The sequence below is a fragment of the Triturus cristatus genome, chromosome 7 (genome assembly GCF_964204655.1).
Source record: "Triturus cristatus chromosome 7, aTriCri1.1, whole genome shotgun sequence".
NCBI lineage: Eukaryota > Metazoa > Chordata > Amphibia > Caudata > Salamandridae > Triturus > Triturus cristatus.
In genome coordinates this window covers 1780214371-1780458163 of record NC_140590.1, presented here as the reverse complement: position 1 = coordinate 1780458163, position 243793 = coordinate 1780214371, and the positions used below count along the sequence as shown (strand labels likewise).

General features: G+C 44.5%; 1 protein-coding gene across 1 annotated transcript; it reads left to right on the top strand.

Annotated features, from left to right (window-relative positions):
* Window positions 1-259: 259 nt before the first annotated feature.
* LOC146813094 (putative DBH-like monooxygenase protein 2) lies at window positions 260-157130 on the top strand. The gene is made up of 13 exons (XM_085620072.1): window positions 260-529; window positions 32723-32869; window positions 33449-33610; window positions 45115-45198; window positions 52640-52804; window positions 58597-58699; window positions 71196-71362; window positions 92814-92905; window positions 96794-96890; window positions 97743-97802; window positions 113057-113187; window positions 120378-120483; window positions 155033-157130. Exons 1-13 carry the CDS (start codon window positions 260-262, stop codon window positions 155279-155281), a joined length of 1833 nt encoding a protein of 610 aa, XP_085476198.1. The 3' UTR covers window positions 155282-157130.
* The last annotated feature ends 86663 nt before the right edge of the window (window positions 157131-243793 follow it).

Below are 243793 nucleotides of genomic sequence, written 5' to 3'. Positions count from 1 at the left end.
ACGATTATTGAGAAACTACAAACGTCACAGGCGTGTTCATTCAGGAGAGCAGAAAAAACTCCAAAATTTCAGTTAGGTTTCTTCCCAGGGTGATTATCAGTCAAAGCGTTTCCAGTGCACATCCCTGTGGCAATTTTCTTTTTTACCTTGTTTGTCGTCGGGGAGCGGGTGATACACACCAGGCGCACCTGTCGCGGTCCTCAGAGCATCATTGGGACCTGGTGCCTGTTGTTTGAAACTGAAGGGCCCCCCAGAGACCATGCACCCCCACGCGCTCTTACTCCTCTCCTTGGTGCCCCTTGTCCTGGGCCAGCTGGCGGACCTGAGGTTTTCTCTGACCCTGGACACCGGAGGAAGAGTCGTCCTGCGGTGGGACTTCAACAAGACCACCGAGGAGATCACCTTTGAACTTCAAGTGAAGACCACTGGGTGGATCGGATTCGGACTGAGCCCCAGCGGGGGCATGACGGGGGCAGACATCGTGATTGGTGGAGTGTCACCAGCATCGAATCCATCCACCTATTTTGCAGTAAGTGCTCTAAAGATTCCCTGGGGAGATCTGGGTGATTTAAAAGTAGTTTAGTGGCACCAAATGTTCATATTAAGCTGAAGTGGACCATCCCTTACAAAATGTGCACTCCTTGGCAGAGGTTAGCCCTTTACACTCATTTCAGAAAATGCAGAAGAGGAGCGGTCGACCAGGGGAGGGATAAAGTAGCTATGAGGCCATTGTGGGGACACAGTTGTGATTACTCTGACACCTATCCAAGTTCTAATTGACCTGCTAAGGAAAGATGTTAACAGATGGAGTTATTTCATTTTTCATCCAGCTAATTTAGAACCATTTTCAAAATATGAGGTTTCCAAGGAGAGCAAATGGCTATACTGGTCACACATAACAAAAACCGAGCTCACATCACTTTTGCATTGCTTTTTAGATGAAACTATATTCAAGGCAAAAGTAAGCTTATTCCATTCTCAATTCATAGGTAGAAAAATTGTTTACAATCAAGGTCTATGTATATAGAACAAATATTTTCATGGGTTGGAATTTCCTTTTAAAAACTCCATTAAACTTTAAAAGTAGCTTAGAAATAATGTCCTACTAGCACATTGACATGGGTTTCATTCACAAAGGTGATGCAAATCCAGACTTAGGTTTATGGTTGATTTACTTTCTAATTCAATCCATGGCTTGTTTTGTAAAGATGCATACATTAGCACAGATGAGTGCTATGGGCTATAGTGGGCCTCTTTCCCTCCAGGAGGCCTATCAATGGTGAAGCATGGGCATTCCCATGCAACCACACATGCTTTTAATAGAAATCTCTATTTAAAAAAAAATGATATACAGGAATATCTGGCAGAAATGTACACTTCCTCGATGCTCAAGTGTTATTTCACCATTATACATATTTAAGTGCCTGTTAGCCTTGGAGTCAGAGCACCCAGCTAATGTTTTGGAGCAGGCATTCTGGATGTCTGCCTGCAGTGTTCCTAGTCTCTCCAGAATACGGCCCTTCATCCCAGTGCCTGGCTGGGCCACCCCCGTGGTTTTCGTACAGAGTCTGCCATCATAGGTAAGAGGGACCCAACCTTATAAGCACAAAGGGGCAGATTTACAAGCCCCTTGCGCCTCATTTACGCCGCCGTTGCGTCACTTTTGTGACGCAGCGGCGGCGCAAATCCTGCGCCATGGTGCGGGGTACTTACAACGTGACGCATCTGGGAGATGCGCCACATGTAGGCATTCCTGCGCAGGGGGGGGGGCGTTCCGGCGCAGGAACGCCTCCTAAAAGTGGCTGAGTGAAATCTACAAGATTTCACTCAGTCACTTTTAGGCCCATGCTGCGTCAAAACCCTGCGCCTGCCTGAAGCAGGCGTAAGGATTGATGCAGCATTAGCAAGATAGGGCCCCCAGAGCATTGCTGGAGCTGCGTGGCGCTTGCGACGCAACTCCAGCAATCATACGTGTGTAAATCAGTGTATAGGAAATGTTACATAAGCCAAAGGACTAAAAGTGTAGGAGTCACATGTCATCCATACTGGTAGGCTTTATAGTTCTTGGTGTGGAGAAGCACAAACTCAGAGTTGAAAAAGAAACAGCCTAGTTGAGAGTTTTCTTTAATAATAAGAATCGATTTCTAGCCAAATTAACCCTTTTTGCAACACTAATCAATGCTCCAATAATGTATACTTTGCAGTGTGTATGCAGTTCTAGGATGAAAGTTAATAGCTCACTATCCTATATTAGGACTTTAAGTTATAAATTGCAAGTAACAAAAGGATGTCTCTTTTGAAATCTGTAACCTGCTGATCTGTTTACATTATACGCACTCTGTAATCTACTTGGTACACGTTCTTTGCAGCAGGCATATTAACCCTCTGCACTAACTTCACCGAAGTCAAAACCTCAACTATACAAAATGATGAACTCTCTCCAGGAAGAAAATTAATCACACGAGTTATCTTGACATTTATGTGAGGCCTGGTAATTGCTGAGGGAAAGAAACGCTGCAGCAGGTGCTTCTAAAGCATAATAAACTTTCAAGCACAGCGCCCCCAGGATGCCAGCACCCGGTGCGGTGGCACCGGTCGCACCGCCCTAAAGCCGGCCCTGATGGCTGGCCACTGTCCAAGTAGGGACCCTTCTTCCTAAGTCAGAGTAAGCAGACTACACCCTTTGATAACCCCTGCTCAACCCTGTGGTAACGTAGCACGAGCAGCTAGGCTTATCTCAGAGGCAGTGTGTGAAGCATTTATGACCATACACAGTAACACAGTGAAGATCACTACAAAGGGACACCACACAGGTAATTATAAAAATAAGTATCTTTATATATAGGCTTAACACAAGACCAATAACAGTAAAAATCCACAATACTAGAAAATAGGATTACTCTAAAAAGGTTGCAAAGAGTTCAGTTCAAAGCAGTGGTCTCTGCGACCCTTTTACTCACAAGATATCTGGATTCTGTAGCAAAGCAACAAAAATGTCGCTAAGGAGTTGTAGCGATGATTTTCCTTACGCTAACGAGCGATGCGTTGAATCCTTGCTGCAAGGGAGGATCATGCTCTGATTTGGTTGAAGGAGAAAGCGACGAACTTCTGCACGCTAAGCCGGTGATGCGATAAAATCCTTGCCGCGAAGGGAGGATGATGCGCCGAGCCTATTGCGTGTGCGATCTTGTTGCGATGAAAGAAAATGGTGCTCCGCGAGGGAGCGACGATCCCGATGCGATGAAAATGGCAAACACTCTGCGTCCGCTCTGCGATGTCGTGAAGCGATGAACTCGATGCGATTATCTTTGGTTAGCGTGCGTTGTCGGGCCAGCTAACATGCAATGCGATAATCTTCGGGTTAGCGAGGGTTTGGCAGCCCGCGAACAGGTGATCCGGCTCACTAAAGGGCGTTAGCGTCGATTTTCAGCACTCTCTTCTCCACAGTAGAACTAGAGGCCCTGGAACTCACAGGAGCCTCACCTGCAGATAGAAATCCCCGCTGGGAGGAAACAGGAGGTTGGTGGTGGAGTCTGATGTGCCTGAGACTCCTGCAGGAGGCTAGCTCTCTTCCAGTCCTTGCGTGATTGCTTTAGCAAAAAATAAAAGTTCCTTCAAAGTCCTTTTCCTCATCTTCCAAGTCCAGTAGTAACCACTACAGGTCAGTCCAAGAAACAGCACACAAGCAGAAGGACAGTCCTTCTCCTGCAGATTCCTGAAGTTACACGGACAGAGATTCTTCTTGTTGTCCAGGAGCAATACAAATTGTAGGGGTTTGGGCACAGATATCTATACCCGAAAAGTCACAAGTCACTGAACCCAGCCAGAACCAGTTCTGCCCAGCCCTGGAGCACTTTGTTTACCAGGCTGCATCCCTCCTTTCAGAAAGAGGGGGTCTGCCATCAGACGCACAGTGGGAGGTGGAGCCAGCATTCACCTTGCCAGGCACAGCCCTATTCAGGTCCAGGAGCTACCCCTCCCCATACTCCAATGCAGATCTCTCTATTCAACCCAGGTCTGATTCAGCCTGCCCTGTCCCTCCAAAACCAGACAGCCAATACACAGCAGAGCACACTGGAAGGCTTAGGCGAGAAAATACCTACTTTCTAAAAGTGGTGTTTTCAAACACAGAAGATAAAAATAAACTTCGCTAAAAGATGTATTTTAATATTCTGAGCTCAGGCATACTAAATTCGTTTTTCTACCATGTTCTATGGGTCAGTTAGGACTATAGAATGTAATAGCCAAATCTCCCATTCTGGCCTATGGAGAACAGGTAGCCTTACAGTAGTGAAAAACGAAATTGGGTGTAATTCACTACCAGGACATTCTACACACATCAGAGCATGTCCTACCTTACACATACAATGCACCCTACCATAGGGGTGGCTTACATGATGCCAAGGGAAGGTTCAGGGGCTGGGAAGTGGGTGCACTTCACAGCCAAGATGGCAGTTCTGGACTGCACACAGACACTGCAGTGGCAGGTCTGAGACACACTTTACAAGCTGCTTCTGTGGGTGGCGCAAACCAGCTCTGCAGGCCCATCAGCAGCATTTGATTTACCAGCCCTGGGCACACACAGGCTACACTACTAGGGACTAACAGGCAAACCAAATAAGCCAATCATGGATGCACCAATTCACATGTCATCTTTACACAGGGAGCATTCGCGCTGTGGCACTGAATGGCAGTGGCACAGCGCCCAAAGCATCGATTACCAGCAAAAACAGAGGAGACACAGCGAAAAATAGAAGGGAGACATGCCAATGGTGCAAGGTCTAACACGCGTCCCCTCCATCTGAAATGTGGGGAGAACTACCCATACCCTTGGAAGTTCTCATTACTAAGGTGGAAAAATCTGGACAGACCATCAGCATTGGCGTGTTCTGTACCAGGGCAATGTTCCACCGTGAAGTCCATACCCTGCAGGGAAATGGACCACCTTAACAACTTGAGATTCTCACCCCTCATCTGCATCAACCATCTGAGGGGCCTGTGGTCTGTCTGAACCCAGAAGTGAGTCCCAAACAGGTATGGTCTCAGCTTCTTCAGTGCCCAGACCACAGCAAATGCCTCGCGCTCAATTGCACTCCACCTCTGTTCCCGTGGAAGTAACCTCCTACTGATGAAGGCTACAGGTTAGTCTAGTCCCTCCTCATTCATCTGTCACAGAACAGCCCCCACCCCATGCTCTGAAGCATCTGTCTGGACAATAAATTCCTTAGCAAAGTCGGGCGCCTGGAGTACGGGTGCTGTACACATGGCAGTCTTGAGGGCATCAAAAGCTTTCTGACAGGTGTCAGTCCAGTTCACAATCTTTGGCCGCTTCTTGGAAGTCAGCTCTGTCAAGGGTGCAACAATGTTGCCATACCCCTTGACAAACCTCCTGTAATAACCCGTGAGTCCTAAGAAGGCCCTCACCTGGGTCTGGGTCCTTGGGGGCTGCCAAGCCAGGATGGTTTCAATCTTGGGCTGTAGGGGTGCCACCTGGCCACTCTCTACCTGTTGTCCTAAGTACGCCACAGAACCCTGCCCAATCTGTCCCTTACTGGCCTTGATTGTGAGGCCAGCTCTGCGCAGCACCATCAACACTTCCCAGAGATGGTGCAAGTGGTCCTCCCAGGAGGAACTAAAAACTGCAATGTCATCCAGGTAGGCAGCACTGAAATCCTCCAGCCCATCCAACACCTGGATGACCAACCTCTGAAAGGTGGCAGGGGCATTCTTAATTCCAAAGGGCATCACACGGAACTGGTAGTGCCCATCTGGTGCGGAGAATGCTGACCACTCCTTTGCTCCATCAGTCAAGGCGATCTGCCAGTACCCAGACGTTAGATCAAATGTGCTGAGGTACCAGGCAGACCCTAACCGATCGATGAGCTCATCAGCTCTGAGGATGGGGTGCGCGTCGGTCCTCGTGACCGAATTGAGACCTCGGTAGTCCACACAGAACCTAAGTTCTGGAGTGTCACCAGGCGCTGCAGCTTTTGGTACCAAGACCACGGGGCTGGACCAAGGGCTGCTAGAGGACTCAATCACCCCTAGGGCAAACATTTTGGAGACCTCCTCCTTAATGTAGGCCCTGACCCAATCAGTCACTCTGTAAGCCTTGTGCTTGACAGGAGGACTGTCCCCGGTGTCTACCTCATGGACGCACCAATCAGTGACACCAGGTACCAGGGAAAATAAATCAGAAAATTGCCCCAACAGCTGGTGGCAATCTCTCTGCTGCTCAGGGGTCAGTTTGGTGGAGAGGATCACACCCTCCACTGACCCATCCTTCTCTCCTGCACACAGGAGGGCAGGAAGAGGCTCAGTCTCCTCCTCCATCCCAGCATCTGTGGCAAGAAGCATGCCCACTTCAGACCTCTCAAAGTGGGGCTTTAGGTGGTTCACATGCAGGACAAGCAGGGGGTTTCTGGGAAATTTAAAGTCCACCAAGTAGGTAACTGGACTTTTGCGCTCACCACCTCAAATCGACCGGTCCACTTATCTTGGAGTGCACAAGGCTCCACTGGGGCCAGTACTCATACCTTCTGACCAGGTTGAAACTCGACCAGAGTGGCATTCTGGTAGTGCCAACATTTCATCTCCTCCTGGCTGGCTTCCAGATTTGCCTCAGCAATTTTTCTGAAACGCAGAGTCTGGTTCTTGATGGCCAAGATGTAGCTAAATACATCTTGAGGAGGTTTCCTGGGAGATTGCTCCCAGCCTTCCTTGATCAGACTCAGAGGCCCTCTTACCGGATGGCCATAGAGCAGTTCAAAGGGACTGTACCCTAAGGACTTCTGTGGCACCTCACGGTAGGCAAACAACAGGCATGGCAAGAGGACGTCCCACTTACACCTCAGGGGCTCTTCTAGGCCCATGATCATGCTCTTCAAGGTCCGGTTGAACCTTTCAACCAGACTGTTTACCTTGGGGATGGTAAGGAGTGGTGAACTTGTAAGTTACCCGACATTCCTTCCACAGAGACTTCATATACTGGGAGATGAAGTTGGTCCCCCTGTCACTCACCACCTCTCTGGGGAACCCCACATGGGAGAAGATCCCCATCAGTGCACGTCCCACCACGGGAGCCGTCACTGTCCTGAGCGGGATGGCTTCAGGGTACCGGGTGGCATGGTCCACCAAGACCAGGATGTACCTGTTGCCCATGGCTGTCTTGGGGTCCAGAGGCCCCACAATGTAAATGCCCACTCGCTTGAATGGGGTACTCACAACTGGCAAGGGCTGGAGTGTGGCTTTGATCTCCCCCCCCACTCTTCCCACTTGCCTGGCAAGTCTCACAGGTTCTGCAATACGTATCTGAGCTCTTCCGCATCTGGGACCAATAAAAGTGGGTGACCAGCCTCTCAAAGGTCTTGGTCTGCCCCAGATGTCCTGCCAATGGAATGTCATGAGCCAACCCCAGTAGGAAGGCTCTGAAGCACTCGGGTACTACCAGCAAACGGGCTGACCCCGGCTCAGCAGCCTTAGGCTCGCTACACAGGAGACTGTTCTCCCAATCAATCAGATGTGAACCAGACATGTCACCTGCTGCCTGGGCTGCAGCCTGTCGTCGCATACCCTCAAGAGAGGGGCAAACTCTTTGCTGCTCACAAAACTCCTCCCTGGTGGGCCCTCCTACCTGCTGCCAATGGGTCAGCTCAGGCAGGTCCCCCAGGTCGGCACTCTGCTCCCCGGTAGGCTCCAGGACATCCCCCTCATGGTCTGCTCCCTCCTGGGCCGTGGGAACTAAGGGGGCTGACTTCCCACGCCCCCTGCCCCTTCTCTCTAAGGCAGGGACCTGGGCCATACACTCAGACTCCAGGGGCCCGATTCACAGACCTAACTTAAGACAAAATCCTAAACTTACTACCATTTTGGTATTCACAGAAGGCACTTACTCATTTTGGTATTCACAGAAGGCACTTACTCATTTCGGTATTCACAGAAGGTAGGAGCCCTAACTTTAGGACTCCTAAATGCCTTCTGTGAATACCGAAAGTCTTAAAATTAGGATTTTCTCAACTTAGTAGTAGTAAAGTTAGGAGTCCTAACTTTAGGACTCCTAAACTGAGAAATCCTAATTTTAAGACTTTCGGTATTCACAGAAGGCATTTAGGAGTCCTAAAGTTAGGACTCCTAACATCTGTGAATACCGAAGTGAGTAAGTGTCTTCTGTGAATACCAAAATGAGCAAGTGCCTTCTGTGAATACGAAAATGGTAGTAAGTTTAGGAATTTGTCTTAAGTTAGTTCTGTGAATCGGGCCCCAGGTCTTTCTCAACAGCCTCTTTGGCTGCCATGGACCGAGTGGTAGCACACGCCCACTCAGGCAGACCCAACATTTCCAAGTGAGATCTCCTCTCCACCGTAGCCCACGGGAAGTTCTCCAAATCATTGCCCAACAGACAGTCTACAGGCATGACGGGCCTCACAGCCACCTGAAGAGTTCCTAAGACCCCCCCCACTCAAAGGGAACCTGAGCCACCTCACATTGGCTCTCTGAGTTATCTGCGGACACTATTTGGTAGAATGCATGGGGACAACCTGCTCTTTGGACACCAACCGGGAGCTGACAGCAGTTACACTGGCTCCTGTGTCCCTCAGCGCCTCCACTCTATGGTCATTGATGGTCACCCACTGCCTGTACTTTTTAGTGTTATCAGGTAGTGCAGGCTTAGGGACCATCTCAAAGTCTCCTAGCGAGACAAGGGTCCATTCTACAGGATCCCACCCACCTTGGGCACCCATCTCCTCCCCTCCCAGGGCTACACTAGCAAGCTGGCGGGGTGGTGCATGGGGTGGTGCAGGAGCATCCCTTTGGGGACACTGTGGATCAAAGTACCTGTGGCCCACCTGGCCACACTTAAAACAAGTAAGCGGCCCCCTCTGAACAGGCCTACCTGTTGGGGGCACTGGCTTCTTATCCTGGGGAGGCTGGGACACCACTGCTTGGTTCCCTTGGGAATTACTTAGGGGACCTTTGTGGAACTCTCTTGATTTACCCCTGTCCCCCCACCTCTCTGCTGGGGACCCTGTCCACCCTTGGGGAAGTCTCCCACTGGACCCTTGCGAACCAGAGTGCTCACCCAGCAGTCCGCCTCCTCAGCAAGCTTCCTAGGGTTAGTTAGCTTGCAATCTATCAGATGCTGGCGTAGCTCAGGAAAACAATTACTAGATAAATGCTCCCATGCAATCAAATCATACAGTTGCTCAAAAGTTTCTACTTTGCTACCTTTTACCCAGCGCTCCATTGCTTTGCAAAAAAAAGACACATATATTCAACCCACGTGGTACCCTCTAGCTTCTTGCAGGTTCTAAATCTCTGCCTGTACATTTCAGGGGTCAAACCATAGCGGGTAATCAAAGCTTCCTTCATGTGGGCATAAACAATCCTACTTTCTGGGGGCAGGTCCAACAAGGTATCCCTCCCCTCACTCACAAAGCGTCCCCACAACCCAGCTCCCCAATCCTTCTCAGGGACCCGGTGGGACACCATAGCTAATTCATAAGCTGCAAACCATTGCCCAATATCTTCACTTTTATGGAAATCCTTAATAACCTCTTTAGGTATATACACTCTACTCTCAGTATGCACTACTGGTATGCTGCCACCAGAGGGGGAGACCTCTATACTCTTTGCCTTAATCTCCAACTCCCTCAAAATTCTCTCATGTTCAAGTTTCACTTTCATCATTTCAAATTCTAACTTCTTATTCTCTAGGTCCCTCTGACCATCCAATTTAAGCTTAGCAATCTCCATATTATGCCGCAAATCTCTCTTCCTGCCCTCCATCTCTTCTGGAGTAAGACCCCTTGAGGACACACTAGTGCCCGGGCTGTAAGCTGCTTTATCCCCTACCAAATCTACCACTTCATCCTGCTGCTCTCCTGCATTCTCTCCCCCCTCCACAGGCTCTTCCATATTCCTAGGGGCATCTCTGGCTTCTAACCAGGTCTTCAGCGCCTTGTAATACTCTTCCCTTCTAGTGAGACCTGTGATAGGGACTGTGAAGTGTTTGCAAAAATATTTGAGCTGCTTGGCATTGTAGGTTTCTAATTTCTCTCCCAGGAGAGATCCTCAGAGGCATTGGATCTGGGCTTGCGCATTGTAGCAATAACTGGCAATAATAATCAAAAATAGAACAAAAACCTCAAACGTACGTGGTTATGTTATGGTCTGCACTCACTAGTAGTGTACACTATAATTTCTGTATGCAATCATAAATGCAAGTCCAGATCCTCACCGCTGACCACCAATGTTAGAAATGGGGGTCTCTAGTTGGCAACGGCTGGCCACTGTCCAAGTAGGGACCCTTCTTCCTAAGTCAGTGTAAGCAGACTACACCCTTTGATAACCGCTGCTCAACCCTGTGGTAACGTAGCACGAGCAGCTAGGCTTATCTCAGAGGCAGTGTGTGAAGCATTTAAGACCATACACAGTAACACAGTGAAGAACACTACAAAGGGACACCACACACGTAATTATAAAAAATAAGTATCTTTATATATAGGCTTAACACAAGACTAATATCAGTAAAAATCCACAATACTAGAAAATAGGGTTACTCTAAAATGGTTGCAAAAATTGTTCAAGGTGTGCAAATAGGAGTTCAGTTCAAAGCAGTGGTCTCTGCGACCCTTTTACTCACAAGATACCTGGATTCTGTAGCAAAGCAACAAAAATGTCGCTAAGGAGTTGTAGCGATGATTTTCCTTACGCTAACCAGCGATGCGTTGAATCCTTGCCACAAGGGAGGATGATGCGCTGATTTGTGTGCAGGACAAAGCGACAAACTTCTGCACGCTAAGCCGGCGATGCGATAAAATCCTTGCCGCGAAGGGAGGAAGATGCGCTGAGCCTGTTGCGTGTGCGATCTTGTTGCGATGAAAGAAAATGGCGCTCCTCGAGGGAGCAACGATCCTGATGCAATGAGATAGAAATGGCGAACGCTCGGCGTCCGCTCTGCGATGTCGTGAAGCGATGTACTCGATGTGATGATCTTTGGTTGGTGAGCATTTTGTGGCCCGCTAACATGCAATGTGATAATCTTCGGGTTAGCGAGCGTTTGGCTGCCCGCGAACAGGTGATGCGATTATCTCCGGTAGCGAGCAAAGCAACGATTTTCCTTACGCTTTTCAGCTGCAGCGGCTCGCTAACGGGCGTTAGCGATGATTTTCAGCACTCTCTTCTCCACAGTAGAACTAGAGGCCCTGAAATTCAAAGGAGCCTCACCTGCAGATAGAAATCCTTGCTGGGAGGAAACAGGAGGCTGGTGGTGGAGTCTGATGTGCCTGAGACACCTGCAGGAGGCTGGCTCTCTTCTAGCCCCTGGGTGATTGCTGTAGCAAAAATAAAAGTTCCTTCAAAGTCCTTTTCCTCTTCTTCCAAGTCCAGTAGTAACCACTGCAGGCCAGTCCAAGAAACAGCACACAAGCACAAGGACAGTCCTTCTCATGAAGATTCCTGAAGTTACACGGACAGAGGTTCTTCTTGTTGTCCAGGAGCAATACAAATTGTAGGCGTTTGGGCACAGATATTTATACCCCAAAAGTCTTTGTTCTACAGAGTCACAAGTCACTGAACCCAGCCAGAACCAGTTCTACCCAGCCCTGGAACACTTTGTTTACCAGGCTGCATCCTTCCTTTCAGAAAGGGGGTCTGCCATCAGACGCACAGTGGGAGGTGGAGCCAGCATACACCTTGCCAGGCACAGCCGTATTCAGGTCCAGGAGCTGCCCCTCCCCATACTCCAATGCAGATCTCTTTATTCAACCCAGGTCTGACTCAGCTTGCCCTGTCCCTCCAAAACCAGACAGCCAATACACATAACAGCAGAGCACACTGGAAGGCTTAGGCGAGAAAATACCTACTTTCTAAAAGTGGTATTTTCAAATACAGAAGATAAAAATAAACTTCGCTAAAAGATGTATTTTAATATTCTGATCTCAGGCATACTAAATTCATTTTTCTACCATGTTCTATGGGTCAGTTAGTACTATAGAATGTAATAGCCAAACCTCCCTTTCTGGCCTATGGAGAACAGGTAGCCTTCCACTAGTGAAAAACGAAATTGGGTGTAATTCACTACCAGGACATTCTACACACATCAGAGCATGTCCTACCTTACACATACAATGCACCCTACCATAGGGGTGGCTTACATGATGCCAAGGGAAGGTTCAGGGGCTGGGAAGTGGGTGCACTTCACAGCCAAGATGGCAGTTCTGGACTGCACACAGACACTGCGGTGGCAGGTCTGAGACACACTTTACAAGCTGCTTCTGTGGGTGGCGCAAACCAGCGCTGCAGGCCCACCAGCAGCATTTGGTTTACCAGCCCTGGGCACACACAGGCCACGCTACTAGGGACTAACAGGCAAGCCAAATAAGCCAATCATGGATGCACCAATTCACATGTCATCTTTACACAGGAAGCATTCGCGCTGTGGCACTGAATGGCAGTGGCACAGCGCCCAGAGCATCTATTACCAGCAAAAACAGAGGAGACACAGCGAAAAATGGAAGGGAGACTCACGCCAATGGTGCCAGGTCTAACAGTAACCCTACAAACAGAAGTCACAAGACATTGAGACTCTATTTAAGAGAATCCATGGAAAAATGGACTGTATATAAAAACGCTTAATGTCCAAAATAAAACTATTAAGGAATGATATGTCTTCCCTATTAGAGATGGTTACTAAAGCACAACCTTTAAATCTGCCAAATGTAATAAATAAGATCCCCTGTATAAATATCCCAAATGGAAATTTAACGGAAACACTTAAGGGCCATATTAATAGTGTTGGTAAACCTGACAGGGGTAAGCGGAGAATTATACCTAACAGAGTTAATGAAGGAGAATATGGATATGCAACAAAGTGTAAGGTCACAGAAAGATTATATATCCCATCAGAAGGGGTCCTTAAACATATTACCAAAGAACAGAAGAATAGGAGACATCGAAGGCACGGACAATATTCAAGTGACTCTAAATCTCCCACCACAGGCAACCTGTATGTCATTATCCTGAATAACATCTCGAAATTAGCCAAACACCAGAGGGAGACGTATGAAATGCTGAAGAACAAAGTAGTTGATTGGATTTCTGGAAAGACAAATGTTGGGGTACATACCCTATATCGGGACATTATAATGCTGAGGAGGGTAGACTGGGTGGGTACATCCAGAAAGGTATGTTAGGGAGACTGTGTGGTGGTAAATTTTAAGAATAGTATATTGGTGGGTGATTTGTTGAAAGTACTCTTGGATGAGGACAAATGGCCTTGTAGAAATTAGCCTGGCCAAATTTTTGCTGTACCTTTGGGTTTCTATTATAGGCCAGAAAGTGATTATAGTAAGACCAACATAAGAAATAATTATTTGATAAATGTACCCTTGACCAATAGATATTTACCTTTGAGACGCTGTAGTGAATTGGACTGACTTGGAATGGAAATGGCAACCCATGGCTTGGAAAAGGACCAAAACATTCTACACATCCCTCCAGAAACAGCGACAATAATACAAATTCAATTGGAGGATAAATAGACAGAAGATGAGTTATATATAAATAGGGATATTGAGCATCCCATTAATTTAAATATTGATTATGAAAATGCCGCAAGATTCATATTAACAAATAAAGACCTATTAACGGAGTCTAGTCTGGGCAAAAATAAACCGCGATTAATGGACATCTCCACAACTGATGATCCGTCTACACATTACAGCGAATTCCTAAATATCATGACATGGAATGTTGCTGGGATCAGAAATAAGATTAGTGATGATGAATGGCTAAAAACTCTGGATGTGTGTGCGATCGTTTTAATCCAGGAGACATGGTGTACTGATCCCTTCTTTATTAATGGATATCAATCAATTTGTACTAGCGCCAGCCCTTCTGGGATGGGCAGAGCAAAAGGGGGGTCTAGCCGCCTTAATCGCAGTAAATACACCCTTGATTCTAAAGAAAAAGTTTGTCATCACTATTATCAGTTCCTGCACTTTCTTTTGGAAGGGAAAGAGGCCATCGTTGTAATTCATTTTTATAATAACATTTTGATAATACTAAAAGTAAGGTAATTGAAGCACTAGAATTAGATTTAGATAATTTTCTAAAGGGTTTTGAAGGGGACATATTTTAGTTTGGTCAGGAGATTTTAATTGTGCTAGCTGTGAATATGAAGTGGGAGAGCCCTGTGGGTATTGTGATCACCTAGAAGATAGGATCCCACATTTTGTTCATAATATGTATGGGAAGATATTAAATAATGTCATACATAAATATGATTTAGTACTTCTAGAACCCTCGAGCCAAGATGGGAAAACTGATCTACAAACCTTCGTAGGGAGGTATTCCTCCTCGAATATAGATCATATTATAGTATCTTCAAACTGTTATGACCCGGTGGTAAATACACAAATTAATGCTAGTCTCAACAGCGACCATCATCCTTTAATTGTGTCACTAGGATTAAATATGACAGCAAAAGCACAGGAGAAAAGAATGGATATGAATATTAGTACCCAAGGAAATATTGGTATCTCAAAGTGGTCGGGAGTGAATCCAATAATTTTTATGGACAAGCTCCTAGGTAAAATACAAAAAGACCTTGATATTTGTTCAGATGGTTCCTCCCTTGACTCGACAGTCATAACAGCTTTTTGTAATATTACATCTACATTCTCAGCCGACTTGACAATTAAGAGTAGGAATAAACCATATGATTCTAACCCAAGATGGTTCAATCATGAATGCACTAGGTTGAATGGAGAACTAAAAATGGAACTGAAGCAAATACCTAGGGGTAGTGCTAGAATCAGAATGGCGAGGAAAGACTAAAAATACTCCTTGTTTAAAAGGAAAAGGGAGATCCGTGAGAAGGCTTGGGAGAAGCTAATCAAAGCAGTTGAGGTAAATGACCAAGCTCATCTTTGGAAAACAATTAACCACCCTTTTTTCAAAGAGAACAATGCAGTTCAAATTGATGCTGGAATAGCCCCTAAAGAATGGATATCCCATTTTGAAAGTATTTTTAATCCTGAAGCAATAAGCATAACTGATGCGAAACTGGTGATTTTATACAAGTTGAGCCAACTGGTATTGCCCCAATAAGTCAAGAAGAAATTAAACTAGCACTATATAAAAGTGCTAATGGTAAAGCAGCAGGTGCAGATGGAGTACCAATTGATGTTTTTAAAAATAATATGGATCTCTGGATACCCTGTTTATTGAAAGTTTCTAATGCTATTTGTGGGGGGTCAATACCTGTTACATGGACTGAAAGCATTATCATCCCTATTTTTAAAAAAGGGGACAGAGGGAAAGCAAGCTGTTATCGCCAATTATCCCTTCTGGAGTCCTCTTTGAAAGTGATGGGCCGTATCATTTTAGAAAGGCTTGAAAATTGGGTTAGTGAGCGAAATATCCTAACAGAGGCCCAGTATGGGTTCAGAAGAAGTATAGGGACAGTAGAGCAATGTTTGAATCTAGAATTATTAATAGGGAAATATACATTAGCAAAGGAAGGGGCGCTTCATTTATGTTTTGTCGACCTTACCAGCACTTTTGATTTAGTTAATCACCATAAATTATGGAAAATACTGAAAGATCTAGGGGCACCGATAGACATTATAGCATATCTCTCCCAGATTTATGATCTTCTAAATTCTAATTTTGTTTTGGGAAAAAGGGAGAATGGACATCGGTCTTCAGAGTTATGCGCAGTATTAGACAAGGGTGCGTGTTAGTGCCACTTTTATTTTCCCTTTATATTAATAATGTCGACCCTCTTTTACAAACCTTAAATGCAGATCCCCCAAAAATAGGAATACGTTCTACGCCTGTTTTATTCTATGCAGACGATGAAGTGTTAATGTCCAGAACAGCAAATGGATTGCAACTCCTTATAGAAAACTTTGCATTGTTTATGACTAATATAGATTTACAGTTAAATCTAAAGAGAACTTTTCTCATGACATGCGGGAGTACCAGACTGAAGTCTAGACAGCATCATGTGGGCGGGACCCCTATTGAGAGAGTTTCAACTTTTTCATATCTAGGAATGCTGAGAAACTAAAAGAGGTCAGAAAGCGGTCCTAGGATGCTTGTTTCCAGTCCAGTGAGGACCTGGCATGACTGTTCTGACTGGACTGTTCCCATGAGGCACAGGGTCAAGACTGATTTGCATATGGCTAGGTCTAAACTGGGGTGGCATGGTGAGCAAAAGAATGATGGACTTAACCCAGATCTCTTGACTGGGGTGAATGTTTTGATTTGTTCTGCATTCTGTCCATCAACTGTGTCTTTTGCTTACTCGCCCTAAGTGCGCCAGGTATGCTCAGACGTGGGTCCTGGGCTCACTGTGTCACTGGTATCAAGCTATCCTGGCTGAAGAGGGGGGAAACCCCGAACTCAGTCCTAGGATGCTTGTTTCCGGTCCAGTGAGGACCTGGCTTGGCAATTCGGGCTGGACTGTTCCCATTAGGCACAGGGTGAAGACTGATTTGTATATGGCCAGGTCTAAACTGGGGGGCAGTGTGAGCAAAAGAATGATGGATTTAACCCAGATCTCTTGACTGGGGGTGAATGTTTTGATTTGTTCTGCATTCCGTCCATCAATTGTGTGTCTTTTGCAAAGATTATAATGGCCAAATATTGCATGCAAGTAATGTGTTGGTCTATTCCTGGGGAGCATACTTCATTCTTTCCTTAGCCTTTAACCGTCACTCAGTCCCCAGTATGGCAGCCAGTCTCTGAAGTACCGGGCAGTCGAAACACCTGGTGAGTCTGGAAGTGGAGGCACTGACTTATCCAGATCTGTGTCTGTCATGCAAATGCAATCTACACCTATGATCATCAGGGAGTACACATCTAAAAACAATAGGAGGGCAAGAACTGTTTGCCATTGAGTCCTCCTACACAAACATATATTTACCTTTCCTATCACTTTTTACCCCTGTGGCTTAAAACAATGTTCCGAACCTCACTCATATCAGCACTCCCCTTGCAAAGGAAGAGCAACCTTTGGCAAAAGCATGCCTCCTCCCTTGCCTTTTAAATTTGGAGGCTTCCCCGTCTGCTAAGTGTGTTTCTTGCAGGAAAGTCACATCAACCCACCTGCTTTTCAAAGATGCCTGTATATTATAGTATTTGTTGGCAGAACCCATGCCATGCACATTCCATGTAGGAAGGTGTATGTTGTCACCCCCACAGACACCCTTGAACTCCCCACCATAAGGGGGTCAGGGTGCCCCCGCCGGTAAATAACAGAAATATAAAATAACAGTAATACAATTTTATTACTGTTAATTAATGATTGTGTGTTTTGTGGGGTTATGCGAGGAGTATTAATAATATTAAACTAATATTTAACTTTTCAATAAACAAAAGCACTAACCACGCTTTCCTCAGTATACTTCTCACTCCCAATAAACAAACAATTATAAATGTCAATTCAGACATTGCAAATGTGACATATTACACAATTAACAACAATGAATATAAACCTTTTAAAATAGCACTAGTCACCCAAACCCTACTACAGCACTTAAGCCTTAAAATCGTATTACTTTTATTTTACTTTGGTGCATTTTGTGGGGTCGGTTTAGAAGTACTGTTTATTTTAATTATGATTTATTTAATATGTTCATTTATTCAAATGAATTTCATGTTTCAACTTGATTATGTATTTAAGGTTTGTATTTATTTGTTTAAAAGAATAAATAACAATTCATGTGCATTTATATTGTTTATGTAATTTGACACACATTTACCCAGATATATACACGTTCCCCAATGTTTATTCAACTGGGATTATATAACTTACTCTCATACATTTATTATACACATAAAACATCTTTAATGTTTAAAAACTATGTAATATTTCTAAAATATCTAAGAATAAAACACCACAAAAACATATGATGCTAAATAAATCAAAGCCTTATATTAACATATATTTGGAATGTATCAAACAAATATAATATTGAAAATGCATTACAAAAATGATTGTTTTTAAAAATTCTAAAAAATGAAACCTATATTAAACACTTTAAAAAATAAAAAACAATAGAAAATGTATGAAAAAATGCATTGTTTGGAATTGCATATATTTGTTCCTTTTAAATACTCAAAATATCTTTAAAAAATGACTGGATAAAGTAATATTTAGCAACCAAATTCCTATTATTATTATAAAAAAATGAAGATATTCATACTAAATCCTAAAAAAACTTGGGAAGCAGACATACCTTGGGGCATTAACTGCACTGTGAAAACTCAAACCTAACAAACATTGGGGAAAGTGCATATATTGTAGGGTATGGGTGGAGATCAGATTTACTATTCTAAATCCTATCAGTTGAGAAAGAGAATACATTGGGTGGAGATGATTCAGTCAATCTAGCAAACACTGTGAAAGTGAAAACAATGAGATGTGAAAAGGGTTCTGATTGACTGATCTAACAGCAATCCACCAAACATTGGGGAAAGTGAGTACATTTGGAGAGTCTGATTTACTATGCTAACTCCAGTCTCACAAACATTGGCAAAAGTGCACATAAAAGACAGTAGAAAAAGTGATCATATTGGGTTGGGTGTGTGAGATTTAATCATCTGATTCTAGTCTAATATACATCGGAGAAAGTCCATAAAGTAAGAGGGATAAGATTTAATATTCTCTCTTCAGTCTAACAAATATTAGGTACATTGAATACGTTAAGGGGGTACAAATAAAATAAATAAACATTACACATGATTTCATACATGTACAGTAAATGCATTCATATTCCAAATGTATTAAACATTTGCAAATGTAAAGCATTTCGAAAATTTGCAAATCCATATCCTAAAAAAGATAAATACATCAAAATTGCACATTTCTGATCTATATTAATGACTAAATAATAATTAAAATAAAAGCATCCCTCAAATACCCTGAGCATAACAAATTAACCTGAAAGAAGAAGAATAAAATCTGTAATGATAAACATATGATTTAATTATAATGTAACTATTTTAAAATACGATCACGTTCCTCTAATACACACCACAAAGCAAAAATTTAAAGTGATAAAAAAATATGGAAAACACAAACAATGCAATTTAAAATTTTTAAACATGTAGCAATAATGAGTATACATGTAAAAATTAAAAATACTAACCCCTAACCAAATACCCAACATTTTCCATTAAAAAACATAAAATAGTATTCAACTAAACATATAAACAAACATGTTTATAAATTAAAACTTTTTAAACAAATAGATAAATTACTTTTTAAATTTACAAACTTGAAATTGGGACAATTATTCTATAATCAGTTATTATTAATCTATTAGCTATGCACTACCCAGTAGATTCCCCAATACTCCCCACATCCTGAAATTAAAATGTTGACAATGTTTAATAAAATATTATTACATACACAAACAATAAAAAATATGAAAAATTAACCATTACCTGACTAATTAATAAATCATAATAAATAATTTAAAAACACTGCCCATACAAACCCCCAATTAACCTGAAAACTCAATTATAAATAAACACCCCAAAAAAGTATAGATAACTAGAGAATATTTAAAAATTATTTAAAATAAGTTTCACAACAACATTGAACTAAAAACACATTATGAAACACCATAATAAAGAACAATATTATAGTAAGTTATATTTTAAACTTCTATATGATTGTAATTTGTTAAAAATATCAGAGGTATATTGTTTTTTTAATCAGCAAAATCTTTTGCCCTGATATTTTTACCACAATATCATGGTTAAACGATATTTTTGACTCAATATTTAGGGTGTATATCACAAGTGTTGTTCAACCAGCAACTGCTCAGATGACTGTCTGTGGGGGGAGGGGTCAGTGACAGCGCAATTCCAGTCAGTGCCCTAACACATGAAGTCTTCAGCTAATCCAAGTGTACTCCTCCATTTCAGTGAGTGTTATCACTCACCTAATGTTTGGGCCATTACATTGTTTGATATTTAAATGAATCAGTGCCATCTTCACCTTGTCTCCGTACTGGATAAATAATCCAACGTGGTATTTTACATCATCTGGGGGGAAATGCAGATACTTGGTCAATAATTACAGTGGAGAAAACTTACTTCTCCTGTATTATATAATAAAATTGGTCATATGCACACATATGCACACAGTCATGCAGTAAACAGGCAATGAGTTCTTGAATCTGCCACAAGCCAACCATTTACTGATTTACCTGACTGCCTTTAAGTGCCTAAAAGCCGAGACCATTAGGCCAGAAGAGAAAAGGGTGTCCTGTTAGTATCATGGTCTAATGGAAGACTTGAAGGACTTCTTATAAATGTTAGGGTACCCAAGATATATAAATACACAACTGTTAGAAATGGGAGTCTCTAGTTGGCATGGGTATGCACCCAGTCTAAGTAGGGACCACCACTCTAGTCAGGGTAAGTCAGATGCACACTAAAAGATAACCTGTGCTCACCCTCTGGTAGCTGGGCACAGAGCAGTCACGCCTATCTAAAGTGGCAATGTGTAAAGTATTTGTGCAACACACACAGTAACACAATGAAAACACCACAAAAAGGCTTCACATCATGCAAAACGAAAATAGACAATAATTTTGTAAATAGTTCAAGACCACTACAAGAAAAAAACAATAAGTAGAAGTTGAGTTATACATTTTAGAAGAAGTATAAAAATAACACTTAGAAGCGTTTAGGGGTTATTTGAGATCACACTGGACAGGGGCAAAGTCAATAGTTCAAGCAGACCACCATGGAGCATGGGCCAGGTACAGGAGCCAGTCAGGCCCGGGGAACAGAGTACCTTGATCCTTGTCACAAACACGAGATGCGGGGTCAATGCATCGGTAGATGCATCTATGTCACTCCCGAAGTCGAGGGGGGCATTGATTTTTCCCATGCGCTGATGGCGATACGCTGGTTTCCAAAGACGAGTATTGAACCCATGATGCGATGATTCTGAAGCTAATGCACCCGGTTACTCTGCGCTATTGATGAGATGCGTTGATCCTCCTTCAGCAAGGGCAGTGATGCAATGGTTTCAGTGCTGCATCAATAGCAATGTGCTGTGTGCTGCTTCCAGCAGTCAGTGTATGCGTTAGTTGATGCTGCAGTCCTGGAGAGCCTTATCAGGCCCCAAAATAGTCAGTGCATCGGTTGGCGCTTCCAGCAGACAGGAAATGCATCAATTTCACTGGTGTAGGTATCGGAGTCCACTTCAAGTGAACCAGGCACAGGAGCAGATGAAGAAGCTTTAATATCCCTGAGTCTCTGAAAACAGGAGGCAGGCCAACAAGCCCTGGGAGATTACTTTGGGTTGCAAGGCAGAGTACAGCTCTCCCTCAGCAATCAATCAATCAGGGAAGTGTAAGCGCACTACTCACCCATGAGGGTCTCAAGGCGCTGGGGTGGGGGGGTCAGCAGTTCTGTTTGGCCAAAGAGCTAGGTCTTGAGAGTCTTCTTGAAGGTGTTCAGCAAGGTCAGAGAGAAGGAGCCAGCACAGGAGAACAACAGTTCTTCTAAGTCAGCAGTCCAGATGAGTAACAGTCATTGATGCAGCACATCAATTATTCTGACAGTCCAGTTGTAGGTCCAGAAGTGTCTGATTTGTTGGTGTTAAGGACTCAGTACGAATACCCAGTTCTGCCTTTGAAGTTGGGGTGCTTTCAAAGAATGGTATTTGAAGTGCACAGAGGTCCTTTCTTCCTAGCCCTGGTTCCAGACTATCCGTATGGGGTAATCTGCCCCTTATGTGTCCCTTTATGCACAAAAATATCTTGTGCACAGCACAGGTACCCTTGCAACATAATGCAAGCAAGTCTGTGTTGATGCAAGACAGCCAAAAGTACGGCAGCACTAGTAAAGGACAGAGATGCACCATATAATGTTGAATATGGTGCATTCTTGCCCTTTCCATTTCAAATAGAGCAGCAAGGTGGCTTTTTTGCTTTGTGCTACTTGAAAGATTGATAAATCTGCCCAGTGGTTTCTAGTTGTACTTTCTGACACAAAGCCCACCTGGGCAGGGCCAACTGGGGAGAAGATTTCCCTATGCAGTCTTTTAACCAGTATTGTGGCCAATAGCTTAATACAAACATTAATAAGGGTTATCAGCCCATAATTAGGGCAGATCAAAGGTTTCCCCCCCTTTACTAAAAGGTGAATAATCACTTGTTTTTATTGGCTTCAAGGTACCTGTCTTCACCTCCTTAAGACCTCACAGAATCAGTAATAGTTATCCTGTCTTAAAAAATGTGCTGACAAAATCATCTTGTCCCAATAACTTGCACATTTTAATTTATTTAATTGCATCTGTTATTTCCTCTTATGAAATGTCACATGCTAAACAAGTTTTAAATTCCATGAAAAGTTGTGCTAATCTTAAATAATGTTATCTTCTAATTCCAAGGTGCCCTCATTTGTCAAAAAGGCAATGCCATCCTCTTGTAGTACGGGTTCAACAAACCTGATATATCCGGCCCAATGGAGATTCAGAGGTTGATGGTAGACAGCAAATTAATGAACTGTGAAATCCTTTGTGCAGATATAACTGGCTGTGTGTATGAGCAGATGGTGGATAGCTGTGTATACTTAGGCTCTTAAAGACCGGAGTAGTTTCAGAGGTGTCAGATAAGTAAATGGAGAGAAAATGAATATACTAAAAGGAAACGAAAAAACCTTAACCCTCTAACTTTACTTTATCGGGTTAAATACCTAAGGCCTGACAACATCTTTAAGACACCAGATTGTTTAATCTGGAAAAGAAAGAGGCCCAACAAGGGAGTTATGTGTTCATCTATATTATTATATACTACATCACAAAGTAGTCATTATCCTAAAACACTAAGCTGAACACTAACAATTGTAGTGATTAATACTGACACAGACTCTTCCCCCGACACCCATTAAACCTTGTAATATCACCAAAGGTATATTTAAACATATCAGATGGCCTACTTCTGAGATCTGTGAGAACAAACACAGGGCCTGATAAAAGCCCATTTTGCAATGGCAAGACAGAGGTTTGCAACCGCAAAATGGCCTAAACCAACTTTGCAATTCTGTAACAGATTACTAAATTGCAAAGTGGGGTTTGAAATGTATCCATGGTTTGTGTCCATGAAGAACGTTTGTTTGGCAGTGATCTAAGGAACCATTGTGAAACAATTTTTTTAAACTGCATTTTTTTCTTAAATGCATATGTGTTTCGTTTAAGGAAAACGGGCTGCATTTAAAAAAAAAAGTATTATATTATAACTGACATGGTGGTCTTTTGACCCTAATAGGCCACTATCCCTATAATGGCACACAGTCATAGTGAATTGCAATTTGCGCCCTACCTCATGAATATTGATGAGGAAGGTCGAATTGCGGCCCACTCCAAGAGTACATAATGCATAGGTTGGTTGGCAAAATCTCTTTGAGTTCACAACAAATTGGTTTGAAATTTGCAACCACGTTTTTTTAAAAGCCAATTTTCGTACATCATGGCCATAGATATATCTATCTTCCAAATATAAACAAAGCAAAAAAGCCATGTGGAGCTTCCATAGTGGTATCAGTCTGAAGATAATTGGAGTCATTTTACTACGTTATGAGGGTTTTCCTGCTACAAGGCCGATATAGATTAATTCCTGTATTGGGCTATCATCTTTGCAATCATATTAAGTTGTGCTTTGTGCTTTGACATGGATGGGATTTACCAACCCAATGGATTGCATTTCACAGCGAAAGGAAGGGTGTTCCTGAACAATTTGAAAGTCTGCATCCTATTTTATGTGTAGGGACGACATACACACAATAAACACAAAGGCTCTTATCAGAGCCACTGTATTCTTCAAATACTTTTGATTTTTCTTTGTAAATACTTTTCCTAAAAAAAATTCTCAACTCTGCAGATCCAAAGGACAAACCATAAGCACACATTCAATGCAAAACAACACATTTTAAATGTTCTTGTAGAGGGTTTGGAGTGCATCTATGATTGGGAGTGTGAATCTGTGTTTGGGTATGTGAGTGGGTAGGCAGGGTCTGAATAGGTATCCGACTGGCTGTGATAGTGCTTGTATGGGTGTAACTGAGTGGCTGTGAGTGTCTGTATGGGTGTAAGTATGGCTGTGAGAGTATCTTTATAGGTATGTGAGTGCATGTGAAAGTTTCTGTTCTGCTCGGGCTGCAAGCACAGTGTCTGGTGCATGTTGGTATGGGTCCTACTAGATACTTCAGGTCTTCAACATGAAGAGTTACAAATTACATACCTCCCTCTAAATAAGGCACAATGACTGGGGCACATTGATATGGGTTGCAACAGGCAATTCGGTCACACATAGTGAAGAGTTGCAAATTCCATATCTCCTTGAAATGAGGCACAACGTCCAGCGCACAATGATACAGGCTGTACCAGTCTAGTCTGGTTACACGCACAGGTGCAAGTTCAGCAGAGCCACTTGAGGTAGGGTAAGGTACTACACCCCCACCTCTGAGGGTCGCACCTTATGAATCAGACTCAGCATGCAATGAGCATGCAGTAGGAGTGATGCACAAGAGATGTGGCACGATCAACGAAACGGCCCAACTGATGAATCTGCTCACCCTCAACAAGATGCTTATGGGTCTCAGAGTCCCCGAATTACAGGCATCAAATGGACAAGATTTACGGGGCTCCGCAATAGACAATTGGGTCTCCAGGCACAGGTCTTCGTTCCATGCTCACACCATGTTACCCGTTGGGATTCAGTAGCAGATGTGGGGGCAGGAAAGGACACCGCTCTCGATATCACAGGCAAATGGTATTGGTCCCTTACAGGAGATCTTTGATGTTCTTGAGATCCCCGAGAGAACAGGAGGCCCACCGACAGGTCCTTGGAGAGCACCAAGGCCACCACACTTCTGCAGGTCTTCAGCCCAGGCCAGCCACTATCCAGAAAAGGCATGTGGTACCCTTCAGTGGCCGTAATCTTCTAAGTGCACAACAGAGTCCTCTGGCAGTGTGAACCACACAGTACATGTTCTCTGGGCCTGCATCCCCACAAGTGTATCTCGCCCTTTGCTGAAGGATGGCACCAGTAGTTATACTGTCGTGTGTCTTTGAAGTTAGGGATGGTTTAAGGGGTTTCCCTCTGAGCTGCAGATTTCTTCTTAAATTGTATGTCTGCCTGCCTTGGGGCCACATAATGTAGATCTTAATCTTTAGTGGAGCCATGATCCAGCCCCTAGAGGCCAACTGTGAAAACCTTTCCTTCCAATCTATCCCATTGGCCATCCAATGGCAGAGGTGTGTTGGGCTAGTGGTAGGCCTGTGTATGTGCTCCCCAAACCCATCGTGTCCAACAGAGCCAGGCACCACAGCACACAAGACTATTAGAGCAAGGCAATGTCCATATTCTATAAGTGCAAAAACTACAGTTGATGGATAGAATGCAGAACAATGTCATACATTCACCCCAGTACAGAGATCTGGGCCCAAATCCATTGTTTATTTGCTCACCATGCCATTCCAGTTTGAACCCAGCCATATGCAAATCAGTCTTTACCCTGTGCATCATGGGAACAGTCCAGCCCAAACTGCCAAGTTCACTCCCCCGCCGGAAGCCCTAGAGGGAAAAGGCCTACGTCACTTTGCTTCTAATTATGAAGTTGTGTGCCTTGAAGAACATGCTTAAAAACACAAACCACAGACAAGGGCGAGGGACCACAGAACTGAAATAGCACCAAGGAGGCAGATGCAGCCTGTAAAACAGGGTCCGTGCCGAATGCAAAATGGGCCTCAGGAAGGATGAAACTCACATGAACTCCCCAATCCTTTTATTTTAATCATCTCATTATTGTACCGCGTTTATAGTAGAAAGTTCCCTCGTGAACATCCCGGTTTCTTCATATGAAGCAAAAACAAGCCCAGGTGTTAAGTGCAAGCGCAAAAATGAAATAAAAAAAAACCCGCAAGTGGTGAGCGAGTTCGGTGCGCGCGCACGCAAAAAGTAATTTAAAACAAGCATTGGCCGCGCGAGCAGCCGCGAGACGTGATCTGTGGGGGGGGGGGGGGGGGGGGTGTGTGAGAAGGGGAGGTTCTGTGCATAAGAAAACTGGTGTGAAATAGCAGCAGGGAAGGGGGCGGAGAGGAGGCTATGAGGGAGAGCGACGTAAAGCCATATGGCTGCTTTACGCGCGTGCACACCTCATGCACTGTAGCTCTATGCCAGCAGTAGCACTTTGAAAACTCCCTTACATAATGTCTTGCTGGCAGCGCATGCGCGCTGGCTCAGCGAGACTTAAAAACAACAGTTGATGGACAGAATGCAGAACAATGGCATACATTCACCCCAGTACAGAGATCTGGGCCCAAATCCATCGTTTTTTTGCTCACCATGCCATTCCAGTTTGAACCCAGCCATATGCAAATCAGTCTTGACCCTGTGCCTGAACTGCCAAGCCAGGTCCTCCCTGGACTGGAAACAAGCATCCTAGGACCGGTTTCGGGATTTCACCCCTCTTCAGCCAGGATAGCTTGATTCCAGTGGCATGGAGAGCATGGGGACCCCCTTCTGGGCATACCAGTCCCACTCGGGGTGACAAATGCAAAAACAACAGGTGATGGACAGAATGCAGAACAATGTCATACATTCACCCCAGTACAGAGATCTGGGCCCAAATCCATAGTTTTTTTGCTCACCATGCCGTTCCAGTTTGAACCCAGCTATATGCAAATCAGTTTTAACCCTGTGCCTCATGGGAACAGTCCAGCCCGAACTGCCAAGCCCGGTCCTCCCTGGATTGGAAACAAGCATCCTGGGACCAGTTTCGGGGTTTCACTCCGTTCAGCCAGGATAGCTTGACTCCAGTGACATGGAGAGCACGGGACCCACGTCTGGGCATACCCGTCCCACTCGGGGTGACAAATGCAAAAACAACAGTTGATGGACAGAATGCAGAACAATGTCATACATTCACCCCATGCCTGGGGTGGCATGGTGAGCAAAAGAATGATGGATTTAACTCAGATCTCTTGACTGGGGATGAATGTTTTGATTTGTTCTGCATTCCATCCTTATTATTATTATTATTATTATTATGGAAGTTTGTAAAGCGCATGGTTACGCACCCCAGCGTGTCCCTGCGCTGAGAAGAAAAGAGGCGGCTAGGGCAAGGAGGTCACACCAGTGCAGAGCGGAAGAGATGAGTTTTTAATGCTTTACGGAATTTAGTCTCTGAGGATTCGAGGCGCAGCTCCATCTGGAGCATTTTCCAGTTCTTAGCCGCTAGAAATCTGAAGGATCTCCCCCCCCCCCTCCCCCCCATTCGAGCTTTTCGAATTTTGGGGACAGCTACTAGTCCAGTGCCCGAAGATCTGAGCATCCGCTCCGGTCTGTAGGGGGTAATGAGATTGTGAAGGGGTAAAGGCGCCCTGCTCAGTATAATGCGATGACACATGCAGAGTGCCTTGAAGATAATCCTCTCCCTGACCGGCAGCCTTCAATTGTGTGTCTTTGCTTTCTCGCCCTAAGTGCGCCAGGTATGCCCAGACGTGGGTCCTGGGCTCACTGTGCCACTGGAATCAAGCTACCCTGGCTGAAGAGGGGTGAAACCCCGAAACCAGTCCTAGGATGCTTGTTTCCAGTACAGGGAGGACCTGGCTTGGCAGTTCGGGCTGGACTGAACCCATGAGGCACGGGTTCAAGACTGATTTGCATCTTGCCTGGTCTATACTGGGGTGGCATGGTGAGCAAAAGAATGATGGATTTAACTCAATTCTCTTTACTGGGGGTGAATGTTTTGATTTGTTCTGCATTCAGTCTATCAATTGTGTGTCTTTGGTTTCTTGCCCTAAGTGCACCAGGTATGCCCAGACGTTGGTCCTGGGCTCACTGTGCCACTGGAATCAATCTATCCTGGCTGAAGAGGGGTGAAACCCCAAAACCGGTCCTAGGATACTTGTATATGGTCCAGGGAGGACCTGGCTACACAGCTCAGGCTGGACTGTACCCATGAGGCACAGGGTCAAGACTGATTTGCATATGGCCAGGTCTAAACTGGGGTGGCAAGGTGAGCAAAAGAATGATGGATTTAACTCAGATCTCTTGACTGGGGGTGAATGTTTTCATTTGTTCTGCATTCCGTCCTTCAATTGTGTGTCTTTGATTTCTCGTCCTAAGTGCGCTGGTATGCCCAGATGTGGGTCCTGGGCTCACTGTGCCGCTGGAATCAAGCTATCCTGGCTGAAGAGGGGTGAAACCCCGAAACCGGTCCTAGGATGCTTGTTTCCAGTCCAGGGAGGACCTGGACTGGCAGTTCGGGCTGGACTGTACCCATGAGGCACAGGGTCAAGACTGATTTGCAGATGGCCAGGTCTAAACTGGGGTCACATGGTGAGCAAAAGAATGGATTTAACTCATGTCTCTTGACTGGGGGTGAATGTTTTGATTTGTTCTGCAATACGTCCATCAATTGTGTGTCTTTCATATTCTATAAGTGGCATTTCTAAGAGAGTTATGCCAAAATCCCCTTGACCAATGGAAAGGTTTTGGCATGACGAATCCATTAAAAGCAAACATTCTGAGACTGCTCCGCTGGAATCCACTTTGCAGCCCGAATTAATATCAACCACTTCCCCCTGTTTACCAATGATTATAGCAAGCCTCATAGGTAGTGCACACACACAGGTATTCTTCACTATCAGGGCGCATGTGTGCTAGTGCGCACACAGACCTGCAATGGCAGGTTGGACACATAGTCCTCAAGACCAGGGGTACAAGTGTACCTGCCCAAGTCTGGACACAGGTTTAACTAATACGGGTGTCAGTGCTCAGGTACACACAATAACAAGCAACATAGGTGCAATGGCATGCTGCTCATGAGTTTAATCATGATAGATGCCAGTTCTCACACACCAGTCTGCGACACTAGACTGGCTTTTGGGGCTCACCCAGGCCCTAACACCTTAGATGCGAGTGCACAAGAACCACTATGTCAGGGCCTGCCAGATAAGGGTTGACCCCCTCATGCGTGCAATTGCAGACACGCGGCCTGTGAAGGTTGACCAGGCATCTTGCCACTAGCACCATAGGTGCAAGCGCATGGACACAGGCCTGCAATTCCAGGATTGACCCTGGTGTTAGAACACCAGGGATGCGGGGATTCACTCACCGGCCTACAATGGCAGGCCAGGCTCCTTAAAAAGCTATACGTGCCAGGGCTCATCTTCAAGCCTGCAATGGCAGGCTAGACACATATTCGAAGCAGCCGAAGGAATGGTACACACACCCAGCCTGTATTGGCAGTCTGGGCGCATAGTTAACTCCCCACAGTTGCAAGTCCGCACTCCCAGGTCTGTGTTGGCACTCTGGCCCATGTTTCAGAACATCATGTCAATACCTCTTCCTACCTTTGTAGGAAGGCACACACACTTCCACACTACCTTGACAGTGAGGACATCCTCAGAGCCCTCAAGCCATGCAAGAGAATCAGTAACACCCCAAGAGTGCCCCATGAGAACAGCCAAACTCAAAGGTAGGGAAAGTCTCATGTGGGGGCTACCTAACTACCTGGGCTGGGAACATCCATATGTAGCCACCTGACCTTCAGCCTACCACCCCCCCATGCCCTTCATGGCTTCTCTGGAGGAGTGCCCTCATGGTATGGGATGACCCAATCAGGGTTGGCTGAGAAGTAAGTGATAAAAACCTAGGTGGGTTGCAATGGCACCCCACAGGCCTGCAATGACATGGCCCGATACATGATTGAGAGGCTAGCTGGTGGATTGCACACTCAGTGCTAAGTACCACTACTAGACAGTGATGTACCCACCCCAGGTACGTTGGGTACCTGTTTACGGGGTGCACAGAGGTATGGCACCTAAACCCCTTGCATATACTCCCCTGTCTAATGCAGGTGAGGTGGGTGCATGCACCTTTCCTCCGCAGTACAATGGGAAGGTGCCCAGAATCCTTAAGTCATGCATAGAGTGTCAACAAAGACTAGGAGGTAAAAGCAAAATGGTTTGGAGTAAATTCCCCCTAATAAGGGCCATGTCCAACAGTGTCTATATAAGTGTAAGTATGGGTGTGAGACTGTATGGGTGTGGGTGTGTGAATAGATGTGGCAGTTTCTGTCTGGTTATAATTCTGGGTGTGCGAGTGTCTGTGCAGGTTTCTGAATATTCTCTGTATGGTTATGTGAGTGTGGGTCTCAGACTGTTTGCATGGGTATGTGAGTGTGGCTGTAAGTGAGGTTGAGAATTTCTGTATGGGTGTACATGTGGGTGTGAGACTGTTTATATGTATATGTGAGTGGTAGTGAGAGTGTCTGCATAGGTGTAAGTGTGGGTGCGTGAATAGGTGTGAGAGAATGTGCATAGGTGAAACAATGGTTGAGAGAGTGCCTATAAGGCTATGTGAGTAGATGTTAGAGTGTATGGGTATAAGTGTGGGTGTCAGAGTGTCTGTAGAGATGAAGGTAAGGGTGTAAGAGCAGGATTCCCTGCTCTCGCTTCAATGAAGCAAAGCAGAGTTTTCAATGACAGGGCGGGAGACGCGAGGCTCCCACCCTGTCATTGCAAACAGCAGTGTCCCGGGGGTGGGCACCCCGGGACACTGCAGGAGCTGGCCCTGGGGGTGGTGGTTCCCAGGACCATCAAGGGCTCCAGGAAAGGGGTCCGCGCGGCCTGCCTCCCACCATTTGCAAAGCACAAGGGTGGTGGTCCCCGGGGCTTGGGGGTCCATCACGGACTCCCCAATTTTAATAATTAGAGCCCCGGGGAGGTGGCGGTCCCTGGGACGTGTGGGGGGCTCGAGCCCCCCCACACAGGAACAAATAAAAAATAAGAGCCCCAGGGGGTTGGTGGTCCCCAGGGCAGCGGGGGGCCTATGTGTCAACTGCAAATTTATTAATAAAAGCCCCAGGGGGTGCCAATCCCCGGGGCTTGGGGGGGCTTGGATGCCTCCCCACATAAAAAAAAGCCCTGGGGGAGCCCACGCTTTGTTTTTTGTTATTCCCGCAGAAATTCGCTGGGTGCGCGAATCTCTCCGATTTTTTTAAAAAAAACAAAATGCTTTTTTTGGCCCTGGGGGTCCTTGTGGGACCCCCTGGGCAGGCCTAGGGGGTCAGGGTGCTTCTACCCTGCCCCCTTTTCCTGTGTTTCATGTTTCTTTTTCTGATGGCTGCCAACACTTCCTGGTTTGGAGTGTTGACAGCCAATTAGCATGAAGCTAGTGATCAGGAGGGTGCGTGGATCTACAGCAGCAATAGATATCACTACCTTCATGTCCTAATATCTCAAAAACTACTGAACGGATTTACACCATTTTTTAAAAGGTCACTTTCTGATCCAAGCAGTACCTTTTTGCCATATTTGGTGTAATTCCGTTCCGTAGTTTTTGCTATAACTGTGTCGAAAGTTTCCTATGGGCAATTGATTTTTTGACCTCTATTTTTTTCAATTTCTCAGGTACTACTGAACGGATTTACACGATTTAAAAAAAGGTCTCTTTCTGAACCAAGGGCTACCTTTTTGCAAAATTTGGTGTAATTTTGTTCAGCAGTTCGGGCTGTAGCCTGTTCGATAATTTCCTATAGGAAAAACCATGGAGAAAATGAGTTTTGGGACCCCCCTTTTTTCTCAGCCCCCACTTGACGAATCACCCCCAAACTTTCAGGATAGGATCTGACCGGAGCGCCCCACCAGTTTCGAGAATTTCACGAAGATTCGTCATCCGGCACCAAAGTTATTGGGAAAAGAATGTTACGATCTTCCTATGGTAACTATGGTAACTAGGTCCTAACTATAACTACCTACTGGTGAATGCCAGTAGGTAATATATATATATATATATATCCATCGGAACCAACACATTGCTTCATTATTCAGGAGCCATTACCCTGCAGAGCGACTACAAACAGGAACAGGAATTCCATATGAAAATAAAATTCATGTAGCCAAATCTCTGGATTCACTCTGTTTACTGCAAAATTGATAAAGGTGGCAGTGTGCTATCATTAGAGTAGTCTGTCCTGATGCGTTTCAGCCCACCGTAGGGCCTTGATCACAGGTACTAATGATTGGTATTAGACACAACCAATCAATGTAAATGCTGCCATGATGTATTTCTGTAGTCATAGTAAACTAACAACCAGCATGCTTTAAAAGTGTTATAAACATCAACTATCCACAGGCACAGTACACCGTGCCTGTAAAATACCATCATACTCCTGCTATGGCTTGTAAGCTGTATAGTCGCATTGCCAGTAAGTAAAAGTGACACATGCATATACAATATTATAAATAAATAAGTCACTTTGCACGTGCCATCCCAAAAATAACTTTTGCCAACAGAAGAGTCCAAAGCCAGAAATAGAGAATTACCAGACTTCTCCAATCACTCTTTCTCACCTCCCGCGCTTCATAATTACTGGAAAAGCAGAGGTGAGCAGATTGTGCTCCCTGACTATATCCATTAGACTCAATGCATTCCGCCATTACTCAGGAGCCATTGACCCGGCAGAGTGGCTACAAACAGGAAATGGAGCCACCTTTATCAATTATAAATATGTGTTCGCTTTCCTTATAATACTCACCATGTATGCTAAAGGAATGCAAGGTAAAGGTATCTACGTTGCAAAGTTTGTTTGCAAGACTTATGAGTTGTATTGACATTGAACCACAACGTAGTATTTCTGTACCGCAGGATCATTTGTAAATTGTGCTTTATTTCAGGACTACCATGGTATTGGGGAAGTTACTCCGGTGCTAGATACTGTTCAAAACTACAAACTTGAGTTCTTGTCTGAAAATGAAGGAATTACAACTATGAGATTTAGCCGCAAGTTCAGAACATGTGACCCCTTCGATGTCGATGTCACAGTAAGTGGTTATCACATGGGTGTGGGATTGTTGCCCGTGTCAGAGATAATAATCAGTGCATGTGATGTAATGAAGAATCCACATTGTGGGTCTAATTCCCAAAGAGAAACATAGACCTGAAGTCTAAATTTAGACCTGAAGTCTAAGTTTAGGACGTTTGAATTGTGCCCTTAGACTTCAGGTCTAACCTTATACTTAAGGTCTAAGTTTACCTCTGTGAATTAGGTCCTGTATCTTGCATGATCAGCCTCCTCTCTCGATCACTGTTCCCTAGCATAGTGGTTATGTGTGATGAACATAGGGTGAGAGGCAGCATCCTGGCGTATGGTTATTTCGTGCTGTGGTTGTCTAGTGGTTACCTGTTAACTGACTGCAATAGAGATAAACATTATAAAGGGTGTCATTGAGAACTTGGAGCAATGATGGGTGAAAATATGCCCCTGCAAAGTACAATCATGTGCAATAGTTCATTTATTTTCTCCATCCTGCCCCAACCCCACCCCTGCCAGAGAGTCTAGAAAGGTTTTATTAAAGCTTGAAGTATTAAACAGTAACATTGTCTACCTTCCCCCTCTATAGGCGGACACCCAGCGCATCATTGCCGCATATGGGACTTCTGACACCATTAGCTACCATGGATCCAGTCAACGTTTCATGGCATCTGTACAGTTGCTGTCAGAAGCACCAGTCTCAGGAACAGATCCAGAGCCGTCCTTCACCCATGACATAAAAATGTCCAATGTAAGCATCATATGTAGAGTATCTTAACCTGTTTCCAAGTATTCATATGAAACTGCGTGCCCTATGCCTGACAGAGGGATCACATGGGCTCTGCACATTACACACTGTTTTTAAGGGCATCTGGAGACCCTCCTGACTAGGCACTGCTTCTAAGACACAGCAATAGGACATAATTTATAGCTTAAAATACCTATTTTCTGCCTCAGGTGAGTAAGAAAATGGTAGTTAGTGTTACTCATTGGGCTATCTAACAGTAATAGGAGCAGAGCGAGTATTTTTGGTAACCGCAGCAAAATATAAATCAAGTACATTTGGTGCCCCAGCCAAAGTATAATATTGCTGCTGAAACATTCCCCATCCATCCCCTCATTAAAAGGAAATTTGTCAGCTCTAGTGGTACCCTTAAGTATCTGTCTTTTCCTGAGAACAGTTAGTTTTGAGCCTAACATTTCTTTCTACTTCTGCTATTCTAGTTACTTTCTTTTTTCGGCTACATTTTTTTAACAGTGGGAGTCTATATTTTTCTCAGCATTATTTCTCATCATGGGCTTTGCTGTTAATATTATTTTTCCAACAATAATTACAATTGATAATAATTGAGTGTAACTTTTTTTACTTGGCTGGAGGTGCCCTGATGGTCCTCCAAAGACGATGGCATAAAGTCACGTATGACTCTTTAAGCAATCTATATACGCCCCCGATATTCGATGAACACATGGACAGTACCATGAATCTGAGGGTCTTTAACAATAATATTAGCACAATAATTGATACGCTGGCTCCGCTAAAACATCGACTTAATTAATTTCGGAAAAAAAGTGAAGATTGGTACACTGCAGAGTTACGGATAGAAAAATACAGATGTAAAGTGCTGGAAAAAAGCTGGCGCAATTCCCAGCTAGATAGTGAAAGATTCAATTTCAAACTGGCTCTTGCTGCTTATCACAAGAATTTAAAAATAGCAAGGAAAAATCATGTCAAATTAAAACTGAACCAGGCAGGATATTCGACAAGGGAGCTATATAAAGTCCTTAACTCCTTCACTAAGCCCACAGCTTGCGCACAACAGGCTACCCCCTCTCAGGGACTGTGTGACAACATAGCTGTGTACCTCGAGGATAACATTTATTAGATTTATAATCGATTCCCTCAAAACCCCTGTCACACAGAGCCCATTGACCCTAGTTCTCTTACGGTCAAGTACTTAGATGAAGGCCTGGATTGTTTTAAAGGTATTCGGATCTCTCAGGTGGAAGCCATGCTTAGTATGGCAAAATCCAGCTCTCCTCTAGATGTGTTGCCAGCACACAAATATGTTCTGCTTGCTCCGCTTCTAGCCACCCCTATTACTGAGATCTTGAACTCCTCTTTAAGCAAAGGTATCCTGCCTCTTGATTGGAAGTCCGCTCAAGTACTTCCTATTAAGAAAAAAGATCAACTGTCTGCTGATGTGCTCTCAAATTACCGCCCCATTTCACTCCTCCCATTGATGAGTAAAATGGCGGAGAGTTATATTAACACTCAGTTAATGGACTACCTCAACAAACATGCCATTCTTGATCCCTCTCAATCTGGCTTTAGACCCAACCACTCCACTTAGACTAACCTTATTGAGGTTACAGATCATATTAAAATGCCATTGGATGATAAGAAAGCTGTGATACTGGTCTTATTGGATCTGACAGCAGCCTTTGACACAGTCTCTCATCAGATTTTTCAACTGAGGGAGGCCGGTCTGCAGGGACAGGCACTTAAGTGGCTTATCAGTTTCCTAGACCAGCGCGCTCAGACCATTAACCTGGGTCCATTCCGTTCCCAAACCTTGAAACTCTCCAAGGGGGTGCCCCAGGGCTCTTGTTTAAGCCCAACTTTGTTTAATATCTACGTGGCCAAGGTTATTAGGGAGTACGGTTTCACTCCTTTCACTTACGCTGACGATACCCAATTACTCCTGTCTTTTGACAAGGAACGTGAGTCTATTGATCAGCGTTTTGCTAAAGGCATGTTGGCTATATTGGAGTGGATGATGAACTACTGTCTTCAATTAAATGCGTCCAAGACAGAAATCTTACTGTTTGGGTCAGCCCAGAGATTCTGGTCCCCTAGGTGGTGGCCTATAACATTGGGTCCAACCCCCACTCCTACTTTGGTGGCAAAAACCTGAGTACGCTTAAATGTATTGTTATCCATGAAGGACCAAGTGATGACTACGGCAGGGACTTACTACCACACCCTAAGCCTTTTTGTGCAAAGTGCTTTGTTGGTTGCCTCTCTCTGTACGAAGAACCCTGATTCAGGCATTGAACATTGGCTGCGTAGATTATTGTAATGCTTTGCTGGCATCTGCAAATGAGTCCCTATTAAACAGACTGCAGATTGTACAAAATGTGGCGGCTCGCCTGGCCCTTAAAAAACCACATCGCACCTCTTCAGGTCCACTGTTACACAACTTCACTGGCTCCCCATCCACCAGAGAATTAATATTAAGCTTTGCTGTCTCATCGATAAAGCTTTATATGGTGCGAGCACCAGCTACTTGTCAGACAAATTTAAAGTGCACTGTCCGAGTTGCCCTCTTAGATCGGAGGGTAAAGGGTTGCTGGTGGTCCCCTGGTTTAAGAAGTTTAGCCTCGAAATTTTGGAACACCTTGCCCGAGGACCTTCCCAAATGCTCTAAACTGCTCCATTTCAGGAAACTCCTGAAAACTGCATTATTTAGAGCTTAATCCTGTCTCCCCATGTTTCATCTGACTTTCCTGCTACAATAGCGCAGAGATACCCCTATGGGGGTGATTCCCGCGCTCTACAAATCCCATAACCACAAACATACTATTAACCCCAATGGGGGCAATATTTTGTAAACAATAATTAGGGCACAATATTTTTTTCAATTGCTATTCAGGCTGAGATATTGTGTTGCCAAATGGGCTCCTGGGCTAGCTGCATTGGAGACCTCAAGGTTGATGTAGTACTTGTAATAACTGTGGGGCTTATTTCGATGAGATACCACTGAAAGGCCTTTGGTGGTGGTGCCACCGACAGATAGCCCTTCGGTCCGACCGCCTGATTAAAATACCTGCAGTTGGATCACAAGCTTTTGGAAGGAAGACCGCCGCCTCATCCAGGTTCTCAGATCCCGACATGGCTGCAGTCTGAATCGTAGTCCCAACAAGAGGTGGTGCTGAGGCAGGCATTGCCATGGTGATTTCGATATCCATTTCTGACAGCCCATTCATGGCAGTCCAAACGCCATGAAAAGGCTGTCAAAAATGGATATTGTGGCCCCCAAACAGGCGGGCCACTGTAAAGTGGCACTGGGGGCTCACACACATCTATACACTGGTGCATGGATGTCCACAAAGGGCTATGTTCACACTGCGGTTTGTGCTGCAGCCCATTTCCTGTGCTGCAGCGAAAGTTACCATGTAAACATAGCACTTTCCAGCTGCCAGCACAACATTCCATCTGAATTCAGCAGTCAGACTACCAACTGCTTGTCGGGTGGTCTCCTGACAGCCGAAATCCAAATAAACCTCTTTGTTCTGGGCAAGTGTGTGGCTCCCAACAGAGAACTGGGACCCACTGCTTCCTGCCACCAGTTCCACTGTTGTCCTGAGCAGCCCCTTGTGGCCATAGGATCAGTTTCCCACTGAAGCAAAGGGCCACAGATTTTGCTTCCCATTTCCTCTTTTTTGAAGCGCATCATTCTGTTGAAGTTTGAAAAATAACAAAGAGTTGCAAATCTTTTGGTTAAGAATGTATGTGAGGCTAGGAATGAGACAAGAAGGGAAGCGCGCTCTCTTAAAAAAAAAAAACTTTCAAAATGGAAATCCTTCGGTAACTCAATGAGGACCAACCAAGTAAAGATTCCTTGATTAAACTAAATGGAACATTACAACATGACCAGCTCTCATGTATGGACATTACTAAAGGGCCAATTCTCATATCTGATCATTACTACAGGCTCAGCTCTCAAACTCATGTTTCACACAACAAAAATGGTCCGTCTCATCAGGGATTGAAGAAAACATTAGAACTAGGAACTCATCTTTTACTGAAAGAGAAAATCTCTTTAGTCGTGTCAGAAGCTCTTGAGATTTAAAAAATGTCAAGGCGGCAGGTTATGTTGCTATTGAGGTTGATTGAATTAATATTACGAGCCTGAACAGAAATGTCCCAACCTCTGAATTCCCAGTAGCTGCTGCAACCATCAGTGCACAAATCACCAACTACAGACGTCTATGGTGCCTACTCACAAACTGTATGTTGTAGTATGCTTAGCAAAAACAACAATTGATGGACAGAATGCAGAACAATGTCATACATTCACCCCAGTACAGAGATCTGGGCCTAAATCCATCGATTTTTTTTGCTCACCATGCCGTTCCAGTTTGAACCCAGCCATATGCAAATCAGTCTTGACCCTGTGCCTCATGGGAACAGTCCAGCCCGAACTGCCAAGCCAGGTCCTCCCTGGACTGGAAACAAGCATCCTAGGACCGGTTTCGGGGTTTCACCCCTATTCAGCCAGGATAGCTTGATTCCAGTGGCATGGAGAGCAAGGGACCCACGTCTGGGCATACCCTTACCACTCGGGGTGACAAATGCAAAAACAACAATTGATGGACAGAATGCAGAACAATGTCATACATTCACCCCAGTACAGAGATCTGGGCCTAAATCCATCGTTTTTTTGCTCACCATGCCGTTCCAGTTTGAACAGCTGTCTAAACTGGGGTGGCGTAGTGGGCAAAAGAACGATGGATTTAACCCAGATCTCTTGACTGGAGGAGAATGTCTGCATTGTCAGCATTCCGTCCATCATTTGTTTGTTGTAACGCTTTTCGCCCTGAGTGGGATGGGTATTCCCAGACGTGGGACCCGTGCACACTACGCCACTGGAGTCAAGCTATCCTGGCTGATGACGGCTGATAGCCAGAAACCGGTCCTAGGATGCTTGATTCCGGTCCAGGGAAGACATGGCTTGGCAGTTCGGGCTGGACTGTTCCCATGAGGCACAGGGTCAAGACTGATTTGCATATGGCCATGTCTAAACTGGGGTGGCGTAGTGGGCAAAAGAACGATGGATTTAACCCAGATCTCTTGACTGGGGGAGAATGTCTGCATTGTCAGCATTCCGTCCATCATTTGTTTGTTGTAACGCTTTTCGCCCTGAGTGGGATGGGTATTCCCAGACGTGGGACCCGTGCACACTACGCCACTGGAGTCAAGCTATCCTGGCTGATGACGGCTGATGGCCAGAAACCGGTCCTAGGATGCTTGATTCCGGTCCAGGGAAGACATGGCTTGGCAGTTCGGGCTGGACTGTTCCCATGAGGCACAGGGTCAAGACTGATTTGCATATGGCCATGTCTAAACTGGGGTGGCGTAGTGGGCAAAAGAACGATGGATTTAACCCAGATCTCTTGACTGGGGGAGAATGTCTGCATTGTCAGCATTCCGTCCATCATTTGTTTGATTTAACGCTTTTCGCCCTGAGTGGGATGGGTATTCCCAGACGTGGGACCCGTGCACACTACGCCACTGGAGTCAAGCTATCCTGGCTGATGACGGCTGATAGCCAGAAACCAGTCCTAGGATGCTTGATTCCGGTCCAGGGAAGACATGGCTTGGCAGTTCGGGCTGGACTGTTCCCATGAGGCACAGGGTCAAGACTGATTTGCATATGGCCATGTCTAAACTGGGGTGGCGTAGTGGGCAAAAGAACGATGGATTTAACCCAGATCTCTTGACTGGGGGAGAATGTCTGCATTGTCAGCATTCCGTCCATCATTTGTTTGTTGTAACGCTTTTCGCCCTGAGTGGGATGGGTATTCCCAGACGTGGGACCCGTGCACACTACGCCACTGGAGTCAAGCTATCCTGGCTGATGACGGCTGATGGCCAGAAACCGGTCCTAGGATGCTTGATTCCGGTCCAGGGAAGACATGGCTTGGCAGTTCGGGCTGGACTGTTCCCATGAGGCACAGGGTCAAGACTGATTTGCATATGGCCATGTCTAAACTGGGGTGGCGTAGTGGGCAAAAGAACGATGGATTTAACCCAGATCTCTTGACTGGGGGAGAATGTCTGCATTGTCAGCATTCCGTCCATCATTTGTTTGATTTAACGCTTTTCGCCCTGAGTGGGATGGGTATTCCCAGACGTGGGACCCGTGCACACTACGCCACTGGAGTCAAGCTATCCTGGCTGATGACGGCTGATAGCCAGAAACCAGTCCTAGGATGCTTGATTCCGGTCCAGGGAAGACATGGCTTGGCAGTTCGGGCTGGACTGTTCCCATGAGGCACAGGGTCAAGACTGATTTGCATATGGCCATGTCTAAACTGGGGTGGCGTAGTGGGCAAAAGAACGATGGATTTAACCCAGATCTCTTGACTGGGGGAGAATGTCTGCATTGTCAGCATTCCGTCCATCATTTGTTTGTTGTAACGCGTAGTATGCTTAGCAGTACTACAATAATACTACTAATCTACTACAAAATGCAATTCACATACCTACGGAAGTAAAACTTCACCTCTCGTATCCTTTCTAGAGAAAGATACTTACTCACAAATGCAATTTTACTACTTGGTAGTAAATATGGGAGGGAACAGAAGAAGTGGTTAGTAAAAAATCGGTGGTGTTTTGGGAAGTGTATGAACAACCTCACATAGAAAATAATAACTTTAAATAAAAACCCAATGCAAATAATGTTAAATTAAAATTAAATGTAATAATTAAATATTTGCTTACTAAATAGGGCTCTGATTAAGGCTCACTTGTCAGGAAGGAGTAGCATGAGAGGAGAAATGCTTATGTGCGAATAGAGAAGGACAATAGAAGGAGCATATAAGTAGGGTCAGATATCTCTAAGAAAGTGTTATCTTTATCATCAGACCCACAGAAGAGCTACTTACAAGGATCCATGAGACCGCTACATAAGTTCAAGAAAGCTTTTGGATTCTAGGCCAATGATGACATGCCTGTGTCCATAGGATACCTCTGGACTCTAGTTAACAGGGAGTAAGGTTCCTCCTAGCAAGTGCCAAGATGGACCTGCTGCTTAGATTGTTCTCCATGATAAATGCAGGGAGTTCACAAATTTTCATTTTGAGTACTTTGTGTTATTTTCCTGAAAAATGTGTGAAATTGTAAGTATTTTGATGAACACCATAGGTGAGGGCGCAATGTGAAAAGTGCACATGAGGGTTTACTTTGTATTCAAAAGACAAACATGCTACTGGAAGCAATAAATGTCTTGTTCAACAAGAAAATGTCCCTCATTGAGACCTTTTCTACTAAAACCAGTTTCCCACAGGGAAATTTCATGCAGCATTCTGTGTTACACGAAATGGTGAAAATTGTCTAGGGAATCAAGGAGGCTTCGCAGGCAGAACACTCCTTTGTAAAGTGGGCAGAATATATTATCTGTAATTGACAGTATGTGAGTTTAAATGCACTGGCAAGTCAAAATCAGGATTGATGTTTATTGTTTAGATTGTTGTTGGCACAGTACTTTTTTGGTTTCCTACATTGTTCTAAATTAAATTAGAACCAAGGACCTCATTGCAAATGGGCATAATGATCCTCATTATTTCCCCACCAAGAATTATAGGAAAAAATGGAAATTATGAGTATTTGGGCAGCAACATGTGAAAATTGACTTACTGTGTCGTTTCAATTTCCACGGTTTTTCATTTGGAAACTTTTCCTGCTTGCAGGAGGTGAAATCTCTGGATGAATCACCATGGAGCTGGTTGCAGCTGGTGAAATCTTCAGTCAAAAACTATGGAGCTGCAATGCTCCTGACAACTAGTAATTCAGAGGGGGCTGCTAACACCTGTTACCTGCCCATCAGAATGGTCTAGCCACTTTAAAAGAGGTCCTAAATGGAGACCTGTTGGGGTCATCAAGGTATGCTGTGGGTTTTTCCAGGAAAAGTTTGACATGCTGAACTTTCAAGCAGATAGGGAATTTGCCTCGCGTGAGAGAAGAATGTCCTTTGATTGGCTTCATGTCAGCCTGAAAGACTGGATCAGAAACTGACCATTTTCTTATACTTTGTAACCAGTGTTCATTTTGCGGAACAAAAGTGCTGGGGACAGATATTTTGGTCAGAAGCCGCAGACAGAGCTATCGCAGGACGGGTTGCCAACTATCAAGGAAGTGTAGTCTTGGTTACACCTCAAGCCTCTTTAATCTACCACTAGACATTTCCAGCGTCTTTATCTCACTCTTGTAGGTTATTTTACATCCCTCACTTCTCCCTTTATCAGTGTCCTCTCCTCCTGCAGTGGAATGTATAAATTATTTACAGCCACAGCTGTGGTCCAATTCATTCATAGAATACCACCAGACAAAATAGGCTGCAGTTATTGCAAGTAAATACCTCTTTTTGCATGATCACCTCAAAGTTGTAGACTGATGCTGCTGTTTTTGTGACCCAGAGTATTCCGATCCCTGCCAAACAAGCCTCAGTACTAGTTCTCTGACCATTAACACATGTATGGCTGCATTGGTTTACCAACATTGTCATATGTTAATCTATTTATAAGTCCCATGTGTATGGTACCAGGAGTACCCAGGGCTTGTACATTAGTGTCCTCCAGGGGCTGCATCACCTATTGTGCCCCAACGAGCGTGACAAAGCAAAGCATTGCATACCCCTAAAGAAGGGTTATCCCGAAATGCATTGGGTCTACGATAAAACTGTCACTTATTGTGAATTCTGAATCATCATATACTGCAGATACAAGTCTTGAACAGCTATTTGTATGAACTTTGAAACTGGCTCAATCAAGATTTCAATAATAGATGCTTTGCACACCACTGTTTGCTCGCATTAATCGTGCCGATTTTGTTTAATTTGGTTGACTGTGGGCCTGAATGTTGTGCATTCTGGGTTGGGTTGACTATCCAGCCACCATCACCACCATCCAGTCTTTTGGAGTTACCCTTGTGTTTTGGCCGGAGCACATACCAGGGCTGCACACCAAAAATATCATCTATTATTGGGAAGTTGAATTATTCTTTGTACATATTAAAACATTGGAGTGTATTGTATCATTCATATCATTTGTAAAGTTGCCACTCTGTTGCCCAAGTTTCCAGTGGCCATTTATAGTTGTTGGCCATAAGGCAGACTTCTGTCCTCCTGGGGAGAGGTGTGACCAACCCCAGAAAGGAATAATAAGGGCCTGCCATTTTAAGAGTTGTTACCGCTTCCTGGCAGAAAAGACCAAACGTGGTGTGAGTCCAAAAAGCAAGCTTCAGAGGGGAAGCCACCTTTGAAGGACAAATGGTGGACTCAGACAAGAGGGGTTTCTCTTTTGTTCTGGTAAACAGATTAGAATTGTGGACAGAGAGAGGGGAAACAGTTGCCAAACCTTTTGTTCCCGTCAGCTTGATGCCCTCATGTAGCTAAACCTCTAGGGTGGGCTACCAAGATCTACACAGTGAGAGAAGGTTTGCTAGAGGCCTCAAGTTTCAGGAAGATGTCAGCAGGAGGGTAGTGAACTTAAAGCCCATTGGCTAGTAGCCACCCTATCCTCAGTGGGCAGAATTTGACTGAAATATGGCACCTCTGGCACCCAGACCTCATGATCGCATCTGAACCAAATAGACGACTGAAGAAGGACTAGCATGCTGGTTCCTGGATCCAGTAAAAAAGAGGACTTTGCCTGTGGTGCCCTGCTTGAGAAAAAGTTGGCCATGAGCCTCAAACAGACAAAGAGACTCCAAGAGTCAGTTGGCTGACTTCCTACTCCAGGTGCAGGGATAAAAAAAGTTGAGGAAGCCTCCCTTCGCATGTTGTAGCTGAAATTGCTTGACCGTTGCTGACCAGCAAATGAGCAGCCTGGAAGTCCAAAGCACAAAAGTTGCACCTAATTCTGCTGGATCCAGAAGAGTTGTTGTAGTGCAGTTTGGTCGCCCAATAAGGAAATTAACCTCAACCAAAGGGACATGCTGGTTTCACTGTTGCTGGAGACCAGTAGCAGCTGTTTTTTTAGTTGATTTCACCCTGACTATGAGAGACATCAACCCGTTTGGCCAAACTCACCCCACCATAATCGTGGACCGAGGAGTAGTCTCAGGACTACCCTCTTCACCAGCACAGCATCCTCAACATGCTTTAGCATTTTCCGCATTCTGTATCCCTTGAATCAGGAACACTCCATTGAAGTTTATTGTGGTTTGTGTCTAAAGACTGGACCTTGACTGGAGACTACTTTGGCATGGTAACTGTCCGCATAAACCTTACTGGTTCCCTTGCTCCCTGCCAGAGATAATCAATCAAAGTGAGCCGGAGAATCCGAACACAACTTCTTTAAAAGTTTCCAAAAGCTGTAAAGGTGTGGCTCACCCTGGTAGTGGCCAGTACTTGCTCACTTTCAAGTAAAAAGCTGCAATTTATTAATTGCTGAATATTTATATCTCTGGACCCTCCTTTGGTGTCTATAAATTCATTATAAATGAGCTAATTTTATGGATTTGTGTTGGAGTTCTTTGTTGTATTTCTTTCTTGTTCAGATGTGGTGGTACTTCTAAATGCTTTGCATTAGTTCTTTTTACACAGATTGACTGCTCAATTTCACAGCTACTCAGGGTTGAGCTTAGGTTTTCTCTAACAAGCCTGACTGGAACTAAGATGAGTTGTTCAGTGCATTACATGGTGAAGTCACATAATCACACAATATAATACAGCACATTCCTCACAGCCTTTCACAGAGTAAAAGTCATCCATGGTGTTCAGCTTGGACTATGTGAATGCCAGCTGCAGGCACTGGAGAGAGAGAACCGGGAGAAAGGGGACCACTGCATGGCCCCCATGATGTCCACTTGCAGCATGCTCATTTTACTATGAATGCAGAACCTGTTCCTTAAGAATAAGTAGAGATTTGAGATTGTGACGCATGGTTGAAGGTCTGCAGTGTCTCTTGTAGGGCTCCATATCTACGTTTACAGACTTTCAGTAAGATTTGCAAAACAGAAGCAAGCCTCAATATAATGCATAAGGTTGGAAACATCAAATCCTATCGAATGGTCGTATTGCAAAGTGATGGATCTGTGCATGTGTTCCAGCATATGTTACTGCACAAAATGTAGGTTTAGTGGCAAAGAGCAGGTGTACTATTCACTGACTGCTCTAAGAGCCGACCTATAGTACATTGGGCCCTTGCTGTCTTCTTCACTGTCTGACAAAACACTTAATTGCATAAGAATTGGGTCTTTAACCTAACCAAGGTGGAAAATTCCTGGACAAGGTATTTCAAAGTTACATAAAAAAATGGTGGTGGGGAAGATTTTTTACTAATTTTTCCAAACGCGTCTGCACTATGTGATTTTCTCATATGCGTACTCAGTTGAAAGCCATATAGGATTTCTATCTTGACATTATTTCCTCGTTGCTCTTTAATAACAGTCACTTTGACTGATCTTCATTATAGCCAGCCAAGGTAGGTGAAATTCTAACAACATTCTCTTTTCTCTCCAATATTTAGTTTTCTTTACCATCTGATGAAACTACCTACGGCTGTGCATACCTTCCGCTGCCACAACTGCCTGAGAAAAATCATATCTATAAGGTCATTTTTTTCTATTTCTTTAATACAATTCATTGACCAACAGACCAAAATGCTATGCAGTTCACTTTACCCCTCTCATTATATCATCATCATGGGAAACAACCATTACAACTCAATCATTACAACGCACTACCTTTACAATGCAGTCATTACAACGCGACATCCTTCACATTGCTTGCCATTGAAATGCAGCCATTACAACACGTCACTACAATGCATGCCATTACAACGCATGCCACTAAATGCATGCCATTACAAAGCATTATAAGGTAAGTAATGGGAAATAGTAATTTTTACCCCTACACTATTCAACACTTACCCAACTGTTGCACTCACTGGAGTGGGAATAGTAATTTTTAACCCCTACACTATCCAAAACTACTGTTGCAATAAAAGTATTATGCGTTGTAATGGTATGCGTTGTAATGGTATGCGTTGTAATGGAATGCGTTGTAAGTGTAGTTTCTAAAAATGTGTTGTGATGGCATGCGTTGTAAAATCATGCGTTGTATTGGGTGTTGCAATGTAAAAACCGCGTTGTAAAGGCATGCGTTGTAAAAGTTTGTGTTGTAATGTGTCATATTCCATCATCAGGAAAGGACATTCCTGCATTATTACTCCAAGGATGTTGTGAATTTCTTTGAGTGATAACCACTACCTTATGAAGAGTGCGTTTACACACTAACATCACTACATACATCACATATACCTGTAGATCTCTTGTCCTGCACATGAACATTACTACATTTGTTCATCCACCAGAGAGAAGACTGTATTTGATCATGGCTAAATTCTGAATTCTGAACAAAGCCCATTATATTAGTCAACCTAAATACAGCATTGTCAGGGATCTAGTGAAGTTCAGGACAGTCTCTCAGGAACACTACCAGAATTCAGAACAAGGTAAAGGGGATAGTTGATCTATTTCTTCCTGAAAAGGGGTAAAATATAAACAGGAGCATACCTGAAGGCTAGGAGGAAAGCAAAACTGATGATGAGGACTGAAGCAGGTTGAAATAGGTGGTGAGCAGGGAACTGGATAGTCTACAGTAGAAACTATTACAATAACACAAGAACAAATAACATGAAGGTGAAAGCAGTGAAATAGTAGGCAAACTGTCATTAATAATAGTTTGTCTGCTCCTTGAAAGTGAAAAGATCTTACAACAAAAAAGGAGCAGATTCATTTCACATATTTCAGAGAGACACTCTTATGGAGAAGAAGCACTGGGTGGTTCTGTGCCATAGGCCTGGGAGTTTACATGGCACTCTTTGAAAGCTATAAAAATCAGGATAATACTATAACACACAAGAAAACAAGGAGAACAGTGGAAGGTACACAGAAAGTAAGCTCAGGAAAAAGCTGGATCGGAAACGGGGTCAAAGTCTGAACTGGAATACACGGAACTGCGAAACTGCACACTACATAGGACAGGACAGAAATATTTAGTCAGAAAAATCACATGCAATACAAGACTAGAAATCTGTATATGCAAGACAGGCCTAGATGTGTGCAGTCAGAACTAGGAACAAGGCAAACGATGTAACCAAGAAGCGAGATAAATAAGAACCAGACAACAGACTCAAACAAGTAATCAGAACAGGAACATTAAATCAAAAACTATGAAGCCAATCATCAAAAGATGAGCCTGGATTATTGTAGCAGGATCAAACAAAGTGCTAGGATACTCAGCAGAAAGTCAGTCGTGAGCAGCTGTACTCTGGGCTTGCTAGGCAAAAATAGCTGGGAACTCCGGGAAAGAGCACAGGTGAAGGGAGAGAGCCAGGTTCAATGAATCAGGGAACCACCAATGAAGGGAAGGCATAACTGGGTCTTGGAAACTGTAAGACCAGGGGAAAAATCAGGTAGAAGATTGGGCACAGTAAAACTCAGAACAGAGTATGGGTCAGTGTCAAGAGAGAACAAAGTCCAGAATCCAGTTGTTAAGAGGTCAGAGAGGCTGGGGGAATCAGGAATCAGGATAGAGAATATAGTATAGAGTACAGCCACTAGAAAGTAATCTGGGCAGGATTTGGAGACAGAAGGCCATGATGCATTAAGAAGGTTATAGACAAGCCTGGACTGGAAGATAAAGTTATCTGGGAATTAAGGGTATAAAAGTGTATATCATTATGTCATAGGATAAAGGCAGGACCCCAGAGAGCCTTTGAAAGTGCAACCTAAAGGCTGGATGGAAAAATTCTAACATGCATTTAGTGATGTTATCAGAAAAAAACTAAGATCAGCTCTAACAAGACTAGCACTAGTCCACCTATGTTAAGCCCATTGTGATTTTTTATGCCAGAAGCCTGACAGTTGTAAGCCACCAACACAATGTGAGAAAATTGTCCACTCCACCAGACATAAAGGAATGTTGCAATGGTATGTATTCTGTCCTACCATGTTTAACCAATGAACCTGTAACAATGGGGTGTCACTTTAACAGGGCCAGCAAAGATCCCACGTACAAACATAAATAAACCCTAATCCCCCTATCATGTGGTTTAGTTTAGTTTTAGTTTAGTTTAGTTTTAGCCATTTATAGAGCGCATGGTTACACCACAGGTGTGTCCCCATGCTAGCACGGTTGCTCTGAAGGAATTCGAGAGGCATGACACAGTATCTGTATTTTAGCGTGCTGTTGAAAATAACCATGTCTTTAGTTGTTTGCGAAATCTAGTTTCGCATTATTCCGCTCTTAGGTCCATTGGTAGTGTGTTCCATGCTTTTGCTGCGAGGTATCTGAAGGAGCGTGCACCCATTCTAGTTTTGAAAATTCTTGGTACTGTCACAATGCCCTACCCTTGGATCTTAAATTCCGGCCTGGTGTGTACTGTGTTAACAGTGGTTGCAGGTATCGTGGGTCTTTTTTTGATAGGATGCGGTGACAGTGGCACATTCCCTTGAAAATTATGCTTTTCTCCACTGGCAGCCAGTGTAATTCAGCCAGAGCTTTCTTTGTAGATGCTCTACTCGGGAGACGTAGTACCAGGCGGGCTGCCGCATTTTGCACCTTCTGCAATTTAGACAGCCCTTTTTTCGAAGCACCTAGGTATAGTATGTTGCTGTAATCCATTTGGGAGGTAACCACGGTGTGAACTATGGTTTTCCTTACATTAGATGGCATAAGGTCAAGAATCTTTCTCAGGATTTTCATAGTCCCATAGCATTTGCCTGCTACTTTACGAATTTGGTTGTCAAATGCCAAATCAGAGTCAAACCATACTCCGAGGTTTTTTACTTACGATTTCGGGGTGGGTACTTGGCCCAGTGACCCCAGCCACCAGGCCGATGACCAAATGGTAGGGGATTTACCCACAATCATCACCTCCGTTTTATTCCCATTAAGCTTCAGGCAATGATTTGACATCCATACTGCTACTTCTTCTAGACACTTAGAGAAGCGGATCGCTGCCTGTTCTCTGTATTGAGACAGTATCACAATTAGCTGTGTGTCATCAGCATATGACACAATGGACACCTTATGCTCTTCCACTCGCTCAGCGAGCGGCCCCACATATAGGTTAAATAGAGTCGGACTCAGGATCAATCCCTGTGGGACGCCCTGAGATAGGGGGAAGCTCTTTGATCGATAAAATTGCTGTGCGACTTGGAAGCTCCGTGCAGATAGAAAGGATGACATCCAGCGCAGTGCATTTCCCCTAATGCCACATACCTCTAATCTTTGGAGGAGTGGAATATGGGAAACGGTGTCGAACGCCGCGCTGAGGACCAGTAGGATCAGTACAACCGTCTGCCCCTCATCTGCATATTTTCTCATAGTTTCCATTGTCATGAGTAGTGTTGACTCAGTAGAGTGTGTTGCTCTAAAGCCCGATTGGGAGGGGTGCAATAGCTCATTCTTATTAATATGGTCTACTAATTGTTTATTAGTTACCTCCTCAGCAGTCTTTGCCACGAACGGTAGCAGTGAAATTGGGCGTAGGTTTTCTAGTACTGCTTGATCAACTGACGGCTTCTTTTTAAGTGGCGAACTATCACTTGTTTCCTTTTAATGGGAACCTCTCCTGCTTGAAAGGAGCATGTAATGAGCTCCGAAATATGTGGCATTATAAGGTTCTCTCACTGCATTAATATCTCTGGGCGAGCGGGGTCTAGTGGGGAGCCTGATTCAATCCCTTTAGCTGTAGATTTAAGTTCTTCTAGCTCCTGGACTTTGAACTCATCAAGGGACTCACCTACAAATGTGGTATATTGACTGCTAGTTGTATTCATCCCTAGCCATGCTTCCATTGGGAAGGTATCATAAATTATAGTCACTTTAGCTGCGAAGAATTCTGCCACTTTATTGCAGTTGTCAATGGAGGCTACTGCATCCTGGTATGTGTTTTTGTGTGCTTTAAGAGACTTCAGTATGGAGAACATTTCTTTCGAGGAATTACTGGTCCTTTCAATTTTTTCTGTGTAGAAGTCACACCGTGTTTTCTTAATTATTGCATGGTATTTTTTGAATTCCTTTTTATAGTTCTCTTTGGCCTTACTACCATAGTCTTTGTGCCATCCTCGTTCGTGCTGCTTGCATTCTTTTTCAGCTTTCAGCATTGTCTCCTTAAACCATGGTGCCGATGCTTTATATTTCTTGGATATCTTTGTATTCTATGGTGCTATCGCATCTAAAGCCTTCGTTATCCATGTTTCAAGTTGGCTATTGGCTGAGTTTACATCTTTGTCAAGTCTAATATTGTTTTTCATTAGTGCCTGGGTAGATGTGTTGGGATTACATTTACTCCTTTTCCTGTTTGTGACTTTCTGTGTCGTTTTCTCCGTCCTCTGTCTATTAGAGGACACAGTAAAAGGAACTAGGAAGTGGTCCGACCAAGGGATCGGCCATGGCGTTTCCACCTCCATAAAATTAGAGAAGATTGCATCTAGGATATGTCCCCCTTGGTGTGTTGATGTTTCTACTTTTAGCTCTAAGTTCAATGTCATTAGATCCTTATGAATGGATTTTGCTTCCCTGTTCTGCTTATTGTCAAAATGTGTATTCAAATCACCTAGGATAAGGAACATTTTGTACCTAAGTCCTGGGTGAACTACTTTCTCCTCCAGACTTGCCATGAATTGAGCTACTGTTCCTGGTGGGCGGTATATTAGGAAGCCCGCTATTGTATTATCTTCTGTCGCTGACAGTGTAAATAAATACGCCTCCAAGTTTCTAAATTTGCCTCCTTAATGTTGCACTTCAATGTGGATTTATAGATTATTGCAATTCCGCCGCCTACTTGACCCTCTCGATCCTGCTTTACTATCATATAATCATTTGGGAGTGAATCCAGGACATCTGGGGTAGTGCTCTCACTAAGCCAAGTCTCAGTCAAAAATAGAGCATCACGTGATTTTTCCCTCAATAGGTCATGGATCTCAAATTTGTGTTTAGTCAATGACCTACAGTTTAATAACGCCATTCGCAATTTGCCACCGTCATTCAAGGCTGTTGTTGTGAGTGTTAGAGCCTTATCACAATGATCGCATTTTGGTATCTTGTTCTCTACTTTAATCCCATGTTTACAAGGTTCATCGATAGGCTGTGATAGTTTAAGTAGCTCCTCTGCTGTATAAGTAATCCTATTTTGGGGCTTCAAACTGACAAGGGTTCTGGCCCCTGGGCCCGGTCTGGCGCGGACAGGCACAGAAGACTTGCCTTTGGCGCACCTGCGGCACATCGGCATTATGTAGTGTCCCTCCTCCTGACAACTAGCCCGCCAACCTCCCCAAAATGGCGGTCGTGTAGCATCCGACCGCGCAAATGCCTCACCTACACCCTGCAACACGCAGCGGCGTATGGGGCCGGCCGAAAACACCAGGACCCAGGAGTGAGCAGATCAGAGAAAATAGCAGCAAGTAAGCACACTGTGAGCTGTTTACAAACAGATCACAATCAATTTTCAAAATTGGTTATTAAAAACAAGCTTTGGTTTTAAAACAAGTAAACACAAATCTCACACTGGTAAAGGTAGCAGTGCATCCGCAAGTGCCCCCTTCCTCTACGAGACACAGCCTTTTTAGTCTCTACAGGAAGAGGAATCAATAAATTGGCAGAAGCATTTGAAGCACATTGGAACCACAGAGACTTGCAATGTTATGTTATGGAATTAATAGAGTGCATGAGTAACTCAAGGATGCCTTGGTGCTAGATTTAGACAATCAACAGACCAGTTACCCAAAAAAGGCTAGGTGTTCAAGGCCTTGTAGAAGGGAAATGGGTGATTTAGGGCCTGGAGATAGAAAGGGAGATAGAAGATCAGGGAGTAATTGTGGCAGTGCTGAATTTGAACTGACGGTTTCCGGTGCACAGACCAGCACCTAAATGTCATCACCGGCACCTCTGACAGTCTGCCAGATAGTGGCACTGTTTTTCTAATTTAGAGGTGAGCACAACAACATGGGTTTATTAATCTAATACATTAAACATGACTAATATTGATTCCTAACCCATTGTTATAGCATTGGGTAGCCAGGAAGAGTTAGAATTGTCACATTTGTAGGAGTGTGATGGTTAGTAGTTCAAAGATGATAAATGATGAAAGATGAAAGGCTATAAACCCAAAGGGGCATGAAGATTCCAAATCCAGTGAGTAGCTTCATGCCACTAGTACTTTGGTGTATACACTAATAAAACTGAGAGAATAATCCAAGAGCCACATTTACTGTTACTTAAAGCACACAAAATGTGAGCTAGTATCACTTTAGTTATCAAGAGATACTAGGAATGGACTCTTCAAAAGAACACATTGTAAAAATGTTGGGTGTTCAGTATAGCCAACAAACATGTAAATAATCTCCTCTGATCATATGTGTGTAAATAAGACTTTTGCATATTTATTGTTGCCAGGCTGGACTTCTACTGTTTTATGACCTAAGGAATATTCAGGTTTTAAGATCTTTTGTGGTCCCCTAACAATTTTAGAAATTGTGATAGTCTATGTTTTTGCTTGAATTTTATTACCTGATAGGTTTGATAAATACATAGTTCCTTATTCTCTCACTGACAAAGTTTATATATTTATTTTTTAACACCAATATGTGTCTCACTTGTCATTGTGCATTTTCAAAACAATCCTAGTACCTCGGAAGCACATACACTTGAGACAAATATTTTTATTTTTGGACATCTTGGAAATGTGCTTTCTTGCACCAGTAAAAATTTCCCTCTGGCAGGCACTATGCACAATAGGATACCTCCTAATGTACAAATACATAGACTATTATTTCAAAGTCCCTCGTGGATTAAAATCAAGAATGTCCAAAAACAGAGGGATTTAAATAAAATCTACTCCCATGTTAACTAGAGGGATTTGACCTGAATCTTTCCGCTGCTTATCATTCTATTGAGTACAATATATATGCTCCTGCAACATTTCCCTCATATTTAGCACAAGAAACAAAATGTACTTTCTGTAACTAATTTTCTACTCACAGTTTGGTTCGAACATACAAGATGGCAACGAAGATCTGGTTCATCACATCCTGGTCTATGCCTGTTCAAACTCCACTAACGTCACCATTGCCCCGGGGATATGTAATAACAATCCAGACTTTTATTCCTGTTCGGAGGTGATTGTTGGATGGGCTGTTGGTGGCAAGGTAAGTCAGTGAATGAACAACTGGGCTTGTGCAAGGTTTGTGGTCATTATTACACACACCATCGACTAATGGGGGGATTCTTTAACGGAGGAGGGTGATTCAATTCATCTATATCTCAGGCTCTCTCTGCAGTATTGGAGCTACAGGGTAGCTTTCCATGTGGTGCAACCATCACTTCCATTTTGATCGAACATCTTTTGTCTTTTGCATCACAATCATTTCCCTTGTTACTCAAAGTTCACCTCCACTCTTGTACCCTCTGAAACTCAACAGTAACATGCCCCATTACTCATCTCCCAAGTCCTGTTTTGTTCCACCCTCATAATAGCTTCCCAGGAGAATGATGTTTAATGAGATTCAGAACTGGTTGAATGGGCTAAACTCAGGCCATAGAAGGGTAGAAGAGGGACGGGGGAAAGAAAAGAAAAGTAGGGACATGTAAAAAAACAAGGATAGGAGAACAAAAGTGGGCACATGAAGTAGAAGAATGAAAACAGAAAGAAAGCGAATAGAGAAAAGGGAAAAAAGGGGACTGAAGAAGAATTTAGATTGAAAATAGAAAAAGTAAAGAATAAAAAAGAGGAATGAAGATGATCAATAAAGTTTACACCAAGTATCATTAGAATACAGAAAACTATAAGTAGAGCAAGATGGGTCACATATACATTTTCAGTTGAGACTTTTTTCTAATAATCAAAATAACATAAACATATAATCCTTTGTTTCTAATCTTAATTAAATAAAAGCTCGACCTTGAGTGCACAGTGACAAATGGAGATTTAATTGGTGCTAATGTTTTAGGACAGGAAACTATTTCAAAGAAAACTAGTGAGACTAGTGAGTCTTGGGATGTTACTGAGATCCCAACCACAGGATTGACTTGAGTTGACAATGATTCTCAGGAGACGAACCTTGTATTCTTTAGCAAAATACTAACCCAAGTCCTGTTGAGATACATATCTTTTGCTTGTACCTGATGTGCTCAGCCATCAATACTCATGTTGCTCACTATTCACTTTACCTTCTGTTCAACTATTTGTCAGATAAAATTACGCAATGCATCATAACCATAAAGTAAGGCCAGCGCATAGCTCGGAGAGATAACGACCCCAGGCAGTATTTACTTACGTAGGAGGCACAGTATCATCATTCAATATGGGTTCCCTTCATCACCAGAATTTGATAGGAGCTGCAACAATCCTTACTTTTCTTAGGATGCTTGGGGCCTTCTGGATTACACAGCTGGTATGAGGATGCCACTCTGTGTTTCAGTCAATATCTTTACCCCACACTGTGACCAAGTCATTTTGCAAGTCTGCAGGGTCCAGTCTGATTGGCTCAGAGCTGCTTACCACTTAGAATATCCAAAACATCCTCCCTCTTCACAGAGTAAAAGTATACAGAACGCTTCAGTTAATCTGATTGGATCGCATTCACCCTAGAGTTTAGGCCACTCATTATTTTCAGAAATCTGTTGACACTTTCAGTGGATAAAGCAGCCAGTGTATAAAAAGGCATGTATCATATAATAGGAAAGATGAGGAACGGTTGTACATCATTCAAGGTCTTGAAAGATCAGCATTATATTACCATATTCACATATCCACTCACAGTAAATGTGTTGGAGCACCCCATCAAGACCCAAAAAATCAGTACCATAGTGTAGAGAAAAACATTCTAAATTGATGGTGGCTATGTCATTGCCTCTAAAGCCAAGGCCTCAGAGGCAGCATGCCTCCTGCTATGTTTAAAGATGGAAGGAGAGGGGGAACAAATGTCTAGGAAGTGATTTTGCAGATGTGATCCCACCGGGTTCTTCAGATTTCAAATGGCTTCTACCCCAGACCTCACCTAGTCTGTAGATCCCAGTATAGTTCCAGTGTTTGAATCCATCCAGGGGCTCCAATTGGGAAAGTTAGAACCCTGCCAAAGAAGGGTTTCATGTGTCAACTGGCCTCCCCAGAATATCCACTTATGGTCCATATGCCCCACTTGCAGGTTGGCCTTCGTGACAGAAGGTAGCGAGTTTAGAACTCCAGATCTGAGTATGTTATGTGCAACGACCATTCAAACTGACCAGTTGCGACCTGTGGAAGGAGTCATTGCCCATACCAAGAAATCCTCTGTTATTGGAGTCAAGATGGGCCATGCAATAATAAATCTGCATGGTGGATATGCCCAGTCCACTATTGCAGACCACATGTAAGCACTTATCAACGTCTACCTTTGGTTGTTTGCCTACTCACACCACTTTCAAAACAGCACAAACCCTTTGAAGAAGCTGGATGGCACATTGTATAGTTTTGGAGTACATAATGCATCCTTGGCAGTGCAATCATTTTAAATAACATAGTTTTACCCAGCATAGGAAGAGGGAGAGTGTCACAGTTGCACAAGTTATTGCACAGTTTTAGCAGCGGGGAGATTATATTGAAGACCCAGCACAAATGCGAGCTCACCAAAACTTGCACACCCAGATAATTTAAAGTTGCCGCGCTTGACTCACCGCTGGGACTGCCACTCCATTGCCTAGGGCCCACTCCTCACCAAGATCATAATCTATTTATCCCAGTTGCCCACAATGCCAGACTACCCTTTGTAAAGTCAAAAAAATGTATGAACCACTGACTGCTCCACATGGGGTAGTGGAGAAAGAGAAGCATGTTGTGTGCATACTGTGCAAGTTCATCTCACCTGATCCCTAGTGGCTCAATTACCAACACCATAAAAGAACAAAATGGGGATCCATATTAAGAACCTTGTTAGTTTGTGAAGGGTTCTGACAGTCTACTGTTTATCCTTACACAGACTGGTTGGGCTGCAGCAAGACCACTATAAGACATTGAGAGACAATTTTCATTTTGAGTAGAACTTGATTTCCATTTTAATTAGTCCTGGTAAGTCTGTTAAGTTTGGACTCTTGAGGTTTCATGCATTTAAAATGGTTTTGAGTAGGGATTGATTAATAGAGATGGATTAGATACTGAAAGTTGTGAATTATTAATGGGAGTAGCGGATGTGTGTGTCTGTTAGATAAATTGGATAGAAAGGAGGAAAGATTTGAAAATGATTTTTGAGTGCTTAGTATGCAGATATATTTTGGAGGAGTCAGAGAGAGAATGAATGGGTAGAGTTTGAAGGTAAAGTAAGTTTTAAAAAAACTAAATAACAGAAATTAATATAAACAGGTATAGAGACATATCCACACCTATAAATTGATACTCATGCATAAATGTAAGGCAAGCTTCCACAGTTGTGGCACACATTGCAACAATCTTTTTTGCTTCCCCCACCCCCCACCCCCAACTCCCAATGACCTCCTTCTTCTCCAATGAATTGCCATATCCGAATAAACTGGATAGTCAATATCATTGATGGAGTCTAATATTGTATCCTCACTCAGAGGTCAATAGTTGATATTGCGACATCGCTAATGCTGGAGCGTAACACGGTATGAATTCACATAATTTGAGTGTTCTGTTTTTTTATTGATGAATCAATACATTCAAACCACCAGTATTTAACAGAAACAATGAATGACCGTCAACAACGTCATCATTTAACAATCGAGAAAGTGGTGATCACCTCACTAGGAGAGTGAATGTGGTCAATGCAGATGTGGGCAGTGTAACATTGGTATGGTTTATGAATTAAGTTAAAACGTTGATTTGACATAAACATATGGTGATCATAGTCAACAAATACCATATTGCAATGTAATTAACTGGTAGTGGTGGGTATAAATATCAAAAAGTGATAAGGGACTTCCACCCATGACAAAGACTGTTTAATCGAAACACATTGGCTGACAGGTTGTTTTACCATATCCAACATTAAATAAATGCTTTAAGACAAATTAATAGTGCTGTTTCCCCTTAATATATATAAACATGTCCTAGTCTATTACATAGTGTGATCAATGTTCAGTTATTAAAAGTATACTAGTGTATTGTTTTTAGGAGGAGATTGTGGAAACTGTGTAAATAGACAGAGCACACAATTAGGTGTGCATAGATGCATGCACATATGATCAATCAGTTCTTTTATATAAACTTGGCAAGACAAGAACTCCTTGCCTGTCTGGACCGAGAACATTTGTATTACTAGTGTTTTCTCAGTTATGCAGTCAACTCACATCGGGGGCATGTTTTCAAGCAAACTTTCCTGCATCTACTATACATTTAATTGGGATATTGTTCAATTTGTATATGTAAACATAGGTATTCTACTGTTAGACCTGTCAGTCTTAGGATAGTCTTCCCCCAAACTTTTTCCCTCACTTCCTCCATTTTTGCTGAACTCGTTTGCACTGGCCATAGGACTGAGTGCATTTTACCATTGCTAGCCCATGCTAAAGTTCTTGCGCTTCCTCCACTCATACATGGTTAAAGTGGCTTATATCCAATTAGCATATTGAATTAACGTGTAAATCCCTTGTAGAGTGGCATAAAATATATCCAGGGCCTTTAAATGAATTGCTAAAGGTGGGTATGCATCAATTATTGTGCCAACAACTTAAGTAGCATCTCAAAATATGTCCCAGGCCTGCCACTGCAGCTTGAATACAGTTTTAGGCTACCATGTTCACTTGGCATTTAAATCCCCTTGCAAAGTACTTAAGTCCCCTTTTATTTTATATAAGTCAACCCTTAGATAGGCTCTAGCTACCCCTTATGGCAGGGTGCCATGTGACTAAGAGGTTGGACATGTAAAGCTACGTTTTACATGTCCTGGTAGTGAAAAACTCCTAAATGTGTTTTTCACTACTGTGAGGCACACCCCTCCCATAGGATAACATTGGGAATTCCTTAATATATTTAATAAGCTGTAATCTCCAATTAAGAGCTGGTAGCTATATCATGTTTGGCAACTTGGGAATTGTGGTAAAGAGCCTTATTTATTGGTAAAGTCAGATGTTTAATCACAATTATACAAATGCCACTTTTAGAAAGTTGGCATTTTTCAGTCCTTAGCCCTATTGTGCACACAGCCTGCCCTGGGTCACATGATTTGGTGTAACTGACAGACTTTGTGAATGCTTCACAGACAGTCACACAATGGAGGGATTAGGTGTTCCTGGATGAGCCATCCTCTGACAGGATGGACGATGGAGCTGAGCACAGCCCTACTTACATCCGGATAGCCTGTGCTCTATCTTCATATTTAGGACCTCATGACCCCACATTGTTACTGCACCCAGCTTGGAGAGAGCTAGGGCAGATGAGCCAGGAACTTATAAGCACTTCAAAGCCAATGTCTGAAAGCTTCTCTCACCTTTCAGAATCAGGGCACCAGGGTATAAAGTAGGACCTCAGACACCAACTCTTGAGTATACTTCTGGACCTGTGGGTACTCTGCCAGGAGAAGGACTTCTGTGCTGCTGAAAGGCATGCCTCTTTGCTGGACTCCTGCTCTGAAGGAATTGTTGCCTTGGTGTACTGACCTGCTGCCATCTTGCCTGGGTGAGACAAGAACTGGACATGCAATTTCACCCTTGAACCCAGAATGTCTTCAAGGGCTAGCTGCAGTCCACGTTTCCCAAACTTTACTACACACTGTAAAAAACACTATCCTCTTCTGCTTACATTGCTTTGTAGCTAGATTTGCACTACATAATTCAAATTTTCACATATTGGTGTCAATTTATTTTAATTCAAATTGCCTTGTGTGTCACATTTACTGTTTTACAAATGAGGCATCAGTGTCTAAAAGATTATTTTGAACATCAGTAACATGGCCAGCTTATTCCCTGTCTCTATTTTGTTATAATGATTTATTTTCTTCCTTGCCAGGCATTCACATTCCCCAGCAATGCTGGAATCCCGCTAGGTAAAGGTGTCGCTCCAACCTATGTCCGACTAGAAATCCACTATAACAACGTAAAGTTACAAAGCGGTAGGTGCTCGGGTGTGGGTACCATCACTTTCTTTCACTTCAAGTGTGCATGTTCTATTTGAGCAAGTATATTCCTTGGGATCACAGATGTTGCTTCTTTTATAGGCTTCTTAATTCCTGGGTATTGAGTTCAACACTCCATGATTGTAACAGTACTCATGTACAGGGTAATCTACTGCATTTTCTTGCAACTAAGTGAAAAATGATAATGTGTCCAATTAGGAAAAAGATGCAAAAACAAATACATAACTAAACAGATAGACAATACAATCAAATGACTTTTATCAACTTGAAGCAGTACATCAAAAGTAATATTAATTTGAGGCAAACTTTATTTTTGATATTTTAAATTATTGTAATTGCTATGTATGAAATTATGGTGCCTCCTATATTGGAGATATTTTTCACAGTTTCCGTCACTATTTCCTTTTCTTTTATATATTGCAGTCCCAAAGTCCTCCATTAAAAAACACCTTGACATGTTTAAGGTAAAAGGACCCTCTTCTGGCTTTCAGATAAACTGGTCAAAGAAGACATATTTCTCTCTTACTGAGGTTTCTTCATTTCCACTATTCAACTGTCCATTTCTGAAATTTAGACAGTGCTTTCATTATCTTAGCATACATATATCCAAGGAGAAGGAATGTTTCAAAGGACATAATCTAATGTTGGAAGTGACATGATGGAGGGTAGATATGGTGCACAGGAGGGCCCTTACATTGACCCTGTGAATGTGTGCAGCATTGTGAAATATGGTTATCCTGGTGCCATTCACTAAGCGTTGCCTATGATTAAGTCAGTCACCTTTAATGTAAAAGATGAACCAGTAAAATATATAGCTAGGTGCGGGTATCATATTATGTATTCTGCCATCTGTATCAGTAGATCTATGGATGACAAACAAAAAGAAATTCACTATATAAATACAGGTTGACCTGGAACCTGCTGCTTTTTTCTTAGGTCTATTTGGTAATGTTTGGGTACTGAATTTGTCAGCAGAAGTTCAAGATCTGAAATGTAGGAAAGTCATCACCTAAAATGTGGCATAAATTTGGGCGTATCAGTACCCTTCAACCTGTCCAGTTATCCAGCCCTCTTAAGTTTTAATCTCTTGGCATGGTCTGAAAATGAGAAATATTCATGCTCAAGTAGGCAATTGCACCAGCCTTTGCTTCTAGTTGTTCCTCTATCCTTCCTAATATCTACCACATGGCTGTTATTTGAGAATGAGCAATACTGATTTTAAACCCTTTTGTGAAATTTGCTGCATGAGCCTATAAAGTGCTTTTCATAGTTTGCCTTACTTGCTTTGATCTACTTCTGAAAAGAGACATTGCCCACAGTCTTTAGTGTGAACAGACCAAAGAATATTTGTGCCAAATCTTTAATGCTAGCATCCGCTGCAGATTTCTGTTAATTGAGTGACGGTGCCATAGTTTCTGCATGTTGAGGCCTACCAAAAAAGTGGACACTCATCCAGATTTAACAGATTCAACAATTTCAATGTTTTAAAGACATTTGAATGATTCCTCATCTTCCTCTGCATTATCTTAGTAGGAGCATACATTGATGTTGAGAACCTAGAATTGCTTACACAAAGGAAGGTCTCCAAGAGAATAAGTAATGACCTTGGCCACGTGATTACAATCAGAGTCCATGGCCATGTTTTTAACCAATTCTTGAACTGCGCCCATCACTTGGTGGTTTTTCTATTTATATGATATTATAATAGGCTTTCGTACTCCTGTCTCAATATTTGAAGAAAATTGATTAACTCTTCATCTTGCTGTTGAAGGTCACCTAATAGAAATCATACTGTACAAGGAAGTGGTGCCTTGGTGGCTTTGACCTGCCCAAATTTGTTTTAATTTACTTGTTTCTTAAAGCAACTTTTATAAAGGCAGGCCTGTTGAGTGCAATTAGACAGAGAAACCAGGTGGCACTGACAGCTCTTGTTGTTAGACAACTCCAGTTCATGACTCTGGCATGGACTTCAGTCATCTCAGGATCATGGATACTAAGATGATTCAATTGAGTCCAAAAAGGAACAAAGTGGGGAGTAGAGATGTACCACTCAGCATGAGTGGTGGAGGTGGATACATCCTTCCGGGCTTAAGTTTGTAAACATAGTGATCCACCCACTGGTGTATATATACTTCAGGTCCTCCCAAATTAGGTATGTAGCCCCACAATGGTGGAAGATACACATTAGTTGTTTAAATACCCCTCACACACCAAAAGGGCCCTTGGTGTCATGCTTCATCATAGGGGACTTCCCGCCCCTCTACGGGACGGGGCATGCTGCGACCTACGTTTGCGCGGGAACACTGTTGTTGTGAGACAACTATGTGTCGTGTAGGGGTGTGAGAGGAAGGGTCGAGAGTGAGTGGGGGAGTGAATTAAAAGATACCTGGCTCGATGGTCTAAAAAATGTAATATACCTTTGAGCTGGTATCAATAAAAGGTGGGGAAGGAGGTGCGTATGCCTCAATGGACTATACCTCCCATATCTGCCGACATGTTTCGAAGCCCCCCAAGCTTCTTCTTCAGGACCTTAAGGATCCCTTCCTATACTCACAGTGATGTGTTGGATAGTCACAAATGTATGGTGTAAGAAAGATCATATAAGCAGGGGAATTAACTGCATGGAGTTATAAAGCCTCAATCGGTCTGTAGTCATTTCAACCTGCAAAAAACATTAAGGAAAAAGGAAAACGTATTTTACAAGCTATATGCTGTACCCATTGTGAGCATTGGTGACCTGTAAAAAATAGTGATATAGGATATCATTACCATTGTTTTAGTGCAATGAAGTGTCCTAGTGTGAAAGAAAAGGACGATAACAAAACAAAGCATACACAAAACATAAAGCACACACTCTATTAAAAATGGACTTCTATAGATGAGCCCATGTCATTTCTAGGCACATATTATAGCGCTATGATGGTGTTGGAAAAGTCAGGCACTTGACCTACGTACCAAACTCATGAAACATAAATATCCAGACAAGATAATTGACAAGGCCATGAAAAGGGCAAAGAACAATAACAGGGAAGCCCTGTTAGAAGATAAAACTATCACACAGGTTGAAGAAAGACCCATATGTTAGACAACATACAACACACATTCCAACCAAATCACCAAAATTGTGAACAAACACTAGACTTCTTAATTGCTGCCATCTAAACATTGCGAAACCAATGTTTGCACACAAAAGGGGAAGAAATCTCAAGGATATGCTCGTTCATACCAGACCTAAGAGAACACCTACATCTAAACTAAGGGGTACGCTACCACCAGTACAGGGACACCACCCGTGTGGTAACTGTAGTACGTGCCATCTTACAAGCAGAAGCAGGCACATTAAATTCAGGAATGGCAGTGAGTGGGACCAAAGAAGTTTCACAAACTGCAACAGTAGGAATGTAGTGTACATGATCACATGTCCATGTGGCCTGGAATATATAGGCATGACTACTAGACCCATTAAAGTACGCATAGGTGAGCACAGGAGTAATATCCGATGCAGGAGGAGTACAACAAAGATGTCAACACACTATCTGAATACCACACACGGGGTGGAGGATTTACAATGTACTGTGATTGAACAACTTGAAGGGGAAAATGGCCTTTTTGAGAAGGAACAACGGTGGGTTTTCCGTCTTGGAACACACATCCTCAGACTCAACGATGAGATACCGTGGAACCAGCTCCTTTCATGAGTCTGAAATGTGACTTAGAGATACAGCCATTGATGCGTCCCACTGATACTGTGGTCACTACATTCTCTCCCACTGTGGTTTTTGAGATACCTGTGGTTTACCATTCAATGGCAGAACATTAGGGGTACATGTATATTTCTCTTGGTCCAGAGAAGCCCTCTCACAAACAGTAACAATCATGGATTTATTTTTATATTTATTTTTATTTTTATTTGCTTTAACATCACTTGGGCGGGGCTATCTTGTACACCGCACTGGACATTCTACGTCAAGAATAATGGAGCATCCTGTCCTTAGGTCAGGATTCCTGCCCATGTTATGAATGACAGTTACTTTACCGGCCATACTTGAGGGTGGTTGTAACCAACAGGCCCGCATGTCATGGCTTTACATTTAGCTTTCTTTTCATAATAACCACCACATGTATGGGCATTGTTATTTTACATCGCTGGTAGTTTCTAAACACCAGCAATGACAAATCTCGGAATCCCCTCTCACGCCCCAATCCGGGGTACATCGAGCAAAATCAAACATTTTATTAATATTATTTCATTTTACTTTTTTATATTTTTGTATTATCTCTTTATAATTGTTTTCTTTAGACCCGCACTCGTAACTATGGTGTGCGGTAATAGTAGCATGGCATACTTCTCTATATTTGTTTATCTTGTAAAAAGGTATTACCACCCGAACATGGCTGTTTATATTTAGCACTTCCGGTTCACCCAAGGCAGTATCAGCGACTCACGCATCCGCGTGCAGACGCTGTCATCTCTGTTCCGTGTGAACATCACAATCTCCAAGCAAACTACCATTTTTTGAACGTTCACTCAATACGGGCACACTCTTGACTATTATCTTTCCAAGTGTTTTGTATTTTTGCCCATGTACACGATCGCTTCCTCACTTCCGTTTCCGGTTCAATAGAGCCAGAATCAGCGCGAACCGCGCACGCTCAAACACAGGTGTTGCCGGTTCCACGCGGCCGTGATTGAGGCGGCAACCCCAATTAGCAACCACATTTAAACCCGACCCTGAATACGACTCATTTACCAAGCGGAGCCATTCAGGGAGGTTGTACAAGGCAGGGCACTGACCCAGGAGTTGTAAGTACGGCATAGCCGACAGGAACCACATGCTTACAAGAATATCTCCATGAAATACCTCGCTGGTAACTACCTCCCAGGTAAAACGCATTTCTTCTCTTAGATAGCCTATTAGGCACTCCCTCCACCCGTCCAGAGGCTCATGGTGAAAAATCCTATAAAATTTCAAGTAGGTTGTCCGGCTTGTCCAACACCATCATAGCGCTATAATATGTGCATAGAAATGACATGGGCCAAGGGGGTCTAGATTTTCCGGATTTCAAACTATACTTCTGGGCATCTTTTTTTAAGCGGCTACGAAGTTTAATACACCCCGTAGGATGTAACACACCTTTTTTCTTTAAGTTTATGCTTGGTAAGGAATATGAAATGTTTCTGTTCAGAATCAACGATCCAAACTATTTCAAGAGGGTCAGATTCAATGTCGCACGAGATGTTGCTAATATATGGCTTGCAATTATTTCTAACTGTAATACATCATTTTACCACGATAAATTGCCCATATGGGGCAACCCAGGTTTGCCAGAAATTTATCAGGATATGGAGGGTAAACGATGGGCTAGCCTGGGCATAAAACACTTGGGTGAAATATATGATCAAAATGGGTTTATGACTTTTGAGAAAATACAGATTATATATAAGATAACGCCAGGCATGCAATTTAAATATTTTCAAATTCGAGATTATTTTATTCGCAGCATGCAATTGACAAATATCTCAGGCTCGGTTATATGGGACTATATGCATAAGGATAACTTAAAATCAATAATCAGCGCTGGCTATGAAATCTTATGCACATTTAAGCCAGATGACTGTCACAGATTAGCTGAGCGCTTAGGACATAGCGCAGGGGCATCAGTGACAGCTAACACCATATCACGTGCTTTCTCTAGGCTTAACAATTCTGTATACTCTTCTAACCTTAGGATACAACAATTCAGAACAATTTGTCAATTATATTATACTCCAGAAAGGATATCAAAATGGTCTCCCCATGGTTCTTTTAGCGAGCGTACAAAATGCCCAAAATGCAATCTACAGGCTGCTGATCTAAAACATATGTTTTTTTTATGTCCTGCATTAGAGAATTTTTGGTCAACGATAACTGATCTGATTTCTCAAAAATTAGGGAGTGCTGTGACGGTCTCAGTAATAGAGGTATTAGTTGGAGCCCAGAGTATTACAAGCAGCTATGCGGATTTAATTTCAATACTATTGGTTAGCGCAAGATTAACAATCGCTCGTGCATGGATCTTACCCACACCTCCATCGACTATAGAATGGTGGGGATTAGTTAAAGAAACATACGATATGGAATTAGCACTGGCAAAAACGAGAGGGACGAAGGCACGCTGTAAATTAAATAAGATATGGGGTGTACTATTCTGAAAGGTTCAAGGCATAATATGTAAGGGAGGGGAGGGGGGGAGGAGGAGGGGAGGGGGAGAAGGAAAAGAAAAAAGAAACCCCCCCCTTTTTTTTTTTTTCTTCTCTTTCCTTCTTTTTTTTCCTCTTTCTTTCTCCCTTTCTCTTCTGCAATAAGGGCTAACAGACATATATGTAGACATGAAGAACAAGATATTTATAGAACTGATATACTTACCTGTTCCAATGTTTGTATTTATCTGCTTACAATTTATCGAATTGTATAATATGTAATAATTTTTTTTTTCTCCTTCATGTTGGCAATAAAGAAATTTCAAAAAAAAAGAAAAAAGAAATGACATGGGCTCATCTATAGAAATCCATTTTTAATAGAGTGTGTGCTTTATGTTTTGTGTATGCTTTGTTTTGTTATCGTCCTTTTCTTTCACACTAGGACACTTCATTGCACTAAAACAATGGTAATGATATCCTATATCACTATTTTTTACAGGTCACCAATGCTCACAATGGGTACAGCATATAGCTTGTAAAATACGTTTTCCTTTTTCCTTAATGTTTTTTGCAGGTTGAAATGACTACAGACCGATTGAGGCTTTATAACTCCATGCAGTTAATTCCCCTGCTTATATGATCTTTCTTACACCATACATTTGTGACTATCCAACACATCACTGTGAGTATAGGAAGGGATCCTTAAGGTCGTGAAGAAGAAGCTTGGGGAGCCTCGAAACATGTTGGCAGATATGGGGGATATAGTCCATTGAGGCATGCGCACCTCCTTCCCCACCTTTTATTGATACCAGCTCAAAGGTATATTACATTTTTTAGACCATCGAGCCAGGTATCTTTTAATTCACTCTCCCACTCACTCTCGACCCTTCCTCTCACACCCCTACATGACACATAGTTGTCTCACAACAACAGTGTTCCTGCGCAAACGTAGGTCGCAGCATGCCCCGTCCCGTAGAGGGGCAGGAAGTCCCCTATGATGAAGCATGACACCAAGGGCCCTTTTGGTGTGTGATGGGTATTTAAACAACAATTCAATTGAGTCACCTTGCCCTGGTACCTTGCAGAGCAGAATAAGAATTAACGTTTGCATGCTAACTGTGGTGACCCAGTAGAAAATATTAATTAAGTGTAAAAAGCAATTTCAAGAAGAACATTAAAACTTGACAGAGGATACCACCTGAACACAAGAAAATCAAAGATCTTTTGCCCTACTTATCCAGCAATCGCTCAAAGGCATCCCGGCAATAACAAAAATATCAGTTAAATGAAAAGGCCATGTTGATAAAGGTTTTCCTACTGGTTCAGGGCTCAGGAGCTCCTGAATGGAGCATGTTCATTATTTTTCACTGAAAGCACTAATAGACACAACCAGAAACTTACAAACAATCATAAATCAATGCTTCTATTGAGATGTCACTGTACAGCAACATTAATCTGAAAAATAACCTTATTCTGTATGTCTATACGTAGAACATGCAACATAAATCCAATGTAAGTCAAACTTGGGCCTTAACCCTAGAAAAGCTAAATACTCACATATCAATAAACATCACTCTGGACAATAGTGGGCTCTTGCATTACAAATTTAAATTAGATTCATAAACATCCATCTCTACCGGGTGTTCTGCTCAATGTTTATATTGTAGTTTATATTACTGTCATGGTACAACTGAAACAAGGAGACGATCCCCCAAACAGGTTTCTGGTTGGAAACCTGCCCATCAGCAGAAGTGGGCTAATGACAGGGAATACTCTAAAGGCCCAAGGGCAAATGGTCTGTAAAGAGCGATGTACCCCACTTTTCCAACCAACTAAGGGTTAAAGGTATTGTGTATACATGACTTAATATGGGAACTTCAAATATGTAGCCATCTAATTGATCTGACATTATAGATAGCAGAGGCCTCGGTATGAAACTCTGACCTTAAAATCGGTCCAGGTATTTTATAATCAAAGCAGTACCTGCATGATGTTGTAGAGAAATAAAAGAGCTTCTGAGCTCAGACATACTCAGCCTAGCCAGCTACACAATTATCTGCATGAGGAGGGCCCCTGTGTTTTTGGGTTCCATGGAGCTATGGCAAAGACAGAGGTACAGAAGGAAATTTGTTGCAAAAGGGAAAGTGCCTACATATTTGTCCATGCCAGAAAGAGAGAGGGCCTGAGTTTTGGGAAGTGCTTAAGCATACACCCTAGATATTGTTCTAAGTGTTCTAACGTGCAAACATGAGGAGGGCTTGCTATGGCAGACATCAGAAAGTGATATTAGAGTTATAGCATTATAAAATGTGCATCTACTTTGACAATAGTTCAAATAAACAAGGATGTTGTTAGAGCAATCCTAGGAAAATGGACTCCTCAAAAAATATTTATATGTATTATTTTAAGATGTTTGAGGCCCCTCTAAGGTTTCTGCTGCACAATATCCCATTAGGTCCACTTGGAGTGTTTCTTCCAGATGTAAAAGTTAAAAATGCTGCCTCATATGCTCATCTGCTGCATGTTTAGACTGGCATGTCCCTTGAATAGTACATTAGGAGACCAGACAAAAAAACTTCTTTATCGCTGGCAGGGGTAGAGACAACTTTTGAGGGGGTTGGCATGAACATTGGACTTTACTTCTAGATTTTATTGGGTGGGTGCAGCCCATGCTCGAGGATAACTAGATGCAATGCCCTACTGGAGTATTACTTCTAACAGATAGCAAGAGCATCATTTCCTTTGTACAATTAGGCTTTCAAAGAATGTTTCATGTAATAGAGGGCCATATCTTCAGGTCACTTGACAGACATGAACTATGAGTGGTGATTAATCTAGAGGCATGCTACTTCTTGATCCTCTGGCTGTGTTGAGGTGTTTTAGGAATTCCTTCGACTTGAAGAGTTTGAAGAGGATATCCAGATGGTATTGGCTCCCCTTCTACCATTCCAATTACACCTAACCAAAGAAGGGTAAAGAATTTAATTTATTTTATTTACTTTTTTGCCAGCCTGCGAGGGAGCTTCTGTGTTGTGAGAGAAGGTTAGGCTCATAACCCCAGAAGGCCCACAAAAGACATATTCTGTGGACAGGCAGCAGGATCCTGAAATGTGCAATACAAAAGGAATTGATAATGGCATTGGATGCACGTAAAAACCTTTTTTAAACACTTCATATTACAAAAGAATTTTCTGAATTAGCACAGTATAACCCATTTGGATTGTCTAATCTTTGAAGCACAGTGACTTTTCAGGTTAAATCACCTTCCATACAAAGTATTGGAGAAGTCAACTACCATAATGATCTGGGATGAAAAACAATTTTTATTCCCACTTTGAGAGCTTTGGGGAGTATGGTGAGGTTTTTCATTACTTTCTACACTGAGCAGAAATGAAGCTCCAGTAGAGACCACTGCTCTTACAATCTGGCACCTGAATGGCAAGGCCGCTCTTCTCACTGGTTAGCTCATACCGCCATTCTTTTTCTATGTGACAGATTGATAAGTGCATTATATCATGACATGTTACAGCACGCCTGCACACCTGGGGAATATTGTATGTGAGATAGGATGCAAATGAATTATAAAGGAAAAGTAGGCAAGAAATTGCAAATAGGACTGTTCCAAAGTAATTTCGTGAACTTCAGTAAACGATGATACATAAAATGTAGAATAGAGAAAGTACTAATGCTTTTTAGCTCAACCCTTACAGATGTGTGACAGCTACAGGGTTTTTTCAAGTTTAAGTTAACTCTGTGATATTAGTTTAAGGTTTCTGGTTTTAGGACCCCAGCTGGTTCTGCCATTAGAAACGTGGTGCTTCTTCCACCTCTAAGTGAGATTTGTAAAGTGGGAGTTTGGCAAGGCATGATACTTATCCAGTTACCCCCCAAAAATACATACAATTTAGAAAACTATCAATTCATCATATGCACATGTTGATTATACAGTAAAAACGTACACTTTAGACCTTATCGCAGTTGGAGAGAGTGTTTAGGGATAAAACAGTAAGATTGTACGCTTACACTGTGTTCTATACATATATCACATGGTGGTGGTTTTTACTGTGTACGTATAGATAGATCAGTGTTTCCATGCAAAAACATTTTTTGTTTCGCTAATAACGTTAGCACGATTCAAAGTGTCTTGATGAAACTTTTCAAAAACAAAGCTCATCCACTTTAGCTCCTTTCTAGAATGTTTCACACTGATTCATAAAGCAAGGACTAAGAAAAAGGGTGGGTGCCAAAATGTTGATTTCCCATGTCCATCCTGATATAGAATACATTTTGCTCTCCAATACAGAAGGAAAGACTGACTGGAATTACCACATTTGGCAAACATTTTGAACTTTACTCAGTAAGCATGTTTTGTGTGATTTTTATGTAAATAGGTTGAGCTGTTTAAGAAATTGAAGTTCAGAGAGGGTTCTGTTTGGGCATGAAGGGGAGAACATTTCACAAAAGCTTATTTATATATGGACAGTTAGTGCCACAGTAAACCATTGATGTAAGAAAGGTTAATAAAACAGAGCCCTGTAATTGACAGAGGGAGCTTTTTCTCCCTTCAGTCATTTAATTGTTGCAGTGTGGATGCTAGTACTATGTTACTGAATTATCTGATTGGCTGGTTACAACTCTGAACAAATTGTTGCATCTGTCATTACAGAACTCAGGGACTCATTCCCACAGTTCTAATAAACAATATGAAAAAGGCCACAAGGGCGCAGTTTTTTTAAAAGTTGAAGTTAACTTTGTGATATTCATTTAAGGTGTCTGATTTTACCACCACTGCTGGTTCTGCTTACAGAAACCTGGCACTTCTGCTACCTCTAATTGAGATGTGTGAAGTGCGAGTTTGGCAGAGCAGGATACTCATAAAGATTCTGGAAATAAACACAATTAAAAAAACATGCAATTGATCATATAAACATGCAGATAATACCGTAAATACCTTAGACTTTAGACCTTACAGTGGTTGAAGTGTTCGTGGATAAAATAGAAATATCTTAAGCAGTTATACCTATTGTTGAAGGTGAAAAAATAACATGGTGACAATGTTCCTCACTGTATCCTGTGTTGTTTGTGTATTTACCTCACTTGTTCCTCTACTGAAAACCCCTCATTTAGTAGTTGGCAGTAAATATTTGAATGTACAGCTCACTTGTACCCTTACACTATGTACTATATATCTATATCACTGGTGATCATCACTGTGTAGGTATGGAAAGGTCGCTGTTTCCATGCAAAGAACACTTTTTGTTTTTTTAATAACTTAAGCACCATTCCAATAATCCTGACCAAACTTCCTAAAAACGTAGTTTATCAACTGTACTCCTTTCAACAAAGTTTCATGCTGCTCCATCAATCAGGAACTAAGAAAAAGGGTGGGTTCCACTATGCTGATGTCCCATATTAATACTGATATGGAATTTGTTCTCCAATATAGAAAACCAAAGTGATTGGAATTACAACATTTGGAAAAAAGTTAGAACTTTTCTCAAAAAGCATGTTTTTGTGATTTGATGTCAAAAATTTCAGCTGTTTTTAAGGTAATAGAGTTTAAAGAGGGGCTCTATTTGGGCATCAAGGGGTGAACGCTCACAAAAGCTTAGCCATATTTGGACATTTTGTGCCACAAGAGAACAGCGATATCTGAAAAGTTAATAAAGCAGGGCCCTGTGACTCATAGAGGGAGCTTTTTCTCCCGTCTGTCATTTCAGTATTGCCTTATGGATGCCAGTACCATTGAATACTCTGATTGGCTGGCTGCAACTCTGAACAAAATGTTGCATACATCATTATAGAACTTTGGAACATATTCCCAGAGTCCCAATAAACATGTTTGAAAAAGGCCATAAGGGGGCTAGTTGTATATAGCTTTTTTTTCTGTGAAATTCAGTTTTTTTAACATAAGCTAAGATTTTCTTTCGATACATAACTATAACATCACTTTACCCCTCTCAGTCCTTTTCTCTCTTTCAGTCTCTCCCCCTCTTTCTCTTTATAAGTGTATATGTATGTGTGTGCATTCACATATATAAACATTCAAAATAAATTAATTAAATATAAATACAACTTAAAAGAGTACAACATATTGCCATTTAAAAACTGAAGTGTAATATTAAAAATAACTGCATAAATACAAATAATGATAGCCCAACATTGTGGTAGTCATAACAGACATACAGCCTGTTAAGGGCATTGAGTGTCCACCTGAACTCTGAAAGATATGCTATTACCGTATTAAAAATGTTTTATTAATAGATGTATTGTGTGTCTCTTTTCCTCAAGGGCGGACTGACAGCTCTGGCATCCGGCTGTATTACACCCCAGTACTAAGGGAGCATGATATTGGTGTACTGTCAACGGGGCTTATTGCACAAGCTTTAAGCTTTATCCCTCCAGGGGCAAAATCATTCAACCTTTACTCACTGTGCAAAACTGATCTATTCAATAAGGTGAATAATTATTATGCATTTATTTAGACAGCCTGTTGTTTAGCCTGAATATATATGATAATGTACATGTGAACTGGAATTCTGAAGCCCCCATTGCACTTTGGAATCACTGAAGCAAGAAGAACCACAGTGTCAATTTGCACTTTAAAACAATGTGTAAGAGGCACACGCCTACACCCATATTTTAAGTGTGACATTCAATTAGCTTCTCACTACACTTTGCTTTCATTTGTTTGCCGTGTTTATGTGTACCAGTTGGTTGTGAGTAACGATAACCATTAGTCTTAATGGAGGCAATTTCTAACTGGTGGCAGAGGTCATTGGTTTGCAGACCAGCGATTTATAGAAACCAGTCATGAGTGAGGGGTTGTCATGGCTAGTATAGAATTTACCATCGCGTCCATATGTTTCTATTTATTATACTAAGCTCTTTCACTAGTTGTGTGCCTGCTGGTGTCCGTATTAATGGTTGAGTGAAGCACGATCTTGCTAGCCCACTAATTCAGTTGTGTGGCCGTCATACAGGAAGTGACTTTTGACTTCATACTTTGTACAGATAATTTGTCTCTGTGGGTCAGTTGGATGACTTTTGATTTCAAGTCAGGTTAAACAATCATATTGCGAGTGGTGTCATCCTCTCAAACAGCATTATGTATCAAGAGCCTTTACGAAGTAGGAGTCCTCTTCTTTGAGTTTACAAAGTGTAGGAATCTTGCTCTATATATACTAGACCAAAACGAGGGATAGTGTGTAAAGGGTCCAGGTGACCCCAGAGGAAGGCAGAGGTTAAAGTTAGATAGAACCTTACTCTCTATTTGTGGTAGAGTGTTCAAGCAGTAAGGCAGTATCAGAGGACAGTGTTAAGCATTTGATGTACACACTTAGTGAGCAAATGAATTCACACACTCAAGGACTGAACTCTAGACCAATTGTTTTTGTATAAAAAATATACTGTTTTATTTTTAGAACCAAGCAAGTCTGGCACAGGTAAGCATTAAATATTTTACAGTAATAAGTGGCTGAATGTAGAATAGTTTGAAAATGCAATAGGACTTGTACTTTGTTTGATTTACAGTAGATGCAGTAGGTTGCAATACTTAGCAAATACAGTACATTGAAATGAATGGGCTTTTTCAGTAAATTACAGGTAAGTTACTTTTTTACGTTACTTTTCTAACTCAGTGCTGGATGCCTAGATTCAGCACTGGGACATTTCCTGAAAACAGGTAAGTAAATACGCTTTGGTTATTCGTGCGATTTTTAAAGAATATTTTTAGATTTCAAAACTCCACACTTAAAAATGTTTGGGAAGAAAATTGTCAATGTTATCCTATAGAGGAAAAACAGGTTATCGGTTCACAGGTAAGATATCAACTGTGGGATTTAAGGTTCTGGGGTAAGACTCAGGGGTCCCCCAGGGTCAGTGATGCACTCTTGTTACACCCTTAGCAGCACTAGGGCAGCCGGGTGCAGAGTATTCAGGCCCAATGTTATCCAATGGGCGATATGGGGCCTCCGGTTGGTGGCTTCTGGCAAGCAGGTCACTGGGTTGTGGGAGCAAAGCTCCCAGGGTTTTAGTCAGGGCAAATGAGGAAACAAAGTATCACAAAAGGTGCATGCTCAGCCCACTGAGGCGGCCGGGTGAAGAGTGCTGTTTCGACGTCGGGCGCCCTGTTGTTTTATATGGAGATCCTCCGGTTTGCAAAAGCACTACAGGCAGGGAGACAAAGGACTTCTGGGTGCAACCACCACTTCGAGAGGTAAGTTGGGAAGTTAAGGCTTGGTTAGACACCATTGGTTTGGGCACACAAGGCTGTGGGGCGTCGGGTGCAGGGGTGCTTTTTGGGGGTCAGATCTTCTTACCAGCTCCTGGTCACCTTTAGGGCGGCCTTCTGGATTTAGACTGCAGGCGTCAGTTGGAGGCTTGAGGCAGGTCAGGGGTCGCCGGATCTCAGTTCAGGATGCCCGGGGTGACCTCCTCGTGCTGTTTTTCCACTTGAGCTCTGGCCGGGTTGGGCGGGGGCAGAGTGGCCTGAATTTGCGTTTTCTGGCTGCTACCAGGGGTTGCTGTTGAACAAATCCAGTGTTCACGGGAGAAGCAGTCTTTGGAAGTGAAGGCAGGCAGGTCCTCCAGAGTTTTCGAGGTTGCTAGCTGCAGGTCACACCGGGATTTCGCAGGAGCAGGTTCGAGGGGAGACAGGCCTGTAGGGCTGGGGCCATATCAGTTGGCGTCTTCCTCTTGTTAGCTGGCTGCACGGCTGTTCGGTCCTTCTTCTTCTTTTCTTCTTGTTGTTTCTGGATCTAAGGAAGCAAGGTTCAGGGTGCCCCCTAAATACTAGATTTAGGGGCGTTGCAGGTAGGTAAAGGGCAGGGACCAATGGGTGCCTTCCCTGCAATGGGTACACCCCTTTCGTGCCACCCTCCTGTGGGAGGGGGGCAGACGCCTGTCCCTGGTTGGTTGGTTGCCCCCATCCTCAAGATAGAAGGGACTCAGAGTTGTGCTTCACCTCGCTTCCCCCACCTGAGGGATGGAGTAGGCAGAGGTGGGCACACCTCTTTCCTGCACTTGTTTTTCCCACCGGATCTCCTGCCCAAAGTGGAGAGTAGAACCAGTGGGGACCAGTTGCTGAAAGTTGCAAATGGTCTGGGGAGGCTCACAAAGGCGGCATGCCTTTGAAGCTTCCCCTTCGTGAACCCTGCCCATCCTTGGCGCCTCGTTCCAGGATTTGCCTTTTTTCAGGCCCCCAAGAGCAACAGGCTCTCGACCCAGGGGTCCAGAAACATGTCTGTTGGTGGCAGCCTAAGCAGCCACCCAGTCGGGTCACTAGAAGCTGGTCGAGCTCTGTTGTGCATTTTATATTAAAACACACACTGGCATCAGTGTAGGTTTAATGTGCTGAGTAGTTTCATACCAAACTTCTCAATTTTCAGTTTAGACAGCATGGTGCTGTGGAGTTCATAATGACAAACTCCCAGCACCATATACTCCTAATGGCAGCACTGCACTTACAATGCCCAGGAATGGACTTGGGCACTGTAGGGGTACAGGGCTCATGCACCAGTACCCACACCACTTGCATAGTGTACCCAGCTAGAGGGGTGACTTATCTATGCCAGGGCAGTGGTTTGTAGGCAGGGCACACAGGATTGCGTGCCATGTTGACTCTTCACTTTGTTCTGCACCAAGACACGCAGCCTGTACCGGCAGTGTGTGAGTCTCAGGGTACAGGACCTCTAAGGGTGGCACAATAAGTGCTGCAGCCCTTAGAGGCTTTCTCTGGTCACAGTGCCCTGGGTACCTGTGGTACCATTTACCAGAGGCCACAGATGCCAATTGGGTTGTAGCTTCAATGCAAGTTTAGGGAAGGAACATAGGCCCTGGGTACCTGATTAGCAGGAGCCCAGGGCACACTCAGACAAACAATATCAGCAACTCAGCAAAAAGTAGGGGCGTACCAGGCAAGAAAGAGGTCACTTTCTCACACAAATCATCCTTCAAAAACATGAATGATTTGTTTTAGTTATTGGGGTTTAGCAGCTCATAGTGGCATTTATATAAAGATGATTAGAAACAAGCTGGAAAATTGCAGCTAGTTGACAAAAATACTCTGACAACAACTATTCCTGATATTAACTAAATCTTTAAAGTCAGTGTAGGTCTGACTGCATTTCATTATTCTGTTGCAATATATAAGTAGGAGTGATATATTTGAAAACATATCAGTTGAAAAATTAAGATTCATGGGTGAGATACGGTACAATAAAACTCTAGTCTTTGAAGTTCAAATTATTTTACAACTCCCATTTCCCTATTTTTAATTTCTAGGTACATTTTTCTGCAGTAGATAGTAGATGCAACTTTGTGCTGTTGGTCCAATAAGTAAACAACCTGTAAGGGCTTCGTTCACCAAACCTAAGTCATAGCCCACTTCATCTCAGACTAAAACATTCTGGCATTTGGTACCAACAAATAATCATACATGGGACTTAGCTGGCAATTCTAATCATAATAGATAGAAATATAAATGTTTTTCACAATCCAGTCCTTCATTTCTCAAGAGGACGTCCCAATTAATTACTTCTTCATTTGCATTTGGAATAATTATCCTTCTATGTCCACATCTTAAGCCTTCTGCTTAGACCTTTGCACAACATTTCAGATGTTAAATCCTTTTTGAAATCACCATACTCCCAAATAAATTCATTATCATCACTTCTCCATAGGACTTGACCATTAAACAATGTGAGGAGAACTAGCCCAGAGTTGGCATGACATAGAAAGTTTTTAAGGGTGTCCATAATCATTTGAAGCACAAGTATTCAGTCTCATATCAAAAATATGCCAGAAGCAAAGATAAAATATTGCCTTAGCTTCCAACATTAACAACTAACATGATAAAGGGAGACAACTCTTGTTAATGTGCCTCTTTGGACCCTCTCTTCAACAGAGGGGAATGGGGGAACCAATTGATTTTTAATAAAGGACTTTTACCGACCACTACCACTGGTGGTATTCTTCATCCTCAGTTTCTTACCTAGTAGCACAAGTGTATTTGGGTGCTCTAAACAATTTTGGTAAGGTGAGTTCTTTTTATTGGAGGGTGCTATGGTATCTTAGATTTAAAAAATGCCTATAGATTATCCCTAAACTGATTGTGTATTTCTTTACTGAGGGTTTCTTAATAAGGTTAACACCAAGTCAGGATGTCCTAGGAGTATACAATGTACAAAGATATCTAGGGTTGACATGTTTCAATCAATAAAAATCAAATAGAAATAGGTTGTCTGGCTTTCTTATGGACCATTGCCCAAAATCCCTCGTGACTTATTTCAAAGGCTGTAAACTATGTGTGTGGTCCCATCAACTGTGCATCCATGATACACTGTGCAAGGTTATACCAGCCAATTGTATGGGGAACTCCCCTCATCTTTATATCAGTGAATATAGGTAGAGAGACATTGGGTATTATTCATAGCTCATTTTTGCAAGAAAAACTGTAATTGGTAGAGCACTCCACACTCATAACTTGTGATGTAGGTTCTCAAACAGTTTCCATATAATTTTACAATACAATCAAAAGCCAACACACACTGCCTTAGTGATGAGGTAGGATTGTTATTGGTGCATACCAACATATGTGAAGCACACCTGCGTGTTTAATACATGCAGACAAAACAAAAACTAAACTAAAACCTGGTCATGCATTTGTTTCATATATTTTAAGGCCCCCAGGGGTCCAATAGGTGAGAGGGCCCTTTAGCCTCATTCTACAACAGAAAAATAGTACTCGTTATGTTGTGCAAACTGCATCATTTTCACTTTTGTTAGGAAATCATTAGTGCAGAAGACAGCAGGAATAGAGTCTTGAGTCGGTGCATATTATTTGCATATCTTCAAAGAGTGTCTGCTACTGTTCTTCAGTGGATGATAAACAGACATAATATCATGTTTTTATTTTCGACCTACCAAAATATCGATTTGTAAATATCGGAGGTATAGAATATCGACATCAAGAATATCGGTGACCAGAACATCGACATGAAGGTAAGAAATATTGTTTTTTTTAATATCGAAGTCAGTAATATCGTTTGTTAAAATATAGTTGTTAATAATATCGATATTTATATTAGTGGTCTGTATTTTAGTATGTATGTTAAAAGTATGTGATCTAATGTTTTTTGTATAAGTATATTTGTTTTTTTAATGTATGTGTGAAATTTTTAGAAGTTATTTTTTTATGTGAAAGAAATTTTGCGTATTTTCATTCTGTAGCGGATTGTGGATTTAAAGTGGAATAGGGTGGGAAGTAATTTAATTTTAATAAAGTAATCAATAATTGTTATTGATTATTATTTAAAATTACATTTTTATTAATTAAATATTAATTGGTTATTACATTTTAATCATTGATTAATTAACCAGTTAATTTAATTGTGTTACTATTTTGGGAGTGGGTTGAGGGTTTATAGGGGACTAGGGTGGGAAGTTATTTAAGTATAATTAATTAATTAATTTGAATAATTAATATTTATGTATTTAATATTTCATATTGTTAATTGTGGTAATAATTCATTATCAATTAGTTATTAATTGGGAGTTAATTATTAATAATTAATTAGTAAATATCTATCTTTATTTTTGAGGAGCAGGTTGTGGGTTTATAGGGAAATAGGGTTGGAAGTAATGTCATTATAATTAACTAATTAATATTTTTTTATTAATTAATATATATGTATTTATTTTTATATTGTGACATTTTTTTATTAATTTGATATTAATTATGTATTCTTTGCTTGTTAATTAATAATAATTAATTGGTAAATATCTTCATTCTGTTATTTTTTAGAAGCGGGTTACATTTTTATATATTTTAAAACATTGTTTATTATATTATTTATTTTAAATAGTTTTATGGTGTTAATAGTGTGACATATTTTATTTTTGATTGATTTTAAAATGCTTGTTAATGTTTAATAATTAATTAATTAATTATCAAACAATTAGGTTAATAGTGTTATCCTTCACAATATTGGTAGTGTCATTTATATGGGAATATGGTGGGAATTGCATTTTTTATTATTAGTTAATATTTTGAGAATTAATTTTAAATATTTAGTGTGAGTGGGAATAGTTAATTATTGCCCTCCACTATCCAACATTTTTCCTACTGTTGTACTTCCTGGAGTGGAAAAAGTAATTGTTACCCCTCCGCTATCCAACACTTTCCCTACTGTTGCACTTGCTGGAGTGGGAATAGTAATTCTTACCCCTCCGCTATTCAACAGTTTCCTTACTGAGTGGGAATCGTCATTTTTACACCTATGCTATCCAACATTTTCCTCACTTTTGCACTCTGTGGAGTGGGAATAATAAATTATTACCTCCACTATCCAACACTTTCCCTACCATTGCACTCGCTGGAGTGGGAGTCGTAATTTTATCCACTCCGCTATGCAAAACTTTCCCTACTGTTGTACTCCTTGAAGTAGGAATAGTTATTTGGACCCCTATGCTATCCAACACTTTCCCTACTGTTGCACTCTATGGAGGGGAAATATTAATTTTTACACATACGCGATTCAACACTTTTTTAGAGTCGCACTCCCTGAAGTGGGAATAGTAAATTATTCCCCTACCCTATCCAACAATTTCCCTACTGTTTTACTTGCTGGAGTGGGAAGAGTCAATTATTCCCATATGCTATCCAACACTTTCCCTACTGTTGCACTCCCTAGAGTGGGAATAGTAAATTATTTCCCTCTGCTATCCAACATTTTCCCTACTGTTACACTCCCTGGAGTAGGAATAGTAATTTTTACCCCTACGCTATCCATCATTTTCCGTACTGTTGCACTCCCTGGAGTGGGAAGAGTAATTATTACCCCTACACTATCCAACACTTTCCCTACTGTTGCACTCTATGGAGTGGTAATAGTAATTTTTACACCTACGCTATCCAGCTTTCTTTAATGTCGCACTCACTGAAGTGGAAATAGTACATTATTCTTATACGCTATCCAACACTTTCCCTACTGTTTTATTTGCTGGAGTGGGAATAGTAAATTATTCCCCTACGCTATCCAACACATTCTCTACTGTTGCACTTTCTGCCGTGGTAAAAGTAATTTTATCATCTCCACTATCCAACTTTTTGTTTACTGTTGCTGTTAATACAGTGTGAAATATTTGTAAAATATTAACAAAAATGTTTTAATTTGTTAGATTATTATATATATAATGTATTTTTATTTTACTGGTCTATGTATATATATATATGTATGTATTTATAATTTTTAATAGTATTCTAATACTTTATAATTTATTATAATATTTATTTTGTAATATAAATTACATTCATATATTATATTTTATATATATGTATGCTTATTTTTTATTAACATTATATTTATTATTTATAAATTTGAACATTTTCCAATAATTCAAACTATGGGGTCCATTATGATGACGGGCGGATTGCCATCGCCCGTCTGTCGGTGGCGATCCGCCCGCCATTACCCACCGCCTTCCGACCATTTCCCCCCCACCAAATTATGATGGCGGTGGGGACCCCGGTGAACGGAAAGACCGTCCGACGGTTTTCAGACAGTCCGACAGGCGACCGGGCAGAAAGGGGCTTCAATATGGTGGTGGTGTCTGCAAGACACCGCCATCCATATTAGGATGGGCGGTGGTGCAGGGCTTTCCATGGCTGAGACCCTGCCATGGAAAGCCAGGCGGAGTTTGCTTTTGGGGCCCATTGCGGGCCCCCAGGGGTTGGGGCTGTACTTGGGGAATACCCATGGTACACCCCTCCATTTGCATGCACAATGTGGCAGGCACCGCGCGGTGCCTGCCACGTTGTGCATGCAAATGCATGACATGCATATATTGTATTGTGGCGGGTGCTGCTTACACCGTGGCGGTGGCATCCTAATTTCTATGGTGTCACCTATGACGGTAAGTCCCGTTTCCCAGTGCGGGTCCTAGGATGCTTGATTCCGGTCCAGGGAAGACATGGCTTGGCAGTTCGGGCTGGACTTTTCCCATGAGGCACAGGGTCAAGACTGATTTGCATATGGCCATGTCTGAACTGGGGTGGCATGGTGAGCAAAATAACGATGGATGCTGAAAAAAGCAACAGAGGTATAGAAAGAAGCAAGAGAAGTGCAGCAAGAGGCAAATGAGGTGCAGAAAGAAGCAAGAGCAGTGCAGAAAGTACCCACAGAGGTGCAAAGAGAGGCAAGAGGGGTGCCAAAAAATGTAAGAGAGGTGCACAAGGAGCCAAGAGAGGTAAAGAAAGAGGCAGGAGGGGTGCAGAAAGAAGCAACAGAGGTAAAAGAAAGAGGCAAGAGAGGTGCATAAACAAGCAGGGAAGGTACAAAAAGAAGAAACAGGGGTACAGAAAGAGGCAAGAGAGGTGCAGAAAGAGAAAAGAGGGGTGAAGAAAGAGGCAGGAGGGGTGCAAAACGAAGCAAGTGAGGCACTGAAAGAGGCAAAAGAAGTGCAGAAAGATGCAAGAGAGGTGCAGAAACAAGCAAGAGAAGTGCAGAAAAAGTCAAGAGAATTGCTGAAAGAAGCAAAAAAAGCAAGAAAAGTACAGAAAGAGGCAAGTGAAGTGCAGAAAGAGGCAAGAGAAGTGCAGAAAGAGGCAAGGGGGTACAGAATTTTGCAAGAGAGTAGCAGATAAAAGCAATAGCAGTGCAAAAAGAACCAACAGAGGCGCTGAAAGAGGCACGAAGGGTGCAGAAAGAGATAAGAGACGTGCAGAAAGGAGCAACATAGGTACAGAAAGAGGCAAGGGTGGTACAGAAAGAGGGAAGAGAGGTGTAGAAAGAGGCAAGAGAGTTGCAGAAAGAAGGAAGAAGGGTGCAGAAAGAAGCAAGAGCAGTGCAGAAAGAAGCAAGAGAAGTGCAGAAAGAGGCAAGAGAGGTGCAGAAACAGGCAAGAGAATTGCAGAAAGAAGCCACGGAGGTGAAGAAAGAAGCAACTGAGGTGCATTAAGAGACAAGAGGGGAGCAGAAAGGGTGAAGAGGAGTGTAGAAAGAGGCACAAGTGCTGCAGAAAGAAGGGACAGAGGTGCAGAACAAGGCAAGAGAAGTGCAGAAAAGCAGCAGAGATGCAGAAATGGGGAGGAGGGATGGAGAAAGAGGAAAGAGGGATGCAGAAAGAAGCAAGAGAGGTGCAGAAAGAAACAAAAGAAGTGAAGAAAGAAGCAACAGAGGTAAAGGAGGCAAGAGGGGTGCAGAAAGAGGAAAGAGGGGTATAGAAAGAGGCAGAAGGGTTGCAGAAAGAAGGGACAAAGGTGCAGAAAGAAGCAAGAGAAGTGCAGAAAGAAGCAACAGAGGTGCAGAAAGAGGGATGAAGGGTGGACAAAGAGGCAAGAGAACTGCAGATAGAAGCAAGAGAGATGCAGAAAGTGGGAAGAGGGGTGTAGAAAGAGGCAAGAGGGAAGCACAGAGAAGCAAGAGAGGTACAGAAAGAAACAAAAGAAGTGCAGAAATAAGGAACAGGTGTGCAGAAAGAGGAAAGCGGATTGCAGAAAGGGAGAAGAGTGGTGCAGAAAGAGGCAACTGAGGTGCAGAAAGAAGCAAGAGGAGTGCAGAAAGAAGCAACAGAGGTGGAGAAAGATGCAAGAGGAGTACAGAAAGAGGCAAGAACAGTGCAGAAAGAAGCCAAAGAGGTGCAGAAAGAGGCAAGAGAACTGCAGAAAAAGGCAAGAGAGTTGAAGAGGAAGAGGCAGGACAGGTGCACAGAGGCAGAAGGGGTACAGAAAGAGGCAAGAGGGGTGCGGAAAGAAACAAGAGAAGTACAGAAAGAAGCAACAGAGGTGCTGTAAGAGGCAAGAGGAGTGCAGAAAGAGGGAAGAGGCATGCAGAAAGAGGCACAAGGGGTGCACAAAGAAGCAACAGAGGTACAAAAGAAGAAAGAGAACTGCATCAAGAAGCAACAGAGATGCAGAAAGGGGGAAGTGGGGTGGAGAAAGAGGCAATAGGGATACAGAAAGAAACAAGAGAGGTGCAGAAAGAAGGAACAGAGGTGCAGAAAGAGGCAGCAGGGGTGCAGAAAGAGGGAACAGGTGTGCAGACAGAGGCAAGTGGGGTGCAACAAGAGGGAAAAGGGATACAGAAATATACAAGAGAGGTACAGAAGGAAGCAAGGGCAGTGCAGAAAGAAGCAATAGAGGTGGAAAAATAGGGAAGAGGGTGCAGAAAGAGGCAAGAGAGATACAGAAATATGCAAACAAGGTGCAGAAAGAAGCAAGAGCAGTGCAGAAAGAACTAACAGAGGTGCAAAAAGAGACACGCGGGGTGCAGAAAGAGGTAGGAGAGATGCAGAAAGAGGCAAGAGAGATACAGAAAGAAGCAGGAGGGGTGCAAAAAAAGCAACAGAGGTTCAGAAAGAAGCAAGAGAGGTGCAGAATCAGACAGGAAAGGTGCAGAAATAGGGAACAGGGGTACCAAAATAAGAAAGAGAGGTGCTGAAAGAGGGAAAAGGGGTGCAGAAAGAAGCAAGAGGAGTACAGAAAGAAGCAAGTGAGGTGCAGAAAGAAGCAACAGAGGTGCAGAAATGCACAAGAAAGGTACAGAAAGAAGCAAGAGAAATGTAGAAAGAGGCAAGTGAGGTACATAAAGAAGAAAGAGCAGTGGATATAGAACCAACAGAGGTGCAAAAAGAGGTAAGAGGGGTGTAGGAGAGTAGGATCTGCTTCACATGTTTACTCCCACTTTTTTGCTGGTGTTTCACTGTTTTTCGACTGTAGTCTGGCTGGGACCCTGCTATTCAGGGCCCCAGCCTAGCTGCTTCCTCTCTAAAATGATTCCATGCCCTTTAGGTATAGTTCAGATTGGATCTGAGGCGCCCTTATAAGTCCCTAGTATATGGTATACCATGTACCAAGGGCATAGGTACCCCAGAGGCCTACCAGGAGCTGAAGCATGTATTATGCCACCCCTGGAAAGCCACCCAAAATGACACCACAGGTCTGCTACTGCAGCCTGAATAAGGTGGTGCATGCACACCTTGGTGAGATATATGTTCACTATATCTCACCATATACTGCACATATAAACCTATCAGTCACCCCTATGGCAGTCCTTATCAATCCTGAAGGCAGGGTGCTTGGCTGTATGTGAGGGAGTGCCCAGGCATGAGCTGAGCCCCTCTGCAGCCTCCGGAATCTCTTCTCCAGGTTGTGAGTAGTTCAGTCCGACTATGTACTCTTAAGTGTATTATAACCAAACATTGGTAGAAACTTAATAGAGCCCTGGCATCACAAAATGCATGCTGCAGCCACAGACACAAGTCTGGCCTCCTACTGCTGACCTAAACTCCGGCAGGGGAGGCCTGGACAATAGCTTTCCTGTCACAGACAGGATTATGTGTATTGGGGCTGGGTGGGAGCACTCTCTGAGTGCTTTGCAGTCCTGCACTGGGGGCACATTTAGTGTCCCTGTGCATAGTCCAGCTCAAACCGGTTCAAGGGCTTCCAGCCCCTGCTCTGGCACGAAACTGGATAAAGGAAATGGGTGTAGCCACCCCTCTGTCCAAACCCTCCCATAGGTGGGTCCCGAGAGTATGTCTAACCCCCTTACTCAGTATAAGTATGGGACCCCAGTCCTTAGGACTTTAGATTACCCTGGACGAAACTCTGAAGCAGAATCCTGGACCTTTGACCCTCTGCTCAAGACCAGAGAACCTAAGAAATCTCCCTCTGGGGTCAAGGAGTGACTCTCCTGCTTGGCAGGCACCAATGAAGCAATTTGCCGGTCTCCATTATCGAAGCTCCCACGGACTCCGAAGTGTTTGCAGCCCAGGAAGAGGATTTCCAGTCATCTCAGAGGCCGACCCGAGTTCCCAGCAAAGCTGAGACCCGCAGCCCTTGTGAGTAGCGTGGAACCGGAACTCCTGTTCACCATGCATTTTTGCAAGTGCATTGACTTCTCAACATCTCTTCAAGTCATGCTTTGGCTGACTTGTAGCCCTTACCTCGAGCACTTAATTCACCAAAGATTGTTGGCCTGGTCATTCCGATTGACCCGTGGGTTGCCATTTTGTGTTTCGTCTTCAGGTCCCTTCGCGATCTCTGGTCCGTTAAATGGTGGATCCCTGTGGGGGTAACTTTGTATTTCCTTGGGCTTCTCTGGTTGCTCCAGATGTGCCCTGACTCCCAACCAACTGTTGAGTCCCTCAGACCTTGCTGGTCTACATCGAAACATCTTTCTCGTTTCTGCATTGGTTGCTTTTGCCAAGGCTTGTTGTGTCCAATTCGGACACCAATACTGCAGCACTCGACATCCTTTGTGGGACAGCTCGAATCCAGCTCCTGGTTGTCCTCGACATCTCCTGGACCTCGTGGCTGAAGAGTCAATTTTCACCTCTTTCACCTGAAATCACCCGACATCGGTGGGCATCTGTCCATCGACTTCCTGGTCATTGGCTAGTGACCCAGACTCTGTCCCCTCTGCTTTCAGGTTCTTCTCATCTTTGATCCAGGCTTGGATCTCTTCGGACACTTCGCATCTTCACGGCAGCAGCACTTCTTCGCCAGCTCCTATTGAAATTGACGACGCGACCCGACGCAAAAGACACCTATGCACCCGGCTTCCCTGGGTGAGGTAACATGAGTACTCCGGTGCCCCCGTGGGTGCTAGCCGTAGAATTTCCTAAGTCCAAAAGGGTTTGGTCCTGACTCAATTCTAAGTGTTCCTAATCTTTAAAAATCTAACCGTGACGTTCCCCATAAAAGCTAACGGGAGATCGCGGCTGTGTTCACACACTGCACACGGCCCCCATGGGTCCCCTGTGTCACTACCTTGGGTGGTTCCTTAGGGTTCCAGCGATTCTACAGGCTCTAGGCCTTGTGTCTAGTTAAGTTGTGGTTCTTATACCACTATTTTAGTATATGGCTTGGCTCACCCCTAGGGCCTGACGTGTATTTGTGCTATTTTACTGTTATTATTGAAGTGTAACTTATGTGTTTTGACCTCTAGTCTCATAAAGAGACTAGGAAGGTGTGTTTAGTAATAAATACATATATTTTATATATATACCTTGTGTGGATATCTTTCATTTAGTGATTCAAGAGATTATAGACTGGCAAAACAAGCTGCTTTACATTCCTTCAAGACTTAGCCTGAAGGCTGTTCTCCATAGCTACCACTACGATAGCTTTCAATAAAGGTTGTATTTAACCTATAACCAATAAGGGGTTGTTTGGACTGATACAAGGTGCCCACTATAACTAGTGGACAACATATATCAGGCCAACTTCTCACAACCGGAGCGCCCCATCAGTTTAGAAAATTTCACGAAGATTTGTCAACTGGCGCCAAGGATAGTGGCAAATCAAAAAAACGCTTTTCCTATGGAAACTAGGTCCTAGCTATAACTACCTACTGGCGACAGCCAGGAGGTGTTATATATATAGAAAATAGGAGGGTCCCAAAATGTGTTTTCCCCATGCAATTTTCCATAGGGACATTTAGTCGCAGCAACTGCCCGAACTGCTGAACGGAATGACACCAAATTTGGCAGAAAGGTAGACCTTGGTTCAGAGTCATGCCTTTTTCTTAAATGGTGTAAATCCGTTCAGTAGTTCCTGAGAAAATCAAAATCACATATGTATCTGGGCGGAGCCTAACCACACATCTCATCGTGAAATCTGATTGGCTGTCAGCACTTCATCCAAGAAGTGGTTGCAGCCATCTTGGGACCAATATACATGATAGCACCTCATTAAAAGCATTGGAGTTAATAGAAGCTTTTAAGACTTTAGTTACATTATAAATCATTTGTTGATGGTACCATACTCATTTTAGGAGTTGTGGTGGGTTCTAAGGTGATTTTACCATGTGAAAAAGCCTTCTGCTGGGATATCATGAATCATGTTTGAGAGAAAAATATTTTCTCATGCTTTTCCCACAGAGGTTTGGAAGCTGATCTATAAGCTAAACTAAGAGCATATTTTCTGTAAATTCACATTATCTTTCTCAGCCATGTGAGAATGAAGTCTGACATTCTCAGTAAAACATGTACATCCAACAAGGGCAGAGACTGTCAGTTGATTCCTTTGTGTTCTACTGCAGCTTCCTAGAGTGTTCTAAAGAACAACTAGAGCGCTAACAGTCCTACTTATGACAAACGTATGGCACACCTGAAGCCATCTTGATTGGAATAAAGTGGTAACTCTTAAAACATTTAATTTAAAAAGGAACAACATGAGGGGGTTCATTTTGCCATAAAAAGTATGATTAGTGCTGCAGAAAGAAAAATGAGGGCACATTTTGAGTGACTTCTCAAATCCTCTTCTATTTCATTAAAAAATTCTGACATGTAGACTGAAACATGCACTTTCAATACCAGCAGCAGAATTCCCTGGTGAGCAGTAGCTTTACTACAGTGATCTAATGAGCAACTAGAGTGCTAACATTCTGAATTTATGGCAAATATGTGACACATCTGAATGCCTTCTTCATGGAATCAAAGTAAAAAACTGAAAGTATTTCCTACTGAGGAGACATTAGTAAATGATGAAATTAGGAAACTTCATAACAAATAAGTCTCCCAAGATAGCCACCAGAGACAAAAGAGCCCAAATGTAGCACAAATATCACCCAGATGTAGCCCAAGTATAGCCCAATGACAGAATGCCCCAGAGTGTTCTAAAGAAAAACTAGAGCGCTAACAGTCTTACTTATGACAAAGTCCTCAAATCCTCTTCTATTTCATTAAAAAATTCTGACATGCAGACTGAAACATGCACTTTGAATACCAGCAGCAGACTTCCCTGGTGAGCAGTAGCGTTACTACAGTGATCTAATGAGCAACTAGAGTGCTACCATTCAGAATTTATGGCAAATGTGTGATACATCTGAATGCCTTCTTGATGGAACCAAAGTAAACCAGCATTGAAAATGCAACAGGTCTCACCCTCGTTTAAGGTAAAGTAATTCTGTTTGTAATTAGGTGGCTTTTTAGCTATGCTTGTATTAGTGTTTTTCAAACTTTCATGTACATAACATGCATATGTATGCATATATGTATATGAAATTGTATATGTATGCATGCATTTATATTTGTATTTATATAGATATGCAGATTATATATATGTTTATATATATGTGTATATATATATACACATATATATATATATATATATATATATATATAAATGCATATATATGTGCATATGTGTGCGTGTAGAGAGAGTTAGAGAGGTAGAGAGGTAGAGTTGGGAGAGGTAGAGAGTAATAGAGAGAGAGGTAGAGTGAGGTAGAGAGTAGAGAGTGAGTAATAGAGAGTAGAGAGTGAGTAGTAGAGAGTAGTAGAGAGTGAGTAGTAGAGAGTGAGTAGTAGAGAGTGAGCAGTAGAGAGTAGTAGAGAGTGAGTAGTAGAGAGTAGTAGAGAGTGAGTAGTAGAGAGTGAGTAGTAGAGAGTGAGTAGCAGAGAGAGAGTAGTAGAGAGTAGTAGAGAGTGGTAGAGAGAGAGTAGTAGAGAGATGGTAGTAAAGAGTGAGTAGTAGAGAGTAGTAGAGTGAGTAGTAGAGTGAGTAGTAGAGTGAGTAGTAGAGTGAGTAGTAGAGTGAGTAGTAGAGTGAGTAGTAGAGTGAGTAGTAGAGAGTGAGTAGTAGAGAGTGAGTAGTAGAGAGTGAGTAGTAGAGAGTGAGTAGTAGAGAGTGAGTAGTAGTAGAGTGAGTAGTAGAGTGAGTAGTAGAGTGAGTAGTAGAGTGAGTAGTAGAGTGAGTAGTAGAGTGAGTAGTAGAGTGTAGTAGAGAGTGGAGTAGTGAGTAATAGAGAGTAATAGAGAGTAGTAGAGAGTGAGTAGTAGAGTGAGTAGTAGAGTGAGTAGTAGAGTGAGTAGTAGAGTGAGTAGTAGAGTGAGTAGTAGAGAGTGAGTAGTAGCGAGTAGTAGAGCATGAGTAGTAGAGCATGAGTAGTGGAGAGTGAGTAGTGGAGAGTGAGTAGTAGAGAGTAGTAGAGAGCGACTAGTAGAGAGTGAGTAGTAGAGAGTGAATAGTAGAGAGTGAGCAGTAGAGAGTAGTAGAGAGTGAGTAGTAGAGAGAAAGTAGTAGAGAGAAAGTAGTAGAGAGTGAGTAGTAGAGAGTGAGTAGTAGAGAGTGAATAGTAGAGAGTGAGTAGTAGAGAGTGTGCTAGAGAGTGAATAGTAGAGAGTAGTAGAGTGAGTAGTAGAAAGTGAGTAGCAGAGAGAGAGTAGTAGAGTAGCAGAGAGTGAGTGGTAAAGAGTAGTAGAGAGTAGTAGAGTGAGTAGTAGAGAGTAGTAGAGAGTGAGTAGTAGAGAGTAGAGGAGAGTGAGTAGTAAAGAGTGAGTAGTAAAGAGTGAGTAGTAGAGAGAGAGTAGTAGAGAGTGAGTAGGAGAGTAGTAGAGAGTAGTCAGTCAGTGTCAGTCAGTGTTACTGTCAGTTAGTCAGTGTCCGAGTCAGTCAGTGTCAGTCAGTCAGTGTCAGTCAGTGTCTGTCAGTCAGTCAGTGTCGGAGAGTGTCAGTCAGTCAGTCAGTCAGTGTCAGTCAGTCAGTCAGTGTCAGTCAGTCAGTGTCAGTCAATCAGTGTCAGCCCCTTGACTGCGGAGGTCGATCATCCTCGATCCACCCATCCCCCATCTTCAAGGTAAGAGCCATCACCGCTTAACACTTTACTCACCCACCCCCGCAGCAACTCTCCCCCTCAAATCTCGCTCTCTTTTCCCCGCAGGTTCCAGACTATCTACCCTCCGGCCACCCCCCACACGGGATGCTTTGCACCCGTCCGGGCTAAATTGTCCCCCTTTAATCACCGCGAGTCCCCGTGTTCGTTTTTCAAACACCACGCTATCTGAGTTAGCTAATTAGTATACTGCTGCCCTCCGCTCACTTCTTTCGCATCGCAGCTCGCATGCCTTGGCTCTCCGCACATTCACGGACCTTCCACGCATTATTTTCGTCTCTCGCTATATCTTTTTGCCATCTTCACTATCTCTCCGCCTATCGTTTCGAACAGCCCTTGATGTAATGCTTGCCAACCTACAATTGTGTTACTCCATATCCCGCATTGTATACCGTCCTTTAATTTTGGCATTCACCCTAACATTTTCTTCCATTACCCACATTGTATACTACCGTGTAGATTCAAAATGTCATTATTTCGTTTAAGTATACGCGTATCTGACCCCTAATTCTGTTTCCATTCAATCAGTCACTTCTGTCTCTATTCAATCAGTCACATTGTATTGCTTTTATGTTTCCTACTCATATACTAATTCCATAATTATGGTTTTCTTCTCTCCCTCCTCCTATCCCTTATGTGTATCTATGTTGCTCTTTATGTATTGTTTTATAAGGCAATTGTTTACGGGCAATTTTACTTGTTTGTCCTGATGATGATCCGATATCCTCTTGATAAGGATCTAAACGCCGTCGACACAGTTGTCAGCCTTACACAAATTATTTATTGTACATAATTTATTGTGAAGGTGACCCCTTGTATATTAGTTGTTTCGCTATTTATGTATTTACTGACTGAAACAACCACGAAACTGCCTGAGCCTTTTGTACCTCACTGTTTATTTGATATGTAAGTCCTTGGATACAGGCTTGTATCCCACTGTCAATTGACTTACATCCTATATACTATTGTTGAAATATTATATATTAAAGGTGCCCTGTCCAGCTGGATACTGGAGCATATATAGCACTGATTGAGGCTATATTCATTGTATTTAATATTCTTTAATTTCTCAGGGACCACTGTCTCCTGTAACCAAAATCTCAATGGCATCATTATTTATGACTCTCCTGCCACCAAGGCGAAACTGAATTGACTCTGAGGGCCTAATTATGAGTCTGGCCATCCTCAGACCTCCAGATTAATGGTGGGACCATGCTGGAGGTCGTCTGGCTGCCACATTATGACCTTGCCGGTCGTGCCACCCTGGGACAACCGACTCCGCAAGGGAACCACCATTTCCTAGCGGGTGTGCAGCGGTCAAGAGGCATCTATACGATTGGCGGGACTGCGTCAGTCCCACCAAGCATATTACAACTTTCCTCCATGAAAACAGTAGCAGTGAGGAAAGAGGCCCCCCTTGTGCCTGACTCCACGCGGATGCACACAGCGGGGCACAACATGGGCCCCCTTGTGTGCATGCACCCCCAGTTCTAGCACGGCATGGACTTCACAGTCCATACCGTGCTCGAACTTCCTTTGACATTACCATTCTGGTACCTATTTTATAGTAACGGATCTGGGAACGGCAAAGGAACCACCCGTCCGTGACTAAAAAGGTAATATTATGGCAGGCGGTTCTCACGCAGGTTTGATGGTGCGATGACAGGGCGGTCCCGCCGTCGCACCTTCAAACTTGAATCGGGCCCTGAATGTTTTTTAAAATTATAACATGCTTTCACAGATTCAAACTTTGTAAAAATTTCAATTCATACAGTATAGTTTATTGAGCAATGACACCTGTATGTGCATTGCAACTAAAATGTAGAACTTTGAAATAGTTTTTTGATAAAATTCAACTTTCCAAATAACTATTGAAACTGTTAAAAAAAAAAATTGAGGAGACACTTCACAAAGGCATTTATGAGCTTGTGCCACAGTGATCCTGTAATACTACCTCACATTCTCAGAAATGTAATTCACATGGGTACAGATGTATATCTGCCACTAGTCCCGTCCTATGTCTCTCATAATTCTACATTTTTGGTATAAAAGTGGAAGAGACAGGCAGATTGGCAGGAAAGGGGAAATTAAATCACAGAAGGGCAGTTACAAAAAGGTAAATCAGTTGAAAATCATAAATGTTACTTGCACATCAACTCTAATAATGATAATACGGTCCAATCTGGCACATCTCTGCTCCAGCTAATTTTTGGGTCCAAAGGAATTGCACTTAAATCATTGGAGGCAGGCAATACTACAACCTTGCACTGATGGACATCTGTAAGAAAAACTGAAACAAAAGTTCAGAAAAATGGTTAAATAACACACTACATTGTAGGCCCACATAAATGACTTTTTAAAAAAAAACATGTTTAAAAGGGAAAAACATAAAATATTGGCAAAATTGTGCTCAAATCTCTACACTTTACAGACAACCATATTAATCATGCTGTAAGAAAATAAAAACAAAATAGAAAGCAGTATCTTAAAAAGTGTTTGTGCATAACTTTAGACATTGCAGCCACCCCAATACATTTTTAGACTATAAACTTGACTGGTGAACGGCGCAGATTTAGAAAATTACAAATATGTGAATTTAAAGATTAATCATAAAACTTATATGAACCATCTCACATCTAACGCTACGCAACACACATTTAAAATCATATCATAAATTGCATGTCACAACCACATTGCCCCACACATGCACACACCCACATCCACACACAAACACACACACACACAAAAAGTGTCTGTCAGGAAGATCAATGGTCAGCCTCACAGACACTCTTTATTTTTAAGTCAGAAAACCAGAAGCTAAGCATGTAGTAAATGTGCAGGCTCCTGGCTGCCTGAGCTCAACTTTGCTGAGCTGAAAAAGTCACTGCTCCTATGGGCATGACCGCTACAGCATGGCAAACTCGAGGACCTTCCTCCAACGATGAGAGGGAGCATCACTGATTTCCTCAGACCTGGGCACCTCAGTTCTAAGCCCTGAAGTGCCCAGGGCTGAGTGTCAATCAGTGACACCTCGTCACAGAGTGGATTTTTGACAGAATTCTCACTGACCGCATTCCACTATGTGATGAGTGAGGGAATGCTGACCCTAGGTCAGCCAATAAGGAAAGGCAACAGTCCTAGCCCTCCTGCAATCTCTGAGGCAGACTGCTTAGCATGCAGGGCAGCATGATTTTATTTGTAATGCTTGGTGCATGCGTGCAAGTATGCAAAAACATTTGGGAGCGAATGTTGAGACTGGATGTTTGTTTGTGTGTGTGTGAATGCATGAGTATGAGTGAGTTGTTATGTGTGTGTGCTCTTACTGCCACCTTCCCTGCTAAAATCACAGGCAGCCACTATGTATAACATACACAGAGATCTGCACTTTTGCAATGAAGAGCTATATTTGGCCAGATTTATCCCTAAAATATGCCTGAAATGTTGTCAGTTGAACTGTATTACCATATTCTTAGTCGTATGTGTCCTCATTTCATCAGAGCACGAAAGCACAAACCACTCCTACTGATGTAAGTCTCACCCTGCAGTGTCCTGAATTTAATTTAAGTAGAAAAATGTAAGCTCAGGCATAAGTGTAAATCTATGTCAGTCACGGCTACAGTCTGAGCACAGCAATGGGGCGGGCTGGCACATACCTCCCGGCTGGCCGGTCACTTCCGCCTCTCCAGCATTCCTGGCTTCTTGTGAGAAAAAGGAAGCAGGAAGCACCAGGGCTTCCATGCTCCCCAAAATCAATCGCAACACTGCAATGCACCGCTGTGATTGGTCTGAGCACCGTGACAAGACCCTCAGCCAGGGGCTGTAGTTGTGGGCATTCTCCATGCAGGCTGTAATGTAGCCTGTATGGAGCACAGGTAAAGTCCTTTCTTTTGCTGCTTTGAGGCAGTGGGGCGATGCTCCTCCACCTTGGATGAGGAGCCGCCACTGATTCTAAGTACACAATGAACTCCATACATTGAATTACCTCTCTGAATTTGGTGCAATGTTTTTCTAGCTTTTTTATAGACCTAAAATTGGAAGCCCCACCCCCCCCCCCCCCTTGGTGGCAGTTATTCTAATAATAAAAATCATGCTCATACTACAGAGGGGAAACTGGTGAAATTTGCCGTTCTCTCTTTGACCAAAATGTTTTCATCCATCCCAACCACTTTCTGAGATGCTCCTTGTTTTAGCACAAGCAAGTCGAACAGCGGTAGGCTATGGGAGGGGTTTGAAGCAGGAATGCTGATGGGCAGCACTGTTCACTGAAGGGATGTGTCCTTTATTGTTCTAGGTGACTGGCGAGATGATTCCAGATATGCAGGTGTTTGCTAACCTCCTCCACACTCACCTGGTGGGGACAGCAGTACAGGTGGTTCAATACAGGTAAGCAGAGCCGTTGTGTGGTGGAATCTCCGAGGGTGAATAGTAAGGCTTCTGGTTAGCAGGAAAATGGTGACACATTAACAGGAATGTACAGGGCACATTTATGAATAGATTACGCAGCGCACCACGTCACCTTGCTGCACTGCGTGTTAGGCAAAGGGCAGGAATGCGGGTAATTACTAGAAGGCACTGTTCCAGGGTCGGTATGGTTGAAAGTCAACCAAGACCGTACCTCAACAAGAGGAAAGTAAAGAGGAAGGGATGGATCTATCTGTACGTGGTCTAGGATGGGGTACTCAGGATGGGGGGGAGACAACAAAAGTGTCTCTTGTTGCCCTCACACACCCCGAAGGATGTCATGCTTCATCATCGGGCAGTGCTCCTCGTCGGGCCGGCGGTGCAATGCCCTACGGGTCCCCCGAAGGGTCTCTTTAGCGGAGATCTTTTAAGAGAGCTGCCGATTGGTGCATGCGGGTATGTGGAGGGGGAGTGCCAGGGTCAGTGGTGACGGTAGTGTGTGCAGGAATAAAAATACCTAAGGGTTACCTGGGAAGCTAATTTAATAAGAAGGTACCCTTGGTACACTAAAAAACGTGGAAAGATGTTACTAATCAAAACGTAATGTGTCAGTAGTAACTGAAGATACAGGTCAAATGGTCGACATGTTTCGCGCCTTTTAGTGGTCAGAATGATCCATGGCGCTTCATCAGGACCAGTAGAGGTGAAGAGTGTGGGGAGAGGTGCCCAGACTATGTGTAGTGGGGGGGGTAAAATATCACCCTCTCACTCGGCAATAAAGGGGGGGGAGTACAGTGTCTCCTAAACAGGTAGTGTGTGAAAAAAGGAGTCTGTTGTGCCCCCTTTGCGTTGTACCTATAATAAGAGTTGGAATTACTCCTTGAGTTAAAAAGCGGCATAGGAGGCCCACACCATCTAGGGGGGTTGCTCAGGTGACGGCACTGGAAACCTGCCCGGTCCAGACGCCTGCTCGGAGGCAGGAATGCGCCATACTTGACATTAAACAGCCTTCCTGTCTTTTGCCTAGCGTCAACACAGGCGGCCTTGCACCATTGTGCGAGGGTGCCTATTTTTTAAACAGTTTTTGTGCAGGGAAGAACACCTTTCTGCACAAAAACAATCCTAAGAGGAATGTTCCTCATAGCAAGAGGAAGTAACAAGAAATAACGTTATTTCTTCTCATTACGCCTCAGTTCAGGAGGCGTAGCATTTTGACGCATTGCCAGATATACCAGTAATGATAATTCTGGGAAGGGAATGCACCAAAATCCATGGGTGGATGTGTGTCAACACCCACGCTCCACCCAGGGAACACCTTCCCAGCGCAGAGTAAGTCAAAACAGTGATTTGCACTGTGTTGCGCTCCTCTAGATTTATCAGGCCAAGCAAGAGTTGTGTCACCCTTGTGCCCCATTGCATGGCGCAAGGGTGATGCAACGCTTTGTTAAATATGCCAGAGTATATATTGTTTTATTATAATTAACATCTGTAAAGACAGATTTTGTATTTATAATTGATTCTCACAATGCAGACTTCAGAAGGATTTCCCTGTTTCGTTTGTTTCTGTTACCAGACTTCAGTTTCGTAGTCCAGATCGACACAGAGTTTTCATTATTGAAATTTTCAGGTTACGTCATGAAGGTAACTTAGCAACTTTTGAATAGGTCATGAGAGGAAAAAACACAGCATGCTTTTTATTTGCTCAACATAAGATCACCCTTATCTGCATAAAGGCGATGCAGTCTGGGGACATGGAAATACCTTAATAGCAGGCATGTTTGACCTGCTTTTGGGGAATGATGCTGGAGTCCAGGCCAAGAGGAAGACCTTTTTTACCAGTGACCCGATGCCAGATGTGATGATGATGGCACCGGATACAATCCAACACTGCTGTTAGAGATGTATCAAGTGCGATAAGTATGGCCTATTCCAAGCTGTGCACTCAAGCAAGGAGCATACCATGCAGATTTGGGTAATTAAAGGACCAAGGGGCATATTATCAAGCACGGCGTTAAAATTATCGCCGCTTTGGCGGCAGAAAACTGCTGCTAAAGTGGTGATAATGGGCTTGATAATATGCAGCAGAGAATTCCAATAGAAGCCCATGTTGACACCAGAACATGGGCTTCTATGGGAATTCTCAAGGGCATATTATCAAGACCATTATCGCCGCTTTAGCAGCAGTTTTCTGCCGCTAAAGTGGCGATAATTTTAACGCAGTTTCTTGATAATATGCCCCCAAAATCTTCATGTCCTGTTATTTACCAGGAATTCTTGACTCATGAAACATAGTTAGGCATGACCTGCTGAAATTCCTCTAGAAGATGAAGAGGTTATCACATCCTGTTACTGGGTGGAATAAAATCGGTACAACTTATAATTTAGAAATATGCAGTAAAAGTACTTACCACACATATGTAAACTGACTTGAGTCCTTATAATGGAGGGGCATGATTAATCCGACAAAACTGTTCATTAGTTTCTTTAAAAAAAATCGTGTTCTGGTTCATGTATTTTAATAATTGTATGAAATTCTATGCAACTAGAAAAAGAAAAAAATATATATAATTTTTTCTAAGAGAAATCCAAAAGTATTTGTGAAGCAAATAAATGTAACTGTAGGTGCCAAGTTAAATATCAGAAACAAATAAGACAAATATGAGCTATTTACAAAATCTAATACAATGGAATAATTAAATGTGTAGACAGTTATGTATCCAACACAGCCACCATAATAAAAAATAAATATTAGTCACTACTCGAAGATACATTTGTTACATTAGCATTAAAAGGCTTTAAAAAATGTGATGAGCAGGAGTCATTTTAATGTCTTCAGTTATGTAGATATTTGTGCCTTTTCAAGTAAACATAACCCAAGTCCATCATGTATGGACGGGAAGCAATTTAACATTTTTCTGATTGGTGGTAATGGATTTAATATCTGAAAAAACAGTGTTGCTTAACTTGTGGTTATTAAGGAGAAAAAATTAAATTAATAATATCAGTGTTGTCTCCAATATTCAAAATTTGTATATTAATTTCCCAAACACTCTTCCAAAATTCAAGCATAAGTAACAAAAATATATAAAAGTTGTTACAGGTAATTGTCATTGTGTTTAATGCCATTTTACTGGGGAGACCACTAAGTTGTATCAATGTAATTTATCAGAAGTCAATTATTATTACAAAAAGGTTAATCTTATCTAAGGGCACTGTTAATACATCCAAAACACCGAAAAGCCAAATTTTGCTGAATTGGTCAGACAAATCAGTTAATGGGAATTCTTCATTCCAGGACGAACCTACAATATTTAATGTTTCTTGAAGGCTTCTTAAATATCAAGACATAGGGTATTGGGTTACTGGCCAACAACACATAAATAGGAGAGCGGACAAGAGCTGATGACTTTCCCATGATTTGATTTCCTAAGAATTAGATCTGCTGTTGGAGTAAGCAAGTGTGTGTCTGCTTGGTACATACATATACGAATAGGTTATCATCAATCAAGGGGCAAACATAACTTGGCCTGAAAGTTCTGATTCCAAATAGTATTGCCTGAGAGGCTTTGTTATGATATGTAAGTTAGTGTCTCTCTTAGGGTTGCATGTAGCTGAATGTTTTCTGGGTTTTGTTAATCGGATCTGAGCGATGGCACTCTCCTAAGGAGCTTGGGTGAGAATTCTGGAGTAAAAACTCCATGGATAGGAGATCTGTGCTATCACATTTGGAGGCCCTATTAATAAAACCTTGTTTCGGGAGCCATAGGGTTGTCTAAATATAAGAGAAAAACTCCAATAAATCCAGGCAATAAATGTTTTGAAGATGTTGTACAAATGAGAAAGTTCTCAACAGCCTTTCATATCTACAAGGAATGGAACTCAGATTGGATTTTTGGGCCGAGATATGTCCTACGACTTCAGCCTACAAGAGACAAGATACATGCCTGCAATTATCCCCATCAAAATGGTAAGTGCATCACCTGAGACTGGATGAACTGTTGTTATCACTGAACTACTTCAATAGATACAGTCCTTCAGGAGTTTTATTTGGTATTACACCACTAAATTACATTATTACCTATAGTGCCCCCCTAAACATTCCTGCACTGTGTATCAGGCACCGCATCATGCCTGCAATACAGTGCTGGGATGCTCAAAAACATCTATTTTTCAATGGAAACTTGTGCTGCAACCTTTTCCACCTGCGGCACAAGATTTAATTGGAAAATGGATAGGGCGGTTGCATTGTAATCATGTGGTCAGAACTGCAGACCTAAGGTCAGACAGTTCCAAACTGCAACGGTTTTGTCCACCCTACATCAAAATCAGGCCCAAATCGTTTCTGCTCATAGAGTCCTAGATGGTTCTGCCTGTGAAAATTTTAGACCATAGGCCTCACAGACATTGGCCATCGGCCTAACTACCTCAGACCATCTGACCTTTTTACGTCCTGCTTTGAAAATTTGTTCTGGAAAAACCAAAAAGTTTGTTGAAAGGTTTTTGAAAAAACAAAACGTTTCCTGAGCAGCTGCTTAAAACATTGCAGCTACCACCCCCACCAGGAAGCTGGAGATCTTTAAACATTGAGAATTGTTGTCTGCAAGGGTGACTGAGGTTATAACCTACTTTGCCTTGTCAGTACGGTCAGTTACCCACCAAAGTTTAAATAACTCCCTTTGTCCCATATTTTTGCTAAATATGCTGCTCTTCCACTGTAAAGCTAGGATCAAGTGCAAAATATTTAGTACATACATACTGAATGCTTCAAAATGTATGCCTCGATTTGGTAATAAGCAATATATTTACTCTCCATTTCCAGGGAGATGAGTTGCAGACGGTGTGCACCTACAACACATTAGGACGTCACAATGTAACTTTTGTAAGTTCATTTTTAAAAATCATACTTTCATTCATCATTAGTAAGCTGCATGCAAGGAAAAATTACCAGCTGTGTGTTTGCTTCAGCAATCAGCTTTGGGTTAAATGTAAAAATCTAGTTTGCACTTGCAAATCCTCTGATTTGCAAATTCACATAATTTTTGTCTGCAAAATGGCAATGATTTTTGTTAGGTATTAAACCCATTTTATAAGTCAAAAAATAATTTACAACTTTTAAAATGGATTTAATGACCCATATCAAATTACAATTAGCAAGTGTTGTGTAAGGGACGTTACCTCCTAAATGCAATTTGTAATGGTATGTATCAATATGTTGATCAGTTACGGGCGAAGAAGATAGTAACTGATGAAAGGGACCTCGTATGACCCCCTTCTTATATTAGATAGGTGTCAGCAGACTCAGAGGGAGTTGCAATGGTCCAGGAGACCATGGCCTACACCCCTGCTTGTAAATTTGAGATTTTTTTCTGAAGCAGTTTAAGATCAATGCTTCTTCAAATGAAAATGAATCTAATTATGGAATGCAAACAGAGATATTACCCTGCTCGTGCTGTGATTTACCATTGGGAGCTCATTCTGTGTGGACAAATCAGAGCAAACAGCACCATATCTTGTGCCAGAGAGTGCAGTTTCTCATGTTAATTTTGCTGCAATTCAATTGGATTTTCAACTTGTGCGGCAGCTTTCTGACTGCAAATGTTCATGACCACCTGCAATCGGAGTAATCTCACTATGTGCTTTCCTAGAGACTGAAAATCATGCTAGGGACGGCCAAATCTCACTCACACTCGCCAACTTACTGTTTTGAAGTCATGCTCCAGAAACAATTCTGCCTCGCAGCAGTTGGATGAATTTGACCAGAAATCAGTATAATAAGCGGTCAAACCAGACATCCTTGGCGTGGTTTCCCTTGATTTTATGCCTTCATCCTCCCCTTTGTGCTGAATTTATTTTTGTTGACTTTAGGCCCAGTGCTAAAGCTTATGTGCTCTCTACTAGTAACATTAGCTCATCCACAATTGTCATATTTAAATTACTTATATGTCCCTAGCAAAGGGCACTACATGTGCTCAGGGCCTGTAAATTAAATGCAATTAGTGGACCTGCAGCACTGATTGTGCCACCCACTGCACTAAACCTTTAAACATATCTCAGGCCTGCTATTGCTGAGCCTGGGTGTGCATTTTTAAACTGCCATGTCGACCTGACAAACACCTTCCTTTTTAATCCATGTAAGTAACCCTTAAGGTAAGCGCTAGGCAGCCTCTAGGGCAGGGTGCAGTGTATTTAAAACATTGGACTTTTAGGTTTTACATGCTCAGCTAGCGAAAAGCTCTTACATGCATTATTCACTGCAGCAAGGCTTATCTGTTCTGTAGGTTAACATTGGGATTACCTTATTACCTTTTAGAAGTGTAATTCTCAACAGTAAAGAGATGGGACCCTCAAGTTTGGCATCTATAGAATCACAATTTAAAATCCTAAATTTATGGTGATGTTGGATTTTATAATAGTAATTATAAAAATGTAACTTTTACAAACATGACATTTTCTTACTTTAGCCATTATGTGCCTTCTGCCTGTCTCTGAACACATGTCTGGGTGGGTGCCAGTTGGGCTTTATGCATTCCTTCTAGACATCCATGCACATATGGAGCTTAAGTGTGCCTAATGGGCCATCCATATCCTGATGGGCAATTAACATCCTTATGGGTCATCCAGGGAAGAATGGGAGGAAGGAGCTGACAGCTGCAGCCAAATGGGTTTTGCCTGCACAACACAAAGAGGTGCATTCCCCCTGTAGTGAGTCTGGGCCAAGGGCAGGAAGGGCAGGGATCTTGTGCACTTCAAAGGCCTCTCTTTGAAGTATCCCCCAATTTTAAGGCATAAGTGAGTACAAGTAGTGGACCACCAATTCAGTACACTTTTGAGTCTTTGGGTACTCTGCCAGGAAGAAGGATTGATGTACTGCTGAAAGGACTGTCACTCTGCTGGACTCCTGCTCTGCTGTGCTGACCTGCTGCCCTCCTTGCCCGGTAAGAAGAAGGGCTGAACCTGAATTTTGTTACCCTAATGTTGTATCTTTTGTGTGGTGTTTTCACTGTTTTACAGTTTAAAGGGCTGCACAAATACTTTGCACATTACCTCAAAAGTTAAGCCTGACATACTCTGTGCCAAGCTACCAAAAGAGGAGCACAGGATAATTTAGGATGTGTTGTGACTTACCCTGCCGAGGATTGTGGCTTCAGCTTAGACAGGGTGCATATCTCTGCGAACCAGAAAGCCAGGGGCTTATTTACAAGCCCCTTGCACCATTGGTGTGTCACTTTTATTATGGGAAAAAGTGATGTACCAGTGGTGCAAGAAGCTTGTAAATAAGTCCCCAATTTCTAACACAAGTTTAAGGTGGAGTGGCTAATACTATACCAATTCCGTTGGCGGAGAGTAATAAATCGCCCACCCCTAGTTTTAGTGCACGTGGCCCTTTACCCCAATTATCATTCATTCACTTAAAACCAAAAACAGAACGAATGAAAAGAGCCTCAATTACTTTGGACACAGTCATTGAGCAACAGGAAAACACTTTGTCCTTCAGGTTCCGCTGAAACCCTTGAGACCCACAAATATTCCCAACTCATGTACAGTAATAAGTAAATCCCTAAAATCTGGGTTTTATGGCGACACTATACATGGCCATAAGAAGATACCAGATTCCTATGCGACCTAAAAATCAAAATGTAATTTTACCTTGTGCTCCATTATCCTTGCACCTATGAACCCTTGCGGGATTAGGAAGCAGAGACAATGCTGGATTTGAGCGATAATAAGGCGTCAAAAGTTGTTGAATGAGTCATAGTGTTAATCTAGTCTGTCAAAAGTTGAGATGTTTCCCAGCTTTAGAGCACAGTAGAATGCACCATGGAAAGAGGAATGTTCCGAGTTGTGAGTGAGGATGAAAACATGTTTTCAGAAATAATTAATGGGGACTATAAAGCCGAAGTTGCACCACTCATGAAATAAAACATGTAAATCTTTTTGATTGCTTGCCAGTCTCACTTTTCATGCAAGAATTGACCTGATGGCAGTTCCAAATTCTGTTTTCATGCTAATTTTATTTTTCTGGCTTAGAGAGTCATGAATCATAAACCCATTAACTACCCTTTGTTATTCTTGGGTCTCCCTTCTGTTGGACCCATTCCTGATTACCTCACTCATCAGCTTGAAATGATATGGTGATCTCTGATGTTTGCCTTTGTCCTCCCTAATTCACTGCATCTACTTATCTCAAATCTCTTCCACGTTCAGATACTGGCCCTTACTTCCAATCTTGTCTCCTTCCTGCTTCCCTGCCTACCTTCATTAGCTGTAGTCTATTTCACATATCTACATTTCTTGATGTCGAAACCTTTTATCTCGAAGGGCATGTTTACGCACACCTTGCGCCGTCGTTGCGTCACTTTTTATGATGCAACGGTGGTGCAAACCACCACATCATATCTATGAGGTCTTGCAAAGCCACTTAGCGTGGCTTTGAATGGCCTCATAGATATGGAGTCAGGCAAGGCAACACTAAACACTGCGTTGTCTTACTCTGCGCTAGATGAGCGTACCATCGGCGTTGCGTTTGGAGTTCTAAGACATCATCTATGGATTTTGACGCATCCTAAGATTTACAAGAAATTTTAAAAATGGGGATGCCCCAAAACCTTACACCTCCTAATGGGAGGGGAAAAGTGGAGAAATATAGTTTTTTCCTCTTTCCATGTGCGGTGTATTCTTCACCAAACAGCAAAATACCTTCCAGGATTATTTTTGTGCAGGAAGGTGTACCTTCCTGCCCCAAAACAGTCCTGCATGCAACGCAGACACTCTTGCACAATGGTGCAAGAATACCTGTGTTGGTGCTGGGCATCCCGTTGTGCGCCAACGCAGAGGAAAGGACAGGAATGTGCCTTATGCTATAGATACGGCGCATTCATGCCCTTTCACTTTGACACAGGGCAGGAAGCACTGCAAGGTGATGCTGCACCACCCAGTGGCAAAATCCGGTATCTTCTGGACGCAAATACCTTGAGGCGATCATTGTGGGCCAGCATTACACGGCAAGCAATATGCATGAGACATCATTTCAGCATTTTACATGTCACTATGCAATGAATACGCATAAATAATGTTCTTACCATGTTGATGGAGAGTTCCCAGAATTACTGCTATCCCCAAAAAGCAATAAAGGAGTTCATGACTGTATGAACCCAGCAGCAGAGAGGGCTCCTACCCAAACAGCCGTATTTTGTGAGTGGCCTACCAAAATATCATGACCAAAAAAGTATGGACCACCACAAAATCGTGATGGAATAGATTTATGATTATTAATTACACATATGCCTTAATGATACCTTCAAGGTACAGAGATGTGGAGTTAAGAATAGTAAACCAAAATGTATCTATAAGTACTTACCTTCAGAATATAGTGGTAGTCAAAAATGTTGACACAATATTTTGGCAGATTTATGTTTTTGTCTTCGATATTCTAGAGTAGAAACATGCAGGAGGTGGTTAACTGGTGCCTGTACAAAAATATAAAAAATAAGGTTGCTAATTAATGAGATAAAATGCAGTGAAAAAAAAACCAAATTGTTTGAAAATTCTCTTAACCAGGTTACAGAGAAGTAGTTCGTAGTTTTAAACAAAAATAGACTTTGACAAAAGTAAAACTACTTTACACCATGCAATGAAATGCAGTTTTAGTCTTTGTTACAGCTGAAACAAGCAGGTTGATATGCTTTGTATTATGGCGAATTCAAGATGTATCTAATGTAAATGGTTGGGATAGTCATATGTAGTATCCTGGTCTGGTATGGCTAAGATGTGCCAATGGAATGCTCACATTGTGATGCTGGATGGAATGTTGGGAGTGGGAATGGACAGTTGGAGATGGGCTGAGCACCTGGAAGGTTGCTCCTGGTGGGGCTTACTACTAACTTAATATTGGCTATCTTCTTGCTATCTACTTGTTTAATACTGGCTTATTTACATCTATCTTACAACCTGTAATCAGCCTCAATAAATCTACATGAAACTACTTCCTGGATCCTGGCTTGATTACTACAATTTTATGGCGACGAGGATGGGATACGAACACCAATCTGTTGACCTCTTAAAAATTGGCAGTTGCGCTGTATCTGAAATTTAAATTTGTGCTTGCGCACCTTACCTCATCCTGGGTGTCGCGTGGTTCAGCTCTCGAGCCTCTTGTGACGTCTTGCAAGCTCCGTGCTTTGTCTATCGGCGTTTAGAGGCACTGGCGTGCCGTGAACCACCCTGCACGACGTGTAAAAGCGTGCCGCCATCTAGGAATCATCTACCTGATTTGTTCTTACACGGAGTCATTTTATCCAACCAGGTTTTGCCAACCACGTTTTTTTCACTCTGTCTCTAGGTTGCCAACCACGTTTCAAATAAAGTTAGTTCAATCACTATGTCAGCGGAGCCGTCGTGGGAGCATCGTTTATACGCTTTCTTTGCTTTTGTTTCCTGCTCATGGATTTTCACAAAACTGCAAGACGAAGGTTACGAGCACGGGTGACTTTCATTTGACAACAAGGATTAGTTTTAATTGGAGGTGGCATTCTTTTCTCGAGTGCAGTGTAATATTGTTATAAATTGTGAAATCTTGTTTTTGTACATTTTCACTGCTCTGTGTTATGCTGCCATCTAGTGACATTTTTTCACATTACGAGCTTGAAGCTCCATGGTCAATATATATTACCTTTCAGTATTTGTATTCAATTATGAAGGTTTGAATGTTTTTCAGTTAAAATGTTTTGTTACGTTTACATACTATTCTGTTTAACCCTATTACTTATTATGCACAATGTTTGTTGACCATTCAGTTAGGTGTGTCTGACCTCTCCGTGAGGTGTGTCTATTGGTTTTTTTGTGCAGACACATTGACCTCCAGTAGGGGTGCAACTTCTTAAGTTTTTATTTTCATAGGGTGTGGTGATTATGTCGGTCACAGCGTGGGGTACACAGTGTCATTACCTCATTATGAGGTGATTGTGCACTTCTGCATAAAGTTTTTGTTCCCCACACGAGGTCTGTTCCTCGGGGTGTTTTCATCATTATTGCAGTGTACTGTGTCTCATGTACACATGGTTATGTGTGGACTAATGTCCCACTCGCACATGCTAATCTAAGGACCTCTCCGCGAGGTGTGTTAGGGTTATGTCCCTAGTTCATGTGTATATTAGTTGACCTCTAGTAGAGGTGTGTCGCGCGGACGTGTGTCCCGTGTTTTCTATGCACAATCTGTTGACCTCTCCGGAGGTGTGTTGTGGGGCTATTCTCGTTATCCGGTGCATTTCAATTTTTACCTCTAGTCGAGGTGCGTCCGTAGGTGGACATCACATTATGTTTTTTTGCCTTCACTTAGTGCACATTTTTTCCTTTGTTAAGGTGTTTAGTGTTGGCAATTGTTTTGTTTTCAACTGTGCACATATACCTCTACTCGAGGTTTGCCATGCAGAAGCAAATGTTGTTACCCTTGGTGGGTGAGTGGTTTAAGTCGCCACAGTGCATGGGTCATGTTACTCTGGGCGTTTCAATTGTTCTAGTTTTGTTTTACACGCTGTAGCCCAGTTGTATTCTATATTTGTAATCAACCTCAATAAATCTATATGAAACTACTTCCTGGATCCTGGCTTCATTACTACAATTTTATATGTCATTGTTATTTTAAAATGAAATGTTAGTGCTGCAGTCAGGATAGCAATGAGGCAGAGCTATTTTCTATTTCAGGGCATTTTAATGTATTATTGATGAATAAATCGTTAGAAGTGCACTATCGTAGTTGGACATATTGTAAGTAGGCATCAAGATTGTTCCACAATTTCTTTGCCATGCGATTTCTATTTAGGTACATGTTTACTATGTTGTCTGTGCCGAATATAGCACGTTACTATGCGGGCTATTCCCACGCAGTAGGTTACAATGTGTGGCTTTACATCGCAACTCCTTTCTACGACTTGCGCTAAGTGGCGCGCTGGACTTAGGAATAGTATAAATTACTATTCCTACTCCAGTTAGCGCAACAGCAGGGAAGGTGTTGGGATTAAAATCCAACACATTCCCTGGTGCTGCATGCCACCTAGCGCAAGTCGTAGAATTGACTTGCTATGTAAAACCAGGACTGCGTTGTTACCTACCTGCGTGGTAATAGCAGCGCTGTAAACGCTGTTTCCCATCTGCGCCTCTGGTGAATAGAACTCAAGTACATATAGCGGCACTATAACCCCCAAAAGTAAGTTTGCAATGTGCTGTGGTGCTTGGATGGTCTGTTGTATTTGACCTGCTCATTCAGAAGTATGGACGACCCCATACAGAATCCACAGTGTTGCTGAAACCGCAAATGCTTATCAGATGGTGCATCCAGAAATGACCCCAGTGAGAAATAAAGTATTTGCAATGCATTTGGTTTCGCCTTTAGGACCTTAAATGTATTTAGCTATGCAGCACATTAGCCTGGATGCTGAAACATGTACTGTTCTTTAAAACGGATGGAAAGTAAGCACCAAACTGCTGAACACGCCAGGTATGGGAAGACATGGAGAGAAATACTGTCTATAAGAGGGGAATTGAATTGTCCAAAGCTCTGCTTTTAATATAAAATCGGCCCCTAGGGTGGTTATATCACTGAAGATGCAAGATTTGAAAAACATATTATTGTCTACAGGTGCTCGTTGTATACAAGTTTCTATGGCCTGGAATCTAGGGAATGCTAAAGTGATTCTGGTATTTTACTGACCTCTGCTGGTCATTTTCTATCAAGAATGTGAAATAGAGGCAGTTGCCAGAAAAAAATGAAAGTCCCTAAGTAGGAAGCAATTCTGGTATTTTACTGACCTCTACTGGTCATTTTCTATCAAGACAGTTAATTAGAGGTAGTTAAACAAGCTGAAAGCAATTCTGGCATTATAGTGACCTCTACTGGTCGTTTTCTATCAAGACTGTTAAACAGAGGCAGTATAACAGGGAAAAAGGTCCCTAAGCAAAGGTAGAAGGCAGACAAGTCCTAGGGCTGATCTCCAGATCCCACCAAATACATACAACAGATCTTCCAGACAGGTCAAATGATTTCTAGGCTCTACCTAATAAGACAATAGACAAGAAACTTACGTAGAAGATGGTGATGAAGACAACTGCCAGATCACAGGAACAGTTGAAGGCTGAAGAAGATGGGTCTTTAAGAGTGGCTCGAATAAGGAAAGGAAAAATGCCTGAAGAAAAACTGGAGCACAGATGAAGTTAGGGTGTAGGAAAACAATGAAAATAGCTTTTCAAATGTTTTGCAATGCCGTAATGAATCTGGAAACTCCTCCTTTGATGACAGTTGGACAGGAACCTATCCTACAACTCTGTAGTAATGAAGCCAGGATCCAGGAAGTAGTTTCATATAGATTTATTGAGGTTGATTACAAGATGTAGATTAGTAAGTAGATAGATAGTAGATAGCCAATATTAAGTTAGTAGTAAACCCCACCAGGAGCAACCTTCCAGGTGCTCAGCCCATCTCCAACTGTCCATTCCCACTCCCAACATTCCATCCAGCATCACACTGTGAGCATTCCATTGGCACATCTTATCCACACCAGACCAGGATACTACATATCCCCCTTTGTTCCAACAAAAACAAAAAGGAACGCCAAAATCTAGAATGACAAGAGAGAAAAAGAACAGAATCTAAAGACAGAAACAAGAAAACCAGAAAGCACGAGATAACAGAAGAAGAATATACTGAAAGAAGATGAGAGAGAATAACACAAACACAACCCATCTTCCCTTCCAAGGAATACAACCGAACAAAAACACCAAAAAGAGATAGAGATAAGATATAATGAAAGAACATGAGAAAGGAAAACGTAAAACACACATCTTCCCTTCCAAAGAATAAAAGAAGAAAACATCCATTAATGACTGTCCCCTGCATAACCACTGGCCAGGTAGAAATACAAGAACACAGCTCACATCAGGAGAAAACAAGACGACAGAGAAAAAGCGGAAACCGAATGCTCACTCTTCCCTGACGACAGCAAGAAAAACAAATTACAATAAATAGAATACAACTGGGCTACAGCGTAAAAACTAAACTAAGACAATCGAAACGCCCAGAGTAACATGACCCATCCTCTGTGGCGACTTGAACCACACACCCTCTAAGGGTAACAACATTTGATTATGCATGGTCAACCTCGAGTGGAGGTATATGTGCACTATTGAAAACAAAACAATTGCCAACACTAAACAACTTAAGAGAAGTAAAACGTACACTACAGTGAAGGCAATAACAAATGATATGATGTCCACCTACGGACGCACCTCGACTAGAGGTAAAAATGCACAGGAAAATGGGGAAAAACCCCATAACACACCTCTGGAGAGGTCAAGAAACTGAAACGGTGCCTAGAAACACGGGACAACGTCCGTGCGACCTCGACTAGAGGTCAATTGATGTGCACCTAAAAGTGGGACAAGACCCCAACACACACCTCGTGGAGAGGTACATAGATTGTGCACGATTGTGCACTGTGTGGTAAGTTAAAAACCTACTGGCAACCCAAATGTGCACTGTGTGACCACTGCTCACATGTAACGAAAACGCAACATAACCGGTTCTGGAGATTGACTCGTCACACAATTAAAAGGTCCTGAGCAGTTTTAGAAAACTTTAAGTTAACTACAATACAACTTTGTACGAAGTTAATAACTGTAACTTGTAGACTAGAACTTCAAAATTGCATCCAAAAACTGAATGATAAAAATATTGCCCATGGAGCCTCAAACTCACAATGTGAAAAAATGTCACTAGATGGCAGCATAACACAGAACAGTGAAAAAACAAATATTTGAATGCAAGATTTCACAATGTTTAGCAATACAACGCTGCACACGAGTAAGAAATGCCACCTCAAAAAATGAGTCACTGCCTATATTTCATGGACATGAGGAACTTTGAAAAATTGTCTCATCCAATTTAAACAAATCCTTGCTGTCAAATGAAAGTCACCTGTGCTCGTAACCTTCATGTTGTAGTTCTGTGAAAAACCATGAGCAGGCACAAGAACAAAGAAAGCGTATTCGATGCTCCCACGACGGCTCCGGTGACAAAGAGGTAACTTTATTTAAAACGTGGTTGGCAAACGTGGTTGGCAAAAATGACCGCGTGTAATAGGAAATCATGTAAAGTTACTCCAAACCCCAAAATGGCGGCACGTTTTCTCACGCAGTACCAGGTGGCTCCCGGCATGCAGGTGCTCCCCAACATCTCTCCAGGAAGACAACACGTCACAAGGGTTCCGTGGAAGGCAGCATTAGTCAGGTAAGTGCGCACGCTGAAAAATGCTCGCGCAAGCATTTAAAATGGCACGAGGCAGTTAAACTGTTGCTGACACTGAAGCGACCAACAATTTTTGTTGAAAAATGCCCCACACGTCTTGTGACCTGACCATCATAGTAATAAAGATTTGATGTGACACAGTTGACAGGCATATAGTTAAAGTTGTACACTCTGCGCAGCGACATCAAGGTGTTTTGAACTAGTGGCAGAAAAAGACATGTCCCAAACCATATTGTGGAAGGCAGCATTACCTGCGGACGCATGCTGATAAGAGATCAAAGGAACTCCCCATGTCTTGTTCCAAGTGATGCCTCATTTTTCCTTTACTTTCAACCCCTTTGAAATCTACATAAAAATCACGTGTGGGAAGGCAGTAGCGAGGGGAAGCTTGTAAAAAACGATGACAGCTTGTTACTTGTCTGTTGAAGGAGCTGGCACAGTAAATTGTTGTTCTTTGAATATTAAGATGCTGTAGAGGCAACAGGAACAAAACTTGAGTTTTTTTTTTTTTTAAATGTTGAGGACTGTTACCAAACCACACACACGCTGAGTCATACAAAAGTACTACAGATGGAGTGCCTTAAACTTGTTGCGCAAAAACCTTTTCTTGTGGTCTCTTGAAAGCACGGATCAAGAAAAAAAAACGTTATAGAGGGTCAAGCTTATCCTCTCCTGAGGGCACAGCACAGGAACAGTGCGTTGTAGAGTGTCTGACTTACCCTCCCCTGAGGGCACAGCACAAAAACAATAAAGCTGCAGTTGAAACAGGAACTGGCACTGTAGCGTAGAGGGCGAGCGTTGTAGGGGTCACTGGTGGGGCAAATATGTGCCAGTCGATGAATAGACGCTGCTGTAGGTACTCCAGACTTGAAGATGACGGTTTCAGAGGTCGCAGACGCAGGTTCTTTGGTTCAACTCGTCGCCATAAAATTGTAGTAATGAAGCCAGGATCCAGGAAGTAGTTTCATATAGATTTATTGAGGTTGATTACAAGATGTAGATTAGTAAGTAGATAGATAGTAGATAGCCAATATTAAGTTAGTAGTAAACCCCACCAGGAGTAACCTTCCAGGTGCTCAGCCCATCTCCAACTGTCCATTCCCACTCCCAACATTCCATCCAGCATCACACTGTGAGCATTCCATTGGCACATCTTAACCACACCAGACCAGGATACTACAAACTCCTGTTTCACCATCTTGGTATAGGAAACCTGGCATCAGTATTGCCGGTCTGTTCACCATCTTGGTTTGGCTCCTCCTTGGGTGAACTTCCATTAACCAGCCGTAGGCCAAAGACACTGTGCAATGTGAGCTGTATTTGATCAAGAACGTTCCCAGTGGAATAAAATTAGGAAAGGAAGGCCACACCAGAGAGCCGGCATTCTGCCATTGCCAACACGCTGCAGCTACCCATTGCTGACATGCCTATTCCTGCCATCATCAACCCACTGCACTTCTCCATTGTTCCATTCAGTCTTGCCTGGGGAGGAACCATTATAGGGCTGAAGGGGGAACAAATGCTGCTCCAGCATGACACAGCCAGACTTAGCGGGTCTGTCTTGTGAGACATTCTGTTTTTGAGAGGCTGACTTTTCAATTTAGAAATTTATTGAAATCTATCATGACAAGGTTAATTTTGGTTTGAAAGTCTTAGAAAGCATTATGTTGTTCTTTGGATCCAAGGACTTTAAGTATATTGACCTTTACAGACCAATTTTACCAGTATATTGTTTCCCGCTGTGATTTTGTGTAGGTATTTTCCATATTGGTGACAGAGTTGAAGGCCTCATCGTCTTTTTGAGAATGTTATTCAGTGTGCCTAAGGATGATTATAATGGATACTTCTACCTGAAGATTCCTAACATTTTGACTATTGCAGACATCATATTAAATCCGTAAACCTTTCAATAGCTCTTTACACCAGTAGGGGGCAATGGATTCACTTCTGTGCTGGAAGAGGTATCCTCATGATGTGGCTGGAGCCATAAATTGGCCGATGCCTTTTCTGCTCACTATACCCTCAGGATCTTCTCCTTCAGTGGCAGATCCTATTACCTCTCCGGCACTACAATAAACTCCACTAGCACCATATTCGATGCAACAGGTGCTGTAACCCTTATCTCCATCTCCACCACACATGCCACTGCTGCTGCACCCAGCCTGACCAGAAACATTAGCCCTGTCAGAGTTTCCTTGACAACGTTCATGCCGGGAGACTCAGCGCCGCATAGAAGAGGGGAGATTTTTTGGGGACACTCTGATCCTCATGTAGACACCAGCCACAATACAAATGTTGGGAAGGAAATCCTGTGCCTCCATGATTTTGAACACAGATTTTGAAGGGGATAAAAGATGCCAGTGTGGATACCTTCACTGAATGGGAACTATTTCCCAACTAGGGTGTCTGCGCTTGAAGTCGCCACTTATCACTCTTTGATCAAGAACGCGGTAGAAATGCTGGAACTCCACCTTTCTTCTTCAAAGATTAAAGTCAACATCTTCAGAAAGGTTGTGCATTTTGCAATACATACAACGGCGCACTTGCTGCACTTGAATGAGGACCACACAGAGCCACTCCTCGTGGTTTGTGAGAAACCCGCAATCTCCCCCCCCCCCCACTTCACACAGTGATTGCAAGACACCTTAAACCAGCCCCTGGGTATTCAGCTTTCCTATTGTCTCATCCAGAAAGCCTTGTGGTCCTGGCACCTTGAAACATAATTTTTTTCTTCAGGCACCTACCACCCTATCAGATAGAGAATCCAAGACGATTGAGAAATGTGGTAAGAAAACCTTCTCAGTGGGTTGCTTGGCCCTAACGTAGTTAAACTCCACCTGTCTCCACAGACGCTATGTACATGCTGTTTGGGAAATGGAATAGACAGTTCTCGCCAATTTACCCAATCATCTGCAGTCCCATGTTTCATAATTATTAGGGCATGGGTAAGCTCTGGCTAAACAGGTGATTCAATAGGCCTGGACACTGCAGACTCTGTTGCCAGAGCTATGGAGATATTGATTCCTATATGTAGCAATGTATAGCTGAGAACTGCAGGCTTTTTGTAAGATGCCTCATCCTCCAAAGCCTCAACATTTATGCCTGGAGCTTGAGTGGTGTAACCTGAATTTCTTTTCCATATCTCCTGAAGTAGTGGATGTCATCTTATGTGCCTTCAGTTACTCCACCAAATATTGTTTTCATGTAGACACAGTTGCTCTTTGTAGCTGCTTACTTTTAAAACAGTGTTTCTCATCGCCATTCAGTCAGCAAGATGAGTGTGAACATTGGAAGCATTGAGTGTAAAGCTTCTCTTCACTTCTTTCTTCCCTGATAAGCTGATTCTCAGAACTAGGGCTGCTTTCCTGCCTAAAATCGTTACCGAATTCCACCTGATCCAAGTCATCATAGTGCCGGCCTTCTTTCCTCCTCTACATTCCAAGAAGAAAGAAGAGTGACTCTACAGTCAAGACCTCAAGATCGCCATCAACCTTTATGTAGATAGAACAACGAAGTTCAAACTGGTTGACCAACTCCATGTCGGCTATGACAGCAATAGGAAAAGCGAGGCAACACACAAGAGGATGTAGTTAGGTTGGATGATCTTGTGCATCAAGATGTGCTATACCCTGGCCCACAAGGAACCACCAAAGTGTGTAAGGTCTCATTCCACTAGAGCCAATTCTTCTACCTCTGATCTAGATAGAGTAATACCAGTGGCAGAACTTTTCAAAGCAGCAACTTGGGCCCCCCTCAAAACTTTTGCAAAGCATTATTGTTAGACTCTGAATTGCGGAGGTAAGGTCACTTTCCACGCTCAGTCGTTCATGATTTTTAGTGTAACCAGGCATGCACCCACATCCTAGTTGAGTACTGATTGGGTAATCTATTCAAAAGGTGAGGAATGTGTGGGTGGAAGTATCCGTCAGATGAAAAAATGGCTTACCTTCTGTAGCAATCTTTCTGATGGATACTCTATCTACCTGCTGATTCCTCCCTGACCTACCTGTCTCCACATGTGTTGAGTGGTTAAAACGGCCCAGATTTACAAAGATTTGATCCAATTCAATGCAGCAAGACTTGCTGCATTGCATTGCATGATAGGAAGAGTACGGGAATGTACCATACCTAGTAAAATATGATGCATTGCTGATCTCTCCATGCGCTGGCACGCTGAGTGCAGCCTAGCCCCAATGCAAGCATCCTTGCCCCATGGTACTATGGTTCCTACATTACTGGCAGGATTATTTTTCTGCAGTAGGGGATACCTTCCTTCACAAAAACAATCCTTTGAGGCTTTTTCCTCTTTCTACGTGCACTGCAGAATGAAATAACGATATTTCTCCCCGCTATGCCTCTTTTGAGAAGATGTACCATTTTGATGCACTCCCAGGTTTACTACCCACTATCAAGCAATATTAAGTACCCCCACCGCCCGCATCCTAAAGATGCTCCCTTCTCTGCACTTCTGGCAGCAGCGGATGCTCTTGGGTAGAGCATGTACACAAACAAAATGGCTTTGTAAATACTTTGGACTGTTTTAAGCTGATTATAGTAAGGGGTCATCACACTGTAAAAGTATATTTCCACTTCATTTTGTGACCTGTGAGTATGGGGTGAGAAGTGACTGGAATCCTGACAGAGAGGTCTAGTAATGAGCCGATGCAAACCCCCTTTTGTGAAGACACATATTACAAGCAGTGCTGATGTCTGTGGCCACTTTCTAGCCTGTTTGTTACCCTTGTGTGTCAAAGTTAGCAGTCACATCACCCGCTTGGCAATTCATTGTAATAGCTGCACCAGCCTAACTAGTCTTGTCTTGTTGTGTCTCTCCCTAGGGTGGTATTAGCACCACTCAAGAGATGTGCCTGGCTTTCCTTTACTACTATCCCAGGAGCAGCATCGGTCAGTGTGTGAGCATCCAAGATTACAGTCTTGCCTCATCATTCCTTGGGTTCAACATCACCAGGTATGTGTATGTTATCATCTTGTAGCTGTACATAAATAAATGAGCTACTGTTAATTCTCTTTTTGCCAAGTCCAAATCTTCCTGCCAAGCTGTTTGCTCTTTTAGGTGTAATCCCATCGCAGAGACAGGTTATGCTGTAGCCCCCACTCAAAAAAGTAAATTCTTCACTTTGAATTCTAGGGAAAAGCATTTTCTTCTATTGCTTTCTGTTTTTAACTCTACCCATCCGTCTGGCCTTTAGGAAGGCTCATCGTCCTCCCACTAACACCAAGCATGGACAGCACACCCCTAAGGGAACAAGAAGGGAGGAAAGAAGCGATATTGGGACTAGAACTGTAGTTGGAGTAATGATTATTACCAGTAAGCAATAGATTTGATGTCATATGATCTGCCTTTCTTGCCTCCCTTCATGAGGTTCCACCGAGAGGCTTTGGCCCTTGACCATACATCTGGGAAAAGTGACATTCCAGTACTGAACCAGATGGAGGGCAAACCCAATACACCCTTGAGGGCTTGGGCGGATAAATTGAAAAGGTAAAAGTGCCGACAAGGGATTTTGTTTATGACAAAGTAATTACTTGGTTGTATTTCTCAACAAGTTATTTGGTGGGTGTATTTAAACAAATTTTACACCAAAAGTAAATTTATCAACAAGAATAATCATCAAATATAAAGAGTACACACACGGGAATTCTTTTTTTGTGAAATGAACACAAATATTTTTATGTATAAATCAGAATAAAAAGGAGTACATAAGAACCATTGGTTTGAGCAATAAATCATGAAAAACGGGTTACATCAAATCCACATTTCATCAAGGGACATCTATTTCAGTGCAGTTTTAGCAGAGACCAATCTCATTATTGAGAAAATAATCAACTGTATATATCGAATATTGCGAAAATAGATGATGGAGTCGACGTTTCGGTCTTGGATGGCAGAAGTCTGTCAGACCATCTTCAGGACAGTTAATTATTGCATAAAAAGACCCTCGGCAGACTTTTGAGCGCTTGATTCTAAACAAGACATTTTTTGAAATCAGAACGAGGAAGGATTTCCCCCGTCCATGCTCCTGTCATTAGAGATTTGGAAAACCAATTGTATCAACCAGAACGCCTTCACTACGATAAAACACAAGTATCGTGGGATTTCTAAAACTCACGAAGGGTCTTTTTATGCAATAATTAACTGTCCTGAAGATGGTCTGACGGACTTCTGCCACCCAAGACCGAAACGTCGACTCCATCATCTATTTTCGCAATATTCAATATATACAGTTGATTATTTTCTCAATAATGAGATTGGTCTCTGCTAAAACTGCACTGAAATAGATGTCCCTTGATGAAATGTGGATTTGATGTAACCCGTTTTTCATGATTTATTGCTCAAACCAATGGTTCTTATGTACTCCTTTTTATTCTGATTTATACATAAAAAGATTTGTGTTCATTTCGCAAAAAAAGAATTCCCGTGTGTGTACTCTTTATATTTGATGATTATTCTTGTTGATAAGTTTACTTTTGGTGTAAAATTTGTTTAAATACACCCACCAAATAAGTGTTGAGAAATACAACCAAGTAATTACTTTGTCATAAACAAAATCCCTTGTCGGCACTTTTACCTTTTCAATTCCAGTACTGAGGCGCATGTTTATTAAAAAATTGTGTTGCTCTTGCACCATGCAATGGCGCACTAGAGCGACACAATTCTTAAGTTAGAGTTATCAAGCCAAGCTAGGCCATCTTTCGTGATCCTGCCTGAATTGATAAATCTAGAGTAACGCAAGGTAACTCAAAACAGTGCATTGCATTACTCTGCCAATGGAAGGCATTCCAAGGGTGGTGCATGAGTGTTCCCATGCATCCTCCCATGGATTTTGGTGCATTCCCTAATTTACCATTAGACCTGGGAATGCGTCCTGGGAATGCATCAAAATGTCAAGCTTCCCAAGGTGAGGCGCAATGAGGAGAAATATCTTTCTTTCTCCCAATTTTGCCTCATTTTTGGATGATGAATTCTGCGGCACACATAGAAAGAGGAAAATGTCTCTCAGGATTCTTTTTATGCAGGGCGATGCCCCTTCTTCCACAAAAACAACCTTCCATGGTGCAAGGGTTCCTGCGTTGGCACTAGGCCCAGATTGTGCGCCAGCTCAGGGAAAAGACAGGAATGCGCCGCACAATGTTAAGTAAGGCGCATTCCTGTCCTTTCCCTAACACACTGTGCAGCGCAGCACATTGACTTGGCGGGCTGCGTTGTTTTAAATAAATATTTCCCTTATTGTGGTCTCAAACTCAACTTATCTGATTAACACAGAATACATTCAACCAGCAATGGAGGTGTAAAACGTCAAGAGCATTAATGTACACTTGAAATCAGAAGTAGGTCGACACTCCTGAAATGTTCCGGGCCTCACTGAGCTTCTTTTCAGAGGGTCAAGCTCTGTTTAGAACTTCTGAGTCTGGACAGAAAAGTGCATCTGCACTCAAGCTGACCTGGAGGTGATATTAGTAAGGCACTGACGCTCTGACACTCACCACCCCAGCTGCAGCCAAAACTAAACAAGCCTGCAACCAATAGGAATGTGAGAAGATGGCAGCTCACCCGTGTATGAATCAGGACTCCTCCCTCTCCATCGGTTTAGAGACACGCCCTTGGGACAAGGATTCCAAAAAACTCCAGCTGCTGTCAGCCCCTGTAAATAGAATGGACACAAACCCGCACCAGGCTGGCATATCATAGCTAAAGAAAAGAAAAACCCCAAAACAATTTAGAAAATAGGCCTAAAGATGCACTGCCAGCACCCCTGCAAACTCAGGCAACTAAACCTCTGCAGACCATTGTCATTCACAAAACAGTCCGAATTTATAATTTGCTATTTAAAGTCTGAGAAGCCTTACTAATCCAATAAGCACTATTGTAGAGGGACCTACGTGGTCTCGTCGTTGCAGGCTTCCTAAACCGTGTGCCACATAGGCAGGTCATCCTACATTGTTCTGGTCTCTCTCATTTGCTCCTACTAGACACACCTGCATTATAAACTGCCTGCAGCGTGGCCTTAAGAGTGAAGGCCAATCCTGCCCTCTGGTGCTTTAAGGAGATCTGTGTGATAATCCCATTTGTGGGGCTTGCTGTCTCCAGACTGTCAGTTCCACGAACCATACTGGAAATTCAGAGGAGACCTTGCTTATGGGCAAATGCAGTCTTTGCAGCCCGTGCAACAATCCACACAGCCCTTTCGGGCCTCTGCTGCCTGTGGTGGTGGCAGAGGCCACAGCCGTCAGCAGGGGCAGCAGCCTTCTTCCTCGACACCTGCCATATTCGCAGTATCTGCCTTTTTCTCTCACCTCGGTGAGTTCCGCGGGTTATTCGGCATGGCTGCACCCTCCTGTTCATATCTGTCTCCCTCCTCTTCTGAATTCAGCTGATCATACTTCCGTTCTCTCCCAAGAGGTTCTCTGTTGGACAAGGCGGCCATAGAGTTTTCCCAGAGGTGGAGAAGGGCACAGGATGCTACTCCCTCTACTTCCTAAATCCTGAGAAGGATGTCAGGCTCATACTGATTCTAGAGCTTAGGTTCCTGAAAACCTTCCTTTGGAATGAAATGTTAAAGATTTTTGCCCTGGTGGCGAAGTCCTCTCTGCCCTGCATCCAGGGGGCTGCAAGACGCATCTTTTCATGTGCCCGTCCTGCAGTCTCACAGACATTCCCTTCAGTTTGCACTCGAGTCAAACAATTGTCAGTGCTATTTATTTAGCCCTGAAGACTTTTCTCCCATTTATGCAAGATAAACAGTGGTAGCTCTTGACAGCACAACCGCCACTGGTACTGCAACAAGTAGGGTGGGATTGGGTCAGAGACACTGTGCCAGGAAGCACTAAGTCTCTGGCGGTGGCTCCACTGCCAAGGGACCTCTCTGGCTGCACATTTGGTGGGTTCTTTAAATGTCAGGGTGGACAAGCTAAGCAGATGCTATCTGGTGGGGAGCTGATGGCATTTGCACCCGAAAGTGGTTCGAAGCACCTCTTTGGTCAGTGGGGCATGCCTTGCATGGAGTCTTTTGCTACTGCAGAGAACGCAGTGTCATGCTTCCTGCACACTGGCATTTCTGCCCCAAGGCTCCCTGGGATACACATTCAATATGCACTGGGACTCCCTTCTCCTACATGCTTTTCAATGCTGCGGCTTCTTGTTTCCCAAGCTCTGAAGGTCAGGATGGACTGAGCTTACCTCATCCTGGCTGCCCTGTACCAGGCCAAGAAAGTGGTGCTGCAACCTGATGAGCCTCAGACTTTGACCTCCTCTCCATCTACCTCTTCAGAAGGGTCTTCTGTCTCAGCAGTAAATCAGTGCTCTACACCCTATGTGTAAGTAATGCAGTAGCTTTGGTCTGCCCTCAGAAGTGGTAGACATACATTTGGTGGCTTGAAACCCATGTACTAAATCACTGTATTCTTGCCGCTGGGCAAAGTTGTGGCCCGTTGAGAGGACCATCGGACTGACCCACTTCAGGCTATGTTTTCTTATGTGTTGTTGTTTGTTTTGTTGCAAGTCCAACAAGGCTTGGCTGAGGGCTTAGCTAAATGTTTTTTGCATGCCATCTAGGCCTTTTTTTATTTCCCTGCACGCTTTGTTGTTTAGGTCACCTATTCTGATATGGTTCCTGAGCATTATGAATGCTTTCCTTATTGCAAAGACGTCTGTGTTCCATGTCAGTGAGCTATAGGTGCTGTCAATTCACCCACCATATAGCACATTCTTCCCTGGCAACTTGGTGCTTAGCTGCTTTTCTGCCAACGGTTGTGTGCTCCTTCAACTTGGGGGAGTCTATCACACTTTCCAACTTCTTTTCTCTTCCACATTCCTATAAGCAGGTTTGAAGGCTTCATCAGTTGGATTCTAAGTGGGCACCCTGTTTCTCAAGACTAGCTTTCGCTGGAGTCGATGCTACTAGGAAAGGAAACAGACCTTTACCAAATACAGCAACTTGTGCATTAAAATGTGTTGTACCTTGGCAAAGAAGGAACTTACTGGGGGCATTTTGGTCCATTCCTCAATACCAAAGCTACCACTGGGGTGCTGGGGAGCAGTGTTCCGGTGGGGAACATATGCCAGGCTTCTACATGTGCATCCGTCAACACATTCACCCCGCACTGTGTCGACTCTCAAGTCCATAAGCAGGGGCCTTTTCCCCTCAGTCCTGCAGAACTGGTTAAAGGCCCATCCCTCAGATCCTCTACCTTCTGGGAGGTGCATCCTTGATATGTATTCACAGAGTGAGGACTCTTCAGGTAGAAGTATCCATCAAAAGAACAGATTGCTTGCCTTCAGTAACACTCTATCTCGTGGATACTCTCTCCTACTGCAGATTGCTCACCTCCCTCCCAGTGGAGTGGGCTCTGTGGAGTGGGCTTTTATGGTCCCAAGTTAGGTTCTCCACACTGTCATGTTTGTAATCTGTCATAACTGATCCACGTCTAAAGGTTCACAAGAGGTTTAAAAGAAAATGTACGTGAGTGTATAGGGCTGGCGTCTATATATGGCTCCTTGCCATGGCTTCTGAAGGCAGTGCAAAACCGCTGCGCAGTCTGATGATAGCATCTACCAGCGTGCGGGAGTCATTGCTGAAGAAGCTTTAGATGCAGTGTGGTGCTTGCAGGTGAATTTGCAAGAGAAGGAACTCTGGTTAGATAGAGTGTCCACCAGGTGGATATGAAGGTAAGTCGCTTGTTCTTCAGTTCCATCCAAGTATCGCTCCAAACACCTCAACATAAAGTGCCTTACTTGTTGCCTGGAGTAAATTTTCATGGTGTAATCTTTTTTTTAAATGTTTTTTTAAATAGCCATGGGATAGGCCCTGCACACCATATTTAGAAATCTCTGCAGGCCTGGTGGATCCATGTTCCTTTGAAGGAGTCGCTGCCGCGGCGGCTTCTCTGAAGGCGTGAACGTTTGCTGAGGGGATGACATGTTTCTTCTGCTGTTCCGCCAACTTCCAAAATCAACCTCCAAAAGCAGGACTTGTTTTTGAAAAGCAAAACAATGATGACCCTCACAACCTGGATGCTTTCTCTAAATGTGTTGATGTTATTTTTCTATTTTTCTGTTTGGGACTGCCAGGGTTTCTCTGGTGGTACCAAAGGAAAAGTACTGTCTGCTCTACACAGGGTGGGCAGGCTGATACAGGCTGATACAGGCCTTCAGAGTAAGGTTTGAACCAGAGGAGACCCCGGCGGTACCAAAGGCAGACATCTGAAGATCCTTCTAACTCGAGGTAGAGCGAGTGGACCGTCAGGTTGGTGGACACAGAACTCGTCGGTGGTGACGCGCTCTCCCTACCAGACGGTAAATGATGCCTGTAGTGCCTCCAGTGACATACCCCACATGTCTGGTCTTCATGACGTTCATTGTGAAGCCCGATGGTGTGTGCTGCTGCTTGTATCTAAAGGCCATAAATAAACATTTGAATCAATTTGTGGACCGGTCCATTTTTGCTAACATGACAGCATTAAATGATTGTTGAATTATTAACATAACAATTCTAGATTTAACAAATGAGCAGGCGAGACAGTGAATGTGCCTAGAAAGATCGAACAAGGAAGCAAATATTTTAGACTTCTTATGTATAAGTAAATTAACCTCGTGTAAGAGAGTTAAAGTGAGTAAGGAACATGGTTCACGTGGTGTTACCGGTGCAAAGGGCATGAATGGCAGAACAGCACTTCTGGGCTGTTTGCCATATTATAAATCACCAGGGTTAGCGGAAGTGACATCATTGACCACCATTGACGTTGCAGCCTCGTGCTTCCTGTAGCCTCTCATCAGGGGTAGCACATGGTCGAGCTCTGGTTAGAGTCCTTCTTCTGTCTTTGTGACCCCTTAGACTGGGGTCCATGGGGGCAGAACAAAGAGCACGTCCAAGGTAGGGGGCGCTGCCTCTGCCCACCTCTCAGTGACCTCCATGTTGTGAGGATAGTTTTATAGGGGGTGGTCCACCTTTGATGTGCGCGGTTAGCCTCGGTGAAAAGGGGACACCACCAAGTGCTGTAGGACTTCAGGGCTCTGAGCCCCCATTTGGGGACTTTGTTTGAAAGCTCCTGGTAGTTCATGTCACCATCATTTGGTTATTCTTAATAGGGATGCGGGAAACCAAATGGCCTTTTTTAACCTAATTGTCGTTTCTTTTGCAGCAACCCTAGTGCCTTGAACAATGTGTCCTGGACCCCTAATAATATTGCGTTGGTGGAACAGATAACAAAGGAAACCCCTCAGTTGAATGTAGTGTTTCATTCGAATGTAAGTTGATTTCTATTTCCACGTGAAGAATTGAAAGAAGGCATTTGTGCGTGAGGGTATATTACCCTGTTGATGTGGAACCACTGATTTGAGCCAGTTATATGTTCAATTGTTTTATACCCGGTTTAATTCCTGGTACTCAGTGAGCTGCTGCTTTCAATGCTCTTCTGTAATATACCAAATGCAGTCACTACAATCCCAGGAGGGTGAATGGGGAACTGTGTGTGGGCTGGGCTGGGTAGCAATCAGTTGTTGTTTGTTTCAGTGTTCATGTGAAAACAATGTGCACATATGTCTCACTTCTACAAGATAAGCTCCTTGTTTGCCCTACTTCACTTATTGAGCACCTGGGGTACTTTGTTTCTTTGTCACAACATTGTCTAATTCAAGAAAATACCTTAAAATAGGACTATTGTGACCTGCCTGACTCTTTCCTTGTGTTATTGTCTCATGTTGTGTCATTGCTGTGCAGCTCTTTAAAGCCTAGTGCTTGACTGGAGTAAACTTTCAACCATGTCTTGGCGCATGTGCAGAGCAGCCTGTGCTTCTCCCCCTGGGTGCAGGCGTATTGAAGCTTTCTGCTCCACACACCTAGGGTGTTTTTCAGAGACTTCTGCTCCTGGTGAGACTACACAGCATCCTAATGAAAGGGCTTATTCCAGGACCCTGCCTGCGCCATGGCTGCTCGAGATGCCCTTCAGGAGGGGAGGAGAGAGTCGCGTCTGCTGACTCTCGCTTTCTTTCTGGATATTATCTTCTGGCAACGTTCATCCACTGGATCCATGGTTCCCCCTCCTCCTTTCAACTAGTTCCCATTCAAGGCCACGTTTGTCACTGCCAGGTAACTCTGCGCCTGGTTCTCAAAGTTAGCTTACACTTTTGAGTAGGTTTACGACTTTCTGGCCATTCACAAAATCCGAGTGGAAAAGTGTGAGAGCAAATTACACATGCAAATTACTCAAAAGTACAGGACACTTTTGAATATAGCCCATGCAGTTTGTGAATAGCTGACAGGCTCTTCAGTTTGATGGAGACCTGCCCTTTACTTTTAGAGTACATTTTACTCTTCGATTTGCTGCCAGATTGTCAGCGTGCTTATCTGTGACGTTTCTATTTTTGCACTCTGCTTACATGTGGCATTTGCATATCTCAAGTAACACTTTCAATTCAACTTTAGAGCAGATAGTTCGACAGAAACATTTGCTTGGATCACCAGATTTGTCTATTCTTTGTCGACACAAATATTTTGGGATTTATAAGGACAGTAGCGAACGGTAATGAAAAATAATGTGGCCAGACGAATGACTCGCACTTGAATTTGTTACCGATCAGTCTACGTTATGCATCATTGTTTTTTTATAGAGAGAAGTAAACTAGTTGGATGTCAGGTGCGACTATAGCATCAAGCTTGTATACAGTAGTGTGCATCATATACTTCGCAGACCCTCTCAAAAACCACCTTTGTATTGTTTTGCAACATTTATACAAACCCTTCTTTGGGGTGCTGATGCACTTGCCTACATGGGTAGCATGCTCCACTGTATAGGGTGTATGGCTGAAAGAATGCTGTCTGTGTTTGATCCTATGTAGGAAATGTTTCCATGCCATAGAAGATAACCACTGAGGTTATGTCATGTTAAGACAATTCGTATGGTGCTGTAATCACCAGTGAAGGTATCCACGCACTTGGGCAGGTGTATGGAGATGTTGCCCCACTGGATTACTCGAAGAGCTAGGTCTTCAGCCTCTTGTGGAGCTCAAGAGGTGAGAAAGAGGAGGCCCTGATGTCTAGAGAGAGGTAGTTCCATGATTTGAGTGCAATGTAGGAGAATGAGCAGCCTCCTGTTCTGCTTTTGTGTATACGTAGTGTGTGTGTGCAGGTCTAGGCAGATCATTGATGCCAGGTAGGCTGGTGAAAGTGTATGCAGATGTTCAAGTATGCCTTTCCAATGTTTCGTGGGGCTTGGCATGTGTGCATGAGGAGTTTGAATTTGCTGCACTTGTGAACAGGGAGCCGATGGAACTTCTTGAGGAGAAGTGTGGAAGGTTGAGTTTGAGTCCTGTGGTGGCATTCTGGAAGGTCTGAAGTCTGTGTGGGAGTTGCTTGGAGATTTCAGCAAAGAGTACTTTGCCGTAGTAAAGCCTGTTTGTGATGAGTGCTTATGTAATGGTCCATCTGGTGTTCTGTGGTGGCCACTTGAAGATCTTCCATAGCATTCGCAGGATGTGGATTCAGGAGGTTCTTACTTCTTTGATTTATGCCATAATTGTTGCATTATTTGTCTACGATGATCCCCAGATTTCTAGCGTGGTTGATGGTTGTGGGTTTCGGTCCTAGCTCTGAAGGCCACAAGGTGGAGTCCCATGAGGAAGTCTTATTTCAAAACCTCTGTCTTGTTGGTATTGAGCTTTTGGCTGTCAGTTCTCACTCAGTTACCATAGTTGTGAGGTTGGTGAATTTGGTTCTGGTGGTGGTTGTTTTGTCCATCAGGGAGAGGATGTGTTGGTCTCATTGGTGTAGAAGATTATGGTGATATCTTGGGATCAGGACGAAGTTGGCCAGTGGTGTCACGTAGACATTAAACAGGGTGTGGCTGAGGGATGATCCCTCAAAAACTTCGCAGATAAGGTTTTTGGTCTCTGATGTGAAGGGGGTAATCTGACCTTTTGAGTTCTTCTTATGAGAAAGGATGAGATCCATTTGAGTGCAGTTATTATGTTTTTGGTCGGAGAGCTTAGCAGCATTATGTGTGAGAGGTTGGAGAGACAGGCACACCAGGGCTTATTTACAAGCCACTTGCGCCACCGGTGCATCACTTTTTTTATGGAAAAAGTGTTGCAAGTGCCGAGCAAGGGGCTTGCTAACAAGCCCCGCCGTTTCAATAAGGTGACCACTTTCAACAGCTCTGCAGGTATCTTTATGATATTTCTTATGTTCATATTCCTTTTAGCTGGTTAATGCACTGTGCTCTCCATTACTTAGTTTAAAGTTTGTTCCTAAACAGGCATAGGTTGTAGAGATAATGTTGTATGTCTCAGGCTTCTTACCTACACAATATTCAATGATTGAGAGTTCCTGCTATAGAAATAATATTAGTCTTACTCCAGGGCCATCTCCATTCCAATTTTGTGAAGATTTATTTATTTAGGACTGACACTTATGGGAATAGCTCTGATCCACAATTGCAAGTTATATGGTCAGTTCACTTCCCAAAGGTCTGGTTTTGGAACTTACCCCACTTCTACAGGTATCAATGGTGAGAACAAATTAAAGGTTTACCAGGTACTGGAGAGAGGCACTGATAAGATTGTTTACTATTGTATACATGCTTTCTATTTACCTGGAGCTATCTTCTTCAAGTGAATCTCAGAGAAGATTTCACAGGCTGAGAGGAGTGGAGTACCGTAAGCGAACCTTCACAACATGAGTATATGCTAGTGCATGTGCTTAGCAAACCACCGTCTATCTGAATCCCATGGCAGATAAAGCTCTCCACATATTAGGGTTTTGTAGAGAGACAGGCAAGGTGAGCCCTGTTGCATCTATAAATGCCTGTTTCTCCTGTATTGTTGGGTAACATTTCAGATTGTTTCTTTTTTTAGGTAATTATGTTATTTACTGATTTCTGAGACAACACACACACACGTTCACACTCATACACACGTACACACACACACACACACACTAGCTGAGACACCCACTCATACTAATCAATCCACGTTCACTATTATTCTCACTTAGCTTTGTTAGAAGAGAGCTACTCGTGAAAACTCCAGCTATGGAGGGTCCAAGGACAATCAGAAGTTTTGGGAGCCAAAAAACCAGGGTCTCTTGCCTGGATCCCCCTTACAATGGGCTACCCTAAGGGGAAGCAAGAACATTTTTTGGCTCTTGGTTCTTGTGATTTGAAACCAGAGCAGTCCAAGGCAGTCCCAGGGAAGTGATGGGCCTAGAAACTCAGAATCCAGTAATGCAACAAACAATAGTCAAGAAAACAATGGCCAATCAGTGCTTTTTCTTAAAAAATGAATGGTACTTTATTGCATGCAAAACTAAATAATATGCACAAAATTACAACTATATAAAATATTACAGATGGTAATACCAATAGGAATCCCACTGTAAAGGGATCCCCAGACTACAGGGGCACATGTAATTGAAGGGTCACAGTACTCAAATAACCCCCAAAATGGCAGTATGTCCCAGAAGGTCAGAGGCACATTTAACAGTTTATGTACAATCGACACTGACTCTTAAAACCACAGTATTCCCAAATATGCATGTAGCAAACTAGTAATCAACGAACAATGTTCCCTTAGGATGCACTGAAGTGTTAATTAAAAATATTACAATTGTAAAGTTGGCCAAATCAAATTCTATAATAATTCAAATCACCATGAATGAATCTGTGATTCAAATCTTATTTTGTATTTGTTATATACAAGACTACACAAAATAGTTAAAGCAAATTAGGTGTTCCAAATAACTGTGCTATGCAGGTACAACAAGTGAGCCAAAGACATAAAAGTGTAGGCAGTATTTACACACTATTTAACACCCAAATTGGATAGAGCCTCGTATTCTGAATCTGACACTGCTGGTATTTGGATTTCGCTAGACTTGCACTTTTTATGTTTTTTGTGGAGTTTTACATTGCGCGAACTAGACCCAAAAGTATCACAGCTCTTTACATGAGCACCAGTTATGTTACAGACGGGCACATTCATTAGGTCTCGCCTTGCATTACAGCGCAATAGCGCTGCCATCGCTTTGCGAGGCATGCAGTATACACAATAGTGTGTAAGCCTTGTGGAAGCTCCGCCCACTCTCCGGACAATCTTCTTCATTAGCTTAAGTTATAAATTCTGCCTTCCCATTGGTTTTAAGCTTGTTAGTCCCTCCCCATGACAGCCATGTTAGTCATTTGTATCCTTCCATGGCTACTGGCCCCTTGACTGCACAGACTACTTTCTTCCCGTCCCTCCCTACCCCCCACCGCAGTCCGTGACTTCTTGGGCCCCCCCGCCTCCCTACCATGCATTCCTGGTCATGCTTGTGCCGTCTTAGAAAATAAAACATACGTTTATAAATGATTACCCTACCAGCTGTGAGCAGTGACTTTTAGTTTATAAGTGTCTTTTCCAGACAAAGAGGAACCTTCCCATATATGGCTGCGCGCTCTCTGCGGAGTACCTTGAAAGATTCACGGCAGATTGGACCAATCGCTTGTCCGTCCCAGCTCTGAGGAACACATCACAACCAAGCTCACAGCATTTCCAGCAATAACATATGTAGCGTCACAAACAGCTTTGGATTGGAGCTCAGGGGTACTGAAAACATTGAAACTGCTGCAGTGGTGGATTGAACTTACATCATAAGTTAACATATCACAGGCGGCAGAATTATAGCAAAGGCTCTCAGATGACTCCATGTTACAGGAAAACGTTCTTTCCAACACCGCACTTTCATATAACTAGAGCATTCTGGGAGTTGTAGTACTGATTAATTTCAATTGTTCTAATACAACTGAAAACACTACTTTGTAAAGGGAAAGCCCGAGAGGGGGAGGCACTGGTCCCGGTGACACGGAGTCAGTCTTTTGTTTGGTAGGCCTTTGTGCATGTGGTTGTTGTAGATCTGTGTTGTGATCCAGGGAGAGGTGGCCCTGGCAGCGAGGCACCAAGCCAGTACGTAGTGCTCTGTCCAGGCCTGCCCAGCTCGCGCCCCGCTGTTGGATGTTATAAATTGAAGGTGGATCCTTCCTGTGACGGTGCTCAAAGACGGGGTTATTCCTGGCCGGCCTATGTTTAGCACCTCTGCATCCCTGCCAGGCTCCAGGGGATGCACTTGGCAGACCCAGGCTTCCCTCCTCAAACAGAACTCAGTGCTGCACTGCATTGCCTTCTGTCACTCCAGTGCTGGGACATGCTGCTGTGCCAGTGCACCTCAGTACAGCCATCAAGCGCCTTCTACCGCTCCAGTACCGAGACATGCATGAAGCATCTACTGCCCCCAGTGCATGCTGCTATTGCAGTGATGAGATGTACAGCTCTGTCAGTACACCTCAGTACTCTAGCACTAACATGTAGCTGCTGCCCTGCAGTACTCGCTGCTATTGCAGTACTGAGAAGTACAGATCTGTTGGTGCACCTGCGCCCTCCAGTACTGACACACAGCTGCTGCCCCGCAATACTCGCTGCTGCCTTCAGGTGCTCTTCTGCTCACAAGTGCCTCCAGCGGGCTCGTTTGTTCTGGTCTATACGCGGGATTATAGTTGGTCATAGAAATTGTAATTTTCTTTTTAGCTTGTTTTCGGTATTACTCATTTTTCTTCATAATTTGTGTTGATATTTTAGAAATATAAAACATTTTTGCAATATGTTAGTGCTAGTGTGTTAATGCATAGTGTTTATCAACGTGTAACATTTATTTGAAACAGATTTCCACCAGTACTCAAGTTCGTACTCTCTTCAGAGAGTTTTTCGGATCCCACAAATGTGCTCCAGTGGCACAATTGGTTAGCGCATGATACTCATACAGCAGTACTTGCCAGGTTGTCAGTTTGAGCCTCACCTGGAGCAGGACATTTTGCATTAAAACGCGCTAAGAAATAATGACTCTTCACTCATTTTAAAACAGATGTATATATATATATATATTCACTTAAAAAACCATAGGTTTCACACAGGTTATAGTTAGGTGGATATTTCTCTCGTAAAAAACCAATGAAATTCCCCCGTTATAGTTAGTTCAGATAACTATAACTCGCGCGCCCGCAATCCACTGCTGATGACGTCACATATTACATCACTCATGACATGGTCAGTGGCATCACTCATGACATCAATGATGACATCTCAAATGACATCACTGATGACATCATCCTTGTGATAGAGTGGCGGTCGCGCGAGTTATAGTTATCTGAACTAACTATAACGGGGGAATTTCATTGGTTTTTTATGAGAGAAATATCCACCTAACTATAACCTGTGTGAAACCTATGGTTTTTTAAGTGAATTTGCAAGGTTTTTTAAATGCTAATTCCTAACTATAACGTGTGTGAAACCTATGGTTTTTTAAGTGAATTTATACGGTTTTTTAAATGCTAAGTTATGTATTTATTAATATATATTTTTTTAAAAAAAATTTTTACCGTGCGCACCCCGTGCGCGCACCCCGTGATTTTTTTCTAAAAAAATAAAATGTTTTTTCCACCCTGGGGGGTCCTTCTGTGACCCCCTGACAAAGGCTAGGGGGTCAGGAACTCTCTTCCCTGCCCCCTTTTCACGTTTTCCACCTTTTCAGTGCGAGAGACAAAATGGCGGCCGACACTTCCTGATTTCGACTGATTCGAATGTTGACTGACATCTAACAACCAATCAGAATTTCGCTCGTGCGCGCACGTGCGCGCACGGTGCGCGCGTATAGATATGTATATGCTTTTAAATGCTATTTTCTCATGAAATATTGAACAGATTGACACCAGACCTGCGAAAGGCACTTCCTTGACCTGAGGACTACCTCTCTGCCAAATTTCAAGTAATTCTGTTCAGCCGTTTGGGCTGTACCTTCGACTAAAGGTCCTATGGAAAAATGCATGGGGAAAACACGTTTTGGGACCCCCTTTTTTCTCGGCCCCCGCTTGATGAATCACCCAGAGACTTTCAGGGTAGGAGCTGAGCCGAGCGCCCCATTTTTTTGAAAATTTCGCGAGGATTCGTCAACCGGTGCCAAAGTTATTCAAAATAGAATTTTGAGATTTTCTATGGAAACACGATCCTAACTATAACTATCTACTGGCGACCGCCAGTAGATAATATATATATATTTTAATTCCTACACTTGGTCTGTGTTCTGTGCTAAAGAACCTCGGACGGCGAAGATCATGTCTGCTGAAGCTGAGCCCCCTCCGGCGCACTCCCGCCTGGTGCAGTGCCTCTCTGCCCTGTCGAGCTATGTGTTCAGTTTTGCATTTGTTCCCATTCTGCAGTTTCTAAATACTGTAAATAAAAACTGCAAGCACCTGTATTTGCAACTGAAATATGCAAATTAATTGAAGTAAAAAAAATTAGCACTTCTGGCAGTCACAAGTCTGCAACGTGATTTACGAACTAATGTCAAGTTTGTCAATACTTATAAGGTCCCAAGGGCGAGACCGATTTTCATTGCAAATGCTTGTTTTTGTTAGGGACGGGGAGAGGAAGTGATTTGCCCGGAATCACAGAATGTTGAGCGTCTCTCCCAAGACTCGAACCCGGTTCCCCAGCTCCGAGTTCAACCGCCCTAGCCGTTAAGCCGAATTCTCTCTCTGCAATAAACAACAAGGCTGAAACCTACAAATGTTGACACCTCAAACCCTTATAAAAAATCTATTTGAGGACCCATAAAGACAAATAGATCTTTGGAATCAACCTACGAGAGACAACGTAAATATTGCCAAACCTTAAGGTAAAGTGAATAAAGGTTGAGAGCAAGTAAATCAAAAATGAGATACCCTCACCTGATCAAGTTTCTAGTCTGTATGACACCGCAAAAAATTGTAATTATAATAATCTGAAGAGGAATACGTCAAGAAGGCCAATCAGTGAAGAACTACTCAGAAGAAAAATATAAAGGAAACAAATAACGTGAAACTCTCACAAAGCAGCCTGGCATGCAAAATATGTGAAATGGCAAATACTTTGAAATAGTGAATCTGAAAAAGAGAAATGAAGAAAAGCACCAATGATCACATGTATCGGCCGAATAGTGGTCATCAATCGCTTGCCTGCCTACTTGATCACAACTAATGCCCGGTTACTCACCGGTAATATTCATTACTCCGAGTCCTGATCTTCCCGTCCCATTCCTTATCAGTGAGCAGCTGGTCTGCTCCCCAGAAACCCTATACCTAGCAGAACTTTTTAGCACTTCCCCAATTTGGCGCCACCTATCAGGCAAGCACATAGGGGGAAGTGCGTCACACAACTTCCTGAGAATACCAAAGAAACCCAGAAATAAAAACAATCACCCCAAAAAAAACCTAGGAAAGGGCTCAGGAATGGGACGGGAAGACCAGGACTCGGAGTAATGAATATTATCTGTGAGTAACCGGGCATTACCTCCTCGTTCAGTCTTCCCGTCCCATTCCTTATCAGTGAGCCCATACCCAAGCACACAGTGATTGTAAAAACAAAGACCAGGATTTGAAACAAAACAGGTCAATTTAATCAAATGAAAGCAGTACAAATCAAACATCATGTACAGCAGAGAAAACATGAGAGCCAAAGGCAGCCAGGGCCGCCATCCCCAAATGAAGACGGTAATGAGAAACAAACGTATGGGGAGAGGCCCAAGTGGCAGCATTAAAAATGTCACGCAAGGAGGCACCCTTGAACATGGCCCAGGAGGAGGAAACACCCCGGGTAGACCGACCCTACACCAAAGAAGGGAGAGGATAGCGAGCGGATTCATAAGCGGAAACCACAGCACATTTCACCCAACGAGAAAAGGTGGACAAGGAAGGAGGAAGCCTCTTCCCAGAGGCCCCGTAGGTGAGAAACAATGAATCAACCTTACAAAAGGCACTGGAGCAGTCCAAATAGATGTGGAGAGCCCGCAACACGTCCAAAGAATGAAGAACCACCTCCTCCGGAGAGGAGGGGTCCGGAAAAAAGACAGGGAGGACAATATCCTCCTGACCGTGGCAAGTTGACAACATTTTGGGCAGAAAGAACTGACAAGGACGAAGAATCACTTTGTCCAAGCAGAAACGCAAAAAAAGGGGGAGAAGCCATCAAGGCACCAATCTCACCAAACATCCGTCCAGAAGAAATCGCCACCAAAAAAACAACCTTAGCCGTAAATTAAGGTCTACCGAAAGCAAAGGCTCAAAGGGGGGCCGAGTCAAGGCTTGCAGAACAAGGGGAAGATCCCAGGCTGGGACAGGAGAGCGAGAAATAGGACACTGAAGCAAAAAACGACGCAGAAGGCGAGCCACCAAAGGGGACACAGAAGACACATCAGAACCCCGAAAAGCAAGAATGGCAGCCCACTGTGCACGGAGCGTCGAAACAGTGAGCCCCAGGACAAAAACAAGTCCAGCACATGTGCAGCCGCACAGGAGGAGGATAAAAGACCCTTCCCAAGGCACCAGGAGGAGAAGTTATTCCAATGACGGTCGTAAGACTTCAAGGTGGAAGGACTTCTAGACAACTGGATACACTGGGCCACTTCGACAGAACAACCCCTATCCAGCAAATTCAACCTTTCAAGTGCCTGATCGCAGCTGGAGGCGGTGCAGAGAGGGCACATGGAGAAGAGGAGCCCGCAGAGGGGATGGCCACAGAGGAAACCGCAAATGGGGGCACACCGACAAGGACAACAGAAGGGGAAACCAAGGCCGATGGGGCCACTCCAGCACCACCAGAAGAATCTCTGCCCGATCCAACCGAAGTTTCCTGAGGACCCGGGGGATCAATGCAAAAGGCGGGAAGGCAAACAGAAGACCCAGGTACCAAGGAACTGTGAAAGCGTCGATCGCCCAGGCCAGCCGCGAAGGAACCAGGCTGCAAAAATGGGGGAGAAGGGCTGACTCCTCTGAGGCAAACAGATCCAGCCAGGGAAGGCCGAACCGGAGGACAATCTGACAGAACAGAAGAGAGGACAGACACATCATCCCAGAGGAAGGGAACACCCTGCTCAGAGAGTCCGCAGGCCCATTCTCCGTCCCTGGAAGATACACCGCCATCAGAGATAACAGATTGCATTTGGCCCAAAGACCGATCATCCTGGAGAGGAGAAACAGAGAACGGTACATGCCCCTTGGCGATTCACATAAGCCCGAACAACCTGGTTGTCGGTCTGCATCGAGACAGCACGACCCAGAAGAAGAGGAGCAAGCCACAGGAGATCCAACCAAACTGCCCTCAACTCCTTCCAGTTTGACGACTGGCGAGACTCGAACAGGGACCACCGACCCTGAGCCTTAAAAGGACCCAAGACCGCCCCCCAACCAACAGCACTGGCATCCGTGGACAACACCACCACCACCAGAGGCGGGAGTAGGTCAAAGGCCCGGGAAAGAGACAGAGGGGACAACCACCATCAGAGAGCCTCCCGAATCCCCGGGGTGACCGGAATAAGAGCCTCGTAGTCCAGAGAGGCAGGATCCCACTGCGACAGGACATGATGTAGGAGGGGATACAAATGCAGCTGGACCCACGGGAGGAGATGCAGAGTGGAAGCCATTTCCCTTTGACTCCGCAAACAGAGACAAGCAGACACCTGGGACTGGGAAGAGCTCGCCGTTCTGATGCTCAGAAATGGTTCTCTACTGAGTTAAGAGCTAAAAAATTTGTTCTGCACCAAAAAGAAAGGAAATGGAGAATTACCTACACTCCAGAAGTTAAACAGCACTACCTGAATGCCCTCAAAGAATATTAAAAAGCCATCATGTTAGCTAAGGCCACCCATTTCTCTGCAAGAATCATAAACTCTAACCATAGATCGAAGGATATGTTCGCCATCGTTAACGAACTATCCAATGCCGAGAGAGTTCTACCTAAACTCACTCCTACCCAAGATTGGTGTGATTCCCTAAATACCTATTTTGTGGAAACAATCTCCAATATCAAAGCCAGCATTCCTATCTCCAGCCCCAAGGAGGCTTCTCCCCCATGAGAAAAAATGTGTCCACATTAGACAACTTCCCTGTAATCAATATAGAGTCTTTCCGCCACTTACTGTCCAGGGTCAAATCTGGCTCCCCCAGGGACTGTTGTCCACCTCACTTTCGCAGGGCAAGGTCCCCAAAGCATTCAAGGACGCAGTAGTGGTCCCTCTCCTAAAAAAAACGGGAGCTGACCCACAGAACCTATCCAACTACGGCCCATTTCCCTGCTCTCCTATTTGGCCAAGATTCTTGAAGCCCATGTGGCAAAGTGCCTGTCCAATTTTATGGAACAGTCTGAATACTTAGATCCTCATCAGGCTGGATTCTGCCCTGCTCACTCTACAGAGTCAGTGATCCTAGCCGTACTGGATACCCTACAAGACAAAGCCGATAAAGGCATCCCTCAGGCCTTGGTGCTTTTAGACCTTTCAGCCACATTTGACACGGTCGACCATGTCATCTTAATGGACCGTGTCAAACAGGCCGGCATCCAGGGCTCAGCCCTCAGCTGGATTGGGTCCTTTCTCAAGGGCCGCACCCAAGCAGTACGGTTAACCCCATTCACTGCACCCAAGCTATATACCACGTGTGGGGTCCCACAGGGATCTTCACTCTCTCCCCATTTGTTCAATCTGTATCTTCTCCCCTTGATCCAGTCCCTGAAGGAACAGAAGACCATCACTTTCAACTATGCAGATGACTTACAGTTAATCTTTATACTAGAAAATTCCCCCGAATCAGTCCTGGCATTTCAAGCTATTATGCTCCACATACGTAATTGGATGGACTAAAACCACTTAAAACTGAATCCAGACAACACTGAATTAGTCTTGTCAGAAATTCTGGGTCCCTTATTACTGGCCAGTGGAACTTGGCTCCCCCCCAGAACCATCAAAATCTGTCAAAAGCCTAGGGGTGACCATCAACAACGATCTATCAATAAAAACTCAAGTGGGCACAGTCGTCTCTACCTGCTTCTTCCAGTTGCGCAAGATCAGGAAGATCAGACGCCTGCTCACTCATTCAGATTGCCTTGGTACTATCACACCTGGATTATGCCAACTCAATATACCTCGGCATGCCACTCTTCTTAACTAAACGTCTCCAGCTGGTCCAGAACCAAGCAGCAAGACTAATTCATAAGCAACCAAGATGGCAGTTGGCCAGACCCCTTTTAAAAAAACTGTACTGGCTTCCAATTCCCCAAAGCACACCCTTTAAGACTGGCTGTATCATCTTCAAGTCCCTTCACAGTCGTAGCCCCAAATTTATTAAACATCTCCTACCCAGGTACACTCCTTCCTGCAACCTTCGTTCCGCCCACCTTCAACTTCTGATCACTCCAACCTTCAAGCTAAAACGTCAGGGAGGTTGCAGGTTTGCTGTCTTGGCTCCCAGACTATGTAAATCTTTTCCACTTGAGATTCGATCATGCACTAATCTGCTGAGCATCAGGAAAATGCTCCAGACATGGTTGTTCACGCAGGCCCACACTTAACTCCCCTTTGGTCCAGACACACTCTAGAGCTAGCACCATGAAACCTTCTGGTGTACGTGCGCTATATAAGAAATTGCTAACATAACCTGGGACCGGGACAGAACCCAAGAAAGATGACGGAACAAAGTCAACTGGCGCTCCTGGGAGAGGAACACTATCCCCAGATCCATACAGAACAGAGCCCCTAGGAACTTCAGAGTCTGGGAGGGCAGCAGGGAGGACTTCCGGTGAGTAATGAGGAACCCATAGGACCCCAGAAGATGACACACTTGGTCCACATCCGACAGAGCCTGAGAAAAAGGAGAAACAATCAACCAATCATTAAGATAGGGAAAAACCTGCAGACCTCTGGAATGAAGAATACCCACCAGAGGGGCCAAGAGCTTCGTGAAAACTCTTGGCGCCGATGAAAGGCCAAAAGGAAGCACCCTGAACTGGAAGTGCCGGGAGCCAACAGCAAACCGGAGAAACCACTGATCTGCAGGATGGATCTGACCGTGCAGATATGCATCCATCAGGTCCAGGGATGCCAGGAAGCTCCCAGGAAGCACCAGATGCAGGATGGAAAACAAAGTCATCATCTTGAAGGTACATCGGGGGATGAAGAGATTGACCCTCTTGAGATCCAAGACTGGGCGCAGATCCGATGTATCCTTCTTGGATACCAGGAAGAGGATCGAATAACAACCCTTGCCCCTCTCCAGAGGAGGAACATCCACGATAGCCACCTTCTCCAACAGAAGGTGCACACCTTCCAGCAAAGCCGCCCTCTGCAGAGGATGACGTGGCAGGGGCGTTACCCAGAAGACTGGGGGGGGGGGGAGGAGAAGAGAACTCGATCCGATAACCCTCGAACAGTCTGCACCACCCAGGCATCTGGAACCGACGACCACTGGGACAGGAAAAAACTAAGGCAACCCCCAACCGGAAAAGGCAGACAGTCATTGTCTAGAGGAAGGAACGGGAGCAGCACCACCGTCAGGGCACGGGATTTGGCACCTCCAGGGGCCCCCCGGCAACGACCCTTGCCTCGAAAGGGCTGCGAAGCACCCCAAGCAGAAGGCCCAAAGGCAAGGCGGTAGCCATACCCACGTCCCCGAGAAGGAGGGCGGACAGGAGCCACAAGCTTGCGGTTTTCCGCCGACTGCTTGACCATGTCCTCCAGCTGAGGCCCGAACACTTTGGACCCCACAAAGGGCAATTGAAGCAGGACCGCCTTCTGAGAAGACTCACCCTTCCAGGAACGCATCCAGATATGACGCCTCGCAGCAATTGAAGCACCAGAAGCAGCCGCTTGATATTGTCAAAGGAAATATCGGACAAATAGTGCACCTGCAACTCAATGAGGGCCAAGAGAGAGGAGGCATCCTCCCCATCCGGCAAAAGAAGAGCCAGGGACTGGAAATCCTTCAGCAGGTACTGGACCATGTAATTGGAATAGGCCGTCGCCCTGACAGAAAAGTTGGAAGCAGCGTAGGAACGCTTTCCCACCCCTTCAACACGTTTATCCACAGCATCGGAAGGAAGGGCGTCATCAGACAGAACCAAACCCTGCGAGGAGAGACCAGCCACCAAAGTGTCCACCTTGACGGCCTGCGGAAACTCAGCAGCAAACTGTGGTGATGTGATGTTATCAGAGGCATGTGAGAATCTTGTGATGTCATCTGGAATGTTGACAGACTTCATGCCCTGAATGTTCTTTCAGTGGCAGTTGCTGTCTGTACCTTAGCTGCACCAGGAACTGCTCTGTAATCCCCAATAAATCCTACAACTGAGAACTACCACTGCGTCCTTTCATCATTACTTCACTGGCGACGAGGAAGGGATACGACTCTGCCTCTTTACAACCATCTTATTGACTGCCATCTCTCACTGTCACCGTATCAGACGTACTTTCAACCTGTGTCCCAGCGGCCCAACAGTGAGTACCAATTTATTTTTGTTTCTTCACCAAGGCGCACATTCAAAAGGACTGAGACAGAGAGCCGTGCCCTTTCTGTTTTTTCCAGTGCCTGTTCTACGCTGTGCTTCCGACTTTGATTTACGCACATGCAATAGACTTTGAATTTATTTTGTGCGTCATACCCAGCATTTAGAAAGGACCTTTTGACGTATTGAATTGAATCCGTGTGGGAGCAGACCTACGCTGGCCTCAACTGTGGGGTTTGCTCAACTGTGGGATTGCTCGCGCTCACTAACTCGAGCTGCATTGCGCGCAGAAGTTCTGCTCACTGGCTCGCGTGACCTCCATTGTCCTGCCGCAGCATATTTACTGGCTCTGTTCATGCTCCTGTGTCACGAGCTGACTTTTCGTATACAAACATTATTGCCAGGCAACCAAAGCTTTTCACGGCCTTGCGCGAGTCTCCAGCGCGCACCTCAAGCATTCAGGTTCCTAGGCAACCACTGTAATCACAGAGCTACACTTCTGATCACACGCGGTGGCACGCATAGCACAGCGTTTACCTTGGTGTGTGTCGAGTCTTCTTCACTGATCCCTCTCATCGAGCGGCGGAAAAGGAATAAGGACAGAACATCCGCTCTGTGACTTAAGCATTTCACACGGATATCATGGATGTCCCACCTTGCATTTCAGGTCGACTCCTGACTGGCTGAGCTGGAAGTAGTTATGTTTGGCATCGCGTTCGTATTTTAAGAGGAAAGCTTTTCTCTTCTTCTGCGCTGACACGCACATCCCTTTTGTGTATAAATATTTCATTCTATTGGCTATTTCGCTGACACACACAGCATTTCTTTTTCATCGTGTGTCTCTACTTACAAACCCCACCAAAGGATAATGCCGGGACAAAAAGCGAGGGAAGGAGGACTTATCAACCTCCTTCCACTCATGATCCAGCACCTTGTGCACAGCACCATGCAAGGGGAAAGACTCTGGAGGCTGTTAGTGATACTGAGTAAAGAAGTCATCCTCCAGGACATCAGACACAGGAGTAGCGAACCCCAAATTATCACGCACATGGGAGAACAAATCAGAGAGCTCCGCACCCTGAACAAAACGCCCACGCACACACTCCTCCTCCTCGGGACCCATATTGTAGGCAGGAGCGTTAGGTGGATCGACAGACCCATGAGGCACCTTGGCGGGAGGGCCAGCCAATTCCCGAGCCTGAAAAGCAGCAGAAACAGCCTATTAATAATGAGGCGCAGGGCATCCAAAGTTGAAGCAACAGAGCCCGAGGCACCCTGGTCCATTGTAGCGAAAGCATGAAGCACCACAAGGAACCGCAACAAACAGCAAAAGGTCGAGGACCAACCGAAAAAAGACCCGTCTGAAAGGAACAAAGTCCTGAGACCCCTGACCTCTCGTGCAATCAACAGAGTGGGCGGAGGCAGAAAAGGAGAGCCCCGGCCTCCGGAAATCCCATAAGGAGGCAGGGAACCCAGGAGGATGCTCCACGCCGCATGGAACCACCAAAGACACGCGCCCGTTATAGCAGGGCATGATGGGTGAGCCTGAAGGGAAGCGGCCGCTACAGCACGCCGCAGACCACAATTGAGGAGAAGAGGTACAGGCGGATGCTAGAGCGAGCCGCGCAGGTAGAAAACAAATCACAGGCAGAGACAACCCCACAATGACACGGCAGAAAAGAACAGAACAAGGCAGCCGCTACAGCAGGCCGCCGACAAAGAAAACAAGAAAGAAAATTGGAACGATACACTTACCAGACCCACGTCCTGCTAGGCAAGGAGAAAACTGCAAAGGCAGAAAAACAAACGAACAGGAAGTTGTGTGAAGCGCTTCCCCCTATATGCTCGCCTGATATGTAGCGCATATTGGGGGAAGTGCTAAAAAGTTTTGCTAGGTATAGGGTTTCTGGAGAGCAGACTAGCTGCTCACTGATAAGGAATGGGACGGGAAGACTGGACGGGGAGGTACTAAAACTTACTGGGTGTAGTGTCGCATGCTTCGTTCTGTTTGGTCGCGTGGTGCTTGAGTTGGTCATCACGTGGGCAAAGCAGAACGAGAGCATGTTTACAATTAAAATGGAGCAAGCTCGTGTCAAGTCTGAAGTTGTTGTCACGAGCGTGTAGCTGTTAGTGAACTGTTGTTAGTGTTTAAACTGGGGTGTACGTTAAAGGGATTGTTACTGGCATTGAACTACGGACAGGATGCATATGTCCGGCTGAGAGTTTCAATAAAAATACTTCTTCAATTCCTGCGTTAAGTGTAATCACTACACTGGGTGCACACATAGGTGGATCAATAGAAGATGGCCAGACCTCTCATTGCTCCTGCCCATATTGTATACTACAAACCAATACAAAGTGTGATGGGTGATTTGGTAAAACATCTCTGTGTGGCATACAGGCCTGCACGTTGAGACCAACCATTGCTGTGAGTCCCATACTCATGCTGCCAAAGCATATACCATGAACTCATTATAAGCTGACGTACGGTCATTAGTTAAACACCACGAAACCGGATCCATAATCCTTTGTGCGAGGGCCTTACTGTAACTAAAACTTCACAAAAACTCTGTAATGTATCAAAAGTGACAATTCTAGGCAAGTGTAAGTACAAGTTATTAAATCTAACACCACCCTTTACATTTGCAGTGTGCTAGACATATTCTCGAACTACGCATGGACCGGAACGCCTCTGTAGTGTCACATAATAAAGACCAGTGTGAGTGACCCGTGAAGGTCTGAGCTGCCGCATAGATCTCGTGCACATACGGGGAAAGGGAAAAGAACTGGAACGTCAACCTGAATTAGAGAAAGAGGGATTCTAGGTGCGCATGCTCAAAGAGAACGAACATCATTCTCCAGGTCAATCCATGCCTCTGAATGCGAATTGCTTTGGGCAAACAACAAATGCAATAATCCTAATTTCTAAAACATGAGAGGTTCTGAGCGCATGTGCTTTACAGCAATAGCCGCAACACGTTGGTGGATAACTCCCCCTGTGAGGTGCCTGCAGAGTGCTGAAATTATCACTATGAATATTGAGATAGATCAATCAAGGGCAGCATCTCACAGGCTAGTAAATAGGTAACCCAAATACATCCCTACCACCCTACTTATAAAGGGTGTGCATGCTGGGATATTATCTGATGGAGTCACGAGATAAATATCCTAAGGATCACGGGCTATTGTTGTAAGAGCCTCACATGGTTTAGCAATTAGGTGCATGTCTTCATTGTTTGCGTTATGCAATTCGCATTCAGAGGCATGTTTTGGTGTTTCGGACATGCGCACTAGCTCTCTGTGACACCTACAGAAACATTCCGCTCTGTGCGTAGTTTGAGACGGCGTCCAACACGCCGAAAGTGAAAGGGTGATATTAGATGTATCAAGTTGCACTTACACCTGCTTCGTCTTGTCACTTTGACACGTTAACAAGTTTTTGGTGACATTTCGGTTACATTGAGCCTTGCACACAAAGGATTAAAGATCCTGTCTCGTGGTGTTTAACTGATTATCTTACATCAGCCTGTGAGAGTTTAAGGTATCTGCTTTGGTTGCATGAGTGTGGGACCCATGACAATGATTGGCCTAGACGTGTAGATCTGTAGACTGCACAGAGAGGTTTATCAAATTACTTATCATGGGTTGGATGGGTTTCTAGCATGCACGTTGGGCGTAAGCAATGAGCGGTCCAGCTATCTCTTATTTAATCTGTCTCTGTGTGCACCAACTCCGTTTAGTTAGTTGTGATCAAGCATGTAGGCAAGCCAACCGAGAATTGCTGACGCTACTCGCCCAATGCATGTGATCAGTGGAGTTTTTTTTTTTCTCGGGTTCTTTATTTGCCATTTCACAAATTTTGACTGTTTAACATGCTGTATTGGTGTTTCCCATGGTTTTGTTTTCCTACATATTTTTCCATGGAGTAGTTCTTTCACTGATTGGCCTTCTTGACGTATTCTTTAGCAGATTATTATAATTAAATTTATTGGAAGGTTGTAAATACAGACCAGAAGTTGTTTGGTTACGTGAGGGTATCTCAGTTTTGATTTACTTGCTCTTTCCCTGCATTCACTATACCTTGAGGTTTGACTATGATGCCAATTACGATCCTGTAAAAACCGGGTACGAACCGTCGGACGGAGCATATTCTCCGTCCGACGCGTACCCGGTCGTCAAAATCTACCAACATGGAATTACGATTCGCACGGAAACACCATTTCCGTACGAATCGTAAAAAACCCCGACCGAACAAAATAAACCTACAAAGGCGATCCGGGAAAGCGCCGACCTGACGTCGGGACGCTCGCAGCCTGCCATTCACGAACCAGGAATTACGATTCGCACCGACGTCATCCCGCACGGTGAATATTTTCCGGCTGCCAAAAACTGCCGGGAAATCAGGACGACGCGAACAAGGACCACCAGTACGCGACGGACACACAGGACGACGCGAACAAGGAGGACCAGTACGTGACGGACACACAGGACGACGCGAACAAGGAGGACCAGTACGCGATGGACACACAGGACGACGCGAACAAGGAGGACCCGTACGCGACGGACAGACATGGACCCGAACCTACGTGTCATCCCGGCCCTCATAGCAGTCGACCTCCTCTACAGGTTCCGACGCAGACGCCGCAGAAGGTCAGAACAACTAAGGGAGGGGGGAAAAGGGGGTGGGGGGGGTGGCAGGACCAGGGCAGGCCACAAACCCCCCACCAAAGTCACACAGCACACATGCCCTGGACATACCTGACTCCCAGGCACTGGTCACTACGAGGGGGTGGGGGCGTGTCCAGCTAAGCCAGCGACCGCCACAACGGAAGTCCGTCACGACGCGAATCGGCAAAACACAACCAGACATGTACGTCCTGTACCCACGCCTGAAGAGCCTGGGTACGAGTCGTACCACGCCCACACCCACGTCACCCCAACAATGGCGGGACGGCTCGTACCCACGTGGCAAAGGCCTGGGTACGGGCCGCACAAGCATCACATAGCGTGGGGACGGACATGTACGGACCGTACCCCCACCCCGTATGCATGGAGCGTACCCCCACCCCAACAGTGTAAGTACGACACGTACCCTCAGCCGCGTACGTATGGAGCGTACCCCCACCCCAACAGTGTAAGTACGACCCATACCCTCACCTCGAAAGCATGGAGCGTACCCCCACCCCAACAGTGTAAGTACGACCCCTACCCTCACCTCGAATGCATGGAGCGTACCCCCACCCCAACAGTGTAAGTACGACCCGTACCCTCACCTCGAAAGCATGGAGCGTACCCCCACCCCAACAGTGTAAGTACGACACGTACCCTCGGCCGCGTACATATGGAGCGTACCCCCACCCTAACAGTGTAAGTACGACACTTACCCTCAGCCGCGTACGTATGGAGCGTACCCCCACCCCAACAGTGTAAGTACGACACGTACCCTCACCTCGAAAGCATGGAGCGTACCCACAACCGTGCATGTTATGAGCGTACATATTGTGAAATAGGAGAGGTGGGTGCAGAGTCCTCCCATTAGTGCCCTGAGACAGGAGGGGTGGGTGCAGAGTCCTCCCAGCAGTGCCCAGAGACAGGAGGGTTGGGTGCAGAGTCCTCCCAGCAGTGCCCTGAGACAGGAGGGGTGGGTGCAGAGTCCTCCAGCAGTGCCCTGAGACAGGAGGGGTGGGGGCCTATCACTCCCAGCAGTGCCCTGAGACAGCAGGGGTGGGTGCAGAGTCCTCCCAGCATAGCCCTGAGACAGGAGGGGTGGGGGCCTATCACTCCCAGCAGTGCCCTGAGACAGGAGGGGTGAGTGCAGAGTCCTCCCAGCAGTGCCCTGAGACAGGAGGGTGGGGGCCTATCACTCCCAGCAGTGCCCTGAGACAGGAGGGGTGGGTGCAGAGTCCTCCCAGCAGTGCCCTGAGACAGGAGGGGTGGGGGCCTATCACTCCCAGCAGTGCCCTGAGACAGGAGGGGTGGGGGCCTATCACTTCCCGCAGTGCCCTGAGACAGGAGGGGTGGGGGCCTATCACTCCCAGTAGTGCCCTGAGACAGGAGGGGTGGGGGCCCATCACTCCCAGCAGTGCCCTGAGACAGCAGGGGTGGGTGCAGAGTCCTCCCAGCAGAGCCCTGAGACAGCAGGGGTGGGTGCAGAGTCCTCCCAGCAGAGCCCTGAGACAGGAGGGGTGGGTGCAGAGTCCTCCCAGGATAGCCCTGAGACAGGAGGGGTGGGGGCCTATCACTCCCAGCAGTGCCCTGAGACAGGAGGGGTGAGTGCAGAGTCCTCCCAGCAGTGCCCTGAGACAGGAGGGGTGGGGGCCTATCACTCCCAGCAGTGCCCTGAGACAGGAGGGGTGGGTGCAGAGTCCTCCCAGCAGTGCCCTGAGACAGGAGGGGTGGGGGCCTATCACTCCCAGCAGTGCCCTGAGACAGGAGGGGTGGGGGCCTATCACTCCCAGCAGTGCCCTGAGACAGGAGGGGTGGGGGCCCATCACTTCCAGCAGTGCCCTGAGACAGCAGGGGTGGGTGCAGAGTCCTCCCAGCAGAGCCCTGAGACAGCAGGGGTGGGTGCAGAGTCCTCCCAGCAGAGCCCTGAGACAGGAGGGGTGGGTGCAGAGTCCTCCCAGCAGTGCCCCGAGACAGGAGGGGTGGGGGCCTATCACTCCCAGCAATGCCCTGAGACAGGAGGGGTGGGGGCCTATCACTCCCAGCAGTGCCCTGAGACAGGAGGGGAGGGTGCAGAGTCCTCCCAGCAGTGCCCTGAGACAGGGTCCTCCCAGCAGTGCCCTGAGACAGGAGGGGTGGGTGTGATGCACAGTGTGAGGCTGGATCTTTGATTGTGTCGTTGCCCTCATTCCACCTGTGTCCTTTCAATGGCACGTACTGCTTTTGGCCTTCCCCAGAGGATCATGTCCCTATGACAAAGGTGCAATGCGTTGGATGCATACTAGGCCTTGTTGTGAACAGCGAATGTGTTCTAATCTGTTTCCCTGTGACATGTGCTAGGTGTATTGATGTAGTGTCACTTGTCCATCCTCACAGGTAGACGCCTCTGCACCCACCCCTCCTGTCTCAGGGCACTGCTGGGAGTGATAGGCCCCCACCCCTCCTGTCTCAGGGCACTGCTGGGAGTGATAGGCCCCCACCCCTCCTGTCTCAGGGCACTGCTGGGAGGACTCTGCACCCACCCCTCCTGTCTCAGGGCACTGCTGGGAGGACTCTGCACCCACCCCTCCTGTCTCAGGGCACTGCTGGGAGGACTCTGTACCCACCCCTCCTGTCTCAGGGCACTGCTGGGAGGACTCTGCACCCACCCCTCCTGTCTCAGGGCACTGCTGGGAGTGATAGGCCCCCACCCCTCCTGTCTCAGGGCACTGCCGGGAGGACTCTGCACCCACCCCTCCTGTCTCAGGGCACTGCTGGGAGTGATATGCCCCCACCCCTCCTGTCTCAGGTCACTGCTGGGAGGACTCTGCACCCACCCCTCCTGTCTCAGGGCACTGCTGGGAGTGATAGGCCCCCACCCCTCCTGTCTCAGGGCACTGCTGGGAGGACTCTGCACCCACCCCTCCTGTCTCAGGGCACTGCTGTGAGTGATAGGCCCCCACCCCTCCTGTCTCAGGGCACTGCTGGGAGGACTCTGCACCCACCCCTCCTGTCTCAGGGCACTGCTGGGAGTGATAGGCCCCCACCCCTCCTGTCTCAGGGCACTGCTGGGAGTGATAGGCCCCCACCCCTCCTGTCTCAGGGCACTGCTGGGAGTGATGGGCCCCCACCCCTCCTATCTCAGGGCACTGCTGGGAGGACTCTGCACCCACCCCTCCTGTCTCAGGGCACTGCTGGGAGGACTCTGCACCCACCCCTCCTGTCTCAGGGCACTGCTGGGAGACATCACCCATTCCCCCCCCTTGGGACCCCCCCTACAGTACATAGCATGTGTGTCACACCTGGAAACATTTGCAGAAGTCACAGTCACAAAAAAGGGACACAGTCGGTGGCAGTGGACACTGCACTCACCTGATAACCTGGTCGCCCATACAGCATGGAGTACCGTGGGAGGATCACATCCACCAAAGCCATGTTCTCCTCCAGGGTGAATGGCTGTGACCTCTCCACAGCCCTTGACATGGTTTCAGGGAATCAGTAGCAGCAGCTGGGTCGTGGAATACAGAGATGTGCAGGCAAGTGCTCCCTCATGGGACCTGGCTGCCTTATATCTGCCTTGCTGGCCCATCTCATGCACAGGAGTACAGAGTGATTGGGCACTCACATTTGCATGTACGCTTACTATCACTATGGGTCTCCTCTCGTATGCGTACTCGTTGTGGTACGGGCCGTACACACGCATGTACGCTCACTATCACTATGGGTCTCCTCGCATATGCGTACTCGTAGTGGTACGGGCCGTACACACGCAGGTACGCTCACTATCACTACGAGTACGCATACGCGAGGAGACCCATAGTGATAGTGAGCGTACATGCGTGCGTACGGCCCTATCACTATGGGTCTTCTCGCGTATTCATACTCGTAGTGGTACGGACCGTACTAATGCCTGTACGCTCGCCATCACGATGGGTACACATACGGCAGCACTCCCATAGTGATTTGGGAACGTACACAGGCCCTCTTAGCAGCAGTACGGCGGTTTTTACACATCACAGTGGTGATAGGCGGCACACAGGTAGGAATAGGGCGGACATACTTGTCCATGGATGGACACACTTGTCCATGGATGGACATCAAGCCATCGTCTGTGCATTACTACATGTGTGGGGCACAGGTGTGACAGGCTGTGATGTGGAACATTACTCCTGAGTGGAGAAGGCACCAGATGTATGATGAGATGTGTACAGGTGTACTGTGTGACGGTGCCATGTGTGCCAGGCATGCCCTTGACTCCTTTGACATGTGTGCATGTCGTACTGCACACTTGTGATGACCGACACTGGCATGGCACGGACACCAACACACGGAAGTGTCCCCTTATGCCCGGTACAGGGGTTACCACACCTGCCTTGTCACTACCCACGGTGCACAATGTGACTATGTCATGTATGTGTGGGGGCTTCCCATCAGGTAGATGTTGGAGCACCCTCAAAAGCTGCAGCTGTTGCAGCAACCAACATGTGTCTGTGTGTAGATTGACATTGCACACTGTCCCGCACACCATGCCACATGTGTTATCGGATGTGATGTGCACATGTTTGCATGGGACACGGAGTAGCGTGACAATGACATGTCTGCATCCTCACAATGATTGTGTGGTGAGTCATGACATGTGCACCTTCATGGCAAGGTGGGTGGGCTGTCCTAGTGTAATGTCATGTGACCTGTGGCTCTAGTGTTCCGCTACCAGTCTCTGCAATCGGCATCCTACTTCTGCTGATGTGTGGGTGTATGTCACTCCTGTCTTGCATCTGGCTGTTCACTTGCACTGGGACACAGCAATTCCCATGGCATGGAATGGGGAGGTTCTCAATCTCCGTGTGTAGCTGGGTCTTGGTAGGAGTGTCACCTGGCAGCCATACGTGTCCTGGGCATGTAGCACATACCTGACTCCCTATGTAGCATATGTGTATTGACAGATTACAATGTGCTCAGTACAAATGATTTGTTGTTGTGGTGCACTCACTCTTCCTTGTCACTTCCAAATTACTGCAGAGCGCCGCCTCTTCCCCGAGCAATGCCGGACTTGGCTGACATGCAGGAGAATGATCGGATCCGGTGCTACCGCTTCCCACGATGGTTGATTCTGGAGTTGACGGCGAGACTGGCACCACACCTGGAACCGCAGCACAGGTATCCTACGGCACTGACACCCCAGCTGAAGGTAATGGCAGCCCTACATTTTCTTGCCACGGGAACCTTCCAATATACCATAGCTCATGTTGGTGGCATGTCCCAGAGCATGTTCTGCCGTGTGCTGCATGATTTCTTGGAGGCCATGTTGATTCACCTGGATGACTTCATCAAGTTCCCAACCCCTGAACAGTTGACTGCGGTCAAGCGTGGATTCTATGCCCTGGGAGGGATGCCCCATGTCATTGGGTCCATAGATGGGACACAGGTAGCTTTGGTACCACCACACGCACGGGAGGTAGCGTACCGCAATCGGAAGCACTACCAATCCATCAATGCCCTTGTGGTGTGTCAGTCCAACATGTTGATTTCACATGTCTGTGCTCGTTTTCCAGGATCAGCACACGATGCCTACATCATGAGGTGTAGCAGGATGCCTGAAATGATGATGCAGCTGCGCAACGAAAGAGCATGTGTTGTTGGTGGGTACAGTCTGTCAGTCCTGTATTTTGCATAGCCTACCAGCACGACTGCTTCACCAGTTCTTATGATGTCCATGTGCTTCCCATGTAGGGGACGCTGGCTATCCCAACATGCCATGGCTGCTCACACCTCTCCGCAACCCCATCACGCCGGCCCAGCTCCGCTACAACACCGCCCATGGCCGGACAAGGCGAGTGATTGAGAGGACGTTTGGCATGCTGAAGAGCCGCTTTCGGTGCCTACACTAGACCGGCGGCGCCCTCCCATATGCCCCTGCGAAGGTCTGCAAAATCTTCATGGTCTGCTGTATGCTGCACAACATGGCAGTTGAGAAAGCTGTGCCACTCATCCTAGATCAACATGACGAGGACCATCCACCCGTGGAGGACGAAGGGCTTGGCAATGGGGCTAGTGATGTGGAGGATGTGGAGCCGCAGGAGGACATCCGGACTCGGCTCATACGCGACTTCTTTGCTTAGTGGTGAGTACCTGTGTCTGTGTGTGCACGCATTTGTCCCCGTGTGGCATGTGTTATGATGTGTGTGTCCACCTGCATGTATGGCACGTGAGTCAGAGGTGTGTGTGGGTGTGTCACTGGAGTGATGGTGCCAGTGATGGTTGTATTTTCCCAGTCATAATTGTGACCTAGCATGTTGTCATCCTAACATGTGTCGAGTACATGCACATGCATGTGGCTGTGCTTTTTGTGGCTGACTTCCTGTGTGTCTCTCTTCCCCAGGTACTTGCGCATGCCGTCTGCTGGTTGCATTGTTGTGGCACTGCTATTCCTCATGGACACGTCATCGTGGGCTGACTCAGCGTTAGAGGCACGGACACGTTTGGAAGTCTCCATAGGGTAAGGGATGCATCAGGGGTGTATTGGGTGTGGCAGTTGTTCACGATGTATGCACACTGCCCCTGTCGATGTTTGGTTCCTCTGCAGCCATGTAGCATCAGCATGGGACACGACATGCAGCTGGGTACACCTAAATAGATGGTCTGACTGATTGACAGTCATCAGTGATGGGATAGTGGATTGTGATGATGGCATCAATGTGTGTGACACTGCCCTCGGACACATACGGTTATCATTGGCTTGACATGGTGTGGGACTTCCACATCAGCGGATCTATGGTGTATGGCAGTCTCTCCGTGAGCAGCTGTGGGTGTTTAGCTGTTAGCCGACAATTGTGTGCCAGTTCCATGGCTATCACGCATTTGTGCTGCAGAAGGGGGGTGCCAGTGTTGGACCCACATGTTACTCCACATGAACTGTTCATGTGTACTTCAAGTTGCCTCTGCACTCCCGAAAACATGACTAATAAAGGTGTCCCTATGCCTCCAAGGTGCCTCTTCTCAGTCAATGCTGGTGTGTTGCCACGGTGCATCCAGCATGTCTGGCATGGTATTCCCTGATTGTGGCTATGTGTCAATGTGTCGAGTAGCAAGATGCAAGCTGTGTGTGTGGGCTGAGACTGTGTATTGGGCATGATGTCCATGACTGTGTGGGTATTGTGACATGTGGCATCCCCATGCATCCAACGTTGGACAGGCCCCCATTCTCTGCATCCACCGGACTCAAGCTTGCAGGACATGGTTCTGCCACCTGTCTACACATACCTGGGTGCCCCCCAGGACACTCGACATGATCCCTGACCTCTGCGCATGACTGTTGCTGTACTCAATGTGTCTGTCAGCACGGTTGTGCGGCCACCCCCTTAGCTGGTTGGGCCCATCACGGGTGTGTATGGTGCTCCATGTCTGTCTTGCCTAATACACTGTGACCCATGTGTCCTGTGCCAGACTCAGGCCCCAGGGTGTGGATGGTTGAAGTCAAAAGATAACTCAGGCATGTTTAGACTTTACAAGACACATGTAAGGTAATAATGCAACCAGCAGGCATCTTCTCTTCATGGTGTGAAATTTTATTTTTGTGGGGGGGTGGGTGTATGACGTGAGGGGCTTTCCGGGAGTTTGGAATCCAAAGTTCAGTAGGGGATTTGGTGTCCTTGCCATTGGAAATCCTCATAGTCCATGCCACAGTCTTTGTCAACATTGGTCAGACAGTGACCAGCAGGGCCATGTGGCAGAGAATGTCTCTTGATGCTGTGATGCTGTTGCTCCAGTGGGCCAGGTACCAGGCCAGGTGTCCTGGGAGATGGTGATGTTGCGCCAACCCTCACGGTCTTCTCCGTGGACGACCCGTTCTCCTGCGGGGATCCTCAGAAGCAGGCCGTGACGACGTCTGGGATGCTCCATCGGAAGTTTCCTCCTCCTCCTCCTGCTCCCTCCCTGTGGGTGGTGATGTTCTCCGCCTTCTGGCACAGGGAGGGTCGGCCATGTTGTCGGCCATCCGACGGAGTGTATCGTGAATCCCCTGGAACACCGTCACTTGCTCAGCCTGTCTGTCCTCCATCCGTCCTTGGTGTCGCTGTAGACAGGCATGTTGCTCCGCATGTTGCTGGGCCTGTTGTGTCTTTATCTCATCGAGGGTCCCCTTGATCTCATTGAGGGTGGACACAACCTGGGCCATGCCCGTGGTGTCCTGCCGGTATGTGTCCATGATGTTACGGACATGGGCAAATACCGGTTCCCCAGCCAACTGGTCAGGCTCGCGCCTCCGCCGTCCTCCACTCCCACCACCCCTGCCCACTTGCACCTGGCCTGCCCTTGTGGGCACATCGGGTCTCCGGGACCCCTGAGGGGTGGCATTGGCGTTGTCGGCTGCCTCCTCCTGGGTGCCCGGGACACCGTGTCCCTCCTGGCCAGCCTGGCTGCATTGTGGTGTTGGGGCAGGGATCCTGGGTGTCTCCTGGGATGTGGCAGGAGTGGGCGTGGTGGTTGGCACAGTTGTACCTGACGCAGGTGCTGCAGGTGGTTGGACACCAGAGGGGCCAGGTCGGTCGGGGTCGTCCGCAGAGTGGTGAGAGTGGTCGCTGCCGGTGGGATCGGGCTCCTGCAGATCCGGGTCCTGTGAGTCTTCCCCCCCAGTGTTGGGGGGTGAACCACGACGTTGACCTGTGTGTGAGAGGGACAATGTTAATTTTGGTGCATGCAACATCCATGTTTCATCAGTTTCAAAGTTGGCACATTTCCTCTAGGAATTAGGATCTGTCTTGCATTCCACTCACAGTGCACTTGTGCATGGGTGTGTCCCTTGGGCACCACTTTGGCCCCTTTAACTATGTGTGGCACGGTCTTACTTGCTGCGTCAAGTGTGACTGCAGTCAGCTGTGGAGTGGGCAGGTGTGGCGAGCCATGCATTGGCACCTTCCGTGTAGCACTGTACATGTGCACATGGAGTGGAGCCACACACTTATATGATGCAGGTAGCTGTCGTTGTGCTCGTGAACAGGTTGTGACATGGCCCTGTGTTTTGCCATGGGGAAGAGGGGGGGTTCTGGCACTGGCCACCCTTGTCTACATGCACGCAGTCTACCTGCTGACGAGCAGACATGCGCACACACCACACGGCTGATTTGCTCTCCCTGTGTCTCGCTCCCTCTCTGTCCCCCTCTCCCTCCCTCTCTGTCCCCCTCTCCCTCCCTCTGTGTGTCAGCCTCCTCCCTCTGTCCGTGTCCCTGTGTCTCGCTCCCTCTCTGTCCCCCTCTCCCTCCCTCTCTGTCCCCCTCTCCCTCCCTCCGTGTGTCAGCCTCCTCCCTCTGTCCGTCTCCCTGTGTCTCGCTCCCTCTCTGTCCCCCTCTCCCTCCCTCTCTGTCCCCCTCTCCCTCCCTCCGTGTGTCAGCCTCCTCCCTCTGTCCATGTCCCTGTGTCTCCCTCCCTCTCTGTCCCCCTCTCCCTCCCTCCGTGTGTCAGCCTCCTCCCTCTGTCCGTCTCCCTGTGTCTCGCTCCCACTCTGTCCCCCTCTCCCTCCCTCTCTGTCCCCCTCTCCCTCCCTCCGTGTGTCAGCCTCCTCCCTCTGTCCGTCTCCCTGTGTCTCGCTCCCTCTGTGTACCCCTCTCCCTCCCTCTCTGTCCCCCTCTCCCTCCCTCCGTGTGTCAGCCTCCTCTCTCTGTCCGTCTCCCTGTGTCTCCCTCCCTCTCTGTCCCCCTCTCCCTCCCTCCATGTGTCAGCCTCCTCCCTCTGTCCGTCTCCCTGTGTCTCGCTCCCTCTCTGTCCCCCTCTCCCTCCCTCTCTGTCCCCCTCTCCCTCCCTCCGTGTGTCAGCCTCCTCCCTCTGTCCATGTCCCTGTGTCTCCCTCCCTCTCTGTCCCCCTCTCCCTCCCTCCGTGTGTCAGCCTCCTCCCTCTGTCCATGTCCCTGTGTCTCGCTCCCTCTCTGTCCCCTCTCCCTCCCTCCGTGTGTCAGCCTCCACCCTCTGTCCGTCTCCCTGTGTCTCCCTCCCTCTCTGTCCCCCTCTCCCTCCCTCCGTGTGTCAGCCTCCTCCCTCTGTCCGTGTCCCTGTGTCTCGCTCCCTCTCTGTCCCCCTCTCCCTCCCTCCGTGTGTCAGCCTCCTCCCTCTGTCCGTCTCCCTGTGTCTCCCTCCCTCTCTGTCCCCCTCTCCCTCCCTCTGTGTGTCACCCTCTGTCACCTCAGGCCAGCTTCCTGGGCACACACTGTTAGCAGATCTTTGAATGGCCCTTGGCTTGTTGAAGTGAGTTTGTTTCTGATCTCCAGGCACCCATTGGGTGTAGTGTCTGTGTGTGCGCTGCTGCTGTGGTGGTGTGTGCTGCCACTCTTTCACAGTGTTGGCTGTTCATTAGCTGCTGTCATGTGCGAAACAGTGCCTTCACCCCCATGTGTTGATGCAAGGTGTCTGCCATTTGCTGGCGAGTCTTTCCTGTGTGGGGACACAGTGTTTGTCTGGCAGTGACCTAGGCCTTATGGGCAGAGGGCATTGTTGTCTGCTGCTGAGTTGCACTATGTGATTTTTGGGGCCCACCCTCCCGCCATCCGGGTTACCGTGTCATGTGTTGGTGTCTTCTGTGGCCTGTGACTTGACATTGTCCAGCTGGGTGCATGGGGCATGGTGGAAGCAGTGGCATGTGCGTGTTCAAGGAGTGTGGTTGAGTCCTGCGATAGGTTGGGGTGGTTGCGTGCCTGTTAGTGATTTTGGTTGTGGATGACGTTCCCCCCCCATGTGAGGTGCATTGTTTGTGTACTCACCCGGGTCTCGGAGTCCTTCTAATCCGTCCACTGCCTCCACCGGCAGTATGGCCATCACCCTCTCCTCCCAGGGCTGGTAGTGTACGGGTCTGCGGGAGGGCCCTCCTCCAGTGGCGTTGGCCTGGTTGTGTTCCTCCTGCATCTTGGCTCGGACCCTCCTCCGCAGATCGTACCACCTGGATTGGCATTCCTGCCTGGTCCTTCTGGTGTCCCCAACAGCATTCACAGCATCGATGATGGTCTGCCACATGGCTGTTTTTGCTGCCATGCTGGTGTTTCTGACCAATGTTCCAAAGAGCTGTGGCTCGACTCTGAGGATTTCATCGACAAGAACCTCCAACTCTCGGTTACTGAACTTTGGATTCTTGGTAGTGGGCATGGTGGGGGGTGTGGGTGTGGATGGTGGGGGGTGTGTGTGGATGGTGGGGGGGGTGTGTGGATGGTTGTGGGTGTGTGGGTGTGGTTGTGCAGGTGTGTGTGTGTGTGAATGTGATGAGGGGGTGTTTGTGAAGGTGGTTGTGTGAAGGTGTGCAAGTGTAAGGTGTGGTGAAGCTTGTAGTATGGTGCTGTAGGTTGTCTGTGGTGTCTGGCAGCAGTGAGTCTGTTGCAAAGGCTCATGGTTTGTGTGTGTGGGCCCTTTTTATTGGTCCATTGGTGGGTGTGGCTGTGTTTGAAGTTTGGGTGGGTGTGTTATAAGGAGTGGTGGTGTATTGGGCCTCTGTTTGTTTTTGGCAGTTGCAGGTCAGTGAATGTGTTATTTTAGTGGTTGTTGGACATGTTCAGTGGCTTTGTGCCATTCGAATGGTGTATTCTTGTGTTGTTTTGGTTTGTCCTGGTTGTGTACGTGCGTTTTGAGCGTGTGTACAGTGTGTAGATGGGCCATTTGGTTGTACGGTGCTGTCCTTGTGTGTGGCTTGGTATGACTCGTACATGCGGTTGAGATGTTGGGGCATGGGGTGCGCTCCGTACTTAGGAGGTTGTGGTGTGGGTACGACTCGAACGTACTGGGGTGTAGGTACACGGTGGTACGACACGTACAGGGGTGGGGGTACGACTGGAACGTACTGGGGTGTAGGTACACGGGGGTACGACACGTACAGGGGTGGGGGTACGACTCGAACGTACTGGGGTGTTGGTACACGGTGGTACGACACGTACAGGGGTGGGGGTACGACTCGAACGTACTGGGGTGTAGGTACACGGGGGTACGACACGTACAGGCGTGGGGGTACGACTCGAACGTACTGGGGTGTAGGTACACGGTGGTACGACACGTACAGGGGTGGGGGTACGACTGGAACGTACTGGGGTGTAGGTACACGGGGGTACGGCACGTACAGGGGTGGGGGTACGACTCGAACATACTGGGGTGTAGGTACACGGGGGTACGACACGTACAGGGGTGGGGGTACGACTCGAACGTACTGGGGTGTTGGTACACGGTGGTACGACACGTACAGGGGTGGGGGTACGACTCGAACGTACTGGGGTGTAGGTACACGGGGGTACGACACGTACAGGGGTGGGGGTACGACTCGAACGTACTGGGGTGTAGGTACACGGTGGTACGACACGTACAGGGGTGGGGGTACGACTGGAACGTACTGGGGTGTAGGTACACGGGGGTACGACACGTACAGGGGTGGGGGTAGGACTCGAACGTACTGGGGTGTAGGTACACGGGGGTACGACACGTACAGGGGTGGGGGTATGACTCGAACGTACTGGGGTGTTGGTACACGGTGGTACGACACGTACAGGGGTGGGGGTACGACTCGAACGTACTGGGGTGTAGGTACACGGGGGTACGACACGTACAGGGGTGGGGTACGACTCGAACGTACTGGGGTGTAGGTACACGGTGGTACGACACGTACAGGGGTGGGGGTACGACTGGAACGTACTGGGGTGTAGGTACACGGGGGTACGACACGTACAGGGGTGGGGGTAGGACTCGAACGTACTGGGGTGTAGGTACACGGGGGTACGACACATACAGGGGTGGGGGTATGACTCGAACGTACTGGGGTGTAGGTACACGGGGGTACGACACGTACAGGGGTGGGGGTACGACTCGAACGTACTGGGGTGTAGGTACACGGGGGTACGACACGTACAGGGGTGGGGGTATGACTCGAACGTACTGGGGTGTAGGTACACGGGGGTACGACACGTACAGGGGTGGGGGTACGACTCGAACGTACTGGGGTGTAGGTACACGGGGGTACGACACGTACAGGGGTGGGGGTACGACTCGAACGTACTGGGGTGTAGGTACACGGGGGTACGACACGTACAGGGGTGGGGGTACGACTCGAACGTACTGGGGTGTAGGTACACGGTGGTACGACACGTACAGGGGTGGGAGTACGACTCGAATGTACTGGGGTGTACATACACGGGTGGGTGTTCGACACGTACATGGGTGTACATACAGGGGGGGGTTGTACATTCACGGGGAGTACGACTCGAACGTATGGGTGCTGGGGGGATTGTTGGGCGCGTATGCGGGCACATGTCTCCATGGTTGCAATGGGAGTTCGGTGCGGACGGTGTTTTTACCATACGGTTGTGAGTTCGGACGCACGGGATGGATCGTGATTCCTTGGTCGGACTTCACTTTTCACGTTTGTACGGTAAATCGTCCGAGGACGTGTCGGACACATTTTCCGACCCGAGGACGTGTGGGGAATGATTCCCAATGCGGTTCGTATGGACTTTTTACCATGCGAATCGTGATTGCCAGTTCGTACGGCACTTGTACGATTCGTACGGTAAAAAGACCGGATACGAGTCGCACGGGGAAATTTTTTACGGGATCGTAATCGGCACCTAAATGTATGTTGAGTCTTGTAGGTTGCTACCAAGGTTCTATCTGTCCTAATGAAAACCTCAGGTGATTTATTTTAGAAGAGGTCAAAACATCAACACTTTACGGTTTCACCCTTATCATTCATTGTCGGACTATTGAAATCTGAATGCTTACAGCATTAGATCCCGAATATGCTCTAACCAATTTGGATATTACCCAGTCTGTGTGTACTGTAAGTATTGCCTGAACTTGTAGGTGTTATGTGCCTTTGGCTCTCCTTTTTGCACTTGCCCTGCACCATCATTTGGAGCATCTCTTTTGCTTGAACTATTTTGTGAATTCCTGGATATAACAAAAATAAAATAGGATTTTACTCACAGATAAATTCATGGTGATTTGTCTTATTATAGAATTTTATTAAGCCAACTGTACTATTATAATATTTTTTATTCACTCCTAAATAAATCCTAAGGGAACATTGTTTTTGGACAACTGTATTACCTGTGTTCCTTGAAATATTTGATGCCCATGTTTTGGATGTATAGCAAACTAGAAGAACGGGGTGATAACAAATTACGCCTACCGGCTTTGTCTCAAAGTGCCACCAAAGATTCCACAGTAGGACTTAAACCTTCTACTGATAAACATATTCAGAGGTTTCATCATCATTCATATACTCTGACATATGGATTGTGTCATAGTTGACATATTTCTAAAACTGTAGGAACCAGAATGTGTTAGCGAACATCTGTTCAGTATAGAATTGGGAGAATGCTTGTAAGATGGGATGCTCCTGGAATGATAGAAGGGGCTTGAAATGAAAAGAGACTGAACATGAAAGTACTCTATGAAGAACATGGCATTTCTTGTCTGGGGATCCACGGCGTAATGCTAATGTCTTGGGAGAAGTAAAGTGAAGAGAATTTTAGGATGTTACTTGGTCCAGCATCAGCAAGAGCAGACACTATAGAATGGTCCTTTGTTTGATGTTGTCTGCTTTAGTTTAGACTGGTTGTGATATTTTTCATCAGATGCCCCTTTGGAGCATCAAAAGGGGACAGCAACTAACTCTATTATCCTAAGAAGGCCCACCGTAAACAGCAAACATTACCGTATGCCTATGTTCTGGAATGTACATTTATATGTCTCTCTCTCCCCCTGTGAATAATTTATAAAACACAAACAATATTTGTGTCTGTTCATATCAGGTGATCGATGTATGTGCTGTGTGATGATTAATTCTCTCCACTTTGTTCTCTGCTTTCAGGAATCCTTCCTATGGAGCTATGGCTTAATTCACAACATCACTGACCCTCCAACACCTCCCTGCAACGACTCCGAGTCATCTAGTCATGCTCCAATTTCATCAACGGTGTTCAATACCTCGTCCATGCCCAATAGGACAGACTCCACATCTCCAACCGACTCCGGACACAGCTCACCCACAGGGCACCTTCTTCTCACCCTATGTATCCTGTCAGTGTTCTCTGTGACAGCCCCATTCCTAGATGCTTAGAGGTCAAACATAATCATGAAAAAGCACAATTAGAATTAGGTCAATGGTAATGTGGGTGAGAATTCACACATATGTAAACGTTTATCTAGAGTATATAGTAAGGGTTTTGACATACCACCCATTTGCACATTCTGGGTCATATTTATGGCTTTTGTTTGCATCATTTTTGCACCATGCTATGTGGTGCAGGAGCGACGCAAACCTTAAGTGAGATTTATGAAGCCACGCAACGCCACCTTGAGTAATGTAATGCAGCGCATATTACTCTCCTGCTTTTCCTTGATGCACATCACTTGTTTCTGCTCCTCCCACTGTTCTCACTCTTCACACTCATTGTCTCACTTTCCCTCTGCCTTCTACTGCAGCTCTCACTGCAAACCCCAGGTTAAAATATTGGGAAGCAGCTGCAAATGCAACCTGTGTCAGGTCCTTTCTGGCTTTATTGACACTCTTCAATGCTTAACTTCTTTACCGCGGTGGTGCGGGAGTTCTATTAGGTGGGCGGGGCCTCGTCGGCTAACGGACGTGCGCAACACTAGCGAGGTAGTGCTCACGACGGCCGTTGGCCGACGGGCGCACTTAACGGGTTCATTTGTAAAATAAGGCTGGTAGACAAACTTTTTTCAAAGAAGCCCTCACTCGGTCTGTTGTTGGTTCGGGGTTGGCTAATACCAGGGCTGCAAAGTCTTGATTCCATTTCATGCCTCTTTTATCCACCACCCTACACACCTAGCCACATTATCTCACTCTTCCAGGTCATTGTTTATCATTTTTTCTCTCTGTCGTTGTTTTTCCATCACTCTCTTTCTTTCCCACATTCCTAACTTTCTCTTTCTTATTCAAGGTCAAAGTGTAATGATGCTTTAAATGGGCCGGTACTGTCCGGTACGGAGTGCCGGTACTGTCCGGTACAGAGTACCGGCACTTTTTTATTTTGAGAGGGTGAGTACCGGCACTTCTCAAGAGAAATGCTATACATTTAATTGGAGAGTACCGGCACTTCTCAGAACTAAGCAGGTTCTCTGGTACAGAGTACCTGCACTTCTATTTTTCCATTTCAAGCACTGGTAATGAGGGGAAAATATGTTCCGCTCCCCAAAAAAGAATGCAGGTACCCACCCCCATTCCACCGGCGCAGTCTGTGAGATATAGGACTGTCAGGGCCCCCACCCCAATCTGCAGGGAGATCTATCCTTTCACGTCACGCACTGCGTAACAGGCCTCATCCTAGGCAGTGCAGACCACGCCTTTCTTCTTTCTGAGGCTAAAGTTAGATCATAATATCAGCAATTATGAAAAGCACCAAACATCATTTGTAGCATCGAACAGCATTTGTATCTTTCTATGGATTTATGCTGGACTTGCACTTCATTGGATTTTCTGATATTTCTTGTTTGGTACTTAATTTATTGTCAATAAAATACTTGATGCACAAAAAAATGCATCAAGGTATTGTTTCTTGTGTTCAGTTGAGTAGATGTAGTTTAAAAATAAAAAGATTGAGGTTTTCTTGTTTTTTTGTAAACTGAATGGGGCCACTTACTGAGTTAGCAGGGCCATACTTTCAAACAACCTCTCTTTTTTGCTTAGTAGTATTCTCTAGCACTAAATATTCTTTTATTTTATTTGATTATTTGAATAGCAGTCATTCAGCCGTTGGACTGCCAGCTGGATCTCTGACATAATTTCGACAGACAGAAAATCGACCTACAAATATATCGCAACACAAATATCGATGTCAAGAATATCGACATCCTATCTACAACATGGTAAGTGCAAAAATATCGATAATTAAATATCGATGTCAAAAATATCGTTATTAAAAATATCGTTTTTTTTTACTTTAAAAATATATGTAAAATAAACCAAATAATACTTAGAAATTATATAAACATAATTAAATATATTGTATAATATTTAAAATGTATAATTAATATATATAATTTAATAACACTTTAATTAAACATATACATAATATATAATATATATACTTACTTAATAATTAATTTTAATAATAATTTCTGTAACGTATAAATTATTAAATGTTTTAAAAAATTACCAATACATCTATACACATAAAACAATAACATCAATCAATATTGAATAATTACATATAGCAAATAATAATCAATATTTTTAATTTAAATAATTTTTATTTTTAATGATATATTACAATAGCTAAAATAATACAAAACATATTAAATATCAGACACAATAAAACTACTAATCCAACTACAACAAAAACAACAGTAAAGAAAATGTAGGATAGCGTAGGGGTAAAAATTACTATTCCAACTCCAAAGAGTGCAACAGTAGGGAAAGCGTTGGATAGCGTAGGGGTTACAATTACTATTCCAACTCCAGAGAGTGCAATAGAAGGGAAAGTGTTGGATAGCGTGAGGGTAAAAATTACTATTCCCACTCCAGAGAGTGTAACAGCAGTTAAAACTCTGGATAGCTTAGAAGTAAAAATTACTATTGCCACTCCAGAGAGTGCAACAGTAGGGAAAGTTTTGGATAGCGTAGGGGTAAAAATGACTATTCCAACTACATAGAATGCTACAGTAAGGAAACCACTGGATAGCATAGGGGTAAAAATTACTATTCCCACTCCAGTGAGTCCAACAGTAGGGAAAGCGCTGGATAGCATAGGGGTAAAAATTACTATTCCCACTCCAGTGAGTCCAACAGTAGGGAAAGCGCTGGATAGCATAAGGGTAAAAATTAATATTCCCACTCCAGTGAGTCCAACAGTAGGGAAACCGTTGGATAGCGTAAGGGTAAAAATTACTATTCCCACTCCAGTGAGTCCAACAGTAGGGAAAGCGTTGGATAGCATAGGGGTAAAAATTACTATTCCCACTCCAGTGAGTCCAACAGTAGGGAAAGCGTTGGATAGCGTAGAGGTAAAAATTACTATTCCCACTCCAGGGAGTGCAATAGTAGGGAAAGCGTTGGATAGTTTAGGAGTAAAAATTACTATTCCCACTCCAGGGAGTGCAATAGTATTGAAAACGCTGGATAGCTTAGGAGTAAAAATTACTATTCCCACTCCAGGGAGTGCAATAGTAGGGAAAGCGTTGGATACCTTGGGTGTACAAATTACTATTCCAACTCCAGAGAGTGCAATAGTAGGGAAAGCGTTGGATAGCGTAAGGTTAAAAACTTACTATTCCCACTCCAGAGAGTGCAACAGTAGGGAAAGTGTTGGATTGCGATGTGGAAAAAAATTACTATTCCAACTACAGAGAATGCAACAGTAGGGAAACCACTGGATAGCATAGGAGTAAAAATTACTATTCCCACTCCAGTGAGTCCAACAGTAGGGAAAGCGTTGGATAGCGTAGGGGTACAAATTACTATTACCACTCCAGAGAGTGCAACAGTAGTGAAAACACTGATTAACGTAGGGGTACAAATTACTATTCCCACTCCACTAAGTGGAACAGTAGGGAAAGCGCTGGATAGCGTAGGGGTAAAAATTACTATTCCCACTCCAGAGAGTGCAACAGTAGTGAAAACGCTGATTAGCGTAGGGGTACAAATTACTATTCCCACTCCACTAACTGAAACAGTAGGGAAAGCGCTGGATAGCGTAGGGGTAAAAATTACTATTCCCACTCCAGAGAGTGCAACAGTAGTGAAAGGGCTGGATAGCATAGGGGTAAAAATTACTATTCCAACTCCATAGAGTGCAATAGTAGGGAAAGCGTTGGATAGCGTAGGGGTAAAAATTACTATTCCAACTACAGAGAATGCTACAGTAAGGAAACCACTGGATAGCATAGGGGTAAAAATTACTATTCTCACTCCAGTGAGTCCAACAGTAGGGAAAGCGTTGGATAGCGTAGGGGTAAAAATTACTATTCCCACTCCAGAGAGTGCAACAGTAGTGAAAACGCTGGATAGCGTAGGGGTACAAATTACTATTCCCACTCCAGTAAGTGAAACAGTAGGGAAAGCGCTGGATAGCATAGGGGTAAAAATTACTATTCCCACTCCAGTGAGTCCAACAGTAGGGAAAGCGTTGGATAGCATAAGGGTAAAAATTAATATTCCCACTCCAGTGAGTCCAACAGTAGGGAAACCGTTGGATAGCGTAAGGGTAAAAATTACTATTCCCACTCCAGTGAGTCCAACAGTAGGGAAAGCGTTGGATAGCATAGGGGTAAAAATTACTATTCCCACTCCAGTGAGTCCAACAGTAGGGAAAGCGTTGGATAGCGTAGAGGTAATAATTACTATTCCCACTCCAGGGAGTGCAATAGTATTGAAAACGCTGGATAGCTTAGGAGTAAAAATTACTATTCCCACTCCAGGGAGTGCAATAGTAGGGAAAGCGTTGGATAGCGTAGGGGTAAAAATTACTATTCCCACTCCAGAGAGTGCAATAGAGGGAAAGCGTTGGATACCTTGGGTGTACAAATTACTATTCCAACTCCAGAGAGTGCAATAGTAGGGAAAGCGTTGGATAGCGTAAGGTTAAAAACTTACTATTCCCACTCCAGAGAGTGCAACAGTAGGGAAAGTGTTGGATTGCGATGTGGAAAAAAATTACTATTCCAACTACAGAGAATGCAACAGTAGGGAAACCACTGGATAGCATAGGAGTAAAAATTACTATTCCCACTCCAGTGAGTCCAACAGTAGGGAAAGCGTTGGATAGCGTAGGGGTACAAATTACTATTACCACTCCAGAGAGTGCAACAGTAGTGAAAACACTGATTAACGTAGGGGTACAAATTACTATTCCCACTCCACTAAGTGGAACAGTACGGAAAGCGCTGGATAGCGTAGGGGTAAAAATTACTATTCCCACTCCAGAGAGTGCAACAGTAGTGAAAACGCTGATTAGCGTAGGGGTACAAATTACTATTCCCACTCCACTAACTGAAACAGTAGGGAAAGCGCTGGATAGCGTAGGGGTAAAAATTACTATTCCCACTCCAGAGAGTGCAACAGTAGTGAAAGCGCTGGATAGCGTAGGGGTAAAAATTACTATTCCCACTCCAGAGAGTGCAACAGTAGTGAAAACGCTGATTAGCGTAGGGGTACAAATTACTATTCCCACTCCACTAACTGAAACAGTAGGGAAAGCGCTGGATAGCGTAGGGGTAAAAATTACTATTCCCACTCCAGAGAGTGCAACAGTAGTGACAGCGCTGGATAGCGTAGGGGTAAAAATTACTATTCCCATTCCAGAGAGTGCAACAGTAGTGAAAACGCTGATTAGCGTAGGGGTACAAATCACTATTCCCACTCCACTAACTGAAACAGTAGGGAAAGCGCTGGATAGCGTAGGGGTACAAATTACTATTCCCACTCCAGATAGTAAAACAGTCGGGAAAGCACTGGATAGCATAGGGATTCTATAAACACAATAACCAATGAAATAATTATTAATAAAAAAATAGCATGTTAATAATTAATTTACAAAATAATTATTATTAAATACCAATTATTTAAAAAAAATATTTACATAAATAACTTTGAATTACATCCCCTACTATTCCCCCTTTAACACACAACACACTACACATACAAAATACACAATACATTTAAATATCAATTTATCTATTATTTACAATTAATAATACATTCTTTATAATTAATACAGTTATTATTTACTAATTTATACATATTAACTACCAAATTACAATTATTCACAAATTAATTATTAATTAACAATACATTAATTAGCAATAACAACAAATAACATAAAATAATAAATTATTTATATTTGCTATATTTAACGTACTAATAACAATTAATTACCAATTAATAATTAATTAACAATTAATTATTATTAATTACAAATAAATAAAAATAATCATTAATTATTGTAATTTAATTACATCCCACCCTATTCCCCTATAAACCCACAACCCACTACACATACAAATTCACATAATTAATTTAATCATCAATTAATCACTTAATAAAATTTAAATCACCAATTAATTAGTAATTAACAATTAATTAACATTACCAATATATACATATTAATATTAAACTAATTATAACCTATATAATTAACCAATTAATAAAATTAATTTACAATTAATAATTAATTAACAAATAATTATTCAATTAATATATTTAAGTTACAATTAATAATTAATTAACAATTAATTAATCATAAATACCAATTAAACAATACATATTAATTCATTAATTATAATTAAATTACTTCCCACCCTATTCCCCTATAAACCCACAACCCGCTCTGATACTAAAATGCTAAATTAAATCATAAATAATTATTTATCTATAAACATTAATTTTTAAATGTATTAAAATACATTACAATAATCTTTAACATACAAATAAAATACATTACACTAATAAAATATCGATATTATTGACATCGAAATTTTTGCTTACGATATTACTTACATCTATATTTATGTTTTCGATATTGTTAACTTCGATAATACTTACCTTGGGGTCAATATTCTGTCCATCGATATTCTTGACTTCGATATTCTTGACCTACGATATTAACAACTCGATATACTTGTAGGTCGAAATTTAAAACTCGATATTTAGACTGCTCACCCTGCCAGCTATCATAGAAGTTTAACTTAACAGAGGGAAGGTATGGAAGGAGGTACAATCTAGGTTATATTACCATCCAAGGCAGGACTGGTCCTTAAAGCTTGGGGGAGAGGGATGTTTGCACACATTTTCTGTACTTTTTATCAACCACCTAAAGGTACAGTTTTGGTGGTAGAAAGTTCTATGCCGATGACTTCCCAACAAAATAGTTGTATCGCAATTGAGGATTAGATGTCTGGTCTGGAAAGCCAGGAGCCTGGTGGGCAGGCAAGGAAGTAACATTGTCCACTGACAGCCAGGTGCATGGGTACACATGTCCTAATTCACTAGACAAGCCTGCTGGGCAGGTGACCAGTGGTGTCATTCAGCAGATTTGGGAAGGGGTCGCTACCTGCCATTCCCAGCACACTGAAGCCCTGGGTGCTCCTTATGGCAAAGTTCTATGTCATTAGAGCTTGCCAACAGTTCCAGCAGGAAGTGGAGGTATGATTGACTCAGCATAGTCCATGCCAGAGAAGGTAGCTTGTTGGAAGAGAGCCACAGCAGCAGCTTCCTGACAGCAGGCTTCTGCAGCAGGTTAAGGATGTAAAGGTAAGAACTAGGCCATGTTGTTTACCGGTAGTATGAACAGTAGATCATCGTCCAATAAATCAAAGTATTAAAACTGGAGATATTAAATTGTAAAGGTTATGATGAAATCAAGGGATAAAGCCCGGGTCCAAGTCACAAATTCAGGCTGACCACAATAGGGCATGGGCTGGAAGCAGGACCGAGTTCAGTCTCCTAATAGTACCTTGTGCATGGGTGCCAAGATGTGCAATTGCATTGGCCGGCATCGAGGAACTGTTGATGGGCGATTGCAATACAAGGTCCTGCATCGAGGTGTATCATGCAGCAAAATCCGAGGTGATTGATCAGAGTTTCAACATGAGGTCCTGCATCATTGTCGTGAAGCTTCTGGGGCTTTCGAAGATTTGAATTGCACTGCATTGGCTCTCAGGTTGAGATGTGTCACGCTAAGCCAGTGCTGGAGAAGTCACTGGGGCTTGCAAGGACTTGCTTTGAGATGCGTTGTGCTAGGTCAATGAGGCCAGCTTTGGCATCAAGAGGCGTTGTGCTGGGTTAGAGTTGTGTAGCCACAGAGGTGATGAGCAATCTATAGTGTTTTGCTTTCCTAGCACACTGCTTGCAGTCACTAATTGGCCAGGGATCAGTTTAGGGTTGCTTCCTGTCATTCGGATGGAAGAGTATCAAAGGAACGTAAACAAGCTTGCAGAATGAGACAAGTGAGAAACTTTCTTGTCAGTAGGATGTGTATTTTTGGAGATTATTAATCAACCTATTTTTAAGCCTGCAGCTGACCTGGTTCTATTTTGTACTTTCTCGCCTGGGTTTTAGGTCAAACATTTTGTTCTTTTCTATGCTGGGCCAAACTCCACATATATATCTTGTGATCTCCCTCCATCACCTGTAACTAGTGCCCCTGTTACATTCTTGCATGATGAGGTGTGTAAGGCTATACAGTTGCTTCATTCTAATTAGACTCCAGGCCCCAACGGAGTCCCTATAGATGTTTTTAAAGCCATCTTAGCGCTTTGGTCACCCTTGATCACTCTCTATCTTAATGCAGTTGCCAAATAGTCCCTGTTTTTAAAAAGGGTAGCCATTTAGGTCTGACCCTAAATGGTATCACTTAATTTCTTGGCTTTCTTCTGTTGTTAGGACCTTTGGCTAAGTACGTTTGAAAAGACGAATTAATTGGGCTACGGAAGGTTCCATTTAATCAGACATTCAGTATGGGTTTTGGTCAGGCTTAGGGATTGATTATCAATTTTTCAATTTGTATCTGATTTTTCCCAAATATACTGTGCCTCAACAAGGCTCATTACATCTGGGCTTCATGGACCTGAGCACCACTTTCGATAGTGTTAACAAAGATAACCTATGAGACATTATGTTGCATCATGGGAAGTAATTGAGTTCAGTCTCTCTTTATGCAATCTTCATTCTAATATTTCTGCTGCTGTTCACTTTTGGATACAGGGGGATGCACTGATCACTATAATTTGAAGCAGGGTGTCAACAATTATGCATATTGGCCCTGTTTCTTTACACCCTCTAGAATAATAATCTAGAGGAGGCATTAATTGAGGGTACAACCGCTATGCTGACGATTGAGAACCGTTCCATTCTGGTGTTGCTCTATGCGGATGATGCCGTCCTTATTGCTGGAACTGCTTTGGGGCTGGATTGTCTGCTTAACTCTTTTGTTGGACACACTTGATTTCAAGACCAACTATTCTAAATCCCTTGTTATGGTGGTAGGCCCTCGGGCCACTAAGTCAAGACTTTTTAAGGTACATGAAAATATTATTAGTTGTGTTCCATCTTTTCCTTATCTGGATGTCCAATTTTACTCTTCTTTGTCATGGTCCTCCCTGGTGTCTGCTAGAAGCACCACTTTTACTGAGAGTATTGCTTCTGTTCTTAATTTTGCAAATAGGCTGGTACACAAATTGATCAAGATACTGCTTGATATTTATGGTGTCCCAGTAGCTGCCCATGGGAGAGATATATGGGGCTGTGCGGATACGTCTGCTTTATCAGTAATTGAGAATACATTTTATAGAAGACTTTTATGCCTCCCCCAGAGTACTTCTGATCTATTACTCATTAAAGAACTTGGAGCCAGATGTACGGCCCTAAATTGCATGCACAAACGGGTTTGCGACCTGTTTGTGGATGTAAAATGGCCCAGGTCCATGTACAATAGTTTGGAACTCGCTATTTAGGAATTGCGACTTGCTGTTAAGAAGGGCCGTTACCTTCCTAATAGCATCTGCAAAGCAATGTATGAATGTTTTGTGACCGGAATTGTGGTCGCAAAACAGTAGGAAATTACACCATTTTCAAGAGGGTGGTAATACAGTCACAATTTGGTAGGGGTCCCCAGGGGACCCCTTCCACTTTGTGACTGTCTCAAAAAATATTTTTTAAGAGCAGGCAGTAGTCCCAGGGACCACTACCTGCCCTTAAAAAATGAAACAAAAACGTTTCATTTTTTTTTTAAATGCATCATTTGCGACCCCATTGGGAATGGGTCGCAAATGAGTCGCAATCTGTGAGGCGCTATTTTGCAGGTAGTACATCTGGCCCTTGGTTTTGTGTTCTTAGAGGATATTTTACCATTACAGCCACTTCTCATTTGGTTATGTGTTTAGTTTCAGCCGGAGAAAAGTTTTAACTGTCTTGTCCTAAGAGATTGTCTCAGTCTGGATCGAGTGGCCTCTATCCCATGGTTGAGTTACATTATAACCAGCTTCACGCTCCTGTGCCTGCTGCCGCTCCCGCTGCCCCAGCCTCCCGAGGGCCGCCGAGCCCACACCTGCTTTTCCCGCCGCCCCAGCCCGTGGCCCCGCCCCCGACAGCCGATTGGACCGCGCTCCCGCCTCCCCGCAGACCCTCCCGACCGGCTCCCTTCTTAAGGGGAGCCAGACCAAGATCTAGGGAGTGACCACAGCGCCTTAGGCCTGGTCACCCCCACGCTCCTGTGCCTGCTGCCGCTCCCGCTGCCCCAGCCTCCCGAGGGCCGCCGAGCCCACACCTGCTTTTCCCGCCGCCCCAGCCCGTGGCCCCGCCCCCGACAGCCGATTGGACCGCGCTCCCGCCTCCCCGCAGACCCTCCCGACCGGCTCCCTTCTTAAGGGGAGCCAGACCAAGATCTAGGGAGTGACCACAGCGCCTTAGGCCTGGTCACCCCCACGCTCCTGTGCCTGCTGCCGCTCCCGCTGCCCCAGCCTCCCGAGGGCCGCCGAGCCCACACCTGCTTTTCCCGCCGCCCCAGCCCGTGGCCCCGCCCCCGACAGCCGATTGGACCGCGCTCCCGCCTCCCCGCAGACCCTCCTGACCGGCTCCCTTCTTAAGGGGAGCCAGACCAAGATCTAGGGAGTGACCACAGCGCCTTAGGCCTGGTCTCCCCCACGCTCCTGTGCCTGCTGCCGCTCCCGCTGCCCCAGCCTCCCGAGGGCCGCCGAGCCCACACCTGCTTTTCCCGCCGCCCCAGCCCGTGGCCCCGCCCCCGACAGCCGATTGGACTGCGCTCCCGCCTCCCCGCAGACCCTCCCGACCGGCTCCCTTCTTAAGGGGAGCCAGACCAAGATCTAGGGAGTGACCACAGCGCCTTAGGCCTGGTCACCCCCACGCTCCTGTGCCTGCTGCCGCTCCCGCTGCCCCAGCCTCCCGAGGGCCGCCGAGCCCACACCTGCTTTTCCCGCCGCCCCAGCCCGTGGCCCCGCCCCCGACAGCCGATTGGACCGCGCTCCCGCCTCCCCGCAGACCCTCCCGACCGGCTCCCTTCTTATGACGTCCCCAGAGCGACCACGCAGCGGACGCGCGCAGCGGGAGCACCGATTGAGCGCCGAAGGTGCGCCAAAGGTAAGCCCGTCTGCGCCCGTCCGCGACCGGATCGCGCCCAGCGCCAGGACCCCTGGCCCACGAGGACCCCGACCGACCCGCCTGACATACACCGCCGCCACCCTCATCGCACTCAACACCGGCCGATTCCCAGGATGCTACCGAGCCACACCACGACGCACCCACGGACCCTTCAGCTGCCACGCCTGCAAGTTCACCTGCATCCGGACCTGCCTCGCACCAGCACCCGCCAAGTCGAACACCAGCAGCACCCACCTCAAGTGCATCCTGCTCAACACCCGCTCCGTCCACAGACACGCCATCGAACTCTGGAACCTCCTAGACGCCACAGCCCCGGACGTTGCCTTCCTCACGGAGACTTGGATGAACGCCTCTTCAGCTCCCGACATCGCCATCGCCATCCCAGAGGGCTACAAGATCACCCGGAGGGATCGCACCGCCAACCAGATGGGAGGAGGCATCGCCATCATCCACAGGAACACCATCCGTCTCACGACCAGCACCGACAACACCCTGACCACTGCCGAACACCTGCATTTCCAGATCCACACCGACCCGAAGACCACCCTCAGAGGCACCCTGATCTACCGACCTCCGGGACCACGCACCCAATTCAGCGAGGACATCGCCGACTTCGTCAGCCCGCATGCCCTCCCCTCCGCTGACTACATCCTCCTGGGGGACCTCAACTTCCACCTGGAGAACAACAACGACCGCAACACCAGCACCCTGCTCGACAACCTCGCCAATCTTGGACTCAAGCAGCTGGTGTCCACCCCCACCCACCTCGCCGGACACACACTCGACGCAGTCTTCTCTTCCTGCACAGACATCGACTTCAGCCACGCCACAGAGCTTCAATGGACGGACCACAGCTGCGTCCACTTCACCTTCAAAAGAACGACGACCCACCACCACCAGCAACAGGCTGCCCGCAGAAGCTGGAACAAGATCACAGCCGACCAGCTCGCCACCTCCCTGAGCCAGCACCCTCCTGCCAGCTCAGCGAACCCCAGCCAGGCCGCCGACAACCTCACGAAGTGGATCAGCAACTGCGCGGACGAGCTCGCCCCGCTGAGGACCCCGCCCAGCAGACCCGGCAGCAAGAAAGCCCCATGGTTCACCGACGAACTCAAGAGCTCCAAGAAGAACTGCCGAGCCCTCGAGAAAGTCTGGAGAAGGGAACCTACACCGGACAACAGAACCTCCTTCAAGCTTGCCACCCGGAAGCACCACCTGCTGATCCGCGCCGCCAAGAAAACAGCATTCAAGGACCGGCTGGACAACAACGCACACAACTGCAAGGAACTCTTCAACATCGTGAAAGAGCTATCCAACCCCAGCGCAGGAAACAACGACATCACCCCATCGCAAGACCTCTGCAACTCCCTCGCCTCATACTTCCACAACAAGATCGCGGACATACACAACAGCTTCAACAACCAACCAACGCACACCACGACAGAACAACCACCCCCCACCACCACCCTCCACGCCTGGACCCCGATCAGCACCGAAGACACCATCCGCACGATGAACTCCATCCACTCCGGATCACCGACCGACCCCTGCCCTCACCACGTCTTCAACAAGGCCGACGCTGTCATCGCACCCCACCTGCGAGACATCATCAACACATCCTTCGACACCGCCACCTTCCCCGAGAGCTGGAAGCACGCCGAACTCAGCGCTCTACTCAAGAAACCCACAGCGGACCCCACCGAACTCAAGAACTACCGCCCCATCTCGCTCCTCCCGTTTCCAGCCAAAGTCATCGAGAAGACCGTCAACAAGCAGCTGGCCGCCTTCCTCGAGACGAATGGATCCCTCGACCCCTCACAGTCTGGCTTCCGAGCCAACCACAGCACCGAGACCGCCCTCATCGCCGCCACCGATGACATCCGAGCCCTGATGGACAACGGAGAAACAGCGGCCCTCATCCTCCTAGACCTCTCCGCGGCATTCGACACTGTCTGCCACCGCACCCTAGTACAGCGCCTCAGCAACGTCGGAATCCAGGACAAGGCTCTGGAATGGATCATCTCCTTCCTCGACGGAAGAACACAGAGAGTCCGCCTACCACCGTACAAGTCAGAGGCCACCGAAGTCATCTGCGGCGTCCCCCAAGGATCCTCGCTGAGCCCCACCCTCTTCAACGTCTACATGAGCCCCCTCGCGGCCATCGCACGCCAACACAACCTCAGCATAATCTCCTACGCCGACGACACCCAGCTGATCCTCTCCCTGACCAACGACCCCGCCGCCGCAAGAGCCAACCTGCACGAAGGGATGAAAGAGGTAGCCGAGTGGATGACGACCAGCCGCCTGAAACTGAACTCAGACAAGATGGAGGTCCTCATCCTGGGCTCTTCACCCTCCGCCTGGGACGACTCCTGGTGGCCTCCCGCCCTGGGCACCGCACCCAAACCGACAGACCATGCACGCAACCTGGGCTTCGTCCTGGACTCCTCCCTCTCCATGACCAGACAAGTCAACAACGTCTCCTCGGCGTGCTTCAACATCCTACGCATGCTACGGAAGATCTTCTGGTGGATCCCCATCGAGACCAGGAAGACAGTCACCCAGGCCCTCGTCACTAGCCGACTGGACTACGGCAACGCCCTCTACGCCGGTACCACCGCCAAGCTCCAGAAGAGACTCCAGCGGATCCAGAACGCCTCAGCCAGACTCATCCTCGACATCCCACGAACCAGCCACATCTCCGGACATCTGAGAGACCTACACTGGCTCCCCGTCAACAAAAGAATCACCTTCCGCCTCCTCACCCACGCACACAAAGCCCTACACGACCAAGGCCCGAGCTACCTCAACAGCCGAATCAACTTCTACGCTCCCAAACGCCACCTCCGTTCAGCCAACCACGCCCTTGCCGCGGTCCCCCGCATCCGAAGAGCGACTACAGGAGGAAGGTCCTTCTCCTACCTGGCCGCCAAGACCTGGAACTCCCTCCCGACCGACCTGCGCCTGACCCAAGACCACCTCTCCTTCAGGAAGAAGCTGAAGACCTGGCTGTTCGAGCAGTAGCGGCACCCACCCTACCCCCAGCGCCTTGAGACCCTACGGGTATGTAGTGCGCTTTAGAAATGTCTTTGATTTGATTTGGTTCTAAACTTGGGTGGCCTGAAATCTATAGCAACCCAGTCTTAATTGCCAAACGTGATATTGTGTGGACCAAAAAAGCCTTCAAGGCTTTAAAGACAAAAAGAGAAAGCGAAAGTGTGTCGCTGTAGAAAGGTTCTGTAAATGTAAATATTCCGATGCAAACCACTATCCTTTTCGAGCCCTATCTTTCTTTGGACATGTCGGATCACCACTGGTTCTTATTGACTCGTATCAGACCGAATCTTAGCCATCATTTATTGAATATTTCTCGTTGTAGTATTGTATTAGCCTTTTTTATCCCCTGTAGATGTGATAGCGTCCCACCACAGGACACGTTGCATTTTATAATGTTCTGTTGTTTTGCAGAAATAAACTGCACAAATCTTTTATACTCCCACTGTTCGCTCGAACTCATTTTACTCAGGTTCGTCTGACGTTGTTTATCTAATGCTATTATCTGATGTTGCTAACTTTTTATCTGATGCAGTGCATTTATGGAAACGTTTTTGATTATATTGCTTATATGGAATGTTATGCTTTTTGATTGTATTTTTTATGGATTGAATAAACTGAATACAGATTTTTAATAGTAAATTGGCCTGTTACTCCTTTCTAAAATGTCTTTCTTCCCTTCTGTGGGCATGCCCATGCATGTGCACACACATAGGTGCCTATCTTATTCGAATATGTCTGCCCTTGCATACACAGAAGTGGCCATATTATAATGTTTTTGTTAAACTATATTTACATATACATGCAAAGATGTCAACCTGTGTTTGTGTGTTGTAAAGCTTTATTGAAAAAACATTAAACTATGACAGCCTTTTTGAATTCATGGGTATGCATGCATAGTCACCTTCTTTTTTAATGTTTTTGTAAGGGAGATTTACAAAAGCATTAAAAAAAACACTGTCCTTGTCAAAGCCCACAGGCTTGATGGAATATTTGTGTTTTTCTGAATATGTACCCTCCCATTGCATTTCATATACTCACTCATGGGTTCATGTTGTGAAGGGCAGATTTTCACTCATAAAGCCATGGGTGTTACATTTAGTAGATGACATGCTACACATGCATAATCTAAAACAATTGCCCTATAATAGTTTGCTAGAGTATGTTAGTCAGTCAAATAACTTTATTCGATTCTTAAGAATAATACAAGTTTGCATATATACATAAAATAGTTCTTAAGAAACCTATACAAAAAGACTGTCGCAAAGTACATGATAAAATTGTAAAATTTAGAACTCAACACATGGATCGTCCTCCAGCATCATTCTAACTCCCCCTGCATAAATGCCATATTAAATAAAATTAATTCATCATATCAGTGTTCCACACATAAATATTAAATAAATAATGCTATAAAGTCATTAAAAAACGTAATTTCATATTACAGTTCATAACGTTTCCTAATTGATAAGGCAGTTCGAGTGAAGTTAAGCATAGCAATACAAATAGCAGCAGTGGATAAAGGGCGTAAAAAATTAAATCCCTCCTGATAGGAACAGGGTCTAGTATCACGCAAGACAGGTTTAATAAAAAGTGCCCTTGGATCTTTGTAGAGACTGCAGAACAACACAAAGTGCAACGTGCTTTGTTTGGCTAAATGATTGCACGGACAGGGAGTTAGTCTCTCACACCAACTCACCTGTTTAGGGAAAGCCACAAGAAAGTGCAATGTGCAAAATCGAAATCTAGTCATGAGGAAACGTGAATGAACTTGAATAGTAAAAGACAAGTGAAATTGTGGATGGTTTAGGCACGCATCTACACAGTTACGTGTTTCACAATCCTGATTAGAGATACTTAATTCGGCATACTAAGCATTTCTTATCATTAATTTCATATTAGGTGGACTGCAATCGGGAATATCATAGTAGTGCCCTAGCCCAATCTTATAAAAGAATTTCTGTAACATATCGGAGCCAGGGAATAGCAAGAGCCCTTTCAAGGGACATACAGTCTCTAAGAACACTCCTTGAGAATGATAAGTCCTCTGATGGCCACATTTTACCCCAAAGGATCAAGGGAGCAATATTTATTCTATCACTTACAAAATCCAACCCCACTTCCGAGTGGCTAAAGGCATTGGAAGAACTAACAGGGATCATTAACAATCTTTTTAGAAAAGTATTTTCCAGAGTTAGGAACTGGTTGCTTTTGTGATGTCCCCATACTCCTGTCCCGAAAGTAGCTACAGCTAGACATTTAGATTTGTATAGGGTTATAATTTCCGCTACTGGCTTATGACCTAATTTACAGGCAAAGCAGAACAGACCCTCCACTGTTTTGCTAGTGTGTTGGACTCTGGCCACAATCAGTTGCTCCCAGTTTAATTTGTTATTAAAAACATTCCCTAGATAAGTAAAATTGGGCACCTTATCTATAATTGTTTCCTTCACCACAAATGTCCTTGTTTTCGTTTGTTTGGGACTGCACACCATAATAAAAGATTTACTAAAATTGACTTTCAGGTCCAATGCCAACATAAAGTCAGTAAAAGCATTCAAAGCTTTTTGAAGGCTATTGGCTGTCAAAGCCATCAAGACAGTGTCATCTGCGTATGACAGCAGGGGTACTGATTTACCTCCTATGCTGGGAAAGTCTAGTTGTTGCTACAAGAGAAAAGCCTCCAGGCCATTTGTATATAAAAGGAATAAAAAAGGGGCCAGGATACACCCTTGGCGAACCCCCTCTGTGGAAACAATTGACCTAGTCTTCTCTCCCCCATGGCCATAACAGATAGAAACAGTAGTTGAGGCATGCAACCTCCGCAACAAAGTTATAAGGGGCTCCTCGCAACCTATTTTTCCCATTAGATTCCATAACTTACCCTTGTTTACTGTATCAAATGAGCTGGATAAGTCCATGAAGGCAAGGTGGATTGACCCCCTCCTCGCCTTCTTGTACTTACCCATGATCAGAGACAGGTTGAGGCACTGTTTGTTTGTTCCCATACCCCTTCTGAAGCCATATTGTGTATTGGATTTGAGACCAGAGGCATTAGCCCAAGATTCCAGGCGTGCGAGAATTATACTCCCCAGGACTTTACACGTGGCATCAATTAATTAAATGGGCCTGTAGCATGTAGGATCGTTTTTATTACCTTTTTTGTAGATTGGCACCACTACAGCCTCCTTCCATGATGAGGGACTACGACTGACTATTACAGCTTTAAAAACATTACCCAACAACAGAGCCCATAGTTCGTGATTGTTTTTAAATAAATCCAGGGGTACCCTGTCCGGGTCTGGTGCTTTCGAGAAAATACCCTTTATTAAATGATCTTCAACCTCACTTACAGTCAGGGAGGAACTAAGGTGGTATGCTTTATCTAAATGAATGACCAATCCGTCCCTTTGTTCATGTGGTGAGACGCAATTTGGATTCCCTAGTATTGTTGATTCCATGCTCTTGACCTCATTTGCAATTGATAACTTCCCAAAAACTTTTAGAATCCCTGAGATCACTAGCTCTTTCAAGATCTTCCCAGGCTTGTCTTCTCAGTTCATCCTTTCTCTGCTTGATTACACGTTTGTAAGTTTGCCTTGCTTTCTTTATTAAAGTTCGGTCACAGGGGATTGCATGCAAAGCATTCTTAAGATCTTTATGCGCCCCGGTACACTCAGCATTAAACCATCTTGTTTCTTGAGGGTCCCTCCTTTTCACTAACTTGGTTAAGTCTTTAGCAACATTTTTACAAATTAGTTCAAAATCCTGTATGACCACATCTGGGTGAGAATCATGAGTTAAACATGACATGATTTGACTTAAGTTAGTTTTAACAATATTCTCCTCAAATTCGGAGGGGTTTATTTTACTCCATTTTAGTCTTACTCCCTGGTTGCGATTATACTTGAGTGGGCGCTTATCGCCCTTGCCCTCCTGTGCCGTTACATACATGGAAATAGTGAGGGGATTGTGGTCACTAGCTGGATTTGGTTCAACCGCAAACCTCGACATGAGGCAGGCGAATTTTCTAGATATTAGCAGAAAATCGATTGTGCTAGTTTTACCTCCACCCTGATAGGTTGGATATTGTATGGGTGGTGTACTAACCAAGGTATCGACTAGACATAAATCATTAACCATTGCTTGACCCTGCACAGTATGTTTAAAATGTGCCAAGGGCTGGTTCTCAATGTCAAGGACCCCGCAGACTTCAGTTGAACTATCAATGTGCAATTGAAGTCGCCTGCCCATACATAAAGGATGACATTTCCCTGCGACCTTATCAATTTCCCCTTTGAGGGTATCAATGTATGTTACTCATAAATATGTATTCATATCATTTGTAGTATGTGACAGAATACAGTTAAGGTGTAACAAGATTATTATTCTAATGATTGCATTTAACATAGTTTTTCAGGAGGAACAGGCCAGCTCTTTCTCAAAATAATTTTTTTTAAAGTGCATTTAAGCTCGGTATGCACCTGTATTAAGTAGAGTGGAATCTTTGACTTCCATGAAAACTTGGTCAACTTGGTTCAAACAAGATGTAGCTGTAAACAACCTCAGCGAAGGTCATAGTCTTCTTGGAGCCAGGCTGCTGTTATTGGTTTACCTGGAGGTGTCCTAACCTAGACAAAGAAGCAGAGAAGGATCTTCTTAAAGAAGCAAACAGCAGCCTCGTCTGCTAAGGTATGGGGGCTGGTGACCACCAAAGAAAACTCGGGCACACATCTGTGAGTCCATGCAATTTTAACAAAAGTGGGCGATGCAACACAAAGTAAAAAAACAACACCAACATGCACCAGAGCGTTTTATTCTCGACAGAAGAAGGAAAAATGGATTTGTTGTACAAGAATCTCAGTTTATTGGAAAAATCAGTTCAAGCTGCAGGTGACACCTCAAGCTACCCCAACTGACCGACACTTGAGCAAACACATTTCAAACCAAGTACCAAAACTCCTTACCACCCAGTGCAAGGAAAACCCCAATCTACAGAATGCAGAGGTCATTCAAAAATCACAGAATACTACGTGGCTTATCCATTAAATAAAATTCAACATTTGAAAACTACATATTTACAAGTTGAAATAAATTTAATTTAATTCAACAAAACACGTAAATGAACAGTCAAAAGTAAAACCTGCTAGTTCACACATGTGAATATAAAGCAATGGGGTTACCCAGTTATGCGCAGAACCTGGGGATTCGTACATTAAGTGAACAGTAGTTCTGCCACCAATTAGCTTTAGAAAGTGTAAAACCTATTTCTACAATTTGTCCTTCTACTAAGATGAAACTTTCATTTGATGAAGAGTATCTAAATTAAGTCCAAACAGGAGAAACTCATATACTTCTGAATGAGTATATGATTTTATAACAAATTTGTTAAAGTTGTGTATATGCACATGTCAGCCTAACCTGAATAATTTCTAAACATAAGTGGTGCAAAGCTCTGCCTACAACTCCCTCTTTCAAATGACTCATGCTTAGAAGTACACTTAAGAACAGTGTTGGGACTTGAAATATCCCGAGGCGGCTTTTTGTTCTAGGGCCAGATGAACTAAGCATAGATTCAGTAAACGTGGTTGCAAACTGTGCACTGAATCTACATATATATAAATATACTAACCATCCGCAAACTCCCAACAATGCTGATCCTGCAACATTGAGGTCTGGTACACGCTCAATTCAAAGTAGCTGTGAATCCGATGACAGCAGAGATTCAGGAGACACACTTCTAACCGCTCTGCTTGTTAAACATACTCCTGCAGAGGAACTGAATTTTTTGAGGCAGGACTAGCGCCAGACCCTGCGGCTCCGGAACCCTCAGTACAAGCAGAGAGAAGGAGAAACCAGCAGAGGAGGGAGAGACGCAGGGTTCACAGGCAACACCAGAGGCAGGGGAACACAAGCGAAAAAATGGGTGCACCAATAAATTCAAGTGACAACACTGTTATAAATCTCTCTGACACCATTCTGACTACGGCTGAGATCCAATTGCTCTCCCTCGGATTGACATTTTGCCCTGAGAGCAATTTTAAATATACTCAATCTAGAGTCAACATCTATAAATGTATTAGGAAGTTGGAGCGCCTTAAATTTTCCAACTTAAAATCTCCTCGAAGACCAACACTGATGAATTACCTCTGGTCAATATGGGTTCTAATCTACACGTATCAGATACTAATGCACTCAAACTACTCCATTCTTTGGCCACAAACATTGATGATGATACTAGGTCTACACAGGAAGTGCTACAAGAGACTGGTATAAATATCAGTAGCCCCACAAGCAGCCCATTTTGTCCAGCATCTACTTTTGTGCCCATCATGCCCAAAGATGCTATAAAAGTATTTAATAACAGGGTCACAGAAGACCATAAAACAGTATACAGATCCATCAAATTTAGACATCGTAGCATGAGACACATGGAATTACAATGTTATAACCTTATGCACAAATTAAGGGACAATAAAAATCTCATCATCAACAAAGCTGATAAAGGAGGTAATATTGTTTTGAGGCCAAGAAATGTATACATGGATGAAGCAATGCATCACCTTAATGACACTGACCATATAGGATGGCTTCCTCTTTAGAACTCAAAAAGGGGAATGGCAGTCTTTAAGAGTGGAAAAGACGTGGCCTTATCAGCAAAAATGAATTCCTATTCCTTAAGAATGAACATCGTATAACACGTATACTGTATTTTATTCCTAAAGTCCACAAGAACATTACCCCTACTCCAGGGAGACCGATCATTTTAGCACAGAAGAGTCTTTGGGAACCTATTTCTAAATGTGTTGATTTCTTTTTAAAAGAGTTTGTTCTCGGCCTCCCATCATTCATCAAAGACACTGGAGACTTTCTCAATAAATTAAAATATATTACTTGGGACAGTGATTGTCTATTAATAGCTATGGATATAACTTTTTTGTACACAAGCATCCACCACAGTGATGGTATCAATGCAGTCACATAATGTTTGGGGAAGCGTGACATACAATTCCTTGAACATGACAAAATTATTATCACCATGATTGAGATATTCCTCAGGAATAATTTCTTTCTCTTCAACAAACAGGTTTACCACCAATTACGATGAGTGTCTATGGGGGCATGCTTCTCCCCCAGCTACGCTTGTTTACATGTGGGCTGTGGACTGGTGAGAGGAGCATATCCTCAGGGGTCAACTCAAATCCATATATGACATTCATGTCTTGCATTGTGTATTTTTCATGAGAAATGCGGAACCCACTGTGGGTAGTTAAAGGCGAAAACTACAGCTCCCATAATTCATTGCGAGTCATTACGTGCTACAAAGCGCACACACCTGATGCTGCTCTACGATAGACAGCATCTGAAGCGAACTCTAGCAGCCTTACAACACCGCATTGCCATGAGCCCAGGAAGAAGGTGCGGACAGCACTGAAACGCGTAGGCAAGCAAGAAATAACTACGGATGTTAAACCACCTTTGCAAAATGACTACAAGAGGATTGATTCCTTGCTGCTGTCGAGTGCTCCTCTGCTGCAGAGCAATTGGACAAAAAAAAAAATATATATATTCACTGAAAAAACCATAGGTTTCAGGGGCGTTATAGTTAGCTGGACATTTCCCTCATACAAAACCCTAGAAATTCCCCTGTTATAGTTAGCTCAGCTAACTATAACAATGCACTGCTGATGACGTCACATATTACATCTCTCATGACATGGTCAGTGACATCACTGAAGACATCACTGAAGACATCTCAAATGACATCACTGATGACATCATCCATGTGATAAATTAGTGCAGCTTCTCACACCCTAATATAACCTTTGATACACCGACTCAAAATTTCAGACGACCATTTTGAAAACCATAGATACTTCAATACCAATAACTACATACCCACTCATTAACTCTTAGGTCTACATACACCTCCACTCACCTGTACAGTGACTCATACTTACAGTCACTCCGTACAAGACTATCATATGCATTTATACACCTATATAGACACTCACACACCGCCAATCATCCATTGAGGTACTGACACACCTAGTCAGTCGTGCAAGTAATTAAACACAGTCCAATTTACTCACCTATACAGTTAAACACACTCAAGTTCACCTACTCATAAAATAGTACCACATTCTTATGCTCTTATACAGTCATTGATACAAGCACACACTCATCCATGCAGCCACTCTCACAATCACACACTCTCACATATACCCACTTATATACTCTTACACACATATATACTGCCTTTCACATATGTAGTTAGTCATACATGTACCACTGAGATATACATTCAATCCCTAACACACCCATACATACACTCACCCAACCATACAGTCCATCACAGATGCACTCTTAAAACCATGCACCCATAGAATCACCCACTCACACATCTATGCATAGAGTCACACACACCCTACCCACACAAACACTCAGGCACCCATACAGATACTCAGACAACCAATCAATAACCCATATAGACACTCATATAGCTATTCACAAAACCATGCAGCCACTTATACACCTACACACACACACATACAGACATTCACAGTTTAGTCATTAGTCTGCAGTAAGATACATTTAATGACTCACTTATAGAGTCAGTTACGCACCTAGCAAATCATCCATTCACACACTTGTACACCCACTCATTCTTCAACAGACCTTTCCCTATATATATTAAACATATTAAAACTGTACAGAAACACATACTCACTGGATGATGTCATCAGTGATGTCACTGACCATGTCATGAGTGATGTAATATGTGACATCATCAGCAGTGCATTGCGGGGGCGTGAGTTATAGTTAGCTGAACTAACTAACTAACTAACTAGAACGCCCCTGAAACCTATGGTTTTTTAAGTGAATTTCTAAGGTTTTTTAAATGCCAATTCCTAACTATAACGCCCCTGAAACCTTTGGTTTTTTCAGTGAATTTCAAAGGTTTTTTAAATGCCAATTCCTAACTATAACGTGCATGAAACCTATGGTTTTTTCAGTGAATTTCAAAGGTTTTTTAAATGCCAATTCCTAACTATAACGTGCATGGAACCTATGTTTTTTTCAGTGAATTTCAAAGGTTTTTTAAATGCTAATTCCTATCTATAACTTATCTCTAAAGATATCATGTTTAATGATTTTGATTGGATTTGTATATTTTTCAAATTCGGTGTGTCAATTTCATTAATTAAATTTTTTTTAAACACTTTTTTATCACCATTTTTTAAACTTATTTTTTCAATTAATTCTTTTAAAAATTACAAATTATTATTTGAACTTAATGGGTTTTTCAAACATATTTTTTTATATTTTTCAAAATATTTTTTTAACTATATGTTCAAAACTTTATTTTATATATTTATTTCCATGTTTTTGGATCTGCGCACCCAACGCGAGAGGAACCGTGCACCCTGTGCGTATTTTGCCGTTTAAAAAAAAAAAAGTGGGCCCCAGGGGGTCCTTCTGGGACCCCCTAAGCACCTCTAGAGGGTCAGAGTATTTCCACTCTGCCCCCTTTATATGTTTTACACACTTATTCCCCTTGCTTCTTCAGCCGCGCTTCTACCGAGGCAGAAAATGGCCGCCAACAGTTCCTGGTTTCGAATGTAGAGAGACACTCAACAGTCAATTAGCATTCAGCACGCGATCGGGAGGGTGTGCGCTCGGTTCGGGGAGGGTGCGCTTACGGTACGTGTAGGGTCCACGGATTCTCCCCGGCCATAGATATTTATGTACATTTAACTCTAATTTTCTCAGGAACTACTGAACGAATTCACACCATTTATGCAAAAGGCACAAGTCTGAACTGAGGACTACCTCTTGGCCAAATTTGGTGTTATTCCGTTCAGTGGTTCGGGCTGTAGCTGCGACAACAGATCCTATGGGAAATTGCATGGGGAAAAAGTGTTTTGGGACCCCCCTTTTTTATCAGCCCCCGCTTGACGAATCACCACGAAACTTTCAGGGTAGGAGTGGGGTGGAGCTGGCCAAAATTTTGGAAAATTTCGCGAAGATTCGTCTACCGGTGCCAAAGTTATTCCCACTAGAATGTTGCGGATTTCCTATGGAAAACAGGTCCTAACTCTAACTATCTACTGGCGACCGCCAGTAGATAATATACACACACACACACACGTTGGTTAACAAAAAACTCAATTCATAGTGGGCCGCGAACGACCCAACTCATGAATGTTAATGAGGTAGGTCGCATGAATCACAGCTATCACAGTAAGACCACATCAGGCACCACATCTGTGACTGCTTTCAAATGAAGGAAGTTTAAAAAAAATGCAACGTTTTCTTTAAAAGAATACAGGATTTTTTAAAAAAAATGTAATGAAAATTGTTACTACCATTCGATAAGAGTACGCATTAGACCTTGGGGCAGATTCCTACTACTAAAATATATTTTTTAATATTCTCAAAGGCAAAGGGGTCCCATGGGGACTCCTTTTTTGTGAATGGGTTACACTCTGTTTGTGTAGTCAGTAAAACAGATTTAGGTCGCAAAGCATTAATAAATTCTATTCTCAAGTGGCATTTCCAAGGTATGCTCTGTACACACTCCTTCTCAATGCAGATTCAATATGTAGTCACAAACACAGACTTTGATTCAGTAACATGTTAACAAATTGCAATCTATGGAAGTCTGAAGATGCCTGATTTTGTGTACCGGACCTTTGAGAATGCAGAAAAGCTTTGTACATCTGGCCCACAGACCAACATTTTTGAGATAGCATGCGATTAAAGGATGCAGGGCTGTTTAAAGAATCAACATTATTTTCTCATGAAGGTAGTGCTATATCTGTTTTTTTGATAGGCGCTACAGTAATGCAAATAGTCTATCCCCTGCTAGGTTAACACTAGACCACAAGTTTAGCAAGGAGAGCTTCTCAGCTCAGGGGCTGGAAGCGTAGAGTAATGGCTATAGGTAAACAAAGTATTTCCACCTTGATGCAAGAAGAAAAGGGGATTGTTTTAAAAAACACACTTGATTTTTCTAAATTGCTGAACTGGTGATTGTTTTATTATGCACTTTGAAAGTATTTGCACTTTTTCCGTTGCTTCACCAATTCCAATTAGTATAGATCGTGTGCATGGGTACTTGCTAATATGGTTTGTTTTTTTTCTGCATGATGTCTGTAATATATGTGCCTTCGAGCTTGCAATTAGCATTATTTACACTACAGACATGATAAATACAAACAGACAGACATCTGCATCAATGTTCTGAAGCATCCAAGCAATTTTCATCCTCAGCCTGGTTTGCCTACCTGTTTTTGTCCTGCTTACTTAGAAAGCCATGATGGTTGACATTTCTTCATCAGTTGATTTTAAATACTGTAGAGTGGTTATTATCAGGCACAACTCCTGACAGACGCAATTCTGTAAGCAACAGAAAAAGGGGCTACCCAAAAATGTTGAGTGATTTACTGGAATGACCCCTTGGTGAGGTGTTGATTTGTGTGGGCACAGGGCTGGCAGGAGCAAAGGCTGACCTGCTGGGGGTCCTGTACCTTTCTGCTCTAATCCCTGATGCCTGGAGTTGAACACTTTGGGGGCTTTGCTTGGTGACAGGTACCCCGGCAGGGACAGAGCGTTATGTGGTGCCCTGAAGAATATGATGGTATGGAATCAAGGGTATTCCTCACCCCTCTGTGAGATGGAGAGGAAGTAGTTGTCACTAATGTATGCTTGATGATGATCTCTCTTATGCCCTTGGTGGAGGACATGGATGATGTACAATGAAAAGGCCCCCCCTGGCACAATGCATTCTTGAGATTTCCACTGTAATGGAACATTTGAGACAATTGGGGTTTTTTTCATGCACAATCTGCGAGCTGTTTGCTCATCTGACGTCCTATATTTGCATAATCAATGTCTACTGAACTATGAGTTTTATTCCTTGATGATACTGTGTGAATAAATGGCAATGTCCTGCTTATACAACCATAATTGAAGTTGGTTCCTTCCTTGGGAGGATTTCAGTGGGGGAGGGCAGCGTGTTTTGAGCACACTATTTACCAAGAAGACATTGAGGGCTCACCTTGGTCAAGTACCTGCCTTCCCATGGTTTTACAGGTGTGCCACGGCCCAGTGCCCACTCAGTAAACCCAATGCACATGTTACAGACCAAGCAGCCAGTTTCTGAACTCAGACACGTCTGTACCCCCAGTGCACTAACTAGGAGTCTATTCCCCATTCTGTTCATCAAACGTCCCATATTCAGATCTCACATCCAATCTGTTGACCTCATGTCCAGTCAATATACCCGGCCCCAGTCTAAGGGCTCAAGGGTCACCCTGATGCTCAAGCTGCAGACTAGCACAGTCTGAAAAAACAATACTCAGTTTACGCAACCAATACTTAGCCTACAGACCCGCTGCCTAATCTAAGAGCAAAGTATCCGGCCTACAAATCCAATGTCCAGTTTATATATCCAGCACCCATTCTACAAACAGCGGTCCAGTCTACAGTCCCACACCCAAGTCTACACACCCAAGCCTCAGTCAAAGATTAAGTGCCCAGTATACACACCCAAGAGCCAGGTGTATTGAGCTCCAGCCCATTCCACAAATCCTGCATTCAGATTACACACCCCAACCCCAACTTGAGTGTAGCTCAAGTACCCATTCCACAGTCCCCATGACCAGTCTATAGACCACAACCCAAGCTTAAAGAGTGTAGATCCAATACCCAGCCAACAGACTCAATGCCCAGTCTGCACACAGTGCCCAGTCTACTGACCCATGACTAGTCCATGTCTCCCGACACCAACTCCCTTGACCAGTTGCACATGCTGAAGACCTCGTACAGGTCTGCTAATCCTTTTACTGGTCATGATTACTGCTCTCAAGTATGTGGGAATGATCCACCACTGTCAGTTCACCTCAATGAGCAAGAGACACAAGCAGTTCAACACTTGTGGTGGTGATGCTGGTGTTGCATGCCTTCCAGGTGTATGTGCCTGCTCTGCAGGTGCTGCACGCTGGACGGGTGCTGCTGTGCCAGGGGCTCTCAGTGGCTCTGGCAGCTTAGGGGCCTCACACATCTTGCCAGGGGTCCCTGCCTCTATTTTATGTAAGGGTATAGGGGTCATGGAGTAATCAACCTGCGATCAGGGAAAAATCAGGAGGGAGCCAGGTAAAAAGGCTTGACTATACTGCAGCTTTTTCCAATGCAATATTACAGTCACAATTTTCAGGTAGGTAGAATTGTGTCTGTTGTTCCTGCAAATGGAAAATCTAGGTGTGGGAGCACCGCCCCTCTCATGAATGAGTGGAGCTCAGACCACACAGCATACCCACTAAACTCAACTTGTGGTCTGGGCTACAGTGGGATATGCTTGATAACCCATTATTTAATATGGCATAAAGCACATGGCAGGCATGATTTTTCATAAGTGAAATGATTCCTCATGGCCACGGATGGAAGTAGGTGACATCAAAAGTAGTCATGCAGTTTTGTAAGTGTGGGTATATTACCTACTGCTGTACTAATACACCTCATGAGCAAGAAGCAGAAGAGCATTCAAGGTTGCCAAATGAAGAGCACATGTGTAAACTGGCCAAACTCAAAGTCCTGCTAGCAAGATAAAGGAAATCAGGTTTTTGAGCAGCATAGCATTCTAATAAAAGCTCACAAAGGGGCAGAAATGCCAATCACATCATACCAAGTTATCTCATGGCAAGGAGCTTAGATAGAAGGAAATCCTGCTCATGCAAGGGTGAGAGAACATTATTGGCAGTTTGTTGTCTTGACGGCAGAACAACAAATCAGCAACAAATTGAGCCACCTCCATCCTCACCCCTGCGTGCAAGAAGAATACATTTAAAACCCTGCTACACTTGAAAACAAAACAATTGTGTGTGTCTTGATAAGAACTATGTTTCTTTGCTAGTAACTGATTGAGTATGCTGTATACTGCCATGGCAGAGACAGACCATTTGCCTGTCTTACTTGTAAAAGAACTCTGCAATTGGCCTTAGTAGGAATATTTTAATGAAACATCAAAACTACTCACCAGTTCTGGAATGCATGTTGAATGTCTCAGGTCATCCTTTGTTATTTTTGGATACTTGGTCACATCATCCCAACCCTTAATATTGCAAATATCTGAGCCATTGTCTGCCCTTCTAGGAATGATGTTGGATGACGTCGGAAAGAGGGCCAGTGGAAAGTGGGATTTGAGGTTGGGGGCAGAGGGGCTAGGGGTGCAGAGCATGCCACTGGAGGAGTGGGGTTGCGTTGTGGGCTGCCCCCATATAGCGCTCAGGGCTGTTCCTCTTCAAATGAGCAGGAGGTGAGGAAGGAGTCCTGGGAGACAGTAGGGGGTGCCTTGTCTGTCCATAGCACCTTCTGTTCCCCAGGCTTGCTGCTTTGTGAAGAATGAAGAAGGAGACCTGACTGTGGGGAGCACTGGATGCTCCCCTGTGGTGCTGCTGAGGGTGAGTCAGTCTGGGCTGTACTCCTTTCCATACACAGGCCCTATCCCTGCAGAGGTTTCACCGAATGAGCATACCCACGACTTGAAACCTGAAATAGGGTCTCCAAGCATGACATTATTGAGTCCAGAGTTTGTGGATCTGTAGTTAACAGATCTGGAGACACACACAATGATGAATGACGGAAAAACACCCGGGGGCATATTACCAACAATCTGCGATAATTATCGCAAACCGCGGGTAGTGCGTTTTTTCTTATCGCCGCATATCGCTGGATTTTCTCGCCGTGTTAGCAGCGTATTATCACCGAGTTGCTCAGACTAGGCGATGTAAAATCCAGTGATAGCAGTGCAAACAAGTGATAGCTTGCGAAATCCTGCGATAAACTGCTTGCAATAATAAAATGGTTGCTGATATGCCATTGTGAACTTAGCCTATCAATCCACCTCCCATGGAAGAGATGGTGAAGAAAACTTTTAATCAGGTGTTGATTTCCTGCGATAACCGCGGTTAGCTGGACTTTTCTCATCGCTTCGCGGGTCCGGGGCTGCGTTGATAATACAGCCAAGTTGGGTTTCTGACGTTTTTAATGAAGTTATTGTAAGGAACGCCTACTTTGCATCTGATTAGCAAAATATATCACTGGCATGGGATGCATTACAAAACTGGCTGCTATTGCAGGATTACATGCGCTAGCGAGGCCTTGATGAAAGTGCGACAAAAAAATTGCCGCTTTACCGCCGAAAAGTGCCGGTAAAGTGGCGAAAACTCGCTTGATAATATGCCCCCCAGAGTTTTAAGTCCAGTTGGGATACATAACTCACAATGAGGGCTTTAGTGAAGGTGCATGCATTCAGAAGATGCCAAGAGAAGCCAAAAGTGAACCTACCAAGAGCCTCTAAATCGTAGTATCTGAAACTCCAGCTCAGGGTTTTGCTGGCCTAGAATGCTCAGACCTTAATTAGATGTCCACCAAAAAATAGGATTTGGCCATCAAACAAGAGATGTGTGGTTTTCTCACAAGTTAACCAGATGCATGTCTCAAAATTAAAAATCACGGGTGGACTGATCAATAGTCTCTACTCAATGCTTAACCTCACCCAAAGCAAGATAGTAACACTGTGTTACCAGAGTTTGGAGAAAACAGAAAAGGAGAGAGAGGAATATAGGAGCCCATCGCAGTACTCGTTGCAGTGCTCTGGATGTACCATTGTTACTTTACACAACAATTAGTGGAATGGTTCAGTATTCAGGGAAAACGAGTTGCGCACAGCAATAGTAACTGGAAAGTATGATTAAATCACTCATCGGTCACCAGGTGATTGAATGTTGTAATGAGGTCTGCTCATGGATGTCGAATCATCAAAATGCCAGGGGTAGCAGAAGTGATACAACATACCCTTTGACCTTAATGACATCACAGGAAGTGACATCATATGACCCCTGGTATTTTCTGTGACCCTAACATTACAATTGAGGATTTGCGTTGGATAGTATTCCAAAGTAACACAAAGTTGCCCTATATGTTGCTTCGCATTATTTGGTATAAAGGTGGTTCCATGGGTGATTCATGGGCATTCTCATGCAACCCCTAATGGGTTTTGAAGGATGTCCCAATCTACAAGCATTAGAAGACAGAAATTTGCAAAACAATCTTATGGCTCCGAAAGGCAGACGTAACAAGGATAACTTTTTAATCTCTCCTCATTTCCCAACTTTGCATGTGTGCTACATGGTGCAGCACACATACAATGTGAGAAAAGCCTTAAAGAATAATTTCTGTACTGGTAGGTATCACTTCCATTACCAAACCTGAGCTTCAGAGAATGCACATACCCTTGCACTATGGGCCAAGGGTGTGTGTGTTTGCTCATTGCTACAAAAGTGAGGCAGTGCACAGAGAGAGAACATAATGCACTATATCTTTTTAGATATGGCACATTCTTTCGCTCACCCTTTGAGACAAGTCAGTGCAGCAACTTCAAGCCTCAATCTCACACAATCTCACCCACTCACATATTAGTGATTGACTTTCACTCACACACACATGCTTACACATAAAGACACCCTTGCCCATGCATCAGCACACTTTCTCTTACTTAAACACACTCTCACCCACCAGCACACATACAGCATACATTTAAAACCATTTTTTACTTATTACAGCTGCAAATAAAGGTCCTAGTGTGCTCCATTTGTATTACACTAATAAAATAATATTCACTATCAGTATAATGAAAACGGTAGATAATAATTAATGTGGAAAGCCACCCCTGTGTTCTTGGCACTGATTTTGCAATCTCTGAGGCACAGGTCAGAAAGGCAATGCCAGGGGTCCGAAGGGGCTAGCCAAAGGTCACAGCTGCAAGCCCCTGGCAACTCCTATATGACTTATGTGGCTATGTCCCTGCATTGATAGAGGGATGGAACCCAGAAAATCCTGGAAAGTAGATACCACAGTTCTGAGTCTTATGCAGAAAGCACAAGAAAAAGTAACAAGGAACAGGAACAACTGCAAAGAACCAATCTAGCATTGAGCTTAAAAACAGTGAACTTGGGAAACTGTGGCATAACACAAAATGATGGGACTACCCTGAAAAATGAGATAAGAGACCCCCAAGACTTCCATATTTCACAGACATACAGAGGCTTTGGAATTAATGGGTGCCTCCTAAAGGTGGGTGTCTGCACATTTATTAATGTAAACATGAACAGACTGAGACTATCGAGGCTACCAGAAATGGCATTCTGTGATTTGTTTTGTCTTGTAAATGTAACTTAGGAAGGTATAGAACTTTATTTTGAATCAAAAGTGCACTCTTGAATTTACATCTTCGAAAATGATAAGAAACCCTCTTTTACCATCCAGAGTTTCTTGAGCCTTTCCCACCTTCTTAAAAAAAACTGAAATAGGATCTATTTTTTTTTTTGTGGTTGTCAAAAGGAGACATGGTGGTGGTGGGGTTTCTTCACTAGCTTCCCATTGCATTGAAAATGCATCAGATATATTGTGTCCAGCTGCAGGTCGATATGTAATCATGCAATGAAACAGGTAAAGATAAATGTGCAGCGAGCATGTCTGGCATTGGTGCATTTCATGGAAATCAAGTCTTGAAGGCTGTGGTGGTCTGCCCAAATTGTGATCCGGTGATATGGTCCTTCCTGGACCTTCCAGACAATGAAGCCACGTAGTGAATGCTTTCTTAGTGGCCAATTGTTCTCCGTCATAGATGGTATAATTTCTTTCAACCCTATTGAGGGTCTGAGAATAAAAATAACAGGTTATAGTTTCTCATTCAGAGGACCGCTTTGCGAAAATGAGAAAGGAGGATCCATCAGTTTTGAAAAATGAATGTCAAATTCACATTGGGATGTCTCATGATTGGATTGCTTATGGAGGATGAGGTTCAAGATGAAGTGTCAATAGAAATGGAGAAGCCTAAAAATCATTGCATCCCCTATAAAGTTTAAGGGTAACAGCCTTCACTTTTGTAGGGTCCTCAGTGACCCACCTTCCAAAATCTCAAACTGCAGAAAGGTGATTTGGATAACCTCATATTCACATTTTTCAGTGTTAGCATGCGCAGAACATTGTCTCAGTCTTGGCATGCCCTTACACATATGGTCTTGATGTTTTTAGACAGTCTCTTAGAACACAAGTATGCCAAATAAATATGTTACCATATGTGTTGAACAGATGTTGGAATATATAATTCACAAAGTGCTGTAAGGCACCTGGGGCAGTACAGAGACTGAAGGGCATGACAAATTACTCATAATGCCCATACCAGTTGGATCAGTTTTCTGGTAGCAGAGGACGGTTTAATTATTGATTAGTTTGGTAATAATTATTGATTATTGATTATATGTTATTAACAAGAAAAGCTAGTGTTTTGTTCTATATTGTCTAGAAGTATAGGTACGGAGGTACCTGAGAAGTTCAGGGATGGAAATTTAGCCTGAAGTAGGCAGAAGAAGAGTGTGGATAAGTTATCATACTGGAGAAGTACTTTCTCTGTTGTTATAATACTGTACAGCGGAAGGCTGTAGGTGTTATATTTAGGGACAATTTCGTATTTAAGTAGAGTAACTGAAATGGCGATGGGTCCACTTCCGAAACTCTGGCCTTATCCCCAGGGGAGTAACAAGACCTCTTTTGATAAATTCCTCTTGTGAAACTTTGGACTTATCCCTAAAGGAGTACCAAGTCCACCTGTAGCTTGTTTGGGCGTAAACTAACGCTGGTAATTGTTTTACTTGAAGTGGAAGAATTTCTCATTTTGAAGTAAAGGACTATCTCTTTGTTTAATGGAGCAAAGTAGCATTGTTTTGTGTTGTTACTAACAAGAAATTTGATTAAGATAACTTAGAAATAAATTGCCATATTATTTTGTAAAGGGAGGGTCAGTAGAAGGAGTAATACTGACGTCAGAAAAAGCCGCGCTGGCATTGGTCAGATAGAGGACGTGATTGGTCGATTTACATGAACTGCATTTGTATTGGTTGAGATGTTGCTTACGTAGTGGAGCTCGGATTGGACGGTTGGTGTGAGTCACGCTGGTATAGGATGAGACCTGACAAATAGAATAAGTAGAAATATGGAATGGTTACCTTGTTGTTTGCTGAGATGCATTAGCGTAGAGAGTCGGAAAATTAAGTTTCTTAAGAAAATAAAGAATTTTTTTTAAAAGGACAAACCAATAGTGACTAGAGAGGGAATTCCTATTACACCTCCAAGAAGGCCTGCTTCCTATATGATGTTGGAGCGATGATACCATACTTGTACTTGGTTAGAGAATTAGGTGGAATACACAAAGGATGATGGTGTTATAGCTTTCCCACAGCATGGCTCATTTAATGTAAGGATTTTGCAGAGTTTGAGAGATCGAATGAATTCACTAGAGCCAAATCCCAGACCTACACAGTATGAAGCGCTAGAGGAATGGGAAGTAGAACCATTCAAAAGAGAGAAATATCGATGTGGTAGGAGATACAGAAATTTAATGACTAGATATCCTTTTGAGAGAAGAGAAGAGAAGATAGACTGAAAAAGAGCTGTGGTAACTGAGGGTTTGCACCCAGTTTTAGTTGCAGAAGAACAGACAGGAGGTAAATGTAAAGAGAAAAGAAAAATATAGAAACTTCGAGATTAGGCTATGACCCAAACGATTCTGATGATGAGTTGTTAGGTGACATTTTGACCAAGAAACCTCCGCCATATCAAGAAAGTTCAGGTGAAGTGACTCCAACTTCACCGTTAATGGAAACACCATTTATTCCACACGGTAGTACAAAAAAATGAAATAGACATGTTGAATACGTCAAAAGCAGATCTAATCGAGAAAATAAATCAGTTTAGTTTAAATGCAGAAGCATTGACAGTACTGGTAACAATCGGTCCCATAATTACATTGTATGGAGAAAAACAGAACATATCAAAAGTACATGCGTTGGCAGCTCCAAGGAGTAGTGTAACGAATGAAATGGTGACGGTAGCAGATGATGATGGACAGACTGACAGGAACACTTCGTTGTTAGATATTCCGGTTTGTGAGATGATAACTGATCCCCTAAGAGAAGTACACCAATGGACCCGAGGAGAATAGAGCCAAATGTCACTCCAATGTCAGAGAGTTCAGTAGGTCCTTCACCAGATGAATTAGACGAAGGGATAAAAGGAATAGAAAAACATAAACCACAACCACAGAGTATAAATGTGAGCCAACTGAGAGTAGATTTGGAAGAGATGATTATTGGTACAAATAGGTCCAGATAGATTAGGGACATACCGAGACGAAGAGCTGTTGTTTTTGTGTAAAAGTATTACATGGAGTGCGAGAAATCTTCATGAGAAAATAACAGTGGCTGCTAGTGAATATGGAGTAGACATAGGGAAGTCAAAGTTGTTACAGAAAACATGCAGGATGGATTTTACTGATAAGAATTTGGAAAGTTTGAATGTGTCTGGAAAAAGATTACAGATAAAGGTGTTGATGAATATTCTGAAAAAATAGGGAGAAGTAGAACGGTGGATAGGTAGATGGACGAAAAAGAAAGAAAAGGCAGCTGGCAAAGGAGCATCTTGGTTTCCGTTAGGAGAGACAGAACAAGTTGAAAGGGTGTGTCCGATGAGAGAAGTTCCAGGTGGTGGATATGTTCATGTTCCTTGGACGAGACAAGATATATTATTCTTTACAAATGACTTTACCAGGTTAAGGGAGAAACCAGTTGAGTGGTACAAACAGAGAGGTTTGTGAAAGTTTCAAACGTTTTGTTAAAGGATTTAGATGGTTTGTTTGAGATTGTCGTTCCAGCTGATTTGTGGACACAATGTAAGATTACTGTCGATTGGCCAAAAGAAGAAAGTATAATCAGGTAATCACCTTTTTGAAAGGGAAAAATTCCCCTAAGGAAACCGATTGGGTTAAGATAGACAGGACAACCCAAGAACCAAAAGAGTCAGTATAAGCCAAAATGTTTAGATATGGGAAGTATTGTAGTGACGACATTGAAACGAGACATAAAAAGTTAAAAAAGAAAAAATGATGTGGGCACAAGTGGAGGTAGCAGAGCAGCAAGAAGTAAACAATGGTTCTCAAACAGGTTATCAATGCATGGTCAGAATCAAAATGGTCAGGTACCCAGTGAAGGTAGAAGTAAAATGAGTAAAGAAGAGGCTAAGTATGGACATTGGAAGAACGAGTGTAGATCTGCTCAATAGAATAATGTGGTAAATTAATATTTAAATCCACAGATGCAAAATGAGGTGGTTGTTAATCAACAGCAGCAGCAGGTAGTTGCTCCACAGTTACAGGTGCCACAAGCTCCTATGCCAAATAATGTGAATGCTCAAGTGCAGTGCGAACACTGGATTTCTCAGAGGTGACCACATTGGTAAGAATCAAAATGTTCAAATGGTTCCACAATACTGTTTGCAGTGCAATGAGAGTGATTCAGACTCATCTCAATGACGGTGCCTGAGGGGGAGGAAGAGTGCATACTTGGCGCAAATTTGGCAGTAGATCAGTCAGGTCCATTTGCTGATGGAAAAGTGGAAGGTAGTGATATTACATTCCTAGTGGACACTGGTGCTACCAGTTCTACTGTGAGAGCAGCAGAAATTCTGAACCTACCCCTCTCGGGAGAAACTATCCAAGTTGTACGAGTCTCGAATTAGCATATTAGAACACCAGTCACAAATCCAATTGAAGTTCATATTGGGGGTTTCAGAGACATGCATCGTTTCATGGTATGTGACTCGAGTCCAGTGAATCTCTTAGGAAGAGATTTATTGTGTGAAATGAATTATACCATCTATTCTACACCAGATGGTATTGCGTTTCAGACACCTGATGAGGATGTTGCATTCAAGATGATGTTAGCGAAGCAAGGGACTGAAGTGGATGAGTTGTTTTCACTTCTTACAGAAGAGAATTTGCCCAAAGAATTAAAAAGTACAGTAAGGTCGACTGTATGGGATTTCACAGGAAAGGAGATTGGCCTCATAGCAAATGTAGATCCGATTCAGATTACTGTGAAAGAGGGTGCCATATGTCCAAACACACCTCAGTACAAAATGAGTCCGGAGGTAATTGCAGGAGTCAGTCCTGTGATTGACCAAATGATTGAACAGGGAATTCTGATAGAAATATTGAGCAGGCCTTGTAATTCGCCTATTATGGGAATTAAGAAGCCCAGTGGAAAATACAGGATAGTGTAGGATTTAAGAAAAATCAATACAATTGTAGTACCCTGTTGTACAGTAGTGCCAAATCCAGCAGTGATCCTTTACCAAATTACCTGCGATACTGAATAGTACACAGTGATTGATCTGTGCCAAGCATTTTTCTTGATTCCTTTACACCTGGAAAGACAGTATTTGTTTGCATTCCGGTTCGGAGACCGTGTTTTGGCATAGTGTTGAGTTCCTCAAGGGTACACAGAGAGTCCTTCAATTTTTAATCAGAGTCTGAAAAGATGTTTGGAGACTTTAGTCATGCCAGGAAATTCAGTTTTGGTTCAATACATTGATGACCTAGTAGTGGCATCAAAGACACAAGAGACATGTGTGACAGATACCATTGTCTTGTTGAACCATTTGACAGAAGGAGGACACAATGTGTCACCAGCAAAATTGCAATTTTGCAAACAGGATGTCCAGTACCTAGGACACAAAATAGAACAAGGAGTCAGAAAGGTGACACGAGAAAGAATTACCGTAAATAAACAAATGAGTCCACCCAAAACTCAGAGAGAAGTTTGAATGTTTTTGAGAATGGTTGGATACTGCAGACAGTGGATCAGTGGTTTCTCACTGATTGGAAAACCGCTACAGAGGTCGACATGAAAATATGTGAAAGATCCGATTGTGTTGGATGATGAAAGTATGTAAGCTTTTACTAAATTGTGAAACAGTCTTTGTTGAGCACCTGCGTTGGAAATGCCAGATTATGCAAAGGATTTTGCGTTGTACTGCTGTGAAAGAGATGGGTGTGCACTTTCAGTTTTAACTCAGAAACATGGAACGGCACGACGTCCAGTAGCATATTTTTCTGCTACTTTGGGTTCAGTAGCTGCAGCGTTGCAAGGCTGCTTGAAAGCAGTAGCTGCTATATATGTGTGAGTCTGGAACAGAGTGAAGCAATTGTGATGGGACATCCAGTAAAGGTGTATGTGCCACATTCAGTTGAGATCCTTTTGACACACACAAGGACGTACTATATGACCTATAGTCGGCTGACTAGGTACGAAAGAGTGATTTTGGGTGCTGAAAATGTGACTGTGGTGAGGTGCACAACTGTAAATCCGGCAACACTGCTGCTGAATTCATATTGTGAGCAAGTGAGAGAGGAGGCGGATCACGATTGTTTGGATGTGACAGAACTGTGCACAAAACCCAGGCCTGGCATATAGGACATTCCATTAGAAGAATCAGACTGTGTGATGTTTGTTGATGGATCATGTTTGAGAAATGGGAAAGGTGAACTGTGTTCTGCCTATGCTGTTTGCACCACAGCGGGAGTTTTAGAAGCATCCTGTCTAAATGGGGTAAATTCTGCTCAAATTGCTGAATTGATAGCTCTGGTTGGAGTGTGCAAAATTGCCAAAAGCCTGAGGGTAACCATATTTACTGACAGTCAATATGATTTCGGGATTGTCCATGATTCTGGGCAGCTATGGATGCAAAGGGGATTTCTGACTTATTCAGGTTCCCCAATAAGGAACAGCAAAACTGTAAAAAAACGTATTGGATGCTTTACAATTGCCCAAAAAGATTGCAGTGGTCAAATGTTCCACACATAAGTCAGGGGATGATTATGCGACGAAGGGCAACAGGAACACAGATCAAGTAGCGCGTTTCTGTGCACAAAACTTAATCGCCCTAAACAGAGGGATGGAAAAAGAAAATATCAATTGCCATCTTATGTTTGCTTCTTCATTTGTAACCTGGGATGAGATTAGACAGTTGCAGGAAGAAGCAAGTGATGAGGAAAAGAACATTTAGAAAATTTCAGGATGCAGAAATAGAGTAGAGGACGAAGTATGGGTCTATATAGACGAAAGACCAGTCATGTCAGATTGTCTGCTCCGGCAAATGGCAAGGGTATACCATGATATTGCACATGTTGGGAGAGATGCAATGATCAGGCTCTTCAAGCAGTCATGTTATAACCGAAAGTTCAGGATCACTGCAGAGAGTCAATGCCAGAGGTGCATCACCTGTCAGCAGCAAAATCCAGGCAGGAAGACAGCTGTTAGTTGGGGACGAATTATAAGGTAGCAGGACCAGTTACCCGTCTCCAATTGGATTTCATTGAGCTCCCCCCGGTGTAATGGGCTAAAATATGTTTTGGTTGTTGTCTGTTTATTCTCTCGCTGGGTGGAAGCCTATTCGACAAGAAGTAATGACAGTCTTACTGTCGCAAAGCTACTTCTAAGAGAGCTGATCCCTAGATTAGGATTTCCAGTCACTTTAGAAACATATAGAGAAACCCATTATAAAAATGAGATAATTTGGATGATTTGTGCAGTATTACAGAGTGAGCAGAAGCTGCATTGTGCCTATCGACTGGATTCATCTGGAGTGGTTGAGTAGATAAATGGCACAATAAAATCTAGGTTAGGAAAGGTGTGTGGATCCACAACACTGAGATGGCCTGACGCTTTACCCCTTGTATTAATGAGTTTTAGAAGCATTCCTGACAAAAAGATGGGATTGAGTCCACATGAAATCCTGAAGGGAAGAGCAATGAGACAAGCATTTGTACCAGCGAACAAACTGATGAATGGATCTGATGATCTAGTGCTTGATTATTGCAGAGGATTGGCTGATCTGGTGTGTTCTGGAGTCCTGGAGAGTGGGTTCTCATGAAGAAACACGTGAGGAAATAGTGTTTAGAACCCAGGTGGAACGGACCTTACAAAGTGATTCTGGTGATGATGACAGCAGTTAAGTGTGGTGGTTTGCCAAATTGGATCCATGCGAGCCATACCAGACGAGTCTCAAGTCCACTTGAAAGACAAGAAGAGCAGCAACTGGTAAACCAAAGACAAAAAACAGAGGCTGAAGTCTGTGAAGCTGAAGAATCTGAAGTGACAGATTCTGAAAAACAAACAGATGATGAACAGCTAATCACAAGTCAAGTAGAGTGGGCACCAGCTACAGGGTCTCATGAGACTGCTGTAGAGCCAGAAGAAGGGGAAGTTACTGAAGGTCAAGAAGAAGAACAAATAAAAGAAAGGCCAAGTAAAAGAACCCGTGAACACGAAAAAAGAAGGTGAATAAGCAGTTCAAACTAAAAGACCAAGAAAAGGTGACAATTTGCCAAGTGGAGTAAAAAGCTTAAAATACACTCTTCTGAGGAGAAAGTCAAAGAGAAGACCAGAGCAAATTAATGAGGTCTCAAGTCAAACGGAACTAGAAGAGTCAGGAGAAGATTCAGAAAACAAAGAGAGTAAGAATTCCAAGCAAGAAATACACAGTACTGGAATGGACGTACATAATCTTGGAAGAAATTGAAAGCTCAGATCCAATTGAAGAAAAAGACGGTACTGACGCTGAGCAAGTTGATGAAAGCAAATTGAAACCACCTTAAAAGATCTGTGAGAATTAAGGTGCAATATTACCAGTAGAAATGAATTGAATTACTCAGAAAACTTAAAGAAAAAGAAATAAAAGAAAGGGGTAAAGAAGAAAAGCCTTGAAGTGTAGGATTACACTATTTTTCATAAATTTTTGAGTAAGTGTAGAATTTTTATAGATTTATATGTTTATATTTTTTAGAATACAAAAATGGCCGAAACAAAAGTGACTTAACATCAAAAATCTAGTCTAAAACATATATGTATTAAAGCTTGCTTAAGTAGTATCTTTTTACTAACATTTATGTGGATATTATTAACTGTCATTGTACCTATTCTAATGGTAACTAATCATGGAAACAATACTAATGATGTCATATGTGAAAGAGCGAGTGATGTTACTAAAGAAACCTCTAATACTAATATAGAGTTAATATAGGAAGCATTTTCCATCATTATAAATCAATTAGGGATTTCTCGTTAAATGTTTTTACTAAATTGCTGTATGAGTACGTTAAAACACTATGAATGTGAGTGATTGTTATGTGTGCATGCAATTACCTTCATTTGTCTCAGAGGGAGTGACCTATCATCACCTACCTTTAACGGGAAACAGCCTTTACAATGTAAGCGTTACAATGCATGCCATTACAACGCATGTCGTTGCAACGCGAAAGGCTTGTTGCAGGGGGTAGAAGGTGTTGGAATTAACTACAACACCTTCCCTACTGTTGCACACACTGGAGTTGGAATAGTAAATTATACTATTCCAACTTCCAGTGCACCCCCGACAGCAAGTCGGGGTAAAGGTATGCGTTGTAACCGCATGCGTTATAGTGGTATGCGTTGTAACGTCACCTTCAACATGTGGTGTGTCCTGCAGTGTTTTAACCAGCCTATTTTATATGAGGGGGAAGCTGGAAAATCATTATTCCAATATAGATTTTGTATTTTCTGAAATGCCTATTATTAAGGAGCTGAACAAGGTTTGAAGTAGTAAAAATGCACTATATGGTATGCAGACATAATATCTAAATATCGATTTACCATTATATCGATGTTTAAATTTTAATAACATTTTTATTATTTCTTTATATACAATATGTATTTAAGGTTATTTTATAGTGTTAATTGTGTGAACTAATTTATTTAATTTTAATTGTTATTAGTTAATTAATTATTTGTTAAATACTTATGTTAATTGTGTAACATTTTACAATATTGGTGGTGACGTTTATAGGGGAATATAGTGGAAGGTAAATTATTTTTGAAAAATGTATTATTTGTTAATTAATGTTAATTATTTTGCAGGAGTGAGAATACTAAATTATTCCCCTTCGCTATCCTACACTTTCCCTACTTTTACACTTGGTGGAGTGGGAATAGTAAATTATTCCCACCCGCTATCCAACACTTTCCCTACTGTTGCACTTGCTAGAGTGGGACTACAAATTTTTATATACCCGCTATCCAACACTTTCCCTACTGTTGCACTCACTGGAGTGGGAATAGTAATTTTTCCATACCCGCTATCCAACACTTTCCCTACTGTTGCACTCGCTGGAGTGGGTATAGTAATTTTTATCTACCCGCTATCCAACACTTTCCCTACTGGTGCACTCACTGGAGTGGGAATAGTAAATTGAACCCCCCGCTATCCAACACTTTCCCCACTGTTACACTCGTTGGAGTGGGAATAGTAATTTTTACCCACCTGCTATCCAACACTTTCCCTACTGTTGCACTCACTAGACTGGGAATAGTAAATTATTCTCCTTCGCTATCCAACACTTTTCCTACTGTTGCACTCATTGGAGTGGGAATAGTAAATTATTCCCACCCGCTATCCAACACTTTCCCTACTGTTGCACTCATTGGAGTGGGAATAGTAAATTATTCCCCTCCGCTATCCAACACTTCCCTACTGTTACACTTGGTGGAGTGGGAATAGTAAATTATTCCCACCCGCTATCCAACACTTTCCCTACTGTTGCACTCCCTGGAGTGAGAATAGTAATTTGTACCCACCCGCTATCCAGTACTTTCCCTACTGTTGCACTCACTGGAGTGGGAATAGTAATTTTTCCCCACCCGCTATCCAACACTTTCCATACTGTTGCACTCACTGGAGTGGGAATAGTAAATTATTCCCCTCCGCTATCCAACACTTCCTCTACTGTTGCATTTTCTGCAGTGGGAATAGTAATTTTACCCCCTACACTATCCAACATTTCCCTACTTATAGTTAATGCAGTATAAACTATTTTTTTAAAATAAATATTAATTTTAATATGTTAATTTATTTTCTATATATATATATATTATTTTTATATTTATATTACAGGTTTAGGTATATATGCATTTATAACTTTTTTTATGTTTCTAACATTTTATAATGAAATAAAATAATTATGTATTGGTATTATTAAGTTAATATATATAAAAAATATATATGTTGAATTTTTTTATATTACATTTATCAGTTTTAAAATTTTTTAAATAGTTTTAACTATGTTTTTATTAATTATATTTATTATTTAATGATTTTCATATTATTTTTAAGACAGTTAAAAAAACAATATTTTAAATACCGATATTTTAAACAACGATATTTTGGTTTCGATATTTTTGTACTTACCATTGTAGAGATAGGCTGTCGATATTCTGTCCATCGATATTGTAGACTCGATATTCCTGTAGTTCGATATTCTTTCCATCGATAGTCTGTCAGTGATCCGCACGATATGTGGGAGAATTATTCCATATCACTAAGACACTAGCTATAGAATATACTTACAAAAATAATCTGACGTGTTGTTTGCCGGTTGAAGAGAAGGTGTTCATAGCTATGGTAGAAAATAGAAGAGAAAGTTTCCAAAGAAATGCTGCTGAACAGAAGTCACAGGTACCACTGTGGGCTTTTAGAGAGGGAAATTATGAGAAAGGTGAGACATACGCTGCAATGTCCCTGGACTGTTATCAAAAAGGGAAAATCTGTTTGCTTAGACTGACAATTAACTATAATAATTATTTCATTGGTACGAGTGAATGTGAGCATACTTTCCAAATTACTGGAGGTTGGGGATTGAAGGGTGGAACTGATCCTGTTTTCCTAGGAGTCTATTATGTGTGTGGCATGAAAGCATATTACAGGTTGCCTGCACATTGTTATGGTAGTTGTTATTTTGCAATTGTTTTCCCAAAGGTCTACAATGTAGACAGAAATAATAGAGAATCAATGAAATAAAAAAAGGACTAACATGTGATAAGAGAGCGAGTTTCTCAGAAATAATAGGTGACATCTTTGGTGCACTGATACCATCAGTCAGAGTTGTTCTGAATTCACATAAAATTCAAAAATTGTCCACAGTGGTTGATCTGTTATGAACAGATACTGCTGGTGGGTTTTTGATGTTTGACACCAAAAGTGTTGCAATCAGATCAATGGTTTTGCAAAATCGACTTTCCCTTGACATCATATTGGCAAAAGAGGGTGGAGTCTGTGGCATGTTGAAAATTCAACACTGCTGCACTTCTATCCCTGACAAAAGTATTGAGGGATATATTAAGAATATTACGAATTGACATGAAGATTTGTCCCAATTGGAGGTTGACGATGTTTGGGAGATACTTGGTAAGAATTTCTCCTCTGTAGGTAAATGGTTTTCTACCTTTGGAAGTAGCTTATGAGGAAAAATAATAATGCCAATCATTTCAGTAGCTGGAGTAGCCTTCATAATAATAACTATATATAAATGTTGTAAGTGTAAGTGTGGAAAAAAAGAGATGACAGAATCAAATAACAGACGAAAAGCAAGAAAGAGAAAAAGAGATAAGAGGCTTACTTCCATTTATCACCACTTACGAATCCTTACAAAGTTGTAGGCGCCTCTTAGTTCTGGTTTGGAGAAGATCTGTGCTGCTTTCATGTGACTATATGAGGGGTTAAAGGTTGCAGATGTTGATGGAGCTACTTTTGTGCATTCAATTTATGGTCGTTATGGTTACATATGGTTTTTATTAATGTAAATAGTGGGTGCCCCAGAAGGTGATGTAAAATGGCTGAACCTCGCTCATTCTCTTCGAGCTATTGAAGCAGAGCTTCCCCTTACTTTGTTTTCAGAGGTTAGATTTGTCCATGAGAAGTAGTTGCACTTGGAAGTACAACAAGCACAGCCGTATGGTCTGTTAGGGAGGAACGTGCCTGCCCTCCTTTTACTGAAGATCTCCTTTAAGTCTCTGTATCCTTCAGGTATACAATCTTCCTCTAATTTGTCTTTACCGGCTGCTGATCTTTGGGGACATTTCTGAGTACAATCAAAGTTGCACAGAAAATGTGTCAATGGGCCCTTGACATGAGGCTCTTGCTAATGGATGAAGGTATCATGTAATCAGGCAGCACCACTGCTACTTTACAAATAAAACAAGACTTCACTATTACGGGAAAATGAGCAGTGCACACCAGTGTTATCAGGTAAGCATAAGGGAATGAATCAGCTATACGCGGGTGATGGTGAGGCCTAAATAGCTCCATGTTAAGATACTGTCAGGTAAAGACTGAAACTGGAGACCATGGCCCTCGTTTACAAGATGCCTGCACGGCCGCAGCGTCACTTTTTATGATGATCTGGTGGCACAGGCCTCTCGATGATATCTATGAGGCGACGCAAAGCCACCCTGTGAGGCTTTGACGGCCTCATTGATATGGCGTAAGGCAAGGCAGCCGTCAAGGAGGCATTCCATGGGAGTTGCAACAGGTATTCTCACTCTGCACCCATGGATTTTGAAACTGCCTCAGATTTATAACAGAAGGTAAACCGGGGGCAGTGCCAAAACATACACCTCCCCAAAGCAGACGTAAAGAGCAATGTAAACATTTCTTCTTGGATTTTCCACTTTTTGCGTGTATTGCATTCAATAGCATACATAAATCAATGAAATTGCCTCTCATGATTGTTTTTGTGCAGGAAGGTGCCCCTTCCTGCACATAAACAATCCTGCCAACAACACAGACACCCTTGCGCTATGGTGCAAAGGTGCCTGGTTTGGCACTCGGCTGCAAACGGTGCGCCAGTGCTGACTGAAAGGACAGGAATGCACCTTATCTTGTAAATACAGTGCATGCCTGTCCTTTTCGAATTGGCGTAGCGCAGCGCAGCTAAATGATTTGCAGCGCTGCCCAACACTAATTCTTCTGCAAATTAGGCCCCAAGGTTCTAAGGGTTAAACAGAAAGAACAAGATTAAGGAACAACTGCAAATAAGATAAGTAGCATAGAACTTCAACACAAGACTGAGAAAAAAAACAATAAGGGTGAGAAACAAGATACCGGGAGACATACTCAATGGGCTAGAGAAGCCATAAACAGCTTACGAAGTGTTGCCAGGCTAAGGTATATCCAGAAGATGCCCTTTCATTACTGACTCTGCTTGTTGTGCCCCAGAAGAGTAAAGATCTGACCCGGAAGTCCCACCCTATTATCTGTGCCTTGCCAGATACCAGAGGTCTGTTCTGTTCAGTCTCCATGCTTCTTCTTTAAGTGAGTGTGTTAGGCAGTGTGGAGGGAACATCTGGTGTTTAACCTCTTCCTATACCATATATGTTCCCATGTCCTTGTTCATATTCTGACGCAAAACCAGCAGGACGTTGACTCTCTTTTTACAATCGAAACATCTTCAGAAGGGATGAAATGTTCCACTTTTATTGCAACCATGCACATGCAGCAAACTTTGCAAACTACGGGTAGTAATCATGGTACTTGCAAGAAAGTTAAAAGTAAAGAAACTTTTCCATTTCACACACCTCCACAGGTCACCTGAGGCAGCCTGTCCCAGAAGACTCGAAAGTTTGTGTTTTGTGTTGCATCACATTTTGTTGACAACGTTTAATTAACAGACAAGTGTTAATGACTTTTCTATACAGATGTGGCTGCTCATAACACATCTGGAGAGTCCTGCCCCCGGAGACATCACAGGACAAAAGGAGAGCATCTTCAGCCATAAAAAGGCAGAGCAGGGCTGGACAGAGGACATCTTGGAGGGATGCTCTGCCTCACCTGTCTGTCCTGATCCTTCCTGCCTGCTTGTGGTCACTGCAAGTTAAATCCTGGTGCTTCCTTCTTCCCTCCAGTTACTGCAGGTCATGTCCTGGTTCCACCTGCTTCCTTCCAGTTACTACAGGTTAAGCCCTGGTTCCACCTGTTTGTCTCCGGTTACTAACCCCAGATTTCTGTCTGACTAGAGGTGCCCCAAGAGGTAAGAGCTAGTTTAATTACCAGGGTTAAGTTTTTGCTGTTTTTATATTTTCTCCTGTTTATGAACTATAAGTTTGAGGCATGTTATGTTTTGAGCCACTGTAACTTGCCTCCAGCCACTAAGTGGCATTTGTGCAGCAGGACTGGTGTCCCTTGCTCCTCTCACAGGGCAGCTGGCCAGCTTTAGGCCCTGAGTTAGCAGCCTCTAGGATACATGCGCTGCTTCTCACTGCAGAGGAATGTTAATCGTATCTCCCCATCTTAGAGAATCAAATGTACTTAAACGGGGAAGTTGGTCTTGTAAAAGTAGAACGACGGTGGGTGTTTCACGCTTCAGGAGGCCTGGAGGCAGAGCATTGTCAATAGCAGCTCCATCATTCTGGGACAGACTCTGTATTGGATCGTTTCACCTCCATCAAGGTCATGATCTGGTGAAAGGCTCAGTGAGTTAAACGCTCACCGCAGGCATCAGCAGTGATCTACAGGCCCCAAGGTCGAGTCCTGAGCACTGCAGCTGAGTGTTCCATACTTCTGAAGTCCGTCATGGAAAACTATTGACTACAGCAATATTAGCACATGGTATTTACAGGGGTGAGAGACGCCATATGTGCCATGGAAATATAAGTTACATTTAAGGTGCGCCTATTGACATTTAGGCAGACCACAAGTATCGTGCAAGCTGCAGAGAAGGCCATGTTTATCACCGACCTCCAGGTGTTCCATAGGATGTGGGTAATGCAGGTGTGGTCCCTTCTCTGTGCAGTGACTGTCTCTGCTTACCATACACACAGAGAGTGGGTGCGATCCAGCCAAGACCAGCCCAAAATCAAGTTTTTATTTCAATCACGTGCCTGCAAAATGGAATTCGATGAAGGAATGAATGAAACAATGAGCTTTATAAATAGGGCTCCCAGGTTTATATTTCTACATATTTTTACAGATAAATGCAGACGGGACACTTTTCAATTTCTTGTCTGTATCTATTTTTCAATGCAAAAAATAGGTCCACTTTGGGCGATTCTCAATAAAATAAAGCACAAGTGCTTTGTCAGTAGGGGTGCATATTGACGGGGAGTGAGTTAGTAAAATATAAAACCTAATTAACATAAACAAGTACAGATATGCATTTCCTTTTATTCTATAATACAAATGTTTCCAGATGACTAAATGTTACTGTATATAGCTAAAACATGTTGGGCATTGAAATGTGAGCATGCATTTATCAGTTGAATAAATGTGGACAAATCCTCATTGTAGCTTTATTTATACACCCACAACCAAATCAAAAACTATATAAATACAGAAAAATGTGCACAAAAATAAATATTGACAAATACTGATATAAATGCCAAAAAATAAATACCGTAAGAACACCCTTTGCAACACCTCATGTGTGCCACCACACCTGTGGTCGAATGCCCTGCAGCCTCTTTGCCAGTCACCATCACAGAAAGACATGTGAGGCAATCACCTCTTCCCTGGCAGTCCAGTCTCTCAGCTCCTAGCAAACATTGCTCAAAGTGTACCATTGGTTCAGATAAGCAGACACATGTTCATTTCCTTAAGGTGTTTGCTCATCAGAAAGAGTTTACATTACAGAGTGTCCCCTTGTAGACTAAGGGGCAGATTTACAAGCACCTTGCGCCACTTTTGCATCCCTTTTCCCAAGTGGCAAAAAATGTGGGAGCTGATTTATTAAAATGTCCCGCAACGCAACCCACAACACACACTGCTGCGTTGCGTGACAGGGCGAGGGCAGGGATGCACCAGATCACCCAAGATCTGCCTCATTCTAGCTCTCTCCTTGCTCTGGCGGGTATGATGCTGACATTTTACTTGGGAATTCCAATATGAGGGCACACCATGCAAAATGTCTGCACAACCCTTATTGATTTACTGGGCTTACCTTTATATTCCCAAGTGCTCTTTTGTGGCAGTGTGGTCGAACAGGTTAGGCTTATCAGAGGGGAGGGTTAACCATTTGTTGCACACACACAGTCAATTCAATTCAATTCATAAAGCTTTATTCGGAGCTTAACACAAAGTCCATAAAAGCACATACATAGAAACATCAAATAAACAAACTCAAAGTAACCAATTATCATAGATACAGATCAAATACAAGTTTAAAAGACCGATTAAAATATCATACAATTCCTAACTTTGATAGATTGTAGGAGAAAGGTTGCAGTAAACAAACAGACATCAGGATTTAAGTTAAAAAACAACTTCATAGAATCATGGACATTACGTATACCATACTTTAGAAAAATAGGCTTTAGGAAAACTGAACGAAGGTTGTCATAAAATTTACAAAACAGTAAAAAGTGCATAGTGCTTTGTGCAGATGAGTGGTCACATAGGCAAGGGCCAATCGGATATTTTTTAATAATGGGGAAAGCCACCAAATGGTGCACAATCCCCAGCCTTAATCTGGTTAATACAAATCGATGGGATGCTCTGTTAACATAACTCAGGTATGGTTGGTAGCCAACAGTCTCACTGAACCTTCCATAGATCAAGCTTGAGGAAGAATCGCCACCCAACATCTCCCGCTGCTCAGATTTATGACACATAAAGATGAGCTTCATCTCACCCTTTGACAGACTAGAAGCAACGTGCATATCCTTTCTAATATCAAATCCATAGATCTCTGAGAAGCTATTGACAACACATTTAATCCAGGGAATCTTCATGTGATCATCTGTTAAAAAACAGTCACTGATGATTGCTCTATTTAACGAGGTCTCTTCTTTAGACCAAATGGCGCGCCATAACATTAGAGGTCTTAAAGTAATTTGGTCTGAAAGATATTGTAACCCAAGTTTTCTATGCGCCAATTCGTTAGAGGCAGATATAGGTAGGCACAAAAGTCTCTTTAGAAAAAGATTTTCCTCCACTTGGAGACTTCGGGCCGAATAATGACCCCAAACTCCAGCACCATAAAGAGCAATCGAAAGACATCTCATTTGATAAATTGTTAACATGTCTTTAATCCGTTTATCCCCAATTTTACTGGCAAACTTGAACACCCCGTTGGCACATTTGGCCATCTTGGCCCGGACATAAGTAATCTCATTAGACCAGCAGCCATTCTTAGTAAAATTAATGCCAAGATAGTTAAAGGAATTCACCATTTGCACCTTGTGCCCATCAATGAAATAGGAATTGGGTTTTTTTGAGCCCAAACCGCATTCCAAGATGTAGGTTTTGGATTTGTTGATCAATATTTTCCTATCCTGTATGAACAAAGAAAACTTATCCATCAGACGTTGTAGGCCAATAGGAGTCCGAGATAAAATCACGGCATCATCTGCATAAAGTAAGACCGGGACCTTAAAATCATTTATTTTTGGGACATCTGCCACCACTGTTTTTAGGGCTGAATCAACTTCATTTATAAAAAGGGTAAAGAGAAGGGGTGCAAGAACACACCCTTGTCTTATACCGCGCCCTATCTTAAACTTGGGAGTACGCTCCCCCCCCCGGTCCATAACGAACACTGGTACTAAGGTTGGAATATAATCGTGCCAGGAAATAGATGATACCCTCAGGTGCCCCCAGATCCAATAATTTGGACCATAATATACTGCTCAAATCTGCAAAGCAGAGATAAAGAGAGCCTTTCTTGGCCCTCGTATACTTCCCGATTAGGAGGTCGAGGTTGAGGCATTGCTCGATAGGCCCTCAACCCTTCCTAAAACCATATTGGCAGTTGGCCAAGATATTGTTAGAATCGGCCCACTCTTCCAACCTGACCAGAAGCACCCTACTCATGATTTTTACAGAGGAATCGAGAAGGGAGATTGGACGATAATTCTTCGCATCACCCCTGTCTCCCTTCTTATAAATCGGAATAATAATGGATTCCTCCCAAGTAGGTGGGACTCCATTACATACTGCTGCATTAAAAACTTTTGTCAACAATGGGCCCCACAACTCGGGGGCTAATTTATACAGGTCAATAGGCACCCCGTCGGGACCCTGGGCCTTCCCGCCATTACTTAAGGTAATACTTCCCTGAACTTCGGCTATGGAGATATTCAGGGGTAGGATAGGCCAATCATCATCTTCCTGTCCACCCCTCTGTCTTACTGAATCAAAGATCTCTGAAAAATGGGAAACCCAGTTCTCCTCACTTACATTAGCCGTCAGTTCGGGCATCTTGTCATCCTTTAGGAACGGACAATTAACCGTATCCCAAAATAAAGAGGAATCCGAAGTGGCTGCTGCCAGATCAAGATTATCCCAGGCCTCTTGCCTTAGTTCAGCCTTCCTGTTCTTAAGTGCAACCTGGTAGGTTGCTCTCAGGTCTCTAACCATACTGTTATCTCTAGGCTTAGCTCTCTGAGCATCTTTAAGCCCCTTGAGTGCAGTGGTACTAGCATGGTCAAACCACCCCTTTTGTTTAGATACCTTAGCCTTTCCATGTTTCGTTAATTTATTATCTATAAAATGGTTAATTTTAATAAAATTATACACAACTTGATCAATGTCCACCTTACTTTCTAAAATGGCAGAAATTTCTACCAAACAACTTGCGACAATGGAGTTTGACACAAGCTCCGCTTTATCCCCTTTCCATCTAATCCTGGTTCCATTAGGTCGATGCAGTTCAATATTGCCAATGGTACGCATGTTAGAACCCTGCATCGCCTTCCATAAAAAGGTCTCAATGGTGATGCAATTGTGGTCGCTAAGTGCATTATCCACGACCACCGGAGTCAAACACCAAGGTCTAAGACTGGAGGATATGCAAATAAAATCAATTACAGTATTTGCATTCCTTCCCCTAAAAGTAGGGATTATATTTCCACAATCATTTTTTGCATTAACCAAAATTTCCAGATCATAGGTGGTCAGGATTTTATTCAGGGCTTCTCCATATTTATTATGTGGAAAATGAGGAACTTCAACTCCTAAACTATCGTTATAGCCACATACCCTTTGATATGAAAGTGAACAGACAGCAATATTAAAATCTCCCACCCAAATATAATCAAAAACAATATCATACTCCATTAGAATATCAGCCAGGGCAGTCTCGAGTGCTAACGCAACCTGATGCCTAGAATTATCAAAAACATTGTTATAAAAATTTATTAAAAGAACGTTTCTCCCTTGCTCCTGATAAAGCCATAAGATCTGGGAATGAACCCCAACCAATATATGTTTTTTTACTACAATGGGAACATCCACTGAAATCAAAACCAGGAGCCCTCCCTTTGCCCTACCCGAAGGAGATGCCACAGCTGGTAAATGGTAGGAAACGTACCCATTGTAATTAATTTGATCCATACACCAGGTCTATTGAAATCAAATAATATTAAAAACATTATTAAACACCAACCAATCCAAACAGGCATCCTTGGAAGAAATACCAGCTACATTCCAACTGCCGATTGAACATACCCGGGGGTTAGGGTTTTTGATGTGCATTGGACTCAAAGGAATTGGGCCACAATGATTATGCGAAACACTAATCAATGGAGAAAGTCCACCCCTATCGTCAAAGCCCCGGCTCACACCTTCGCAGCATCTGTTATCCTTAGTAATATCATCCACAGGACTACCGTTAACTCCTGGTCCTGCTAGGTCAACAACCCCCATATTGACATCACCGCCCAAACCTTCAAAAGAAACATCCTCTTCCCTTATGTTCGTCTGGTCGGTACCCAGTCAATCATTAGAATCCAGACCACTCAGAGACTGGAATCTATTGGATGTTGCAAAATTAAAGGCAGTATACAGGTTTAAATCTCTTGGCCCCACCCTCTCATGATCGGTGTTAGACTGGTTATACAAATGCCTATAAAAATAACCAAGGGAACAAAGATAAATCCCTTGACCACGGTAGGGGAGGGAAATACCTTTTCTCAGAACGGTGGAGGCAAGATGGGGGTTTCTAAAGTTGACAACTATACAGTCGCCAACACAATTCTTGCGCGAGCTACCAATCCAATTGACTCTTCTGGTACTTATGATTTCGTCAGCTAGGGCTACTGGGAAACCACACTCCCGATGGAGCCAGTTCACTGTCTTATTTTTCAAGGAGGTATGCGATTCGCTATAAGAATTATTTTGACCACTCTCGCTAACCTGGGGGACATTGATCAGAACTGCCACATAAGGTGCACAGTCCGGTGGCAAATCAGGCTGAGAAATAGCATTATTTTTAACTATCCCAGAACTTTGTATCACCTGCTTCCCTAAAACAACATTTGACGAGGAATTACATCCTATACTCAACGGGGGGGGGGGTAGACACAGTAGGTTCCTTCTCACAAGTGCCACCAGGAGGAGGCATAGAGGTATTAGGCATAACCGTTGTAAGATTCTCAATTACATTCTTAGAAATAGGGCCTCCTACTACCTTATCCTTAACGTGGTCGCCGGTACTGGGGTTCATAAACGATTCTAACAATCCTCCTAATCTTACTACCTCAGCGTTAACCAAGTTCAACTTGATCAGAAGGGGTTTAACGATCAAGTCGAGCTTAGTTTCAAGGGTGCTGATCAAGAGATCAAATAACTCTCCATCTAAAGCAGCCGGGGTAGAGGCCGAGGCTCCATCAGAGTTTCCCTCAACACTAGTTGGGGGTGGAATCACTCTCCCGCTTTGATTGAACATTCTTTGTGATATTCCTGCATGCCCGAGGGACTCTCTGCGATCTTGTTGCCGTAGGACAAGGCAATGGGGAATCTACATGACCAGCCACACTTAATTCAGGATTGATAGCAACCCCCGAATTTAAATCATCAAGTTGAACTTGGTCTTGGGGCACCACCAAAATAGAATTGTCCAGATTTGTGGGATTGTTAATAGCCTTGGTAGAGTTAGTCGGGGGGATGGTTACAAAAGGAGTGGGGGAGGGAACGATAGAGGGGTCCACACGCCCCAGAGACTTTCTGCGTTCCTGATTAATCTTATCTACCATTTTAACCAAATAGTTGTCCATAGTCGTCACCACTGTGGAATTTTTAGCTTTCGACATAATAGACACAACCCAAAAAGTTTGCACACCCTCCAACTAGTAGCTTCCTACAGGTTACAAAAGTTAACACAGCAATGTCACGACAATTTTGACCAGGGCTACTGGAATGGCATAATACCTTGTGGCAGCACCTACACACAGCTCAATTCAGCCCAGCCTCCTCCAGCCCCCTCCTGTCCCGGACTGTCACAGACTGTCCGCCCTTTGTCCGGGCTTCGTCCAGGGCGTCCCGCGCAGTGGCTAGCGAGATGAGGTATAAAGGGTTTGAGGACCAATAGGCGGGTGGGGCGGGCCGCGGCACAGCTGAGGGTCCGCACGCGCTCCTGGGAGCTGAAGTCCTGTCCAACTCCCCTCCGTGACCTCAGCAGCAGCTCACCAGCAAAGACAGCCCCTCCAGGGGCAACGGCAGCAGAGGTAACGCAAATGCCCCACACTACGAAGCGGGACACACACAGTCAATATATGGTTCACACACTTAAAAAGAAATCCAAGACCAATTTATAACAAATAAAGTACATTTTTACAAGAATTTAAACACCAAGATCTTTAGAATTACTTAAGTGCAAACATAGATATCAATTCTAAAAGGAAAATAGAAAAATAGGTCAAATCATTTTTTTTTAACGTGAGCCTTGATAGCTACGATGTTATCCTATGGGAGAAAAATACACATGGCAAACAGGTTCTTGCAAGCGGAGTTCAGAGGTTCACTTTGGGACTTGGGGTGCTAGAGGGCCGAGGTCCAAAGTACTACAGGGTGTGTCCGGGTGCAGGGGTGCTGTTTTGGGATGGTAGCCTCGAGCGCTACACCATTACAGTCAATGGGACTTGAAACAAAGGTTGCAATGGGGTCTTGGGGCAAGTCCAGATGAACCCAAATGGGGGATCAGATAGTGGGGACCTCTAAGCCAAAGGGACAGAGTCAAAAGTTGTGGACACAGGATGGGGGACTGGGGGGCTCGGGTGCAGAGGGCATTGACTGAGTGGCCACTTGAGTTCGAGGCTCTGTGTACCTGCAGGGGGGAGAAAACAAAACAGCAGTGCCACTCTGGTTGTGGATCTCATCTGTCCTGATGTCCCTCGAAATGCCAGAAGGCTTCCAAGGTAGTGGGGTCCAGGTTGCACGTGAAACAAGCCTAAGCTGGTGCAAGTGCTCCAGTACTCTGGGTATTGGTGCAGAAGGGCTTCTGGAGGGTGCAACATCTTGAAACTTAGCAGACAAATGGGGCTGACCTCCTAGAACCACAAAGTCCTCCTCCTGAAGTGGTGCTCCCTCAGTGGGCCTGATGGCCAGCTACAAGGTGAACCAAACATATGGGGTCAGTGCCTGCAGAGGGCGGCTTCTCCAGGCCAGGGGGTATTATAGCTGGTTATCAAAGTGCTGTATAGTCCTCCAAGTGTTAGAGAGGATGCACAGCTGCAAGATGGGTTGGATCTTTGCAATTGTTAAGGAGCAAACAGCAAAGCAGGGTTTGGTGCAAGGTTCTGTGTTCAGGTCCCTGATTCTCATTGTGTTGTCTTATTTCTTTGTCGTTCTTCAGTTCACAGGAAGTCAAATCTGCAGGTCTGGTGTTGGGGAATACCAAATACTCAATTTAGGGGTGTTTAGGGGAGCACATGGTTGTAGCCACTGGGCTACCTACCACTAGGGTGACTATGCTCCTATGTAACCACTTTGTGTGGGAATTGGGCATAACCCTGACCCAGAAATACTTATTTCACCAAAAACAAGATGACAAAACCCTTCTCTGGCTGTTCACGTCAGGTATCTCATCTTAGGGGTGTGGGTAGCCTGTGGGTGAAACACGCCACCTGACTACCTAATTGCCTGTCTGCTCTGGTGCCAAATGTGTTCCAGAGCAGGGGGTGGGGTTTCCAAGGTCTGGGAGGAAGCAGAAGCTGCATGTTAAAAGCAGCAGACTCTCTGAATCCTCTGGCCTTGTTATACTAAATTGCTAGCCATCCTGCTGGACAAGATGAGAAGACCTTCTGCCGAGAAGGCACTGTTCCTAGCCTCTGAGAACATGGGCTCCCCCTTGCAGGGAGCCAGAAACCCTTTTGTGGTGGCAGGATGGAAGATACCATCAGCCAACACACTAAGAGACAAGTAGGGCTACAAGGGGCACCTGTAAGGTGCCCTCTGGGTGCATGTCTCCATACCCCTGATACTGGCATCAGTACAGGTTTAATAAGACAAGGTGTTTGATACCAAACACCACTACTTTCAGTAAAGCCATCAAGTAGCAGGGTAATTCGGAACGGTCAGTGCCCAGTACATGTTATCCAAATGGCTTCCTGAACACTTGCAATGACTAGGAAAGGAAGTAGGCATCATCAAAAGGGCATATCTGCTCATTCAGATATGCACTCACAAGTAATATAATGCGCTCTGCTTTAGGTCTCTAAAGGCCTGCTGTAGGGGTGACTATCATATCGTACCTGTATTGTGTGTGGGATGTGGGTATTTCAAAAAGGGGGTGGGCAATAATGGTTTGCACTATTTCACTCATCCTGCAATGGTAGTCTGCCTACAGTTTGAGTGTGGGTCCCTTTGGGTGGCATAATAAAGGGACCCTCTTCAAGTACCCATGCCATGGTTCCCAGGGGTACCACTAGCCAGGGTCTTACAAGGGTGCTGAAGTCCTTGTCATTTGGGTTACAATGAACACTTGTGTAGTTTTGGAGGGAATGAGCACAGGCACTGGAGCCTAATTAGCAGGGACCCAGTGCATTTCCAATCAAAAGCATCAGGACCAGTGGGCGAAAAGTGGAGGTGATCATGTATGAAAGAGGCACTTTCTTACATGGCGCACCTATGGGTGCCTAGCGCCAGTGCATGCACTCTTCTGCCATGGTGCAAGGGTGTCTGTGTAGCAGGCAGGATTGTATTAGTGCAAGAAGGAACACTTGCGCTACTTTGCATTACGCCAGATTTACCAAGCCAAGCAGGGCCACGCAATGTGGCATTGAAAGGCTTGGCAAATCTGACTTAAGAATTGCAATGCCCTTGCATCACTTTGCAAACTTTTAGCTGCATCAAGAAAAACAGCTGCCACTTCAATATCTGGGTATATTTGGTGTGCTACTGTAAACAGTATTCTCAGGTGGCACGAAGCCAGAATGGTTAAGCAATAGCAGCCTATGTAGTAGTGTTTTAATCTGGTTGCCATGATTGTTTATATTATCAATATTCATTAGTGATTACAGCCTATGAGTCACATAAATGTGGTGGGATTACCTGGTTTTGACAGCTCTCCATTTATTTATGCTTTTTCCTATATGTGCTGCATGAAGGGGGTTAATGATATCCATACATGTAGGAAATTGTGTTGCTGTTTGAGTGGGTGAAACCCTGCTCAAGCAACAACCTGAATCCTCGGCAGGGTGAAACAAGGTGAAACACAAGCAAACCCCCAAATTAAGGCACAAAAGCAGCCAGGCTTAATCTAAAGGCAATATGTAAAATATTTATGCAGCACACAAACACCAATAAAGTGAAAACACAACACAAGAACAATCCCACACCAAGTTAGAAAAGCAGAGTCAAATGTATTAAATTATTTGATACCAAAATGACAAAAAATCCAATTAGTAGAACTAGAGATATACAGTTTTAATAATTAAAAAAAAAATAGTGTGTAAAAGCACAAAGCGCCAACTGTGAATATCTGGTCATTCTGGATAGGGACAAGGTCACAAGTTGAGGCTGCTCACAGTGGAGTATGGGCCAGCCAAGGGGACCATGGTAGGCCTGCTGATAAATGTACCTTAAATTCTGGATGCAGAGCCTTGCATGACACACTGGCCATCCCAGGAAGCAATGTGAGGTCTGCATCGCAAATGTATTGCGCAGCATGGGCTGCAATGTGGGCTTGCGTTGAGGATACTTCACACTGTAAAGGTCCTGTTCTTATACCTGGTGACTTCTTTGAAGATGGAGAAAACTCTGGATACTTCCCCTTACAGAAGTATGTGGAATTTTCTGCCTCCCTCTCCTGGCTCCAGACTGGCTTCAGGCATAAAAGACTAGTTTAAAGTTATTTGTGTGTGTGAGCAGGGCGAAGCCTAATGATATATTAGTAGGGCTGTGCACAGCTTCACAACCCCCCTATTCTGCCTGGGATATCCCATCCAGGTACACCTAGTTCCTCTATTGTATGACTGTCTGCAAGGAATACACAAAGGCCAACTGCCATCTACAACTAGTCATTTGACCCAGGAACTGGCTGCAGGCATTGAATAGTTAGGACAAGAAAATGTCAACTTTCTAAAAGTGTCGCTTTCAGAATTTTGACTTTAAATCTGACTGATGTTACCAAACATGAATTTCCTACTTGCACACAAAGCAAAACCTATCACTTATTCAATGTAATAAGGCAACCCAATGCAATCCCATGAGAGAGGTAGGCCTCACACTAGAGAAAAACAAAATGAGAATTTTTTCACTACCAAGGCAAATAAAGCTGAAAGTGCATGTCCAACTTTTTAAATACACTGCCCCTTGCCCAATGGGCTGTGTAGGGCCTACCATAAGGTTGACTTATATGTATTACAAATGGAGGTTTAGGAATGGCAAAAGCTTTATTTTGTGAGGTCAAGATGGCAGTTAAAAACTTGACACACAGACTGCAAGGGCCTGCCTGTGACATGTTTTAAGGGCTACTTAAGTGGGTGTATTAAAATCAGTGCTTAATGCACACTAGTAGCCTTTAATTTACAGACAGTGGGTACAGGCAGTAACACTTGACTAGGGACTTATAAGTAAATTAAATTTGCCAAATGGGTGTACGCCAACGATGCCAAGTTTCAGTGAGTGAGTGCAAGCACTGGAGCACTGGTTAGCAGGAGTAAAGTGTACATAGTCCAAAGGCCAAAAAAAAACGAATTCAGAAAAATAGCTGGGTTGAAGGCAAAAGTTATGTGGAACGACCACCCTAAGGCTGACAAATTTAACAATGGTCTCTTTGTAAAATTACTACTGGGGGCTTTCCCATTCTTCAAACATGCAGCAGTTTTGTTCCCTTCTATGGTTGTGGGCGCACATAATACCATTCTTTCCATTGTATCTACACGGGCCAGTGTAGCTCTAGCTCAAAATGTATATATTTATTTCATATATACCAACTGTAGTAGTTCTGGGGCCGTATTATGTATTGGCATTGTTTGCGCCCAGGGCACCTTTGAAAAGGTGCGCTGGCGCAAACTATGTTCATGTGCCCCATTATGGTGAATGCGCTGCCCTAGGGCCAGCCGCAAACTCACGCTGCCCTGGTGGCAGCGCATTCATGTGAAAACTCGGAGCAGCTGCTCCATGTTTTCACAGTGCAGGAGGCACCTGCCTTCACTTTCAAAGGAGATTAGAGATCCCCTTGCAGACGGGTGCAATCAGTGACTGGGGATGTCTGGGGGTCTATGGGACCCCCTTCACCCTCTAGAAAGGGCTGCTCTCAGGGAGCGCAATGACAGTGCACCACCTTTTAAATGGCGCACTGTCAGTGATCCTTCTGATGGCTTTTTTGACTCTGCGCCCGCATATGTACTATGGCACGGGTGCAGAGTCAAAGGAATAACCTCATGTGCATAGGGCTAGCCTCTATGCAAATGAGGGAACACCCTCTGTTGATAGTGCTGGTGCTTTAAGTGCACCAGCACTATCGGTATTATTGAAGGGGACGCACAAGCGTCTCCTCTCCCTTCTAAAATACCAAAGTGCCCCCGGGGCACACCAAGCCGGTGCAACTGCCCGTTGCGTCTCCGTGGCACCTTATGTAATACGTCCAGAGATGTACAATTCTGAGTAGTATATAGAAAATTCCATGTGTGTACCTTGGGGATGGTTCAGCAGAGTTCCATCCTTTTCAATTTGATTAATATCTTTGACTGCCATTCTGATCTCATAGCCCAGCTTGGGTGCATCTGGGATGTTCCTCCTCACTATAAATTCTTGCCTCCACAAATTTCCCCATAAACATCACATCTCTGTCTGCCACCTTTCAACACTTAAAGATTTTGTCCAGTATATTTAGGAGCATCTCTGGATTATTATTCTCCCTATGTGCCCTCTCTCCATTTTTGGATTCTAGTATGTTTTAACTGTTGTGAACTGTTTCCCTTTGATAGACATGAACACCTAACTTCAACTTTAAACGCTTCCCATGCATTGCAAAGGAGTTTACTGATCCCACATTTGTATCAAAGTATATTATGATTGCATGTTTAATCTCTTCTCCTAGTTCCCTATCCAGCATCATGGTGGATTGAAATCTCCACAGTCTATGCAACTGTATAGAGTCAGGAAAGACAATTGATAATATCATTGGAGAGTAATCTGAGTATGTGCAAGATCTGTGTTTCATAATTTGTGCCCCTCCTGCTGGTGGAACTGACAAGCTTAGGGTGGTCTTCCCCAAACATTTTGGCTGCTTGCCTCATATTCTTTTTACTGACTTTAGGACTCTGAATACTTTACTACTGCTATCCAGTGCTAACGTGCATGTGCTCTCTCCCCTAAATATTGTCTGATTGATGTATCCACAGTTGGCATAGTTAATTTACCTCTAAGTCCATAGTAAATTGCACTACACCTGCCCAGGGTCTGTAAATGAAATGTTGCTGGTGGGACTGTAGCACTGCTTGTGCCACCCATTCGGGTAGCCCTTAAACATGTATCAGGCCTGCCACCACAGAACCTGTGTGTGCAGTTTAAAATGCCATGTTGCAATGGAATTGAAAACCCATTGCCAAGCCCAAACTCATTGTTCACTATTGAGAGGTCTACCCTGCTCATAAGTTAACATTGGGAATTCCTTATAACATTTAATTAGCTGAAATTCTAAAATTAGAAAAGGTAGAGTTGTCATGTTTAGTACCTATGGAATAGTAATGATAAATCCTCTTTAACTGTAAAGTTAGATTTGTGGTTACTATGCTGAAAATGCCACTTTTAGAAAGTTAGGCATTTTCCTGCTCCGTCCATCACCACCCCCCTTTTGTACCGCTTTGTTCGCCATAAGTTGGCAGGGTATGCTCAGACGTGAGTCCCTTGCTCACTTTGCCACTGGATTCAAGCAAGCCTGGCTGAAGATGGCTGAAATGCCAGAAACCGGTCCTAGGAAGCTTGTTTCCAGTCCAGGGAAGGCATGGCTTGGCAGTTCGGGCTGGACTGTTCCCATGAGGCACAGGGTCAGACTGATTTGCATATGGCCATGTCTGAACTGGGGTGGCAGAGTGGGCTAAAGAACGGTGATGGATCAAACCCAGATCTGTTGACTGGGTGTGAGTGTTTGATTGGTTCTGATGCTCCGTCCATCACCACCCCCTTTTGTACCGCTTTGTTCGCCATAAGTTGGCAGGGTATGCTCAGACGTGAGTCCCTTGCTCACTTTGCCACTGGATTCAAGCAAGCCTGGCTGAAGATGGCTGAAATGCCAGAAACCGGTCCTAGGAAGCTTGTTTCCAGTCCAGGGAAGGCATGGCTTGGCAGTTCGGGCTGGACTGTTCCCATGAGGCACAGGGTCAGACTGATTTGCATATGGCCATGTCTGAACTGGGGTGGCAGAGTGGGCTAAAGAACGGTGATGGATCAAACCCAGATCTGTTGACTGGGTGTGAGTGTTTGATTGGTTCTGATGCTCCGTCCATCACCACCCCCTTTTGTATCGCTTTGTTCGCCATAAGTTGGCAGGGTATGCTCAGATGTGAGTCCCTTGCTCACTTTGCCACTGGATTCAAGCAAGCCTGGCTGAAGATGGCTGAAATGCCAGAAACCGGTCCTAGGAAGCTTGTTTCGAGTCCAGGGAAGGCATGGCTTGGCAGTTCGGGCTGGACTGTTCCCATGAGGCACAGGGTCAGACTGATTTGCATATGGCCATGTCTGAACTGGGGTGGCAGAGTGGGCTTAAGAACGGTGATGGATCAAACCCAGATCTGTTGACTGGGTGTGAGTGTTTGATTGGTTCTGATGCTCCGTCCATCACCACTGCCTTTTGTACCGCTTTGTCCGCCAAAAGTTGGCAGGGTATGCTCAGACGTGAGTCCCTTGCTCACTTTGCCACTGGATTCAAGCAAGCCTGGCTGAAGATGGCTGAAATGCCAGAAACCGGTCCTAGGAAGCTTGTTTCCAGTCCAGGGAAGGCATGGCTTGGCAGTTCGGGCTGGACTGTTCCCATGAGGCACAGGGTCAGACTGATTTGCATATGGCCATGTCTGAACTGGGGTGGCAGAGTGGGCTAAAGAACGGTGATGGATCAAACCCAGATCTGTTGACTGGGTGTGAGTGTTTGATTGGTTCTGATGCTCCGTCCATCACCACCCCCTTTTGTACCGCTTTGTTCGCCATAAGTTGGCAGGGTATGCTCAGACGTGAGTCCCTTGCTCACTTTGCCACTGGATTCAAGCAAGCCTGGCTGAAGATGGCTGAAATGCCAGAAACCAGTCCTAGGAAGCTTGTTTCCAGTCCAGGGAAGGCATGGCTTGGCAGTTCGGGCTGGACTGTTCCCATGAGGCACAGGGTCAGACTGATTTGCATATGGCCATGTCTGAACTGGGGTGGCAGAGTGGGCTAAAGAACGGTGATGGATCAAACCCAGATCTGTTGACTGGGTGTGAGTGTTTGATTGGTTCTGATGCTCCGTCCATCACCACCCCCTTTTGTACCGCTTTGTTCGCCATAAGTTGGCAGGGTATGCTCAGACGTGAGTCCCTTGCTCACTTTGCCACTGGATTCAAGCAAGCCTGGCTGAAGATGGCTGAAATGCCAGAAACCGGTCCTAGGAAGCTTGTTTCCAGTCCAGGGAAGGCATGGCTTGGCAGGTCGGGCTGGACTGTTCCCATGAGGCACAGGGTCAGACTGATTTGCATATGGCCATGTCTGAACTGGGGTGGCAGAGTGGGCTAAAGAACGGTGATGGATCAAACCCAGATCTGTTGACTGGGTGTGAGTGTTTGATTGGTTCTGATGCTCCGTCCATCACCACCCCCTTTTGTACCGCTTAGTCATTTGGTGTCTGATGCCTGCCTCTGGTCACTGGCTGGGCTGGGTGACAGCTGGACTCCAAACACCCACACACAAAGGAAACCTGGGTGTGACTTCGTACATCTTTCTGGGAGGATGGGAAGGAGGAGCTGGGGTCAGCCTCACACTTACACCTGGATAGGCTATGTCCTGTCCACACACGAAGGGCTGCAAACTCCCGGTAGTAAGTCTGGAGCCAGGGCAGGCAGAAAGGGCCTCTGCGCACTACAGAGACCCTTCTTTGTAGTAACCCTACTGCAAAGGCACAACTGGGTACAACAAATTGCCTTTGACCCTACCAACACAGTACACTTCTGGACCTGAATCCACTCTGTCAGGGAAAGGAAGTGCAGTGCTTAAGGACTGCCACTTTGCTGGACTGCTCATCTGGAAGACTGCTGCCTTGTTGTGTTGCTGGTTGGCTTGCTGCTCTTTCTACCCCGTTAAAGATTTAACCTCCATCACTATATCCAGAGTGTCTTGAAGGGCTAGCTGACTACCCTACTGTTTTAAAACTCAGGGACATCAAAGTCTTCTACCCAGCTCCTGTGCCTGGCCTATTGGAAGTGAACCCAGGTGCTTCCTTCAGGGTAAGTGGTGTATCCTCTGCAATGCCGCAACACCACTATTGCAAGAAAAGAACAAGCAGAAAACACTTGGAACCAGCACATCACCATCAAAACCACCACATCGCTGTCACTGTAGAGAGTCAATCAATCCATCCCCTCATCTGCGTGGAGAAACCCAGCGCATCGGGCTCAGAACTTTAACGTCTCGGAACCGGCAATCCGTCTTCTGAACCGGTGCATCACCATCATCGCGTGGAGTAAATCAATGCATCCCCTTAGACTGTGGGTTTGAGACTGATGCATCCCCTTGGCTGCTCCCCACATCTTACTTTTCCGACCAGGATTAAACTACTTTGGCTCAGCAGACCTTTTTCGGTCCCATTATCTGGCCTGCACTCCATCGCGGTTGGCCTGAACTCTTGTCTTTGCCCCAGTCCACCTCCACCAGATAGCCTCAAAGGTACTTATTGCTTCTGGATTAGTGGTTTCCATGCTGAAAATTCCACTTTTAGAAAATTAGGCATGGGTTTTGTTTATTCCTTCTAGACAGCCACATACAAAAAAAAGCCTGGGTGTGACTTCATGCATTTTCCTGGGAGGATGGGAGGGAGAAGCTGGGAACAGCCTCAGATTTCCACCTGGATAGGCTGTGCCCTGTCCACACACAAAGGGTTGCATACCCCCCTATAGTGAGTCTGGAGCCAGGGCAGGAAGAAAGGACCTCTGTGCGCTACAAAGACCCTTCTTTGAAGTCACCCCCACCTCTGACCCTACCAAGGCATTACACTTCTTGGACGTAAAACCAAACTCCAGGAAGAAGAACTACTGTGCTTAAGCACTGCCACTTTGCTGGACTGCTGATCTGCAAGACTACTGCCTGCTACTCTAACTAGCTGGGTAAAGACTGGACCTTCACCACCAAAACCAGGGTTACTCCAAGGCCTAGCTGACTAGTCTCCTATTTTAAGACTCATGGACATCACATTTTTTCACCCCACTCCTGTGACTGACTTCTTGGAAGTGGAGCCATGTGCTTGCTCCAGCAGATCAACGCATCCTCTGATGGGAAAGCAGAGTTGACGCTTTCACACTGTTGCGGGAACAGAACTGGTGCATCACTTACAAAACATCCACATTGCCGCCTCTGTAGACAGACGATCGACATATCCCCTCATCTGCGTATCTAGAAACTGACGCTTTTTCTTCCAGACTGGCAACTCACCATCTTTGTGTGGAGAAAAGTTGACGCATTCCCTCTACTGTGGGATCAACACCGATGCATTGCTCGGCTGCACCCCGCATCTTGCTATTGCAACCAAGATCGGAGTACTTTTGTTCAGCAGGCAATGCGTGAGTCCTGTATCTGGCCCATTCTCCACTGTGGTTTCAACTTTGCCCCAGTCCAGGGCGACCAGATAACCCCATTGGCGCTCATTGGTTCCAAGCTCAATTTTCACTTTATTCTATAAAAATTCACATCGTGACTTTCACGTATTGGATTTTTGTCATTTTGGTCTTGTTAATTTATTAAATTAACAGCAATTTTTCTAACTTCGCGTGGAGTCTTTTTGTGTGGTGTTTTCGCTGTTTAACTGTTTGATGCATTGCACATTTACTTTAATCATTGCCTCTTACGTTAATGCTGACTCCTCAGTGCCCAGCTACCAGAGGGTGAGCAGAGGTTAATTTATGGTGTGTATGAGACTTACCCTGACTAGGATTGTGATTCCTGCTCAGGCAGGGTAAGCCCTCTGCCAACCAGAAACCTAATATCTGACACCTGCTTTTTCCCTCACAGCCATACATAAGTCCAAAGTGGATGCAGAGCCATTGTGCCTAGAGCTCCATATATCTATTACTCTTGGTGTATCATTACATCTAGCAGTTCCTCTTCACACTAGCAAACCACCTGTCTCTACTATTAGTGCTATCTGATGTTGCATGTATTGTTAAATTATAGTCTCCACATATGATCGTTCACGGGTATAGTTCGGTGAAGTGCATTATGACAGATGAGAAAAACACTGGATTGTCTTAATGGCATATGTAATATAACTTATGCAATTGTACTGCATCCTTCTCAATCTGATACAGTGCTTATATGTATACAAGGTACCTCTCTTGTGATTAATATAGCCATCCCTATGGAATATGTTGAGAATGAGTGAAATAATGTGCAGGACCACCAATTATTTGCCACATTGCTACTGTGCTCACCCCATATTTGTTTCTTGAAGATATTTTACACCTGTGTTGTGGCTGTTAATGTATGCAAAAATGGAACAAATGTTCCAATGGATCTTATTTCAGTAAAAATGTCAACACATTAATTCAATGAAATCAATGTAAAATACTGTTATATCCCTTTATTAATGTCATACTTTGAGAAACTGTTGTAGATGGCACAGTGCTCATAAGTATAATTGATGTGAATAATAAACTAGGACACACATATATACAAGACCAGGATGTTCTAGGTTTGTCCAAAGTGTCAAGTTCATTATGGATAGTGTTCTTAGTGTCAAGGTAATTCTTGTTGAGAACAGTTGAGAGAGTGGATGTCAATGATTTGAAACAAATTATAATTTCACTGGGTCTCCCCAGGACAACAAACTCCATCTGGAGCAACCCCTAAAGGGTCAAATGAAGAAAGACCTTTCAGAAGCATTCTATGACCAACCAATTAATCAGGCCAGGACCACATGACCATGATCCGCATAAGGTAATACCTTAGGTAAGTGTTATCCAAAGTCGGTCCTGGAGAGCCATATCAATGCCAGATTTTAAAATAACTCAGTTTTATCTAAATAGGGATATGCTAAAAATCTGTCATGGTTCCAGCCCTTCAGGACTGACTTTGTAGAAGCCTGCATTAGGTCATATTTATACATGCTGACTTGGTTACACCCCAGTTCCCCAGCCAGCCCCTCACAGAATAAACTGTGACTGAGAATACTTCAAAAATCTCATAGGCATCAATACAGTGTTACAAAGTCACAGCAAGATGTGGTGTACCTCCAGCAATCCTCCAAGAATACCAGTGCTTACTGGGGGGTTGCAACACGAGACCTAGAGCTTTTACTATCTCTGTGCACAAGCCCAGCATGTATATTATTGACATCATTCAATAACCTGGCGACCAAAAGAGTGTCTATGAGCCCCGTGCCCCTACAAGCTATGCTATATAAAACAACACAATCACTACTAGCAGAGATTGACACAGTGACATGTTTTGTGACATCATCGAGAAAATTGGCCAACAGAGTGGGCTTCTGGCATTGCACTCTTCAAATATGGCTCAAATGTACCATTCACAGCTTTCCCTCACATGCGGGGAAGGAGGCGGAATATTTTACATTCTTTTGGATTGCGATCATTTGGAAATCTATATCCTCAAATCACAGATTGATATTGTTAGCAGAGCTGCCGGAAAACAATGCCCCTTCAGGGACTTTGAGAGGCAGGTAAGCTGGCATTTCCCACATACCCAGATGACCCACCATCATCGACACAAAATGTCATTGAGTCAATTCCTAGTCTAACATTAAATGTGCCCTTTGTGGTGTAAGAGGGGTTCGGTGGGGCTTTGTCGCCCTTGCCTGTCTCAGCCTATTTCTGTCCCCAATAAGAACATGCCTGTATTCCTGTACCTGATAATCTCAGCACCACCAACATCGGGCACTTGCAATCAACCTACCGGATCGTGGTCCACCCAACTAAAATTGGGGGATTTGAGCCTTCAACTAATGCATGTGTGTTAAAAATTTCAAATCAGAATATCCAAGCAGAAAAATATTGTTAATTCTGCCTATCTCGAAAATAATAAATATATACAAAATCACTGCAAATACACTTAGTCTTATTTGGAGAACTAATAACGTTCTGCTATCATGCATATATATTAGCTAAAACTAAGGCTCGTATTTTGAGTTTGATGGACAGGTACTCCATCACAAACGTGACAGATATTTTGTCCACCTTATTATAAGTGTATGACCTCCTAAACATAGATGCTGAAACTAGGGGTGTGGGAGGTGCTGCAGCACCCCCAAACCACCCATTCTGGATTGATGAAGGTGAATGAGCATTAAAGATTAGTTTAACCCCTTCGGTGCCCGCCCCTTTCCCCGCCCTGTGCCGGCCGTTACATTAGCGGGTGGGGTTTGTGACGAGCTGGACTCGTCATGGGCACAGCGCCACCGCGGCCCATGACGAGTCCAGCTCGTCACGGGCACCGAAGAGGTTAAATGTAAAAATGTAGTTAGATTTTCTTATTTAATTTGTTTTTTTTTCTGTGTTATCAAAGTCAGAGGTCAACTGTCAGGCTAGTCTACTGATAAATTGCTGCATATTCCTTTAATATGGAGACTGATGTTTAATTTTCTGTCACTCACTGCAAAATGTGAGGATTTGGAAAAGCAAACTATGCGTGAATGCTGGCGTCAAAGTACAGGCAGTAGGGTGATGTTTTTTCTAGCAAACAACACAATTTAAAAACCTATAAATGAGCTGTACAAATCCTTGAAGATAAGTAAGCAGTTAGGAAAGCACAAGTAAAGCACTTTTTGTTCTAATTCTGAAGTGTGATGAACATGGAAGGCTGGAAGGGCGGGGACCAGTTTTGCAGATGCAATATCGTCTTCCAGTAACAAAAGCAGCAGTGCTTCAAACTTGCAACCTTTGCTCCCCCTCCCCTGGGGTGGGTGCAGGGGCTTTCTGGTCCTACAAAATTGCCAGGGCTGCTTTGGGTTCCCAGTCTGGCCCTGCTATTTAGCTAAAGAAAAGATTACAATTGTACTTCTTTGAAACATGAGAAAAAAGCTTGGTTTAATGTCAACAATTTGACTCAAAATGTCAATGTGAGAATCTTCTGAATCTGAACGCAATACCCTTACTTTTTGCTCCAATGTATCCATAATATCCTTTGACTTACCAGCACAGAAATACCCTTGAAGATTAGCTGTTTCCATCACACTTCACCTCCCCAAATACAGACAAACCTTTAGAACAAAGCCATACACTATTTGTGTGTATCCTGCTTTGTAAAAATACAGCAAGAGTTCAAATTAAAGTGATAGGCACAGGGTGTATAAACTGGTCATATTAGGCTTTCTGTCTTTCAACAAGAGCTGAACTGATTTCAAATGCTGCAATGAATTCACACCTCCCTATGGTGTAGGACTCTATGGACCAGATGTACAAAGCCATTTTGTGGTCTCATACCCACAGGAGTTGCAATTGAAAAATGGCTTTTCACACTGTGCCCATTATGGGAGTAGGATCAGCATTTCCAACTCTCAAGGGCTAACCAATCCATTCCACATCACAATTAATAAGCAGCATGAGATAGTTACCTTCTCTCAGTTGTGATACAGAATAGTATTTATCAATGGTTTGCTAGTGGAATTGTGGTCACAAGCAATTACAACTTCACCGACTCCTCATGGGAGGAAGTAATAGTTTCAGGAATGGGAAGCTTTTCGCATTGGATAGCTCCCCCTTTGGAAATCAAATCAGACGATCTCGGGAGAAGTTGGTAGTTGTCTAGGGAACAACTATCGTCTCCCCCTTATGTGTTCTCAAAAGTGATAAAAAATGTTGTGTAATGCACCACTGGTTCCTTTAATAAACAGTGACTGGTTTTAAAGAAAACATTTCCCTTGTGGTAATGCAAACACAGGGATGGAGGCCTGCTGTTCCTGCAAGTACCTCCGCGCTGCGGGGCAGTGGTGATTTCAATTTGGGCCCACTTTTGTTCTCCCTTAGTTGCATGCATTTGCTATCTTAGGGTGCCTATGTTTTGCACAAAGACACATAATGCATTTGTTTTTATGACATGATATTATTTTAGAAATGCTCTGCACATATTATTTGTTATTCAGTGACTCCTGGGATTCAGTCTGAACATTTCGTACAAAGTCGAACAGCAAGGAGTACTGTTTTCCTGTGCCAACCCAGCAAATCTCCTAACATTTTAAAATAGATATGGTAGCACAGCTACAGGTTTCTAACACTGTAGTTTTTCATCATATAAACCATGTTTTGCCCCCTCTGGATAATTGTAATAGAGAGACCGGTCCTAGAAGGGAGGCAGCTGACTTGTGTAAACTGGGTTTACACCTATAATGCGGACCACCTAACTATGCAGACCGGGCATGGGGTCCGGCGCTAATGTCAGAGATCACTAATATATCCCTGCGCTCATAAAGGGAGGGTAGGCTTAGATATATATGGTAGTTGCCATGTTGATTACATTCCTCTGTTGTATTTGTCTACTTATCGCAGCACCCGTGCTTCAAAATAGACTAGGATAGTTACAATAAATGTATTGTAAACTTCCTTTGTGTCTTTCTTTTGTTTACAATGGACATGCATGAGTAAGAAATAAAAGGTGATGATCTGGTTCCAAGGTTCCCTTGTGGACTAGAGGTTCATACTCTAGGTTCACCAAAATCACCTGCTACTCTGGAAAGGTTAGGAGCTCAGTTTGGGCACTGCGAGCTAGTGGGATTTGGGCCTACAGGTACTCATGTGATAGAGAGACTTAGCCTCTACATTCTCAGGTCCTGTTCTACCAAGGCACAGTTCTGCTCCCAAGCAGAATCCCAGCAACAGGGCTTGTGGCATCTTAAATGCTCCTCAGGGGTTCAGTAGCCGGTTCCCACCAGAAGTGTTCAGCACAGAGCACTAGGAAAGTATGGGAGATGAAGTCCTGCCCCAGGCCCAATTTCGTGTCCAGTGTTGCGGGGGCTTGTGGAACCTTAAATGTGCCTTAGGGGTTAAGTACCAGCCTCCCGGCCAAAGTGGTCCAGAGCTGCACGGGAGCTGCACGGGAGCCTGGGTGATATAGTCCTGTCGCTGGCCTGGTCTGAGTTTGTTAGTTTTTTTTTTTTTTTTTTTTTTTCTGTTTTTCAAAAACCTTTATTGAGATATAGTAAATAGACATAGCAGACTGCCGTATGCTCCTTATGCAATGGGTTACTTCAGAAAACACGTCTGTTACGGTCCTGCAGCTCTCACACAGCCATTTAGCCGACATCCCGGAGGACCGGCGGCATTGCAGTTCTACATAATACAGTTCGGGCTGAAGCACTTCCAACGCATATGGTACGTATGCCCCCCCAGCCTACGCCGTGGTTTAACCAGCCCACTCATCCAACCTGCAGGCAGTCTGCTCAAGCACCTGAAGTTTCGTACACCATATCTCAACACCCAACCCCCCACCCTGTTCGCCATCGTGCCACTGTCTTCACCCGTTTCATGTGTACTCATGCACACTGTCTCTAACCAGGGCGCCGAACTCCGGCCAGACATCACACCCCATGCCTCCAGGCCTGGCCAATCCTGCGGTTCCAGTTTCCGCTTCGCAAGCACGCCGCAAGGTAGCACACGCCTCATGCAGGGGACACCCCGTCCCTCCTCCCGCCAACCAGTCGCTCTCTCAAACATCACACTATCATCATAGCCTATCTCACCTCTATCGAACTCCGGTGGCGCACCCTCCACTACCCCACCGCACACCTCCGGGGCTTCATGCTGCGTCTCCCCTCGACCAGTCTCCTCAGAGTCTCCCGCTGTCATGTAAGTGCTGTACAGCGCCCAGAAGTTCTTAGGGCGACTCCTAGGGGGCAACAGTTCGCTATACGTTTCCGCCTGTGTGCTACAGTACAGCATATCCCTGGCCCATCTTTTCTTAGTGGGAAGAGGCCCTCTCATCCAGCAGGCCGCCACGACTCGTCTCGCAATCAGCAACGCCACATCTGTCAGTCGCCGCAGCGCCCGCGGAAGCGGCTTGGAGTAGCCCAAAAGCGCTAGAGCTGGGTCAGGGGGGATCTCTTTTTCCAAGATCTGGCTCAACTCACGGAATACCGCCGTCCAGAACTGGGCCACTCCTGGGCAAAGCCAGGCCATGTGTAGGAAGTCAGCCACAAGAGCATGGCAACGCTCGCATTCCACCGTGGGGCGCAACCCATATCTATGTAGTCTTTCAGGGGTGTAGTAGACCCGCTGTAAGAACTTAAAGTGTATTAATCGGTGTCGACCGTTCAAAGAGACCTTTTTAGTGCTGGAGCAGCAGTATCTCCACATCTCATCCGAAATGTCCATTTCGAGGTCCGTTTGCCAGGCTCGCCGCGCAGCAGAGCACTGGGGCTCCCTGTGTTGATCCCCGATCTTTTTGAGTATCGAGACCAGCTTGGACGGCGCCGCAGTTTTAATGACATAGGTAAGCTCCGGGATCTCGGGCGGCTCCGCCGCAGTCGGCCCCAGAAGAGACAGCAGTGCGCCCCGAACCCTGTGGAATTGAAAGCGCTGGAGTAATGTGCACCCCGGCTGTGCCGATACAACACTCTCCAGCGTCTTAGCCACGCCGTCTTGGAACAGGTCAGCCATCCTCACTATACCCAAAGCACCCAGCGCCCGCGTCACCCCTGCTTCTCGCAGAGGAGGGAGCCAAACTGCCCACTCCACCCGCATCAGCGGGGAGTATAAGAGGGCACATTCCTGCCGTTTCATAAGCATGTGCCACGCGTGGTTCGTAGATCCGAGCGAGTCCAACAGTCCCGCCCTCCGATCCACGGGCAGAAAGATCGTCGCCGGGAGTGGTACCGGATCCGCGAACAAGCGCTCCAGTAGCACATGTGGGACATCTGGGTCAGCGTGTATCCACGAATGCAGATGGGATGCCTGCGCCACCCTGTAATAACTCTCCAGGTCCGGAGCTCCAAGTCCCCCCATCTCGTATGGCAACGTTAGCACTTTCCACTGGACTCTCGGTTGTCTACCACCCCAAGCCAGCCGGATTAGGGTCTGAGTCAGCTGTGCAAAGAAAGACCTGGGCAGCACTATAGGAATGTTGGTAAAGAGGAACAGAAATCGCGGTAGGATGATCATTTTCATAATGGCTATCCTGCCCATCAGCGAGAGGGGCAGCCTGTTCCACTCTTCCACCTCATCCACGAGTTTGGAATAAGCCACCCCATAATTTTCCCTCAGCAAGACCTCCGGGTCCCTGTGCAGCCGACTGCCCAGGTAGCGGATTGAGTCTGTTGTCCACTGCAGAGGGTATTCCATAGAGAACGGCAATGTTGCCGGGGTCAGCGGAAATGCCAGCGATTTGTTCCAGTTGACTTTGAGGCCCGACAGCGCCCCAAACCGGACCACCTCCCGAAGGATAGAGGCGAGATTCTCCTCCGGGTCTCTGATGTACAGTAGCGTGTCGTCCGCATAGGTAGAAATACCAATCTTATAAGAGGGAAAGTTAATGCCCTCGAATCTGTGGTATTCCCTTATTGCGCACGCTAAGGGCTCCGCCACCAGCGCGTAAAGAAGTGGGGAGAGAGGGCAACCCTGCCTGGTCCCTCTAGTGATTGCAAACGGCTCCGTGACACGATCTCCAAGGCGAAGCCGGGCAGTGGGTCTGAAATACAATGCCCCAATCATCTGCAGGAAAGGCTCTCCCAGCCCAAGCTTCCTCAGCACCCGCACCATAAACGGCCACTCCACTGAGTCAAACGCTTTCTCCATATCAAGGAAGAGCGCTATGGCCTTACTCTCTGGGCGCACATGTTGCATGACGCCAAGGACCGTGCGGATATTGTACGTGAGATTCCTGGATGGGACAAAGCCCGCCTGCTCCGGCGCCACGAGCTCCGGCACCAGTAGCGCCAAGCGCGTGGCCAGCACCTTCGCATATATTTTGGCATCGACATTGATCAGTGAGAGTGGCCTATAGGATCCGCACTGGTTGGGAGGCTTCCCGGGTTTTAGAATTGTAACAAGCAGGGCCTCTCGCATCGTGTCGGGCATACTACCTTCGAGGCAAATGTCGTCAAAAAGGGCCATAAGGTGCGGGAGGAGCTGGTCCTGGAAGGCTTTATAAAAGGCCACCGTCAGCCCGTCTGCTCCCGGGGCAGTGCCCTCCCGCATACTTTCCAAAGCCACCAAGATCTCGTCTTTTTGTATGGGCAGCGCCAAGAATTCCCGCCGCGAGTTGGACAAAAACGGCATTTTGAGGTAACTGAGGTAGTCGTCTATCTCCTCCTCCATGCGCGAGGACTGCGATTTGTACAATCCAGCGTAATAGGCCCTAAATTCTTCTATGACCCCCTCCTCCTCGGTAATCACATCGCCCAAAGCAGTGACAAGCTCATCAATGACCAGGGGTCGCCTAGAATTGCGCAGTATTCCCGCTAGTAAGGATCCCGGGCGCTCACCCTCCCCATACGTGCGGGCTGTGGCATACTTCCCCATGTGTTGCACCTCTCGGTCCGCTTCACTATTGAACTCAGTGACCAGGTGCTGCAGCCTCGTGGCCACCTCAGGGTCCACCGAGGCCCCCTGACTCACCTCCAGTTGAGCTATCTGCGTCTCCAGGGCCCCGAGCCGCCGCCGGATGTATTTAAGCACTCCCGAATGCTTAGTCATCGCTACACCACGAATATAGGCCTTGAACGAGTCCCACACTATTTGGAAACTCTGGACTGTGCCTGCGTTGACCTCAAAGAACGTGTCTATTTCGTCCGCCAGTTCCCCACGGAACACGTCGTCCAACAGCGAATACGGCGGCATCCGCCACGTGAACGGCGGTACTCGCCGATGCGGAGTGGTCAGGGCCAGCAGCAGAGGAGAGTGGTCCGACAACGTGCGCGGCAACACCTCGCAGTCCGCAACGCACGCGAGCAGTGACCGGGACACCAACCAGTAATCTATTCTGGTGTGCACATCGTGAAATGCCGAGTAATGCGTGTAGCCCCCTTTACCCGAGTGACGATGTCGCCAGACGTCAAGCATGTCGAGCCTGATCAGCTCCGCCTGCATGTGTAGGGCGGCGGACGCTGGGCGACGGGCTGGCCCCGAGGAGCGGTCTAACTCCGGATTGAATGTGAAGTTAAAGTCGCCTCCCCATACCATGCCAGTGGGCGCGTGCAGCCTGCATTGTGCCGCCAGTGCGTCGAAGAAGTCAGGGGAATCATAGTTAGGGCCGTATACATTGACCACAATCAAGTCGTGGCCCTTACCCACGCACCGCGCTATTAAGTAGCGCCCGTCCGGGTCGGAGAGCAGCGACGTCAACCGCAGTCTCGATCGTGGGTTCACCCAGGTAATTACCCCCCTGGAGTGCGATGTAAAGCCTGCTGCCTCGCTGGAACCCACCAGGCCCTTCGCCGCTAACAACTTACTTGTAAGTGGGAGATGAGTCTCCTGGAGCAGTGCCAGGTCAATGTGATGTCGGTGGAGGTAGTTTAAGACTTTTCTGAGTTTGCGATAGTCATTCAGCCCTCGGACATTCCACGTCAGCGCTCTAAGAGCTTCCCCGCCAGAGTCACCCATCCGTTCATCCGTTCCAGTCATCCCGATTAAGCATACTAATATCACCTCTGCACTTAGGGCAGCAGGGAGTCCCCGCCCACCCCTCTAGTTCAGACAATCTGAAACAGCCACACACCAGTAAATCAAATGGCTTGCCGCGCAAAAGACAGTGCTTATCACAAATGCCCAAAGCAGAACGTCCCCCTAACTTCCCAGCCCCCCACCCACAGCCGACCGTCCCCAACCTGGCCAGACAGATCCCTCGTCCCTCCCCCCACCCTACCCCACAACAACAACCATACAAAACCATCCCTGAACCAGCCCCCGTGGGGGCCAAGAGAGCTATACGCCCTGGGGCAGGGGCCTCCGTTAAGCAGCTACTCTAAACTCTCAAGAGTCCACCATGTGGCCATGCCCCCACCTCTAACCCCCCAATCTAAGTGCAGCTCGAGCGAATATCGCCTCCCCTCCAGTAGGTGCGGTGGGGGGGTACCCCCGCCCGCCCATCAGCGGCGAGCTCCCCAGTCTATCCGAACCTGCACAGCACCCCCCAACCTCCCCCGGACAGTCAACCAGGCCGTAGCCCATTTATCTCACAGCTCAGCCCATGCGGTGCGCTCCAGGCGCCATACCCACCAAAGTCTCGCAATGCTTAGGACCACCGGGCTATCCCGCCCCTGATCAGAACCGTGGAAGAGGACCAGTCTCTCGCCCCCCACCAATTCTAGGGCAGCGACACCCGGGGCTCCCCCAACACAACAGAATGTTCTCACCCAGCCGCAGCCTCAGAGTCCTCCAGGGCATTCGTCGTCTCCTACACGCCAACAAAGTTCCAGCTGCCGCAGAGCCGCCAGTGGAGCGGCAGCCTCTGCAACAGGGCAGCGTCCCCTCACCAGGAGACAATGCGTATCAAGCAGTCACCGCCAGTGTTCTAGTCCTGGTCCCCCAGGTCGGAGACCTCCGCCCGGGCAGTCGCGTCGTCCTGTATTCCACGCCGCTGCTCCCTCGACCACTCTTTCAGGGATCGCTGCAGCTCCCTCGGGTCTGTGAAGAAGTGCGACTGCCCCTGCCTGTTGATACGGAGCCGCGCCGGGTATAGCATTGCATAGTCCAGGCCCAAGTCGCGGAGCTGTTTTTTGTAGGGTGCAAACTGCCTGCGTTCCTCCTCTACCTTCGCCGTAAAGTCGGGATAGATGGAGATATCCATCCCTTCATATTGCAGCTTCCCCTTTTCCCGCGCCACACGCAGGGCAGTGTCTCTGTCTCTATAATTTAGCAGTTTTGCTATTATAGGTCTGGCTGGCGCCCCGGGCTTGGGTCGAGGGCCCAGCGAGCGGTGGGCCCTCTCGACCACGAACATTGGGGAGAACACCTCCTCTCCAAGCAGGGCCCGCAGCAGTTTTTCCACGAAGAGTTCCATTCGACCTGTGTGCGTCGATTCCGCCACGCCGGTGATACGGACGTTCGATCTCCTCGAACGGGCCTCCAAATCTTCGGACTTATCCTGAATGACCTGCAGAAGTTTACTGAATTGCCGGCGGTCCGAGTCCCACGCTGTCTGCGTCTCCTCCACCTGCATTATCCTCTGCTCGGTCGCGTCCAGCCTCTCAGCGTTCTTATCCACTCGTTCCGACATGCGGTCCATGCGGTATGTGAGCGCATCAAGCTTAGTGTCTATCGCGGCTAGACTGCCCTGCAGCCCCTTTTCCATTGCCGCCAGTGTTGCTTTGATGTCGGCGTACATGGAGCTCTCCGCGGTCGCCCCGTCCGGGGGTCGCGCCGGCGAAGCCTCGACTGGCCCCTTCGGCTTGCGGGGGTCAAAAGTCAGTTTGGACTGTAATTTATCACTTTTGCCCATGGCTGCGCCTGAGGTCAGCAGCTGGCTCGTGGCCGCTTCTACGACGCAAAGGCCCAGTCCTGTAGGCCACCGCCTCCACCACTCGATGTCCGGGGCGCCGACCTCCCCGCGTCACAGTCCCGCACTCCGGAGTCTAAGAGCCGCGCTCGCCACTTCCAGTGTCCGGTCGCCTCCTCAGGGCCGAGTGCGAATGGGGCACGCCTTGCCCGAGTCAGTTATTCCTCGCTACTCCAAATGTGGCGTTACTGTCCAGGACTGGGTGGGCGCCCCCAGGGCCGCAGCTGAATACCGCCAGCAACGATGGCCGCACCTCAGAGGACCACGGCAGCGAACCGCACCCCTCCGCGCGACAACGCCAGCGGCCCCTCCACCACACATGGCCAAGCCTCAGCGCCAGCTGCGAGGACTAGTACTCCGGGCCACCACCGTCACTCACCGGGCTTTCCACAGTTCAGGTATCGGGTAGCCACCGCTACTGGACGCAGACCCGGGCCAGGATGAACAGCAGTCCCTCTGCCGCCCCCGCGGGCTCGGATCAGCGCCCTCAGCGCGAGTGGGGAGCAGGGTGGCGAGCGCGCCAATCTCCAAGCGATCCACAGGTGCCCGTCGCTCCTTGGCACCCCGGCGCAGCTCCGATGTGTGCCCCGACTGCCTCCCGTTTCACGGGCGCCCCACAGCTTGCGCCGCCCCCCTGTACTTCCAGCGGGGGGGGGGGAGTGAGGGGGGGCGAGCCTCACCAGCTCGTCTCCCAGTTCCGAGGTGCCTCGGGGGGGCCTCCGGGCCCGCGCCCCTGGGGTGCTTGAAGTCCGACGCAGCGTGGGCTGCAGTTCCCACCTAGCAGCCCACTCAGCCAGCAATCCAGGGGGAGGGGGGGGGCGCCACCGGAGCTGACCCTCCGTTCGTGTGTCCGGTGCGCCGGACCACGCCTCTCTGCCGGTTCCCGGGGACCCGGCCGTTGGACCACGATGGTCGGGTCCGCCTCCTGCTTGGCAGCCGCACGTCGGCTGACGCACGTCAGGTAGAGCCACAGGCCAGCCCGGGGATCGCGGCCCAGTCCGCCTCTTCACTCCTCGTACGCCGGTATCGGTACACCAGGGCTCGATCGCCCCCCGGGGTGACACCAGCCAGTGCCAGAGGGGGACCCCCCACACCAGTGCACAGAGCAATGCTGCTATTCAGGATCCTATGTTCGGATAGACAGGGGCCTAGAGCGGGAGCTCCGCACTCACACGTCCGCCATAGCCGCCGGCTAGCTCCGCCCCCTGAGTTTGTTAGTTATAAACTTGGGTCTACTTTTATTGCCTACTCTTTTCATACATCAGGCACTTTGTAACTAAAAGCATGGTTTCCAAAACATTTCTTTCAATGCAATATTTTATATAAACCATTTACATATATTTATGGACAAACTATTTTAACATTTTTGTGTTCTGCTTTATTGAAACTTTCTTGTTAGAAATTGAGTTTCTGTTGCAGGATGTGCACGCTGTGGAAGCAGGAACCACAATCCTAGTAAGGGTAAAGGATACAGACTTTAAGTTAACCTGTGCTCACCCTCTGGTAGCTGGGCACAGAGAGGGCTGGCTTAACTTAAGAGACACTGCGCTATGTATTTGTGCAATACAACAACAGTAAAACAGGGAAAACACTACAAAAAGACTCTACACTGGTTAAGAAAAATACAATAGGATTTTATAAATAAAAAATAACAAAAATCCAACAAGTAGAAGTTGAGATATAAAGTTTTAAAGATCAAATGGAGTTCTAGCACTTAGAAACAAATAGCCCCTATTCTAGGGCAGCTTCGCAGGCAGGGTACAGGACCCACGCAGGGCCCACCGAACAAAAGTACAATAGTCAGTGTCACAACCATGAGATACAGGATGTGTCGCTATCACTCCTGCAGTTGAAGAGATATGTTAATTTTCTTCATGTGTTGATGGCGATGCGCCTGTTTCTGAAGACGAGCTTCGGAGCCACAATGCGTTGATTCCGAAAACAATGCTCCAGGTTTCTCTATGCTTGTTGAAGGGATTGTGTTGATCGTCCTCAGTGGTATCATTGATGAAGTGGTCTCTTCGCTGCATATGTAGCCAAGGTTTTGGGTTTTTCTAGTCTTGTTGAAGGGATGAGTCAATTCTCCTTCAGTGGTGACAGCACTGCGGCTGTCAATGCAGTGGTTCTGGGCCCCAAGTGCAATGTGCCTAATCTGCTACCACTTTGCCAACAATGCGTCAATTCTGCTAGCCACAGCAAATAATGAAGCAATTTTGCTGGAGCAAGTGCCTGAAGTCTCTTTCAATGACCCATGCACAGAAGCAGGGTTAAATACTCTGATGCTCTCTGAGTCTTTAAAGAACAGGAAGTTCGTAAACTAGAGACACTCTGGGACAGTCAGAGTAAGCAAGCAGGCAGCAGAGACCATAACAAGACAGCAGTCTTCCAGAGCAGCAGTCCAGCCAGCAGAAATCCTCAGCATTGCAGTCCTTCTTCTTGTAAACAAGTGGCTTCAAGTATAGAAATGTACTGAGTTGGTAGGGTCAGAGTTCACTACTTATATCCAGTTGTGCCTTTGAAGTGGGGGTGACTTCAAAGAGTCTTTGAAGTGCACACAGGTCCCTTCACCCTGGCTCCAGACTCACAAAATGGAGTTATGCAGATTTGTGTGTGTGGTCAGACCACAGCCTATTCAGGTGTAAGTATGAGGCTGTACCAAGCCCCTCCCCTCCTTCCTCCCAGGACGATGCATTAAGTTACATCCAGCCCTTCCTTTGTGTAGAACTGTCTAGAGAGAATTCACAAAGTGAACTGAGTGCCATCCATGCTCTCTATTATGAACTATAGCTTAGACATTCCTAATATTTACCTATGAGAGGGGTTGGCCTCTCAATAGTGAACAACAGTTTGTTTGTTTTTCAGTACCAGGACATGAAAACCATAAAAGCACATGTAATTCCTTTTAGTTACATAGCACCCTGACCCATGGGCTACACAGGGCTACCTTAGGAGTGACCTATTGTGTAATAAAAGGGTAGTGTAAGGCTTGGGAAGTGGTTTTAAATTCCAAGTCAAAGTGGCAGCGTAAACTTCAAATGTTTAAAGGGCTATTTGTGTATTTGGCACAATCAGTGCTACAGGTCCACCAGTAGCATTTAATGTTCAGGCCCTGTGCAAATGTAGTGCACTATTTTAGGGACTGATGGTTAAGTTAAATGAGCCAGTTGTGGATACATCAAACAAACTATGTATTAGGGGAGAAGCGAAAGCACTTTAGTACAGGTTAGCAGTGTTAGAGTGATAGACTGAAGCCAACAAAAATATTCAGTAAAAAGAGGAGGTAAGCAGGAAAATAAGTGTGGGGTAAGAGCACTCTAATGATGCCAAATCTAACATTCCTCAATTCATCATTCTACTTTAACTTATTGTAGAAAAGGATTAATTAATTTAAATCAAATATCAATCTATTATCTCACATTTCTGGTTTGCACACTAACCAAAGAAAGGAGTTGTTTTATTTAGGGAATAAGAAGGAACCCGACAATATAAAGTTAGCCTGTGACTTAAAAGGTATTTGTGGTTGTGTGTAAATATCCTACATAACGTATTGACCCTTTAAAGTGAACTGTTGGTAGAGTATTTACCTATGCTTGAAGGTGCAATAATTTCTATCAGGGGGAATAGTAGTTCTCCTCTTTGCATCATGCAATACCCCTCGAGAACATGCCAGAAATTGGACATCCCAGCCAAGGAAGAATCTTGTATCCTGAAATTCCAGAAACAGCAGTAGAGAAAGCAAAAGAGGCCCTGGATGCAGGGCTTGGCTGTTTGAAAGATGGCAGTGTCCCTGTGAAGCTCTCAATAGCAAGGCAATATTTGGAGTTTTGAGGACACTTGGGGCAGATTAACTAACAAGTCATGCTACACAGCAAGATAACCTAGTGCACTGTTTTGCTTGACAGAGAGAGGGCAGGAATGCACCATATCAGTTAAGATATGGCACATTCCTGCCCTCTATCTGTGTTGTCACACTGAGTGCAGTCTGCGGCACACTCCAAAAGAGGGACAACTGAGGAGAAATAAACATATTTCTTCTCATCATGCCTCACCTGGGAAGGCGTAAAATTTGGACTCATTCCCAGATTAACTCATCTTTGTAAATATGGGAATGTGCCACAGTCCATGGGTAGATGAGTGAGAACACCTACGCTCCACCCAAGGAACGTCTCCTCAGAGCAGAGTAACAAAAAGACAGACATTTGTGCTGCCTTACGTTACTCCAGATTTACTAAGCCATGCAGAGTCACTTAGGCTGGCTCTGCATGGCTTCGTAAATCTTACTTTTGATTCCTTGTTCCGGTTTGTGTGATGCAATGAAAACACAAGGGCTTTGTACATCTGAGCCCCAGACTGAACTTTGCAGCCCTGCCACGCAACATCACTTAAAGCTCCAGGGCATAAATCCATGATTCGCTGTCTAGCACGAGACACAGATTATTAAAATGCTTCCTGTGCTGTACAACTCCAACCACTCCAGTTCCGCCTCGTAAGACTACTGCCTTACAAAATCTGGGAATAGGTGCAGCCTGGGGAAATGCTACATTTGCTGTCCAGGGGATCCATTCTTGCACTTACCGACCATCTTCCAGATCCACTCACTCGGTGGTGCCCTTACTGTTGAGCTCTAATGGCCTGACTCTTCCATTCAAACGCCTGGACCCATGGTAAATGCACAGTATTCATATCCTTTTATCCATTGGCAGCTTCACAGTCTTGCTTACTTAACATGAGTTTCCATCTAGTTTACGACCTTTGGCCTGTACTTATGTGACTTTTTTGGGTCTTGAGGAATCACCACCAATCATGAAAAGCAGCAAGTTTGATTCTATACCACAGAACCAGAAACAATGAGCATTCCAAAAACCTACACTGCTGGGAAATGTAAACTAACCACCCATAAATTCTATAGACTGTACAGTGTATCTTCTACATTCACTCTCTTTACTGTTCTGTGTTGGTATGCTGCGGGGCTGGGCTGGGAACAGAAACTACTCGGACTCTTTATGTGGCTGGCTGCAATCTTTTGACCTGGATTTGAGTCAATATAATGTGAACCATCTCTTCACCATCCATTGCCAAATTTAACCCATCAAGATTTCTTGTCAGTGTTGAGGCATTGAGGCATAGCTTTGTGCCTTGTGCGCCAGCATGCTGTTCTCAAGCCTCGATTTTGGTGATGCCCTGCTGACCCTCCCTGTCCCATTTTCTATTCCTAACAGATCTAACTCATACGTTTGGTGCCTCCTCATTGAACTGCGCTTTTGATGACCTCTTAATGTCTTATAGGAAAGTGCTTATCTGACTATCTCAATGAATACCTGTTTAGAGGCCCTCCAAGTAATTGTCCTGTTCAGAGGTACTCTATGGTTAAGATGCACCAACACCTTACGAATTGGAAAATTGCAGTGGTGACACTGGAAGATATAGTGAAGAAAAACACAGTTATTCAACTGTTGGTCACCTCTGTGAATTAAAAGATTGGTGGATTATCAAAAGAAGTTAAATCAGTGTGACTTGACATTGTCTCCTTTATCAAAAAATAATTTACTACAGATTGAGAATCACCTTAACAACATCTCTGATTGTTGCCAGGACTTAAGTTACTTCATGAGAAAAACCTGTAACTTGAAGTCTGCTGAAGATGCAACCCATTTGGTCGATTATGAGGTGCATGAAAATTCGGAAAGAAAATGTAATGTCCTTCCTTACTGACTCTATTTCTCCCAATCACTTGATTTTCAGTGAACACACAGAACCACATCCCAGACTCCTATTGAATGTGGAGGCTAATTTAGGCCTGTTTTTGAGTCACCTCCAAGTCGTTTCATGGAACAGAAAAATCAGGAAGCAGCTGGGTTTTTTTTGCGACCATAAGTAAAAAGAAGAAATATTCTGTATTTTACCCAAGTTGTGAATTTTACTCCAACCATTCTCATGAAAATTCAAATAATGCAGTCTCTCTTGCAGTCTTCTTGGAGTCTCTGCAGTCAATTGTTCACCTTGCTCAAATGCAAGAGTAAGTCCATGGTGGCTCTCCCAGAAACACACATAACATTTGAGGGTGGGCAACATTTGTAATTTTTGGGGGTGAAGTACACATGATTCACAACATTCTCATGAAATTATTTCTATTACACTTAACAAACGTTGCAAAAACTCTTTAAATATATAAAAAAACGAAATGTGGCCTGTAATGCTAAGAAAGAGAACAATAATTGGCTGGTATTTCATATTAAAATTACTCATAAAGGGAATACCTCACATAAACAAGTTGCACAATATACTGATAAAAGACTGATTCAAGGAGAAAATATTTTCCACAACATATTTTTACATAAACCAGATATTTTGTGTCAGGGTACATTGTGTCACAGTAAAGAACAGAGCAACCACTAATTTTCTTCCTTGGGTTCTTGTAAAAGCGACCTTCAACCCTCACGAGCTTTAAATATGGATAGTCATGAAATGCTACAACGTTCAAATGAAAGAACTGGGAATGTTAAGAGGTTTATTGGGGTTTTTTTTCTTTTCTTTTTTTTTCTTAGCCACTTGTATGTACAATAAGAACAAAAACACACATAGCACAGAAAAGAAAAAGTACTAAACATAAGAACATAACATACTAAGCATTGAGAAAAAAGCATGTACAAAAAGCCAAGGTTTCAGAGGTTTAAGATGTATGCTTGGGGCCTCTTTTTCTCTGTAGGAGGTCGGAATTCCAAGAGGAAACATAGGAAGAACAAATCAAGTCCTCACTCAAACTAAGGGCCTGATTTATATTTTGGCGGACGGGTTATTACGTCACAACAGTGATGGATATCCTGTCCATTAAAATACAAATCTCATAATATCCTATGGAATTTTTTTCATCCAACAGGATATCTGTCACTTTTGTGACGGAGTAACCCATCTGCCAAAATCTAAATCAGGCCCAAAGACCTAAAACCACCCTAAATTCTCTGCTCTCCGTAAAGTTTGCTTTCCTTCTGGTAGCCTTGGTAGTCTCTAGGGTTCTTAGGTGGCTGATGAGTTATCCTTTTTGACATGAGTGAAACTGTGGTCTTGTCACAGGGCTGAAGTTTTCCTAATGGTTCTCAGTGTTTAAAAACCATAGGAGTAACAAATTCCTGAAACATGAATGTGTTTTTAGGGTTGCTATGGCTTTTACAATTGATCAATTTTCAACTACATCAGAAATTCTAAGTAGTCCTAATGCATCTCAGGTAGCTACTAACTCAGAGGATACTTAAAGTCGCTAATTTTGACCCTTCTAGATTCCCAATAAATGCTAAATCCTCAGGGAAAACCTGAACTAACCATTGCATTGTCTATTCCTATACCACTATAAGGAATCACAAAACTTCCATTCTTTGAAAACATAATTGAGCCCAATTACGTGTTTGGCGGTGCGGTGCTGGGTCCACCCCACTGCTGCACTGCTAAACCCGTGGTGAGGCTGCCCACCAGATCAGTTTCTTCCTGTCCGGCAGACATTTTTTGGCATTCCCATATTGGTGCCTCTAAAAACTTGCACTGCAATTGAAACACCAAAAACAGTTCCTGCACAGCATTGGCTGTAAAGTGTATGCTGAGCAGGAAATGGTTTGCATGTACAAAGGAACAAAAACACATGTCTGTTTTGACACCAATGACGACTACACCACATTCTTTCCAATAAAGGCATTAGACAGGGCTGTATCTTCTTTCCTTTTCTTTTTCTTTTTTACATTAACACCCTGGAGAAAGCACAGATTTTAAACGCTAAAGATCTCCCACGGGTTGGGGACCGTGCCGTCCTAGTGCTCATTTACGTTGAGAATGCGGTCCTCTTAGCCCGTACCGCAAACGGGCTACATCTTTTACTGGATATTTTTTACGATTTTATGAAGAACTTACAAATCTTATACCATGTTTTTGGACCAAAAAAGTTGTCTTCTTGTTTACATTCCTTTCCTGGGACTCCCATTACTAGAGTGCAAACTTTTAATTATCTTGGCATCCAGTTTTCCACAAATTTAAATTGGGAAAAATGACTGATAGTAAGAGGAGGTAAGATGGCAAGGGCAATAGAGTATGTATTCAATAAAAAAAAAATGAGGCCACAAACCAATCCTGGAGTTGGTCGCTTGTACAAGGCGAAGAGCATTCCTTTGGGAATTTATGAGGCAGGAGTCTGGGGCTACACTTTTCCAGATCCTCTACAAACAATTGAGAATAAGTTTCTTTGTAGGTTGTTAGCCACCCCCAGGATCAGTGCCAGTTTGACCTTTCTTTTCTTGAAGATGCAGTTCTAGCTGCCCCTCTGCTCCTGTGTATTGAAGTTTGGACTTCCTTGTTTTGTTTCTTTACCAAGGAGATTTTGAAGGACTGCGTAAAATTAATACAAAAGACACACAATTGATGGACAGAAGGCAGAACAAATCAAAACATTCACCTCCAGTCAGGATATCTGGGTTAAATCCATCATTCTTTTGCTCACCATGCCACCCCAGTTTAGACCTGGCCATATGCAAATCAGTCTTGACCCTGTGCCTCATGGGAACAGTCCAGCCCGAACTGCCAAATTAATACAAGGCAAAGCCATTCCATGGTTGACATATGTAAGAAAATCCATTTTGGAATTTGATCTTCCTCACTTCTTTCTCTCCCCAAACAAACTTTCTGGAAGCCCAAAAGTTGAGATGAAACAGCTTTATGCCAGCTTAGAACCCTGCTGAGAATTCACAATCAAATCAACAATCTTCAGCCTACATTTTGCACTGTTTAGGCTTCAAACAAGAGGTGGGGGATAAAAGCTATCTCCTTTGGGTCACTAACATAGACCATATGTTCTACTTTACCCATTTTAGATTAGGCACAGTTCACATTCCGTTAGCCTATCCCCAACAGGATTAATGGTTTAACAGCTTACCCATTGTACCTGTGATGGCATCGCAAAACAATCTTTTGTCCATTTTATGTTTTTCTGCAGGTCTTATTCTCAACCCAGAAGGCCCTTTCTTCGACCCATCCTGGCCCTATAACATTCAGGGTTAGAAGTTATAATGCAAGCTAATCCCATCTTTTACGATTAGAATCACAATTTTGTTGCTCTGGTATCACTAGTTTTATCTGTGTGGCTTTGAAAATCCCAGAAATGGAATTGGCTCAACACAACTGCAGTGCTTTTAACATTAGGTACAGCACTTTAAATATCAACCCATTTTTAATCTTATTATGTATCATTTTAATTGATCATGTCTATAGGTTTTATATGTGCCACCAATTAAATAATATGGTTTGCCTTAGTGGTATGCTGTTTCCATTTCAGTTTTAACTAGCCCCAAGTAATACCAGTTGATAACCTTGTCTGGTTCTTTTCTGGACTGACATCCTGATCAACTTGGTGGACCCTTCCCGTGACCTTTAATGGACTAACAAGAGGTTTTAGTTTTCTAAGGCTTGTTTTAAAAAAAAGGCATTTTTATTGCAACAAAATATTGTAAAATCTGCTAGTTTTTATTTCATGCTTTTGTACTGTGACCTGTATTTTACCGTGATGTCATTGTTTATCCTGTTCACATGTATTGTTCCCTCAAACTGAATAAAGATGTATGACTGACAAAAAGTTGTTACTGAAATGTATCCCTTCTCTGTGTACTTGAGTGAACAGTGTTACAAAGCCAATGCCAATTATCAGGTGACATTTTTATGTGTAATCAGAGTCTTATGGTCTCATACAGATAGAAATATACCTTTGGGTTCCACAGCTCATGAGATGGGATCAATTTCTTCATAATTTCTGGTTCAATACTTTTTAATTCCTTCAATTGCTCCATCCTCAATACAGATGCTAGACTAATCATCAGTAGTGCTTAGCCTAGATGGGTTCCTGTGGCTCTCACTTCAAAGAGGCAGAAGTTGAATGTCTTCAAATACAAATAGCTGGTAAGTTGCTCAGAGAGGGACAGCATTGTACGTATTTAGAATTCAAAGAAGGCATGGTTCTCTATGCACAAATTCCATGGGCTTCAGGGAACGCCACTATAAGTTGAATGCTTATGAGAGATTCTGCACCGACTAGACTGAGGTGCAAGTTGGAAGAATATTGCCTTCAGTAAGAAATCAGGGAGGGAGGGGGAGAGGTTAGGCGCCACAGCCATCGCAACTGGCGTTGGACGCTGGGGATCACGGTTCGATCCCTGGCTCCGGCGGCAGGGGTCTGCCCAGCACCATGAGACTCTGGGCAATAGCTCGCTTAATCTTCCCAACAGCCCCCAGCGCCGAGATACCCCTTCGGGGGTGATTTGTGGGCTATACAAGTACTGGACTTACTGACTTACTTGACAAAGAGGTATAAAGGACAACAAATCCCTAACCTAATAAGATAATTAGAGCAAAACAGATAAGATTTGTTTAACATTTTCATGTCACCCCTACTGTTGAATTTTCTCTGTTTGTTTTAAATGGCCTCATTAGAGCAGGGACAGAACAAAGGTTGCATCCTTGCTGTACAAAGAAGGCAACAAGCGGCAAACTCCATAATCCCAGGCATTTATGATGACAATCATTCTGTGCTCACTCATTACGTTGAGATCTCTGGAGCTTTATCCTTTTGTTCCTCACATGGCTTCTACCACTCTATTTTTTGCACCAACGAGAAAAGTTATCTCATTAATATTACTCCGACAACCTTGAATGAAGACGTCACCTAGAAGCTGCACCATTCTTCTCTCTTTCTGCACCTCACTTGTTTCTATCTGTACTTCTCTTGCTTCTTTCTGTACCTCTCTTGCTTATTCTGTACCTCTTAGCTCTTTGTGCCCCTCTGTTGCTTCTTTCTGCACCTCTGTTGCTTATTTCTTCACTTCTCTTGCCTCTTTCTTTACCCCACTTGCCTCTTTTTGCACCTGTCTTGCCTCTTTCTACACCTCTCTTGCCTCTTTCTGCATCTCTCTTGCTTCTTTCTGCATCCCTCTTGCCTCTTTCTGCACCCTTCCCTCTTTCCGCACCTCTCTTGCATCTTTCTGTACCCTGTTCCCTTTTGCTGCACCTGTCTTGCCTGTTTCTACAACTCTCGTGCCTCTTTCTGCACATCTCGTGTCTCCTTCTGCACCTCTGTTGGTTCTTTTTGCACCTCTGTTGTTTGTTTCTGCACATCTGTTGCTTATGTCTGCACCTCTCTTGCTTCTTTCTACACCTCTCATGGATCTTTCTGCGCCTTTCTTCCCTCTTTTTGCACCTCTCTTGCCTCTTTCTGTAGTTCTCTTGCCTCTTTCTGCACATCTTTTGCTTCTTCTGCACTTCTATTGACTCTTTCTGCAACCCTCTTGCCTCTTTCTACACCTCTGTTGGTTCTTTCTGCATTGCTCTTGCTTCTGTCTGCTCCTCTCTTGCAAATTTCTTCATCCCTCTTAACTCTTTCTGTACCTCTATTGCCTCTGTATGCACCCCTGTTCCCTATTTCTGTACCTCTTTTGCCTCTTTATGAAGTTCTCTTGCCTCTTCTCCACCTCTGTTGCTTCTTTCTACACTTCATTTGCCTCTTTCTGCTCCCCTCTTGCCTCTTTCTGTACCCCGCTTGCCACACCTCCCTATCCTCTCTCTACACCCCTGTTCCCTCTATCTGCACCTCTTTTGCCTGTTTGTGCAACTGTAGGGGAGTAGGATCTGCTTCACATGTTTATCCCCACTTTTTGCTGGTGTTTCACCGTTTTTTGACGTTAGTCTGTCTGGGACCCTGCTATTCAGGGCCCTAGCCTAGCTGCTTCCTCTCTAAATTGATTGCATGTACTTTAGGTACACTCCAGATTGGATTTTGGGGTACCCTTGTGAGTCCCTAGTATATGGTATACTATGTACCCAGGGCATAGGTACCCCAGAGGCCTGCCAGGGGCTGAAGCATGTATTGTGCCACCCCTGGAAATCCCTTCAAAATGACACCACAGGTCTGCTACTGCAGCCTGGGTAAGGTGGTGCATGCACCCCTTACTGAGGTATAGGTTCACTATTCCTCACCTATCACTGCACATAGTAACCTATCCATCACCCCTATGGCAGGCCTTATCAATCCTGAAGGCAGGGTGCTTGGTTATATGTGAGAGGGTACCTAGGCATGAGCTGAGACCCTCTGCAACCTTTGGAATATCTTCTCTGGGTTGTCAGTGGTGCAGACTGAACATATACTCTTAAGTGCATTATATCTTAAACGGTTAATGCTAACTATGGAGTGACTGCACGGAAACATGTAGTGTTTGGTGCCAAACACCTTGGAATCATACCCCCAAATCAGTCCTTGATGTGAGGATATAATCCAACCCTTCTAGAGGGAGAGACATGGCAGTACTGGTATACCCGGTAGAAATCTAATGGAGCCCTGGCATCACAAAATGTATACTGCAGCCACAGACACGTGTCTGGCCTCCTGCTGCTGACCGAAACTCCGGCAGGGGAGGCCTGGACAATAGGTTTCTGGTCACAGGGAGGTGTAACCACCTCCCAGACAGGCTTATGTGTATTGGAGCTGGGTGGGAGCACTCTCTGAGTGCTTTGAAGTCCTGCACTGGATGCACATTTGGTGTCCCAGTGCATAGTCCAGCTCAAACCAGTTCAGGGGCTTCCAGCCCCTGCTCTGGCATGAAACTGGACAAAGGAAATGAGTGGAGCCACCCCTCTTTCCAAACCCTCCCATAGGTGGGCCCCCAGAGTTAGTCCAACCCCTTCCTTAGGTATAAGTAAGGAACCTCCGTAACCAGAACTTTGGATATCCCTGGACAAAACTCTGAAACTGAATCCTGGAACTTTGACGCTCTACTAAAGACTAGAGGACTGAAGAAATCTCCCTTGGGGTCAAGGAGTGACTCCCCT

What these genes read in the sequence shown, in the direction of transcription:
- LOC146813094 (XM_085620072.1), top strand. Translation starts at nt 260, where the DNA reads ATGCACCCCCACGCGCTCTTACTCCTCTCCTTGGTGCCCCTTGTCCTG. An exon ending in CAATTATCCCCATCAAAATG is followed by an intron (nt 96,891 to 97,742) that starts GTAAGTGCATCA and finishes CTCCATTTCCAG; the next exon opens with GGAGATGAGTTGCAGACGGT. An exon ending in GACGTCACAATGTAACTTTT is followed by an intron (nt 97,803 to 113,056) that starts GTAAGTTCATTT and finishes GTCTCTCCCTAG; the next exon opens with GGTGGTATTAGCACCACTCA.